Here is a 288358-nt window from a genome sequence, read left to right as displayed (position 1 = left end):
TACTGCTGAGAAAATCATTGAAGTTGTGTGGAAACACCCTTGAGATCTCGTGAAATCACTACTGCTGAGAACAACACTGTGACTTTGAGCACCAATGCTGGTAACAACATTGAGATTGTGAACACTACTTCTGAGAGAATCATTGAGATCGTGGGAAATCACTACTGTTCAGAACACCATTGAGATCCTGAACACTATTGCAGAGAAAAACATTAAGATCCAGAACACTACTGCTGAGAACACCTTTGAGATCCTAAGCACTACTGCTGAGAACACAATTGAGATCCTGAACACTACTGCTGAGAAAATCATTGCGATCGTGTGAAATCACTACTGCTAAGAACACCATTGTGCTTTTGAGAACTACTGCTGAGATCACCACTGAGATCCTGAACACTACTGCTGAGAAAACGATTGAGATCCTGAACACTACAACTGATAAAACCACTGAGATCCTGTTAAAAAACAACAGCTGAGAACACCATTGTGATTTTGAGCACTACTGCTGAGAACACCATTGAGCTCCTGAACACTACTGCTGAGAACACCATTGAGATTCTGAACATTACAACTGAGAAAACCATTAAGAGACTCTTAAATCATTACTGCTTAGAACACCTTTGAGATTCTATAGACTCCTACTGAGAGCACTACTGCAGGGAAAACTATTAGGATCCTGAACACTACTGCTGAGAACATAATTGAGATCCTGAACACTACTGCTGAGAAAATCAGTGCGATTGTGTGAAATCACTACTGCTCAGAACACCACTGAGATCCTGTGTAATCACTACTGTTGAGAACACTGTTGTGATTTTGAGCACTACTGCTGAGAACACCATTGAGATTCTGAACAATACTGCTGAAAAAAATAATTTAGATCCTGAACACTACAACTGAGAACACCATTTTGATCTTGTTAAATCACAACTGCTGAGAACACCATTGTGATTTTGAGCACTACTGCTGAGAACATCATTGAGATCCTGAACATTACTGCTGAGTACACCACCGAGATGATCCTGAACACTACTGCTGAGAGAATCATGCTGAAAACACCATAGAGATCCTTAACACTACCACTGAGAACACCACTGAAATCCTGTGAAATTACTACTGCTGAGAGCACCATTGTAAACCTGTACACTACTGCTGAGAGAATCATTGAAATTGTGTGAAATCACTACTGCTGAGAACAACATTGTGATTTTGATCACTACTGCTGAGAACACCATCGAGTTGCTGAACTCTACTGCTGAGTACATCATTGATATTCTGAACACTACTGCTGAGAATACAATTGAGATCCTGTGAAATTACTACTGCTGACAACACCATTGAGACCCTAAACACTACTGTTGAGAACACAATTGAGACCCTGAACACTATTCCTGAGAACAACATTGAGATTCTGAACATTACTGCTGATAACACCATTGAGATCTGGTGGAATGACTACTGCTGAGAACAATATTGTGATTTTGAGCACTACTGTTAAGAACACCATTGAGATCCTGAACACTACAGCTGAGAGAATCATTGAGATCGTGTGAAATCACTACTGCTGAGCAACCGTTTAGCCCCTGAGCATGACTGCAGAGAACACAATTGAGATCCTGAACAGTGTGTAATATTCCAATTTCCAAACAACGATTTAACTGTCCGTGTTTATTAATATAACAAAAAGAAATGATCAAAAATAAAGCAGGTCGCCCCTCAGCATAAAGGGTCTGTCACGAAGATGGCTGTAGTGAATGACGTCAGACCAGAACCAGGAACCAACAAATAAACAACAGAGAGGTGGAGTTTGGTGAAGCTGAGGGCTTGGATGTGCTCAGCATTTCATAAATGAACAAACAGAAAATAAAAGGTTGCAAGACAAACAAAACACAGGACACGACACTGGTAGCCAAAACAAAGAGATGAAACAAAACAGATTAACACTACACAAAACAGACACTAACAAACAGCGGACGAACAGACAAACACAGTGAGATGCGACTATTTACTATAATTATTATTATTATTATTATTATTATTATTATTATTATTATTATTATTAATAATAATTCTCTCCCATTTTCCACTCACCGAATACACAACCCCGAGTGAGTAAAAACATGTTGCTTTTATGCAGCTGTACCAAGACTCGATTGCTAATCAATCATTCAGTTGGAGTCTCAGTACTTCATGTGAATTAATAAAGTGCAATTCCCCGTACTCACATATTATTACATTCCACCTGCACGTGAAGTGCTGTGCAATCCTCGTGCCTAAATACAAATATACATTTTAAACACTTGTGCTACACAGACCCGTTTATATCCCCTGTACCAATGACTATACACCAACATTAACACACTACCTGTAACATACAACACAAATAAATAGCCCAGGGGCGGGGCACTTTGCCATCTATTACCCCCCCCCCCCCCCCCCCCATACCTGGCCTCAACGACCACATCCACCCTTAAAAACCCAGCAGTCCAGGTCAAATTCTTGGGCAGAGAAGGGAGGCTTCAGTGGGCCCATGGCTGAAAATGCTGTCAGCTCCTGTGCCAGTAGTGGCACGGCTGACAGCATGGTGGTCCACTCCCGCAGCGAAAAAGCTGCTCTGTCCCACTGCACCCCTGGCAGCGGAAAAACTGCCAGGGGCAATGTTGTCAGCAGAACTGCTGACAATTTCCCGGCTGACTCATTCAGCTGGGCAGTCCTGGCAGCGGAAAGGCTGCTGAGGAAGGTGGTCTCCTGACCTCTCCCCCTTCTTTATAGCCAGCAGCTACCTCTGGTGGGGCTCCGGCCACACTGACCCCTGCACCAAGCAGAGCTGATGGCGACCACTGGCAAAGCAGTTCCGTTGACCCCAGACGAAGCAGCTCCAACAGCCCCAAGAGAAGGCAGCAGCAGACCATTGGGAGAGGAACTCGGGAGGAGAGCCCCTGGCCATAGAGGCGGCAGTGGGAGCTTCGCTTCTTTCTAGTACTCTGCCACCAGTGGCTCCACAGGCAATGTGGAGACAGAGGCAACCCCTGGTGATGCAGAGCAGCAGAACCCCAGGCGATGCGGAGCAGCAGGCAACCCCAGGCAATGCGGAGCGGCAGGCAACCCCAGGCAATGCGGAGCGGCTGGCCATCCCAGGCGAAGCCAGGCAGGCATCCTTGGGTGATGCGGAGCGGCTGGCAACCCTTGGCGATGCAGAGCAGCTGGCAACCCCAGGTGATGTGGAGCGGCTGGCAACCCCAGACGAAGCTAGGCTGGCATCCTTGGGCGAAGCGAGGCAGGCATCCTTGGTCAAAGTGAGACAGGTATCCTTGGGCGAAGCGAAGCAGGCATCCTTGGGCGAAGCGATCAGGCATCCTTGGACGAAGTGAGGCAGGCATCCTTGGGCGAAGACATGAAGGGAGTCAGGACAAGCTGGGATGCGGGTTTTGGCCCTCTTCTTGGCCACTGCCTTCGGCTGGTTTGTCCATGCTTCCCTCAGCAGCCTATGCAAGGGCTGCTGAGGACCGCCAGCATCTAGTCCTGGTCCTTCTGGTGAAGGGAGAGGCAGCTCCTGCTCCTCTCTCCCTGATGGTGATGGAGGCAGAGGCAGCGCCAGCTCCTCTCCTCGTGATGGTGGGGGAAGTGATACCAGCAAGCATTCATCCTCTGCTGGTGGTGGAAGTGATACCAGCAGGCATTCATCCTCTGCTGGTGGGGGAAGTGATAACAGCAGGTATTCATCCTCTGCTGGTGGAAAGGGACCCAGCAGGTATTCACCCTCTGCTGGTGGACAGGGACCCAGCAGGCATTCACCCTCTGCTGGTGGATGGAGACCCAGTGGTGTGGCTCTCCTTCACTTGCAGGGGACTGGTGCGGCTCTCCCTCTCGGGGCGAAACCAGCAGGCATTCTTCCTCTGCTGGTGGAGGTGGAAACAGCAGGCATTCTTCATCTGCTGGTGGAGACTTGGGCTGTGGACACTCTGCCTTCCCCTTTTGGGGCTGTGAACACACCGACTCCCCCCTGGTGGACGGGACCCAGCAGGCATTCACCCTCTGCTGGTGGAGGTGGCAGAAACAGAGACAGCTCCTGTTGTTCTGCTCCTGCCGGTGGAGGTAGTGGAGGCAGAGGCATCTCTTGCTGCTCTGCTCCTGCCGGTGGAGGTGGTGGAGGCAGAAGCAGTTCCTGCTGTTCTGCTCCTGCCAGTGGAGGTGGCAGAGACAGAGGCAGCTCCTGCTATTCTGCTCCTGCCGGTGGAGGTGGCGGAGCAGAAGCAGCTCCAGCTGCTCTGCTTCTGCCGGTGGAGGTAGCAGAGGCAGAGGCAGTGCCAGCTACTCTGCTCCTGCCGGTGGAAGTGGCGGAGGCAGAGCCAACTCCTGTTCCTCTGCTCCTGGAGGTGGAAGTGGTGGAGATGGGAGCAGCATGTAGCCTCCTGGTGATGGATGTGGGAGCGGCGTGTAGTTTATACTTGTTTCAGGGGACTGGTGCGGCTCTCTCTCACTTGAAGGGGACTGGTGCCATTCTCCCTCACTTGCAGGGGACTGGTGTGGCTCTCCCTCACTTGCAGTGGACTGGTGTGGCTCTCCTTCACTTGCAGGGGACTGGTGCGGCTCTCCCTCTCGGGGCGAAACCAGCAGGCATTCTTCCTCTGCTGGTGGAGGTGGAAACAGCAGGCATTCTTCATCTGCTGGTGGAGACTTGGGCTGTGGACACTCTGCCTTCCCCTTTTGGGGCTGTGAACACACCGACTCCCCCTTTGTGGGCTGTAGATGCCTGTGTTCTGCCCTTCTGGGCGTTGGATGCTCTGGCCCCTCCTACTTAGGCGTAGGATGTTCGGGTTCTCCCCTCAGGAGTAGGGCGACTGGGATCCTCATCCTCTGGCTCCTGTTCTGGGCAGTCCTCGTCCTCATGCCCATAAGCAATGCACATAGTGCACCACCTTGACTCCCTCTACTTCCTCCTCACCTTTCTCCTTCTCTGCCTCCTTTTCCTCGCCTTCCTCTCCTGGGCCGGTTCCTCCTCTCCCTCTTGATAGGGACAGACAGCCACCACGTGCCTGTACACCCCACAGGCAAGGCACCAGCCTTGGTCCTCGAGACCACTGAGGAGCTCTTCCAGTTCAGTTCAGCCATCTCTCCAGCCTTCCATTTTTGTTGTGTTTTTTTTTTTTTTTTTTTTTTTAAAAAGCACTGCAGTTCCCCTCTGGTCTGAGTCGAGTAGGCGGTGGTAATCCCACGTGACACCATGTGTCATGAAGACGGCTGTAGTGGGTGACATCAGACCAGAACCAGGAACCAACAAATAAACAACAGGGAGGTGGAGTTTGGTGAAGCTGAGTGCTTGGATGTGCTCAGCATTTAATAAATGAACAAACAGAAAATAAAAGGTTGCAAGACAAACAAAACACAGGACATGGCACTGGTAGCCAAAACAAAGAGATGAAACAAAATTGATTAACACTACACGAAACAGACAATAACAACAGCGGACGAACGGACAAATACTGTGAGATGATAATATTTACTGTTATTATTATTATTATTATATTATTATTATTATTATTATTATTATTATTATTATTATTTCTCTCCTCTCTCTCACCCATTCTCTACTCACCGAACACACAACCACGAGTGACCCCATTGACAGTGGTGACCAGACAGCAAAAAGAAGGGAGGTCATGATTGTTGGGGACTCCATATTGAGAAACACAGCAAGTTCAGTTCGCAGTTTGGACCCCCTTACTACAACAGTGTGCTGCCTTCCGGGAGCCTCGGTCAAGCACATCACTGAGAACGTGGACAGGCTCCTAGAACGAACAGGAGACGACCCGGTAGTAGTCGTCCACATCGGTACAAACAACATTGGAAGAGACAGACCAAAATCCCTGCAAAACAAATTCAGAGAGCTAGGAAGGAAATTAAAAGAGAAAACCAAAACTGTGGTATTTTCTGGTATACTACCCGCACCTTGCAAAGGACCATATGGACAGCTGGAAATAATAAATCAAAACCAATGGTTGAAGACGTGGTGCACACGGGAAGGCTTCACCTATCTTGATCATTGGACCACTTTCTACAACGAGGACTATCTGTATAGACGGGATGGACTGCATTTAAATAACAAGGGAACTAGTCTACTTGGAGAAAAGATCCTCGAGCAGGTTCGGAAGCATTTAAACTAGAAAGGAAGGGGGGAGAAATCAACAAAAAAACAGAAGGGAGACCGCATCAAAACAAGAACAACAACTCAGGTAAGACAACCATTAAATGTATTTATCTAAATGCTAGAAGTATCAGAAACAAAATTCTAGAACTTGAAGCTACTGCACTAACAGGTAACTATGATGTGATAGGTGTTACAGAAACGTGGTTATCTGAGAGTGATGGGGACGAATATAATATTTGTGGGTATACACTGTATAGGAAAGACAGGCAGGACAGAAGAGGAGGAGGGGTAGCGCTATACATAAGAAACAGTCTTGAAGCCCAGGTGTTAAACCTGGACAAAGAAAATAAAACCGAATCAATATGGGTCAGAATAACAGACAAAAATTCAAAAGGCATAATAATAGGAGCATGCTATAGACCGCCAGATTCAGACGGTGAGCACAATAATCTGTTATACAATGACATTAGAAATGTGTGTAGCAAAGGAGAAGCCATACTAATGGGGGATTTCAACTTCCCCCAAATAAAATGGGAAAACCCGGTGGGTAGCGCGAAGGATGAAATAGAAATGGTGGAAATGACAAATGACTGCTTCCTAACACAATTTGTGAAGGCACCCACTAGAGGGGAGGCATGCCTTGATTTAGTCTTTTCAAATAACGAAGATAGAATAACTAAAACAGAGGTCAGAGAACCACTGGCAAACTCAGACCACAACATGGTCTCATTTGAAGTGTTTTTTAAATCCCCAAAAGTAAAGACTAAAGCTAAGGTTTACAATTTTAGAAAAGCAAACTATGAAGGCATGAAACAGAGACTAACAGAAGTAGATTGGAGTAAAATAGAGAAAACACCCACAGAAGAAGGATGGTTGTTCTTCAAAAATGTAGTACTAGAGGCGCAAAACAATTATATCCCTAAAGTAGACAAATCTAAATGTAAAACTAAATTGCCAAAATGGTTTAATAGATCAATTAAAAAAAATATTCAGCGAAAAAAGGCACTTTACAGAGCATTAAAAAAGGACCAAAAAGAAAGTACACAGAAAGAGTACACAGAACTGCAAATGCAAGTCAAAAAGGAAGTTAGAAAGGCCAAGAGAGAAATAGAAATGAACATTGCTAAGGGAGCTAAAACCAATTCCAAAATGTTTTTCCAATATTACAACAGCAAGAGAACATTCAAAGAGGAGATTAAATGTTTAAGAGATACAAATGGCAAAATCGTAGATGAAGAAAAAAAAATAGCAAATATGTTAAATGATTACTTTTCACAAGTTTTTACAAAGGAAGATACTGACAACATGCCCCACATGTCATCCAGTTCCTATCCAGTTTTAAATAACTTTAGCATAACTGAGGCAGAAGTGTTAAAGGGACTAGGAGCTCTTAAAATAAACAAATCCCCTGGGCCGGATGAGATCCTCCCAGTAGTACTCAAAGAAATGAAAGAAGTAATTTACAAACCGCTAACCAAGATCATGCAGCAGTCTCTTGACACAGGGGTGGTACCGACAGACTGGAAAATTGCAAACGTAATACCGATCCACAAAAAGGGAAACAAAACTGAACCAGGTAACTACAGACCAGTAAGCCTGACTTCTATTATATGCAAACTTATGGAAACTATAATAAGAGCCAAAATGGAAAATTACCTATATGGTAACAGGGTACTGGGAGACAGTCAACATGGTTTTAGGAAAGGGAGATCGTGTCTAACTAACTTGCTTGATTTTTTTGAGGATGCAACATCGATAATGGATAATTGCAAAGCATATGACATGGTTTATTTAGATTTCCAGAAAGCTTTTGACAAAGTCCCGCACAAAAGATTAATTCTCAAACTGAACGCAGTTGGGATTCAGGGAAACACATGTACATGGATTAGGGAGTGGTTAACTTGTAGAAAACAGAAAGTACTGATTAGAGGAAAAACCTCAGAATGGAGTGTGGTAACCAGCGGTGTACCACAGGGATCAGTATTAGGTCCTCTGCTATTCCTAATCTACATTAATGATTTAGATTCTGGTATAGTAAGCAAACTTGTTAAATTTGCAGACGACACAAAAGTAGGAGGAGTGGCAAACACTGTTGCAGCAGCAAAGGTCATTCAAAATGATCTAGACAAGATTCAGAACTGGGCAGACACATGGCAAATGACATTTAATAGAGAAAAGTGTAAGGTACTGCACGCAGGAAATAAAAATGTACATTATAAATATCATATGGGAGATATTGAAATTGGAGAAGGAATCTATGAAAAAGACCTAGGAGTTTTTGTTGACTCAGAAATGTCTTCATCTAGACAATGTGGGGAAGCTATAAAAAAGGCTAACAAGATACTCGGATACATTGTGAAAAGTGTTGAATTTAAATCAAGGGAAGTAATGTTAAAACTGTACAATGCACTTGTAAGACCTCATCTTGAATATTGTGTGCAGTTCTGGTCACCTCGCTATAAAAAAGATATTGCTGCTCTAGAAAGAGTGCAAAGAAGAGCGACCAGAATTATTCCGGGCTTAAAAGGCATGTCATATGCAGACAGGCTAAAAGAATTGAATCTGTTCAGTCTTGAACAAAGAAGACTACGTGGCGACCTAATTCAAGCATTCAAAATTCTAAAAGGTATTGACAGTGTCGACGCAAGGGACTTTTTCAGCCTGAAAAAAGAAACAAGGACCAGGGGTCACAAATGGAGTTTAGAAAAAGGGGCATTCAGAACAGAAAATAGGAGACACTTTTTTACACAGAGAATTGTGAGGGTCTGGAATCAACTCCCCAGTAATGTTGTTGAAGCTGACACCCTGGGATCCTTCAAGAAGCTGCTTGATGAGATTTTGGGATCAATAAGCTACTAACAACCAAACGAGCAAGATGGGCCGAATGGCCTCCTCTCGTTTGTAAACTTTCTTATGTTCTTCTTATGTTCTTATGAGTAAAAACATACTGCTTTTAGCAGCTGTACCAAGACTCGATTGCTTATCAATCATTCAGCTGGAGTCTCGGTACAACTGCATGTGAATTAATAAAAGTGCAATTCCCTGTGCTCACATATTATTACATTTTACCTGCACATGAAGTGTTGTGCAATCCTCGTGCCTAGATACAAATATTCATTTTAAACACTCGTGTTAACAACATTAACACACAACACGTAGCATACAACACAAATAAATAACTCAGGAGCGGGGCACTTTGCCAAAGGGCCATACTTGAGTTACTGCTTCCCCTTTGTACTACCCAACTCCTCCCTGCAATCAGCTTGGCACCCCGGTGAAACTAATCGTTGCTTGGCCCGCAGCTGATCACATAAGAAAGTTTACAAACAAGAGGAGGCCATTTGGCCCATCTTGCTCGTTTGGTTGTTAGTAGCTTATTGATCCCAAAATCTCATCAAGCAGCTTCTTGAAGGATCCCAGGGTGTCAGCATCAACAACATTACTGGGGAGTTGATTCCAGACCCTCACAATTCTCTGTGTAAAAAAATGCCTCCTATTATCTGTTCTGAATGCCCCTTTGTCTAATCTCCATTTGTGACCCCTGGTCCTTGTTTCTTTTTTCAGGTCGAAAAAGTCCCTTGGGTCGACACTGTCAATACCTTTTAGAATTTTGAATGCTTGAATTAGGTCGCCACGTAGCCTTCTTTGTTCAAGACTGAATAAATTAAACTCTTTTAGCCTGTCTGTATATGACATGCCTTTTAAGCCCGGAATAATTCTGGTCGCTCTTCTTTGCACTCTTTCTAGAGCAGCAATATCTTTTTTATAGCAAGGTGACCAGAACTGAACACAATATTCCAGAAGAGGTCATCTTAATGCATTGTACAGTTTTAACATTACTTTCCTTGATTTAAATTCAACACTTTTCATAATGTATCCAAGCATCTTGTTAGCCTTTCTTATAGCTTCCCCACATTGTCTAGATGAACACATTTCTGAGTCAACAAAAAACTCCTAGGTCTTTTTCATAGATTCCTTCTCCAATTTCAATATCTCCCATATGATATTTATAATGCACAGTTTTATTTCCTGCGTGCAGTACCATACACTTTTCTCTATTAAATGTCATTTGCCATGTGTCTGCCCAGTTCTGAATCTTGTCTAGATCATTTTGAATGACCTTTGCTGCTGCAACAGTGTTTGCCACTCCTCCTATTTTTGTGTTGTCCGCAAATTTAACAAGTTTGCTTACTATACCAGAATCTAAATCATTAAAGTAGATTAGGAATAGCAGAGGACCTAATACTGATCCCTGTGGTACTCCACTGGTTACCACACTCCATTCTAAGGTTTTTCCTCTAATCAGTACTTTCTCTTTTCTACATGTTAACCACTCCCTAATCCATGTACATGTTTTTCCTTGAATCCCTACTGCGTTCAATTTTAGAATTAATCTTTTTTGCGGGACTTTGTCAAAAGCTTTCTGGAAATCTAAATAAACCGTGTCATATGCTATGCAATTATCCATTATCAATGTTGCATCCTCAAAAAAATCAAGCAGGTTAGTTAGACACGATCTCCCTTTCCTAAAACCATGTTGACTGTCTCCCAGGACACTGTTACCATATAGGTAATTTTCCATTTTGGATCTTATTATAGTTTCCATAAGTTTGCATATAATAGAAGTCAGGCTTACTGGTCTGTAGTTACCTGGTTCAGTTTCCCTTTTTGTGGATCGGAATTACGTTTGCAATTTTCAGTTTGTCGGTACAACCCCTGTGTCAAGAAACTGTTGCATGATCTTGGTTAGTGGTTTGTAAATAACTTCTTTCATTTCTTTGAGTACTATTAGGAGGATCTCATCCGGCCCAGGGGATTTGTTTATTTTAAGAGCTCCTAGTCTCTTTCACTTCTGCCTCGGTTATGCTAAAGTTATTTAAAACTGGATAGGAACTGGTTGACAGGTGAGGCATGTTGTCCATATCCTCCTTTGTAAAAACTTGTGAAAATTAATCACTTAATATATTTGCTATTTTTTATCTTCATCTATGATTTTGCCATTTGTATCTCTATTTCTGTTTTGGCCTTTCTGACTTTTTTGACTTGTGTTTGCAGTTCCGTTACTCTTTCTGTATACCTTCTTTTTGGTCCCTTTTAACACTCTGTAAAATGCCTTTATTCACTGAATATTTTTTTTAATTGATCTATTAAACCATTTTGGCAATTTAGTTTTACATTTAGATTTGTCTACTTTTGGGATGTAATTGTTTTTCTCCTCTAGTGCTACATTTTTGAAGATCAGCCATCCTTTATCTGTGAATTTTTTTTCTATTTTACTCCAATCTACCTCTGTTAGTCTTTGTTTCATACATTCATAGTTTGCTTTTCTAAAATTGTAAACCTTAGCTTTAGTCATTACTTTTGGGGGTTTTAAAAAGCATTTAAAACGTGACCATGTTGTGGTCAGAGTTTGCTAATGGTTCTCTGACCTCTGTTTTAGTTATTCTGTCTTTGTTATTTGAAAAGACTAAATCAAGGCATGCCTCCCCTCTAGTCGGTGCCTTGAAAAATTGTGTTAGGAAGCAGTCATTTGTCATTTCCACCATTTCAATTTCATCCGTCGTGCTCCCCATCGGGTTTTCCCATTTTATATGGGGGATGTTGAAATCCCCCATTACTATGGCTTCTCATCATTTCTAATGTCATTGTATAACAGATTATTTTGCTCACAGTCTGAATCTGGCGGTCTATAGCATGCTCCTATTATTATGCCCTTTGAATTTTTGTCCGTTATTCTGACCCATATTGATTCGGCTTTATTTTCTTTGTCCAGGTTTAACACCTGGGCTTCAAGATTGTTTCTTATGTATAGTGCTACCCCTCCTCCTCTTCTGTCCTGCCTGTCTTTCCTATACTGTGTATATCCACAAATATTATATTCGTCCCCATCACTCTCAGACAACCAAGTTTCAGTAACACCTATCACATCATAGTTACTTGTTAGTGCAGAAGCTTCAAGTTCTAAAATGTTGTTTCTGAAACTACTAGCATTTAGATAAACACATTTAATGGTTGTCTTACCTGAGTTGTTGTCCTTGTTTTGATGCGGTCTTGTTTTTTTTTTTTTATTTCTCCCCCCTTCCTTTCTAGTTTAAATGCTTCTGAACCTGCTCGAGGATCTTTTCTCCAAGTAGACTGGTTCCCTTTTTATTTAAGTGCATCCATCCCGTCTATACAGATAGTCCTTGTTGTAGAATGTGGTCCAATGATCAAGATACGTGAAGCTCTCCCGTGTGCATCACGTCTTCAGCCATGCATTTAGATTCATTATTTCGAGGTGTCCATATGGTCCTTTGCAAGGTCTCGGCAGTATACCAGAAAATACCACAGTTTTGGTCTTGTCTTTTAATTTCCTTCCTAGCTCTCTGAATTTGTTTTGCAGGGATTTTGGTCTGTCTCTTCCAATGTTGTTTGTACCGATGTGGACGACTACTGCCGGGTCGTCTCCTCTGCGTTCTAGGAGCCTGTCCATGTTCTTAGTGATTTGCTTAACAGAGGCTCCCGGAAGGCAGCACACTGTTGTAGTAAGGGGGTCCAAATTGCGAACTTGCTGTGTTTCTCAATATGGAGTCCCCAACAATCATGACCTCCCTTCTTTTAGCCGTTTTTCATTTCGTTCTCTTGTTGTTGGTTTTGCTCATCAAAATTTTGAAGTGAATCAAATTTGTTCGTTGTTTTGATTTCTGGTGGTTGTGTTTGACGAAGTTTCTTTTTTTCCCTGCTTCTGCCTACCTGAACCCACCTTCTATCTCCCTGGTGGCTTTCATTCTGTTAGGGGTGATGCAGACTTCCATGAATTGTGGGTGCGCCAGTTCCTCAAGATCCTGTTGCTGTCTCACTTCTTCCAGCTCCATTTCTAGCATACTTACTAGTTTATGCAAATCCTGGATCGCGCGGCACTTTACGCACACTTGGTTTAGCTCCGCTGGGTTTTCTCGGATTTCCCACATCAAGCAGGTGTCACAGATTACTGGTTTGAAGACCATGTTGAGGTTTTTTTTTTTTGAAGTTTAGTTTCTTCTGCAGGTGTCAACCTGCTTTCAAACTGCTTCTAAACTGCTCTGTACTTTTCCACGCCTGTACTTCTCCCACTCGCTGTCGCTGGGAAGACTGCCTCGTTTAACTGCGTTGTTCTGCTGTGCTGTTGGCTCCTCCCCTCGCCCGTGTCTCAGAACGGCGCTGAATTTGAATCAGCTGCTCCGAGTTTCAGCTTGTTTTTTATCAGAAAAATACACGCGGCTGTTTAACTTTGAGCTGCAGTTTTTCCCCAATGTCCTGTTTTTTCTGATTAAACCAATTAAAGATGTAATTTCTCCTTACTGCTTCTAAATTGCTCTGCACTTTTCCACACCTATACTTCTCTCACGCAGTCGCTTCCACTTACAGGTGAGTCGTCTCATGTACTGACAGCTACATGCCTCCACCAATTTTTGGAGTAGCCTTTTGGGTGAGATCTACCAAGGGGTTGACTATGGTGGCATACTTGGGGATAAAACGGCAATAATAGCTGTGACTAACCTCAATAGTAATCTCACCTGTGCCTTGGTTTTCGGGATTGCCTTCTCCACCAGCACCTGGACTTTGCAGGCGATCGGCTTTACCCAGCCATTACCCGTAAAGATATTAGGTCTCTTGCTTACCTGATGCACACTTGCCCAGCTTGCCTTGCCTCCCTTAAAGATTGTAGGTTGGCTGAATGTCTAATAATATGCTCCTTCAAGGTGGAGCTAAAAAATCATCACATCATCAATGTACGCGGTTGCATACTGATGATGGGGAGCCAAGACCTGATCCATCAGTCTCTGAAAGATGGCGGGAGCTCCATGCAACCCGAAGGACATGGTCCGAAAATGGAACGAGCCATCTGGGGTAGAGAAAGCAGTTTTTTCTCTCAAGCTCTGAGTGAGTGGAATCTGCTAGTATCCCCTCGTCAGATCCAAGGTCGAGATTAACTGCGCCTTATGCAGTCGATCGAGGAGCTCATCCACTCGGGGCATTGGATATGCATTGAACTTGGAGATGGCATTAACCTTTCAGAAATCTACACAGAACTGAATGGAGCCAACCTTCTTTCCCACCATCATGATAGGACTGCACCACTCCAGGAAGGTTCAATAACTGCAAACCTGAGCATATCCTCCATCTCCTTGTGAACGGGACTCCTGTGGCTCTCTGGGATTCGGTACGTTCTCTCTCGAACCTTGACACTTGGTGGAGTAATAATAGCACATGAAATAACATTGCTTTTGCCAGGCAAGTCAGAAAAACCATCATTAAACCTTCCCACTAACTGGTAGAGCTCGCACGTCTGATCCGGAAGTAACTGTTCTCCCATCTGAATGTTCGTTGTAGCTGACAGTGGGACAAAATCCTCTTCTAAACTGTCACAAGCTAAAAATTGGACCTCCCTTTCATACCAGGGTTTTAACAAGTTAATATGATAAATTTCGGTCTTAATGTGGCGATCAGGTTGCATAATTTCATAATTCACGTTACCAATTCCCTGTATCACCTCATATGGCCCCTGCCACTTAACATACAACTTAGTCTCTGACGTGGGTAGTAGTAACCGTACCTTATCATCTGGCCAAAAAGTTCTTGTTTGTTTTATTGTTGCGCCTTGTGATGCTGAGTTAATTTTAGAATTCTTTGAGCCAAATGACCAACCAATTCTAGAAGGTCTCTTAACATGATTACATACTTGACTATGTTTTTGGAAGTTTTTGTTTGCTCATCTCACCCTTCTTTCACAAGATCGAGGATACCTCAAGGTTGCCTCCCATACAGCAGTTAAAAGGGAGAGAACCTGGTCGAGCTCTGAGGCACCTCTCTCACTCCAAACATCAGGTAGGGGAGGAGTTCAGCCCAATGTCTCTGCTCTTGGTTGACAAATCACTTCAGCATCTGTTTTAAAGTCTTATTAAAACATTCCACCAAACTGTCCATCAAACTGTCTTCCAAGTTCGAATGGACTTAATTTGAAATCATTTATAAAATTCCTTCAAACATTGTGACATAAAGTTTATTCCGTGATCAGTGAGGTCTTCTTTTGTAATCCCTACTCTAGCTATAATCTGTACTAACTCTCAAACAATAGTTAATGGTACTGCCTCTGGATATCTGGTCACGCAGTCCACCACTACCAAAATGTGCAAATATCCAGAGTCAGACAGGCTCAATGGACCTACTATGTCCATAGCAATGCATTCAAAGGGAATTGAGATCAGGGGCAGTGGGACCAGCGGGGTCGGGCAAACCCACCCCAGCACTACTTGGTGGCATTCCGTACACTCCGCTACATATCACGTCACCTCACTAAAAACTCCCATCCAATAAAACCGAGACAATATTCGTCTTGTCGCTACCTAAATGGCCCGAACATGGGACATCTTGAGCCAACATGATCTCACGTCGAAAAGACTGGAGAACAAGTAATTGAATTACAATCTGACTAGTGCTTGTAGCTTGGGATACTCTATACAGTAAGTGCCTGAAAATAATGTGGTGAGGATATGCCCGCGGCTGGTTATCCTCTACATCCTTCCCCTCGATAGACCAAAACTGCCCCCAGATGTGTGCCAGCGAAGGATTGTTCTTTTGTTCCAATGCTAGGTCCACATCTCAGTCCCAGAATTTCAGAATATCAAGCAAAGCTAATCTAGCTTCAGCACAATGGGCCCAGCTGGTCACACTGGGTTCCAATCCCCTTTCCCTTGCATTTGACAGACTGAGAAGATACCAGAACCGTTGCAAGGAAGGGAAGAATGGCAGCACACGAGGGATGTCTTAGCCCTGCCTGACCAAAGGTCAGCATGCGAGCGTGCAACCTCAAGGACCCTTGTGCTCATTGAAGGCAATGATGGATCTATCATGTTAAGGCGATAGAACCTGGAAAAAGTATGCAGAGTAGCTCAGCTAGCCGCATCACAAATCTCAGCCATGGAGGCACCTCTAAAGAGGGCCCATGATGTAGCCACACCTCTTGTGGAATGTGTGGCTACCCGCCCAGGCGGGGGTAAGCCAGCACCATCATATGCAGTCGAGACTGTGTCCGCAATCCAATGCGACAGTCGTTGCTTCGAAGGGGGCAGTCCCAGGGTCTGTGTTCCATGGCAGATGAAGAGCTGGTCAGAGTGACGCAGCACTCTCGTTCTATCCACGTAGCATCTCAATGGCTAGGGTGTCGATGCTGAGTGGACCACCTAAGAGGTGGAGGGAGTACCACACAGGGAAATGTGTCGTCTCCACCGAGGCAAAGAGATCAACCTGTGCCTTCCCGAACCGTTTCCAAATGCGCTCCACCACCTGAGGGTATGGCCTGGCGCGTCCAAAAGAGCAGCCTTATCGGCATCAGGCACCCACGTCTGAGACTTCCACAGCTGTCTGCGTGTGACCACTAGGGCAGCCAGACAATCGCAACTCCGTGGCCTCCAGCTCTGGGATTTTGTCACACAAAATGCCATCCATGTACCTGACCAGCATACTGGATGTTCCACACACCCACTTTCCCACTTCCCCGTGTCACTGCCATGACTCACAGGCGGTTGTTGGACGACTGCCGTCCTCTTCCTGCAGCACTGTGAACACGTCAGCAGAGTCAGCACAGATCTCCCCCTGCTACAATGGGTTATGACATAAACAGAAATAATTTTTGTTTAAGGGCAATATAGGATAGCAACAGAACAGGGTACAATGGGTTCTGCTATAGGAATGGTGTAAAAGTGGTATTCATACCATGGTTACAGAACATGGTAAACTGTGGTATTTATGCCATGGTAAATAAACACTGTAAATGGTGGTATTTACACCATGGTACATAACACGATAAATGCTGTTATTTATACCAGGTTAAATAAAATGGTTAATGGTGGGATTCATACCATGGTAAATGGTCAACATGTTAAACCATGGCACTTACACCTTGCTAACTTCAAAAATCCTATGACATATTTACTCAGTTTTTTTACCATGGCAGACTTGAATAAGGGATGTCAGCTCCATCTAGTTCAAATGCTGCAGCTAGAATGCTTACACACACTAGCCGTTCACAACATATCACTCCCATTCTTAAATCACCACACTGGTTTCCTGTTAAATTCAGGATTGAGTTTAAAATTCTGCTCACTACTTATAAGGCAGTACATGACCTTGGTCCTCAATATTTGCAGGAACTTTTGGTGCCCTATGCTCCTAGTCACAGCTTACAATCAGTAAATGCTGAACAATTGGTGGTTTCCAGAACTAGTTTACAATTGAGCAAGGGCATTTAGTTGTTATGCCTTGTGCCTCTGGAGCTCTGCCCCAGTTCATATCTGAAATACTGGTGCAGATTAATCTTTGAAATCTTTTTTAAAAATATATTTATTTTCATTAGCTGACTTTTTTAGCTGGATTGATTGGCCAATGGCTGCAACATGCCCTGGGATGCTTTGTATGAAGAGTGCTATATAAAAGCAAACTAATATTGTTCTCTATTTTCCTTCCCCTTAACTGCCTTGCTTGCTCTAAACGTCATTATCTCTTCAGTTTACAAGCTTTGGCATTTACATTAAACAGTTCAGGGTCATTAAATGGGAACATTTCTTTTAAAGGTTCCTCTTCTTTATATAGGAATTGAGGTAAAACTCCCACTCTTAGCTGTGCTGTTTTTGGGCCTCTTGTATATCAACCAAGGCTGAGGGATAAGTATAAGCATCTCCATGAATACAAGTAATTTTTATACCAGTCTTGTACTTTGTGAGCAGGCACCAGCTTGCTACACACTAAAGTTTGCATGCTGCCTGAGTCTGTTTCCTTCTACCACTAGGGGAATTACATACTCATGTACAAAAGCAGATTTGCAACCAAGGTTTGTCAACACAGTTATTAGATTACAATCCATTTACTCCTCCTTATGGTCAGGACAACATTTTGCCACTTGGCCACAGTCAACACAATCATAACACTGCAATGCTGGTTGTACCCTCTGTACATTTCCCTTGGCCCTGGATGAGCTACACATACTCTTCCCCCTTCTTAAACAAATGGTCCTTTAGGCCCAATTCCTTTCTCTCTTACTGTCTCTCTGATCCAGCTGTCTTGCTCCAATATACACTCCACAAACAAACACTTATTTGTTCCTTTTATACCATGTGGTCAGGGGCTTGACTGATTCCATCCATCCTCCAATCACCACCTGATTACACACCACATTTTTCCATTCACATGTCAATCACTCAATTAATTAAAAAATTAAACAATGCCATGGGTTGTGCAAGGGTGGCCATATTGGTTCCAGCTTCCTTCACCAAGATGGCCACCAGACAGCAAACTCTCTCATACACACATGCAAACCCACACACCAGTGCCCCCATGGGTAGGGTGACCACCCATCCCTAATTGGGTGGGACAGTCTCTAAATTTAAAGATCAAATCCCAGTCCCAGGCTTAATGCCTCCAGGACAGCATTTGCTCTGAATCCGTAGAAATGGTGCAATCTTGCAGTTTAGTGCTCCAGTCAAACCATACATATCTGCTTATAGCGCATCATAGCCCTGCCCCTGCCACATTATTTTGCAATATCCGACTCTCGCTCACTCACCAGTTAAAACAATAAACAATAATAGGTGTGCTCCCAGAAATCTTTCACATGGTATGCACAAATAACCATAGCGACATCTCATCTCATCCAATAATGACTCTGTATCAACATGCTGTAAAGTGTTTCAGTTAGAGTGTTGCCTTTCTGTTCTTTCCTGAGTTTCCCCTTTTAAAAATGAATCAACACAGTGTGCTGCCATCGACACAGAACAGCAACTACAGTGACAGCCAAAATAGTCCACAACAATAAAAGCTTCAAATAAACCTATTTGAAATACTGACTTCAAGGAAAAACTATCTGAGAAATATTTTATGCTGGTTCCATTTTTACTCATTTAAATCATTTTACTCTCACAATCACTACAATTAATCATTACCCCCCCCCCCCCCCCCCCCTTCGGGGGAAACAGTAAAAAAAAAAATGTTTAAAAATGTACATAGAGAGTCCTGTTTTTGCATTTTGAAAAGGTGGTCACCCTACTCATGGGCTGAGCCTCTGCTCTGTCACAAAACAGAACACAAAACACAAAACCCTAGACACAGAACACATTAAATCAGGTTTGAGTCACTTGAAACCTGCTGACATAACGTACAGCACTTCAAAACACGTCTTGTGAAATGAGGTACTTGACAAATTTGCAACATTGGTCTTTTTGGAGTTCCGTAGTTTCACAGCTGAACAAAGCTAAGTATTTAATTTTCACTCACATCTCAACCTATATTACAAAGATCACATTGAGTGTGTCCCAGAACTCCAATGTGAAATTCCAGAGTTGTGACCCTTTAATTAGCTGAAAGGCTACATGTTGTTGTTTTCAATAAAAGAAACAAAAATATTTTTAAATTGAAAAAGCTCAGCATCTGATTGGAAGGGCATTTGAGTTAATTCTGCTCCCAGCCAATCCTGTATTGACAGAACCTGAGCGGTTATTACCCCACACTGGCCTTTGTTTGGGGACTGCTATTTGTCATTCAAATTGATGGAAAAAACAACAACATGACTATTTTTCAAGACAAACCAACTCATTTATACTGAATAAATCATTTAGCTATGCAGTACAAAGTTGTCATCTCTTCCCTAAAATATACACTGAACAAAAATATTACGGTAAGAGTTACAGTTCATATAAGAAAATCAGTCAATTGAAATAAATTCATTAGGCCCTAATCTATGGATTTCACATGACTGGGAATACAGATATGCATCTGTTGGTCACAGATACCTTAAAAAAAAAAAGGTAGGGGCGTGGATCAGAAAACCAGTCAGTTACTGGTGTGACCATCATTTGCCTCATGCAGCGAGACACACCATGTTCGCATAGAGTTGATCAGGCTGTTGATTCTGGCCTGTGGAATGTTGTCCCACTCCTCTTCAATGGCTGTGCGAAGTCGCTGGATATTGGCGGGAACTGGAACACATTGTCGTACACGTCGATCCAGAACATCCCAAACATGCTCAATAGGTGACATGTCTGGTGAGTATGCAGGCCATGGAAGAACTGGGACATTTTCAGCTTCCAGGAATTGTGTACAGATCCTTGCAACATGGGGCCGTGCATTATCATGCTGAAACATGAGGTGATGGCGGCGGATGAATGGCACGACAATGGGCCTTAGGATCTCGTCACGTATCTTTATGCATTCAAATGGCCATCGATAAAATGCAATTGTGTTCATTTTCCGTAGCTCATGCCTGCCCATACCATAACCCCACCGCCACCATGGGGCACTCTGTTCACAACGCTGACATCAGCAAACCGCTCACCCACACAAGGCCATACACGTTGTTTGCCATCTGCCTGGTACAGTTGAAACCGGGATTCATCCGTGAAGAGCACACTTCTCCAGCGTGCCAGTGGCCATCGAAGGTGAGCACTTGCCCACTGAAGTTGGTTTCGACGCGGAACTGCAGTCAGATCAACACCCTGGTGAGGACGATGAGCACGCAGATAAACTTCCCCTGAGAAGGTTTCTGACAGTTTGTGCAGAAAACGTTGTGAAAACCCACAGTTTCATCAGCTATTCGAGTGGCTGGTCTCAGGTGATCCCACAGATGTGGAGGTCCTGGGCTGGTGTGGTTACACGTAGTCTGAGGTTGAGAGACCGGTTGGACGTACTGCCAAATTCTCTAAAACAACGTTGGAGGCGGCTTATGGTAGAGAAATTAACATTCAATTCTCTGGCAACAGCTCTGGTGGATATTCCTGCAGTCAGCATGCCAATTGCATGCTCCCTCAAAACTTGAGACATCTGTGGCATTGTGTTGTGTGACAAAACTGCACATTTTAGAGTGGCCTTTTATTGTCCCCAGCACAAGGTGCACCTGTGTAATGATCATGCTGTTTAATCAGCTTCTTGATACGCCACACCTGTCAGGTGGATGGATTATCTTGGCAAAGGAGAAATGCTCATTAACAGGGATGTAAACAAATTTGTGCACAAAATTTTAGAGAAATAAGCTTTTTGTGCGTATGGAAAATTTCTGGGATCTTTTATTTCAGCTCATGAAACATGGGACCAACACTTTACATGTTGCGTTTATATTTGTGATCAGTGTAGTTGTTATAGAGCTTTACCTCTCCTGCAATACCTTATTGAAAACCGTAGGTGGCAGGATAACCCTGCCTTTCTTGTGTTTAGGCTGGCTTCTATGTAACAGTAGATTCAATTGTATTTCTGGATGATTAAAAGGTTTTGAGAAGGTGTTAGTGATACAGTGATATGTGTTACATTTAGAGAAATCAAGAAACAAAAGCCTGAGGGTTCAAATTGAAGTTTAATTCTTTATTCATTTTATAATAGCAAATACAAGATTAGCATGAGGTGCAGTCTGCTTCATCAGAAATCAGACACTGTTAACTGGCCCATTTGTTTGCATTTCCTAGAGGCAGGCAGTTTAGGCTGCAGGCAGGAATGCACGCAAGCTTCTACCTCCTCCTTGAAGCTTTCTGTCCACTCTCTGTGTCACTATAATGTGCACTAAACAGGCACACTGCTGTGAGTACCTGCAGCAGCACAGGGGTATGAATGCCTGCTCTGCTGTAGCTCGGGGAAGCAACACAGGAGTGCAAACAAGGGAGAGAAGAGATTTTCTTTTCTTTTTCAAGTTAAGTTTTTGTGACACACTTTCTTAAATACATAAAAACTACTTAAATATTTCAAACATTTTTATTTTTAAAAGAAAAAAAAGCTAAAAGTAGGAATAATGAGGTTATCAAGTTAAGGGTTAGGGGGGGGGGGGGAGCCCCCATGAACTCCCCTTAACAGTGTATCCTGTATTAAAGGACTGCTAACCATGGTTTTTTCAGGAGACATTTTGCTGGAGTAGGTAGTAAGCATGGCAGATAATGCTCTTAGTTGAAACAATAGAGAACACACACTATAGTATAATAAACAAGTACAATGAAAATTCAGAATAATGTGTATCATTAAAGATTGCTACATAGGATTTTCTTCTATAGTATTTTGGTGTATTACTCCCGTAGTAAAGCTCTGGGTTCTGTGGAGACAGTGGTTCTCAGGCTGGGGGTCTGGAAGGTTTCAAACGACCACCTCACAAGCAGACCTACCATCCGTAAGGCTGCAATGCATTGCAGCAGCTCTTTATAAAGAGCAGACATGGCATTGCAAATTCTGTTACATACAACACTTCTATTTGCTTTATTATTCACATATTGTTCATACAATATAATTCAGATTTATATATTTCTATAATTTATCAGTAAATTTGTAAACATTTTTAAAGTGACTTTAAAAGGGGGTCCCAACTAGAGAGAGTTTTAGAACTACTGCTGTAAAATCTTTCAGAGATGTTGTTAATATTTGAAACAGATAAAGGGGAGCTTTTCATAACAGCACAGATCATTCCACTCAGCCCCCCCATCCTCCCCCAGCACCATCTCCCCACAGTGCTCATAGTAAGGATTGTTGGGCTCCCCAGGGGCCCAGTTAGTGTAGTTTAGGGGCCCTTTCTTATCCATACCAGCAACCCAGTACCAGTTATCATACACAACTGTTCTGTGCAGGCCGATCCAGAATCGCGATGCAGTGCTGTTCCTGACGAGCTCTGACACTCTGTCCTGTGCAGCCAGGCTTGTGAGGCTCACTAGGTCAGTGTAGTGATCCCTGCAGTACTGCCAAGCCTCCGGCCAGACCATACTGTGAGAGATCAGGTGGAGCTCCTCAGGGACTGGAGTGCCTGGCAATAATAATAATAATAATAATAATAATAATAATAATAATAATAATAATAATAATAATAATAATTATTTTGAATATGGTATACCAAATAAATTATGTGATGGTCATGACCATGTTGGGTTACAACCCAGCAATGTTTAAATAGTCTTTGCAAATTTAGCCTGCATTTCTTTATGCCAGCAGTGGACGTTCAGAAATACAGGGCAATACATCAAGTCTAAAAAGTTAGTTATAATAGTGACTATGAATCACATCACGATTAGTGAAAGCAGGCAGAATAATATATATATATATATATATATATATATATATATATATATATATATATATATATATATTCACAGTAGAGGAGGAATTACTCTGCTCAGGCAAGCTGTTTCACTGCACCCTATGACACGGTTCCCACCTGTTCCTGCAGGTGAAGTGCCAGGGAGCTGGGAGCTGGAGTGCCCAGGGGAGCTGGCTTGAGGAGAGGTTCCACCCACTGTGGAAGGCTGCTGGGATTGTTCTCCTCTATCTTGTGTTTGGGAAGTGGCTGGCCTGGTGGTTGAAGAGCTCTGAGAGTCTGGCTGAACAGTGGTGGGGTCCTGTGGATCTATGGATAGAATCACATAGAAAGAATCAACCAACCTGCTAATTACTGCACTGTAACATACAGAGTAATGGATGGGCTGCAGTGAATTACAAGGTAAAGGTTCTGGTGACACTTGATTGTGTTGTAGGGAACATATACAATGCTGAAGTGCAATTATAACACCCAGTAACAGACTGGACTCACACATGCATCAATGTTACCTGTCATACTCTACTATTGCCTAAACATAATTTTAGTGCAGAATGGCATTGATATGCAGTAGATTTTGTTTATAAAGACTATTTTGTACTGTACAATATAATGTAACTGTATACATTAAGATTCCAAGATCACCTTCTGCTCTTCTTGTATTGTTGCTGAATAGTTGCACACAACAGCTAATATAGGTCTTGTGGATCTTATGGCAACACCCCCACTATATTGGTAATATAGAAACATTAGTTCATATTAATTTCTTAATATACAGGACGTGATTAATATTTTAACATAAGGCTTTAGTCCTTAAACAATTTAGTATTTTTTAAACTATATTCACCATTCCATTAATCTGTGTTTTAAAATATATCCAAAAAACTATGAACATAATAGAAAACAAATCTAAAGTTATAAAAAAAATGCTTCTCAGTTTCTATATCACGAGAAATTAACCAGTCAAATAACTAAGTCAATAAACTAACAGTAGAAGTTCAACTATAGTTGCATTTAGTATTAAGTTAGTATTAAGTTATGTAGAGTAACTTCAAAATGTGTACATAAACTCAATTAGTGTTGAAATGGTTCTGATGTTCATAGTTGTTGTTTTTACAAACACACTGTTATCAGTTCAGTTAAAATATTATCTTTATATTTGAAAATATTTGAATATTTTATTTCAGTGGGCAAATATTTCAAAACATTGACATATCTTTCAATATATATGCTCAAATAAATCAATTTTGTTTTTAAATATTCAAATATTAATTGCACAAACTTAAATATTATTTGAAAATATTTAAATATATGTAGCAGGTAGGATGCAACTGTGGGATTGTAAGACCCAGGGGAATCCTGTCTTTAAACACATTGGCTTCCCTATTCTTAATTTCTGTTTCTTGTTATCATTGACTAACTGTTTTATTAGTTATATAAACCTGCCGTTTTGCCGAACTATATTCAAACACTGCCTGATTCGAGACACTGCTGGGGTTGCTCCATAGATTGAGCTTTTGGTTCTGCTGACTTCGATAAGCCTGATTGCATCGCCTACTTTTCTGTCTTTTTTTGTGTTTGTTTCTTTTTGTGGATTTGTTGTTTATTATGTTGGGAATTTGTAGGGCAAGGCTGGGTGGCGCGTTGATTCGGTGTCCCTGCTGTGTTTGCCCGAGGTAAATATTGTTTTCCTACTTTTTGGTATGTTATTGTAAAGCATTTTAAGCGTGGTTTAATTCTTGGGGAAGTATTGTGGGTTGTATATATTTTTAATTGTATTTTATAATGGCAATACAGGGAAGCATAAATAAATGTATTTTAACGAGACTTTAAGGACTTGTGCAATAAAAAAGGCAGATATGTAGTTCGTTTTATTCTGCATCAATAAATGTATAGGAACAGCATCTGCAGTACAGGAATATACCGGTATTTTAACTTGGTATCACAGCTGATAATTGTGTGTTTTGTTTCTATTTTTAGCGAGCATCAATCACTGTTTTCACTAGGCTTTGTTTTCACATATTGCGTTTTCACTTTGAGAGGTTTACTTTTAGTTTTTATTTAATTGCATTTTGTTTGAGACATACAATATACAGATCTTTAACAGTATTAATAACTGAAAGTGATTGGCCTTCTGCACTTTAGTTATATCTGAGCTGTCAGTGTTGTAAAGGAACGACTAATTATTATTAGATGTGGGATATTTCACATGTTACACCAACCTAGTTGTCTCTCAGTCAGTGGATAGCACTGCTTGGGTTTCACTATTGTCTTATTTATTGTCTCAAGCTGACTCAGTACATCAATCTAATTGATGTTACTGTACTTGTTATTTTGTTTGAATTGCATGAAACCATGTTGAGGTTTTTTATTAATCTTTCCTCTGTATTTTAATAAACAGCCTTGGCATCTTTGAACTGCATATGTCTTTCATTTAATTGAACGGAATTTGTGTGTGTGTGTGTGTGTGTGTGTGGGGGGGGTTTAAGATTTACTTGTGTTTTTTAAACACTCAAATTTCCCTTGTATAATTATAACATCTAGTAAGGGTGACGTAGTAAACTATGTTATCACTTATGATCCACGGCCAGGGTGCTACATTTTTTTTTTATTTGAAATTTTTTTTTTTTAACTATTCCCACATAGTTAATGAATAATTGTGCCAGTGTACACCACCTCTGCATATGTGTGTGTTGTATGGTGTTAATGTTGGCGTATTGTAGTTGGTACATGGTATATAATATGGGTTACGAGCACGTGTTTAAAATGTATATTTGTATTTAGGCACAAGGATTGCACAGCACTTCGTGCAGGTAAAATGTAATATGTGAGCACAGGGAATTGCACTAAGTAAATTCACGAGCAGTTGTACCAAGACTCCAATTGAATGATTGATTAGCAATCGAGTCTTGGTAAAACTGCATAAAAGCTGCATGTTGTAACTCACTCTGGGTTGTGTGTTCGAGAGGAGAGTTAATTTTTAAAACAAAAATAGCTATTGCACGCTGGAAGCACCAGCGCGGTACTTGTTTGTGTGTTCGACCACTCATTTGTCTGTCTGTTTTAATGTTAGTCCATTTTGTTTGTCTCTTTTATTTTGACATAAAGTGCCATGTCCTGTGTGTTTTGTACAACCTTTTTTTTTTTTTTTTACAATAAACTGGCGCAAGCAAGCGCCTTCATCCTTTCACCTGTTCTGCCTGTGGTTTTTCATTTCCTGGTCCGTGACATCACCCCGCACCTGCGCACTGTAACCATCCTGCCACAATAATCAAAAACTAAAACTTAAATATTACCCTAAATATAAAATTATGTACAAAGTCTGGTGGTTGAGAAGGATTTCAAAATAAGAATAATGCTAAAAATATTCAATTCAATAACTTCAAAACAGGTAATTTAACCTGTGCTTTTATTTAACTGTATTAAGCGACCACCTATCTAAAGTGACCACAATTCTCTTCCCCAGCAACGGACTCAAACCTGTATTAAGCACCCTTACACAGGGCCATTGTTATAAGAAATATGATTTTAAGTGGTATGTCCTAATGTCAAAGGAATACAGTAACCATTTTAGTGGTCTTTAATCAGTAATCAATAAAATTGCAGCACTCTCTTGCAAAGGAAGAGAGGAAATGTGGTGGAACAAAAGGTCCTCCCTAGATGACAGAATTGTAGTTATTAAACTTGTTATTAAAGAAAAATAAACACTGAAAAATTCAAGCCATAAAAATAATCAAAAAAGATCTTATGGTTATGTTGGCGTTGGTTTCAGGATGCAATGAATCATGACGTACCAGAACAGCAGACAAGGCATTGAAATTTGCAAAGGATTTAAAACCTTTTGTGACCCGAGACAGGCAAGCATTCATTACATTCACAAAGTAATTTGTTTTGTAAATGCATTATCTAATGTTATTAAATGAATACTTCTTTTCTTCATTTTACATCTTCTGGCTTTTACAGTGTATGTAAGTCATAATTAATGGAAAGCATGTCAGAGACAAATAGAAAATTCAAAAGTTATGGGCCCTCTTTTAAGAGACCACTTGTGTTGAGGCCACTATGAGACTGTCCCATGAGTGGTCTCTTAATGCAGGCTTGACTGTATTTGAAATAGTTGGTGTTCACAAATAAAATATCAAATACAACTATATTTTTCCAAGGTCAGCTCACGATGAAATGCGGTCTCATTCATCCCAATTCTAAATGCTTAAATCCCCAATTGGACTGTATTTATGTATTTTGCACGTGTCTCTCCTGTGTAACAGTGAGGGGTAGCTGGTCCCTGCTCACACACTTTTAATGACTGGGCTGGTTTCTGGATCTTCAGATCTTTAGGCCACACCCTGCCCTGCTCTGGGGGTCAGACAACTACTGTAGTATCAGATGGACCAGGCCTCTGAGTCCCTGCTCACAGACTGGGGTAAAAACATTGAACAGTAACACACAGAGCAGAATCCTTACCATCATAGGAGAAGGGGAGCTTTAGGCTGCATTGACCTCTGGGGGGGAAACTGATGATCCCTTACAGCTATCTGAACACCTTTCTCATTGTCTTTCGTTGACAAACTGTTCAGTTCCCCATTGCCCTAATTGTCAAGGGGGGGGGGGGGGGGAGGAAGGGGGGTGTCGGTGTGTTTGATCAAACTAGAGGATTGATTTCACTAACTAAATGAGAACACAGACTGAGCAGAGATCCATCCTTACCATCATAGCAGAAGAAAGGGAACTGAGAGTTGCAGCCAACATCATTCCATTCACCACTATTCATGATCTCCACACAGTTCTCATTGCCTCCATAATTGTCTGGTTGCTCATTTTTCCAGTTGTGAAATGTGTAGTTATCCCCCTTGTGTGACCACTTCCAGGGCTCATTGAACAGGCCTATCCAGAAGGACTTCCCCTTCGCTTTCTTCACTATTTCTTCATTTTCACTGCTGTTCTTTATATTGACGAGGTCGGTGTGGTGTTCTCTACAGTACTGCTGAGCTTCAGTCCAGGTTTTCAGTTCTTCAATCAGGGTGTATTTCTCGGTGATGTTGCTGGTCTCTGTAAACACAAATAGCTGATAAGCATCTGGGAGCTGTGGAGGTGTGTTGGCTCTGAACCCAAAACACAACCTCAAATGAGTCAATTAATATCTCTTGTCCACAGTCAAGAACATTTTGTGTTACTTTAAAACCAAGGGGCACAGTAGAGAGGGGTGATAGTTCTCGGCAGAGGAAGGGTCAAGAGAAGGTTTCTTGAGACGGGGTGAGACGAGCAGTTTGGAAGGCAGAGAGAAAGGAGCCAGAAAGCAGAGAGGTGTTAATCCAGGGCCTGCAATCCAAGAGTTAGGAGCAAAGGTCAAAAGGTGTGAAAGTTGAATTGGGGGGGCAGGTGGAAGCTGGGTGGGATGTGTTCAGGTGGGGAGGAGAGGATGGACTGGAGAATAGCTTCTGAGAGTGGTAGTGATCTAAATCGGAGGGCAGCTTAGATCTCTTCCATCACTGCTGAGCAGTGTGCAGTTCATTTCCGGGATAAGCAGAGTGTAGAAGCTAGCAGATTCAGATTTTGCTGCTGATATATTTATTTTCAAAAGGTTTTCTTCAGGTAGTGTTGTGTTCTTGCAAGGTCCAGTGAATCCTAGCACTGGCACAATGTATTTTGTTAGTTATTACTGACATGTCTTGTTTCTTAATGTTTTTGGCCGTGCAAAGTGTTAATTCCCCCCCCCCCCCCCCCCCCCCCCCCCCATTGACTAGAACAACCACATTTTATATGCATACCTAGAACAACCATGAGTGGTCAATTTGACCAGTGTATTAAAAACATAAATACTACAATAAATGGACAAACAATTGACTAAGTCATAGTTTTATTCAGGAATGTCATATAAAGCATCTACACAACTGAAATGTTGTCAATAAATGGACATTTGAACAAAAATGTTGTTATATACAGACATAGTACATAAAGCGCAGCCTCAAATGATTGAAACAATAGAAAGTTTAGAAGATTGATCATTTGAGGAATGGGGACTGATATAATCAAACTTCAACACATGGCAGTAAATCCCAACTGATAAATACAAATAATACCTCAATATTTTGATCTTATAATATGTCTTACATCTAGCAATCAATATGACAACTCCTGGTCAGAATAGGCATGACTGTTTTATCGCCCTAATTTTTGCATGCAGCTACCTGATTCTTTCTTTGTCAGGGTAATTCGTACATAAAGGAACAGTCACGAAAGCGCAGCTCCGTATCTTATCTTAAACACGCACCACAATTTACATTTAAATTTCAAAAACGGTCAAAATGACCACCATGGTCATTCTTGTGCTAACAGGTCAATTTCCTCTTTGTGGAAATTTGTTTCCTTTACTTTTTGGCTGGTGCCATAGTTGCATCAAGTTTGGAGTCTGCAGAAGCCATAGATTGATCCTGTTATATTTGCATATTAGTTATTTCTGTTTACTGTACCACTCATTTATCTTCATGAAGGAAGTTCAAATCTTGACTTTCAGTGTTTTCTACTCTATTTATAATGAGATGCAAATTCAGATCTATCCTATATAATGAGCAGTTCATAAACTTGTATTGATCTTACGATAGTTGTTCACACAAAGTGTTTAGTACATCGCTTGCAAAAATTCTACAAAGGAAGGAGGCTAATAGTTTGTAGTATTTATAAACACGCAAGCAATATTAGTACAGCGAGCCCAATAACTATAATACACTAATAATGAAAGTGCAATGTAGCAGAAGTTATATCTTTACTTTTGTAGCACATGAAAGCTGTTTGTCTGTTGCAGGGTAAATCAATCCACTGTCCCACTGAATTGATTGAAGCACAGAAGAGCTTTGCCGTCCAGTTGGTATAGAAGACATCATCGCTGTTAGACCACTGCCAGTTCTGCGTGTCATCACGATACAGCCCGATCCAAGCAGCAGCAATGAGAGAAGCTCCTGTAATATTTAAGAGCTGCTTTGCTTCTTCCTGGCTGTGCACAGTGGCCAGGTCTGTGTGCTTCTGTCTACAGTAGCTCTGAGCTGCAGACCAGCTCTTCAGTGTTTCCACAAATACGTGTTTTCTGATCCGGTTGTCAGCGGGCACACAAAACCCTGATAAAGAAAAAACATCATTCTTAAAATACTGATAGCTAGCGGAATGAAAGAGTAATAGACTGAGACAAGATAATATCCTATACCAACTCATTCTCAGAAATGTTCTGTCCCAGCACAGGAAGTAAAGACTTTTGAAACAAATTACATTTTATTTGTATTTAAATATATTGACATGCATTTTAACAAACACAGATATTACACATTGTAATATTCCACAATACATGAAAATATTTTGAAATATATTTTGGTTTACCGTAAAAACCAGTGTATAAGTCACACTGATGTATAAGTCTCTCCCCCCTTTTTAGGGCCACCTAAAAATACCTAGAAAATACTCTTACATTATGTCCAGTATTACCCTGTGACAGGGTAGCTGATAGTCAGACAGGTCAAAGGCAAGAAGAATAAGAACCTCTCTAGATAAATAATGCGTAACACAGACAGAAAGACTGCCTCGGTATACCTCAGATTCTGATAACTGGACAGCCTCTGTAGGTACATCCCAGATTACATGATGGGAAATGTCACTTATGTCAAAGAGACACAGATGGAACAAGGTCTGCTCTGTAGAAGTGGAGCAGTGCAGTAAACACACACCAGGAATCACACATTAGTTTCACATTGAACGTGATTGAGGGACAGTGCAGCTTTAACAACCGCATGATCATCTCTGAGAGGGAATGTGGACAGTATCAAAGCAAATAGTGAGAAAACCAGAAATAAAGAAACCCCACCTGCAAGCAGAAGGATGAGCAGCCCTCTCTCCCCCATCACAGCAGACTCTGCGTTAGAAAGAGAAGACTTTCTATTAATCACCTCAATGCAGGTTACGCTTCGAGTGGCTCCGGACTGACAATAGCTTGTGTATTATAACAAGCAACATGTGCACTTAATCATTACAAAACAGGACAATTCAGAAAGCTCACCTTCCCCATTTGTTCATGTGACTGTTCTGCTGTAGCTGTCATATTTGAGAATTATTACCCACGTAGTACTTTTAAATATCCTTATAGGCGATGCAAAATAAGAGGTATTTAACTGATACATCACTTTTAGTCACATTCATTAGTAACCTTTTGTTGGATTTGTTTGTATAACTGGAAGTGGTGCAATAAGGTAACTGATAGGTATATTTTCACATTTTAATTTAGCAAAGAAAAATATTTGGTAAAAATGTAAACAACCCATGTCCTAAAATAAGGAAAGCAACAGTCTGGGTCTCTGAAATGAAACTTAAATTGCGAGCTTGAATTGTCATGCCTGAGCACGATGCTGCATTGTAGAAAACACAAACAGCACATTACAAAACTATACTCACTGCTCAGAACATAAACAGTAAGACTTTAAGTATGTTTGCCTATATGCAAATGTAAACATCCTGGTATTACATTATTATATAGTACCTACATGCTGCTGCATGTGTCCAGTGTGCCTTCCAACTAACAAAAAACCAGTGAAGGACCATCAGGCTCAAGAAAACCATACAAGTAAAAAAACGCCCTTTCTAAATGACAAGAAAGTGTGCATGGAATATAAAAATGTATTGGATGAACGAACAACAGCGCCATACAATAGCAGTAACTTTACCAGATTCTTAATGATATAATAATCTTTAGAAAACGTAGATATATGATTAATTTTTGGTATGGTTGCTGAGGGAAAATATATAAAGTTTAAGACTGCCAAGGTCTTTTTTTTTTTTGACAGGGGTTTTTAAAACTGTAATGACAGAGACCTGTCCACTAGATGTCACTGTTTGGACAAAGCATGTACATTTTACAAGGTCACAGTCTTTAATTAGAAGTAATGGTGGTATCAGTGGTGTAATAGTAAATTTAAAAAAAAGTGGGTAAACTGCCCTGTGTGGTAGAGTTGAACAGACAGATTGAACAGATACACTGTTATTGGCCCTAAGCCAACCAGAGCCACCAGGTGCTGTTCACGTGAACAGTGAGAGAGCCGACAATGCACTTCATGAGTCCCTGACATGGTTACTGTGCATGCACACTCGACCCATCCACCACACTACAATAGCTGCAAATACACCTCAACACGATTCCATGCTTAAAATAAAAAACTAAGATTTTAATGATGTGAAACATGAAAATGTCATAATAAAAATTTAAAAATGAATCAGTAAATTACCATATATATATATATATATATATATATATATAATTTATTTGCAAAAAACTTTGTTAATGCATCAGTTTGAGTTGACATTAAATGAAATGCGATATCAGGGTTTTTAACCCTAAATCGGCATTCCCTAGTACCCTTTACAAGCAATGGAAGGGGCGAGGCAACAGACGGCCATCATCACTTGAGATGAACAACACACAACTCTTTGCAGATAACGCAAGACATCCATCTGCACTGCATAAGGATGGAAACTTACAGAATGCATGTGTATGCTATCTGCCAACATAGTCCTAAAACACTGGAGAATACAGAACATGCTGGTATTACAGCCCAACTGTGACAGTGAGGCCAGCCCTCCCATTAAACTATATTCTGTTACTCATTCAGTATGACACTGAAAAACTTTTGGTTGATCTGTGTTGTTGGTGCTGAACTCTCAAACTGACTTAAATAAAAAGGGAACCAGTCTACTTGGAGAAAATATCCTCGAGCAGGTTCAGAAGCATTTAAACTAGAGAGGAAGGGGGAAAAATCAACAAAAACAGACGGGAGACTGCATCAAAACAAGAACAACAACTCAGGTAAGACAACCATTACATGTATTTATCTAAACGCTAGAAGTATCAGAAACAAAATTTTAGAACTTGAAGCTACTGCAATAACAAGTAAATATGATGTGATTGGTGTTACAGAAACTTGGTTGTCTGAGAGTGATGGGGTCGAATATAATACTTGTAGGTATACACAGTATAGGAAAGACAGGCAGGACAGAAGAGGAGGAGGGGTAGCACTATACATAAGAAACAGTCTTGAAGCCCAGGTGTTAAACCTGGACAAAGAAAATAAAGCCGAATCAATATGGGTCAGAATAACGGACAAAAATTAAAAGGGCATAATAATAGGAGCATGCTATAGACTGCCAGATTCAGACTGTGAGCAAAATAATCTGTTATACAATGACATTAGAAATGCATGTAGCAAAGGAGAAGCCATACTAATGGGGGATTTCAACCTCCTCCATATAAAACGGGAAAACCAGGTGGGGAGCACAAGTTATTTACAAACCACTAACCAAGATCATGCAGCAGTCTCTTGACACAGGGGTGGTACTGACAGACTGGAAAATTGCAAACATAATACCAATCCACAAAAAGGACATGGTTTATTTAGATTTCCAGAAAGCTTTTGACAAAGTCCTGCATAAAAAAATAATTCTCAAACTGAACACAGTAGGGATTCAAGGAAACACATGTACATGAATTAGGCAGTGGTTAACATTTAGAAAACAGAAAGTACTGATTAGAGGAGAAACCTCAGAATGGAGTGTGGTAACTAGTGGAGTACCACAGGGATCAGTATTAGGTCCTCTGCTATTCCTAATCTACATTAATGATTTAGATTCTGGTATAGTAAGCAAGCTTGTTAAATTTGCAGACGACATAAAAGTAGGAGGAGTGGCAAACACTGTTGTAGCAGCAAAGGTCATTCAAAATGATCTAGACAAGATTCAGAACTGGGCAGACACATGGCAAATGACATTTAATAGAGAAAAGTGTAAGTTACTGCACGCAGAAAACAAAAATGTGCATTATAAATATCATATGGGAGATACTGAAATTGGAGAAGTAATCTATGAAAAAGTCCTAGGAGTTTTTGTTGACCTAGAAATGTCTTCATCTAGACAATGTGGGGAAGCTATCAAAAAAGGCCAACAAGATGCTCTGATACATTGTGAAAAGTGTTGAATTTAAATCAAGGAAAGAAATGTTAAAACTGTACAATGCATTAGTAAGACCTCATCTGGAATATTGTGTTCAGTTCTGGTCACCTCGCTATAAAAAAGATATTGCTGCTCTAGAAAGAGTGCAAAGAAGAGCGACCAGAATTATTCTGGGTTTAAAAGGCATGTCATATGCAGACAGGCTAAAAGAATTGAATCTGTTCAGTCTTGAACAAAGAAGACTACGTGGCGACCTAATTCAAGCATTCAAAATTCTAAAAGGTATTGACAATGTCGACCCAAGGACTTTTTCAGCCTGAAAAAAGAAACAAGGATCAGGGGTTACAAATGGAGATTAGACAAAGGGGCATTCAGAACAGAAAATAGGAGGCACTTTTTTACACAGAGAATCGTGAGGGTCTGGAATCAACTCCCCAGTAATGTTGTTGAAGCTGACACCCTGGGATCCTTCAAGAAGCTGCTTGATGAGATTTTGGGATCAATAAGCTACTAACAACCAAACGAGCAAGATGGGCCGAATGGCCTCCTCTCGTTTGTAAACTTTCTTATGTTCTTATGATGCAGCCAGCGTATTCCACTCGCCCGGGTACAGTTTCACAAAGTGTTTTCGCACCACTTCCATTTGTGCAGGTGACAAAGTCCACTGTTTATATATATATTCTATATATATATATAGATATATATTATATATATATATATAATATATATAATCGTTAACATAACGTATATTTATCTATGAAAAGCAAAAAACTTCATAAAGCTAATAATGGAAGGGCTTCATAATATCCATGGAGAAAAAGATCCGTTAGCTTTGTCAAGTCCATCATCCACCTCAAAACAGAAATATTTCCATATTTCATTGCACAGACTTCAGAGATGTTAATTTTCTAGCCATTCTGGAAGTCACTGAATCTTAAGCTGCTCTTCGTATAAAGCACAGCACCACTCTACAAATGGCCAATAGTGCCAAACAATGCAGCATGCAGATAGCATTTGGTACTTCAACACCAATCAATGCAATACAATGGTTAAATAATACTTTTATTTGTGGTGTTTCTTACTAGGCTGGCGATGATTATTGTATGTAGGGTTTATTGTATCTTAGTATAAAATAAATGTGATTATACTGTGTTTCTATTTTTGTAGTACAGTATCAACAATAAAAAGTATGTCTCTGCAAACTTTCAGTATGACAAATTAAACCCCATGATATCGCAATATGGAAACTATTACACCATGTAATTTTTTTTTTTTTTGGTTCCTGGGTAGTAAGTGTTATTTCGTAATTGCTTATGCCTCAAAAGTATAGAAAATGGCTATTATTCCCGACAGACTTTGCTTATGTGACCAAGTGATACTTTGAAATTTACCTATTTTCCAGATAGATTCAGTGCTGAGTAAACTTGGAGTAACTTCTAGAACTTTCCAGTAATATAAATAGTAGTATAAATACAGGGGCCTTAAGCCCACCAGTTCAGTTTAGTTCCAGCTGCCTAAGTGGATACATACCTGCATTTTGCTGAGATGGCATCAAGAGGCTGCAAGCATCCGGCAGACGCATTTTGCTATGTCTACGGCCAATTTATCAAGACAAGAGCGAAAAAGTACTCCGTGGAAGCATCTGCTAAGATGTGTGAGGCCTACAAGGCATATTTCAGCATTCCCTGTCAGGGATCAAGACAAACCCTGGGCACCTCATTTCACCTGCAAGCACTGCAAAAAAAACTCTGGAAGGTAAGATGGACAATTGTTGCTTGGAATTTTATGTTATAAAATTTGTTAAAATTTTTTAAATTGTAAAAGTTTTTAATTTTAAAATGTTTTACAATTTTCAATGTTATTGAAAAAATATATCATATATGAAAAATGTTGCGAGAATCTCTTACACATTAGTCATGGGTGAAATAAATGTATTTTTGTAGGATGGTACAGAGGGGAAAAGAGAGCCATGAAGTTCGCTATCCCAAGAATTTGGCGGGAACCCACTGACCACTCAAGCAACTGCTACTTCTGCATGGTGGACCCTTCCAAACATCAGACTGGCAAGAATGCACCTGCTATCACGTATCCGGACCTTCCTTCATCCATCGCCCCGGTGCCACACTGCCATGAGCTCCCCGTACCCACTCCTCCGGAGAGAGAGCAGCCATCTTTAGAAGAGAGCAGCAAGTCAGAGAGCGAGGAAGACGTTGTAGATCCAGATGACAATTTCAGAGGTGGAGCTAGGGAGAGAAACCCATGCTACCCCAACCAAAAAGACCTCAAAGACTTGATTAGAGATCTTGGTCTCACCAAGTCCAATGCCGAGCTTTTGACATCTAGGCTCAAGTAGTGGAACTTGTTGGATGAAAATGTGCAAGTCGCAGATCAGAGGAAGCATCACCAACCTTTTTCCAGCTTCTTCACCCGTCAAGATGGGCTCTGTTTCTGCCACAATGTGACCAGTCGGTTCGAGGCAATCGGAATCGCCTGTAACCAGAATGAGTGCGCCTCTTCATTGACAGCTCATCCAGGAGCCTCAAAGCCGTGCTGCTCCATAATGGTAACAAGTACCTGTCTCTTCCCCTGGCTCACTCGGTGCACCTCAAAGAGGATTACAACAGCATCTTGACCTTGCTGGACACCTTGAAGTATGATGAGTATGGCTGGGAGGTCATAGGAGACTTCAAAATGGTGGCATTCCTGATGGGTCTCCAAGGCGGTTTTACTAAGTTTCCCTGCTATCTTTGCCTTTGGGACAGCAGGGACACCAAGGCGCACTACCACAGGCGGGACTGGCCACAGTGGACCGAGTTCTCTGTGGGGAGGAACAACGTCAAGTGGGAGCCACTGGTTGACCCCCGGAAGGTGCTGATTCCACCACTGCACATCAAATTAGGCCTTATGAAACAATTTGTCAGAGCTCTCGGCAGCCTTCAAGTACCTTCAAGACTTCTTCCCTAAGCTGTCTGAGGCAAAGGTCAAAGCCGGTGTCTTCGTCGGACCACAGAAATCTCGAAAAACTACTCACTTCTAAATCTTTTGTAGTCATTTTTGTATTACTTTAGTATAAATACATGTTAATTTTGATTCATATGTTGTTTTTTTCTGACTTTATGTGAACGAAAAGACACAAATTCGCCTGTTTTCTCATTGGAATTAGGTAAATTTCAAAATATCACTGTCCTGGTGTGACGGAAAGATGAGTTCTGGTGATGAATCTTCCTCCCAACCTGTGAGGGCGCTAAAGAACGGGAGGAGAAGTATCTGGAAGGGCTGGCCTGACAGTTCGTTTCCGGGTCAGGGAAGTGGGTCAGCCTGGAGGGAAGCGCGACTCTGTTGTAAGACCGTATTGATTTGAAAGGTAAACGAAGGCAGCTGCAAGTAATAAGGCAGCTGCAACCGTTTACCTCGATATCATGCGGGATTACATATAGGGGCCAGGGTAACGCTGATCTTCTCCTTCGTTTGGGTTAAACGAGTGGAGAGAGAGAAAGACTGAGAGAGGAGCTCTCAGAGTGGATTGTGTTCGTGTTTTGTATTGTTGTGTCTGTCCGTGTAACTGTCTGTTTTTGTATTCAGCACTAGACAGTTAACACACATCTCCGGAGCTGTCGAAAGGAGAGCACTATCCGGAGCACCACTGCACTGAGCACCTGCACGTTTTCGATCACCCAGGACTGGTGACCGTACCTTTGTTTTTGTTCAGGACTGTGCCCTTGTTTTCATTATCCCCGTGCTTTACACATTGTTGTGTATTGCCGGGGATTTATTATTTTTGACGGTCGCCAGACCTGGAAAAGAGCAATAAAGCACTTATTCACTGAATCACTGTTGTCTGTTCATCACTCCTGCACCACATCACCGCGACATCTGTTCCCCTTACCAACCACTTTGCCACACCTGGTCACAAAAGCAAAGTTTGTGGGGAATAATAGCCATTTTCTATATGTTTGAGGCATAAGCAATTAAGAAATAACCCTTACTACCCAGGAATAAAAATTGTGTTACATAGTGTTATCGACGTTGAACAATATTGATATAATGTGGAAATATTCATATCCATCCCTAGTAAATGATTAAAGAAAGCCAACCCCTGCCCTTACTGTAGTAATTATTGTATTGTAACAATTGTAAGTCCCCCTGGATAAGGGCGTCTGCCATGAAACAGTAACCACTATACAATTAACAGTTCTCATTAAGTTATTGTATTGTAGTGACTATACCTCTAACTGTACACACAATATGTTTTCAGTGATGAACACAAACTGGGAGCACAAAAAAAAAAGAGGAAAAGATCTGACTTTTTTTTTATTCCAGCAGCAGAAACCACTGTTCATTACAATTAGAATAAATTTTTACTCTAAATAACAGACTAACTCAACAAATCCCCTGGCAAACTAATATTCTATTGAAATAATCTTAAGTACTTTCTGCATAGTGAATACACACAGTAGCTGAATTTATTTAAAAAAAACAAAAAAAAAACGCATACATACAGACAACACAAGGCAAGAATAGGGTTCACTAAATAACATCATTATTATTAATAATTATTATTATTCATACTTTATTTGATTTAAATATGGTTTAACTTTTTCTATTACATACAGAAAAGGGGTTGCAGTCGCAACGAACACAAAACCATAAATCCACAGGCTTATATATTTGTTTTCATTTGGTTTGTGCATTGGGGTAAGAGTCTGTTTCATTAAATTGTACTGAAAATACTTTTGTTAACTTTTTAAAAACGGGTTGGATAAGTAAAAAACTTATAAAAAACTTTTTTTCTTTTTCCACTCCAAGCAAAAAAAAAAAAATCAGTTATTGGAATATAGAATACCGTAAAACTTAAATTAAACACCTTCAGTGTTTATTTACAATATTTGCCAGCAGACCCGACGAGTATTGTAGACTGATTATTTGAGATTCGACAAATATTTGAAGTTTTACAGTAAGCAGTTAACAGATTCCCACATTGTCACTCTTTCAAAGATGCAGTAAAATAAACAAATAAATAAATAAATGTTGGTGATTGTCATAAAATACTGGATTATTGATAACACTAGAACCTCCATGCGGGTCAATGTAACCCATTTTAGATTTAAGATTTTAATTACTCTTCCGTTGCGAATCATATGTGCTTGTCCATTCTTGACTTTTCCTAAGCTGCCAGGCCGAACACTTAGAAAACAGTGATACAGAAGCTCCATGGAACAGTGTTTTGCATAAAGTGCTTTAAATACCTTTCAATACCTGAACTTGTGTTATATTTATTTTATGTTATTTACAAAAATAAACAAAACGTTTTTTTTTTTACAATGTTCTATATACATATACATGTTTACACTAGTTTCTTTTGAAATGTTTATTAATATAGTTTTTCATTTTTTTTATTTTCTTTTGAAATGTTTATTAATATAGTTTTTCATTTTTTGTAGTCGTGCTATTCATTTGCTACTTTTGAAAATAACGCATTTTGTGTTTATTTTTTTTCAATAAATATGGTGTACCTTCTATTGATATGTTAGAGATGATGTTCATGAATAAAACTTTTGAGCTGTATCTGGTAATTTGTCTTTCATCTTCATAACAAAGCAGTTTAAAACTGTATGGGTAAAAGTGACCCACGAGGCAGTACGAAAATCTGGCGTTTCTAGCGTTAATATAAATTATATTTAAGACAAACTGCAGTACGGACATAAGAACATAAGAAAGTTTACAAACGAGAGGAGGCCATTCGGTCCATCTTGCTCATTTGGTTGTTAGTAGCTTATTGATCCCAGAATCTCATCACGCAGCTTCTTGAAGGATCCCAGGGTGTCAGCTTCAACAACATTACTGAGGAGTTGATTCCAGACCCTCACAATTCTCTGTGTAAAAAAATGCCTCCTATTTTCTGTTCTGAATGCCCCTTTGTCTAATCTCCATTTGTGACCCCTGGTCCTTGTTTCTTTTTTCAGGCTGAAAAAGTCCCTTGGGTCGACACTGTCAATACCTTTTAGAATTTTGAATGCTTCAATTAGGTCGCCACGTAGTCTTCTTTGTTCAAGACTTAACAGATTCAATTCTTTTAGCCTGTCTGCATATGACATGCCTTTTAAGCCCAGAATAATTCTGGTCGCTCTTCTTTGCACTCTTTCTAGAGCAGCAATATCTTTTTTATAGCGAGGTGACCAGAACTGCACACAGTATTCAAGATGAGGTCTTACTAGTGCATTGTACAGTTTTAACATTACTTCCCTTGATTTAAATTCAACACTTTTCACAATGTATCCGAGCATCTTGTTAGCCTTTTTTATAGCTTCCCCACATTGTCTAGATGAAGACATTTCTGAGTCAACAAAAACTCCTAGGTCTTTTTCATAGATTCCTTCTCCAATTTCAGTATCTCCCATATGATATTTATAATGTACATTTTTATTTCCTGCGTGCAGTACCTTACACTTTTCTCTATTAAATGTCATTTGCCATGTGTCTGCCCAGTTCTGAATCTTGTCTAGATCATTTTGAATGACCTTTGCTGCTACAACAGTGTTTGCCACTCCTCCTACTTTTTGTGTCGTCTGCAAATTTAACAAGTTTACTTACTATACCAGAATCTAAATCATTAATGTAGATTAGGAATAGCAGAGGACCTAATACTGATCCCTGTGGTACACCACTGGTTACCACACTCCATTCTGAGGTTTTTCCTCTAATCAGTACTTTCTGTTTTCTACATGTTAACCACTCTGTGAGGCGAGAGTGTATTAAATGGAATGTCCAGACAGTAATTTATGTGTACAGAAATAAAATAATTTATTTTTATTATCTATACACAACAAAATAATTAAATAACAAAAGAAAACAAAATGGTGTGAGGGAAGGAGTGCAGGGGTGAAATCCAAAACAAACCGTGATGACTCGTCTTATTCGTCTTCGTGGCGAACCATACATAAACAAAAAAAGAAAAAAAAAATGTTAGTGTTTTTTTTATGTTTGTTTTAAAAATCCCACTGCACCAAACCAGTCTCTCCCTCCACCCGCTACTCCTCCTATTTTACTTTCAGACCCACCCCCCGAACACAGTAGTACGTTCCCTTTAGTATGTAATGTCCCGCCTCTGTAGTCAGTGGAACACCAATCCCCAACTGACAAGTGTCCTTATCCTTCACTTGACTCCAGTGGCTGGAATTTACATACTCGTACTTCCGCCCCTCACCAAGGTGCCGTCCTTCAAAAGATGACTTTTGCCATGGTCATGAGATCTTGGTAAGGGAAGTCCTGAGTTGGTATGATGCCACCTACTGTCGGGAGGCTGAATCACAGACCGAAATCCCTTTGACTCATCACATATCCCACCCCTCAGAGTGGAGCCGAAGGAACACTCGCAAACCTCTAACCCTTCCCTTTTTCCTCCCTCCCGGGAAAAAAAATCAGCATTTTGATGTAACTTACCCGCACGATACCTTATTTGAAAGGCGAAGGGTTGGAGCGCCAGGTACCACCGCGTAATCCTAGCGTTTGAATCCTTCATCGTGTCTAACTACTTTAAAGAAGTGTGATCTGTGATGAGTACAAAAGGTCGTCCCAGAAGATAGTATTTTAAAGATTCCACTGCCCATTTCACTGCCAGGCATTCTTTCTCCACTACCGAATACCTCTGTTCTCTGGGCAGTAACTTCCGACTGATGTATAGTATCAGGTGTTCCATACCATCTCTCTCCTGGGACAGAACCGCCCCCAGACCAGTCTGCGATGCATCTGTCTGCAGGACGAACTCTCAGCTGAAATCCGGGCTTATTAATGCTGGGGCCTGACTCAAATTAGTTTTAATAGATTCAAAGGCTGTCTGACACTCTGCACTCCACTTAATTTTATTTGGAGCGTTCTTTTTAGTGAGATCAGTGAGAGGGGCGGCTATAGTGGAAAAGTGTGGAATAAAGCGGCGGTAATAACCAGCCAACCCTAACAGTGATCTCACCTGGGTTTTCGTGGTAGGTACCGGTGAATCCAACAAAGCCTCGACTTTTGAAACCAACGGTTTCACTCTACCCTTACCCATTATGAAACCTAAATATTTAGTTTCTTCTTTTCCAATAGCGCACTTTGCCATGTTCGCTGTGAGCCCCGCCCTCCTCAGAGACTGTAAATATCCTTTTGTCAGATCCAGAGTTGAAATAAACCGAGCTTGCCCCAGTTTGTCTAAGAGTTCATTTACTTGAGGCATGGGATATGCATCAAACTTGGAGATAGCATTCACCCTCCTAAAATCGATACATAATCGTAGTGACCCATCTGGCTTGTCTATTGGTACTATTGGGCTACACCACTCACTTCGGGAAGGTTCAATTACCCCAAGTTTCAACATACACTCCACCTCCCTTCGAACAGAATCTCTCCGACTCTCTGGAATGCGATACGGTCTCTGTCTAACTCTTAGACCTGGCGGAGTGATAATAGCATGTTCGATCAAATGCGTTCTTCCAGGCACGTTAGAAAACACATCACTGAACATATTAATTAGATTGCTTACCTCTTCACGCTGATCAGGAGTTAATTGTTCCCCCATCGGGACCTCAATTGCTAACTCTGGCTCAATTGAGGGTCCAAAATCCTCTCCCTCCTGTACAGGAGATATAAAATGGACTTCCCGTTCTTTCCACGGTTTCAGGAGATTAACATGATAAATTTGACTTTCTTTCCGACGCCCAGGCTGTCGGATCTCATAATTGACTTTACCAATTGCTCGAATAACCTGAAAGGGACCCTGCCATTTAGCAAACAACTTAGATTCCGATGAGGGCAACAATAACAACACTTTATCTCCAGGTCGAAAGTTCTGAATTCTTGCATTTTTATTGTAGCTTTGTTGCTGCTTCTGCTGTGCCGCTTTGAGATTGTCATGTGCCAATCGACCGACTAATTCTAAGCGATCGCGTAACTGCAACACATATTTTACTACATTTTTAGACTCCTTTGACTGTTCTTCCCAGCCTTCTCTTATGAGATCCAAGATACCCCGCGGCTGCCGACCGTACAAGAGCTCAAACGGGGAAAACCCCGTTGAGGATTGTGGTACCTCGCGAACTGCAAAGAGCAAGTAGGGAAGCAGTTTAGCCCAATTGCGTTTTTCTTGATCTACAAAGCGGCGCAACATATTTTTCAAAGTCTGATTAAATCGTTCAACAAGCCCATCCGTTTGAGGATGAAAAACTGAGGTTCTAATTGAACGAATTTTCAATAATTTATATAGTTGCTGAATACAGTCTGACATAAAATTAGTGCCCTGATCAGTGAGAATTTCTTTCGGGATTCCCACCCTAGAGAATATTTTTACCAATTCATTCGCTACAGCTACTGCATTCATAGAGCGTAAGGGAACAGCTTCTGGATATCTCGTTGCGTAGTCCACTACTACTAAAATATACCGATATCCTGACTCTGTTCCCTCCAGAGGGCCTACTAAATCTACACCAATCCTTTCAAACGGTACCCCAATAATTGGAAGTGGAACCAGAGGTGCGGGGCGAACTGACTTAGGGGCAGCTAATTGACATTCAGGACACTCCGATACATACTTCCGCACAAGACCATAAACCCCAGGCCAAAAAAAAACGGGCCAGAATTCGTTCCTGAGTCTTTTCAGTTCCCAAATGACCTGAAAATGGAATGTCATGCGCCAATCTCATGACTTCTGACTGAAAAGGCCTAGGAACCAATAACTGTTTTACGAGCTGTCCCGTCCCGGGAGCCCGGGTTATTCTATATAATAAGTGCCCAGATACAGAAAAATGCGGAAATACCACCGGTTGTCCTTCCTGCATATCCTTCCCCTCGATATATCTAACCTGTTTCCAAGCATACCGTAACGTGGGATCATTTTGTTGTTCATATCCCAAGTCAATATCTCGGTCCCAATGGTTAGGTACACAGAGAGGAGTGTCTTTTATTACATGACCTTCCACCTCAGTAACCTCGCAGCCCCGGTTACACTGAATACCTACTCCCTTTCCTTGCCGTTTAAGCGATTGGTTTACTTTTGTGTCAGACCCCTCCCCTTGTCGTCTCAGAGTTCCCTCATATTTTTCCACCCGACGCTCTCTTTTTGTTTTTCTTGGGCGGATTTTAGGGTTAAACAGGTCGGATTGCAACGGAAAAATCTCGCCAATTGTTTTCTCCTGTTGCTTTAATTGTCCCCTGGTAGAAACTAAGACCATTTCCCGACCTAAAATACGATCAAAAAACGGCCAGTCTCTTCCCAGGAGAACAGGGTATGGTAAACATTGCGCTACAGCCACTTTAACGTAAGCTGAATAATCACCTACAATAAGTCTAACTTTAGTGGTGGGATAAACCCGAGTTTCTCCATGAATACAGGAGATAGCCACTTTACCCTGTGGCTCCCAGGCTACCCCATCCAAGAGAGCTTGCCGAATCAATGTTTGTGCACACCCAGAGTCCGCAAATGCGTAAGTACTCTTTCCCCCGACCTGTACTCTTAACTGATAAGGGCCCTCCCGACATTCCCCAGTGTTCCTACCTGTTACTGCTGACCAGGATCTTGTCGCCAGGTCCACCTTTATTACTGGACAATTCCTGGCAATGTGTCCAGGCTCATTACATTGGTAGCACACTTGGTTAGGAGGCATCAACGGAGTTAATCTGTCCTGCGAGTCCGCGACCGGCAGGTTAGGGGGATTCTCTCTCGCCCAGGATGGGGCTAACCTCGACCTCCATGGTCTGAAGGTCTGGTTACCCCCTCTGGGCTTCATTGGTTGGTTGGTCCGAGTTAGTTTAGGGGCAGGAGTGGGGTCTGACCCGGCGCCTTCGTTTGCGTCTTCGTAGGCCTCCGCCAGGAGGATGGCATCCTCGAGAGTGGTAGGTCGATTCCTCTTAATCCACTCTCGATTCCCTGGCGGTAGTATAGACGCAAACTGTTCTATAACTATTTTCTGCACCAGTTCTTGGGGTGTATGTTCTTCTGGCCGCAGCCACCGGGTGCACTGATCTAAAAGATATTGTCCCGCAACCCGGGGCCGCATCCCCTTGGACAGCTGGTATTCCCGAAAACGGCGCCGGTATGTTTCCTCCGTGATCCCGAGGCGTGAGAGAATGGCTTCTTTTACTTTAACATAGTCCCCTGCATTCGTGGCCGTCAGGGCTCGATACGCTGCCTGAGCTTCCCCTGTCAGGCAGGGTGCCAATTTCATGGCCCAGTGTTCCCTAGGCCACTCTGCAGCCTCTGCCACTCTCTCAAAAGTAATCAAGAAAGCCTCGGGATCATCTTCCGAGGTCATCTTCTGAAGTTTAGGCTGAGCTGCAAACATCCGGGCAACCGCTCTCTCTGATGTTGATATTGATAGTTTTTCCACCAGCTGTCCAAAGAACTGGGCGAGCTGTTCCTGGTGCCGTGTCTCTCTCTCCTCTCGCTTCTCCTCCTGCTCCCTAAACATTGCCAAAACTGTAGCTGGATCCACTCCCACTTCTGACACCACGTGTGAGGCGAAAGTGTATTAAATGGAATGTCCAGACAGTAATTTATGTGTACAGAAATAAAATAATTTATTTTTATTATCTATACACAACAAAATAATTAAATAACAAAAGAAAACAAAATGGTGTGAGGGAAGGAGTGCAGGGGTGAAATCCAAAACAAACCGTGATGACTCGTCTTTAATCGTCTTCGTGGCGAACCATACATAAACAAAAAAAGACAAAAGAAATGTTAGTGTTTTTTTTTTGTTTTGTTTTAAAAATCCCGCTGCACCAAACCAGTCTCTCCCTCCACCCGTTACTCCTCCTATTTTACTTTCGGACCCACCCCCGAACACAGTAGTACGTTCCCTTTAGTATGTAATGTCCCGCCTCTGTAGTCAGTGGAACACCAATCCCCAACTGACAAGTGTCCTTATCCTTCACTTGACTCCAGTGGCCGGAATTTACATACTCGTACTTCCGCCCCTCACCAAGGTGCCACCCCTCAAAAAGATGACTTTTGCCATGGTCACGAGATCTTGGTAAGGGAAGTCCCGAGTTGGTTTGATGCCATTTACTGTCGGGAGGCTGAATCACAGACCGAAATCCCTTTGACTCATCACACACTCCCTAATCCATGTACATGTGTTTCCTTGAATCCCAACTGTGTTCAGTTTGAGAATTAATCTTTTGTGCAGGACTTTGTCAAAAGCTTTCTGGAAATCTAAATAAACCATGTCATATGCTTTGCAATTATCCACTATCGATGTTACATCCTCAAAAAAATCAAGCAAGTTAGATAGACACGATCTCCCTTTCCTAAAACCATGTTGACTGTCTCCCAGGACCCTGTTACCATATAGGTAATTTTCCATTTTGGATCTTATTATAGTTTCCATAAGTTTGCATATAATAGAAGTCAGGCTTACTGGTCTGTAGTTACCTGGTTCAGTTTTGTTTCCCTTTTTGTGGATCGGTATTACGTTTGAAATTTTCCAGTCTGTCGGTACCACCCCTGTGTCAAGAGACTGCTGCATGATCTTCATTAGCAGTCTGTAAATTACTTCTTTCATTTCGTTGAGTACTACTGGGAGGATCTCATCCGGCCCAGGGGATTTGTTTATTTTAAGAGCCCCTAGTCCCTTTAACACTTCTGCCTCAGTTATGCTAAAGTTATTTAAAACTGGATAGGAACTGGATGACATGTGGAGCATGTTGTCAGTATCTTCCTTTGTAAAAACTTGTGAAAAGTAATCATTTAATATATTTGCTATTTTTTTTCTTCATCTACGATTTTGCCATTTGTATCTCTTAAACATTTAATCTCCTCTTTGAATGTTCTCTTGCTGTTGTAATATTGGAAAAACATTTTGGAATTGGTTTTAGCTCCCTTAGCAATGTTCATTTCTATTTCTCTCTTGGCCTTTCTAACTTCCTTTTTGACTTGCGTTTGCAGTTCCGTGTACTCTTTCTGCGTACTTTCTTTTTGGTCCTTTTTTAATGCTCTGTAAAATGCCTTTTTTCACTGAATATTTTTTTAATTGATCTATTAAACCATTTTGGCAATTTAGTTTTACATTTAGATTTGTCTACTTTAGGGATGTAATTGTTTTACTACATTTTTGAAGAACAACCATCCTTCTTCTGTGGGTGTTTTCTCTATTTTACTCCAATCTACTTCTGTTAGTCTCTGTTTCATACCTTCATAGTTTGCTTTTCTAAAATTGTAAACCTTAGCTTTAGTCATTACTTTTGGGGTTTTAAAAAACACTTCAAATGAGACCATGTTGTGGTCTGAGTTTGCCAGTGGTTCTCTGACCTCTGTTTTAGTTATTCTGTCTTCGTTATTTGAAAAGACTAAATCAAGGCATGCCTCCCCTCTAGTCGGTGCCTTGACAAATTGTGTTAGGAAGCAGTCATTTGTCATTTCCACCATTTCAATTTCATCCTTCGTGCTACCCACCTGGTTTTCCCATTTTATTTGGGGGAAGTTGAAATCCCCCATTAGTATGGCTTCTCCTTTGCTACACGCATTTCTAATGTCATTGTATAACAGATTATTTTGCTCACCGTCTGAATCTGGCGGTCTATAGCATGCTCCTATTATTATGCCCTTTGAATTTTTGTCCGTTATTCTGACCCATATTGATTCGGCTTTATTTTCTTTGTCCAGGTTTAACACCTGGGCTTCAAGACTGTTTCTTATGTATAGCGCTACCCCTCCTCCTCTTCTGTCCTGCCTGTCTTTCCTATACAGTGTATACCCACAAATATTATATTCGTCCCCATCACTCTCAGACAACCAAGTTTCAGTAACACCTATCACATCATAGTTACTTGTTAGTGCAGTAGCTTCAAGTTCTAGAATTTTGTTTCTGATACTTCTAGCATTTAGATAAATACATTTAATGGTTGTCTTACCTGAGTTGTTGTTCTTGTTTTGATGCGGTCTCCCTTCTGTTTTTTTGTTGATTTCTCCCCCCTTCCTTTCTAGTTTAAATGCTTCTGAACCTGCTCGAGGATTTTTTCTCCAAGTAGACTGGTTCCCTTGTTATTTAAGTGCAGTCCGTCCCGTCTATACAGATAGTCCTCATTGTAGAATGTGGTCCAATGATCAAGATAGGTGAAGCCTTCCCGTGTGCACCACGTCTTCAGCCATGCGTTTTGATTAATTATTTCCAGCTGTCCATATGGTCCTTTGCAAGGTGCCGGTAGTATACCAGAAAATACCACAGTTTTGGTTTTCTCTTTTAATTTCCTTCCTAGCTCTCTGAATTTGTTTTGCAGGGATTTTGGTCTGTCTCTTCCAATGTTGTTTGTACCGATGTGGACGACTACTACCGGGTCGTCTCCTGTTCGTTCTAGGAGCCTGTCCACGTTCTCAGTGATGTGCTTGACCGAGGCTCCCGGAAGGCAGCACACTGTTGTAGTAAGGGGGTCCAAACTGCGAACTGAACTTGCTGTGTTTCTCAATATAGAGTCCCCAACAATCATGACCTCCCTTCTTTTTGCTGTCTGGTCACCACTGTTAATAGGGTCCTGGATGTTGTTCCTTTCGTTCTCTTGTTGTTGATTCTGCTCATCAAAATTCTGAAGTGACTCAAATGTGTTGGATTTTTTTTTTTTTTTTTTATTTCTGGTGGCTGTGTTTGAGGAAGTTTCTTTTTTTCCCTGCTTCTGCCTACCTGAACCCAGCTGTTCTGACCTTCTATCTCCCTGGTGGCTTTCAGTCTGTTAGGGGTGATGCAGACTTCCATGAATTGTGGGTGTGCCAGTTCCTCAAGATCCTGTTGCTGTCTCACTTCTTCCAGCTCCATTTCTAGCATACTTACTAGTTTATGCAAATCCTGGATCGCACGGCACTTTACGTACACTTGGTTTAGCTCCGCTGGGTTTTCTCGGATTTCCCACATCAAGCAGGTGTCACAGATTACTGGCTTGAAGACCATGTTGAGGGTTTTTTTTTTTTTTTAAGTTTAGTTTTTTCTGCAGCCGTCAACCTGCTTTCATACTGCTTCTAAACTGCTCTGTACTTTTCCACGCCTGTACTTCTCCCACTCGTTGTCGCTGGGACGCATCATAATCGGACAGTCACACGAACAGGGAGTAGGTAATTAAAATGTTATTTTGGATATAAATAACTTATTTAATGGGAGTGCAACAATACACATTTATACATCTTAATTGTCACAAATAAGTTATTTTTTCATGACATGCGCACCGTTTTTGCCAAGATTTTTACAACACTTCAAGTAAAAATAATGCATTTATGTTTGTGTGTATAACGTACCAAAATATGTACCTTTTAGTTTTTTTTAAAAAAAAACAAAAACAGTGTTGATGAAAATAAAAAAGACTGTACGCGTGGCCAAAAAACGGTTATATCAAATGTTGTGGAGTTCATTTTTATTAGCGTAAATACAAAAACACATATGCATGGTTTAACAATGAGAATAAAACAACTTTTCAAAAGACAACCTTGAACAAATGTTACAGTGCCTATTGGTACCAAGTACTGCATTCTGACCAAAATTTTTGACAAAAAAGTTTGCAGCCATCTCCAAACCCTCGTCTTCAAATCTCCGCCATTCTAATTCGCCATCAGCTGATATCCCAGCGTGCCTTTCTTCTTAAAGGAGACCGCATCAATTACTCCCAATATCTCATAACAAAAGGAATTTCCATCTCATTTCCAAAATTTGGTACTACTACTTTCTGATAATACCAGAAAAGAAAATCGCAATATTTTTATATAAAAAGTAGCCGGTGCAAAGATTATCATTTATTTTCGGGTATTATTGTACCAATAAATGGAAGAAAAAAAAGCATATTCTTTTTTTATGATATTGGGGAGTTATACAGGCAGTCCCCTTTAAGAAGAAAGGCATGGTGGGATATCTGCAGACCCCTTGTCAGCCTTTCAGAATGTCAAAAAAGGAGTTTTAGCAGTGGAAAATCCTCAGTTAAAAGGCTTAGAAATTAAAACTGTTAAGTGTTTTTTTTTTTTTTTTTTTTTACAGGAATAACGACTCTTACTCCAGTGCACACACCAAATGGGGGAAAAAATATAAACCTGTATATTTACAGTTTTGTGCTGTTCGCTGCGACTGCGGTGTAGAAGTTAAATTAAATCAACCTGATTGCATTTTTTAAAACGGTAAAAACTCTTGTGATGTTAAAGCTACAAATCATGTTAGAAATCACGTTCAAAATCCCCTTTCTGTAATGCTAACAATATTACAATAAAATATTATTCTTTTACAAGAGATTGCTGATGGCCTTAGAAAAACAATTATACATTGCACCAGTTGGTGCGGTTTAGGAATGCAGAATGTATCTGACCTTTTTTGGAAAAATGATTTCCAATTTAAGATTGTATGTTTTACTGGGAAAATAAATTATATAGCAATTTGTTACAAGTTTTAACAGTTCTTTAAAAAAAAAAATCATAATTAAAAGGGTATGGCATGTTTGAGAATATGCATAATAAGTACCTAACAAACCCTTATTAGGGGGCTATACATGATGTATCATGTGACGACAGTCAGTTACAAGTACATAATAAATGCCTAATATGTAGAGCTTAAAATAAAGTGTTACTAAATTAACTAATGCTGCTTCTGTAAAACATAATGAAACATGTTGAATAATGTTAGGTTAACATCTTGAATTATATACATTGAAAATATAACACCAAATACTGTACTACCATCATAGCTTCCGGTAGACTTTTGCAAGCATTTCCTAGTTTTTTTTTTTTTTTTTATTACATGCTCTTAAATAACAGATCTAAATTATGTTGATATATTTTTATTGTGGTAATCTTAAAGTTCTAGGTGATGCAAAACTAGTGGCTGTAATTCATTCAGACCAGCCAGTAAACTTGAATTCAGTAAAGATACTGGTTCGCTGTGGCAAAGTGGCTGCTGATTGTGAAGAGGTGACAGGTGATGCAGTGCAGGAATACTCACAAGCAGGCAATTTATAATTCAGTAAAAACACAACTGGTTCTGCACAACTAAATAATAATAAAGTGTCTTTTATCCACCCCACAATAATAAGAACACGGTCACCAGTCTGGGTGTGTTCTGTAGTGCCGGTCCTTCTAGTTCCTTGTATCTTAAACCAAGCGAAGGGAGAGATTTCGGATTCTCTGGCCCCCTTTATGGTATTACACCATACCACTTGGTAAAGGATTGCAGCTGATTTTATTGCTTGCAGCTGCTACCTCGTTTACCCTCCAGGTCAATACGTTGCTACAGCGGAGTCTCTCCTTCATCCAGGCTGACCGACTTCCCCACCCTGGAAATGAACTGTCAGGCTAGCCCATTTCAGGGCTTTCCCTTTCACTGTATTGTGCCCTCACAGGTCAGGAGGGAGATTTCCAACCAGAACTCATTTTATTTCCATCACACTCGCATACCTCGTTCAGTTGGAGATTTTAAAAAAGTCCAGATGACATGCAACAGACATTAATATATTGACTATATAGAGTCTGATTTCATGGTCAATTGCTTTCACTCAAAAGAGATATTTTAACTAAACACTGTAGTAACACTTGTATGTTTAATTCAAGTAATTCTGCGATTTGATTTGCCTGTAGCACCTCAGACCTGGTACAACAACGAATTGGATAACATTTCAAAATGTACATTGTGCAAGTCAGGCAAAGTAAACAGAGTAACAGATCACTGATTAGATTAATATAGTACTAAGACAACCTAGTAAGGCACAGTAATTGTACACTTGATAGTATTCAATGTCAGATAATCATACAGAATTGATAACATTCAACAGTAAAAGAAAATCCCAACTGGGCTGGGCATTAGGACCCAGCAGAGGTTACTGGAGTCAAGACAAACTCCAGGTTAATTCAATTAATTTAACTATGTTTAAAAGGGTGCGAGTGTTTGTTTTGTGTGGGTGACAGTAGGAGTTTGGTTGATAGTGTTGGAGAGTAAGTGTAGTATTGAGAAACTGGAAAACGAACTATTGGAAAATGTATTTTGGATTACGATTTGGTTTTGGTGATGAGGATATCAGGCTTAGCCTGCCCTGTTATTAGTTATTAGATAGGGCCCGAGATCGAGTGAGGTTTTGTTTTGTTTATTTTGTTTTAGTTGTAAATAATAAACAATCTACGGGGTTTCCTGGCATCCTGTGTCTAAAGGGGTTATTTGGAGAAGAAAAACGTGTGACCAGAGGGCAATCCGTCACTAATATATATGGAAAGGTCGGGTAAAACGGGATACTTAAGGTTGGGACATTTCTGTAGGTCAACCTAGAACACCAATCGTTTATGAGGGTATTGTAATACCATAATAATTGCAAAATAATACAAAATAAAGTATTAAGTGGGCAAAACATGTATTTTTCAAACACTTGCAATTTCCCATTTTACCCACACTATTGATAAAATGAGATAAACATGTGAATGACCCAACAATGCATAACCTTTATTTATAGTTACAGCTACACGAAACAAATTAAAAAAAATGAAAACAAAAGTATGCTGACAGCTTAAGGCCGTTCTAGTCTTAGTCTACAAGTACAGTTCGAAGTGAATTGGTCGTTGTCACTGTCCACACCGGCAAAAGCACTGGCAGCTACAGTGATACAAATGTGTAACATCTGCACATATGTGGAGGATATTACTACTTGGTGCCGGTGCTAAGATTCACTGGGCCCTGGACGTGCAAGAGTTGTTCACCTTCAGTAGCCCCCACCCCACCCCCACCCCCCCCCCAAAAAAAAAAAAAAGATGAGTGTAAATCATCTGTGGTTTTGGAGGAATTCAGTGTCAGTTTCTTTAACTACACAGGTTTATGTTTCATGATTTCAACTCTTAGCTCTTTGGTACAAAAGTCAGGTGAAACAGTCACATAAAGGTGCCTGACTGGGTACAGGGTTTACAGTACAAGATTCAGTACCTTGTATTTGCTGTTGTTGCACATTTTCAATCCAATGTCTCTGATTCACGTCTTTGGATCAACTGTTTATTTTTCGTCGAGGAGGTTGGCAGTTCCGCTGCCGCACTATACTTCCATCTGATGTTAAACCACTTTTACTGTATACTTTTTAAGCATTCTTTGCTTCTTTTAGGGAAATTTATAGCTGTCTTCTGCTCTTTTCGTTTTGAACAACCCAAATTGTGGTTTGATGGCATATTTGATATACCTGACATTATGTACTTGTTACCCCAACTGTGGAAAAGTTAGCTTACTCCCACTTTTTTTTTTTAAACCAAGCAAGTCTATTATGGAAAATGAGGGTGTGATATAGGATTTTGCATAGAGAATTAATGTTGGCTGTTTATATTATGTTAATTATTAATCTATAGCCCTAATTTTTACACTGAGTCTCCCAATTAAATAATAACACTGATCCAGTGTTCACGCTGTCTGGTGTCAGGAATAGTGAACAGCTGCTCAGTAGTAATGATCTGAGCGGGAAAAGGCGATATACTGTTAGAAACTTAAAATAGATATTTATAAACTTAATAAAATAAACAAATATTGATGTTGGTACTTATTTATTTACTTTGTTAAAAGCTATTGTATTGTGATGCTAGTTCGAGATAATTAATCAACAGAATGGATTAAGCAAAGGTTTAGTGATCAATTCACGTTTTGATTTCCTTCAGTTTTAAACTTCAAAATCCTGTTCTGTCTCGCAGTGTTCCGGAATTATGGAATATATGGCAACCCTAATATATGCAGGTCTAAATGGAAATTTATAATTTTTAGAAATTTTTCGAAAATAAATAATTGGAACAATCTTTTTAGCAAAAAAAGTTTTGCTTTTGTGGATGAGGAAAAAAGTTACTAGAAATAAATCTACAATTATTTATTTAAGCATTTTTCTTTTCAAAACTTACAAAATTCTAATTCAAAAGTATTCATACCCTGACAAGGAAAATGAAATTTTAATATCTAGTTGAGGCACCTTTAGCAATAATAACCTCATTTAAACAATTAGGATATTTGTTACTGAGCTTTTGGCATGATTCTTTAATGATTTTTGACCATTATTCAATGCAAAATTGTTCCAGTTCATTCAAATTCCGAGGACTTCTCTTGCGCACAGCCGTCTTCAACTCATACCAAAGATTCTCAATCAGAGATCGGGACTTTGACTAGGCCATTCCAGAATCTTGTATTTATTCTTCTTTAGCCATTCTGAAGTAGATTTTGATGTGTGCTTTGGATTGTTGTCATGTTGAAATGTCCATTTGTGCTTTAAATCAAATTTTGCAGCGGAGGGTTTCAGATGACTGGCCAATATCTTTTGGTATACTATGGAATCCATTTTGCCATGTATTGGAACTAAATTTCCTATGCCATTAGAGGAAAAACAACCCCATAGAAGGATATTACCACCTACATGCTTGACAGTAGGTATGGTGTTCTCTTTGTACGCCTCACCAGACTATCAGCGTGACCAAATAGCTCAATTTGTGTTTCATCACCACAAAACCTTTGACCAGAACGCATATCCATCATTCAAATGCCATTTTACAAGCTTGAAGCGATTTGTCTTTTGTGACATTTTCCATAGAGTGGCTTTTTTCTTGGCCTGCAACCACTGAGACCTTCCCCATGCAATACTGGACCTACGATTGAAATGGAAACCCCAGTCCCACTTGCAGCCAGTTCACTTTGAATATCTTTGGCAGTCAATCTCAGATTGTTATTAACCTTCCTCACAATTCTTCTACTTGTTCTTGGTGAAAGAACCTTCTTTCTTCCAGACCGAGGGGGCGTTGTGACAGCACCATGAGTCTTGTACTTCTTGATAATAGAAACACATTTCATAAGTTCGGTCTGACGTGTTATTAACTTGAGAACCAAAAAAATAATATTAGACCAGGTACGGGGGTCCGGGCAAGAGGTCTATTTGGATAAAAGTAGAGCTGAGCGGCTCCCGAATTCCGAAACTGTTGCTCTCTAGCATACGTTGCTTAAAGCCGTAACACCCCCAATACTCTACAGAAACAATAGTAGTGAAATGAGGGATCCAAAATGCTTGGAAGTCTTCTTGTATCTTTCTCCAGCTTTATGACAAACAATTTCTTGTAACTTTTTTCCTCATCCACAAAAGCAAAACTTTTGCTACAAAAGATTTTTCCTAAAATTCTTTGTTTTTGAAAATTTCTAGAAATTATAAATTTCCATTGGGATATGTAAACTTTCAACCCTGTCTCGTGAGAAAAAACATTAACAGATTAACATTTCTGCATTTCTGGGGCAAAGAACTTTAGGTGGGTAACATTTTCACTTTCAACCTCAATGCTTCACAGCAGCTTTTGTCGAAATTCTCTTTTTTATATTTGTTTTCTGTAAACATTAGTTCATGGTTAATCTTGTTTACTTTTTCTCTTTATATATTTACCCGAAACGTCGCTTAATATAATTTTAGGAAATGACATGTCAGCATTGTACTTGCATCCAGAGCGCGTCTGACGGTTGAAAATAAAAATACGGCTAAAAACAAAACAGTATTCAGATGAACAGACACAGTCAGTAGTTCAAAAAACAAATAAGCTAAATGCTCCATGTATATCTGTGTAGTTTGAAATTTGAATGTGCCGCCCCTGCTTGCTCTGCGGCGCTCAGCCAATACAGGCAGGGACGGGACGTTGAAAAGAATTGTGGGATATGTGGGATCGAGTCATAAAGGTATATTTCAAGGTTTTAAAATGACATTTCCAACAATTCTTTTCACACTAAAATAAATCATATAATAAAAAGATAATTGGAGCTCACTCAGGCAAAACATGGTTATGTAGACCTAGACAGCATTCTCTGCACAAACGTGCCCAATCTTAGCAGAACGGGAGAATTGAATCCTTTCCTTTTAACTGAAGCAAACCACAACCACGTCCTAGTCTCATACATGGTTCAGTCCTGTTTGCTAGAAATGGCTAATTTATATAATTGTAATAAATTGCCAACAATGAAACAATCGTTGGTCAGTTTGGTGGAAGGAGTAAAAGGATTCCCTGGGTCCTGCTAGCCTGCTGCTGTTGCACCTGTAACACACACTTCCTGTATTTGCATAAAGACCCAGCAATGAAGTGCTTACCCAGGCTCGCGTGGTGCAGTGTTGAAAACATCTCATTTGTTTGGCGGGGGTATTAAAGCTGTGTGAATGTTTCCTTAGCTAGACCGAACAGGGTTTGTAGCAGGAGTCTATGCAAAGTAGGGTGGTTCCCCTGCATTCAAACTAAAGCCTTTTGTGCTTTAAATTGAACAGAGTTGTATAGATTTATTTTAGTTGAACAGAGTTGTATAGATGTATTTTAGTTGAACAGAGTTGTATAGATGTATTTTAGTTGAACAGAGTTGTATAGATGTATTTTAGTTGAACAGAGTTGTATAGATGTATTTCAGTTGGACAGAGATGTATAGATGTATTTTAGTTGAACAGAGTTGTATAGATGTATTTCAGCTGAACAGAGTTGTATAGATGTATTTCAGTTGAACAGAGTTGTATAGATGTATTTCAGTTGGACAGAGTTGTATATGTATTTCCTGTACAAAGTGTGTATCGATGAGAAAATAATAAATACATGAACATCAAATTGCATTTAACCCCAAAACAAGTTTTGAAAAGGTCTTAAAGTTAAACTCGAGACTAAGACAGCGTGCGATACATACAGTAGCAATATCAGAATAACCAACAACAATAACAGTAGAAAAACAAAATAAGAATAATAAACCAATACATCTTAGTAGCAATACTAATAATAATTGTAAATGTAATAATCATGAATCAAGGATATAATGAATATATGTATTTCATATACAGCAATGTCAGAAAAAATGTATTGGAATTTAGACATGTAGATTTTATTTATCTTTTTATAATTTTTTTTTTAACATGGGTTTATGAAGAACTTCTTCTCTAAACTTAAGGGCTCTCTCTCTCTCTCTCTCTCTCTCTCTCTCTCTCTCTCTCTCTCTCTCTCTCTCTCATTCATGTATGAAAGTGGGTTTCCATAATGATATTTGCATTTGTACATATAGAAAATAGATAGCATATGAAAAAATAAATCCATATAATGTTTTAGGAATGTCTTACCTTATCACTCAAAGGAGTGCCAAAGTGTTCTCCTTTCCGGGTGGAAATGCGCTGACAATATGACAGCTCAGTTTAGACATGATATGATATACTGAGTATGATGGGTGGAGACAAAGAGCACAGCCAATGACTGTCACGCCATTTAAAAATAATCTTTATATGATATTATATAGAGATATGTGCCCTGTTTTTCAGTATTCACAGTTTATTGAATTACACCGTGACACAAAACATGATTTAGACCGTTTATATGTAAAGTATTGCTGGTTTGGGGTGCTTGGGGGTGTCACTGTTTCCTTTGCTTTTTGCCATGGTGACTGTCAAGACAGGAATCGCACTGAATGCTGTACCAGTCCTGGCAGGCTCGTTTAACTACTCAGGGACCCCAAGATATTTAGTGAAGGGGTCGGAGCATTGGGCTTTCTTTGTACCCCACTTCAATAGTGATTATTCTGGAGGTACCAACACGCACAGCCGATGACCTGCCACTGGAAACCTGTTGCCATGGAAACATTCAAATCTTTGTGCTTTTTATCTACAATAACAGGTGTGTGCTGTAGCCCTGGCAAACAAATCAGATGTTTGAACTACTGCAATGTGAGCAGCAGTTAAAAAAACAAAAAACAAAACAAAATCAATGCAAAGTGTATTTCAGGCTTGGTTATAGAAACACAGCATGGTTGGAGCAGTTCATATGGTTTCTTTAGTTTGAATCCCCTCTGAAGGTACAGCTCCATCCAGCACCCCTCTCCTCCATGCTGGTCTGCAGGTAGGAGAGTCACTCAGTGCTTTCTGTGCCTGTCCCCCATGCTGGTCTGCAGGTATGAGAATTACTCAGTGTTCTCTGTGCTGGGTACAGTGTTCTTTCTTTCTTTCTTTCTTTTGAAACATTGAACCCACCCTTGCAAAACATTTTCATGAAGGCACTTTCAAGTTACTTATCCAATGCCTATAGAAAGTCTACACCTCCTTGAATTTTTTCAAATTTTGTTGTGTCAGTGCCTCAGTTTCATGCATTTAAATTCAGATTATTTCAACTAATCTATGCACCATACACCCCCCCCCCCCCCCCCCAAAAAAAAAAAAAAAAGATGAGTGCAAATCATCTGTGATTTTGGAGGAATTCAGTGTCAGTTTCTTTAACTACCACAGGTTTATGTTTACATGATTCAGGTGTGAAACTTTGTGTCTGTCTAAAGGTGGTACAAAGTTACAGGAAATAGTCACATAAAGGTGCCTGACTGGGTACAGGGTTTACAGTACATGATTCAGTACCTTGTATTTGCTGTTGTTGCACATTTTCAATCCAATGTCTCTGATTCACGTCTTTGGATCAACTGTTTATTTTTCGTCGAGGAGGTTGGCAGTTCCGCTGCCGCACTATACTTCCATCTGATGTTAAACCACTTTTACTGTACACTTTTTAAGCATTTTTTGCTTCTTTTAGGGAAATTTATAGCTGTCTTCTGCTCTTTTCGTTTTGAACAACCCAAATTGTGGTTTGATGGCATATTTGATATACCTGACATTATGTACTTGTTACCCCAACTGTGGAAAAGTTAGCTTACTTCCACTTTTTTTTTCAAACCAAGCAAGTCTATTATGGAAAATGAGAGTGTGATATAGGATTTTGCACAGATAATTAAAGTTGGCTGCTTATATTATGTTAATTATTAATCTATAGCCCTAATTTTTACACTGAGTCTCCCAATTAAATAATAACACTGATCCAGTGTTCACGCTGTCTGGTGTCAGGAATAGTGAACAGCTGCTCAGTAGTAATGATCTGAGCGGGAAAAGGCGATATACTATTAGAAACTTAAAATAGATATTTATAAACTTAATAAAATAAACAAATATTGATGATGGTATTTATTTATTTACTTTGTTAAAAGCTATTGTATTGTGATGCTAGTTCGAGATAATTAATCAACAGAATCGATTAAGCAAAGGGTTAGTGATCAATTCACGTTTTGATTTCCTTCAGTTTTAAATTCTAATTCAAAAGTATTCATACCCTGACAAGGAAAATGAAATTTAATATCTAGTTGAGGCACCTTTAGCAATAATAACCTCATTTAAACAATTAGGATATTTGTTACTGAGCTTTTGGCATGATTCTTTAATGATTTTTGACCATTATTCAATGCAAAATTGTTCCAGTTCATTCAAATTCCGAGGACTTCTCTTGCGCACAGCCGTCTTCAACTCATACCAAAGATTCTCAATCAGAGATCGGGACTTTGACTAGGCCATTCCAGAACCTTGTATTTATTCTTCTTTAGCCATTCTGAAGTAGATTTTGATGTGTGCTTTGGATTGTTACCATGTTGAAATGTCCATTTGTGCTTTAAATCAAATTTTGCAGCGGAGGGTTTCAGATGACTGGCCAATATCTTTTGGTATACTATGGAATCCATTTTGCCATGTATTGGAACTAAATTTCCTATGCCATTAGAGGAAAAACAACCCCATAGAAGGATATTACCACCTACATGCTTGACAGTAGGTATGGTGTTCTCTTTGTACACCTCACCAGACTAGCAGCGTGACCAAATAGCTCAATTTGTGTTTCATCACTCCACAAAACCTTTGACCAGAACGCATATCCATCATTCAAATGCCGTTTTACAAGCTTGAAGCGATTTTGTCTTTTGTGACATTTTCCACAGAGTGGCTTTTTCCTTGGCCTGCAACCATTGAGACCTTCACCATGCAATACTCGACCTGTGATTGAAATAGAAACCCCAGTCCCACTTGCAGCCAGTTCACTTTGAATGTCTTTGGCAGTCAATCTCAGATCGTTATTAACCTTCCTCACATTCTTCTACTTGTTCTTGGTGAAAGAACCTTCTTTCTTCCAGACCGAGGGGGGTTGTGACAGCACCATGAGTCTTGTACTTCTTGATAATAAAAACAATAGTTGAAATTGGGATACTCAAATGCTTGTTAGTCTTCTTGTATCCTTCTCCAGCTTTATGACAAACAATTTTCTTGTAACTTTTTTTCCTCATCCACAAAAGCAAATTTTGTGCTGCAAAAAGATTTTTTCTGAAATTCTGTGTTTTTGTAAAATTTCTAGAAATTATAAATTTCCATTGGGATATGTAAACTTTCAACCCTGTCTCGTGAGAAAAAACATTAACAGATTAACATTTCTGCATTTCTGGGGCAAAGAACTTTAGGTGGGTAACATTTTCACTTTCAACCTCAATGCTTCACAGCAGCTTTTGTCGAAATTCTCTTTTTTATATTTGTTTTCTGTAAACATTAGTTCATGGTTAATCTTGTTTACTTTTTCTCTTTATATATTTACCCGAAACGTCGCTTAATATAATTTTAGGAAATGACATGTCAGCATTGTACTTGCATCCAGAGCGCGTCTGATGGTTGAAAATAAAAATACGGCTAAAAACAAAACAGTATTCAGATGAACAGACACAGTCAGTAGTTCAAAAAACAAATAAGCTAAATGCTCCATGTATATCTGTGTAGTTTGAAATTTGAATGTGACACCCCTGCTTGCTCTGCGGCGCTCAGCCAATACAGGCAGCGACGGGACGTTGAAAAGAATTGTGGGATATGTGGGATTGAGTCATAGAAGCAAAGGTATATTTCAAGGTTTTAAAATGACATTTCCAACAATTCTTTTCACACTAAAATAAATCATATAATAAAAAGATAATTGGAGCTCACTCAGGCAAAACATGGTTATGTAGACCTAGACAGCATTCTCTGCACAAACTTGCCCAATCTTAGCAGAACGGGAGAATTGAATCCTTTCCTTTTAACTGAAGCAAACCACAACCGCGTCCTAGTCTCATACAGTGTTCAGTCCTGTTTGCTAGAAATGGCTAATTTATATAATTGTAATAAATTGCCAACAATGAAACAATCGTTGGTCAGTTTGGTGGAAGGAGTAAAAGGATTCCCTGGGTCCTGCTAGCCTGCTGCTGTTGCACCTGTAACACACACTTCCTGTATTTGCATAAAGACCCAGCAATGACGTGCTTACCCAGACTCGCGTGGTGCAGTGTTGAAAACATCTCATTTGTTTGGCGGGGGTATTAAAGCTGTGTGAATGTTTCCTTAGCTAGACCGAGCAGGGTTTGTAGCAGGAGTCTATGCAAAGTAGGGTGGTTCCCCTGCATTCAAACTAAAGCCTTTTGTGCTTTTAAATTGAACAGAGTTGCATAGATGTATTTTAGTTGAACAGAGTTGTATAGATGTATTTTAGTTGAACAGAGTTGTATTGATGTATTTCAGTTGAACAGAGTTGTATAGATGTATTTTAGTTGAACAGAGTTGTATAGATGTATTTCAGTTGAACAGAGTTGTATAGATGTATTTTAGTTGAACAGAGTTGTATAGATGTATTTCAGTTGAACAGAGTTGTATAGATGTATTTTAGTTGAACAGAGTTGTATTGATGTATTTCAGTTGGACAGAGTTGTATATGTATTTCCTGTACAAAGTGTGTATCGATGAGAAAATAATAAATACATGAACATCAAATTGCATTTAACCCCAAAACAAGTTTTGAAAAGGTCTTAAAGTTAAACTCGAGACTAAGACAGCGTGTGATACATACATTAGCAATATCAGAATAACCAACAACAATAACAGTAGAAAAACAAAATAAGAATAATAAACCAATACATCTTAGTAGCAATACTAATAATAATTGTAAATGTAATAATCATGAATCAAGGGTATAATGAATATATGTATTTCATATACAGCAATGTCAGAAAAAATGTATTGGAATTTAGACATGTAGATTTTATTTATCTTTTTATAATTTTTTTTTTTAACATGGGTTTATGAAGAAACAGTCTTCTCTAAACTTAAGGGCTCTCTCTCTCTCTCTCTCTCTCTCTCTCTCCCTCTCTCTCTCTCTCTCTCATTCATATATGAAAGTGGGTTTCCATAATGATATTTGCATTTGTACATATAGAAAATAGATAGCATATGAAAAAATAAATCCATATAATGTTTTAGGAATGTCTTACCTTATCACTCAAAGCAGTGCCAAAGTGTTCTCCTTTCCGGTTGGAAATGAGCTGACAATTTGACAGCTCAGTTTAGACATGATATGATATACTGAGTATGATGGGTGGAGACAAAGAGCACAGCCAATGACTTCATACTTTACACAGTGACTGTCACTCCATTTAAAAATAATATTTATATGATATTATATAGAGATATGTGCCCTGTGTTTCAGTATTCATAGTTTATTGAATTACAGCATGACACCAAACATGATTTAGACAGTTTATATGTAAAGTATTGCTGGTTTGGGGTGCTTGGGGTGCCTGTTTCCTTTGCTTTTTGCCATGGTGACTGTCAAGACAGGAATCACACTGAATGCTGTACCAGTCCTGGCAGGCTCGTTTACCTACTCAGGGACCCCAAGATATTTAGTGAAGGGGTCGGAGCATTGGGCTTTCTTTGTACCCCACTTCAATAGTGATTATTCTGGAGGTACCAACACGCACAGCCGATGACCTGCCACTGGAAACCTGTTGCCATGGAAACATTCAAATCTTTGTGTTTTTTATCTACAATAACAGGTGTGTGCTGTAGCCCTGGCAAACAAATCAGATGTTTGAACTACTGCAATGTGAGCAGCAGTTAAAAAAAAACAAACAAACAAACAAAATCAATGCAAAATGTATTTCAGGCTTGGTTATAGAAACACAGCATGGTTGGTGCAGTTCATATGGTTTCTTTACTTTGAATCCCCTCTGAAGGTACAACTCCATCCAGCACCCCTCTCCTCTGTGCTGGTCTACAGGTATGAGAATTACTCAGTGTTCTCTGTGCTGGGTACAGTGTTCTTTCTTTCTTTCTTTCTTTCTTTCTTTCTTTCTTTCTTTCTTTCTTTCTTTTGAAACATTGAACCCACTTGCAAAACATTTTCATGAAGACACTTTCAAGTTACTTATCCAGTGCCTATAGAAAGTCTACACCTTCTTGAATTTTTCAAATTTTGTTGTGTCAGTGCCTCAGTTTCATGCATTTAAATGCAGATTATTTCAACTAATCTATGCACCATACTCCACAATTTTAAGGGGAAAAAGTTTTAATTGAGAAAAAAATTATACAGTAAAAATACAAAACTAACAGATTATAATTGGTCCAACATAACGCCCAACATAACGCTTTGGATTTAGGCCAAAAAGTTCAATTTTAGTTTTGTCAGACCACAACATTTTTTGCCACATGGCTACAGAATCTCCTGAGTGTTTCTTTTTGCATACTTCAAATGGGATTTAAGGAGTGCTTTCTTGAGTAATGGCTTCCTTCTTGCCATCCTACTATACAGGCCAGATTTGTGGAGTGCTTGGGATATTATTGTCACATGCACACTTTGACCAGCCTTGGCCATAAAAGCCTGTATCTCTTGCAAAGTTGCCATTGGCATCTTGGTAGCCTCTCTGATCAGTCTCCTCCTTGCTCGGTCATCCAGTTTGGAGGAATGGCCTGATCTAGGCAGGGTCTTGGTGGTGCCATACACCTTCCACTTATTAATCATCTTGACCATGCTCCAAGGGATATTCAAGGCTTTTGATATTTTTTTTTATACCCATCCTTGATATGTGCCTTTCAACAACTTTGTCCCGGAGTTCTTTTGAAAGCACCTTGGTGCTCATGGTTGAGTCTTTGCTTTGAAATGCACTACCCAGCAGAGGGAACCTACAGGAACTGCTGAATTTATCTTGAAATCATGTGAATCACTACAATTTAACACCGGTGGAGGCCACTTAACTTGGTGTGCGATTTTGAAGGCGATTGGTTACACGTGAGCTAAGGGTGGTTCAACACTTATCCAACCAAGCTATTTCAGTTGTTATTTTTAATTAATTTTAGAATATTATTCTAGAATATTTTATGGGTAGGATGTGTAGATAAATGAAAAAAAAAACAATTTTAATACATTTTAATTCCAGGCTATAAGGCAACAAAAGCTGAACATTTTGAAAGGGGATGTAGACTTTCTATAGGCAGGTATAGTTAACTTGAATCTCCAACTGTTTAAAAGCTGAAAACAATTAGGTCTTATTAAGCTAATGAATAGTTCAATTAATGGTTCAATTAAGTAATTGAGAACTCAATTGGAATGAAAACCAGCAGACTCAGTGGTTTCCCCTGACCAGGATTGGGAAACCTTGCACGTCTATAAGAAGGATCTTTGACTTTAGCACCATGTTTATTGAGGGCAAAAATTGGACGGTGAATAAGTACATCACAGGCAGCGTCTCTGCTGTAAGTTTAACTCAGGCTGTCATAGCTGTCAGCGCCTGGGACAAAGATATACAGAGAGGAAATTATTCCTATACGTATCTGAAGGACGAGTCAGGTGAAAATCGATAACTCAGATTTTACATGAGTTTAGGATTCCATCCAAATTGATGTGAAAGTGAATGAATCAAAAGCAGTATCACGACTCTGGTACAATTCAGTGGCATCCCAGAGACAGAGGCTGTATTATCCTTACTGGCCACACGTCTGAATATAAATTCGCTGCGTTTCTGAAATTTATAATAGTGTCATTATGATATGAATTTGAAATTGAATACTGTGCAATGTGTAACTTTGCAATGTGTTCCACCCTTGATCTTCCTAGGAACCCATACTATTATCCTGCTTTTGTAAACAGCACCAAAGTGTAGCGGGGGGCTCTTTGGTACAGATACACTCACACATACAGGTATTTTATTCCTGCCCATCTTTCTGGCTTTTTGCAGTATTTTACAATCAGTGACATCATGCCCAGTACGGGATCTGAATAAAATTCCTCCCAATCAGTAGTCTTGAAATATGTGAGTACAAAATCAAGTTTAAACAAGTCATTTATGCAAAGTAAATGAATGCACTGCAACGAACTGAATGAAAATTGACAACATGCATGGAATGCGGGTTCTTGTAAACGAGACTTGACCAGTAGCCTAAAATAAAATCGTATGTGCACTGACTAACCATTTATTAATATACAACAAAGTGTTAAACAGTGCATAGATCTCAGCTTATGACAGTGTTCTATTAGCAGAATGTATATTTGAAAGCTTGTTGTATTAATGTTTCAGTACCAGCTCCCAGCCTCTGAGTAGTCATTGCTAACAGCTGGCTCTCAATGCTGCAGTCTGCATGCCGTGATGTAACACCCAGGCTGACTGCAGCCAGAGAACTTAGGGGAGGGGCTGGGTAAGTGGCTTTCTTTTTGGCAGTGGAAACTGAAGGAAAATAACAGCTCTCTTTCCATTCGAAAATTGCCATCAACTAATGGGTATTGTCATCAGGTGATAGGATTATGCTGAGCTTAATATAAAAGCTGCCTTTAGGCCTCTGTAGCTCTGTAAGTGCCCCGCCCCTCGGGTGCTGAATGACTATGCAGAGCGTAGGAAGCTCAGCCTCTTTTGCTTTCAGCTGGGATTGAGCGTAAACTATTTGTTGTTATTACAACACTCATTATTAAAAAAATCAGTGTTTGTATCCTCCTTTGCCTTAATTGTGCACAGGAAGCTGGCAGCTGCCACTTCCCCGGGTTTATCTCGCTGAAAAATCTCTAGTTACGTTTGCTGAGCACGGGCCACAATTCACCGGGCTCGGTTGATTTTTGAGTCTGCCTTTAGCTCTCATATTCGACGTGCCGGCTGGCACTGCTCCTTAAGTACTCAGCTGAGTCGCTTATTCGAGCATTCTCGCTCTTTTCAGCTTGTTGACTCTTCGAGTCTTGCCTAATTATTATTATTATTATTATTATTATTATTATTATTATTATTATTATTTGAGAGCTTATTGTTATCATTTGTATATTTTATTACTTGTACTAACATTTTGTTTTCTTTCTTTACAAAGAGAAACACAAAGTGTGTGTTGGCACTCGGCCTTGTAGCCAGAACATGCCCTCAGAGGATCCACATGAATTCTGTATTTCATGCCTGGGTCCAGAACAAGCTGCTTCGGCTCTGTCTGCCAGAGCATTCTGCGCTATCTGCAGAAAGTTCCAGAGGCAGGTCCTAAAGGCTAGAGCCAACAGGGCAGTGAGACTGAGATCTCCTTCTAGCATGGGATCTCATTCTGAGTCTGTTCCCCCTTCAGGTGGAACAACACCATCTCTTGCCCACCTGCAGCTATCCAGGTCACCCTCCCCGTCTCTTGGGCGACGCTCTCACTCACCTACCAGGAGCATGGGCCAGTTTCCGTGCTCCCTTCCTAAGGAGCGTTCACCTCCCTTGTGGAAGCATGTGTGCTCCAGGTCCCCTAGGGACAAACAACCTAGTGGGATCTTGGCCCTCATAGACCAGATTGGTCGTTTTATGGAGGTGGTGATGGGGCAACAGTCACTCATGATGAGTATGTTGTCGGCCCCTGGCACCGTAGCTGCGCCGATCCCCCGGCCGCCCGTCCAACTGTTGAGCCTGAGCTTCAGCCTGAGGCCATCTCAGACTATGAAGAGGACATCCTCTCTCTGCAGGTGTCTGGTGACGAGGAGCTTGTGCAGGAGGGGCTTTCTTGCAACTCTGTGGATGAGCTGCAGCAGGAACCTAAGGCATCTCTGGGGCCAGCGTTTGAGGCTCTTGTTGAGCGAATAGCTCAATGCCTAGGGGTGGAATGGCCCAGGGACAAGGAGCCCCAGTGCTCCTGGTTCCCCTCAGTTAAGCCGGTACATGACAGGACACTGTCTTCTTTCCCCAACTTTGTCAGGGAAGTCCAGTCTTCCTGGTCCAGCCCAGCGTCAGCACCTAGAACGGTGGCTGGAGCTTGGGTTTCTCCTTCCATGCAGGGAGCGGAGGGTGCTGGCTTGGCAGCCTTCACCCCGGGGGACTCCGCCATTGAGGCCCTCATACGGGCACTGGGCATTGGACCGGCCAAGGACCTACAATGTCAGAATAGACAGTGTCGGACAACAGAGCAGCACCTTAAGGCGGGGTATGTCGCTTGCTCCCAAGCTGCCCGGCTTTCCAATGTGTCGAGCATGCGCTCTGTTTATCAGGTCATCAGTTACCTGCCCCGTGGCAGTTATCTTAAAGTTTATCCAGAAACTATTAGATGAAGGTAGGTCCCCTTCCACATTGAAGGTGTACCTGGCAGCCGTATCTCCTTGTCACACAAGCATAGATGGGTTATTGCCTGGAAACCATTTCCTGGCATCCCAGTTTCTTAAGGGTATGAGGAGGCTGCATCCTCCCAGAACATCTAGCCTCCCCTCTTGAAGCCTTGATGTGGTGCTGGAAGCCCTTACAAAAGCCCCATTTGAACCACTCCACACTGTGGATCTGAAGCTCATGTCCATAAAGACTGTGTTTTTGCTGGCTATTGCTTCTGCAAAACGTGTGAGCGAGCTGCATGCACTTTCAGTGTACCCTTCTTGCACTCGCTTCGCTGGAGATGTTGTCTAGCGTCTCCATGCAGCCAAACTCAGCATTTTTTCCTAAAGTAATATCCCCATTCCACGTGAACCAATCTGTGGAGTTGATGGCATTCCATCCTCTTCCCTTCTCTTCTCTGGAGGACGGTTGCACATGCTTTGCCTGGTGTGGGCATTGAGGTGCTATATTGACCGTAAAAGGGGTGTCAGACACACTGAACAGTTGTTTGTGTGCTATGGTTCTAGGACGCTGGGTCAGGCATTGTCTAAACAGCGCCTGTCCCATTGGATAGCAGACACCATTGCTCCGGCCTATGAGACTGCTGGCCTTTCCCCTCCAGGGCAATTGAAGGCGCATTCTACCAGGGGTATGGTGACATCCTGGGCCCTCTTTTGAGGTGTCCCAGTGTCTGAAATATGTGCTGTGGCTAGCTGGGCAATGCTACACACTTTCATGAGGTTCTACAGACTGAATATGCTGGATTCCTCTGCTCCACTTTTTGGAGCTTCGGTCTTGGATTCTATTATACCAGTGGAAGAGACCACTTAGTGTTTGTCTGGATTAGACTGCTGTATTCTTTGAGTACGCTCTCCAGCGTTACCTATGTGGTAAGAGTTTCCCGGTACGATATTGTACTGTTAAAGACCCTCTGTTCATAGAACAATGTTGGGACATGTGTCTTTCGACCAACACGCTGAGGCGCTGTTCCGTGTATGCTTTTTACTTGTAGACCGATCCTGTCCTCGCGACTGCTTTGGTACACAATACACATTGGTTGATGGTTATTTTCAAATTGAAAGAGAACGTAAGGTTGTGGATGCAACCCCCGGAGTCATTAACATGTAGAAAACAGAAAGTACTGATTAGAGGAGAAACCTCAGAATGGAGTGTGGCAACCAGTGGAGTACCACAGGGATCAATATTGGGTCCTCTGTATATTCCTAATCTACATTAATGATTTAGATTCTGGTATAGTAAGTAAACTTGTTAAATTTGCAGACAACACAAAAATAGGAGTGGCAAACGCCATTGCAGCAACAAAATGGAACTGGGCAGACACATGGCAAATTACATTTAATAGAGAAAAGTGTAAGGTGCTGCATGCAGGCAGTAAAAATGTGTATTAAAAATACCATATGGTAGATACTGAAATTGATGAAGGAATCTATGAAAAAGATATAGGAATTTTTGTTGACTCAGAAATGTTTACATCTAGGTAATGTGGGGAAGCTATAAAAAAAAGGCCAACAAGATGCTTGGATATATAATGAAAAGTATTGAATTTAAATCAAGGAAAGTAATGTTAAAACTTTACAATGCATTAGTAAGACCTCATCTCAAATGTTGTGTTCAGTTCTGGCCACCTCTCTACAGAAAGGATATTGAAAGAGTGTAAAGAAGAGTGACCAGAATTGTTCCGGGTTTTAAAGACATGTCATATGCAGACAGGCTAAAAGAATTGAATCTATTCAGTCTTGAACAAAGAAGACTATGTAGCGATCTGATTCAAGCAATTAAAATTTTAAAAGGTATTGACAATGTCAATCCAGGGGACATTGTGTTTCTTTTCAATTTAAAAAAAAAAAAAACTGTAATTGTTGCTAATCGAGAGATGGTCACCTGCATAAAGCCTACAGCTGTATGCATCAGGGGGGAGAGTGTGTCAGAGGAGAGATGCAAGACTGTGGAACAAGAATATAACAATTTCGCAACCAGCATACTACTACTTTAGTATTTGTTTATTTGTTTGTCCAACACGCCTTTTGTTTTGTGAGTGTTTTGTTTAAACTCTTTTGTTTATATTATTATTATTATTTAATAAAACACTGAGCTCTATTGCGCTTCAGTTTGCCCTGCCATTCCTCATTGTTTTTAGTTTATTTCTGGTCTGATGTCACCACTGCAAGCCCTCCTGTTCACAGTCATTCAAAACAGAAAATAGGAGGCACTTTTTTACACACAGTATGGTGAGAGCCTAGAACCAACTCCCCAGTAATGCAATTGAAGCTGACAGGCAACTAAGTAGCCTTTCCTGAATTCAGCCGGATCTAGCGTTTTTATAGGTAAAAGCAATCAGGTGATAATTAATGACTAATCTAATTAGTTAAGTCTAAGTCACCTCCCCAGGATTGTAATGTCCCACCTGCTACATTTGGGTTATTACTTTATATGAATTATCATGTTATGCCGAATGCAAGAATTGTTTTTCTGTAGTGGTGTAGGGGAGACCGGGTCTGGTTGTAACATGAGTAATTGTCACACAGTTCATATCCACCACTCTAGAGGGCACTGACACAAAAATGTAACATCAAAGTGTGCGCTCTCTTCATCTGAGGTCAACCATTTTGTTAATTCATCTGAAAGTCACAAAACATTGAGTTGAGCACAATTTTCATATCTTTTACCACTAAAGAAAAAAGAAATGGTGTCCCACTACTGTTGTAATAAAACTTTGTTACATTGGGTATTCAAAAAATAGAAATTGTATGAATAAAGGAATGTTTTGATACTTTATCTGGAAGGCTATGCTACATCATGTCAGGTAATCAGCGTCAAGTTAGCATAACAGTCTGGTTTGGGCAGGTTGTCCCATGGAATTTGGGGATGGTTGTCACATGTGACAACCAACCCCAGTATAAGCCCTTAATTGCCATGTGTTACACATGTATTTTTTAGATCTTTGTAGGCAGGAAGATGGTACGAAAGTATAAAAGACAGACAGATATAGACAATACACCACCAGGCAGGTGAAGCGTCAAAACAAAACCAGAAGAAGCGCAGGTAGGGATTTTGGGATAAATTATTGCACTTTAAGTCGATATTGCAAGAATATCAGTGTAGAGGACATACAGGGAAGAAAGATAGTGCCAACAGCATCAGTTGGATACCTTAAGAACAGACAGATCTTTCCTTCTGAGTTAGAGATGCAGCTAGTGGAATACATATCCAATGCGTCTGATATTTATTTTGGTCTTTCTCCAAAAAAGTACGGAAACTTGCCTTCCAGTTAGCTGTGGCACACAACCTGAAGGCGTCGGAGTCATGGACAGATAAGGCGCAAGCCAACTCAGATTGGTTTACAGGCATCTTAAAACACCACCCAACACTGTCAGCAAGGAAACCAGAGGCAACTAGCCTTGCTCGTGCCAGTAGTTTTAAGAGAGAAAATGTGGGTACTTTATTTGACAACTTGGCAGAGGTTATTCAAAGACACAAGTTTGGACCAGGGGACATCTGGAACATGGATGAAACTGGTGTGACGACTGTTCACAAACCAGATAAGGTGGGGGCTAGACGAGGCTTTAAACAAATTGTTCCTCTGACCTCTGCAGAAAGGGGGACACTTGTCACTTTACTTTGTGTTCTCTCGGGTACATTTCTGTGACCATTTTCTTGCCAATGGATCACCAGGGTGCAAAGAAGCAGCAAATCCATCCAGATGGATAAAAGAGATCCACTTTATAGACTTCCTGAAGCATTTTGTGGAGCACACAAAGTGCTCCAAACAGCAGCCCTGCTTTTGGACAATCTAAAGAATTATGCTAAAGAACATGGCATAGTCATGTTATCATTCCCTCCACACTGCTCACATCGGCTTCAGACCCTGGACAGAACCATTTACGAGGCACTGAAAAGCACATTAATACAGCCTGTGACTCCTGGATGCGCAACAACTCAGGGAAAACCATAACCATTTACGACGTGCCTGGGATCATTGCCTCATCATATCCAATGGCTGCAACCCCTCTAAACATTCAGGCTGGGTTTAGAGTGTCTTTAATTCAGCACCAACAGGCCTCTGTCCACCAATGAAGAAAGCACCGTGCCTAGCACCAGCAGGGCTCTGTCCACCAATGAAGACAGCACTGTGTCTAGCACTGGCAGGCCTCTCTCCTCCATTGAAGTTGGTACTGTGCCTGTTCTTCCCACCCTAGAGGATCTGAGGCCATTTCTTAAAGCTGGTCCCAGAAAAGCTTGAAGAAAGTCAGAAGAAAGAGAAAAACGGTGATATTGACGTACACACCGGTCAAGGAACATTTATAACAATAAAAGGCAAAAACTATGAAAACGGGAAGGAAGAGGTTGTTCCCAGGTGAAAAAACTGGCCCTCTGAAGACAAAGAAGACTGCATTTAAGAAAAGAAAAAATGCTTCTCCAGATGAGTCTTCAGATGATGAGGAATGCTTTTGCCTCGTCTGCATAGAGCCGTTTTCCACGAGTCTAAGGAAGTATGTGTACAGTGTTCCTTCCTGCTGTCAAAAATGGGCTCACAAAGCTTATGCCCCATGATTTCCTGTTTATCTTTGCCAAAACTGTGACTCGTGATTCTGACACAGATTAAGCTGTGCACCTGATTATTTTTTTTTGGCTCATCACCCTCCCATTTCAGCTGCAGGCCTAAAAATTGCAAAGAGTTAAAGATACAGTACTTTTTAATATGCAATTTTTTTACATGAAGGGATAGGGTTAAGGATAAGATTATTTTTCTTTACAAAATACACAATTGAAAAAGGTAAATTTACATATAACTACTAATTTCTTGATTTGTTAGAATAGCCTTTTTACCTTATCAAACCAAAACAATGTGTAACCTGCCTGCAACAAGGCATTATTTGTTCTGATGTGGGTTGGACCGCCAAAGTTACAAATTTTACCTTTAGGTGTTAATAAATAAACATGTTCAATGAATGGGTGGCACAGTAACATGATGGTTAGCACTGCTGTCTCACAGCCCCAGGGTCATAGGGTTAAATTCATCCTGTCCAGGGTGTAATCCCGCTTTACGGCCAGTGTCAGCTGGGTTTAGCTCCAGCTCACCACGACCGTGTAAAAGAATAAAGTGGTTACAAAAATGGATGTTCAATAAATGTTCAATTAAATAAATATTAAAATTCTGTTCAGAATATATTTGTTGTTGTGAGAACAATTCAATAATTGATAATTTAATATCTGGGTTGATTAGTTCTTTCAATAAAAATATTTAAATTTACATATTTCAAAGATCCAGGATTTACTATGAACACACATTCACGTGCAGACACAAGGAATGGTTAATCAATATTAGCATTTTATTAAGTACACAAATAATAAACAGAAATCAGAAAAGTCAGAAAGTAAATCTCTTAGTCACTAAGCACAAAACACAATTCCAAAGCTCTCACTACGGTCATGCTTGACTAGAAGGCAGCTGAAATATGACACCGCCGTTCCCGTAGAACATCAGCAGCAGCAACAGCCTATGACATAGCTTGTCTCTCACTCGCACAAACACACACCCCCACCCCCACATCCAGTCCACAGAGTACATCTGAGATAATCTGAGATAATAATCTGAGATAATGCAATCTTGAGTTTTTTGCAATCACTTTCAGCTTATTAATGTTATAAAAACTAATTATATGGCAAGTCTTCCCAGCGACAGCGAGTGGAAGCGACATCGAGTGGGAGAAGTACAGGCATGGAAAAGTACAGAGCAGTTTAGAAGCAGTGAGGAGAAATTGCTTTAATCAGAAAACAGAGGACATTGGGGAAACACAGCAGCAACTCAAAGTCAAACAGCCACATGTATTTTTCTGATAACAAACAAGCTGAAACTCAGAGCAGCTGATTAAAATTCAGCGCAGTTCTGAGACACGGGCGAGGGGAGGAGCCAACAGCACAGTAGAACAACGCAGTTAAACGAGGCAGTCTTCCCAGGGACACCGAGTGGAAGCAACAGCGAGTGGGAGAAGTACAGGCGTGGAAAAGTACAGAGCAGTTTAGAAGCAGTATGAAAGCAGGTTGACGGCTTCAGAAGAAACTAAACTTCAAAAAAAAAAAAAAAACCCTCAACATGGTCTTCAAGCCAGTAATCTGTGACACCTGCTTGATATGGGAAATCCGAGAAAACCCAGCGGAGCTAAACCAAGTGTGCATAAAGTGCCGCGCGATCCAGGATTTGCATAAACTAGTAAGTATGCTAGAAATGGAGCTGGAAGAAGTGAAACAGCAACAGGATCTTGAGGAACTGGCACACCCACAATTCATGGAAGTCTGCATCACCCCTAACAGACTGAAAGCCACCAAGGAGATAGAAGGTCAGAACAGCTGGGTTCAGGTAGGCAGAAGCAGGGAAAAAAAGAAACTTCGTCAAACACAACCACCAGAAATCAAAACAACCAACAAATTTGAGTCACTTCAGAATTTTGATGAGCAGAACCAACAACAAGAGAATGAAAGGAACAACATCCAGGACCCCATTGACAGTGGTGACCAGACAGCAAAAAGAAGGGAGGTCATGATTGTTGGGGACTCCATATTGAGAAACACAGCAAGTTCAATTCACAGTTTGGACCCCCTTACTACAACAGTGTGCTGCCTTCCGGGAGCCTCGGTCAAGCACATCACTGAGAACATGTAGTCGTCCACATCAGTACAAACAACATTGGAAGAGACAGACCAAAATCCCTGCAAAACAAATTCAGAGAGCTAGGAAGGAAATTAAAAGAGAAAACCAAAACTGTGGTATTTTCTGGTATACTACCGGCACCTTGCAAAGGACCATATGGACAGTTGGAAATAATTAATCAAAACGCATGACTGAAGATGTGGTGCACACGGTAAGGCTTCGCCTATCTTGATCATTGGACCACATTCTACAACGAGGACTACCTGTATAGACGGGATGGACTGCACTTAAATAACAAGGGAACCAGTCTACTTGGAGAAAATATCCTCGAGCAGGTTCAGAAGCATTTAAACTAGAAAGGAAGGGGGGAGAAATCAACAAAAAAACAGAAGGGAGACTGCATCAAAATAAGAACAACAACTCAGGTAAGACAACAATTAAATGTATTTATCTAAATGCTAGAAGTATCAGAAACAAAATTCTAGAACTTGAAGCTACTGCACTAACAAGTAACTATGATGTGATAGGTGTTACTGAAACTTGGTTGTCTGAGAGTGATGGGGACGAATATAATATTTGTGGGTATACACTGTATAGGAAAGACAGGCAGGACAAAAGAGGAGGAGGGGTAGCGCTATACATAAACAGTCTTGAAGCCCAGGTGTTAAACTTGGACAAAGAAAATAAAACCGAATCAATATGGGTCAGAATAACGGACAAAAATTCAAAGGGCATAATAATAGGAGCATGCTATAGACCGCCAGATTCAGACGGTGAGCACAATAATCTGTTATACAATGACATTAGAAATGCGTGTAGCAAAGGAGAAGCCATACTAATGGGGGATTTCAACTTCCCCCAAATAAAATGGGAAAACCCGATGGGTAGCACAAAGGATGAAATAGAAATGGTGGAAATGACAAATGACTGCTTCCTAACACAATTTGTCAAGGCACCGACTAGACGGGAGGCATGCCTTGATTTAGTCTTTTCAAATAACGAAGATAGAATAACTAAAACAGAGGTCAGAGAACCACTGGCAAACTCAGACCACAACATGGTCTCATTTGAAGTGTTTTTTAAAACCCCAAAAGTAATGACTAAAGCTAAGGTTTACAATTTTAGAAAAGCAAACTATGAAGGTATGAAACAGAGACTAACAGAAGTAGATTGGAGTAAAATAGAGAAAACACCCACAGAAGAAGGATGGTTGTTCTTCAAAAATGTAGTACTAGAGGCGCAAAACAATTACATCCCTAAAGTAGACAAATCTAAATGTAAAACTAAATTGCCAAAATGGTTTAATAGATCAATTAAAAAAAATATTCAGCGAAAAAAGGCACTTTACAGAGCATTAAAAAAGGACCAAAAAGAAAGTACGCAGAAAGAGTACACAGAACTGCAAATGCAAGTCAAAAAGGAAGTTAGAAAGGCCAAGAGAGAAATAGAAATGAACATTGCTAAGGGAGCTAAAACCAATTCCAAAATGTTTTTCCAATATTACAACAGCAAGAGAACATTCAAAGAGGAGATTAAATGTTTAAGAGATACAAATGGCAAAATCGTAGATGAAGAAAAAAAAATAGCAAATATATTAAATGATTACTTTTCACAAGTTTTTACAAAGGAAGATACTGACAACATGCCCCACATGTCATCCAGTTCCTATCCAGTTTTAAATAACTTTAGCATAACTGAGGCAGAAGTGTTAAAGGGACTAGGAGCTCTTAAAATAAACAAATCCCCTGGGCCAGATGAGATCCTCCCAGTAGTACTCAAAGAAATGAAAGAAGTAATTTACAAACCGCTAACCAAGATCATGCAGCAGTCTCTTGACACAGGGGTGGTACCGACAGACTGGAAAATTGCAAACGTAATACCGATCCACAAAAAGGGAAACAAAACTGAACCAGGTAACTACAGACCAGTAAGCCTGACTTCTATTATATGCAAACTTATGGAAACTATAATAAGATCCAAAATGGAAAATTACCTATATGGTAACAGGGTCCTGGGAGACAGTCAACATGGTTTTAGGAAAGGGAGATCGTGCCTAACTAACTTGCTTGATTTTTTTGAGGATGCAACATCGATAATGGATAATTGCAAAGCATATGACATGGTTTATTTAGATTTCCAGAAAGCTTTTGACAAAGTCCCGCACAAAAGATTAATTCTCAAACTGAACGCAGTTGGGATTCAAGGAAACACATGTACATGGATTAGGGAGTGGTTAACATGTAGAAAACAGAAAGTACTGATTAGAGGAAAAACCTCAGAATGGAGTGTGGTAACCAGCGGTGTACCACAGGGATCAGTATTAGGTCCTCTGCTATTCCTAATCTACATTAATGATTTAGATTCTGGTATAGTAAGCAAACTTGTTAAATTTGCAGACGACACAAAAGTAGGAGGAGTGGCAAACACTGTTGCAGCAGCAAAGGTCATTCAAAATGATCTAGACAAGATTCAGAACTGGGCAGACACATGGCAAATGACATTTAATAGAGAAAAGTGTAAGGTACTGCACGCAGGAAATAAAAATGTACATTATAAATATCATATAGGAGATATTGAAATTGGAGAAGGAATCTATGAAAAAGACCTAGGAGTTTTTGTTGACTCAGAAATGTCTTCCTCTAGACAATGTGGGGAAGCTATAAAAAAGGCTAACAAGATGCTCGGATACATTGTGAAAAATGTTGAATTTAAATCAAGGGAAGTAACGTTAAAACTGTACAATGCACTAGTAAGACCTCATCTTGAATATTGTGTTCAGTTCTGGTCACCTCGCTGCTCTAGAAAGAGTGCAAAGAAGAGGGACCAGAATTATTCCGGGCTTAAAAGGCATGTCATATGCAGACAGGCTAAAAGAATTGAATCTGTTTAGTCTTGAACAAAGAAGACTACATGGCGACCTAATTGAAGCATTCAAAATTCTAAAAGGTATTGACAGTGTCGACCCAAGGGACTTTTTCAGCCTGAAAAAAGAAACAAGGACCAGGGGTCACAAATGGAGATTAGACAAAGTGGCATTCAGAAAAAAAATAGGAGGCACTTTTTTACACAGAGAATTGTGAGGGTCTGGAATCAACTCCCCAGTAATGTTGTTGAAGCTGACACCCTGGGATCCTTCAAGAAGCTGCTTGATGAGATTTTGGGATCAATAAGCTACTAACAACCAAACGAGCAAGATGGGCCGAATGGCCTCCTCTCGTTTTTAAACTTTCTTATGTTCTTATGTTCTTATGCTACTCGTGCTGGCTTTAAACCAGCATGGTACTTGTTTGATTTAGTGTTCCTTTTGCTTTTTGTTTTATCTGTTTGTTTTGGTTATCGAGCTGTCTTATTTTGTGAAGTGTTTCTGTTTTGTTAAATCTTTTTATTTATGATTATAATGCACCATAGCGCTTTCATACCCTGCAGTATTGTCTCTTGTGTATTATGCTCTTCCTAGCCTAACATTACCACGAATCCAGCCGGTTCACACAGACAGATTAGTATTCAGAGTATTTACTTTAAGACTGTGAATTCAGAGACCCTCAGACTGGATTCTAAACATCATTGGGTAAGCAGTAACCCTTCACACCTTAAAAGGAACACCTTTTGACAAATTAGGTAACAAACCAGACTTCCTGGCCTCTTAAATGTCCTTTAAGGGATGATAGTAAATGGAAAATAAATTTAGGAAATTAAAAGACCGACCATAATAAAAATAAAAATATGAATTAAGAAAACACAGACTAAAAGGTACCCCTAATCAAGCAGATAACATTAAGAATATCTAAAATGAACTCAACTGAAGCTCTGATCTGCCTGCATTGAACACTGACCTGTTTCATTCCAGAAGACAGGTACAATTTGTAAGAACTGTAGCAGGGTGGTAGCACATGAAAAGTGGGCGGGGCAAAGCAATATATATATATATATATATATATATATATATATATATATATATATATATATATATATATATATATGATGGTGTAGCCACGTTGTTTGTTATAGTTTTTATTTAAAACATGTTCTGGCAGAGACGAGGTTAGTAGCTCTTAATTTTATAAACTTGTGCAGATAGAATAATTACTAGCTAGTTATATCCCTCAGCCACGGTATAAAAAGCCTGCAGCTCTCCATGTTTCGGGTGGGAGTTTGGAAGTGGAGAACGAGAGCGGAGACGAGACAAAGTAAAACTAAAAGTAAAACTAAAACGTGTCGGTGAAGGCTACTGCCCTGCCTGACCAATTTATGTGTTCAGTGTTCCTGATTGTTTTTTCTTTATCTTTTTGTTTTGCTCTGTGAGTAGTGTTTTTTCTGTTTAACTTTTTTATTTTATTTTTGTATCATTTAAATAAACGGTGTGAAGCATCTTTTGAACTGTAGTACTACATCTTTGTTTTCTTCCTGCATCTGGCCTGACATCACCGCACACAGTCCTGTCACAAGTGGTGATGGGAAGGAGCACAAGAAGCAGCACAAGCGGCAGCAGCCAGAACAGCAGATCAGAGGTGGTGGTCCCGGGTGCCAATTCAATTTGGACCCCTGGACTGGGCAGCCGAACAGGAGTAGTGGAGAATGGAAGGGGTTCCTATGTGCGGCGCCTGTGGCGAGTTAGGGCATGTCTGGGAGGACTGCCCTTACGGGACCCCCAGTATGAGGAGGCCTGGAACCAGGGCGTGGTTGTAGATGCAGCAGAGTGGTTCTGGGCGAGAGACCAGACCCGGCCAACACCCAAGAGAGAGGAGCCTGAACATCCACAGGTTGAACGTCCTGCGCCTGAGTGGGAGGAGCCCGAACGTCCTGCGCCTGAGTGGGAGGAGCCCGAACGTCCTGCGCCTGTCTGGGAGGAGCCCAGAAGTCCTGCGCCTGAGTAGGAGGAGCCCGAACATCCTGCGCCTAAGTAAGAGGAGCCTGAACTTCCTGCGCCTGAGTGGGAGGAGCCCGAATGTCCTGCACCTGAGTGGGAGGAGACCAAACGTCCTGCGCCTGAGTGGGAGGAGCCCGAACATCTTGCGCCTGAGTGGGAGGAGCCCGAACATCCTGCGCCTGAGTGGGAGGAGCCCGAACATCCACAGCCCAAGAGGAGGGAGTCGGTGCGTCCACAGACAAGAGGGGGAGTCGGTGCGTCCACAGCCCAAGACGGGGGAGTCGGTGCATCCACGGCCCAAGAGGGGGCAGTCAGTGCATTCACAACACAGGTACCCAACAGCAGAGGGAGAATACCTGCTGGTTCTGCCTCCATCAGCAGAGGAAATGTGCCTCCACCGCTATAGAAGGACGACCTGCCGCTCCCTCCTCCACCACTATAGGAGGATGACCTGCCGCTCCCACCTGCACCGATAGGGGAGGATGACCTGCAGCTCCCACCTCCACCACCAGGGGAGGACAACTTTCCGCTCCCACCTCCACCGCCAGGGGAGGACGATCTGCCACTCCCACCTCCGATCAGCCCCTGCTGCCTCCGCCGCCAGAAGGGGAGGAGCCCCTGCCGCTTTTGCCATCAAGAGGAGAGGAGCAGGAGCAGGAGCAGGAGCTACCTCTGCCTCCATCACCACCACTTGGAGAAGTGGGGCTCCTGCTGCCCTTCTCCTGCCGTCGCCTCCCTAGGGTCCGCGGACGCAGTCATCTTCTGAGGGACTGCTGCTGCCCTGTCGTGCATCACCTGGAGATGCCAGTTCACCATCGCCTGGGGATGCCAGTTCTCCATCATCTGGGGATGCCAGTTCGCCATCGCCTGGGGATTCCAGTTCGCCATCACCTGGGGATGGCTACGCTCAGGGATGCCACGCTTGGATCGCCTGGGGTTGACTGCTGCTTTGCATCGCCTGGGGCTGCTGAAGGTCTCGCTTCACCTGGGTTTGATTGTATATCAATATACGCTGCTGCATATTCACGATGTGGGCGTGAAACCTGGTCCATCAGTCTCTGAAAGGCAGCAGGTGCACCATGTAGCCCAAACGGCATGGTTTTAAAATGAAACAGCCCTTCTGGTTTTCTCTCTAGAGCTGTGGGTTAAGGGGATTTGCCAGGTCCAGAGTGGAGATATGCCTTGATTATTCCAGTCTATTTAGAAGTTCGTCGACCCAAGGCATAGGGTACGCATCGAACTTGGCAATAGTGTTTACCTTCCTGAAATCTACACAGAAGTGGTTGGTGCCGTCTTTCTTGGCCACTATGACAATAGGACTGCACCACTCGGTCCTGGAAGGTTCAATCACCCCAAGCTCGAGCATGTCCCAAACCTCTTTGTGAATGCCACTGTCAACTTTCTGGGATCTGGTATGGTTTTTTTCGCATGGTGACACCTGGTGGAGAGATAATGTCATATTCAACCAAATTAGTTCTGCCGAGGAAGTCAGAAAAAACATCACTGAACCCCTCAATAAGCTTACGCAGCTCCCGTTGCTGATCTGGAAACAATTGTTCCCTCATTGAAATAATTATTGTGATAGGAGTCTTTGGTTACCTAAATCATCCTCTATATTGCCTGGGGCTATAAACAAGATTTCCCTTGCCGGTCAGGGCTTTAATAAATTTACATTATACATTTCATGTTCGTTACGGCGATCGGGCTGTCTAATTTCATAATTCACCTTCCCTATAGCCTGAGTCACTTCATATGGCCCCTGCCATTTAACACATCATTTTGATTCTAATGAGGGAAGTAGCAGCATTACGTTGTCTCCTGGTCGAAAGGTCCGAATTTGTGTATTTTTGTTGTAATGCTGCTGCTGTCGGTGCTGAGCTGATCTGAGGTTGTCCTGGGCCAAATGACCGACAAAATCTAGGCAATCTCTGATTAGGAGCACATGCTTCACTACATTTTTGGACAAGCCTTTGTGCTCCTCCCACCCCTGTCTGAACAGATCGAGGATACCTTGAGGCTGTCAGCCATATAAGAGCTTGAAGGGGGAGAACCCTGTCAAACTCTGCGGCACCTCTTTCACTGCAAAAAGGAGGTAGGGAAGAAACGATGCCCAATGGTTTTGCACTTGCGTCACAAATCATCTCAGCATTGACTTCACAGTGTGATTAAAGCGTTCCACCAAACCGTCCGTCTGTGAATGATAAACAGATGTCCTGATGAGATGTATTTTTAATATTTGATATACTTGCTGTAACGTTTTAGAGAAAAAGTAGGTTCCGTCAAGATCTCCTGGGGATCCCCACTATAGCCACAATTTGTACTAACTTGGTGGCCATTGCAGTGGCACTAGTGGATCTCAATGGAACTGCCTCTGGGTATCGCTTTGCATAATCTGCCACTACTAACATATGCCTATACCCAGAGTCAGAAGATAGAAAAGGGCCCACTATGTCCATTGCAATGCGTTCAAAAGGTGTGGAGATAGTCGGCATTGGGACCAAAGGGGTGGGGCTCACTCAACCCGGCACTACTCGCTGGCAGTTTGGGCATGTGGCTACATATCTCGACACATCAGTATAAATGCTTACCAAATAGAATTGAGCCAATATCCGCTCCCTTGTCTTCTCGGCTCCGAGGTACCCCACAAAAGGGATATCATGCGCCAGCCTCATGACCTCGGTCCGACAAGATGGGGAGAACCAATAATTGTGTTACAGGCTGTCCTGTGCCCACAGCTAGATTTACACTATACAGTAATGGCCCCTTGATACTGAAGTGTGGATATACTAGTGCGACACTGCCATCAACACCCTTCCCTTCAATAGACCGGACCTGCCCCCAGGTGTGCACTAGTGATGGGTCATCATGTTGGCCCCACACTATGTCCACGCTTGAGTACCACATGTCCGGTATATTGAGAGGGGCTGGAGTAGCATATGCCCTAGATGACCCAGTAACCTAGCCCTCTCGGTCACACTGCATTCCGACTCCTTTTGACTGGCGTTTGTTACCATTCAAGCACTCTCCCACCAGACCCCAGCCTTGTCTCAGTGATGCTCCCTCCCATTTTGCGGTACTTACCTCTTTATTTGTTTTTCTAGGATGGAAAAATAGGAGAAAACATTTTGGCTTGAAAAGGAAACACATCACCAATTCGTTCCTTTTTCTTTTTTTCTGCCATGTTTACATGTGCGGCTGAGACTGCCATTATTTGCATCAATTCTTTAAATTTTGGCCAGTCTCGACCTAGAATAATTGGATGTGGCATCCTTTCTACCACCCCTACTACCAGGTGACATTTTATCAGTCCTACTGATAAAAATACTTTTAGTGTGGGTATGCCTCAGTGTCTCCGTGGATACAGCTGATGGCCACCTGACCTTGTGGCCAACATGACACACCGACCAAGAGAGCTGTCCTAATTAAGGTTTGCTCACACCCTGTGTCCACTAATGCGTGGGTTTTCACATTGACTAAAACCACATCAATCATATGTGTTAAACGAGGCAGTCTTCCCAGCGACAGCGAGTGGGAGAAGTACAGGCGTGGAAAAGTACAGAGCGGTTTCGAAGCAGAAAGGAGAAATTGCATCTTGAATTGCTTTAATCAGAAAATAGAGGACATTGGGGATACACAGCAGCAGCTCAAAGTCAAACAGCCGCGTGTGTTTTTCTGATAACAAACAAGCTGAAACTCGGAGCAGCTGATTCAAATTCAGCGCCGTTTTGAGACACGGGCGAGGGGAGGAGCCAACAGCACAGCAGAACAACGCAGTTAAACGAGGCAGTCTTCCCAGCGACAGCGAGTGGGAGAAGTACAGGCGTGGAAAAGTACAGAGCAGTTTCGAAGCAGTTTCAATGCAGGTTGACAGCTGCAGAAGAAACTAAACTTAAAAAAAAAAACCCTCAACATGGTCTTCAAGCCAGTAATCTGTGACACCTGCTTGATGTGGAAAATCCGAGAAAACCCAGCGGAGATAAACCAGGTGTGCGTAAAGTGCTGCGCGATCCAGGATTTGCATAAACTAGTAAGTATGCTAGAAATGGAGCTGGAAGAAGTGAGACAGCAACAGGATCTTGAGGAACTGGCACACCCATAATTCAGGGAAGTCTGCATCACCCCTAACAGACTGAAAGCCACCAGGGAGATAGAAGGTCAGAACAGCTGGGTTCAGGTAGGCAGAAGCAGGGAAAAAAAGAAACTTCGTCAAACACCACCACCAGAAATCAAAACAACCAACAGATTTGAGTCACTTCAGAATTGTGATGAGCAGAACCAACAACAAGAGAATGAAAGGAACAACATCCAGGACCCTATTGACAGTGGTGACCAGACAGCAAAAAGAAGGGAGGTCATGATTGTTGGGGACTCCATATTGAGAAACACAGCAAGTTCAGTTCGCAGTTTGGACCCCCTTACTACAACAGTGTGCTGCCTTCCGGGAGCCTCGGTCAAGCACATCACTGAGAACGTGGACAGGCTCCTAGAACGAACAGGAGACGACCCGGTAGTAGTCGTCCACATCGGTACAAACAACATTGGAAGAGACAGACCAAAATCCCTGCAAAACAAATTCAGAGAGCTAGGAAGGAAATTAAAAGAGAAAACCAAAACTGTGGTATTTTCTGGTATACTACCCGCACCTTGCAAAGGACCATATGGACAGCTGGAAATAATTAATCAAAACGAATGGCTGAAGACGTGGTGCACACGGGAAGGCTTCACCTATCTTGATCATTGGACCACATTCTACAACGAGGACTATCTGTATAGACGGGATGGACTGCATTTAAATAACAAGGGAACTAGTCTACTCGGAGAAAAGATCCTCGAGCAGGTTCGGAAGCATTTAAACTAGAAAGGAAGGGGAGAGAAATCAACAAAAAAAACAGAAGGGAGACCGCATCAAAACAAGAACAACAACTCAGGTAAGACAACCATTAAATGTATTTATCTAAATGCTAGAAGTATCAGAAACAAAATTCTAGAACTTGAAGCTACTGCACTAACAGGTAACTATGATGTGATAGGTGTTACAGAAACGTGGTTATCTGAGAGTGATGGGGACGAATATAATATTTGTGGGTATACACTGTATAGGAAAGACAGGCAGGACAGAAGAGGAGGAGGGGTAGCGCTATACATAAGAAACAGTCTTGAAGCCCAGGTGTTAAACCTGGACAAAGAAAATAAAACCGAATCAATATGGGTCAGAATAACAGACAAAAATTCAAAAGGCATAATAATAGGAGCATGCTATAGACCGCCAGATTCAGACGGTGAGCACAATAATCTGTTATACAATGACATTAGAAATGTGTGTAGCAAAGGAGAAGCCATACTAATGGGGGATTTCAACTTCCCCCAAATAAAATGGGAAAACCCGGTGGGTAGCGCGAAGGATGAAATAGAAATGGTGGAAATGACAAATGACTGCTTCCTAACACAATTTGTGAAGGCACCCACTAGAGGGGAGGCATGCCTTGATTTAGTCTTTTCAAATAACGAAGATAGAATAACTAAAACAGAGGTCAGAGAACCACTGGCAAACTCAGACCACAACATGGTCTCATTTGAAGTGTTTTTTAAATCCCCAAAAGTAAAGACTAAAGCTAAGGTTTACAATTTTAGAAAAGCAAACTATGAAGGCATGAAACAGAGACTAACAGAAGTAGATTGGAGTAAAATAGAGAAAACACCCACAGAAGAAGGATGGTTATTCTTCAAAAATGTAGTACTAGAGGCGCAAAACAATTATATCCCTAAAGTAGACAAATCTAAATGTAAAACTAAATTGCCAAAATGGTTTAATAGATCAATTAAAAAAAATATTCAGCGAAAAAAGGCACTTTACAGAGCATTAAAAAAGGACCAAAAAGAAAGTACGCAGAAAGAGTACACAGAACTGCAAACGCAAGTCAAAAAGGAAGTTAGAAAGGCCAAGAGAGAAATAGAAATGAACATTGCTAAGGGAGCTAAAACCAATTCCAAAATGTTTTTCCAATATTACAACAGCAAGAGAACATTCAAAGAGGAGATTAAATGTTTAAGAGATACAAATGGCAAAATCGTAGAGGAAGAAAAAAAAAATAGCAAATATGTTAAATGATTACTTTTCACAAGTTTTTACAAAGGAAGATACTGACAACATGCCCCACATGTCATCCAGTTCCTATCCAGTTTTAAATAACTTTAGCATAACTGAGGCAGAAGTGTTAAAGGGACTAGGAGCTCTTAAAATAAACAAATCCCCTGGGCCGGATGAGATCCTCCCAGTAGTACTCAAAGAAATGAAAGAAGTAATTTACAAACCGCTAACCAAGATCATGCAGCAGTCTCTTGACACAGGGGTGGTACCGACAGACTGGAAAATTGCAAACATAATACCGATCCACAAAAAGGGAAACAAAACTGAACCAGGTAACTACAGACCAGTAAGCCTGACTTCTATTATATGCAAACTTATGGAAACTATAATAAGATCCAAAATGGAAAATTACCTTTATGGTAACAGGGTACTGGGAGACAGTCAACATGGTTTTAGGAAAGGGAGATCGTGCCTAACTAACTTGCTTGATTTTTTTGAGGATGCAACATCGATAATGGATAATTGCAAAGCATATGACATGGTTTATTTAGATTTCCAGAAAGCTTTTGACAAAGTCCCGCACAAAAGATTAATTCTCAAACTGAACACAGTTGGGATTCAAGGAAACACATGTACATGGATTAGGGAGTGGTTAACATGTAGAAAACAGAAAGTACTGATTAGAGGAAAAACCTCAGAATGGAGTGTGGTAACCAGCGGTGTACCACAGGGATCAGTATTAGGTCCTCTGCTATTCCTAATCTACATTAATGATTTAGATTCTGGTATAGTAAGCAAACTTGTTAAATTTGCAGACGACACAAAAGTAGGAGGAGTGGCAAACACTGTTGCAGCAGCAAAGGTCATTCAAAATGATCTAGACAAGATTCAGAACTGGGCAGACACATGGCAAATGACATTTAATAGAGAAAAGTGTAAGGTACTGCACGCAGGAAATAAAAATGTACATTATAAATATCATATGGGAGATATTGAAATTGGAGAAGGAATCTATGAAAAAGACCTAGGAGTTTTTGTTGACTCAGAAATGTCTTCATCTAGGCAATGTGGGGAAGCTATAAAAAAGGCTAACAAGATGCTCGGATACATTGTGAAAAGTGTTGAATTTAAATCAAGGGAAGTAATGTTAAAACTGTACAATGCACTTGTAAGACCTCATCTTGAATATTGTGTGCAGTTCTGGTCACCTCGCTATAAAAAAGATATTGCTGCTCTAGAAAGAGTGCAAAGAAGAGCGACCAGAATTATTCCGGGCTTAAAAGGCAAGTCATATGCAGACAGGCTAAAAGAATTGAATCTGTTCAGTCTTGAACAAAGAAGACTACGTGGCGACCTAATTCAAGCATTCAAAATTCTAAAAGGTATTGACAGTGTCGACCCAAGGGACTTTTTCAGCCTGAAAAAAGAAACAAGGACCAGGGGTCACAAATGGAGTTTAGAAAAAGGGGCATTCAGAACAGAAAATAGGAGACACTTTTTTACACAGAGAATTGTGAGGGTCTGGAATCAACTCCCCAGTAATGTTGTTGAAGCTGACACCCTGGGATCCTTCAAGAAGCTGCTTGATGAGATTTTGGGATCAATAAGCTACTAACAACCAAACGAGCAAGATGGGCCGAATGGCCTCCTCTCGTTTGTAAACTTTCTTATGTTCTTATGTTCTAACTACAAAAATATCTGAATTTGTATTGTTTAATTGATTTTTTTATCCTAATAGCATTACTTCTGCTTTATCAGAGTTTAATAATAAATAATTCTTTGACATCCACTGTTTAATATCAGCAAAACAGATAGTAAGGATATCTGCAGTTGAGGTGTCACCTGGTTTAAGGGATAAATTGAGTGTTGTCTGCATAGCAATGGAAATTGACGTCATATCTTCGGATAACATCACCCCAAGGCAGCATGAGGAGGGAGAACAAAATTGGCCTAAGCACAGAGCCTTGTGGAACACCACATTTATCTTCTGATAAAGCAGAGGAATCCTTGTCAATTTTAACATATTGAAACCTATTTGAAAGATTTAAACCATCTCAAAACACTACCTGACAGACCAACAACATTTTCAAGACGTGCAATCAGAATTGAAGGGTCAGCAGTATCAAAAGCTGCACTTAAATCCAGTAGAATAAGAACAGAAGGTGAACCCTTGTCAGAAGAAATCATATGAATGTGTGACACATGCTGGGTCTAGATGCTTGCTGTATGAATGTGTGATATATGCTGGGCAGTTCCTCCACTAAGCTATTTAGATAATGAGGAAGGGTAAATTATCAGGGAAAAATGATCGGCCACACATTAGCCACATATTTAATATGCATTATTTAATTTGCATTGCTCAATTTTGAAACAATGTTCCAACACAAGTATCTCAACAATTTTACAATTTGCTTTAAAATTTAAACAAGACAGACATTTATTGTGGCGCTACCTCCAATTCTGAAATATCCTCTGACACCCCGACACCCCTATATATATATATATACTATATATATATATATAATTATATATAACAAAATGTGAATTCCGCTCAAGTATTTAGTATAAACCACCTTATTTGGGTTATAAAAAGTTAGTATTTCGAAAAGTTTTACGAAGACTTTTTCGGACGAGAGGGGGTCAGCGGGAAAGTATTATATATATATATATACACACACACACACACACACACACACACAGCTCTGGGAAAAAAAATTAAGAGACCACTGCAAAATTATCAGTTTCTCTGGTTTTACTATTTTTATGTATGTCTTTGGGTAAAATGAACATTTTTGTTTTATTCTATAAACTACTGACAACATCTCTCCCAAATTCCAAATTGTCATTTAGAGCATTTATTTGCAGAAAATGACAACTAGTCAAAATAACAAAAAAGATGCAGTGTTGTCAGACCTCGAATAATGCAAAGAAAATAAGTTCATATTCATTTTTAAACAACACAATACTAATGTTTTAACTTAAGGAGAGTTCATAAATCAATATTTGGTGGAATAACCCTGATTTTCAATCATAGCTTTCATGCGTCTTGGCATGCTCTCCACCAGTCTTTCACATTGATGTTGGGTTACTTTATGCCACTCCTGGCACAAAAATTCAAGCAGCTCGGCTTTGTTTGATGGTTTGTGACCATCCATCTTCCTCTTGATCACATTCCAGAGGTTTTCAATGGGGTTCAGGTCTGGAGATTGGGCTGGCCATGACAGGGTCTTGATCTGGTGGTCCTCCATCCACACCTTGATTGACCTGGCTGTGTGGCATGGAGCATTGTCCTGCTGGAAAAACCAATCCTCAGAGTTTGTCTTGAGCAGAAGGAAGCAAGTTTTCTTCCAGGACAACCTTGATTCATGTGTCCTTCACAATGACAAATCTGCCCGATTCCAGCCTTGCTGAAGCACCCCCAGATCATCACCGATCCTCCACCACATTTCACGGTGGGTACGAGACACTGTGGCTTGTAGGCCTCTCCAGGTCTCCGTCTATCCATTAGACGACCAGGTGTTGGGCAAAGCTGAAAATTGGACTCATCAGAGAAGATGACCTTACTCCAGTCCTCTACGGTCCAATCCTTATGGTCTTTTGCAAACCTCAGCCTGGCTCTTCTTTGCTTCTCATTGATGAAGGGCTTTTTTCTAGCTTTGCACGACTTCAGCCCTGCCACTAGGAGCCCGTTTCGAACCGTCCTCGCCGTGCACTTCACCCCAGCTGCCGTTTGCCATTCTTTTTGTAGGTCACTTGATGTCATCCTACGGTTGCTGAGTGACATTCGAATGAGTTGGTGGTCATCCCGGTCAGTGGAGAGTCGTTTTCGCCCTCTGCTGGTCTGTAGCTTTGTTGTCCCCAATGTGTGCTGCTTGACCTTGTTCTTATGAACCGCCGTGTGGAAGGGTGGTGGGTAAGTCAGTGACACAGGAGGAGAGCAACACCGCACAGGTGCCCAGTTTTATTCTCGGGTGCTATTTTTAAGTTTACCCCGCAGATGGCACTGTGGGTCCGTGGTCTGATTTACCAACGACGGTAAACAGAACCACGGGTATACCAAGCGATGGTACACAATATTGGTGCCCTTGCAGGTGCTCAAAGAAATGATAATGAAAACAGAAGGCAAAAATAACAAGGGAAAAAATAACACAATAACAAAACTACAAATAAAAGGTGCTGCACTCTGCAGCAATATCCCGGTCGCCACTGCCCGTGCGACCCAGATGTCCGTCCTACGCTGCTGGCTACCTAGCCTACTCTGTTATACTTGTAAGGGGTCTGCCCAAGGGTTGCCCGCTCTCACTGTCTCACTGACACTTTCGTGTCTTTTTTCTCTCCCGGCTGGTTCTCGGTCCGCAACCAGCGTTTCCGCACTCTCAGCGCGTCTATAAGGGCAGACCTGAGGAAACAGCAGAGCGTTATTTTATAGGACCAACAATCTCCCAAGACTCGCCTCTCAGCCATTCAGAGAGGGAGAAAGTCCACACACCCACTTTCCCACCTCCCTGTGTCACTGCCATGACTCACAGACGGTTGTGGGCGACTGCCGTCCTCTTCCTGCAGCCCGTGAACACGCCAGCAGAGTCAGCACAGATCTCTCCCTGCTACACCCCGTCTTTGAAATTTTAAGGATGGAAGCAACCCGACGCTCACTGTATCCCTCTGCCAGAAAAGCCAGAATTGAACCCTTCTTTTCCTCACTCAAAACTTTCCTTTTCAACTCTTTGGGCATGGTCAATAGTTATTTTTTTATTCCAATTACTTTTGAGGTACTACTAGCACTGTTTTGCCATCCAGCTGGTCCTATTGCAAGAGGATAGTGATGACCACAGGAGTGATTTTTATACTTTTCCTCGTTAAATAAGATTTGGTTCAGATGATCCACTAATCAGGACCTCATTCAGTAGAATGAGGTGTGCCTGTGTTGGAATTCAACAGACACTGGAATGGAATGGCTGCCATACATGTAGAGATGCTGATTTAATTTGCAGTGGTCTCTTAATTTTTTCCAGAGCTGTGTGTGTGTGTATATATATATATATATATATATATATATATATATATACACACACACACACACACACACACACACACACACAGAGTACTGTGCAAAAGTTTTAGGCAGGTGTGAAAAAATGCTGTAAAGTAAGAATGCTTTCAAAAATAGACATGTTAATAGTTTATATTTATCAATTAACTAAATGCAAAGTGAGTGAACAAAAGAAAAATCTAAATCAAATCCATATTTGGTGTGACCACCCTTTGCCTTCAAAACAGCATCAGTTCTTCTAGGTACACTTGCACAAAGTCAGGGATTTTGAAGGCATATAGTCAGGTGTATGATTAAACAATAACACCAAACAGGTGCTAATGATCATCAATTCAATATGTAGGTTGAAACACAATCATTATCTGAAACAGAAACAGCTGTGAAGGAGGAATAAAACTGGGTGAGGAACAGCCAAACTCAGCTAACAAGGTGAGGTTACTGAAGACAGTTTACTGTCAAAAGTCATGCACCATGGCAAGACAGAGCACAGCAACAAGACACAAGGTAGTTATACTGCATCAGCAAGGTATATCCCAGGCAGAAATTTCAAGGCAGACAGGGGTTTCCAGATGTGCTGTCCAAGCTCTTTTGAAGAAGTACAAAGAAACAGGCAACGTTGAGGATCGTAGATGCAGTGGTCGGCCAAGGAAACTTACTGCAGCAGATGAAAGACACATCATGCTTACTTCCCTTTGCAATTGGAAGATGTCCAGCAGTGCCATCTACTGTCCGGAGAAGTCTGCTCAGAAGTGGCCTTCATGGAAGACTTGCGGCCAAAAAGCCATACCTCCGATGTGAAAACAAGGCCAAGCGACTCAAATATGCACGAAAACACAGGAACTGGGGTGCAGAAAATTGGCAGCAGGTGCTCTGGACTGATGAGTCACAATTTGAAATATTTGGCTGTAGCAGAAGGCAATTTGTTCGCCGAAGGGCTGGAGAGCGGTACACAAATGAGTGTCTGCAGGGAACAGTGAAGCATGGTGGAGGTTCCTTGCAAGTTTGGGGCTGCATTTCTGCAAATGGAATTTGGTCAGAATTATTGGTCTCCTCAAAGCTGAGAAGTACAGGCAGATACTTATCCATCATGCAATACCATCAGGGAGGCATCTGATTGGCCCCAAATTTATTCTGCAGCATGACAACGACCCCGAACATACAGCGAAAGTCATTAAGAACTATCTTCAGCGTAAAGAACAAGGAGTCCTGGAAGTGATGGTATGGCCCCCACAGAGCCCTGATCTCAACATCAAGTCTGTCTGGGATTTCATGAAGAGAGAGAAGCAACTGAGGCTGCCTAAATCCACAGAAGAACTGTGGTTGGTTCTCCAAGGTGTTTGGGCCAACCTACCTGCCAAGTTCCTTCAAAAACTGTGTGCAAGTGTACCTAGAAGAATTGATACTGTTTTGAAGGCAAAGGGTGGTTACACTAAATATGGATTTGATGTAGATTTTTCTTCTGTTCACTCACTTTGCATTTTGTTAATTGATAAATATAAACTATTAACAAGTCTATTTTTGAAAGCATTCTTACTTTACAGCATTTTTTCAAACCTGCCTAAAACTTTTGCACAGTACTGTGTGTGTGGTAATATTTTTTTATATATATATATATATATATATATATATATATATATATATATATATATATATACACACACACACACACACACACAGTGCCTTGCAAAAGTATTCAGACCCCTGACCAATTCTCTCATATTACTGAATTACAAATGGTACATTGAAATTTCGTTCTGTTTGATATTTTATTTTTAAACACTGAAACTCAGAATCAATTATTGTAAGGTGACATTGGTTTTTATGTTGGGAAATATTTTTAAGAAAAATAAAAAACTGAAATATCTTGCTTGCATAAGTATTCAACCCCTGAGCTGTGGAAGCTTCCAGTTTGCGCCGATGAAAGAAATTGCCCTAACGAGGACACAATTACCTTACCATTGGCCTCCACCTGTGAACCATTAAAGTTGCTGTCACATTTTCTGGATAAAAACCCCACTGTTGAAGGATCATTGGTAAGGCTGTGAATCTGAAGGAAAATGAAGACCAAAGAGCATTCTACAGAAGTTAGAGATAAAGTAATACAAATGCATAGATTAGGGAAAGGGTACAAAATAATATCCAAGTGTTTGGATATCCCAGTGAGCACAGTTGGATCAATAATCAGGAAGTGGAAGCTGCATCACACCACCCAGGCACTGCCTAGAAAAGGCTGTCCCTCAAAACTCAGCGCTCAAACAAGAAGGAGACTTGTGAGAGAAGCCACAGAGAGGCCAACAATCACTTTGAAGGAGCTACAGAGTTCAGTGGCTGGGAGTGGAGTAATGGTGCACCAGTCAACCATATCAAGAGCTCTGCATAACACTGGCCTGTATGGGAGGGTGGCCAGAAAGAAGCCATTACTCAAAATGTACCATCTGAAAGCACGTCTGGAGTTTGCCAGAAAGCATGAGAGTGACCCAGCTGCGATGTGGGGAAAGGTTTTGTGGTCAGATGAGACCAAGATAGAGCTTTTTGGCCAAAACTCAAAGTGCTATGTGTGGTGCAAACCTAACACTGCCCATGCCTCAAGACACACCAAGCAGCAAAATACAGGAAAATACTGCAAGAGACTCTGCTTCACTGCTAAAAAACTGAAGCTTGGGAGGAAATTCACTTTATAACAGGACAATGATCCCAAGCACAAGGCCAAAGCAACATTGGAGTGGCTCAAGAACAAAAAGGTGAATGTCCTACAGTGGCCCAGTCAAAGTCCTGATCTCAATCCCATTGAGAATCTGTGGCACTATTTGAAAATTGCGGTCCACAAGCGTCATCCAACCAACCTGAACAACCTGGAGCAAATCTGCCAAGAAGAATGGGCCAAAATCACTCCGACACTGTGTGCAAAGCTGGTACATACTTACCCCAAAAGACTTAAAGCTGTTATTGCAGCGAAAGGTGGCTCTACCAAATATTAATGTGTGGGGGTTGAATACTTATGCAAGTAAGATATTTCAGTTTTTTATTTTTCTTAAAAATATTTCCCAACATAAAATCAATGTCACCTTACAATAATTGATTTTGAGTTTAAGTGTTTTAAAAAAAAAAAAAATATCGAACAGAACGAAATTTCAATGTACCATTTGTAATTCAGTAATATGACAGAATTGGTCAGGGGTCTGAATACTTTTTATATATATATTCACACACACAGAATTTTTACCAATCATGTATTTACCTTTATGAAGCCTGTCTGAGATCTTATTATAAATTAAGCTCCGTCAGTAGACTGCATGCTTAACTGGTGGCCTGTATACAATTGCTTCTGAATAAAACACTGACGTCTGCTCTCCCTTCAATTGGAACCATCTTTAGCGCTACTGATTTTCCATTTTTGAGAACTACAAATTTGTTTCCCCCGTCACTTTTTATCAATGTATTAATAATTAAACATGGCATTGGAACATAAATATAATGTTGATAGCTAAAATAAGTAAATTAATAAATAATACCATAAAACTTGTTGTTGCAATAGTAACACACCTGAAGACAATTCAAACCTGTCAATGTTTATAGACATCACTTGGCTCATTGCTGGCATTAAAATAAGCAGGAAAAAATAAAGAATTATATTACAATAGATCAGAAAACAAATGCCCAGCACTGTTGTGAGAATCATATTTACAGTCTCCCACTAACAATGTAGTTTAGTCTACAAATTAAGGGGTTTTGAAAATATCGATTTATCTTACAGCTGGCACTACAATAACAACAAAATATATGAAACAGTTTAGTAACAGTCCAGCAGTGTCATGAAAGAGTAATCCCATGTACAGTATTCCCCAAATGAAGTTTAGCATTTTACTGGCATTACAATAACCAGGATAAAATATGAAACTGATAAAAAAAAAAAAAAAAAAGTACTCTTGACCAACTCGTTGCTCTACACAGGTTCAGTGTTGTGTATTACCAGGTTAATTTAAATAGCGCCCCTCAATGTAAACGCATTCATTGTTTCATTGCTAATTCTGCCTTGTTATTTGCTAAATTTCACAATAGGTGTCTCGAGACAGAATGTCTTTATTAAACAATTGTTGTGTAGTGTAGTGACTACAACTTTTACACAGTAAAGTGATCAATTTTTCAAGGAATGTATAGCAAGAAAAAATAGCTTTGAGCTTGCTTCTTCATCGTCAGATAATAGAATGGAATTAAGAAACAGACACCGTTTAATATGGCAAATTATAGCTTTAATAAAGGCAGGTAGCATGGAAAGAAAATAAACTAAACAATAATTAAACACGCAATCCATTTGGTTAACTTACTTAAATCAGGAAAGTCCCACCTGAGCGCAGTCCAGTACCTTAGTTTTTCAGCATAGAAGAATGCAGTGCTTTTTAACTCTGTCCTTTACTGAAACATTGAATTTTTTAGGGCTGTTAATTAATTACAGTTAACTTTTTTTTTTTTTTTTTTTACTTGTGTTAATCGCACGTTTGTCTATTTCTTGTCATTTATTTTTTTTGTACTTATTTTTGTATTAATACACTGTGCTTTTATCAGCATCCAATTTGTTTGTGCTCTGTGCAGATTGTTTCTGATTCTGACTGTTCCTGTTATGGGGGGGGACTGGGGAAGTGCGCGCGCGCACACACACACACACACACACACACACACACACACACACGCAAAAAAAATCCTCCCGCTTTCCAATAAGTGTCTCTTTCTGTCACAGTTGACATGAGGCAGTGATATGGGATGTAATAGAAGAATCATACCGAATGTGGCATCTGCTGTTTTATACAGAACATTCTTCTCACTGGTGAAATTCAACTCCTACTATAAATAGTCATATATAATAATGTACAAATAGTAGTCATGTATAATAATGTACATGTATGTTTATATATACAGCTTTTAAAGTGGTTTAAATCACATTAAAACACTGAATGCTCATACCTACAGAATGATATAAAACATTTATGGATTTGTCAAAGAAAGTGTTCTAATAATATGCCAGCACAATAAAATGAAACAGAACAATGCCTATGATCTATCTAATGACTACTATGTTTTTTGTAAATAAAATAATAAATTATAATTATTACTATTATTATTATAATAAACAATGATACACACACACACACACAAATAAGACATACAGTATAATTTCAAATGCATTAATCCACTGTGATTTAGCAGTTGGTTCAAATAATTTAACAGCAAAGTTATGTATAATTCTGGGTAAATAAACATAAAACTATAAAGAAGGAGCAATAATATTAATCCAGAAATAGGACAAGTTTTTTTTTTTTTTTTTTTTTTTTTTTTTTTATGCTGGGTTGATTTTTGGATAATAATAATAACACTGTGTAACATTTTTTTTTTTTTTTTTTTTGTTCCTGGGTAGTAAGTGTTATTTCCTAATTGCTTATGCCTCAAAAGTATAGAAAATGGCTATTATTCCCCACAAACTTTGCTTTTGTGACCAGGACAGTGATATTTCAAAATATCACTATTTCCAATGGGAAAATGGGCAACATTAATATGTCATTATTTGACAAATTAACATTACGCTCGAAAAACTACTCACTTCTAAATCTTTTGTAGTCATCTTTGTATTACTTTAGTATGAATACGTGTTAATTTGGATTCATATGTTGTTTTTTTTTTCTGACTATGTGAACGAAGAGACACAAAAGCTCACGTTTTCTCATTGGAAATAGTGATATTTCTAAATATCACTGTCCTGGTCACAAAAGCAAAGTTTGTGGGGAATAATAGCCACTTTCTATACTTTTGAGGCATAAGCAATTAGGAAATAACACTTACTACCCAGGAACAAAAATTGTGTTACATAGTGTAATAATAATAATAATAATAATAATAATAATAATAAACACATTTCACTTGTACAGCACTCTTCATGCAAGCATTCCAGGACGCTTTACCAAAGCAATATAAAAAAAGCCTGTGTAATATATAATCCAGCTACAAATAAACAGACCCAAACAAATACGTTTTCAAACAAGATTTTAAAGATTCAACTGTGCTAACATTCCCAAGCCCTGGCTCTGGATTTTAGGTTAGCATTTTCCGATCTCGGGGAACGACCAGGGACATATGGGGTAAAAAGATTTTGAAGATAAGAAGGTCAAATAGCAGAAGAACTAAAATAATAACAATAATAATTAGCACCAGTAATAACACAAGCGAATGAGACGCATTAAGTCACTGTATCAATTAAATATGCCATTAAAACCAAGATTGACCAATTGTTTTTTTTTTTTTTTTTTTTTTTTTAAATTGCTTGACAGACCAAATTTTTTTTCTTCATTGGTGCAGCTACCATAGAGTTTCAGTAGACACGAGTGAAGTCACATGACAAATAAACTCAACTTTTAAAAGAAATGCACATGGCATGTCTTCAATTACTGTACTATACACTTAAAATGTGTATTTGACTCTAAATTAATAATTTGATTACAATTTCACCAGTTTCAAAACACTTGATATTTCTGAAATGGTCATTTTTTAAAAGGGAATAAAACAAAAACCGTCAAAGTATGACTATTGTGATTTCTATTCGTTTACCTGAGTATTTATACTTCTCCATACTGCAGAACGATTGTGCTTCACTTATTAGTATTCAATTATACGAGGAGTTAAAAACTGTAACGTTCATAAGCAGCACTCTCAGATGCCGACTTGCCAGACACCTGCTTCGCCCACCTTGTACCAGTAGACTCGCTGGCACCTGAGTGAGCTCTCAGCGAACGTGGTGCATTTTTACAAAGGGAAATCAGAGGATCAGCTGCAAGACAGATGCAAATATGCTTCTGTTAATGCTTTGCAAGAATGCTTTCAAAATGATAGGTTTACATCGAGATGTTAGAGTCTCAATTAAGGTTGATATTTATGATAACTTGCGAAAGTTAGCAAACTGAGTGTGAAGGTGGTTGTCAGTTATTGCAAAAAACGTGCGCTGCATGAACGTGCGATGCATGCTGGATCTCAATGTTTGCTGTGTGATACATGCTGGATCTGTTTACTGTGTGAATGAGTGATACATGCTGGATCTCTATGCTTGCTGTATGAATGTGTGATCCATGCTGGGTCTCAGTGCTTGCTTTGTGAATATGTGACATGCTGGATCGCAATGCTTGCTGTATGAATGTGCGATACATGCTGGGTCTCAGTGCTTGCTTTGTGAATGTGTGACATGCTGGATCTCAATGCTTGCTGTATGAATGTGCGATACATTCTGGGTCTCAGTGCTTGCTTTGTGAATATGTGACATGCTGGATCTCAATGCTTGCTGTATGAATGTGCGATACATGCTGGGTCTCAGTGCTTGCTTTGTGAATATGTGACATGCTGGATCTCAATGCTTGCTGTATGAATGTGCTACATTCTGGGTCTCAGTGCTTGCTGAATATGTGACATGCTGGATCTCAATGCTTGCTGTATGAATGTGTGATACATTCTGGATCTCAATGTTTGCTGTGTGATACATGCTGGATCTGTTTACTGTGTGAATGTGTGATACATGCTGGATCTCTATGCTTGCTGTATGAATGTGTGATACATGCTGGATTGCTCAATGTTTGCTAAGTGAATGTGTGATACATGCTGGCTCTCTGTTTACTGTGTGAATGTGCGATACATCCTGGCTCAATGCTTGCTTTACGAATGTGCGATACATGCTGGTTCTCAGTGTTTACTTTGTGAATGTGTGATACATGCTGGCTCTCAATGCTGGCTGTATGAATCCGAGTTCAAACAATGACATCAGTTAAACTGAATGACTTTTGAAGCCGTTGATCCTTTAATAAAGCATTTTTGGCACAGTACTAAACTTTTTTTTTTTTTTTTTTTTTTTTTTTTTTTTTATAAAAAATGCCAGATATTGTGCTTTATAGAAAAAAAAGCTACCTTTATAACAAAACATGAATTTCATTTTTATTACAAGTAGCTCACAAAACAGAAATATCCCACCAAAAGAAACTTGGCATTTCCATTCATCTTAAATGTATTTAAATCTCCCGTCTTTTTAAACTTAAATTTACAAAAATATCAGGCAGTGTGTTGATGAATACTAAACCCATGTCCATTACAAAAAGCTGTTTCTCAAAGCCTGTGTGGAAATTTACCAGTCCAATTCACAATACTGTGTTCTAGTCTAGCTGCTACAGTTAGCAATCCCCAAAACACTGTGCTCTAGTCTAGCTGCTATAGTCAGCAATCCCAAAGTAACTACACTAAGTTTGCCAACTATAGCAGCTAGACTAGAGCACAGTGTTGGGGATTGCTAACTATAGCAGCTATTCTAGAACAGTGTTTGGGATAACTAACTATAGCAGCTAGACTACAACACTATAGCAGCTAGACTAGAGAACAGTGTTCGTGAATCTTAGTTCTCTGTAGGGATCATTGAATATTGGACAGCCCCCATCCCGAGGCATTAGGATCCTGTCACTCAGCCTTCATATTGTTTGGGTGGGCTGAGTTTTTCAGGGGGGGTCACCTGAGAATCATCCAGAGGTCAATCGGAATCGGACAGAACAATCACTTCCTCTGGGTCACACTGTGTCGCTACAGTCACCTGGAGGAATGAAAAGAAAAGAGTTTCAAATTTCAACATTCATCCTAACAATGGAGGAGCAGAGATTACTGGGGTACGGAGGAAGGGCCTTTCCTTGTACAGCTCCTAATTTCTGGAATATTCTGCCTTCCCTCAGGGAAGCTGGGACTCGTATTACAAACAGCTTTGTCTTATTTTTCCCATTTTCCAATAAAAACTGCATTTCCTTTTTCTCCTTTTTAAATTCCAATTTTAACAATGTATTTTGTTTTTATTAGGCTGTTTTTAATGGTTTTATATATCTATTTTTAACTTTAATAAATTATCTTAATAAAACTTAGTGTTATAGAAATGTGAATTGTATAGTATGGTGCTGTGAACTTAAAGACACAACTGAGATGTTATCTCCGTATCTCTCCCCTCAGATTCTGATGCACTCAATGGCTTGTGCTAAAGAAGGTCCTGAGCAAGTTTCATCACAATCGGCTCTCCAGGAATTAAACATGGAAGTGCAACACAAAGACGTGACCAGAAAAACAGCTTCCATGGTCTTGATTCACAAAGCCTGAGGTTTTTTTTTTTTTTTTTAATAATTAATACTGTAGTACCCCCAATCGGATAAGATGTTCTCTAGATGTAGGCTAAGCTGCTGGCACTCTTCAAGCTGTCTGAAATGCTACTGATAGGTAGGCAGGCACAGAGACAGGTAGACAACCTGGTGGACTAACAGACAGAGAGACAGAGAGAGAAACAGAGACAGGCAAAGGGACGCACCTTCTTCCTCTTACTGGGATTACACTTGCTGGAACTGGGCTGTGAGCTGCTGACCAGGTGTGACAGCGGAGAGTCTGCTCTGGTGGAGTCAGCTACTGGGAAGACTGTGCAGTGAGAGTTGGGGGGACTGCTGGAATACACCCCCATATCAAGAGAGATCTCCTCATCAACACTGTGGCGAGAGGGGGAGAGGTGATATGAGAGAGAGAGAAACACTGCATGATTCTCAACTCCGCAATGAGCTAACCTCGTAAGGAGTGTGCCAGTCTAACCAGCATAACACTCAGGGAGCAATGAACTCTCTCCAGCATCGCTGCCTGACCGCTCACCTGTCCACTGGTGCCTTCTTAGTGACCTCTAATCCCCCATTCATCCCCTGTTTCCTACTGGGCGATGAGGAGCCCCGCTTCCTCTTCACACTTCTGCTGGAGCCGTGATTGGCTGTGGTGTCTGTGTGTCCCTCCCCCGAGGAGCTGTGATTGGACGTCTTGGAGCAGTCAAGCAGGGAAGAGCCGAGATTGGTCGAGGGGGGAGGGGAGGGGGACCGGGGTAAATTGTCAATATTACTGGAGATTAAAACGCTGGGGAGGAGGGGAGAGTCTGCTCTGGAGGAGAGAGAGGAGCGCAAGTTCCCCTGACAGGACGGCAACGACCCACACAGAGACTTCTCATTGGCTTTGGGAGACAGCCCTGCGCTCTGAATGGCTGATCCTGAGGAAGACAGAGGTGGAGACTCATTGACTGAGCAGAGAGAGAGAGGAGAGTTCCAACTGGCAGTTTTCTGTTCCATCTCCATGATATCTTCACTACGGGAGTCGCCCACTTCCTGTTTAACCTCCCGAGTGCCTGATTGGTTGGGGCTGGCTGGAGGGGAGGGGCTTCCCATAGCAGCTGCCTTCCCTATTCGTGTTGGAGTGTCACTTGTAGTTTCCTGTGTCTCTGACTTCCTGTCCTCATGCAGGCTCTTCTCCGATTGGCTGTCCTCTCCCACTTCCTCCCCGTCGCTCTCTGCTTCCTCCTCGGAACAGGAAATCCTGCCCTCTTTGGCCACAAGCCGGTCCTGGTCACTTCCCTCGGCCTTCTCTTCATCTGAGGGGTGAAAAATAAATACAATAAATAAACAAACCAGGAAGGAGCTCAAAAAACAGTGCCCTGCTACACCCAGCCCTGCATTTCACAACTCCCTCAATTAAGAAAAGTACACTGCTGTAAGAAAATGAAAGGAGCAACATTTCAACTATTTTAAGGGGCCGCTCTTTACACACTGAAATGGACGGATCAACTTGTTTTATAAAGTGCATATAACATCAGCAACATGCTTCTGAAGACACAGAGAAAGACTTTCTAGTCTCCAAATTGCTTTTTTCAGAGTTTCTTAATTCAACACATTACTTTGACTTTGCTCTTCCCTTGTTATCCATATCCATCCATTATTATTTCAACATAATCCTAATCCTGATTGGTTTTGATATTTTTATTTAAAGTTTATAGATAAATCAACTAGGGAATTACTTTTTAAAACATTTTACTCAGGAGCGTACAGCAGGAGTTTTTTTTCTTCTAAACGACGCAGAAAGGATTTCTCTTCCAAAGATAGCGGTGTATCCAGATCATGCTCCCTCCTCCTGCAACAATGTTAGTTTTCTGTTCCCACAATTTCACCAGCATTTTTGCAGGAGAGAGGGGAGTTTGATCTGGATACACTGCGATGTTTAGAAGAAAAAACCTCACGCTCCTGAGTAAAAGTTTAAAACTTCTAACAGGCAAATGGAGTGTCTCTCACCGGCCCCCCCTCCCTCCGCTGCCCGACTCCTCTCCAGCTCCTCCTCAATATCAGGGTCTGAGGAGAACTCTTCCTCTTCCTCCTCCTCCTCCTCCTCTTCCTCTTCCTCCTCCTCCTCCTCCTCTTCTTCCTCCTCTTCCTCCTCTTTACTCATCGACGGTGTTTCATCCTGCAGTGAAAACAAAAACAGAAATGAATTGGAACCCTCTTGGGCTCGTCTCAGCTGCTCTAGTTTTGATAGAGCGCTCGTTGTCACCTGGTGACATGAACTCCAATAAGCCTGAAGCAATCTGGCCTAAATGGCAACAACACCTTCTGCAGTAGATAATATCGACCTTGTCTTTCATTTGGATGACCTCTCTTAAAAGACACCTGAATTTCAGGGTTTGCACTGCATTGGCGACCAGACCAATTGTAAAGTGACAGTCAGTCTCAGAAACTGACGGTCGCCTGATTGCCAGGTACGTGATCGTGAAGCCCGCAGTTTCAGACGAACAAAGTGCAGTCGCAGTTCAGATCCGTTAACATGAAAATGACATCTTAGAACTTTAAACATTTATTATAGTGCACTGCAGTTTTAAATCATAGCGCGCTAACAGCACAGTGTTATGAATGGAGCGCTAGGCATCAAATACACAATGTGCTCTTTTAAAGTTGCAACTAGGTCGACTCTTGACATTTATAATGGTCAACTACTGGTCTAGTTTTATACAAACTATAAAACACTCAGAAGAGCTTCAATCTACATGACTGTAGCTCTGGTAAATATGCTGGTATTTATATTTACCGGCAGGCCAGTAACATACACCTACCACCATCACTGAAAACACTGATCACTCAAAGCCACAGAGGGTCTAACCAGCTACAATCCAGGGGGCCTCGATCCCCCCGCCCGCCCGCCACAGAGTCTCATTAACCTGGTTAAAGAATGTCCTGACCAAGTATCAACATACCTGGACAAGCAGTTCTTAAGGAATGTATATACCTCTGTCAGTGTGTATACAGTGCCTATAGAAAGTCTGCACCCCCTTTCAAAATTTCCACCTTTTGTTGCCTATAGCCTGGAATTAAAATGCATTAAAATTGTTATTTTATTATCTTACCCCACAACTTCCAAGTGAAAAAAATATTCTAGAAAATTGTAGAAAATTAATTAAAAATAAAAACTGAAATAGCTTGGTTGGATAAGTGTCCTAACTTACTTAATCCTAACTTACCTCAGGTGTAACCAATCATCTTCAAAAATCACACACCAAGGTAAGTGGTCTCCACCTGTGTTAAATTGTAGTGATTCACATGATTTCAGGATAAATTCAGCAGTTCCTGTAGGTTCCCTCTGCTGGGTAGTGCATTTCAAAGCAAAGACTTAACCATGAGCACCACGGCATTTTCAAAAGAACTCCCGGACAAAGTTGTTGAAAGGCACCACCAAGACCCTGCCTAGGTCAGGCCGTCCCTCCAAACTGGATGACCGAGCAAAGAGGAAACTGAACAGAGAGGCTACCGAGAGGCCAATGGCAACTTTGCAAGAGCTACAGGCCAAGACTGGTCAAAGTGTGCATGTGACAACAATATCCCAAGCACTCCACAAAGCTGGCCTGTATGGTAGGGTAGCAAGAAGGAAGCCATTACTCAAGAAAGCCCACCTTGAATCCCGTTTGAAGTATGCAAAAAAACTCAGGAGATTTAGCTATGTGGCAAAAAGTTTTATGCTGATGAAACTAAAATTTAACATTTTGGCCTAAATGCAAAGCGTTATGTCTGGCGCAAACCCAACACAGCGCATCACCCAATGAACACCATCCCTACTGTGAAGCATGGTGGTGGCAGCATCATGTTATGGGGATGTTTCTCATTGTCAGGGACTGGGGTACTTGTCAGGATATAAGGGAAAATTAATGAAGCAAAGTACAGAGAAGTCCTTGAGGAAAACCTGCTGCCCTCTGCAAGAAAGCAATGACAACAACCCAAAGCACACAGTCAAAGCTACAGTGGAGTGGCTGAGGAACAAAAAAGTAAATGTCCTTGAGTGGCCAAGTCAGAGCCTCGACCTAAATCCTATCAAAAATTTGTGGCATTACTTGAAGATTGTTGTCCATCAACACTCCCCAAGGAACCTGACAGAGCTTGAACAGTTTTGTAAAGAAGAATGGTCAAATATTGCCAAATCTAGGTGTGCAAAGTTGGTAGAGACCTATCCCAACAGACTCACAGCTGTAATTGCTGCCAAAAGGTGCTTCCACCAAGTATTAACTCAGGGGGGTGGAGGCTTATCCAATTATGACCTTTCAGTTTTGTATTTTTAATATCATTTTTTTCTCAAAAACTTTTTTCCCCTTAACAGTGTGGAATACAGTGTGTAGATAAGTGGAAAAATATTCATTTAAATACATGTAACTGTGAGGCACTGACAACAAAATGTGAAAAAAATTCAAGGGGGTGTAGACTTTCTATAGGCACGGTATATGTGTGTCTGCATGTTTGTGTGTATATATCTGTGTCTCCACTTTACCTGTGCCCTGCTGGTCCCGTCTCCCTCTCCCTCTCCCTCCTTCTCCTTCTTCTCTTTCTCTCTCTCGATCCTCCTCTTCCTCTCCTGCTCCTCCATCTCATCCTGAAGCACTGCATATTTCGTGATGACCTGGTCTATGCTAGACAATGCCAGTGCCCTATTGGAGTGCAGCTTCTTTGAGAGGGAGGGATCTGAGAGGGCGGGGTCTGCCCCTGATTGGATCACACAAAGAAAGGGAGAGAGTGATGTCAATGAAATATATATTTCATTCTCATACAAGTAGCCTATCGGGCCCATCACATGCATTATGCATAATTAGAGACACACTGAACTACAATGAGCTTTGCTGTGCTTTAATCACAATCTCAGTGGGTGTATCTCTCCTCTCTCACTGTACTTTCCTCTCAGTACTCTCCTACCTCTGTCTGTCCCCTTTCTCTGTCCTCTCCTATCTCAGTGTCCCTCCTGTGTACTATCCTACCTCAGGTCTCTCTTAACTCAGTGTCTCCCTCCTCTCTGTACTCTCCTACCTCAGTGCGTCTCCCCTCTGTAATCTCCTATCTCAGTGTGTCTCTCCTCTCTGTACTCTCCCTGCCTCAGTGTGTCTCTCCTCTCTGTACTCTCCCTGCCTCAGTGTGTCTCTCCTCTCTGTACTCACCGGTGAGCTGGCTCAGTGTATGCGTCTCCTCTTCTGTACTTGCCAGTGAGTGGCTCTGTGTGTGTGTGTGTGTGTCTCCTCTCTGTACTCGCCAGTGAGCTGGCTCAGTGTGTGTGTCTGCTCTCTGTACTCGCTGGTGAGCTGGCTCAGTGTGTGTGTCTGCTCTCTGTACTCGCCAGTGAGCTGGCTCAGTGTGTGTGTGTGTGTCTGTACTCGTGTGGTGTGTGTGTGTGTGTGTCGATCGCTTGTGAGCTGCTCAACACACTGTACAACTCGCTGGTGAGCTGGCTCAGTGTGTGTGTCTGCTCTCTGTACTCGCCAGTGAGCTGGCTCAGTGTGTGTGTCTCCTCTCTGTACTCGCTGGTGAGCTGGCTCAGTGTGTGTGTGTGTGTGTGTGTGTGTGTGTGTCTCCAGTGTGTGTGTGTGTGTGTGTGTGTGTGTCTCCTCTCTGTACTCGCCAGTGAGCTGGCTCAGTGTGTGTGTCTCCTCTCTGTACTCGCTGGTGAGCTGGCTCAGTGTGTGTGTCTCCTCTCTGTACTCGCCAGTGAGCTGGCTCAGTGTGTGTGTCTCCTCTCTGTACTCGCTGGTGAGCTGGCTCAGTGTGTGTGTCTCCTCTCTGTACTCGCCAGTGAGTGGCTCAGTGTGTGTGTCTCCTCTCTGTACTCGCTGTGAGTGTGTGTGTGTGTCTCCTCTCTCTGTACTCACGGGTGCTGTACTTGTCGGTCAGGTGGCTCCCAAAGTTGTAGACCAGGTCGAGGTGCCGGCGCTCCTGCAGTCTGTTCCCCACGTCCCGGAAGGCGTCCTGGGCCAGACTCTGCAGCTGCTTCCTGCCGAGTCCCAACTGATGCTTCTCATTGGCTCTCGTCATCACGTGCAGGATATCCGTGTAGTCCGGGAAAGCACCGCTCTGCGACGGGTTATTTATGAAGCGCTCCACCTAACAGCCGAAACACAGCAAATTAAAAAGGCCCCGAAACACAGCAAATCAACCAGGACCCCGAAACACAGAAAATCAACAAGTAAAACACAACACAAAAACACAACAATATAATACAAATATATTCAGGGGTGTAAAATTAACATCACCTGAAGCCCAGGACAATAAGATTTGTCTGAGGGACAAAAGTTACCGTTTTCTTTTGGGCACATGGTTTTAGGAAAGGGAGATCATGTCTAACTAACTTGCTTGATTTTTTTGAGGATGCAACATCGATAATGGATAATTGCAAAGCATATGACATGGTTTATTTAGATTTCCAGAAAGCTTTTGACAAAGTCCCGCACAAAAGATTAATTCTCAAACTGAATGCAGTTGGGATTCAAGGAAACACATGTACATGGATACAGTGGTTAACATGTAGAAAACTGAAAGTACTGACTGGAGGAAAAACCTCAGAATGGAGTGTGGTAACCAGCGGTGTACCACAGGGATCAGTATTAGGTCCTCTGCTATTCCTAATCTACATTAATGATTTAGATTCTGGTATAGTAAGCAAACTTGTTAAATTTGCAGACAACACAAAAGTAGGAGGAGTGGCAAACACTGTTGCAGCAGCAAAGGTCATTCAAAATGATCTAGACAAGATTCAGAACTGGGCAGACACATGGCAAATTACATTTAATAAAGAAAAGTGTAAGGTACTGCACGCAGGAAATAAAAATGTACATTATAAATATCATATGGGAGATACTGAAATTGGAGAAGGAATCTATGAAAAAGACCTAGGAGTTTTTGTTGACTCAGAAATGTCTTCATCTAGACAATGTGGGGAAGCTATAAAAAAGGCTAACAAGATGCTCGGATACATTGTGAAAAGTGTTGAATTTAAATCAAGGGAAGTAATGTTAAAACTGTACAATGCACTAGTAAGACCTCATCTTGAATATTGTGTGCACTTCTGGTCACCTCGCTATAAAAAAGATATTGCTGCTCTAGAAAGAGTGCAAAGAAGAGCGACCAGAATTATTCCGGGCTTAAAAGGCATGTCATATGCAGACAGGCTAAAAGAATTGAATCTGTTCAGTCTTGAACAAAGAAGACTACGTGGCGACCTAATTCAAGCATTCAAAATTCTAAAAGGTATTGACAGTGTCGACCCAAGGGACTTTTTCAGCCTGAAAAAAGAAACAAGGACCAGGGGTCACAAATGGAGTTTAGAAAAAGGGGCATTCAGAACAGAAAATAGGAGACACTTTTTTACACAGAGAATTGTGAGGGTCTGGAATCAACTCCCCAGTAATGTTGTTGAAGCTGACACCCTGGGATCCTTCAAGAAGCTGCTTGATGAGATTTTGGGATCAATAAGCTACTAACAACCAAACGAGCAAGATGGGCCGAATGGCCTCCTCTCGTTTGTAAACTTTCTTATGTTCTTATGTTCTTAAATACGTGTCACTACATTCGGTCTGTTAGAAAAACACTGTAGATTTCTACAGAGCCACTCAAACTGCAAACCAAACTACTGTCTACAGTAGGAGCCCAGTACATTTGGCTGCCAGCTATAGGAAGAACATAGAACAATTCAAATTACAAAAGCTTTAAAACAGTATGTATGTGTATAGTATATTAGTAAACACTCACTGCTGCCTTAAAGTTAACGTCTAGCCCTGAGTGCGTATGTGTGCAGTACCGTGAAAAAGTATTTGCCCAGTCTGAATGTCTACATTTTTTTTGACACTGAATGTTATCAGATCTTCAACCAAAATCTAATATTAGATAAAAAGGGACTCTGAGTGAACAAATAACACAAAATTGATACTCATTATATTTATTTATTAAAGAAAGTTATGCAACCCCTAATGCCCCTAATAAACCTAATAAATGGTTATGCCACCTTTAGCAGCAATAACTGCAAACAAACCCTTCCTGTAGTTATTGATCAGTCTCTGACAGTCACTCCTTCATGAAGAACTGCTTCAACTCAGTAACATTTGTGGGTTTTTGAGCATACACATCTTGTTTCAGGTCCTGCCACAACATCTCAATGGGGTTTAGGTCTGGACTTTGACTAGGCCATTCCAAAACTTTAAATTTCTGGTTCTTCAACCATTCTGATGTCGACTTGCTTGTTTGTTTTGGACCATTGTCTTGCTGTGGGTTATGCTTCAGCTTACGGACGGATGGCCTGACATTCTCCTGTAGAATTCTCAGATACAGAGCAGAATTCATGGCTCCTTCTATGATGGCAAGTCATCCAGGTCCTGATGCAGCAAAGCATCCCCAAATCATGACACTACCACCACCATGCTTGACAATTGATATGAGGTTTTTACTGTGGAATGCAGTGTTTGGTTTACGCCAGACATAACAGGGCCCATGTTGGCCAAAAAGTTCCAGTTTTGACTCATCTGTCTATAGAACATTGTTCCAGAACTCTTGAGGATTATCCAGGTGATTTTTGGCAAACTTGAGACAAGCATTCATGTTCTTCTTAGTGAGCAGTGGTTTCTGCCTTGCTACTCTGACATGAATCTCATTTTTGCCCAGTGTCTTTCTGATGGTGGAGTCATGAACGCTGACCTTAGCAAAGGTGAGAGAGGCCTACAGATCCCTGGATGTTGTTCTAGGGTTCTTTGTGACTTCCTGGACAAGGTCTTCAGGAATTTCTTTTGATCGTGGCATGATGTGTCTTTAGAACTTGTGTCCTGACAACTACACTCTGTCGGTAAGGGCCAAAGCTAGTCAGATTTATATAGGCAGGGCTGGCCCAAATCAGGCCTGATTGTTAACCAAAGTATTTAAACAGCTGACCCTAACTATCCCTTTAATTGGGTTGAGTTAACTTGGGGTGCAATAACTCACACCTGAAGATTGCATGTTTGATTACCTTGCACATCAAACAAATGAAAGAAGCACCAAACTTTGGTGTCATTTTTTTTTCTTTCAGACTACCTCTATATACTACTACAACCCACAAAAAGATCTGACCAAATTCAAATGTGAAAAATGTGCAAAAATGCAGAAAATCAGACAAGGGGAAAATACTTTCATGGAGCTGTATAGGTAATTATTACATATCACATCCAGTTACAGCTTTAAACGGACAGAGAATACAGTGAAAAATAATGTTCGTGTTTTGCATCTTATGAAATCAGACACTTTTTAAAAATAAGTTACATATTTATGTATTGTCATTTTGCTAACTTTTCAAAAATACTCTGCGTCTGAGTAATTAGAGTACCTTTGTGCCCTGTCTGCAAAATAACGCTTTTAGCGAAGATATAATAAACACAGCAGATTGAAATTTATAGAAATCATGCAAACAATTGTGTCGTCAGTGCATTTTACACCCTTGGGTTTAACCTGCTGTAAAAAGACAGGTGCCATTTACTGACACCAATAAACACAAACGCATCGTCATTTTCATTTCACCAAGGACCTATCTACCATTTGGAAACCTAGTGAAGAAACACATGTTGCGTTCTGTTTTAATAAAGGGCACGGTATTGTGGCATTTTATCTGACAACATATATTCTACTCCAAACAGGTGCTTCTATAGCTATAAAATATAACTCTATACAAAGAGATGACCTGGTTTACTGACAAAACACTCCACCTGAACAACACAAGAAAAATCAAAAAACACAAAACAACATTTGCAGGTGTCTGTCTGCGTCACTCACCCTCTGTTGATCTCTGGATAGCATATGTGTGTGTTTCTCGCTGTGCCTCATCCTCTTGCTGATCTCTGGGTAGCGTGTGTGTGTTTCTCTGTCTCAACCTCTTGCTGATCTCCTGGTAGCATGTGTGTGTGTGTGTGTGTGTTTCTCTGTCTCTCCCTTTTGCTGATCTCTGGGTAGTGAGGGAGTGTGTGTGTTTGTGTGTGTTTCTCACCCTCTTGTTGATCTCTGGGTAGCATGTGTGTGTTTCTCGCTGTGTCTCACCCTCTTGTTGATCTGTGGGTAGCAGGTGTGTGTGTGTGTGTGTTTCTTTGTATCACCCTCTTGTTGATCTCTGGATAGCATGTGTGTGTGTTTCTCGCAGTGTCTCACCCTTTTGCTGATCTCTGGGTAGTGGTGGTGTGTGTGTGTGTGTGTGTGTTGTTTCTCACCCTCTTGTTGATCTCTGGATAGCATGCGTGTGAGTGTGTGTTTCTCGCGGTGTCTCACCCGCTTGCTCATCTCTGGGTAGCGTGTGTGCGTTTCTCTGTGTCTCACCCTCTTGTTGATCTCTGGGTAGTGGGTGCGTGAGCGCGAGTTTCTCACCCTCTTGTTGCTCTCTGGATAGCATGTGTGTGTGTATTTCTCACTGTGTCTCACCCTCTTGTTGATCTGTGGGTAGCGGGGGTGTGTTTCTCTCTCTGTCTCACCCTCTTGTTGCTCTCTGGGTAGCATGTGTGCGTGTTTCTCTGTGTCACCCTCTTGTTGCTCTCTGGATAGCATGTGTGTGTGTTTCTCTCTGTGTCACCCTCCTGTTGATCTCTGGGTAGCGGGGTGTGTGTGTGTATGAGTGCTTCTCTCTGTCTCACACCCTCTTGTTGATCTCTGGATAGCATGTGTGTGTTTCTCGGTGTCTCGCCCTCTGGCTGATCTCTGGGTAGTGTGTGTTTCTCTCTGTGTCTTAACCTTTTGCTGATCTCTGGGTAGGGGGGCGTAGGTGCACGAATTTCTCACCCTCTTGTTGATCTCTGGATTGCATGTGTGTGTTTGTTTCTCTGGGTTTCATCCGCTTGTTGATCTCTGGCTAGTGTGTAAGTTTCTCACCCTCTTGTTGATCTCTGGGTAGCGTGTTCCGCTGTACTGGATTCTCTGCTCAATCACCCGGCCCGTCTGAGCAGAACAGCCCTTCAGCTCACAGAGCTTCTCATAGATCTTCATCATCTGAAGCCAATAAATAATCAAGTCAACCAATACTCAATACATATCATCAAAATCAACAGATAACCAATAATCAACACACTGAGCAGCCCTTCAGCTTAGAAATCAAGAACCAATAATCAACACCCTGTTCAGTCTTTAGAAATGCTGGAACATTCACATGACTGCCCCTTTAAAGAAGCCTTGGTCAGAACAACTTAAAGGGAGGGCCTGTGATCTTGTTAATAAAGTTAATAGGAGTTAAAAGAATGGATTTTAAAGATGGTCAGCACTCCTTTAAAGAAAGGGCCAGTGATCATGTTAAAGCTAATGAGATGTGAGAGAATGGATTTGCAATGTTAATAGATAGTGTCACCTTGCGCTTGAGCCTGTGCTCCTGGATGTAGATGGAGTCCTCGTCCTCCAGATCCTCCAATCCCAACTCCTTCTCCTGCAGCTTCTGGATCTCATCAGAGTACACCTTCAACAGGCTCTCCAGGTACCGGATCTGAGAGAGAGGAGAGAGACTGTGAGAGGAGAAAGGAGAGAGACAGGAGATGTGGTGCACAGCTGACATGTCCACCCACTGTCCATCAGAATACAGGGAGCCAATAGTGCCCTCTGTGAAACAAATGCAGGTCAGGCATGGCAGAGACTTGGGGGGCATCATCTTGTGATAGAGAGGAACTTAAAAACCACCCCAGTAAAGAGAGGAGAGTCACATATATGGGTCAAAATTAAAGGTGCACTGTTCCAACAGCAAAGTGACACATGCATGTGTGCGGTTTGTATGCCACCCTCTGACTCCCCCTACCACAAACAGGAATACTTTCACGACATCCAGAACCAAATTACCCATTTCCAAACCCTACTCTGTCCTGATGTGTGGAGATCTCAATGCCAAGACTGGCAGAGAGATCGACTTCATCAGCACAGAGGGAAACACCCACATAGTGGCAAGTGCCTCTCTATTACACACACCTGTAACCTCCCAAAGACAAAGCCACGACAGTGTGGTAAACAAGAGCGGGAAGCAGGCCCTGCAGCTCTGTAAAGACCTGGGTCTGTACATAGTTAACAGCAGGACCGGGGGAACTCTGAAGAGATTCACATACAGTTCGGCTCTAGGAAATAGTGTTGTCGGGTATGCTATAACTGACTGTGGCAGAGCAAAGCTCTGCCCTTTAAATTGGCAGGGATGGGGTTAATTTCCCCTACCTGCCTGGGTTTATTATGTTCAGGTGGCTGGGGTTGATTAGTCGATTAGGTTGATTAACGATCAATCAGTGCCCAGCCACCTGACATAAAAGGAGGCCTCTGCTTCTCATTTGAAGAGAGGGAGCTGAGGAAGCAGGTTGGTGTTTGTGGTTTTTTGTATTTGTGGATCCAGTGAAGGCATTGCCCAGCCTGGAAACCTTAATTTTGCAAGTTTTGTTTTTGTATTGCTTTACTTGTGTTTAAATCCCTTTATTTTGCCCTTGTGCATGTTTATTTTGTGTTTATTTATAATAAAAGTATATTTGTTTGAACTGCAGTCTGTCTCTGGGCCTCTATCCACTCGCCAGCCTGCCACATTTGGTGTTAAAAAGTGGGATAGCACCACAGAGGCCCAGAGACAGACTGCAGTTCAAACAAATATACTTTTATTATAAATAAACACAAAATAAACATGCACAAGGGCAAAATAAAGGGATTTAAACACAAATAAAGCAATGCCTTCACTGGATCCACAAATACAAAAAACCACAAACACCAACCTGCTTCCTCAGCTCCCTCTCTTCAAATGGGAAGCAGAGGCCTCCTTTTATGTCAGGTGGCTGGGCACTGATTGATCGTTAATCAACCTAATCAACTAATCAACCCCAGCCACCTGAACATAATAAACCCAGGCAGGTAGGGGAAATTAACCCCATCCCTGCCAATTTAAAGGGCAGAGCTTTGCTCTGCCACACTGACATAGACCCAGAATTAATAAGTTATTTTATAGTCAGGCAACAAACACCCTTATCTGACCCAGCGGCGGCTGGTGGTCAAAATTATTGGATGTTCACACCTCAGATGTAGCTGATGGGGTAGGGTCTGTGGGGGTGGCCGACCTCAGTGGTAGATGTTTCTTGCTGGAAGCGATACAAAAAGTTTGCTCTGCGATGTCTTATCGTGGCAAACTTTTCAATTACTTTATTATTAAAGTCAGGAATGTCAGTCATCATGTCTTTTTTAATTGATAACATGGCTAAAGCATTTAATTGTTCAGTTTTCATACTGTTTCTCAAGAAGTTTTTTTTATCCGTTTCAGTGTTGAGACGCACCTTTCTGCCTCTGCTATAGTTATTGGAGTGTTAATAACTATCTTCAGTAGTTTTGTAATCTCCGGAAATGTTTTAACCAAATTTTTATATATCATCAGTTCAAGCATACTTAATGCATTTTCAGCACTTTTAAAATCTTAGTTTCATACACTGTTTGTAAGTCAATGCATAAAAGAGGTCTTTCCAAGCATTGGATATGCTTGAACTGTTTCTTCTAGTACACTGTCTAGGAAAGCTACCTGATACTCATAAAAACAGTCACTCTGCAGCACTCTGTCAAAGTCTCCTGAATCGCTGATTGTTTGAAAATACTCCAGTAGATAGTCACACTGTTCAAACACTGTCCTCACTGCTCAACTATGAAAATTCCACCTGGTTTGAAGAGCAGTTGGAAGTCTTTTCTTTACAACCATCCAAAACAGCAGTTTTCTTTGGAGAGCGAGAGAAATGTTGAAAAACCAGAGAGTCAGAAAAAAAAATTGAGCCTCTGAAACTTGACTTGCTGCTTGACTCATCATTAGATTTAGTTGATGGGCATAGCAACGGACATAATGTGCATTTTGATATTTGTCCCTTACAAGCTTCTGGACCCCACCAGTCTTGCCACGCATTACACTAGCTCCATCATAGCTCTGTGCAATTATTTTAGCCTTTTCATTTTATTCTGTGATTATGGCACCTAGCTGTTGCATAACGGCAGTGGAGATAGCTTCAGCATTTCCATGTTTCAACTCCGTGAACCCAAAAAAATGCTCAACACCACGTCCAGTTTTGGGAACAATGCACCTAAAAACTAGTACACTTTGGCATATATTTGTAATGTCACTGGTTTCCTTCACTTGAACAGCAACATAATCAGACTGCTTCAGTTATTTCACAATATTTTCCCTGCAAACCTCTAACATGCAGCCTAGAAGTTCATTTTGAACAGACTGAGGTGCCTTTAAAGACTGTGGCCATCTACAAGTGTGTTTCCATGGCCTGGTCAATCTTTGAAACAGAATCTACCAGTCCAAAAAACACACCAGGATTAGATGATGTCATCATGACCTCGTAGGGCCAATCCAAAAGCTCCACAGAAATTTATGCACTCAATGATGTATGTTTCGGTTTTTAGACACTTCTTTATTGTTCTTCTTTATGGTGTTTCAGTAGGCATGCTAAGTTGGACAGCCATATTCACTCTACCTAACATACCTAGATGCATTTCGCATGTTTTATGAACTCTAGAAAGCTCATGCTCAAAAGTGGCAAGAAGCCCTGCTTAAGAGCGGCGCCTCGGGAGAAAATGGGACAAATGGCGTGAAATAAAGGCAAATAAAAACTATGAAAACAACAATATATGTGGAATGTGAAACAAATGTGAAAATAAAAAGAAGATAGACAAAAGATAGACAAGGATAATTTGACTTTTAAAATAGCAATATGAAACGTGTTCTGTTGTTTTGCAAAGTAACACTCTGCAAGTTTTGTGCAGTTTGTATTTAGCCTTGGTTATCTTGACACACGTGCACTGTTCGCCTGATCAACATGTTTGCTACCGGGTTGCACTCTATCCAGACCTTTTTAAATCAATCATAACCAGTCCTGGCTGACGGCTGGTTGCTACTGCGCATGTGCACAGCAGGTTTAGGCGCTTGCATTTCTGAGTGAACACAGCCCGTCTTCAGTGTATTAAACAGATGGGATGAGCTGCATTGTTGATGTGCCAGTGTCACGCGAGTGGGGGAAATGAAATGCACTGAACTGATCTGACCACAATGAAATAATAGTATAACTAAAAACGGTCAATACAAAACAACATCCAAGAACAAGAACCCCCCCCCCCAGCAAGTTATTTAAACTCAAACCCAGTTATAAATGGACTGAAAGTTGTATAGAGCAGTGGTCCTCAAAGTCGTGCCCGCGAAGCCAGGCCATCGTGCCCGCGGCAGCTGTTTTTAAATGATGGATCGTGAACACATTTCTGGCAGGTCGTAGTGTGGGAAAATAAAGTTTTAAACATGTTTTCCAACAAAAGTGTCACAGCAGTCTGTTGACAGTGCTGCTCGCTTATGATGTGCTTGTACGTACGCAACGTTTGTTTTTTTTTTCCCCTAATGGCTTTTGAGATATGATCAACCAATTGAATATCTACATTGTCTCTGCGGTAGCCCAATCATAAGTTAGCTGGGTGGGACATAAACTGTGTCTGTTTCAGGTGCAAGTTGACTGTAAGTTGAACCAATAGGAGAGTCAAATATCTGCCAAGTTTTACGCAGCTGTCCAATCATAAGCATGAAAATTGAAGGAGAGTGAGTAGCCAATGGGAAAGTAAAAGATCTGACAGCTGTCCAACCATTCGTGAGCAGATGCGGGGTGTTAATATGCAGGGTAAGCACTGAATTTCACCGACTATTATTGAGAAAATAATACATTTCAGTATGTAGAATTTAATTATCTCTTTTTTTATTTTTATTTCACCAGACAAGGGGAACACTGTAGTACATTTAGTTATGAATCCACTTTCACTGAATAATTGTACTGAAAATGAGCGATCTTTAAAACAGAGTAGTGTTGACAAATTTGTCAAATTGAAACAAAGCGAGACGCTATGTACACTTATTTACGGTTATCTGTGTAAACATGCTATTTACAAATATTTGCATTGCATATTTTATATAAAAATTATTTAAAGAATGAGCGCAGCACACACAATTACATCCTAAGACTTAGCCTTATCAGAGTGAGCCAAGAATAACCCCACTAAAACTCTTAAAGGAATATATAGATTTATTGTCTATAAACACTTAATATTTCATTATATGATACGTGTACTTGTATAAGCTGATAATCATAAGTGAACTGCATTCAAAAATTTCATTTTTAAATGAAAATGTAAATCTTGTCAATATCAATGAAATGGTCACCCAAAGCAAAGGGATTTCAGTCTGAAGCCCAAGTCAGTTAAAAGTCTGAAATGTGTATAACATGTGTTAGAACACTGGCCTAAGTATAAAAGTGTCTTTGTTAGATGTTCTCTGAGCTAACTAGCATGTTACCTAATTCAACTTTTGTCACCAATTATTGTTAACAGGTGAGGGTCCATGATTACTATAAATATAGGTAGGATAGGCACAAGTTTGTCATTCCTGAATGTAAGGGAGGAGAAAATGGCAAAATACGCCCAGTTAAGCAAAGAAAAGACACAGTCTGTAATTACTTTAAGAAATGAAGGTCAATCTTTAAGACAAATCGCAAGAACTTTGCAACTGTCTGTAACTGCTGTGGCCAAGACCAAATGATTTGAAGAAATTGGCACTCATGAGGACCAAATAAGGTCAGGCAAGCCAAGAGTGACCTCAGAATCAGAGAAGTTCATTCAAGTCACAAGTCTGCAATTAACTGCCCCTGAAATACAAGCTCAGCTAAATGCTACTAGAAGTACAGATGTTTCAACATCAACTGTTCAGAGGAGATTGCGTGAAGCTGGCCTAACTGGAAGAATTGCTGCAAAGAAACCATTGTTAAGAGTGCAGAATAAGAGGAAGAGACTTGCCTGGGCCAAAAAACATATAAACTGGACATCTGAGGAATGGAAGTCGGTCTTATGGACCGATGAGTCAAAATTTAAAATATTTGGGTCCAACCGCCAAGGATTTGTAAGACGCAGAGAGGGTGAGTGCATCAGTTCTGCATGTGTGATTCCCACTGTCAAGCATAGAGGAGGCAGTGTCATGGTCTGGGGTTAATTTGCTGGTGACAGAGTTGGTGATCTTTACCAAGTCCATGGCAAGCTCAACCAGCATGGCTATCATAGCATACTTCAGAGGCATGCCATTCCATCAGGATTACCAAGCTAGTTGGGCAGTCCTTCATTTCAGTAAGATAATGACCCAAAACACACCTCAAAGTTGTGCAAGAACTATCTGGCGAAGGAGGAAAGAGAAAGACAACTCAATCTAATGACCTGGCCTGCCCAGTCTCTAGACCTCAATCCCACATAACTTGTATGGGATGAACAGAAGAGTCAATGCGGAGCTATCCACAAGTGCCCTACATCTCTGGGAATTGCTGCAGAAGAGCTGGGAAGACATGCCGGGCGATTTCCTGCTGAAACTTGTTAACCGAATGCCTCGTGTTTGTGAGGCTGTTGTTAAGGCAAAGGGTGGCTATTTTGAGGAATCCAAAATTTAGAGACAATTTTCAATTTTCTTGAACATTGCTTTGATACAATATACAAAACAAAACATAAGGAGTAGCATGTGTTTTCATTTTCAAGTATTTAAAGAAACGTATACGACGTAAAACAATGTTAACTATGAAAAAAACCTAGTTTCCAGCAAGTGCACTCAAACTTTTGACTGGTACTGTATATACTGTATATATCACGAGAAGGCAGTGTGTAAGAACCTATGCAATAGGCAGGAGCTGAGCGCCCAAATTCGCAAACTTATGTCCAAAAAAGCTAGCGGCCCAGACTGCATCAGCAATGAAATGCTGAAGCACAGCAGCCCGAATCTGCAGGAGGCCCTGCTCAAAATACTTAACCTGGTCTTGAGAGCTGTCTGTTTCCCGGAGATCTAGAACCAAGGACTGATAACCCTGATTTATAAGAACATAAGAAAGTTTACAAACGAGAGGAGGCCATTCGGCCCATCTTGCTTGTTTGGTTGTTAGTAGCTTATTGATCCCAGAATCTCATCAAGCAGCTTCTTGAAGGATCTCAGGGTGTCAGCTTCAACAACATTACTGGGGAGTTGATTCCAGACCCTCACAATTCTCTGTGTAAAAAAGTGCCTCCTATATTCTGTTCTGAATGCCCCTTTGTCTAATCTCCATTTGTGACCCCTGGTCCTTGTTTCTTTTTTCAGGCTGAAAAAGTCCCTTGGGTCGACACTGTCAATACCCTGTTAGAATATTGAATGCTTCAATTAGGTCGCCACATAGTCTTCTTTGTTCAAGACTGAACAGATTCAATTCTTTTAGCCTGTCTGCATATGACATGCCTTTTAAGCCCGGAATAATTCTGGTCGCTCTTCTTTGCACTCTTTCTAGAGCAGCAATATCTTTTTTATAGCGAGGTGACCAGAACTGCACACAATATTCAAGATGAGGTCTTACTAGTGCATTGTACAGTTTTAACATTACTTCTCTTGATTTAAATTCAACACTTTTCACAATGTATCTGAGCATCTTGTTAGCCTTTTATTATAGCTTCCCCACATTGTCTAGATGAAGACATTTCTGAGTCAACAAAAACTCCTAGGTCTTTTTCATAGATTCCTTCTCCAATTTCAGTATCTCCCATATGATATTTATAATGTACATTTTTATTTCCTGCGTGCAGTACCTTACACTTTTCTCTATTAAATGTCATTTGCCATGTGTCTGCCCAGTTCTGAATCTTGTCTAGATCATTTTGAATGACCTTTGCTGCTGCAACAGTGTTTGCCTACTTTTATGTCGTCTGCAAATTTAACAAGTTTGCTTACTATACCAGAATCTAAATCATTAATGTAGATTAGGAATAGCAGAGGACCTAATACTGATCCCTGTGGTACACCGCTGGTTACCACACTCCATTCTGAGGTTTTTCCTCTAATAAGTACTTTCTGTTTTCTACATGTTAACCACTCCCTAATCCATGTACATGTGTTTCCTTGAATCCCAACTGCGTTCAGTTTGAGAATTAATCTTTTGTGCGGGACTTTGTCAAAAGCTTTCTGGAAATCTAAATAAACCATGTCATATGCTTTGCAATTATCCATTATCGATGTTGCATCCTCAAAAAAGTCAAGCAAGTTAGTTAGAGACGATCTCCCTTTCCTAAAATCATGTTGACTGTTTCCCAGGACCCTGTTACCATATAGGTAATTTTCCATTTTGGAGCTTATTATAGTTTCCATAAGTTTGCATATAATAGAAGTCAGGCTTACTGGTCTGTAGTTACCTGGTTCAGTTTTGTTTCCCTTTTTGTGGATCGGTATTACGTTTGCAATTTTCCAGTCTGTCGGTACCACCCCTGTGTCAAGAGACTGCTGCATGATCTTGGTTAGCGGTTTGTAAATTACTTCTTTCATTTCTTTGAGTACTACTGGGAGGATCTCATCCGGCCCAGGGGATTTGTTTATTTTAAGAGCTCCTAGTCCCTTTAACACTTCTGCCTCAGTTATGCTAAAGTTATTTAAAACTGGATAGGAACTGGATGACATGTGGGGCATGTTGTCAGTATCTTCCTTTGTAAAAACTTGTGAAAAGTAATCATTTAATATATTTGCTATTTTTTTTCTTCATCTACGATTTTGCCATTTGTATCTCTTAAACATTTAATCTCCTCTTTGAATGTTCTCTTGCTGTTGTAATATTGGAAAAACATTTTGGAATTGGTTTTAGCTCCCTTAGCAATGTTCATTTCTATTTCTCTCTTGGCCTTTCTAACTTCCTTTTTGACTTGCGTTTGCAGTTCTATGTACTCTTTCTGCGTATTTTCTTTTTGGTCCTTTTTTAATGCTCTGTAAAGTGCCTTTTTTCGCTGAATATTTTTTTTCAATTGATCTATTAAACCATTTTGGCAATTTAGTTTTACATTTAGATTTGTCTACTTTAGGGATGTAATTGTTTTGCGCCTCTAGTACTACATTTTTGAAGAACAACCATCCTTCTTCTGTGGGTGTTTTCTCTATTTTACTCCAGTCTACTTCTGTTAGTCTCTGTTTCATACCTTCATAGTTTGCTTTTCTAAAATCGTAAACCTTAGCTTTAGTCATTACTTTTGGGGTTTTAAAAAACACTTCAAATGAGACCATGTTGTGGTCTGAGTTTGCCAGTTGTAGAATGTGGTCCAATGATCAAGATAGGTGAAGCCTTCCCGTGTGCACCACGTCTTCAGCCATGCGTTTTGATTAATTATTTCCAGCTGTCCATATGGTCCTTTGCAAGGTGCCGGTAGTATACCAGAAAATACCACAGTTTTGGTTTTCTCTTTTAATTTCCTTCCTAGCTCTCTGAATTTGTTTTGCAGGGATTTTGGTCTGTCTCTTCCAATGTTGTTTGTACCAATGTGGACGACTACTACCGGGTCGTCTCCTGTTCGTTCTAGGAGCCTGTCCACGTTCTCAGTGATGTGCTTGACCGAGGCTCCCGGAAGGCAGCACACTGTTGTAGTAAGAGGGTCCAAACTGCAAATTGAACTTGCTGTGTTTCTCAATATGGAGTCCCCAACAATCATGACCTCCCTTCTTTTTGCTGTCTGGTCACCACTGTCAATGGGGTCCTGGATGTTGTTCCTTTCATTCTCTTGTTGTTGGTTCTGCTCATCAAAATTCTGAAGTGACTCAAATTTGTTGGTTGTTTTGATTTCTGGTGGTTGTGTTTGACGAAGTTTCTTTTTTTCCCTGCTTCTGCCTACCTGAACCCAGCTGTTCTGACCTTCTATCTCCCTGGTGGCTTTCAGTCTGTTAGGGGTGATGCAGACTTCCATGAATTGTGGGTGCGCCAGTTCCTCAAGATCCTGTTGCTGTCTCACTTCTTCCAGCTCCATTTCTAGCATACTTACTAGTTTATGCAAATCCTGGATAGCGCGGCAATTTACGCACACTTGGTTTAGCTCCGCTGGGTTTTCTCGGATTTCCCACATCAAGCAGGTGTCACAGATTACTGGTTTGAAGACCATGTTGAGGTTTTTTTTTTTGAAGTTTAGTTTCTTCTGCAGGCGTCAACCTGCTTTCAAACTGCTTCTAAACTGCTCTGTACTTTTCCACGCCTGTACTTCTCCCACTCGCTGTCGCTGGGAAGACTGCCTCGTTTAACTGCGTTGTTCTGCTGTGCTGTTGGCTCCTCCCCTCGCCCGTGTCTCAGAACGGCGCTGAATTTTAATCAGCTACTCCGAGTTTCAGCTTGTTTGTTATCAGAAAAACACAGCGGCTGTTTGGCTTTGAGCTGCTGCTGTGTTTCCCCAATGTCCTCTGTTTTCTGATTAAAGCAATTCAAGATGCAATTTCTCCTTACTGCTTCTAAACTGCTCTGTACTTTTCCACGCCTGTACTTCTCCCACTCGCTGTCACTTCCACTCGCTGTCGCTGGGAAGAGTAGTACTCTAAGAGTAGAGACAAATTCAACCCCAACAACTACCAGGGCATTTATGTGAACAGTAAATCAGGGGAAGGTATTCTGCAGTATCATTAACGCCCGAATACTGGCTTTCCTTACCAAACACTGTGTCCTCAGTAAGAGTCAGATTGGATTTTTACCAAACCAATTGCACATCCGACCATATTTACACCCTACACACTCTAACAGACAAACATGTAAAACAAAAAAAGGTGGTAAAATACTTGCTTGCTTTATTGATTTTAAAAAAGCCTTCGATTCAATCTGACACAAAGGACTATTCTATAAGTTCCTTCACAGTGGTGTAGGGGGTAAAGTCTATGACGTTATCAAGTTAATGTACTCTAATGTACAAATGCGGAGTGAAAACTGGCAACAAAAGAACAGAATTTTTCACTCAGGGCGTGGGGTGAGACAGGGCTGCATTCTGAGCTCAACACTGTTCAACATCTATATCAATGGATTGGCCACAGTGTTGGAGCAGTCTGCAGCCCCTGGCCTCACTCTACATGACAAAAATTAAATTCTGCTCTATGCAGATGACCTGGTCCTAGATGTCCCCCACAGAGCAGGGGCTGCAGCAGAGCCTGTCACTGCTAGAGCAGTACTGTCAGACCTGGGCACTGACAGCAAACATGTACAAGACTAGAGTTATGACATTCCAGAATAAAGCCAGATCACAGGAAAACAGGTACCACTTCACTCTGGGAACCACAACCCTGGAACACACCACTAGCTACGTTTACCTGGGTCTGACCACCAGCGCGTCAGGAAGCTTCAATATGGCTATAAATGCATTGATGGAAAAAGCACACAGAGCCTACTATGCCATAAAGAAAACACTTTACAAATATACCCCCCAGAAAAAGATCTGGCTAAAAATCTCTGATAGTGTTAAACATTCAATCCTTCTTTATGGCAGCGAAATATGGGTCCACTTTCAAAATGTAACTACAAAACATGGGATAAAAGTCAAATTGAAAATTTCCTTTACAATTCTGTAAAAACATTTTACATATACATAGAAACTGCCTCAACCACGTGATTCAGGCTGAACTAGGTCACTTCCCCTTACTGCTACCCATTGAAAAAAGAGCAGCCAAATTCTGGGTCCATCTGAGCCATGCTTACCTACACTCCTACCAGCACAAACCATTCCAAAGCAACCAGCTCTTCTCAGAGAGAGACCGCCTGAGACAATTAGCAAAGAAACAACAGCTTGGCAACAGTGCCAATGACAAAATTACAGCAATAACATTTAAACAAATTGTTCTCAACAATAAAATTACATATATTGAGCATTGATATAATGAAACAAAATTAACAAATTGGAATGCTATCGGGCCCTGCACAATATCTTGTCAAGATAATTGATCCCAAACAAAGACAAACTCTAATGAAGTACAGACTCAGTGACCACAGCCTGACCATTGAAACTGGCTGCCAAAAAAAGAGCTGGCTGGACAGACAGAACAGGCTGTGCAGTCACTGTAAGCTGGAATAAGTCGAAACAGAGGTGCACTTCCTGCTGTCCTGCTCCAAATAGTGCCAAATAAGGGACACATACCTCCCTAAATTCTCAAGTCAGTTGACCCAGTTTCCACATCTGCACAACCCTAAGAAAATGAGGATCCTGCTGGGAGAGGAGGCTCTGACAGCTGAGCTGGCAGCTTAGTACGTGTGTGTCTGTCCCAACCTGTGGGACAGTGTGTAGACACTCAATAGAAGTACACTGTTTATTCTTAAATTAGACGGGGAGGGGGGTTATATTGTTTACATTCTATTAAGAAGGAAAGTGAGGGGGGAGTGATTGATATTGTGTGTTATAAACATTATATTTTATTTTATGTAACATGTGTAAATGAAATGCACTTTCTATTACACTGCAGTAAATACAGCAAAATGAGGGACATTTTCTTCCCTAAATTCTGCAGTTCTTTCCCAGAATTCCCAAACATGCCCGACTGTCAGTCCTGCTGGGTGTTAGGACATACACACAGTCATACTGGCTGGCCAGTACATAGAGACTTGTCACAGCCTGAGGGACACACAGTGAACAAGTCACACCACTATCCCATCACAGTGCTACAACAGAGTGAGGGAGAGATAACGATGGAAAGAGTGTAAGGAGAAGAGAGGGAGAAAGGAAAGGTGTGACAGGATGGCATGTGCTGTTTTATTTTAAATATCAAATAAAATAATTATTTAAACAGAAAACACTGCTCACAGAGCGAAAATAAAGGTTTTAAATAAAACAAATCTCAAACATGAAACACAACAAAATAAAGAGTCAGGTTGGGCAATTGCCTTCACTGATCCTACTGTTTTTATATTAGTGACCGAGGGATTAACCAGCTACCAATTATCTATTAATCCTTCGGGTCACATTCTGCACAAGTTTTCTAATTAGTGGATCCCATCCACAGTACCAAACAGTATAAAACAAAAACATTCAGATACGCCGTCAAAACAACACAGCTCTCGCCGTCATGTTTACACAGAAATAAGTCATAATACAAACAAATAAATTGCACAGGGGTGGAGGGGGAGACCCCGTTCTAAAAATAAATACTAAATCAAAACAATAATGTGGCAGATGACACATCAGAAGAAACAAAAGAGAAGTCACAGGCTTCTTCTTTTGGCTTTCAGAGAAGTATAGTTTATTGAAGATAAAAGTTGCAAAGCTACAACCAGACATCTAAAAGGTTACATGGTGACAACAGTTTGCAGGTATTCTCTTTCCAAACACAGATCAGAGCAATACAAATAACATTTCAGTATTTTAGTTTAAATGCAGTATCTCAGTGACATCATGATTTTTCCTTAAACCAATCAAAGACCCAAATCTCTTATCACTTTGTTGATTGTCCATTTGTCTTAATCCTAGCTTCAAAGCATCTGGTTCAATCCAATTTCTCTTTGAAGTAGCCAGTTTTTATAACCCTGTGACAGTATGGCTTCAGTGGTGACATCAGACCAGAAGAAAACACACAGCACTGAGAGCGATATGGTAAATGTGATTGCTTCGCCGGTTTATTGCTAAATAAATGAAACATGCATACTTTTATGCAGCTGTACTGAGACTCAATCATTCAATTGGAATCTCGGTACAACTGCACGTGAATTAAATTAGCGCACTCCTGTGTGCACACACTATATACTTTTTAATCTGCACGTGGAGTGATGTACAATCCTCGTGCCTAAATACAAATATTTTAAATCCCTTGTGTTATCCATTTATATCCCATGTACCAATGACTATACATAGCAACACTGACACACTACATACAACATAAAACACAAATAAATAGCACAGGGGTGGGCACTCTGCCACAAACTCTCATAAAATCAACTGTAATTTCCTAAGAAAACCTGTTTTATTTCTAGATTGTCCTGTCTAAGTAGAAATTGAACCAGAATCTGGCTTAATCTCTAACCCATTCTGTGAGTTGTATTCTAAGACCAACTATTAATTGATATCTAAACAAAATGTTCCAAAATCCACATATAAAAACATTTTAGAGCAGGGCTTTGTCCTGCCCCCTTTTTAATAATGTGCAGGACTCCCTACCGCCCTGCTACAGAGGGTGAAAGATGTCAGGAGAGGGAAATGTTTTAGTACTGTTTGTTATACATTGCTTTGGCAAAACTTGTTAATTTTTATCAATAAATCAATAAAGCTTACTGAGTTTAATTCAGGTGTAGAGAGACAGTGAGAGAGAAAGCATACATAGTTTAAAAATAAATAAATAAAACAGACCTCACCTGTCTCTTGGATGCCTTGGCAGTTTTGCCTCTCTCCTCCTCCTCCTCCTCCTGCTGCTGCTGCTGCTGCTCTGGCTGCTCCCCTGTGCCCTGCACCTGCACCTGCTCCTGCGCTGGTCCCGCAGGGTCGCATGTCTCCACAGCATGGCTCAGCTGCAACTTGCGCTTGTGCGAGTTTGCGCGCAGCGCGGTGCACAGCTCATTGATGAACACGTACACCTTACTCCTCCGGCTCTGCACGTGGGTCAGGCAACGCCCGAGCGCGTTGCGGAACTCCACGGACCCCAGATACTGCTCGCTGGCCTGGCTGTGCTTCGAACACAGGTACGAGATCACCTCAGGGTGGTCAGGGGTGAGGCTTGAGCAGAACTGCACAAACTGAGAGACAGAGAGAGAGAGAGAGAGATGAGACAACTTCAACACTGCAAAGCTGTGTAAGAGAACCACAGACTAAAAGAGAGACAGAGATGCACTTTCTGTTGATCTGCTCCAAATACACTGAATTAAGGAAAAAATATTTTCATAAATTCCTCAAGTCAGATGACAGAATTTACATCCTTCCCTGATTCATCGATACTGGCGCTCCTGCCAGGAGAGGAGGAGCAGACAGCAGAGCAAGTGAGTCTGCCTGTCATAGCCTGAGAGGCAGTGTGGAGTCACTACACTGCTACTAGTGGTTTGTACCTTTAGCTTCACAGCGATACGAGACGTACCTCAATACACAGGTTGCAACATCACACAACACAAAACAGGGCTTTTATTTGTTGCAAGATCACAATAACAAAGATAACTTAAAGAATGTTTCCTTGTTTTTATTAAAATGTAGAAAAGTGCATAACATTCCGACGTGAGATCAACTGCTGAAATATATCAACTGGCTTATTCCAGTCTTCATGAAAAGATCTGCCCCTATGAAACATTCATTTCACCATACATTAGAGTAATTCAGTAATGAGACCAGCATTGTGTTTTGTATGGAAAAGCTACCAACTGCAAAAACATGCTATTTTTAAATATCTATTACATGAAACATTTATAACATAATCTTCACTAACAGTAATAAAAAAAATGAACACTTATAAATGTAAATAATTGTTTTTATAATTGCGCAAGGATTTAACATCTTGCTCATTCTTCGCTAAAGTGTTTACACCTTAAAATGTACCAAACAATAGTCTTTCAGTGTTGACCATAGGGAAATAAAAACCAGTAAGAGGGATTGCCTTTTTTCACCACAGAAAACACCTATCGAGCTGGTATTGATAAGGTACCCCGATACATGAAAAAATAGACAAATACTTACAATTATGTGGGCTATTCCTCCTTTAAAACACCCTACTTTACACAGCACAGCCATTGTGCTCTGCAATGCAAACTGCATATGAACTTGGCAATGGGCGGTGCAATTGCTTTAGCCCGTGCAGAATGTTGGCCTGGTTGTAACAAGGCAGTGAGTCCGATGTAGCTGGAGGTGGTTTCTGGTGTTGGGTTCTGTACCAGTGGCAGCAGCACTGCAATCTACATTGAGATTGAGGCGTCTTCACGAGTCGGTGGAAAGATTGCTTGTATTGCCAGTACATTTCCTTTCTGTTCGGCACATTTTACAAATCACGTTTCTGTATAATAGCTTTCTGTACAGGGTTATATTTGTTTTCTTGTTCTTTCATGTTGCCGAATGCTTATCTACGAGGAACGCACTGCAATGACAACCACTATTTGCCCACAGCAAAAACGTAAGTAAAGTACGGTCAGTACTAGGCTTGTAACAATAATAACCTAATTATATATCGATTGGGACCCCACGATAACAAAAGCAATAATATTTTAATGAAATCGAATATTCCATGAAATTAAATACATGTTTTGTATATATTAACTTACTGTCAAGAACGTAATCTGTGTTGCTGCTTCTAAAAGTTACTGAGAATATGCGTCTGTGAACAAATGCAGGATGATGATTCTGAGATCAAGAGTAACCTGCTTTAATATATTTTATAGATATTTCGTTTTAAATCAGTGCCAACTGTAGCCGTCTGTCTTGCGCGAAACTACTATTATTTAACACTGTCACGTGATGCTGTTTCAGAAAGAAAAAAAAAAAAAAAAAAAAACTTGTTTTCGATTGCTGTCTGAGTCTGAGGATCGTAGCCTGATGTATGTGCTCCAATAAAACACTGCAAGTTGTACAAAATAGTTTGCCACCAGCAGAATGCCAAATTATTGTACAAGATCCACTGCAGTAATTATTGTAGATATTTTTTTACTGAATTTTGGGCGCTCGCTTAACAATATCAGTTGAGATCTCCTACGATACTAAACCCGCCCTGGATGCCCACATCTACCTATCAGTGAGGAGAGAAGAGTGATTTAATTGCATTGAAGTGCAGGATAAAAGTACACCAAAAGACAGTTTTCACGGTGAAGAATGAATTTCACGGTCAGTGTAATTTTTTTACGGCTGTGAAATAGGTAGGGCCTTAGTAATATACTGCATAAGTGTAAGTGAATCCACGTGGCGAAACGCTTCTCTGCGCACTCCAGTATATGACGCATTTTTGGTTGCAACGTGGTACGTAGATTGAGTAGGCCTACACATGTAAGAAAGAGATATTCCACATATATTGGTTGCAATGTGGGCAGGAAGTCAATTAATAACAAATCCACATACAAGTATGAAAGAGATATTATACATATTCAAGTATGGAGACGCCAAATAAAATTATCAACCGGAGTTGTCGCTGTGCAAAGTTCCGTTGCAGGAAAGGAAGGGTACTAATGTACCGTTTGGAAAAATGACAATGCAGTTGTATTCACTGAAGATAATGCAAATCTAAGTGGCTATGCAAAGTCCTGTAAAGTTTGGATTAAAATATGACAGCAAAAAGTAAAATGCATCTCTGCAGCCGCAACATATGAAGGGACTGCTGCTAGCAGAAGCTGGGCCAAATAATTCATAAATTGTAACCAACAGCAATTTTTTTTTTTTTTTTTTTTTTTTTTTTAAATGAGACAATTATTTCCATGCAAATAGGCCATAATGTAGTTTTCAAACTTTTTCTTTTCTCTCCTTTGGACAGTGGGGTTGATTTTTTTACTTTTTTTTTAATTTATCGTTCTGTTTGCATTGGAAATTTGTCAGATTTTACACAGAACAAGGAAAAGGCTAGTGACAGCAGGAATATGAAAATTGGTGTACTGTATTTAAATGCCAATGTATTTATCTAACATGTCTTAAAACATTGGGTTTGTGAGGATGTTTTTTATGCCATGCTCTATAAAAACAGGGCTTATTGTTCCTTTAAACTGTAACTGTGAGGGAAGTTTTTTCTCTCTTTTTTTAATTAGTCATCTCAAATTACTTTATTCTAATTTGGCATATCCAATTATTTTTAGGCTCACCACCCCCTGCGCTGACTCTTATTTTACCCAACGTGATGCAGAATTCTTGTTATTAGACCCGGATCCGACACTGGCCCGAAAAACAGTGGAACACTTTTCATTTTCCCAGCTTAGTATATGCACTGACTAGATACAGTATTAAAGCAGTGGTTTTTTTCCAGTCAACCTGGAAACCTGGCTGAACTACAGAGTGTTTATTCCATCATGAGCCTACATAGAGGACTGCAAAATTAAACATATGTTTGTGTAAAAAATAAATGCATTATCTGAAAATCAAATTAACTGAAGAATGATCTCGTAAATGCATGACTATTACAAACTTAACACAAGAGCAAATGGAATTGAGATGTAAAATTTGTGTTTTGCAAAACTTGTTTTCCTTCTTTGTGCACAATAACAAGAAATGATTCCCACGTCAGACTTTTTTTTCACGTCCTTCATAAACAAATCCATTACTCAGACTTAAGAATGATCTAAAAGAAACCCCCTCGATATGGGTCTGCTGCTGCGCTTTGCAAGCCATGTGCTACTGGGGAAGCCAATCCACGAAATAGGAATTATAAACAATGATTTTTAGTACCAAAGAGAGCCTCTTTAATAGTAAATCGACAGAGTGTATATTACTGAGTAAACAAAACCGGAACCGACCCAAGTGTTGCATGACAACTTTGCACCGGAAAACCTGTTCGGTATAGGTCGGATTGCGGGTCCGGGTAGACCCGAGAATACCTCTACAGGCAAGCTCGCAGGCTACTAGACAGACTACAGGGGTCGCTGGTGCCCTACCTCCCCCACCCCCGGGGTGGCGCTCAGCCAATTGTTTGCTACCCCTTGGGAGCTCCCATCTACGGTTGGCAATAGAATAGCCTGGACTCGAACCTGCGACCTCCAGGCTATAAGGCCTGGACTCAAACCTGTGCCACTCGGGAGCCCCTTATTATTATTATTATTTTTTTAAGCATTTAAGTCAATAATGATCTATAATCTTTGTTAGAATTTGCATAATCAACATCAACATCCATAAGCCTTTTCAGCTGGGCGGGCCACCCAGAGAAGTGTCTGTCGCCGTCGGGCTGAAAAAACCTGATCCATCCATCTTGCAGATGCTACTATGCCTTTAACAATAAGGATTGATTGCAACTCTAGCAGACTAGACCAATATTTAACCGATCAGAGGATTTTCTGTGTTAAGCACTTTGACAGGCTAAAGCGTCAAAACGACTTAAAAAAATAACCGATTATTTTCAAAGCAAAAATAGTGACCATGAATCCACCGCCAAATACTATATTTGCACCGACTACTTTATTTAAAAAATATTAAGATTATTTTGAGGTATTATCATTCAGTCCATTTTGTCGTATTATTGTACTGCAAGTTGATATATAGTACATAAAAGTTATACATATTCACCAAAACAAAAAAAAGCCTATTCCTTTTGTTGTGATATTGTAAAAATATGTATCCAGGTGCTTGTGTTCTCATATTGGGGTTTCGTGTATAGAGGCTGTACGCCTTTAAGAAGAAAAGCGTGATGGGCTATCAGTTCAACACTTGTAGACAGCATACAAATGCTTAAGTGCAGAGATGCTGGGTTATTACACTCAGGTTTCATGCAAGTTATGGTGACCAAATGTGTGCGAGTTCTGTTGTGTAAAAATAATGGTTAAAACAAACAGTTGCATTCAAAAAATGTATAAGAGCAAAAAACAAAAACACATGCATTGACAAGTAAAAAGGTTACTGTTTTTTTGTTTTAGTTTGGTTTTTTGAGTGCATTCCAATAAACCTACATTATCTTTCCCCAGTCAAATCTTGGGTGCCTAAACAAGCACGATAATTTACCATAATAAAAAACAGGAATGAAAAAGAAAATTTGGAACATAAAAAAGAGCAACCAGAGATAGTCAACTAAAGACAATATATTCAAATTCTTTGTCATATTATATATTTAAGGCAAGGCAAGTTTATTTTTCTGTTAAAAGTGCTCCTGGCTATAAAGTTCTCTAGCCTGGCTGTACAGAATTCCTGGGGAGAACCCCACAGTGAATCGTTATACCACTAACTGCTAATGTTAAAATACAAGAGGGGGGAGAGGGGGGGGGTTCTGTTTAGTATAGACGGAGGGAGGGGGGGTGCTGTATGGGTTATATGCTGTACAGGAGGGACCGAGGGGTTCACTTGTTTACACTGGGAACGGGGGAGTCACATGATACTTGTTAGTATTAGCATTGATCAGAATATGTATGTGTGGCAAAGTGCCCACCCCTGTGTGTATTTTGTGTTGTATGTTAATCTTGGTGTATAGTCATTGGTACACGGGATATAAACGGGTCTGTGTAACATGAGTGTTTAAAATGTATATTTGGATTTAGGCATGAGGATTGCACAGCACTTCACATGCAAGTAAAATGTAATAATATGTGAGCACGGGGAATTGCACTTTATTAATTCATGTGCACTTGTACCGCGACTCCAGTTGAATGATTAATTAGCAATCTAGTCTTGGTACAGCTGCATAAAAGCAGCATGTTTTCACCAACTCGTGGGTTGTGTGTTCGGTGAGTGGAGAACGGGATTGGAGACTGAGGTAATAATAATAATAATAATAATAATAATAATAATAATAATAATAATAATAATAACAATAATAATAGTAGTTAAAAATATCAGCTCACCGTGTTTGTTTAGTGTTTGTCTGTTTTGTTTGTCTCTTTAATTTGGCGAATATGCCGTGTCCTGTGTTTTTATTTGTTACAACCTTTTTATTTACTGTTCTGTTCACTCATTAAATGCTGAGCGAAACTAAATCTCTCAGCTCCACCCAACTTCACCTCTCTGTTGTTTATTTCCTGGTTCCTGTTTCTGGTCTGACGTCACCCACTCCAGCCGTCTTTGTGACACGTGGTGTCATCGTGGGATTACCAGCGCCTCCTAGACGCAGACCAGAGCAGGGACCGCAGTTTTTTGGGGGAAAACAAAAAAATGTTATATATATATATATATATATATATATATATATATATATATATATATATATATATATATATATATATAGACACACACACACACACACACGAGGAGAAGCGGGAAAGCGGCAGCAACAACTGAAGGATGAAGAAGAGGAAATAGAGCTCAGGGGGGAGGAGACAGAGCCTTTCCCGTCCTCTGAGGAGATGCTGGACTGGGTGTCGGACCCGAGTGGAGTGGAGCGACGAGGACCTCCCACTGGATGTTGACCTGCTGTGGGCCACAGATGGGGAATGCGGGGAACAACATTTCTACCCAGTGCCCTTCGTGAACCCGACAGCCGTGGTGATCAACTACTTGGCTGCCAATACGGGACTGCCCCTGCAGATTGCATTCCAAGTGGGAGGAGCTACGCCTACCTGCATCCTCATTGGGCTGAAGGGAGACGACTTGCAGCTCCTATCTCCACCAGCAGTGGAAGAATGCCTGCTGGTTTTGCCGCCAGAGCCAGAGGGAGAGGAGCCGTCTCCAGTGCCAGAGGGAGAGGAGCCGTTGCTGCTGTCTCCAGAGCAGGAGGGAGAGCAGCCCCAGTCCCCTGCAAGTGAGGGAGAGCCGCACCAGTCCACTGTAACAAGGGTAGACTACACACCGCTCCCACCTCCGTCGCCAGGAGACTGCACACCACTCCCACCTCCGTCGGCAGGAGACTATACGCCCTAGGGTCCCTGTCCACCAGCAGAGGATGAATGCCTGCTGGGTCCCTTTCCACCAGCACAGGATGAATGCCTGCTGGTATCACTTCCCCCACCATCACAAGGAGAGAAGCTGGAGCTGCTTCTGCCTCCATTACCATCAGGGGGAAAGGAGCAGGAGCTGGCTCTCCCTGCACCAGAAGGACCAGGAATAGATGCTGGTGGTCCTCAGCAGCCCTTGCATAGGCTGCTGAGGGAAGCACGGGGAAGAACCATCCGGCCGAGAAGAGGGCCAACACTCTTACCCCAGCTTGTCCTGACTCGCTTCGCCCAAGGATGCCAGCCGCTCCACATCACCTGGGGTGCCAGCCGCTCCGCATCGCTTGGAGTCGCTGGAACTGCTTCGCCAGGGGTTGCCGTCAGCTTTGCTTGGCCGCAGGGGTCAGTGTGGCCAGAGCCCCACCAGAGGGAGCTGCCGGCTATGAAAAAGGGGGGTGAGGTCAGGAGAACACCTCTCCCTGCAGCAGTTTTGCTGCAGAAGCTCTTGGGAGGTCTGGAGACCACCAACCCCAGCAGCTTTTCTGCTGCTGGACTTGCCCTGGCTGAAGGAGTCAATCTGGGAGCTGTCAGCACGTCTGTTGACAGCCGCACCATTGGCAGCTGTTCCCTGCCAGCGTTAAAGTGGGAGGAGAGATTCGCCCCAGTGTCAGAACGGCCAGTAGCAGCCTAGCTACTGGCAACATTGCCACCCATCAACTCCTTAAAGTCCCTGTTCTTGGCCCAGGATTTTGAGCGAGACTTGCAATTTTAAGGGGGGGGAGGTTGCCATTGTGCCATGTGTATAGTCATTGTTACACGGGATATAAATGGGTCTATGTAACACAAGTGTTTAAAATGTATATTTGTATTTAGGCACGTCGATTGCACAGCACTTCATGTTCAAATAAAAAGTGAGCACGGGGAATTGCACTTTATTAATTCACGTGCAGTTGTACCGCGACTCCAACTGACTGATTGATTAGCAGTCGAGTCTCGGTACAGCTGTATAAAAGCTGCATGTTTTCACTCACTCTGGGTTGTGTGTTCGGTGAGTGGACAACATGATTGGAGAGGGATATAATAATAGTAATAGTTAAATATCAGCTCACCATGTTTGTTTAGTGTTAGTCCATTTTGTTTGTCTCTTTAATTTGGCGAATGTGCCATGTCCAGTGTTTTTGCTTGATACAATCTTTATTTACTGTTCTGTTCACTCATTAAATGCTGAGCAAAACTAATCGCTCAGCTCCACCCAACTCCACCTCTTTGTGTTATTCATTTCCTGGTTACTGTTTCTGGTCTGACGTCACCCACTCCAGCCATCTGTGACAGTATGTTATTGTTGATTTGTGTTTAAATGACTTGGCAATACTGCAGCACTACTGTCATTCCAATAAAACATGAGCGAAAGAGAGACAGAGAGAGAAATAAGGCAATTTTCAAAACTGCAGAGCTGAACACAGAGAGACATGGGAGGGAAAGAAAACAGTGAGCATGAAAGAGAGGCGTAGGACAATATCAGGGAGGTGAGGAGGTAAGGAATGAGAGATGGGAGAGGATTTGAGAGAGGGAGCAAGAATGACAGGAGAGGGAAGTAAGATGAGAGAGAAAGAGAGAGAGACAGAGAGAGATATTACTGCACACAGGGTCCTGAACATTCAGAGATCCTCGCAGTGTGTGAACACTGACAGTAGTGAACTCATCCGTACCCTCTTGTAAACAAAGTTTCTTACCTCATCAAACAGGGCCATGTTCACCAGCAGACCAGAAGAGCTCTGATTCGTGGAGGAGGAAGGGGTAGTCGATGGATCAGGCTTGTGATTGGAAGAGGTGGGAGGATCCAATGTTGACTTTGTCGTGTGATTGGTGGGCGACGGAGGGGTGTGGGACTGCTGTGGGGCGTGACTGGTGGGATCTCTGGGAGGGGGCGTGTGACTGGTGGATGAGCTGGGCAGTTCATCTTCGTCGTCATCGAGAATGATGATGCTGTTCATAGTGGCCATTCCAACAGAGGGCGCTAGAGAGGGGAGCAGGGACAAAGAGAGGGGTTGAGAGAGCAGGATAATCCAGCACCAAACATATCAAAAAGAGGCTGCAAGGGTTTCAATACAACAGAGAGAAACGCCTACAACTTTATAACAAGCATTCAGAACCAGACACTGTTCTCAACGTCACGAATAAGCGACTGTCCCAGACTGAAGCCATTAGTGTCCGTCGATGAAGACCAGCCCGAGCCAAAGTGGTTGCTAACGAAAGTCAAAGTCAACTACTACATGGGACAGCCTTCATCGAGAGGGCACTATCATCATTAGAACATTTTTTCTTTAAAAAATTTAGGAAAACAGTCCTGAAAACGTTCCTAAAGGATCATACATAATTAGAGAACAGAAGGAAAATGAACATTATTAAACAAGTATGTGTTTTTTTACTTGTCAGAGCTGTGTATAGTTTACTTGGACAGTGCCAGATATGTGAATGGAGCAATACTATTTAACTTCAGTGTCTCGCTTTGTTGTTGTTGAAAGATGCAATCTGAGAGTCAGTCAAGCCGAGAGGCTGTGGTTGGCTGGTTCTGCAATTGCAGGTACAGGACTGGTTGCTGTTGTAGGTACAAGGTATTGATTGGCTAGTTTTGGTGGACAAAATACATTTGGACTTATTGTGTCTGTTTAGTATTTGCTGAACTGAGCTTTCATTAAGTCAAAATGAAGCAACCATCACACGTGCAGACTGCCTTTTTAATTTGATTCACTGACCAAACTGTGACGTTCCAGCAGGCATCTACTGTCTGATAGTAGCCGCTAGAGCTGAAAGCTGATTGGCTAATGGTCCTGAATGGTTTTCTAATCTGTTCTGCTCACAGACTGACACACGTAGTGTTGAGCAGGTTTCACGAGAGGGGAAGCCTATGTCTCTGCAGCTAAAAATAAAAATGACTTCCTTGGAGGGAGAATGTACACAAACTGATCCACAGAGCACTGAATAAGGGCCTGTGGAGGGGAAGCGCAACAATGCCAGGGAGTTTCGCTTTCTCTGCAGCTGGGCTATCGCGGTTTACGCTGACGCTGTGAACAAGGGTGTGCTGTTACAAGCAAAGGAAATTATTTAACACAAACCACAGTGTTCAACGAAACTATATAAACACCACCAATTTACATATTTAAAAAGTAGTATTATTACATCTACACTGTGCAAATGACGCGTTTTTATATGTAACCTTCGTTTGTTTACAGTATAACGATTAGTTTATTTTTTTTTTTATTTTTTTAAATATAAATGTAAACTTGTAACGAATTCAACACGTCACCCCAAAATAACGGCACATAACTTACTATAAACTACATATCTAGGACAATACTAAAAGATCAACTTAAATTCAATGACACGTTTCGACTCGAAATGAACTGATGAAGCCTTCAAAAAGACTTCGAAACGTTTTCACCGAATCATCTCGCACTATTTACAGCAGATTTACATGTCGCTACCTATTTAAATACTGAGACTTGTAATGGAATTAATGAGAGTGGCCTGTCGCCGTTGAGTTTACCAGTCGATACAGCAGGAGGTATTTCTCAAATTGGAAAAAAGACAACTGAAAAAAGCAGCTGCATCATCTCCATGCACAGTTCACAACACGAGTATGAAGAAATGTGTGTCAACACGAACATGTTTCGTCCAAAAACATTCAGTAATAATACAACAGTGGGTACATATTATCCTCTTGTGCGGACCTGCAGTATGGTATTGATAATACTAAACATGTAAAAGACTGCGACATTTACATTTGTTTTGTCCCTAAAACAGACTATTAACTTACCCACTCTTTAAACCACCGCTCTGCCTGTGTTTTCTCTCGCTCACTTTCAGACCGCTGTAAGCTGCTTTCTGATTGGAAGTGTCGCAGCAAAACCGTCTTTCATTCGCTGGCTGCACAAAGGTGTAATGGCGAAACACATTTGCGTACATCGTCAAGGCCAAGTCAACATCCGTGGCGTATAGACATATGGCGGCGCTCATTCCCTTCCTCAAAAATGTGATTTCGTGCCGTACAGATGCAAAACACTAGCAGACTTGCCAACTCTCCCGTTTTTTGGACACCCCGGATAACTCTCGCGACATATTTTAATCCGTATTTTGCTCAAAACAACTGCCAAACCATTTATGTCAGCAAACCTTTAATTTCAAAGGCATGCACTGTCTGTGGTAGAGTTGGTTGGGGACTGTTGGGGAGGAACAAAGAACAGTAGCCAAAATAAGAAAGAAATTGCTAGATCTAGCGAACAGAACAAAATTAAAAGAAGGAGAAAGAAGGGAGATGAAAACGCTTTAAGATTGATTCAGGAAAATTTGACAGGCAGTACTTTGAAGTTCTGTACATACATAAGGAAAGCCCTTCTTTTGCAAATGTAAAGAAAGTGTACTGATTTATGTTTACTTTTCTTTCTACGCAGCTGAAAGGGGCTTTTGGACAAAACGTATAGCCAGCGAAGCACACTCGCTACCTTTGCGCTTTCACTAGTCTTTAGGGGTATGCCTGATAATCAAGCTGCGTTTAGCCTGATTATTTAAACTTGCAGGGCAGGTAATAACATGAAGGTGGCTCCTGCAACAAAGCATTGTAATTGCTGTGGTGAACTGTAGCCGAGACTAATTAGGAAAGTACTTTTTGTTTCCGTGATTTGGGGGTGGCGGGTTTCTTTTTAGATTTTATGTAGTGAGAATTGCACACATTTAATTATGTATGTATGTATTGTTGTTGTTATTATTATTATTCATATAATAATTGGTGCACGTCATTGACGCCAGTTTAAAGAAATGCCATCTCCCCAATAATGCTATTATCTTAAATGAATAAATCGGGACTTTTGGTAGGGGAAGGTTGCCTAAAACAGGATACTCAGGGAAAGCGGGACACCTATGTTTTCACCCCTGCAAACTGCATTCATTTGCTGGCAGTGAGTGGAAATGATAGTCACCCCACTAGACCATTCCCTCGTGGTGGTCTGCTTCTGAAACACGTTGTGTGTAAACGAGGTGAGCTCGTTTGATTTTTGCAGGGTTTACTATGAAAAGATGGGTCTGCAAGTGTAGTGTCTGTGGCTATAACTAGCGAGTGCATATGATACAAACAAGTTAATAAATAGCGCTAGGGTGTTGTTTGGGCTTAGGTTCACACAGTTAGTATGGACTACGACGGAACAGGTAAAACGGGATATAGTTCCCTTTCAATTCGAAGACGACCACCACTTACATTAGGTATGGGATATTCCTGCCCTTCGGGTAGGTATTGCTGAGCTCTCTATACCAGAGCTGCCGAAAGGCCCCTACCTGTGATGACGGACTCGGTCCCGCCTACCGAGGGAATAAAACTGTCATTTGCAGGAAGAGTCTTCTCTCAAGACGGTAAGGTAAGACCTCTGTGTTTAGCTGAGTGTGGATAAGGAAAGAGCTTCTCGAGTCGAATTGAGTCTTGTTGTGTTTCCCTTACATTCGTGCTAAAAGCCGGCTTGCTGCTTTCCTGGAATCAACGACTTGAGACAGAGTTGTTTCTGTCTTTCAGTGGCCACCTCACTTGTGTGATAGGCCACTCTTTTTTATCTGTCTGTCATATGTGAGCGACTACCTGTGCAGTCATCCGCCAATTATTGTCTTTTCTTCTTGAGAGTACACGTGTTCTCCTCAGGGCTAGGCCTTGCCGTATCCCCGCTGTCGAGTAGACTCTGCCGGCCACACAGGCTCGCCACCTCGGTGAGTCAGGCCTTGTAAACAGTGTACTCTTTCTCCCTGTACCTACACTACACATGTCCACCTCGGGGATAGGCATCACCGTGTCCCCGCTGTAAAGTTGACCTTCCAGCCATGTTCTCCTCCACGAGGCTAGGCCTTGCCCTATCCCCGCTGTCGAGTAGACCCTGCCAGCCGCACAGGCCCGCCACCTCGATGAGTCGGGCCTTACAAACAGTATACTCTCTCTTTCATGTGAGCGCACGTGTGCTTAGTATAAGTGACACACGGTGCCCAGCGCCTCAGTAGTAGTGCGCAACAACGCTGCACGATACGCGGTGCACTTAGTGCCCTTAGTACTCTGTGTGCGGTGCTCGGTTCGCACAATGCTGATACCTCTGCCACTCTAGTGCGATTACGAATGGTACGCAGTTCATGTAGCATACAGTACCTGATACACATGGAGCTTGGGACGCAGAGTGCAAACAGTGCATGTGGTGCACGTTGCGCTAGTTGCGTAGGCACTAGTCAACCTACACACAGTGCTACGCATTACCCAGTGTAATGGTACTCGGCACAAGGTGTGCAAGGTTAATACCCTTGCTACACCAGTGCAACACCAGTGGTTGTACACACTACACTGACGCTTCCAGTGTTCAACACAGTGTAAGCAGTGCCCCAGTACTGATGCGCAAGGCCAGGCCTATGTCGGGGTTTCATCCCTGCACAGCCAGCAACGCTAGCATCCCGCAGGAGGACAGGCACACCCTCTGCATGCGCTGCTTGGGCGTACAACATGCCACCATGGCCCTCGAGAGGGACGGGGCATGTAGTGTCTGCGAGGCCCTTCAGCCCCGACTGAAGGAGGCCCGGCTAGAGAGAGCCAAAAGGGTGAGCTCTGCGTCCTCTACGGCCGGATCGCCCCAGATGACCTGTCTCAGGGACCCCTGTCGGGTTTCCCAATGCACAGGCCACCCACAGTTGCTCCCCATCTCCACAGGTGAGATGGGTGAAGCGCTCCAAGCAGGCAAGAGACATTATGGACCTCAAGGCCCAGATGACCCAGGTCCTGGAGCTCTTGGCTAGACAGGCGGCACAGGCCCCTGTCCAGGTCCCGCAACCCCAATCGCCATACCCTCCCTCTCCTATGGGAGTGTAGAAAGGGTGGGAAGGGTCATCTCAGCTGGCACAGGTGGACATGCTGTCCGTAAGGTGACGGGGCTTCTTTCTCGAAATGCAAGTGGGTGAGACCCTTGCCAAGGAAGAGCCTCATTCTGAGAGTGTCTCGGAACCCAGTACCACCCTGCTGTCCAGCTCCATTTCAGTACTCGTGGGACGTGCTGCAGCTTTCCTGCAAGTCCCCTGGACACAGAGGCTGAACCACACCGGTCCGTCTTCCGGACGCAGGCGCTGGCTCTCCGCCCTCAGAGTTTCCCGGCTTTTCCAGATTATTTGGAGGAGGTACACTCCTCCTGTGACCACCCTGCCTCGGGACCCAGTATGCTAAAGCAGGCCACACACTCGTCTCCTTAGAAGGCGCAGATAAGCTTGGCCTGGTGGGATAACTGCTGGCCGACTCCACCATCGCGGACACCAGCATTCCCCCCAGTAGACTCCACCATCACGGCCCTGGTTAAGGCCCTGCCGGGGGGTGTGGTGGTCTCATTAAAGCCTTGATGTGCCCGAACCCCAATGCAGGGTGACAGAGACATATTTAAAGTGAGCATACACAGCAAAAGCGCAGGAAACTCGCTTGGCTAATACAGCGTGTGCTTACTGCGTATTTGAATGGTGTACTGTGCAAGGCTCCGCTGGGTGACCTAAGGCATCGCCTTCAGGGCACACCAGCAGGTAACCGAGCCTGGCCGGCAGGCAGATGGAATGCAGGTCGTGGTCAGTCCACAAACCAGCATCAGTGGAGACATTTTCAGGGGCAGAGCCATAAATACTCGTTCCAATCTGCCAGCCCCATCCTCGGCAGCCCGAGCAGGGCTCCTGAAGGCTGGCGGCCTCAGACCCCCTTTTAGGCACAACAGCTGCTGTACTGGCGCTCTTGCACCTCAGACTCCTGGGTGTTCGCCACCATGCAAAACGGCTATGCGCTTCAGTTTCATTTGGGATCTCCTCCCTTTCCAGGTGTCACAAATACTTTCACGCCAGACCCTCTGCAAGCCTTGGTACTTCAGAAAGAGTGGCTGCCTTGCTGTGCAAGCGAGCCATTCGTCTCGTAGACCCCATCTCCCACAGAGAGGGGTACTACTCCATGTACTTTCTGGTACCCAAGAAAGACGGCTGCTTTCGCTCCATCCAGGACCTGAGGCTCTCAATGGGTTCTTAAAAGAAAAGAGATTCCGATTGCTGACACACTGTCACATCCTCCAGTTCGTCCAGCCGGGCTACTGGTTCACCACCGTGGACTTAAGGGACGCATACTTTCATGTTCCCATTTGTTCAGAGCGCAGAAAGTACCTGTGCTTTTCCTTTTAGGGAAGCACGTACAAGTTTGCTGTGCTGCCATTCAGATTTTCCCTAGCTCCGTGTATGTTCTCAAAGTGCGTCGATGCTATCCTGGCTCTCCTGCGGCTGCAGGGGATCAGAGTATTAAACTGTCTTGACGGCTGGTTGATCTGTTCCCCGTCACGAGAGGGAGCACTGGCCAACATGGCTGTTGTGACGAAGCATCTGGTTGGGCTGGGCCTTACCATAACCGATACAAAGAGTCGCAGCTATCTCGACCATTCAGCTGGGTCTACTTCGCATGTGCCCGGAACCAGGCAGGTTCCAGTTATGGGTCTGGCCCATGAAAGGGGCCACTGGTTAGCTCTAGGGCTATCAGACACAGTTGTGGAAGTTCTCACCGCTAACCTCTAGGTTAGGCTGTGTTGTGTGTCGCTCATGTGCTGCCGTTCCATCTCCCTTGCAACAGCTTTGGGATACATTATACCATACCAATGTAAGTGGTGGTCGTCTTCGAATTGAAAGGGAATGTTAGGTTACTTACCATAACCCTGGTTCCCTAAAAGAGAAGACGACAACGACCACCACCCGCGAGGTTGCTTCGGTCGCCTTCACGGGTTTGATGGAAAAAGAGCAGGATCTTCCTGCAAATGACAATTTTATTCCCTCAGTAGGCGGGACCGAGTGAGTCATCACAGGAAAAGGCCTTTTGGTAGCTCTGGTATAGAGAGCTCAGCAATACCTACCCAAAGGGCAGGAATATCCCATACCAATGTAAGCGGTGGTCGCTTTCTCTTTCAGGGAACTAGGGTTACGGTAAGTAACCTAACGATATACGGTGTTACCCACAGTGCTGCAGCAATAGCCGATGCAACAGGACAGGGGCCCACGTGCTCACAGGGCCCTGGAGAGGTTCGAAAGTTTTGATAAACAGATTTGAAAGTGGTAATATCCTCCACATTTATATGTGCAGATGTTACACATTTGTATCATTGTAGCTGCTGATGCGTGTGCCGGTATGGACAGTGACAACGACCAATTCACTTTGAACTGTGTAGACTAAGCCCAATGACCTTAAGCCATCAGCATACTTTTGTTTTCATTTTATAAATTATTTTTTTCCTGTAGCTATAACTACAAATAAAGGTTATGCATTGTCATTAACATGTATGTATCCCATTTTACCTCAATGGCGTATTTCATTTTAAGATTTACACCCTCTTAAGATTTATCCCTTTTTACCAAACTTTCCCCTATATGATTGTATTTAATAAATATATTTTCACCCACATACCTTTGGGCCACGCGTCATTAAATAAATGTTGTTTTGTAATTGTTTAAACCGTGTGTGTGTGTCTATATATCTATATATATATATGATATATAGATTATCTATTATATATATCTATCTATATATATATATATATATATATATATATATATATATATATATATATATATATATATATATATATATATATATATATATATATATATATATATGTGACACACACACACACACGGGGGGGGGGGGGGGGGGGGGTTATAAATAAAGACAAGTTCATATTGTCATCAATGTTTTACATGAGAAATTCGTTCAATAAAGTGTACAGTTCCGCAGCGATCTAGTATGAGCGCCATGGTATGTTCTATAACACAGGATCTGCGATAAAAATTTCTACTTGTGGTTTCTGGTGAAAATCTGCGATGTCGCAGCCATGTGAAAGTTTTATGTTTTATTTGCGAGATGCTTGCGATTTCGAAGCGTTGCAAATCGCTTTTGTGAAACAAACCCCTGGTCGTGTTCTTATAGCGCAGATCTGCACAGATGCGCATTCCCCGAGGGCTACTGCGTGACGTCCCTAACTCCACCCACTGAAAGTTGTGCAGATCGTGCACAGCCCAGCGCAGCTCTGAAACGTTGCTGAGGGAGGCTGGCTGCGCATTGCCTACAAAGGTACCACGAAATGTACCTGTCAGGACAACTGAGGAAGTCAGCACCTCCGGTCACTTATTTTAAGTAACAAAAACGCTTATTCTCTGCCAAACATGCACTACTTTAGATGTGTAATGCTAATGGCTGCAGTATACGATATTGACCTTAGGTTTATGGTTTTGGTGTTGGGAGAAGATTATTTATCTGACTTTGAGGGACATCCTACAGCCCATTGTGCTGTAGTTCTTCACCAGTCTCAACCAGCTCCATGTAGTTTTCGGCCTTGTGATTGCCCAGGAAGCCCCGAACCACTGCAACAAAGCTGTTCCAAGCCGCTTTCTCCTTACTAGTGATCTTCTTGGGGAATTCATTGCACTCCAGGATCTTTTATCTGTGGTCCGACGAAGACACCGGCTTTGACCTTTGCCTCAGATAGCTTAGGGAAGAAGTCTTGAAGGCTGCCGACTCCTTATCTAGAGCTCTGACAAATTGTTTCATAAGGCCCAATTTGATGTGCAGTGGTGGCATCAGCACCTTCCGGGGGTCCACCAGTGGCTCCCACTTGACGTTGTTCCTCCCCACAGAGAACTCGGTCCGCTGTGGCCAGTCCCGCCTGTGGTAGTGCGCCTTGGTGTCCCTGCTGTCCCAAAGGCAAAGATAGCAGGGAAACTTGGTAAAACCGCCTTGGAGACCCATCAGGAATGCCACCATTGCAGCCTCTTGATGCCATCTCAGAAAAATGCAGATATGTATCCACTTAGGCAGCTGGAACTAAACTGAACTGGTGGGCTTAAGGCCCCTGTATTTATACTACTATTTATATTACTGGAAAGTTCTAGAAGTTACTCCAAGTTTACTCAGCACTGAATCTATCTGGAATGTTCTGGAAAATAGGTAAATTTCAAAATATCACTGTCCTGGTCACAAAAGCAAAGTTTGTGGGGAATAATAGCCATTTTCTATACTTTTGAGGCATAAGCAATTAGGAAATAACACTTACTACCCAGGAACCAAAAAAAATAATAATAATTTGTTACACGGTGTAATCAATCAGAGTGCAGCATCCTGACAGGAACATTTAGTGGTACCTTTGTAAGGACAGCCGCGCTGGCTACGTCTGTGAAACAAAGCCTGACAACACAGAGTTCATGAGTGTCTGCCAATACTAATCCAAATAGGTACTGATTAGGTTATCGATGCCCTTTGCCAGTGGACGGGAAACGGTCACCTTATGCAAAGAAGCTGTACAATAGGAAATACGTTTACTTTAATTAACAGTATTGCGTCAGTGAAAATTTTATTTATAAACAAGTCAGACTTACTTCATTTTTCCCCGTATCAACTTACGGAAACAGAATACATAAGTGAAGTTAAGTATGGTGATTCGAAAGTCCCTAGTATTTGGGAAAAAACTTTTACAACTGTTAAACAAAAATTTTAAAAACCTTAAATTAGGTTTAAATCCACTTTAGCTGGGTTTTTGTATCGTCACAAAAAACAAAAGCAGAGCTTTTTTTCTGATATATATATATATATATATAGAGAGAGAGAGAGAGAGAGAGAGAGAGAGAGAGAGAGAGAGAGAGAGAGTCTTTTTATAAGATTCTAAAATGGAATTATTCTAAATTTAAACTGGGTATGCGTAGGCACTCCGTGGACGTTCAGATCATCTAATTTTTTAAAAAATGTACATCACTGGATGTGTGAAGCTACTTCGATGTAAACTGTTTTGAATCTAAGCTTTGCATCACACTGATCGAAAAGCTTTTGCTGAAAGAAATTTTTTTTTTTTGTTTGTGTGTCATTAAGGAGATCTGTTTGCCATGCATTATTCAAACACCTCTTTAAACACTTAAAACATGTTCTGTGTCCAGCAGGGTTGAGTACAACTGCATTCAAATCCAAATGCAAACATACAGACAGGTCGCCGCTGGTATTGTTCAAACAATAAGGCACAAAACCCAGTTCATAAGCAGGTGAGAACTAGACGTTTATACGGGGGATGATGTAAATCAAGGTCAGTACATTGGATTTAGAAACAAAAATGTTACATACCCCTAACCTTTCCTTCGTTGCGCAAAATTCAACAGGCAGCGAACATACTACTGCCTGCGCGCAGCCTGACTGAGTCAAGAGCTTCGTGACGTATTAAAAGTTTAGTTGTTTGTGACGCACGGAAGGAATGGCGGGCATCAACAAGATCGATTCATTTTAAAATATAATAAAATATAACAAATAAACTGAAATCTGCCGGTGAAATTATTCAACAATAAGGTCCTTGTTTCTTTTTTCAGGCTGAAAAAGTCCCTGGGTCGACACTGTCAATACCTTTTAGAATTTTGAATGCTTGAATTAGGTCGCCACGTAGTCTTCTTTGTTCAAGACTGAACAGATTCAATTCTTTTAGCCTGTCTGCATATGACATTCCTTTTAAGCCGGAATAATTCTGGTAGGTGACCAGAACTGAACACAATATTCAAGATGAGGTCTTACAAGTGCATACAGTTTTAACATTACTGTATATATATATATATATATATTATATATATATATATATTATACCTATATATTATTTTATAGATTATCATATATAACAGTACATGCGTGTGCGAACGCTATGGAGTCAATTACACGCTGCACATCATTTAACAGCAGTTTAGTGTAACCATTTTGAGCTTGTTTCAATACGTTATAATGATAGCGTGCACTGACTGAGTTCTTAGAATTAAGGGAATGTTGCATCATACTGCACCCGGACACAAATAACAAGAACACATGGATATTAATCTCTTTCACAGCGCTATGTGAAGATATTTCTTTCAGTAAAACAACTGTTTAGTATTTTAGAATACATTCTCTTAAACAACCCATCAGCAAGATGTCATTTAGATTCGTTTAAAACATGATGTGTGATACAGTGCTCCAGAAACTGCACTCAAACTCGGCCTTTCTTTCTTTCTATCTTACTTTTTTCAAATTTTATTTACAGTAACATTACCAACATATTTGAAGCCTAGTTACTTTTTTGAGGTGCTGGAAAAATACTGATATGCCGTGCAGGATTTACACTGATAAACGAGACTGCGTAAATGGACTGTACATTAACATAGTATATTAAACAGAAGAAAACTACATTGTACTTGACGGTAAGAGCAAACATTCCAAAAAACACGTAATTATCAGGTAAAGCCGTCACTGCCCCCTTAGACCCATGTTCTGACAAGGCTTTCCAGCACACACAAACAGCAGGTGGATTCACTTCAGACAACATGTGCAGGTCAGGTCTAAAACCAGAACAACCATTTTTGTTTTCATATAATTATATGTGAATTGGAAAAGCTAATTACTGGTTTGAATAGTAAGACATCTTTAGTGAGACAAGTTCTGTATAGTGTACTTTTTCCGAATATACAAATATTTATAGCTGTCATAACCGTTTGAGTTTTCCTTCTTTTTTATTTTGTTTTTGTTTATGAAGGACACAAAAACATGTGTTTGATAAGCTGGAAAAGAAATGTGATGAATGTGTGGCATAGTAATGTACTGAACCCCTAAGGGTACATGGTGTAAAAATTGAAATGGAAGGCTATTTTCTCCTGCACACGACGTACTGTAATATCTCATGCACTAGACTTACTATAATATCTCATGCACGAGACTTACTATAATATGTCATGCTCGTGAGAAGTCGTGTGCACGAGATAGTGGCCTCCCTTTTTAATTTTCACCAAGTCCCTTTAGGGGTTCCGTAGTAATGAGATCATTGAAAGGAGACAAATGAATATATTACACAAGCATTGTCCAGCCAATCAATCCATGAACTTTATAGATCCTTCTTATCTATTTATGACAGTGACTGTTCTGAACTTGTAAAGGAAATCTATAAGGCTGTTTCAGAGAACTTTTGAATCCTCAGCAATCCAGTGGTGACTGCCTATGTTGTCTGAAGTGAATCCACCTACTGTACTAGCAGAGTGTGCTGGAAAGCCTTGTCAGAAGATATCCATTATTTATTTCATTGGAAGGCTGATTTTAAAACATAATATTAATATTCAATGGACAGTAGATCCATCCATTTAGGTTGTAATCGTCTCGGTATATCTTAAAGGAATGTTTTAGTTTGCTATTTATTTTTTTTATTCGTGGTGCAACTGTTAAAAATTCCCTAGTAGGACCACATTTTACATACCTTATACACATATAGATAGAATTCTCATATATAAAACAATCTATTATTGTTAGTGTAGGAACAATTCAATAATTGATAATTTATTATTTATCTGGGTTGATTAGTTCTCTTACAATGTTTAAATTGACGTGATCTAAAGATTGAGGATTTAATGTGAAGACACATTCACGCACAGACACAAGGAATGGTTAATCAATAGTAGTATTTTAGTAAGTACACAAATAATAAACAGAAATCAGAAAAGTTCGAAAGTAAATCTTAGTCGAAGCAAAAAGACAATTCCAAAGCTCTCACTACAGTCATGCTTGACTAGCAGGCAATTGAAATATGACACCACCTGTCTCCTCATACATCAACAAGCAGGCTGTGATGTAGCTAGTCACTCGCTCACACACACAGCAACATCCAAGCACAGTACATCTCAGATAATGCAGACAATCTTAAGAATATATCACATTAAGCTTATTAAAAGGTATATAGATTAAGTATATGGCAAGTTTACTTTTAAAGAAATTAATCATATAACAGTATGAGGTAGGTTACTTCTAGTTACTTCATCAAGTTTCACTAAAATTTATTTCACACGCAAAGTGCGCAAACTAAATTTAACAGTTCAATTCTATGTGAATGTGTTACAATTAATTAATTTAGTTCCATGAAAGGAAAATGCAACTGGAATTATACTCAACGGTTCCTTGAAGCTTAGACTTTTGGTCTGCTGGTTTGGAAACTCAATCTGTTGAAGTGTCCAGTACAAAACTCCTCTCAGCAACAAAGCTTTCAATTCTTGATAGAATCAAAAAACAGCTGCAACAAGGTCTCCAGTCCTCGGTATAGGATCCACAACAGCGCCCGTCCGCACTGTGTTCTTCGCTGAATGTTTTAGTACGTAGGTAGCAGGGCACAGTTTCTTTTGGATACTGTGGTTTTAGGTGTATAGCAGACCCAGACTGGTTTGTCTGATAAAAGTTTCTGTTGGTTTCACGGCAGTCTTCTTGCAGGGGCTCAGTCTTGTTGCCTGTGGTCGTTGACCCGCTTGCAGCTTGCTTCCTCGTCTTGGGTCCATTCTCAGGCAGAGTCCTGTCTTGATTCAGTTTTTAGGCAGAGTCCCGGAGTTCTAGTTTTACTTAGCAGAGTGACAGCACCTTGTTTAGAATTTTATGTGGAGTGCAAAATGTTCAATTTCGCTTTGATTTTTATAGTCTTTTTTTCCTCTGTTGAGTTGCCACTTTCATGAGATCATTTGTGTATCTTGTGTGACAGGGAGCCCCGCCCCTAGGTATATTGTGAGCTATTTCTGTAATTTATTATTATTATTATTATTATTTATTATTATTATTATTATTATTATTGTTGTTGTATTTTTATACAGGCCGACCAAGCCGCCACCATTATTTGTCGTTATTGTTTTGTATTGATTTTAAAACCTTGTGAGGATGCGTGACTGATCAGCTACTGATTATTTAACTAGCTGACAGTCACGCATCCTTATTAATCTCGTGCAGACTAATTAATTAATAGTTAGTTAACCCCTCAGCCAGAATATAAAAGTCTGCAGCTGTGTGCGCTCACAGAGTGTGTCAGAGGAGAGACATAAGTCTGTGAAACGAGGAATATAATAATTGCTATATGTGCTGGCTAAAAAACAGCACCATACTTGTTTTGTTTCTGTTTATTATTTGCTTTGCCAACGCACCTTTTGTTTTGTTTAAACTCTTTTGTTTTGATTATAATTTAATAAAACACTGCGCGCCGTAGCGCTTCAGTTTGCCCCACCATTCCTTGTTGTTTTGAGTCTGTTTCTGGTCTGATGTCACCACTGTAAGCCATCCTGTTCACACATGCCTTTTTAACTCACGAATCTTCGAGCTTTGTCCTTTTGTTTGCTTCCTGTCGTCCAGAAGCTTGTTGTTGCAGCTGGGACTTGTTGACATCTGTACATTGTCTTCCTTGCACTAAACCGATTGTGTTTGCAGTTTTGCGGTCTCTTCACTGTCCTTTCAGCCTCACCCAGTACAGATGCCCCCTCCTAGCCCTGGTCATCTTCAGATCAGTATTCCTGTCAGGAACTAAGGGGCCCTTTTTCTTAAGACAGGGCAGTTTGCTTTTTTTCCTAAGACACAGCAGTTTCATTAATTAGTCCAGTTATATCATTAATATATGTTCATGTATTATCATATTCAGGGAATATTTCCTACATTAAGCTATTACATTTAACAGTTAGGGTAGCTGTCTGATTGATATGAAGTCAGCTTGACAGAAAACCCAGCTCATAGACAGGCTTTGGACCCAAACAGGGTTGTTATAGCGAGGGTGTACTGTATTTAGTATTTGACTTGTATGTTTAATATACGACACTTGCACATTTTAATATATAATGCGTGCACATTTGTTATTTTATTTTTGTTATTTTTCACCTCCCATAGTTTTCAATATTCAGCAGAGGGTATAAAGAAGTTTGAATCACTATCCAATATCATCCCTTACAAATTTTGTGCCAAAATGGTCTGATTTTAGTATACCATTTGTACCATTATACTATCCTATTTTGACACAAGTATACTTCCAGTATACAACTTTTTATATTCTTTTTGTAAATAATGCAACATAGTTCTCAAATATTGGACATTTCTTAGAATAATATCTTATATCTTACTTCTCTTTTGCATACCTGAATTGTCTCTTGCTAGATATGCACCTCCCAATTCTGACAACTTTTAGAAAACCAGAAGCAACATCTGCTCTAGGTCAAATAGCTATAATACTCTGCAGCTGCCCGTCTATGTGGATAACTATCGACAAACTAGTAGAAACTAATTGAAAAATATCTACAGGAAAATCTTGGCTATTATCTCGTGAGATAATCACTTCCCGTGAGAAATTGTAATGCGTGCAGTGCTAAAACAAAAGAAAATATGGCAGAAGCACAGAGATTTTGAGCTGCTTAAATTCTGCAAAGCAAAGTCGCATGTCTGGAATAATTTCCTAATAAAAAAAAAAAAATCTAAAAAGGATGGCTTATGTTGTTTATGCAAGGCTCTATTAAAATATGCTGGTGATGCCGTGGCAAATTTCACCCGTCTGCCAAGTCAGATTTCGCTTTGCAATTCAGAGCAAGCAGAGTAAAAACTTGTTTTTTCTTGGTATTTAATTGTAATGTTGATACTTTTCTTGCTTTTGTTATTTATCGTCCAACTTTACATTGATCTGTGCCTGATTTTAAATACATAACCTTTTCAGTTAAAAATGTGGTTAATCACAGAGGCAGGCACCTCTACAGTTTCCAAGAAAAAGGTTTCAGAGAGATGGCAGAAAAAGACACCATTTTATCTGCAGTCTACAAAAAGATGTTCAACCATTCTGAAGTATTTCATTGAGCTATGCTTAGTTTTGGAGAAATTGATTTTCAACAGACTACAGTGGGACCAAGAGAATAAATGTTAGAAAAGATACCTCGGGGTATACTGTATTGTGCAAAAAAATTAAAGTGTAAGTATTAATTAATAATTATTTTATAAAGGTTGCAAAATTACTTTGTGGATTCAAAAATGAATTTTTGAGCTGTAAATCTGCCTCCCGACCAGAAAGGGCACTGTGTAAGGTTGGTGGTATGCTTTACCATAGAGGTAGGTGGGAACCGGAAGTCAGCTGCTATGGAGGAAGTGATCAGCTGCGGGGCCTGCAGCGATTGGATACCACGTGGCACCAGGGAGGAGTTTGGTAGTACAAGGGGAACACAGTTATGTGAGTATGGCCCCTTACCCTGAAACATCTTGCTGAATGTTTAGTGAAAGAGGACTGAGAGCACAACCACCCAGAGCACTACTCACCCATTCACAGCGATGCACAACTCTGCACAGCACCACCAGGATACAAGTGCATTGAGCACTTTTCTGTGCACCCAAGGATTATAAAAAGAAGCCTTGTTGTTTGTTTTGGGACTGTAACCCACTGTCTACTCCCCGAATACCATAGTTGGTAGAGGGGCGGTATTATTATTTAAATGTTGTAATAAATGAAACTGTTTTGGGAATATTACGTCTGGACATTGCATTATTCCCCACGCCACACAGCCACATCGCCACATGCTGTATATGAAGATCCCAGCCGGGATGACAGTAACATCTGATCTGTGTTTTGGAATGTGGAACTGTCCAGCAGCTGAGATTTTAATTTGTTATTTTGTAAACAAATTAGCAATAACAAGACACGTTACAAAAAATGTAATTTATTCAGCCGGTCTGATTATCGTGATAATTTACAGTGATAAACAAACAGAAAATTGCATTATCGTAAAACACTACTATATGTATGAGTATTGCAAGCAGCAGCTGTTAGGTGTAGAAGGTTCGAAACTTCGGTCAGAAAGTGCCCTTCATTACAGGACTACAATTCTGTGCATTTTGCACATTTTAAGGATGTAATTATTAATATGAATAAACATTAAAGAGTTTTCCCCCTACGGAAAGATCATTGCATATTTATAATAATCTCAACTAGGCTGTTGGGGACATGCTGTACAAATGCAGAGCAGCATTTTAAACTAGGCTAAAGAAATCTGAAAAGATACCTTTACACAAGAGATTGTTAAATGCAAATACTAGTCAATACATCTATTGCACAAGTCATACAGTAATTTGTTTTATGATACGAAAATGGAGTGGAGAAATAATTGTAAACAAGGGGCTTTTTTAAATTTTCAAATATCACTACTCATAAGCACATCAGGGTTTTAAATTGTTTAAAGTTTTAAAATGATGCTTTCTGGCACATTTGTGCATGATTATAATGTCTGACAAAATATTTAATTAGTGCAGTGAAGAAGCTTTATTTCAGCACTGCACACAGCAAGACAAGATCAACAAAAAATAAATTTACTTTTGGATCATCAAGGCCCTTGCAGTATGAGGCTGAAAAAAGAACTGAAAAATCACTGAAATGGTTAGGTTCAGATCCTGTAAGAACTGAAGGATCACTGAAATGGTCAGGTTCAGATCCTGTAAGAACTGAAGGATCAAGGAAATGGTCAGGTTCAGATCCTGTAAGAACTGAAGGATCACGGAAATGGTCAGGTTCAGATCCTGTAAGAACTGAAGGATCACTGCAATGGTCAGGTTCAGATCCTGTAAGAACTGAAGGATCACGGAAATGGTCAGGTTCAGATCCTGTAAGAACTGAAGGATCACGGAAATGGTCAGGTTCAGATCCTGTAAGAACTGAAGGATCACGGAAATGGTCAGGTTCAGATCCTGTAAGAACTGAAGGATCACGGAAATGGTCAGGTTCAGATCCTGTAAGAACTGAAGGATCACGGAAATGGTCAGGTTCAGATCCTATACGAACTGAAGGATCACGGAAATGGTCAGGTTCAGATCCTGTAAGAACTGAAGGATCACGGAAATGGTCAGGTTCAGATCCTATACAAACTGAAGGATCACGGAAATGGTCAGGTTCAGATCCTATAAGAACTGAAGGATCACGGAAATGGTCAGGTTCAGATCCTGTAAGAACTGAAGGATCACGGAAATGGTCAGGTTCAGATCCTATACGAACTGAAGGATCACGGAAATGGTCAGGTTCAGATCCTGTAAGAACTGAAGGATCACGGAAATGGTCAGGTTCAGATCCTGTAAGAACTCATCATCCAAATAGAGGCCCAGCTTCTGTGCCGCAACACTAACTTCTACTTATACTTCTGGGTGCTCCAATACAGGAAGTGAGCAAAACTAGTTGTGCAGCAGCATACAAGTATAACGGAACCCATAGCCAGTGGCCATGACGTGCTTTCCTACTGTAACAGCACAATTGTTTAATAGTGAACACATGCATTCCAGCAATGAAGAGCTGGTACTTTATATGAATGAGACCCTGAAAGTGGTAATAATAACCCATACTGACAGATTTATTTAACTTCACACACACAAACTGATAGCCCTCATAAACCAAAACATTCAAACAACCAAAACTGAGCAATTCTTTGATGTAGGACTGTCACAGGGAGAGTGTTGTGGAGTGCTACAACGCGCCCTCCTGACCACTGGCAGTGCTGGAGAGCAGTCAGCAGTAACAGTACTGGCTAGGCAGCAGCCATGTTGAGTAGCATGACTCAGCATGGCCAGGCAATCAGCTGGCTGATTGCAGGGGCTGGGCTCAGCCCTATTTAAGCAACGCCTTTTCCCTTGCTCACTCTCTCTGTCCTGGGGTAGCAAGCCGGAAGAAGCTGTGCTGTTGGAACATGTGTTACTACTGTGTGTGATTGTTTTCCAGAGCGCTGGACAGGTGGCTGCCTGTGTGGAATTCCTGCTACCTTCCCCTTTCCCAACCCGATGGACCTTTACGAAAACACCCAGACCCTTTCCCTCCCGTCCCAGGACATTGATCATCGTTGTGAGCCATAGACAGAGCTGGAGGAGACTAGACTTTGTCACAGCGCCACCATCAACGTGGTGACAGCTGGAACTGCCGCGGACTTTACATGTTTTAATTTATTGAGTTCAGGACTGTTTTGTTTATTCATGTGTTTTCTAACCCGGAATTACCATTGCTGGTATTTCCAGGGGTTTCTTTTGTTTGTTTTGTTTGCTGGTGCGCAGGTTGCACCTCACTTCCTGCCTCTGTGTCGTTACTTCTGGTCCCACCGGCGTTACACCCACCAACCCCCATCACAAGGACTATATCATTGAAATATTCAAGAATTATACATAACTAGTCTCTTATGTGGATAGGATTATACAAGTGCTCTGTTTGAACAGGGTCCTAAGTTAAAAAACACAATTATAATCAATTCCATTCAGTGCTGCCAGGATCCAGGGTTTCTGGAATATCCTACTGCCCAGCCAGGATGGATCAATTTCTTCATGGGTCCTCCAGCAAACTGTATCAATTCTTCCCTTTGTATATATAAATCTGAAATAAAAACCATATTGGAAATGTGAAAAAAAAAAGTTATCAAAAGTGCCCAGCCATTTCAAGTAGACAGATCAAAAACACAAGCCAAGTTTTAAGAAATAATTGGGGCAGCCTTGGCCAGCACAAAGCAAATAGGCACAACTGTCAAAGCGGTGGGGGCCAAAGTTGCCCCAATTGTTTCTTCTAACCTAGCTTGCGTTTTTTGATACAAGTTAGAAGAAACAATTGGGGCAACCTTGGCCCCCATCAGTTTTACCTATTTGCTTTGTGCTGGGCAAAGTTGACTCAATAGTTTCTTGAAACTTGGCTTGTGTTTTTGATATCACTACCTTAGGTGGCTGGGCACTTTTTATAACTTGGCTTTTTTTCACATTTCCAATGTATTTTTGTTTCATATTGAAACAACTGGCTTATTATTTTTAAGAAGAAATCTAACCTTTACACTGCCTACTTTCTGACACAATCAGAGTGCAAGAGTTGAAGTGCATTTTTACCATTTAAAATGCGTGCTTTTAACCATTTCAACACCATGACGTACAGCAAATGAAACCCACTTACAGTACCATGCCGTACGTGCATACGTCAAGTTTCCCATTCTGTTCTATGAGCGATTTCTTTGGTCTAGCGTTTCAGGTTTCATTCCCTAAGGCAGCATTAGTACTGTGGAATGTGCCATGAAAGTCAGTGCAGGGTCAGGTGACATTTGTATCCAATTGCGTACCGTGTAGAGATTCCAAGCTACCTGTGGGTGTTTAGAAGACAGATATTGCGGGAAGCCATTCAACTTTTACAAGTATACTGTGCCTATAGAAAGTCTACACCCCCTTGAACGTTTTTCACATTTTGTTGTGTCAGCTCCTCAGAGTTTCATGCATTTAAATGAGGATTTTTTCCGACTTATCTACACACCATACTCCACACTGTTAAGGGGAAAAAAGTTTTTATTGAGAAAAAAATATATATTACAAATATAAAACTGAAAGATAATAATTGGATAAGTCTCCACCCTCCCAGTTAATACTTGGTGGAAGCACCTTTGGCAGCAATTACAGCTGTGACTTTGTTGGGATAGGTCTCTACCAATGATGCACACCTAGATTTGGCAATATTTGACAATTGTTCTTTACAAAACTGTTCAAGCTCTGTCAAGTTCCTTGGGGAGTGTTGATGGACAGCAATCTTCAAGTCATGCCACAAATTTTCGATTGGATTTAGGTTGGGGCTCTGAATGGGCCACTCAAGGACATTTACCTTTTTATTCCTTAGCTACTCCAGTGTAGCTTTGGCTGTGTGCTTTGAGTTGTTGTCATGCTGAAAGGTGAACTTCTGTCCCAGTTTCAGCAGGTTTTCCTCAAGAACTTCTCTGTACTTTGCTTATCCTGACAAGTGCCCCAGTCCCTGCCGATGAGAAACATCCCCATAACATGATGCTGCCATTCCATGCTTTACAGTAGGGATGATGTTCTTTGGGTGATTCACTGTGTTGGGTTTGCACCAAACATAACGCTTTGCATTTAGGCCAAAAAGTTCCATTTTAGTTTCGTCTGTAGGTACTATAGTAGGCAGTTAATATATTCTTAAGAGCAATAAATTAAAGGACCTCCAAGAATTGTAGGGGATAAAGAGATACCTTCGATAGTCAAGATCTCGGTGGGACCTCCAAAAATAGCTGTGGGTACTATTGTAATGTACAAACCCGTTTTTAATATCGGTCTCTGAAAACGATGGCAGATTTACATGTTACAACAAGCCGAAAATAGACCACATTCCAGCCTGTTCAAAGTTCATAAATTGTGTTTGTTAAACATGAGCAAATGATTCAATACTGGGAATCTCTTCTTAGAAAGATGGTATTTATTAAGCATGCAACCAAAATAAGTTTGAAAATTACACAAAAGTTACACAATTAGTCACATTAAGAGCATTACAATGAGAACTAAGGTTTAAAACAACAATTTACCAAAGAAATACTAGTATATACTGACACAACAAGGGGTCACACAAAACCTGAAGAGATATTTAAGAGTATTATTACCTAGCCTGAAAAGCAGTCACTTTCAGTGTTCCGTTACCTTGTGTTTCTCCAAGTGTCAAACCTTGATGGATAAATACTGAGAGCTGAGGGCTCCAGGTGCAGTCTTGTAGTTGTCTGAGAGGATAGCAGAGGGGGCTATATTTGAATTTCCCACTGCATGCTTTGATTGGCAATTTTGCAATGATTGGGCTTGCAGTCTTGATTGATTGCTCCCCCCTTCCTCTGTCTGATTTGGTTTATTATCATAATCTGGAAAGAGGAAACTTTTTAAAACATGCATAAATTTTGCTAAATAATTCAGATTTTATTCTGAATTCCTGTTATTTTTACCATATTAAATTACATTTCTTTGGACACCAAACATGTCTGGTTCTGACTTTGGTTAGACATTGCAAACAGCTTAACTCTCTTAGGGATTTATTACTTGGGTTATTCTATACTTGTTAGGCAATTTAAGAATAATAACACTTGCATCTTTCACTCATAGTGGTATGTGGCAGGATGACAGTGTTGAGGCTCAGAGACAGATTAAAGTAAAAAATAAAGTTCTTTTATTAAACAAAAATATTCAAATAAACAGCACAAGGGCCAACAGAAGAGGTTAAAAAATAATCAAAAATGAACTCACAGAAACAGTCAGGTTCCAAGGTTTAAACAAAATATTCCTTTCTTTAAAAGAAAAAAGAACACACAAAACTCTTCAATGCAAAAAAAAAACACACCCCAAACAGAAAACACACCACTGCACACTGCACACTGCACACTGACACACTGCACACTCCACACTCACACTCACACTCACACTCACCACCCTTTAGATTGATGAGGTGTGGGGCCCTCTCCCCTGGCTTTTATCTCCTGTGGCTGGAGCCCAATTAATCAATAATTATTCAATTAGGGCTCCAGCTACATTCTCACATGTTTTCCTGGCAGGGAGAAATTTAACCCCCTCCCTGCCAGTTCCAAACTTGTTCATATAGACGGGGAGTTCCCCGTCACATATCCCCCCCCATATTTTTTTATACCCATCCTCTGATCTGTGCCTCTCAAGAGCTTTTCACGGAGGTTTTTTGAAAGCTCTTTGGTGCTCAAGGTTGAGTCTTTGCTTTGAAATGCACTACCCAGGAGAGGGAACCTACAGGAACTGCTGAATTTATCCTGAAAAATCATGTGAATCACAACAATTTAACACAGGTTGAGGCCACTTATTACAAGGGGGGTGGAAACTTTTCCAACCAAGCTATTTCAGTTTTTATTTTTAATTAATTTTCTAAAAATTTCTAGAACATTTTTTTCACATGAAAGTTGTGGGGTAGGATGTGTAGATAAATGGAAAAAAAAAACTATTTTAATGCATTTTAATTCAAGGCTATAAGGCAACAAAAGGTGCAAATTTTGAAAGGGTGTGTAGACTTTCTATAGACACTGTATACAGTGTTTTATATTATTATTATTGTTATTATTATTACTTGTTTAGTTGTAGTTTATATAGTTCTTAACGAAAGCTAAACATTGCAACATACGTGGAGAACAACAACAGGAGTGATGAAGATTTCAAAGTTGGTTCGGAGGATTTCGATACCAGTGACAGTGATGCTGACTTATCACTCAGCGATGATGATGAAGAGGATGTGGAGCCAAGAACAGCAGGGGACTGGGTGTTTATTACTGATCCCTACCATGATGCCAGTCTTCCATCATTTGATTTTGCACCTATTTACACAGATGTGCCCGCCATGGAACTTGGGAGTTTGCATTCTCGATTGGAGTGCTTTTTGTTCCCAAAAAGAAAATCACTTACCTTTGTGACTGTACAAACAAAAGAGCATGCAGCTACTTTACAGGTAAGCCAGTTGCATTTGAAATGGCAGTACTGCGGCAAAATACCATCAAAACACAGCACTGGGTAAAAGGCAATGAAGCAGGCATCTACAGCTGCCAGATCCATCACAACGCCTGCGCAAAGTAGCCCTATACTTGCATTTGTGACTATCCCTCCAACACAAGGGAAGCAGTGACTGCAAAAAAGGTGTAGGGTCTGCTACGAAAATAAAAACAAAAGAACGGACACAAGAAAAATGTACAGTGGTTGCCAAGGCAACCCAGGGTTCTGTTTTGTTGAACATTTCAACAAATGGTACAGAGCAAGTCGATAATGGCACACATTTTCATGTTTGATTTTTATTTAATGATTACTGTTTACTGATTATTATAGTTATTAGCAGTGTTTTTGTTTCCATTATTAAAAAAAAATGTTTTTATCTCTATATCGAACATGGTTATGTAGAACACAGGAGCATAAATGGTTAATGAAAAAACATAGTTTAGGTCATTTATTTGTGTTTTATTCATTATATGTTAACATTTTATAGTAATTACTGGTTTAAAAACATTATTATTTAAAAAAAAATCTGGTACCTGGGAAGGGGTTTCATTTTTACATCTGGAGTTGAAGTTGTTAAGAGTGATACACAAAACAATAACTACACAGGGATTCATAATGCAAGTTTCTCTCCTCTGTGAATTTGCTGGTGTGAAACAAGGTTGCCTGACCAACTGAAACTCTTCCCACAGTCAGAGCAGTGGTATGATTTCTTTCCTGTGTGAATTCGCTGGTGTGAAACAAGGCAGTCTGACCGAATGAAACTCTTCCCACAGTCAGAGCAGTGATACGGTTTCTCTCCTGTAGGAATTCATTGTTGTGAAACAAGGCTGTCTGACCGACTGAAACTTTTCCCACAGTCAAAGTAGTGATACGGTTTCTCTCCTGTGTGAGTTCCTGTATGAGCCATTGTATTCCCTCACTCCTGTTATGTGCATGAGTTCACACCTGTTGGGAGCCCATGCAATTATGCGGAGTCAACTGTATACGGTACTTAAATGTCCCCCTTGCTATAATAGCCCCCCTCCCCCTCAAGCAATGGCAACATTATATCTATATATTTATCTGACGTTCACCAGCAGTGAGTCCTATCTGGAACTGGTTGGAGTGGTACAGGAAAAACAAATAGCTAGTAATATAACCTACATGATCCCTCCCTTCCCTCTCGCTGGTGCATTTGAAAATGCCCCAACTGGATGAAACCTTTCCCACAGTCAGGATATTCTCCACCGCCCGCCCTCACTTTAGTTTCTGGACTGGAAACTGAAAATATGAACAGGAAAGAAAGTAAGAGGGACTGCTTGTAGGCTTAGACAGGGATGGAAATAAGCCTCCCTTTGCATAGCAGTTTGATCCCTTCTTGATTTTACTAGCAGTTTCATAAGACTGCCTTCAAAATCTTTTAAAACATGCATTCAAAGCTCTCCTGTAATGTTTCAGGTCTATTTCCTCTAACACATGCTACAATTATATCTTTTTCAATAGCATTACGTTACGCATTTACAAAAATATCCATATTTTTACAATGAACATTTTTTTTTATAATAATAATCTATTTTTATAAAGCACCTTTTGTAGTGGACCACCATCACAAAGTGCTTTACAAGATATGAGGGTGTGTGAACTATGAATCATTTGCAGAGTCACTTTCAATGTCTCACCTGAAAGACAGAGCATAAAGAGGTTAAATGATTGGTTCATACGAGTCAGTGGCTGAGCTGGGATTTGAACTGGGGACCTCTTTGTTTCAAACTTGTTTTCATAAACGCTGGACCACACAGCCCCTTAATGATATGTACACTACTTTAGTGTTTCACCACCTTGGTATAATTTCCCCCTCCCAGAGCAATGGCAGCATTATATCTCTTATATTGGTTATACAGGTTTGTAACCAGCAAGTCCCCGGTTCAAATCCCAGCTCAGCCACTGACTCATTGTGTGACCTTGAGCAAGTCCCTTAACCTCCTCCAGTGTAAGTGACTCTGCAGCTGATGCAAAGTTCACACACCCTAGTCTCATATCTTGGAAAGCACTTGTGCTGGTGGTCCACTATGAAAGGCACTACATATAAATTAATTACGTTACTGTTATTTATATGTGAAGTTCATCAGAACTGAGTCCTATCTGGAACTGGTTGGAGTGGTACAGGAAAAACAAATAGCTAGTAATGTAACCTATATGCTCGTTCTCTCTCAACCACATGGTGGATATCACGCAATTTAGAATGACAATGTCACAGCTACTGGGAGTCACTCACTTGCTAGACTGCATTCTAAATGAGAGCGCCTGTCTTCCTTTCCACCACCTTGCGTGCTGTTGGGAGAGCGTTCATCTCCAGAAGCTTGCTCACTCATGCAGATTCTCTCCAGCACCACGTTACACTCCCAGAGACGTTCAGTCTCCAACTCAGGGATGTTTAGTTTGATGTCCTCGGATTCTTCCTTCCCTGGTTCATGTGTTCAAACTCAACTTCAGGGAACTCCTCTTTATTCAGCAGGTTGAAGCGAGGTGGCTGTGCTAGATCGTTTTAGTACTAGTATTTAGTATTTAACTTGCAGACAGGAATATCTTTTTGTCTGAGCTGATTTTCCAGTTTGGTTTCTGAAAGCTGTTTATTTTACGTTCTTTTCGGCAGCTGCTGTAGTAGCCTTTTGTCTAATGTGTGATTCTGAAGCTAAATAGCGAGCGATTGTATTTTCTCCAAAGACACATTAAGATATGCAAAACAATTACCTCAGTCTGCATGTACAGTTTATTTGGGAAATATCTTTTAACAATCATTTGCCGAAATATAATTAGCTTTTTTTGTCATCCAGTTCTACTATTTTAGCAACCTAAATGAAAATGCAGCATTTTCACTCTAATCTTACTATAGATGGGTCCCATTGATAAGAGTTGTTTAATTTGCTGGTTTACATGGAGGGAAATCCACAAAAACTGAATGCTAGTCTGCTCCTTCTGAATATGCACTGCTTGGGGCAGTGTCAGTGAATCCCCCCTGACACCACGTGCGGAAGGGGTGTGGGTAATTCACTGACTAGGAGACAGACAGATGTAATTGAAAACACCACACAGGTGCCCAGTTTTATTTGAGAACAGTTCATGCTTTTTCCGGCAGAGGGCACTGTTGACCGTGGGCTGCCTATCAACGATGATAGACAGCACCACGGAAATACCACAGCTGGTACGCGAACAGCAAGTGCACTCGCAGGTGCTCAAAGAAATAATAATGAAAACAGAAGGCGAAAAGAACAATGGAAACAAAACAGTAATAAAACTACAAATAAAAGGTGCTGCACTCGGCAGCGTTATCCCGGTCGGCGGTACGGATCACCGTCCTACTCTGTAGGCTAACTAGCCTGCTCTTTTACAATACGCCGGGGTCTGCCCAAGGGTTCCCCGCTCTCTCTGTCTCGCTGTGAAACACTCTTTGTTTCGACTGATTCTCGGTCCTGAATCAGAGCTTCTGCACTCTCGTTGTGTTTAAGTGGGCAGACCTGAGGAAACAGCTGAGCATTTTTTTATAGGGCTAGCAATCTGCCAAGACTCGCCTCTCAGCCATTCAGAGAGGGGGAAAGTCCACACACCTACCTTCCCACCTCCCCGTGTCACTGCCATGACTCACAGGCGGTTGTTGGAAGACTGCCGCCCACTTCCTGCAGTACTGTGAACACGCCAGCAGAGTCTGCACAGATCTCTCCCTGCTACACTGCTCTTGAACTATTTCTATTTGCTCTTATGACTGAAGTAAGGGCGTCTGCTAAGAAAATAAATAAATAAATACATAAATAAATGTGCGTTTTTAGTCTTGACTAAAGCACTGCATCCTGTGATCTCAGTGTGGCTTGAAAGATACAGGGTCAGTAACTCCTCCAAATAATTAAGTGCTAATCCATTCAGAGCCTTGTAAGTTAACAGCAAAACAGAGTTTTGAAAAAAAGATTGAAAAAGATATGAAAAAAAGATTGGTGATTGGACGGCTGAGATATGAGATCTTATGTCTTCGATAGTATAGTATCGAAATTAAACTCAAACACGCAGGAACTTTTCTTTCATTGCAAGGCATGCAAGCAACCAGCTGTTGTTTAGTTATTTATACTGTATAAATGGGTAATTGTATGTACAAAATAATGTGATATCTTGTAACAATTGTAAGTCGCCCTGGATAAGGGTGTCTGCTAAGAAATATAATAATACAGAACCATTGGCCAACTTTGCAGTAAACCAGAGTTATATTTGTGTCTTAGCTATGTCCCGACAAATTTTGTAAAAAGAAAACAAACTGACTATCAACAAATGCGCCAGTAATTAAGTACCTACATTTAATTTTATCAATTTGAATTCAGTTGTTGATGCAGCTGAGATGTATGTTATGCTCAACTCATGCCTCTATTCCTGTTTTGTTTTTGTTCCCATATAACTGACACTTTTCTAAAGCTCAAAGGGAAGTATTGACATTCACTTTTAGTCACTGTATGAAAGCTTTTTAAATTTAAGCTCACTTTGGGAAATCAAATACATGTTTGAGAGCTTTTGTCTTTTTCTTTATGTGTGATAGTGACTTGTAGCTCGCTAACATTACGGAATTTGTGCTGCTATGCCTGTTGTTGGTAAATCGGATGTCTGACTGTCAAAATGTTTTGGTAGAGTGTGCGTTCTTGGAGAATATGGTGCTATTTCTGACAGTATAGAGTGTCCCCAGTGCGCATATTGGTAATTACATCATTACGTTGACATCATTAAGTCATAAACGGCTCATCTGTGAAAATTTGGGGCCCAGCCAGGAATTAAATCCTGCCGCCGCCACTGCAGCAAAATAATTAACTCAATTCTATACTGCACAGGGAGCCAGTGTAAAGAGGCTAAAACAGGGGCAATATTTCACTTTTTCTGATTATAGTCAGTCAGAATTCTAACGGTGGTATTCTGAACAAGCTCCAAGCGGGATACCATAAGTGCATTACAATAACACCGTGTAACAATTTTTTTTTTTGTTCCTGGGTAGTAAGTGTTATTTCCTAATAAGTGTTATGCCTCAAAAGTATAGAAAATGGCTATTATTCCCCACAAACTTTGCTTTTGTGACCAGGACAGTGACATTTCAAAATATCACTATTTCCAATGGGAAAACAGCAAATGTGTGTCTTTTCATTCACATAAAGTCAGAAAAAAGCAACATATGAATCCAAATTAACATGTATTTATACTAAAGTAATACAAAAATGACTACAAAAGATTTAGAAGTGATTAGTGTGGGTGTTTTCTGGGTGGGTGGGTTCAGCAGACAATGCTGGAGACCCTACTTCAATCTCAAGGCAGACTTTCCCCTACCACCGGGCAGCCCTAACTTCCCCAGTCTAACTCCCCATCCCCAGCACCTAGACCAAGTCCAGATGAGCTGTCCTTTACAGCGTCAAGGTCAGATGTGTCAAACCCAGCCACATCAATCTGGCAGGCCACAGCAGCGGGCTCCTTACCATCCCTGCCACATGTGTAGCAGAGAGAAGAGTTCTGGGCCCTTATGCAGCGTGCAGCTGCAGCCACGGACGTTTCCTGGCTGGCAGAACAGGAGAGAAAGGGGAACCGTTTTTTGAAACAGAAAGGGCAATCACAGCAGGCCCTCCCCTTGTGCCAAGATTTCGTGGAGCTGGTGCGCTTATCCTGTAGTAACCCAGCGCCCGCTCCCTCAGCCTCTAGAATAGCAGAGTCCCTGCTTCACACTGCAAGAGCCCAAGAGGTGGGCCTAGGCACAACCCCCACCACTGGGGACACGGTCATAGTATTGGAGCAAGGATCCACCTTCACCAGAGGGGACAAAGACCAGACCTGCCCATCCAAGCCGTGCAGACCAATGGGCACTATGCTTTAAAAGGCATATACGTCTCTATATATGAGGCTGTACTGTTGGTAATTTGAAGCCAAAACAGCTTTGGTACAGCTTCCCATTTGGTAATGGTTGTCATTGTTTTTCAGGGAAACGTTATGCAGTAAACCTGTAAGATATAGCAATGGAAAACTGTTGCAGACTTTTGTGCTTTATTGCTTTTCTGTTAAACTTGTTCTAGAGATCATACTCAGATGAAAAAAATAAATAAATAAAATCGGTGCACAAAATAAATATTTTTTGTAACTTTACAACTATCAGATGTGCAAGACATTGTTGAACAATATGCTTTAGTAAATTAAATTACGTTATTGTAACGTGCCAATATAAGCTGAACCATTTGGGAGCTGCTGTGTTTTATTAAAATATTTTAAGCTATTTTGCAGCCGATTTGCTATGTGTTACACACACAGTGCTTTTAAATCAACATGGGCTTTATTTCTCAGGGAGATTCAGGTCACTCATCACGGAAGTTATATCCTCATAGCTCTTGGATAGGGTTGTCGACAGGCTGCAGAATCTCGGGACACTGAGGCAGGTCAAGTTTTTTTTAACTCACCTCTATAAACTAGAATGTATTAGACCCCGTCCAAACTTATTGAGCCGGCCATGGGCCGTTTCTGGGCCGCCTCAAAATTTTCGTTCACAGTTGAGGTTTTAGGGGGCCTAAGTGCGTTCACATTTGTGGCTGAAAAGGAAGCCTAAATTGTGGTGAAGTGCTTGTCGGGAATGTAAACAGTGACGTAAACACCGCATTCCCGGAAGTCAACATAAGAGATTGAGCTGTGAAATTTGCAAACGTAAATATGTGCATCTTATTTTTTGCAACACTGTTGGTACTGTACTTATTGCATAAGATACAATAAAGGCGTGTGTTTACAGTGCAGTCGGTTAGAGATCGTGTTGGATCATGTGTAAATGCAGCAAACAAGGACGTGTACATTACATTAGTCACAATACAGATTATTATATTAATGGTGACTGAATCTGGAACATCGTGTGCATTATTTATCAGTATTGAGATTTACAGTCTTAGCTACAATCTGAAATGTGTGTGTGTGTGTGTGTGGTGTGTGTGTGTGTGTGTGTGTGTGTATATATATATATATATACTGATTAGAGGAAAAACCTCAGAATGGAGTGTGGTAACCAGCGGTGTACCGCAGGGATCAGTATTAGGTCCTCTGCTATTCCTAATCTACATTAATGATTTAGATTCTGGTATAGTAAGCAAACTTGTTAAATTTGCAGACGACACAAAAGTAGGAGGAGTGGCAAACACTGTTGCAGCAGCGAAGGTCATTCAAAATGATCTAGACAAGATTCAGAACTGGGCAGACACATGGCAAATTACATTTAATAGAGAAAAGTGTAAGGTACTGCACGCAGGAAATAAAAATGTACATTATAAATATCATATGGGAGATATTGAAATTGGAGAAGGAATCTATGAAAAAGACCTAGGAGTTTTTGTTGACTCAGAAATGTCTTCATCTAGGCAATGTGGGGAAGCTATAAAAAAGGCTAACAAGATGCTCGGATACATTGTGAAAAGTGTTGAATTTAAATCAAGGGAAGTAATGTTAAAACTGTACAATGCACTTGTAAGACCTCATCTTGAATATTGTGTGCAGTTCTGGTCACCTCGCTATAAAAAAGATATTGCTGCTCTAGAAAGAGTGCAAAGAAGAGCGACCAGAATTATTCCGGGCTTAAAAGGCATGTCATATGCAGACAGGCTAAAAGAATTGAATCTGTTCAGTCTTGAACAAAGAAGACTACGTGGCGACCTAATTCAAGCATTCAAAATTCTAAAAGGTATTGACAGTGTCGACCCAAGGGACTTTTTCAGCCTGAAAAAAGAAACAAGGACCAGGGGTCACAAATGGAGTTTAGAAAAAGGGGCATTCAGAACAGAAAATAGGAGACACTTTTTTACACAGAGAATTGTGAGGGTCTGGAATCAACTCCCCAGTAATGTTGTTGAAGCTGACACCCTGGGATCCTTCAAGAAGCTGCTTGATGAGATTTTGGGATCAATAAGCTACTAACAACCAAACGAGCAAGATGGGCCGAATGGCCTCCTCTCGTTTGTAAACTTTCTTATGTTCTTATGTTCTTATATATATATATATATATATATATATATATATATATATATATATATATATATATATATATATATATATATATATAATATATATATATCTATATATATAGTAAGTTTTATGGTTTTAATGAAAGCTGTACGGTGAAGAAATACTTATCATTCATGACTGACCCACCATCGTCAAAAGTGTCGGTGTATTCAGTGCATTCTCCATTGCTATTTTCCGGGCTGGAGATCTCCGTAAGTCCCATAGAATCCAAGATCTGTGCTGGGTTTATCTCTGGCCTGCTGCTCAGTATTTCCGAGAGTTCTCGGAAAAACTTGCAGGTTTTTCTCTGAACTCCGCTCAAAAGGGCGTATCTGATAGTCCCTTGCACCACAGAGATAACACGGACATAAAGGAGATACAGCTGCTTCTGCATCCAGCACTCAAAGAATATCATGGACATTTGCAGAGATTATTGATTTTAAACCTGTTTTACTATGAAAAAAAAAAACTTAAACAGCGCGTGTGAAAATAAATTGGACCCGATGCGCCTGACAAGCACTGAATAAATGCACCGCTAAGTGTTAATTTTTGTATCGTCCCAACTGCTACCTCTTAAAACTGACGTTGTTTGATCTACTACGCTCAACCTAGTAGGGGAGTTATTTGCTGTATAGGTCTGATTGATGGAAACGATCCTCGCAGGCGTGTACTTTTGGTAATAATTCAGTTAATTTAGCGTTAGTTTGCACAAATTCACACTCACTTTACTGAATGCATTGCAGTTTAGACAGGTGAGTTACAAAACCTGACTTTCCTTATTGTCCCGAGATTCTGGAGCCTGTTGGCAACCTTACTCTCAGATCAGGTGACAGAGGTTGAAACGTCATTAAAGAAAATCGTGGGTTACGGCAAAGATGCAGCTCTTGTACAGTAAACCGTAAGGTATTTTGATGTTTCTGTTGTGGGGGGAGAGGGCTAGTGGTAAATTGTTTCAAACTGAAATCTTATTCTGGGATATATTTCCATTCGGTAATAAAAATAACTAAAAGGCTCAAAACTATAGATTGTGCGCGTCCCTTGTTAGTAGCTACCTGGCAGTCTGTTTTTCATTCAACAGTTTTCTTGACAGTTTTTGTAGATTTGATATTCGGTTCGGTATTCAGCCTAGTCTTTTCAGAAGGATTCGGTATACGGCCGAATCCCAAAAACTTGGATTCTGCCAGAGGTGCAATGGGACAGAGCAGCTTTTCCTTTGTAGGAGTGGACCACCATGCTATCAGCTGTGCCACTACCGGCAGGGGAGCTGACAGCATTTTCATCCATGGGCCCAGTGAAGCCTCCCTTCCTGACCCAAGACTTTGACCTGGATTGCTGGGTTTTTAAGGGGGGAGGTGGCCGTTAAGGCCAGGTGTGCTTTGCACAAGTGGGGGGTATATGTGGCAAAGTGCCCCACTCCTGGGCCATTTATTTGTGTTGTATGTTATGTGTAGTGTGTTAATGTTGGTGTATAGTCATTGGTACACAGGATATAAATGGGTCTGTGTAACACAAGTTGTTTAAAATCTATATTTGTATTTAGGCACAAGGATTGCACAGCACTTCACGTGCAGGTAAAATCTAATATGTGAGCACAGGGAATTGCACTTTTATTAATTCACGTGCAGTTGTATCGAGACTCCAATTGAATGATTGATTAGCAATTGAGTCTTGGTACAGCTGCATAAAAGCAGCATGTTTTTACTCACTCAGGGTTGTGGGTTCGGTGAGTGGAGATGTCCTGTTTTTGTTTGTCTGTGCAACCTTTTATTTTCTGTTTGTTCATTATTAAATGCTGAGCGAAAGCAATCGCTCAGCTTCACCAAACTTCACCTCTCTGTTTATTTTGTGTTGGTTCCTTTTTCTGGTCTGACGTCACCCACTGCAGCCATCTTTGTGATAGTGTTACAGAAACTTGGTTGTCTGAGAGTGATGGGGATGAATCTAATATTTGTGGGTATACACTGTATAGGAAAGACAGGCAGGACAGAAGAGGTGGAGGGGTTGCGCTATACATAAACAATCTTGAAACCCAGGTGTTAAATCTTGACGAAGTAAACAAAGCCGAATCAATACGGGTCAGAATAACGGACAAAAATTCAAAGGGCATAATAATAGAAGCATGCTATAGACCACCAGATTCAGATGACGAGGAAAATAATCTGTTATACAATGACATGTGTGTAGCAGAAGTGAAGCCATACTAATGGGGGATTTCAACTTACCCCATAAAAAATGGGAAAACCCGGTGGGAGCACGACGGACAAAATTGAAATGGTGGAAATGACAAATGACTGCTTCCTAACGCAATTTGTCAAGGCACCGTCTAGAGGGGAGGCATGCCCTGATTTAGTTTTTTTCAAATAAAGAAGACAGAATAACTAAAACAGAGGTCAGAGAACTACTAGCAAATTCAGACCACAACATGGTCTCATTTGATGTGCTTTATAAAACAAAAAAGGAATGACTAAAGCTAAGGTTTACAATTTTAGAAAGGCAAACTATGAAGGTATGAAACCGAGACTAACTGAAATAGATTGGAGTAAAATAGGGAAAACATCCACAGAAAAAGAATGGCTTTTTTTTTTTAAATGCAGTACTAGAGGCGCAAAGCAATTTCATTCCAAAAGCAGACAAATCTAAATCTAAAACTAAATTGCCAAAATGGTTTAATAAATCAATTAAAAATAATATTCAGTGAAAAAATGCACTTTACAGAGCTTTAAAAGTGACCAAAAACAAAGTACACAGTGTAAACGGAACTGCAAACGCAAGTCAAAAAGAAAGTTAGAAAGGCAAGAGGGAAATAGAAATGAACATTGCTAAGGGGTCTAAAACCAATTCCAAAATGTTTTTCCAATATTACAACAGTAAGAGAACATTCAAAGAGGAGGTTAAATGTTTAAGAGATACAAATGGCAAAATCATAGACAAAGAAAAAAAATAGCAAATATATTAAATGATTACTTTTCACAAGTTTTTACAAAGGATACGGACAACATGCCCCACATGTCATCCAGTTCCTATACAGTTTTAAATAACTTTAGCATAACCGAGGCAGAAGTGTTAAAGGGACTAGGAGCTCTTAAAATAAACAAATCTCCTAGGCCGGATGAGATCCTCCCAGTAGTACTGAAAGAAATTTACCAATCGCTATCCAAGATCATGCAACAGTCTCTTGACACAGGGGTGCTACCGCCAGACTGGAAAATTGTAAACATAATACCGATCCACAAAAAGGGAAACAAAACTGAACCAGATAACTACAGACCAATAAGCCTGACTTCTATTATATGCAAACTTATGGAAACTATAATAAGATCCAAAGTGTTAAATTACCTATATGGTAACTGGGTCCCATTACATCGATAATGGATAATTGCAAAGCATATGACATGGTTTATTTAGATTTCCAGAAAGCTTTTGACAAAGTCTTGCATAAAAAATTAATTCTCAAACTGAAAGCAATAGGGATTCAAGGAAATGCATGTACATGGATTAGGGAGTGGTTAACATGTAGAAAACAGAAAGTACTGATTAGAGGAAAAACCTCAGAATGGAGTGTGGTAACCAATGGAGTACCACAGGGATCAGTATTAGGTACTTTGCTATTCCTAATCTACATTAATGATTTAGATTCTGGTATAGTAAGCAAACTTGTTAAATTTGCAGACGACACCAAAATAGGAGAAGTGGCAAACACTGTTGCAGCAGCAAAGGTCATTCAAAATGATCTAGACAAGATTCAGAACTGGGCAGACACATGGCAAATGACATTTAATAGAGAAAAGTGTAAGGTACTGCACGCAGGAAATAAAAATGTGCATTATAAATATCATATGGGAAACTGAAGAAGGATTAAGAACTATAGGTTTTTGTTGACTCAGAAATGTCTTCATCTAGACAATGTGGGGAAGCTATAAAAAAGGCTAACAAGATGCTCGGATACATTGTGAAAAGTGTTGAATTTAAATCAAGGGAAGTAATGTTAAAACTGTACAATGCATTAGTAAGACGTCATCTTGAATATTATGTTCAGTTCTGGTCACCTCGCTACCAAAAGGACATTGTTGCTCTTGAAAGAGTGCAAAGAAGAGCGACCAGAATTATTCTGGGTTTATAAGGCATGTCATATGCAGACAGGTTAAAATAATTGAATCTATTCAGTCTTGAACAAAGAAGACTACGCGGCGACCTATACAAGCATTACAAATTCTAAAAGGTATTGACAGTGTCGACCAAAGGGACTCTTTTGACCTCAAAAAAAGAAACAAGGACCAGGGGTCACAAATGGAGATTAGACAAAGGGCCATTCAAAACAGAAAATAGGAAGCACTTTTTTACACAAAGAATTGTGAGGGTCTGGAACCAACTCCCCAGTAATGTTGTTGAAGCTGACACCCTGGGATCCTTCAAGAAGCTGCTTGATGAGATTCTGGGATCAATAAGCTACTAACAACCAAACGAGCAAGATGGGCCGAATGGCCTCCTCTCATTTGTAAACTTTCTTATGTTCTTATGTTCTTAAACAGCTAAACTTAAACTTAAACAAAATGTAACTTACTTTTTTTTATCGTCCACGCCTTGCAAAATGTAAATAAAAAATGTATAATGTAGTCTTACTGTTGTTGTTGTTGTTGTTATTCTACTATTTTTTTTAAAATTATTTATTTATTTTCTCACAACCCAGTGTACATGAAATAACTCCAGGCTCCCCTTTAATATGTCACTGATGCTATTGTCATGACTGGGTCACATGACAGGGTTGCATTCTGCAATGACAGAGGGAGTGATGTAACCACAACAGTATGATATTGCCAGTGGTTGCACGATGTGTTTAAACTGAGTAAATGATCTGTAAAAATTACACAGAGAATCCTGTTTGGTCATGTTTAAAATGAGGATATAGCAGCTCTCTTTCTTTCCCATACCAACGTTGTCAAAACATGAGATTTTCTTTCGAATGTCATTTTTCATTCTCTTCTAAATGAGCTATTTTTTTTGTCAAGTCAGGCAGGCATATGATAGTAGTACAGCACACAGAGATTTAAATTGTGGCTTTAAAATGAAGATGTTGTAATTTTAAATATGGTCTGGGTCACTCAAGTCATATGCTTGTCTGGATGAGCTTCTGGGTTTTCAGGAGTTCATCAAGTTTATCTAAACACAAATCTAGCTGACGGTCTAGTCAGCCATCCACAAGTTGAATAATTATTAAGAGCTTTACTTATTTGTTTATTTAAACCGTGGCCAAGGTCTGCTTCATAAAAGAGAGAGTAAAAACTTAATACAAATAATGACTTGCAAGACTATTTAATGTATTTAAATATAATATTTTTTAATTCTAATGTTTTCTTGACTCTATATCTATGGTAAAGTTTCTTCTTCTTCTTCTTCTTCTTCTTCTTCTTCTTCTTCTTCTTCTTCTTCTTCTGGCATTTTCACATTGTCTGTGGGTAATGATAATAATTGTAATATTTACCTTGGTTTTTTTTCTTTATTTAAACAAATTGATAACTGGACATTGCCGTCCTATTAATCACCACTGCTCCATTGCCAGAAACCCTTAATTTTCTTTTAAATAATGTTCAGTGTTTATTTTTACAACAAAATTCCTTGTTAGGCACAAAAAGGCTATAGGCTACAATACTTATATAAGAAGTAAATAGTAAAAATACATTATGCATTGTAAGGAATTTTGTAATAGTATTTGTATTAGAACTAATTATTCTTTTTTAATATGTTATTTTCTGTAGCACATTGAACATAGAATCTGGGTGTGGTGTAGCAGTTCCCATGCTACATAAATCTCTCCCACCTGTCTCTTTAATTAGGGTCAGTAGCCTGGCCAGGTTAAAACTTAATTCCCCACAGTTTCTTCAACCACAGTCGGGTGTACGTACGTCACAAACATCTGAACAACCAAAGCATATATATATATGCAGTGACTATAAAAAGTCTACACCCCCTTGAACTTTTTTTTCAAATTTTGTTATGTCAGTGCCTCAGAGTTTCATGCATTTAAATGAGGATTTTTTTTTCCACTTCTCTACACACCATCCTCCACACTGTCAAGTGGATCAAAGTTATATATTAAAAATACAAAACTGAAAGATCATAATTGGATAAGTCTCCACCCCTCTGAGTTAATACTTGGTGGAAGCACCTTTGGCAGCAATTACAGCTGTGAGTCTGTTGGGATAGGTCTCTACCAACTTTGCACACCTAGATTTGGCAATATTTGACCATTCTTCTTTACAAAACTGTTCAAGCTCTGTCAAGTTCCTTTGGGCGCGTTGATGGACAGCAAACTTCAAATCATGCCACAAGTTTTTGATTGGATTTAGGACAGGGCTCAGACTGGGCCACTCAAGGACATTTACCTTTTTGTTCCTTAGCCACTCCAGTGCAGCTTTGACTGTGTGCTTTGGGTCGTTGTCATGCTGAAAGGTGAACTTCCATCACAGTTTCAGCTTTCCTGCAGAGGACAGCAGGTTTTCCTCATGGACTTTCTTGTACTTTGCTCCTTTCATTTTCCCTTCTATCCTGACAAGTGCCCCAGTCCCTGCTGATGAAAAACATCCCCATAACATGATGCTGCCACCACCATGCTTCACATTAGGGATGGTGTTCTTTGGGTATTGTGACAGAGATCGAATGAAGCTTGGTGTTAGATCTCCTTCCCGACATGTGAGGCACTAGAAAGAAGGAACATAGTTACCTTAAGCAAATGGCAAGACAATTTATTCCGTAGGGTAGGTGGAAGTCGGCCATTTAGGAAGGGGACGGAGCTACGGCACCCAAGCTCACTGACCCAGTCGGTAGACGGCGTGGCATCTGAGGATTGGAGGAACAGATGAGCTTGTTAACCTAAGGGTCATGGGCAAGGGTATAAATAGGGGGCGTATCTTCAGTGATCTATTCCTTTGTAGATGGTTAGCAACAACCTAGAAGGAGCCCGTAATTTATGAATAAACCGTGAGTGTCTGTCTTGTAAGACTGTTTGTTTGTGTTGTTGTCTTTCAAAGAGTACTTACACGATCCAAAGCTGTAGGAGCAGGCCAGCATTAAACCCAGACATCAACACTCACTTTTCACTTCGGAACTGTCTTTGCACCACGAGTACTTAATTCACGCACTGTAGGAACTGTGTTTTTGTTTGTGTTTTGTGGGTGAGAAAAGACGTGACTTTTTGGTTGCGGGTCAAACCCGTGGGATGTTACAAATAGGAATGATACACACCGCTGTACCACTTCCATCATTATTATTATTCGCAGGTTTTGTCATAAGGCTCTGGACATTATAATCATTAATAAACACCCTTGCACCTGTAAATCATTTGTCTGTGCAATTAGTCCATTTTGCAGTGCACTCACCTGCACATATTCACCACTTTGCCACAGTGATGCGCTATGTTGGGTTTGCACCAAACATAACACTTTGCATTTAGGCCAAAAAGTTCAATTTGAGTTTCATCAGAGCATAAAACTTTTTGCCACAATCTCTTGAGTATTTTTTTGCATACTTCAAATGGGATTCAAAATGGGCTTTCTTGAGTAAAATATAGGCCAGATTTGTGGAGTGCTTGGGATATTGTTGTCACATGCACACTTTGACCAGTCTTGGCCATAAAAGCCTTTAGCTCTTGCAGTTGCCATTGGCCTCTTGGTAACCTCTCTGATCCGGACCAGTACACTTTGCCCCATATAGACGATGTCTTGGATAGTCTAACCTGTAGCAAGTGGTTTTCTGTGTTGGACTTGCATAGTGGATACTACCAGATCCTGATGGGGAAGACAGCTTTTATCTGTCCCCTTGATTTCTTCCAGTTTGAGCGCATGCCCCAAGGTATAACCGGAGCTCCTGCAACATTCCAACGACTTACGGAGAAAGCCATTGGTGACATGAATTTACTTGAGGTCCTTGTTTACCTTGACAACCTTATTGTTTTTGGAAAGACGTTGGAGGAACATGAATCCAAGCTTCCAAGTCTTGAGCAGACTGGAAGAGTGTGGCTTGAAGCTCTCCGTTGACAAGTGCCAGTTTTGTCAACCAATGGTCAAATGTGTGGGACACATTGTATCTGAGCACGGTATTGCAACAGATCCAGACAAGGTCGCAGCAGTCACAAACAGGGAACAACCAACTGATTTGAAGAGTTTGAGATCTTTCTCAGGGTTTTGTGGATACTATACTGAAGGTTCGTGAAGAACTACTCTGCCATAGTAAGACCACTAACAGACCTCACAACAGGATATCCACCAGTGCAGAAGAGTAAAAAGGAAGCAGCAAAAGCAACTGACAGAAAATACTTTAAACTGTCTGAACCATTTGGTCAGCAATGGGATCACAAGTGTGAAAAAGCTTTTAAAGACATAATCAACTGTCTCACCCATCCTCCTGTCTTAGTTTTTGCTGACAGCTCCAAGCCCTACACATTGCATGTGGATGCCAGTCTTGATGGGTTAGGAGCTGTGTTGTACCAGGAACACCCTGAAGGTGGCTTTCTCAAGCAGGAAACTGTCTGATGCTGAAAAGAAATATCCTGCCCATCAGTTGGAGTTCCTCACACTCAAGTGGGCTGTAGTTGATAAGTTCCATGACCTTCTCTATGATACAAAATTTCAGGTCCTAACTGATAACAATCCAATAACCTATGTTCTCAACTCTGCCAAGTTAAACGCAACAGGGCATAGGTGGCTTGCTACTTTGGCTTCGTATGACTTCAGCCTGAAATACCGCCCTTGCCCTGCTAACATTAATGCGGATGCTTTGTCTCGTAAATCCCATTCCACGCAGGGTTCCTGGACAAAAATACAAGTAGAGGAAGTGAAAGCTGTGTGCAAACGAGTGCAGTGTGCTGTTGAAGTTCCGGGAGAGCAGTCGACCAGTTGGGATTGCCACTGGAAGCCATTCCCAAAGCCTATGCCTGTTTGACGCAAGTGGACATGCTCCCTATGCCCATCTTGAGCAAACGCAACATCCTGAAGATTCAGAAGGCAGATCCCAGGTTAAGTGAAGTCTGCAATGCCATAAGGAATAACCTCCATAAAATCCAAGCTCCCAGAGGTCCTTTTACTATTGCGGGAATGGGACAAAGTGATCCTGAAAGAGGGGATATTGTACAGAGTGACCAAACGAGGGGATTCCCCAGGAAAAAATCAATTAGTGCTCCCCCATGTGTTCAGAGAGGACGTGTTACATTCATTACATGGGGACAACGGACATATGGGAGTCAATCGAATGACTGATCTTATTAAAGCTCAGTTCTACTGGCCAAGAATGGTTTCAGAAATGGAGCACTACATCAATATGTGTGGGAGATGCATCCAAAGAAAAACCCTCCCAAAACACACCTCACCCTTGATGAACATTACCAGCAAAGGGCCAATGGACCTTGTCTGTATTGACTATCTGTCCTTAGAACCAAACAGTATGGGTGTAGCTAACATCTTGGTCCTGACTGATCATTACACCTGATATGCTCAGGTGTACCTACAAAGGAGCAGAAAGCAAAAACTTTTGCTAAAGTGCTGTTGGAAAAGTTCTTCATCAATTACGGCCTCCTGGCTAGAATCCGTTCTGATCAAGGGAGAGACTTTGAAAGTCGTCTGATAAAAAAACTATTGAGCATGCTACTTATTCGTAAGTCACGCACAACCCCCTACCACCCACAGGGAGATCCACAACCTAAGAGTTTTAACCGCACACTTCTAAACATGTTAGGAACCCTGAACCCAGAATACAAAGCTAGATGGAGCCAGCATGTGAACTTCTTAGTGCATGTTTATAATTGCACAAAAAATTATGCCACCGGGTTCTCTCCATATTACCTCATGTTTGGGAGAGAAGTTTGTCTGCAAATAGACCTTTGCTTTGGGGTATCACCTGATTGTATTCCACCACAAAATCACCAACAGTACATCACTGCAGCTTTACTAGGTCATACTGGGTGGCGTCATCATCGCCCATCACCTGGTATGCTGCCTGGGCTTCACCAATCAGGCAGGATCCTAGTTGACTTGCCCAGTACTGTCGGGGCCATGACGTGGTAGTAGCCAACCGCTCAAACGCCACCAAGTATGCTTCTGGGTCATCCTCCACCATCATTTTGTGCACCCTTGTCTTTGGCACCATCATCCTCAGTTCTGCTGATGCGGTGGGAGGTATTGCCAGCCCTACCCTCTCGATCAGCACTGTGTACCTCTCCTCTCTCCGTCTCTCTTCCGCCTCCCATCTGCTATCCAGCTGCTACAGCAGCGCCGACAGTGCTGCTTAGTCCATCTCACTCCTGACAACCACGTGTGGAAAAGTGGTGAATACGAGCAGGCGAGTGCAGTGCAGAGTGGATTAATGACACAGACGAAATGATTTACAGGTGCAAGGGTGTTTATTAAATGATTGTAATGTCCAGAGCCTTATAGCGAACCTGCAAACAATAATAGTGTTGGAAGTGGTACAGCGGCATGTATCACTTCTGATTATAATCCCACGGGTTTGACCGGTAACCCAAATTCCGATTTTTTCACCCACACAAAAAACAAAACACAGACACAATTCAGACAGTGCGTGATTTTAGTGCTAGTGGTGCAAAAAGCTGGCCTGTGGCTGCAGCTCCGGATTGTGCTCAGTGTTCTTGGTGAGAACAACACACAAGACAAACAGTATTATTACACAGACGAAGCAGAACACTCACGATTTTTGGTACACACAATACGGACTCCTTCTAGGTTATTTGGTTTAACTATATGCAAAGGAACAGATCACTGAAGCTACATCCCCCTATTTATACTCTCGCCCATGACCCCTAGGTTAACGAGGGCATCTGCTCCTCCAATCCTCAGATGCCATGTAGTCTAACGTCTGGGTCAGTGAGCTTGGGTGCCGTAGCTCTGCCCCCTTCCTAAATGGCCGACTTCCACCTACCCTACGGAATAAATTGGCTTGCCATTTGCTTAAGGTTACTCTGTTCCTTCTTTCTAGTGCCCTCACAGGTCAGTAAGGAAATCTAACACCAAGAGTCGTTCCATCTCTGTCACAATCGCTCTTGTTACAAACCCCTTGTTTAGTGTATATAGTATTTATTTTTGTTGTCATGTCATCTGTGAAGAACCAACTGTATCGGTTAGCGCTCGGGGTGACCGGCAAGCTTCGAGTTACTTCGATACAAATTACAACAATCCGGTTAGAGGAAGAAAAAAAAGAAAATTACTGAGAGCTCTCTATTCCATCGTTGCATCTCTTCTGGACCAACAGTGCCTTTGAATACACCTGAGACAGCTGGTAGTGAGTACAGTAGGATTGTATTTTTTTTACTGGGCAGGGACAGTACTATACTGCCTGAGGGGGACTGATTTAATTTTTATTTAGCCCACTACGCACGCAAGCACAGCTTGGGCCCGCAGCGTTTATTTATTTACTGGTTCTTAATGTTTTGTGTTATTTAGTTCCCTTTCAATTCGAATGACAACCATTACCAAATGGAAAGAGCCTCTCTGACCGTCAATCTCTGAGCAAATGTATAAAAGCTGCCCGATTAGGGCCCTGCTGTGAGGGTGAAGTTCCTCCCACCTCCTGTTGAAGAGGGACGTCATCAAAGTAGCACATCGCCATTTTCTCTCTCATCTCTCTGAGATAGGTCGTAGTTAGCTTTTGCTTTTGTGTACAGAATTTGGCTGATTTTGTTTGGATTTTCTAAATAAATTTCAAACAAATCCACGGTAATCATGCTCTCGAGCGTTGGTAAATTGGCTCTCGCTATATTCTCTCATCAGTTTTCTGGCTAGAGCTGGTTTCGACCCCTCTTCAGGGATTAGTGAGTGGCCATTACTCTTTCATTACAGGAGGCGTTGTGTAGTTGATACACCATGTGAGAGTTGTTGTGGTGCTGTATGGAGACCGCTTGGGCCTAGCACCCCCTTTCAATCCTCAGGCTTTCCTAGCCCGGCTGCGCTTGCCCTCGGCGACCACGCCGATTGAATCGGCTGCACACCCCGGCATTGACCACGGTTTTCCCTGCCGAATGCGAGGTTGAAAGAAACAGCGCCTACCCAATCCCGATTGACTTGGCACCACCGGTGTAAACATCTTCGTCGCTTCCTACGGCTTGGCCCCGACAGTGTCTACCATCGGCACCGACCTTGGAACAGGTCCACTAGGCACTGACTGTCTCGGCATCAACAGTGCTTTTCTCGGCGCCGTTCCCGGCACTGATTGATTCGGCACTGATGAACCTCTTCAAGGCCGTCTACAGTTCAGCACCGATTGCACTACACGTCGGCATCGACCTTCGACGCTGATTGACTCGGCACCAACCACGCACATCTCGATGCCGACCTCGGCACCAACAGCTCTCGCTTCGACGCCGATCCCGACACCGACTGATTCGGCAATGGTGAATCGTTTTAAAAACGTTTACCATCTCAGTCACCTCAAAGGTGCCCAAGCTTGGCTGAGAAGTGCTTCACGGAGCTGGCAGAGACCAAGGGTCCAGCAGACCATGCTGGAGACCCCATTAAAATCTCAGGGCAGGCTGCCCCCAACCACCGGGCAGCCCCAGCTCCCACAGTCTCGTTCCTCATCCCCTCTACCTAGACCCCCTAGCCCAGGCGAGCTATCCTTCACGGCGTCCAGGTCAGACGTGTCGGACTCAGAAACCTCCGTCGAGTAGGCCACAGTGGGGAGCACCCTGTCGCCATTGCCACACGTGTCACAGAGGGAGGAGTTCCGGGCGCTAATGCAGCGTGCAGCTGCAGCCACAGACATCCCCTGGCTGGCAGAACAGGAGGGAAAGGGGAACAGCTTCCTCCAGCAGAGCGGGCACCCACAGCACACTCGACCCTTATGCCAGGACTTCCTGGATTTGGTGCGCTCCTCCTGGGGAAACCCTGTGTCTGCACCATCAGCCTCCAGAACAGCAGAGTCTCTGCTTTTAACTGCAGGAGCCCAAGAAGCGGGCCTAGGCGCATTCACCACCATCAGGGACATGGTCACGGTGTTGGTGCAAGGTTCCACCTTCACCAAGGGGGATAAGGATCCAACCTGCCCGTCAAAGCCTTGCAGAACAACGGACACGATGCTGAAAAAGGCATACGCGTCGGCAGTGCTGTCCATACAAGCAGAAAACTCCATGACCATACTGGTACTTTACCAGAACCAGTTGGTGGAGAGGCTGCAGGACAGAGCCACAGAGGCAGACACAGGGGAGCTCCTGACGGTGGCTAAGGCAATGAGTGATCTAATAGGGGAGTGAGGTCAGGCATCAGGGAGGTCGCTGGCGGTGATGGTGGCTGCTCACCGGCATTTGTGGCTGAAACAAGCCAAGGTCGTAGAGACCGAGAAGGTGGAGCTGTTGAATGTCCCCATTACACCGGGGCAGACTTTCGGGACGACCATTGATGTGAGCCTTGAGAGGTCCCACAAGGCCATGGAGGTCAACCCTTACAGTCAGTACCCAAGGTGGCATGCACAGCCTGCCATCTCCCACCCCAGAGTAGACAAGCAGGCAGGGGACTACCGCACCATGCAGCGCACAGACTGCTGTCCTGGACGCACAGAAACTTGCGTTCCATCGGGGCAGTTCACCTCCCTGGTGTGGACAACAAGGCAGCAAACCTCCTGTCCAGAAGAGCTCCAGATATCTCAGAATGGAAACTGCATCCTCAATTGGTGAAACAGATTTGGGAAAGGTTTCGACTGGCATGAGTCAACCTCTTTGCCACAGTCCACTCATTGCCCCCTATGATTCTCCATGGAGAGAGATGGGGGCCCCCCTGGGAGTAGACTCCCTATTACTGGGGGACATTACAGCCCATTTTACCAGGGGCCAGGCAACTTTGTGGGCTTTCCTTCATGGCGCTTCCTTAGATGAGTTATACAATGCTGCTACATGGACAGGTAGTCAGACATTTGTGCGTTTGTACCACCTTGATGTGACAAACCGAACAAGATCCTCTCTGGGCTCTAGAGTTTTTCAGGCGGCATGCCCTTAGGCGTCATGTGGGCTCTGTTGCCATCATCGTGGAGCTCTACTGTCAGTAATCTGGAGCTACGACAGCTTTGGTACAGATTTCCCATTCAGTAATGGTTGTCATTCGAATTGAAAGGGAACGTTAGATTATTACCATAACCCTGGTTCCCTGAAAAGAGAATGACAACCATTACCCTTTGAGGTCGTGTCCCCAGCTGACCTCTGTTTTCGAAAGCAAATAGTGATCTGCTACTGTGAGGACGTCCCTCTTCAGCAGGAGGTGGGAGGGATTTCCTCCTCACAGCAGGGCCCTGATAGGGCAGCTTTTGTATATTTGTTCAGAGATTGCCTCACAGAGAGGCTCTTCCCATTCGGTAATGGTAGTCATTCTCTTTTCAGGGACCAGGGTTATCTGTCTCCCCTGGTGTTAGTTAATTTTTCTCCCCTATGGAGATTAGTACTATTGGCCAGTGGTATAGTTTAAAATGCCTGTTACTGTGTAGTTATTTCATTGTCCATATATTCTAGCATAAAGTATACTATACGTGCTAAGGTTATTTTATTATACGGGTTGCCTATCAACCGCGTCGTTATTTCAGTGACATATTATTATAATTGTATTATAATTATTGTATATTAATAATATTATCCCTGCATAATCTATGCTGTAGTCCTGCAGTTGTATGTGTCAGCTGTGGGTACACGTTTGGCAGTCTCCCTTTGTTCCAAATGCTTCTTCCTAGGTTCCTGTGCTAACTGTAAAATATATTCTCTCCTTGGAAAATTCTTTTCTGTGCATTCTTTGTAAAGTACCCAGGAGTTGATGGCTGCTAGGTCCAATACATTGTAAAACACCTGAACAGACCACCATCGGGAGCCAGCTTTCACAGAATACTTCCAGCCATCTGATCCAAAACATCAACTTCATGTTTTCTGGTGTTTATTTTCACTAGTCCCAATGCTAATTGACTGACCAAAGCAGAGCAGCTGGCAAGCAGGCACCAGCCTTTTCAAAAGGCTGATTGAAAACAATAGACTGTCAGTCATTCACTCATGTAGAGGCTAATTTGATTACAGCTAAACACATTGTGGACTGGTAAATAAAAATAATAAAGTAGAATACCGTTCTGTATAATCAAAATCCAATTGTTTTCTGTGTGGCCGTCAATGTGACCGCTCCCGGTACTTTTAGGTATAATGTAATATATCTCCTTTATTTCATCACTCCCACATTTCACACTTTGTGGGAATATTTAATACATATGGTATCACAAGCAGCTTCCTGTGCCATAAGAAACTAAATCTTTGTGCATGGAAGGCATCTGTAGCTTTGGTGCTCGGATCCTCAGTGGGTACAGATTGAGTTACTATGAAATTATCCACTGATGATACTGATGGAAACCGAGTGATATGAAAAAAGTGAGTTCTGCTGGGATTCAAGTGAATAATTAATTAGTAATTGAATCCCAACACAACAGTATATATAGATGCATGATTTCACATACTCGCGGTTGGGTGTTCGGTGAGTGGAGAACGGGAGAGAGAGTAGGAGAGTTTGAATTTCAATTGCTATTGCGTGCTGATGGGACCAGCACGATACTTGTTTATTTAACTCACCGTGTTTGTTTGTCGATCTGTTCACCGTATTTTTGTTTAGTATTAGTCCGTTTTTGTTTGTTTGTTTATTTTGGCTACCAGTGCCGTGTCCTGTTTCTCTTTGTTTGTTCAACCCTTTTATTTTCATTAAACCAGCGCAAGCAAGCGCCATCATCATTTCACATTCATCTGTCCTGTCTGTGTATTTCATTCCTTCCTGGTTATGACGCCGCCCACTTCGTCCATCTCTGTGGCAGCCCTTCACAGAACCACTCAGAGCTGAGAAGTTGAATCCTGCTGGAACAGGGCTGATTTGCTTGACATAAATGGGAGAATCTAAACATGTTGAAGTACCCTACTTATAAATGTATTATGATATATTCTTTACGTTCATTCACAATACTATAATATGATATACCCTGTTATTAGTCTACTGTATTACTGTTTAAAGTAATCTGTAACCAGTAAAAAATATTATTAGTGGAATTGGATGGAGTCTGTACAAAGAGTTCATTGCTAGAAAATCATGTTAGCATGTTGAAAGTCTGGAGCCTCTCTTATCAAGAGGTAGGATTTCTGAAATAAACATGGAGTCTCATTAGCATTCCGATCCAGTGAAACAAAGGAGAGCAAAACTCTCTGAAAATAGCAAACAAGTGTAGGGACAGTTGGAATTGAGTTAAAAGAAATGGTGGTTTGTGATTTTTACTGTAAAGAAAGAACAATAAGAAGTTTATTAACAGAAAGATTATACGCATTTGAAACTAAGGGAATATAGTGCAGAAATTAACTTACAGTTTTCTATTAATGACGGATGACTTCGACAGAGAAGCAGGTGGTTCGGAACTTTCCTGAACAGGATTTTTGTAAAAAACAGAGAGGTGAAGTTTAAAGCATTGGATAGCTAAAATTGGACAGTTTATACTTTGACTATGTTCTTGATAAACTGGATTTAAGTGAAAATAATTGTATATATAATTGCAGACTTTAGACGTTTGATATGAGCCTTCTACCAACCTTTATCCATTATGTTTTAATTAATTGTTAAACCACATCTATACATGTAATAAAGCCAACCATTTTTTGATGTTAAAAGGGAAATACATTTTAACCCAAAATTGGAATAATTAAACCAAAGTAGATGTTCTATATTAAACACATCTTTCTATGTATTCTTCATATATTTGCATTGTTTTCACATGCATGCTGTGTTTAGGAAATCCCTGGTACCAAGAAAAGAATAACTTCAGTTCAAAAGTTCACCTTGCATATTTTGGAGATGTAGGAGAGATGGACCAGGGGAAGTAATCTTATAGAAGGAGTTAATGGGCATTTTGAAAAGGTTATTCACTTGAAGGATGTTATTCACCTGAAGGACAGCAGTTTGAGATTTAATTAAGACTTCTTATGTAAAAAGCGAAGCAAAAAAACTCTATAAAAACCTTGGTAAAATTCTAGTCAAGTGCCACTCAACTTGCTAACTACAAGCTGATGTGATCCATGCTCTGAAGATCTCTGATTTAGCTGATTGCTGTTTTGGTCGTGTTTGGAAGTCGTTGCCTTTGAAGACAGTTCCTGTCCTTACATTATATACTACTGTAACAGGGAGAGATCTGTGCTGACTGGCGTGTTCACGGGCTACAGGAAGAGGGCGGCAGTCGTCCAACAACCGCCTGTGAGTCATGGCAGTGACACGGGGAGGTGGGAAAGTGGGTGAGTGGACTTTCCCCCTCTCTGAATGGCTGAGAGGCACGTCTTGGGAGATTGTTAGCTCTATAAATTAACGCTCTGCTGTTTCCTCAGATCTGCCCTGTTAAACGCGCTGAGAGTGCGGAAGCGCTGGTCAACGACCAAGAACCAGTGGGAGAGAAAGAAACGGAGGTTCAGAGCGAGACATTGAGGGAGGGGAACCCTTGGGCAGATCCCTAATTAGTATACCAGAGCAGGCTAGTGAGCCGGCAGTGTAGGACGGTGATCCGGGTCGCACGGGCAGTGACGACTGGGATATCGCTGCAAAGTGCAGTATTGTGTACCATCGCTTGGTATGCCCGTGGATCTGTTTACCATAGTTGGTAAATCAGACCACGGACCCACAGCGCCATCTGCGGGATTAAAGAAAAAACAGCACCCTGAAATAAAACTGGGCACCTGTGCGGTGTTGCCAAATTCACCTGTCTGTCTCCTGTGTCAGTGAATTACCCACAACCCTTCCACAACTACACTATATTTTTTTTGGAAGGTAAGAACTATTTTGAACCTATATCTCTTTTACATCATTGCTATAAGGTATATGATGTATGTTTTGGCCTAAGAGTAATCGTGAATCTGACAATAGACAGAAAGGTTCATGAATGCGCAGCCCCATAGTGAATGAAGTAAAGCAATGTTTTTGTGAGGCTTAGAAACTTGCCACGTACACACAATATAGGGAGTAGGGGTCATAAATGACATTACAAAAGGTGTGTTTTGGAATCAACAGTTCTGGAAAGCAGTTCTCTCAATCTCTCCGTAGCCCAGAGTGACACAACTCAGTTCATTCCAATTATTCCATTCTGACCTATACCAATAAAAATATACACCCACCCCTCGTTATATCACCCCTCGCCATACTGTGAATAAGGATATATGGCAGTCCTGGAGCTGTCTCCTCATTTATACTGTGTAACTGCATATGCCTTCGCTGCAACATACATAGCCACTTAGAAATACCGTTTGTTTTATTTCATACTGCACATCACAAACAACAATAAACAAAACAATTTAAAAAAAGCATTAATATCATACTGTTATCATATACTCATGTACTGCACAATAATACAAACAGCGTTACCTCTAAGGTTTTTAGATACTGAGAAACTTTTCATTTTGACTGAGAAAGTGTAAATTATCCGTGAGAAACCTTCGGCCACGCATTAACCCTTTCAATGTATTTTTGTTGCATTATACAATTTTGAAAAAATATTCCAACACAAGTATCTCAGCAATTTTGCAGTTTACTTTAAATTTAACAAGACATTTATTGTGGCTCTGAAAATATTTTCCAGAAACAGGAGAATAAACAAAGGGAGAGGTGGAGTTTGGTGGAGCTGAGTGAATGGTCTCGCTCAGCATTTAATGAATGAACAGAAAGACAGAAAATAAACAGTTGTAACAAACAAAAACAGGACACGGCCCATTCGCCAAAATAAACAGACAAACAAAACGGACTAAACAAAACACAGTGAGCAGATATTTAACTATGACTACTAATTATTATTATTATTATTATTATTACGTGAGTCTCCAATCCCGTTCTCCACTCACCGAACACACAACCCCGAGTGGATGAAAACATGCTGCTTTTATGCAGCTGTACTGAGACTCGACTGCTAATCAATCATTCAATTGGAGTCGCGGTACAACTGCACGTGAATTAATAAAGTGCAATTCCCCGTGCTCACATATTATTACTTTTTACTTGCATGTGAAGTGCTGTGCAATCCTCGTGCCTAAACACAAATATACATTTTAAAAACTTGTGTTACACAGACCCGTTTATATCCTGTGTACCAATGACTATACACCAACATTAACACACATCACATAACACAAAATACACAAAAGGACGGACACTTTGCCATACTCTGCCTGATTCTGAAACATCACCTGATCCTATGCAACCCTGTCAGTTGTTATCATAGCTATAGACTGCATGCTTAACTGGTGGCCTGCAAAAAATTGCATTATACTACTGCATAAAACACTGGCATCTGCACTGCCTTCAATTGTAACCATCTTTAGGGATACTAATTGTTCCATTCTTGGGAATACCAAATTCTGTTTTTCAAAAATGGCCAATTTCATTTGTTCCCACTTTTTATCCACATATTAATAATTAAATATGGCACTTGAACATAAATATAATGTTGCTAGTTACAATAAATACATCTAATAAATATTACCACTTTTTTTGTTTTCAATCAGACTCTTGTTGCTATAATAGTAAGTAAAGCACCTGAAGTCACTTCAAACCTGCTATAATGTTTACAGACATCACTTGGCTCATTGCTGGCATTAAAATAAGCAGGAAAACCTAACAATTATATTACAACAGTTCAGGAAAACAAATGTCCAGCACAGTTGTGAGAATCATATTTACAGTCTTCCACTAACGCAGCAGTTCAGTCTACAGATAAAGGTGTTTTGAAAAGACCTGTTTAGCTTATTTCTGACATTTACAATAACAATAAAAAATATGAAACAGTTGAATAATAGTCCAGCAATGTCATGTGAGAGTAATCCTATGTACAGGACTCCACAAATTAAGTTTAACGTTTTACTGGCATTATAATAATAACCAGGATAAAATATGAAACACTGATAAAGGCGTGTTGACTGACTCGTTACCCCTAAACAGGTTCACTGCTATGTATTATCTGATTGTAATTTAAATAGCGCTCCTTTTAATATAAACACATTAATCCTCTCCATTGTTTCTTTCCTAACTCTGCAGTGTTATTTGCAAGATTTAAAAAGAGGCATGTCTCCAGACAGATTGTACATGTACTCGTCGATCCAGAGCATCTCAAACATGCTCAACGGGTGACAGGCCATGGAAGAACTGGGACATTTTCAGCTTTCTGGAATTGTGTACAGATCCTTGTGACATGTGGCCGTGCATTATCATGCTGAAACATGAGGTGATGGCGGCGGATGAATGGCACGACAATGGGCCTCAGGATCTCGTCACGGTATCTCTATGCATTCAAATTGCCATCGATAAAATGCAATTGTGTTCGTTGTCCATAGCTTATGCCTGCCCATACCATAACCCCACCGACACCATGGGGCACTCTGTTCACAACGTTGACATCAACAAACCGCTTGCCCACACGACACAATATACGCTGCCTGTCACCTGCCCGGTACAGTTGAAACCGGGATTCATCCATGAAGAGCACACTTCTCCAGCGTGCTAGTAGCCATCGAAGGTGAGCATTTGCCCACTGAAGTTGTTTACGACGCCGAACTGCAGTCAGGTCAAGACCTTGGTGAGGACGACGAGCACGCAGATGAGCTTCCCTGAGACGGTTTCTGACAGTTTGTGCAGAAATTCTTCGGTTATGCAAACTCACAGTTTCATCAGCTGTCCAAGTGTATGGTCTCAGACGATCCTGCAGGTGAAGAAGCCGGATGTGGAGGTCCTGGGCTGGCGTGATTACACGTGGCCTGCGGTTGTGAGGCAGGTTGGACATACTGCCAAATTCTCTAAAATGACATTGGATGCAGCTTATGGTAGAGAAATGAACATTCAATTCTCTGACAACAGTTCTGGTGGAGATTCCTGCAGTCAGCATGCCAATTGCACACTCTCTCAAAACTTGAGAGATCTGTGGCATTGTGTGTGACAAAACTGCACATTTTAGAGTGGCCTTTTATTGTCCCCAGCACAAGGTACACCTGTGTAATGATCATGCTGTTTAATCAGCTTCTTGATATGACTGTCAAGTGGATGGATTATCGTGGCAAAATAGAAATGCTCACTAACAGGGATGTAAACAAATTTGTGCACAAAATTTGAGAGAAATAAGCTTTTTGTGCATATGGAAAATTTCTGGGATCTTTTATTTCAGCTCATGAAACATGGGACCAACACTTTACATGTTGCATTTATATTTTTGTTCAGTGTACTTGCTGAAGCAGTTTTTATTTTAGCCAACAAGGTGTTCACGTGTGGCAGCAATACACTAGCAAGGACAGTGACGTTAGATCCCTAGCAACAAGCCTCCTATGTTGTTGTTGAGAATGGATTATCTCAATGTAGCCGGTTTGTGTATTTGAGGAAGAGGAAGACTCATGAAATTAATTGTAGACTGTTTTATGTAAAAGTTTATGAGAAGCAACTACCCTCCGCTGTACGAATTAAAATGGTGCTTTTTATACAAAAAATTAGAAAAAGCAGGTTGTGTAGAGGATTTATACTAAACTCCGAGGCACCCGATAAACAAGGGAGTGGTTGTACAGTATTTATTTGTTAGCCTATTTGTTTTTCTATGGGTCTCTCGCTATATCGCAGCCCTCGATATATAGCGGATTTATATTGGACCCCGACACCCGCGATATATTGAGTGGATGGTATATTTGACATTGTAGGGGTCAAATTAATAATATACAGCGGAACTAGGCTAAATAACATGTGTATTATGTACAGTGGAAATAGGATAGGTAAGTCAGTGTCTGGCTAGTTGTAACGGAGACAAAAAACTTCCCGCAGAGCAGTAATAATAACAAAGACGACGACCACACCTTCCTCCACTGCCATTTGTCATGTACAGTTCCTTTGAGAAACGAATACATGTTCTGCTGCACGTACATCAAACAGGTTTACTTCTTTGATTATTCTCTTGTCTGTGCACTGGTATACAGTACCTATAGGCAGTACCTAAAGGCATGTCATATGCAGACAGGCTAAAAGAATTGAATCTGTTCAGTCTTGAACAAAGACGACTACGTGGCGACCTAATTCAAGCATTCAAAATTCTAAAAGGTATTGACAGTGTCGACCCAAGGGACTTTTTCAGCCTGAAAAAAGAAACAAGGACCAGGGGTCACAAATGGAGTTTAGAAAAAGGGGCATTCAGAACAGAAAATAGGAGACACTTTTTTACACAGAGAATTGTGAGGGTCTGGAATCAACTCCCCAGTAATGTTGTTGAAGCTGACACCCTGGGATCCTTCAAGAAGCTGCTTGATGAGATTTTGGGATCAATAAGCTACAAACAACCAAACGAGCAAGATGGGCCGAATGGCCTCCTCTCGTTTGTAAACTTTCTTATGTTCTTACTCACCCCCCCTTGGAGGTTTTCAAGTTTGTTGTGTTACAGCCCGAAATGTTGATGCATTTAATGGGATTTTTTTTTCCCCTTTGATTTACACAGACTACCTTGAAAAAAACAAATCAATTAAAAATAAAAACCTGAAAAGTCTTGATTAGATAAGTATTCACCCCCTTTGCAGTCTATTTATTCTGCGGCTGTCAGACTGGTCTGGTCCAATTGAATTTTGTGAACAAAATAAAATGTCAGACTTGCTGTTCAATTTGAAATAAAATGACTATTTGCTTAAAACAAGTAACAAAGCAGTGCAAGTCCAAAGGGTACCCTATACAAAGACAACAGTGTCAATATTTTGAACAAAAAACATGTTTTTTGTTTTATATCTCAGACGAACACGCTTGCTTAAATTACCTTTAAAATAATCACAGGTACAAACTTTTTACAAATCAGTTACACACTACTACAAACAAAAAAACAACTAAAACATATTTTTCATCAATGTTACAACTATTTACACCAGACAAGGTTTGCAAACAAAAAAAGCATTTAGGGGCAGAAATTATCTGCATGTGTCCATGCTATGGTATCTTTCAAAATAGTCACTTGGGTTTAACCCTGGGTGCCTTGAGCACGTTTTGCAAAACCTCCTCTACAAACTTTTGTCTTTCTGTCACTGCACAGTGCAGTCGTTGGTGCTCTTCGATTCATTTTTGGAAATAAAATGTGGCTTTCCATTCAGCCTTTCTTCTCTGTCTGTTGATGATGGACAACCACGTTTTCTGAGCTAGGGTTGCGCACATCTCCCACCAGTTGTATTAGTAAGGCTTTCCTGAAGGTTTTATAGCAAACAGGTAGCTGTCCTGATTCCACCTTCATCAAATTGAACAGGATAGCACTGTTCACAATTGCTACTTCCAGCAGCCAAAACATCTACCACTTCAGAGACTTTCTTGTGAAAGCATAGCTGGCACAGTAGTGATCCGCCAGGTCCACTGCACACATCTTCCTGGTGTAATCACAGATAACTGAAGGCTTGTCCAGCTCTCCATTTGCTCCTCTCTTGATAGTGCGCTGTACCTTCTTACAGTCACTGCCATGGAAGGTGCTTATCATGAGCACTAGCCTTTTGTCCTTCCATCCTAGCACCATGACCTTGTTGTCCTTTCAGAATGAGACTTTTTTTTTTTTAATTTAAAGGCCTTGCTTCACTGGTATTGGCAATCCTTTTCTGTTGGCCATTACTGTTCCAGTAAGGTGGAGTTTTATTTTTAGTAGTTCCATGGCCAGGTCGTAAACTGTGTAAAATCTATCTATAAACAAATGAAAGCAATATCCATTTGTTGTCTGCAGCAATGTTTCACACAGGTGAAAAACAATTCTTGATGAAAATGGCATGTCAGGTCTCAACATGGGGAGTCTGTTGTTGGGCTACCAAAGGAACAATAGCAGCGACATAACCAGTTTCAGTCAGCTAAAACAAACACACGCATCCCGACTTGGTATCACTTGGAAGATAATCCTTCCTTTGAAGCAACCTTCCAACGGTGCTCTCATCAATGCAAATGTCTCTACCTGGGATAAATAGCTCACAGCATTTTGTGTCTATGAAGCTGACCACATTCCTTACCTTTTGTCCTCTGCTAACAAAAGCAGCCTGAGGCAACTGGGTGGGGGGAGGGCAAAGGTGTAGCAACCAAAAAATCTGCAAAAAACGTGATCTCTTGAATACATTTTTGAAAAACGGCAGTCTGTAGGGCCATTCCTCCGAGATGTTACATTCAGTCCCACATTCAGCAGAACACCAAAAAATGCCTTCATCTCTGGTAACATTAACAGTTTTCCAGCAGTTCCAAATAGAATTATGACGCAGTGGTCCTGTTAGCGTTACACTCACATATCTATTGGTTTCATTTACAATTTCAGTAAACAAAGCGTTCGTGAAAAAAAGTTGAAAACTCAAGTGCAGTCCTCAAAGTAATACTCCCTTGATATCCCCTATTTACCACAGTAAATGGGAGTTCTGTGAAAGCATCTGCACTTACCGATGCGTGTCTCTATTCACCCTCCAGCTGCGAGTCTGGCTCGTGGTCACTTTCCCGATTCCTCAGTAAGAGAAATATTTACTTCCTCGTCACTAGATTGATCAAAATCATCATCCAAACTGCTTTTGTCTGTACTTTCTGCCTCATCCATCATCTGTGCAAGTTCTTCAGGCTGCCTTGGCCTTCTCTGCGCCATTCTCACTCTGTGCGTCTCAGTCTGTTCAATTTGGCTTTGCTCAGCCTGTATATGGTCTATTCGGCTGTCTCTGCCTTCATGTCAGATCAGAGACGATTAGGGAACGGATTGCACCAGCTTTTTCCGGCTTAAATGCAGCACATGCTGTGTTAGATCATGGTTTTTCGTCAATGTCGGACAGTCCAACAATGGACCGGAAAGGGACTTTCGCGATGTCGGACCAGGTCCAACATAGGACCACAAAGGGTTAAATAAGCTCAGGTGCAACCAATTGCCTTCAGAATTCATACAATAAGTTAAACGGAGTCCATCTGTGTGCAATAAAAGTGGTTCACATGATTTCAGATTAAATACACCTCTCTGTAAGGTCCCACAGTTAGGTAGTGCATTCAAAGCAAAGACACTACCATGAAGACCAAGGAGCTTTCAAAACAACTTTGGGATAAAGTTGTGGAAAGGCACAGATCAGGGGAGGGATATAAAAGGATTTCTAAGGCATTGAATATCCCTTGGAGCACAGTCAATTCGATCATTAAGAAGTGGAAGGTATACAACACCACCCAGAATCTGCTTAGAGCAGGCCGTCCTTCCAAACTGAGCAGCCAGGTAAGAAGGGCATTGGTCAGAGAAGCCACCAAGAGGCCAATGACAACTCCGAATAACCTACAACGTTCCATGGCTGAGATGGGAGAAACTGTCCATGTGTCAACAACAGCTGAGGTACTCCACAAATCTGGCCTATATAGAAGAGTGGCAAGAAGGAAGCCATTTCTGAAAAAGCCCATGTAAAATCCCTGCTTGGAATTTGCAAAATGTCATGTGGGAGTGTGAAAGTGCCAGCCCGTGTGTATTTTCTGATATGTTGCGTGTGGTGTGTTAAATGTTGGTGTATAGGCATTGGTACATGGGATATAAATGGGTCTGTGTTTTCACGCGTGTTTAAAAATGTACAATTGTATTTAGGCACAGGATTGTACATCACTTCACGTGTCTTTAAAGTAGTTAATATTTAAAATCAATTGCTATTGCGTGCTGGTGGGACCAGCACGATACTTGTTTATTTAAACTCACCATGTTTGTTAATGTGTCGATCTGCTCACAGTGTTTGTTTAGTATAGTCTGTTTTGTTTTGGCATAAAGTGCCGTGTCCTGACTTTTGTCTATTTAAACCTTTTATTTGCAATAAACCGGCACAAGCAAGTGTCTTCATCATTTCACCTCATCTGTCCTGTCCGTGTATTCATTTCCTGGTCCTGACGTATCCACTCAGCCGTCTTTGTGACAGGGAGACTCTGAAAAGATGTAGCAAAAGATTCTGTCGTCCGATGAAACAAAAATTGAACTATTTGGCCGAAATACAAAGCGTTATGTCTGGAGCAAACTCAACACAGCACATCACCCAGGTAACACCATCCCTACTGTGAAGCATGGTGGTGGCAGCATTATGCTAGGGTGATGCTTTTCATGGGCAGGGAATGGGAAGCTTGTCAGTATAGAGGCCAAAATACAGGCAAATCCTTGAGGAAAACTTGCTACAGTCTGCAAAAGACCTAAGACTGGGATGGAAATTCATCTTTCAGCAGGACAATGACCCCAAGCACACAGTGAAAGCAACATTGGAGTGGCTTAAAAACAAGAAAGTGAATGTCCTAGAGTGGCCCAGTCAAAGCCCGGACTTGAATCCGATTGAAAATCTGTCGGAAGACTTGAAGATTGCTGTCCACCAATGATCCCCATCCAACTTGACAGAGCTTGAACAATTTTGCCAAGGAGAAAGGGCCGATATTGCACAATCCAGATGTGCAAGCATAGTAGAGACTTACCAAAACACTTGCAGCAAAAAAACAACAAAAAAAAAAAAAAACATTTCTCATTTGAATACAATTTAGACGTGCGTTTTAAACATTGCTTAGTATTTTGTTATATAATTAATCAATTGATAATCCGCACACACAAGGTTATCTTGTACAGTCAAGTCTCATTAGAACTCAGATTACACAATTTGACTTTCTGTACCTAAGATACGTACACATGCTTGCTACACTGCTATTACTCTGGGCACTTTACAAAAGCAGCACAAATACAAGCATGGACAGCACACGTCACACAATATTCATGTCATAATACAGCAATGAGACACAATCATTTTTCATTAGTTTTAGAACCATGATGAATTTACAAGAGCGATGCAGTCTTGTCTCAGGGATGATACATGCCAGGGTCAGGATACTCGTTCCCCACCAACTTATTTATTTTCAAGTTAATGAAGTTTAAATGCTAAACATTGAAATTTATTTCCCAGTGAGTTAACAATTTTTCCTGACTCGTCCATCAGATGAGGAGCAGAAGTTTCCTTTCTGCATATTCCTGTTCCCAGGCACTGACTGCATTGACAGCCGGAGGTAAACAGATAGCAAAAAAGCCTCTTGTGACATGTCCGCCTCACCACCCACTTTCCGACAGAGTGCAAGAGAGTTGAAGAGCATTTTTACCATTTAACTGCATGCTCTTAAGAGTGATACACAAAACAGTAATTACACAGAGATTCACAATGTAAGGTTACCGTTTTTTTCCTGATGAGTGAAGCGTCCCACTGAACATAGTCTTTTAGGTTTCTCTCTGTGAATTTGCTGGTGTCTTTTTAGGTTTCCAGCCTGACTGAAACTCTTCCCACAGTCAGAGCAGCAATACGGTTTCTCTCCTGTGTGAATTAGCTGGTGTATTTGAAGGCCTCGTTTAACACAGAATCTCTTCCCACAGTAAGAGCAATGAAACGGTTTCTCTCCTGTGTGAATTCGCTGGTGTTTTTTCAGATTGTTTGAGTGATTAAAACTCTTCCCACAGGAAAAGCAGCAAAACGGTTTCTCTCCTGTGTGAATTCGCAGGTGTGCAACAAGGTGGTTTGGATGACGGAAACTCTTCCCACAGTAAGAGCAGCTATATGGTTTCTCTCCTCTGTGAATTCGCAGGTGTGAAACAAGGTTGCTTGACTGACTGAAACTCTTCCCACAGTCAGAACAGCGATACGGTTTCTCTCCTGTGTGAGTTCGCTGGTGCGCTTTCAGGGTTCCTGGCTGCCTGAAACTCTTCCCACAGTAAGAGCAGAGATACAGTTTCTCTCCTGTGTGAGTTCGTTGGTGTGCTTTCATGTTTCCTGACTGACTGAAACTCTTCCCACATTCAGAGCAGCGATACCGTTTTTCTCCTATGTTGGTTCTCTGGTGCATTTTAAAATTCCCTAACTGGATGAAACCTTTCCCAGAGTCAGGATATTCTCCACTGTCCGCCCTCGCTTTAGCCGCTGGACTGGAACCTGGAAAATATTAACAGGAAAGTAAGTAAGAGGGGCTGCTTGTATGCTTAGAGCATGTGGCTAGGTGGTGGACTGGATTAAAAACATGTGGATATCAGCTGTGGGGGCTTGCACTGGGTTAAAACAGGTTAAAGATGCAAAGATAAACTTAAAGCCTTTACTTTATGTGTAAAAGCACAGTCAGCACTGGTGCTGGAGAAACCGAGACCTGGGATCAAAATCTGCCTTCAAAGTTCTGCATTAATGTTTCAGGTCAATTTCCTCCAACACACGCTGCCATTTTATCTTTTTCAATAGCATTACATTACACATTTACAATAATATCCATATATTTTTACACTGAACATTTCCCAGAGCAATGGCAACATACACACTCATTTTATATATAAGCTCAAAGAGCCAGCTGTAATTTATATATATATATATCATTAGTAGTGAGTTCTATCTTGAACTGGATAGAGTGGTACATGAAAAACAAATAGCTAGTAATGTAACCTACATGCTCTCTCCCTCCCTCTAAACCACACTGTGGATATCATGCAATCTAGAATGACAAATGTCACAGCTACTGAGAGTCACTCACCTGCTAGACTGCTTTCAGAATGTGACTGCCTGCCTTCCTTTCCAACTCCTTGATTGCTGCTGGGAGAGCCTGCCTCTCCAGCACCTTGCTCTCTCACGCAGATCCTCTCCAGCACCACGCTACACTCCCGCAGGCGTACAGGCTCCAGCTCAGGGACGTTTGGTTTGGAGTCTTCGGTTTCTTCTTTCCCTGGTTCCATGTGGTCAAACTCTACTTCAGGGAAGTCCTCTTTAATCTGGACAAATTCCATCTTCACGGTCTATGGCAGCACACAGGATTTTGTTTAGTAGCTTCTGGAAAAGAAAAGCACTTATTTATTTAAATAGTGTTACGGAGGGCATTCAAGGGACAAACGCAGTCTGGCCTTAACAGCAGGAGTGGCTTTACTTTTTAAAGGAGAGAATTTCTTATAAGTTTATAATACCAGGAGGAGTTTATCTCAAGAAAAGGTTTACACAATTTATCCATTTCATATATTATTCACTGTGGATTTCTTTTGTGCAACCTTGTGGCATGGCAGGGCCCTGCCTGTAAATATTGTTTTGTATTGTTTTGGTAGTGGTTGGTAGGGATGGAGTTAATTTCCTCTCCAAAATACATGTGAGAATGTGGCTGGGGCTAATTAAATAATTGATGATAATTAGGCTCCAACTATATGCTATAAAGAGGGGAGAAAATCCTTTGTTTGGTGGAGGGAGTTGGTGAGTGTACAAGTTTGTTACTGTATTTTGGATAAAGTTCAGTGAAGGCTCTGCCCAGCCTGAACAGTTTTGTTTTTGTTTAAATCTTTTGTTTTGGCCCTTGAACTGGTTATTTTGTTCTTGTTTATTGTGTTCCTGACTTGTTTTTGTTTAACCTTTTATTTTTACTCTGTGAGCATCAGTGTTCTGTTTTGTCAACCCTTTTTATTTTGTGTTTATTAAACTGCAGCTTCCTTGTCTCAGTCTCCTTGTCTGCCGAAACCACCTGGGCCCACAACACTACCCTGTCACAAACCTGTTCTAACATTTGTTTCACATTTGCAAGTTATATTTACACATACATACTTTCAAAAGTGACTTTGCGAGAGTGTCTTGCGGCACACTGATTAGTGTATTAAATCTTTCCTGAACCGCCATCACATATCATTGAATTATTTTGTATTCTGATTTCCACTCGTGCACCTCATCGCTACAAACTGGCATGCAAACAAATGGCAAAATGTGCCACTAATTCTCTTGAAAGTAATTCTTAAATTCTAACCTCAACAGCAAATTTAAAAAAAATGAAAGAATTATTTCCATGTGAAGAGACCAGTGTTAATGCAGTTTTTTTTCTCCTTTGGACAGTTGATTTTTTTTAGTTTTTTTTTCCTTAATTTACCGTTCTGTTTACACTGGAAATTCATCAGATTTTAACAAAACAAAGTGAAGGCATAGTGATGGAAGGAATATAAAAAATGCAGAGTGCTTTATTTAAATGCCACTGTATTTATCAAACTTGTCTTGAAACATCAGGATTTGTTTGAATTAGTTTTTCATACCATGCTCTACAAAAAGAGGACTTATTGTCCCTTTAAACTATTACTGTGATGAAAGTTAATTATTATTTTTGTTTTTGTATTTTAACTTGATAATGATCAATAATGGTCATTAGAATTTGCACAATAATCGAAGTCAAAGTCAGTTGTTAAGTGTGATTATAATATAAAATATATTATAATATATATATATCTATATATATATATATATATATATATATATATATATATATATATATATATATATATATTACACACACACACACACACACACACACACACACAGTGCGTTCCAAAAGTATTCAGACCCCTGACCAATTCTCTAATACTACTAAATTACAAATGGTACATTGAAATTTCATTCTGTTTGATATTTAATTTTTAAACACCGATACTCAGAATCAATTACTGTAAGGTGATATTGGTTTTATGTTGGGAAATATTTTTAAGAAAAATAAAACTGAAATATTTTGCTTGCATAAGTATTCAACCCTTGTGCTGTGGAAGCTTCCAGTTTGCACCGATGAAAGAAATTGCCCTAACGAGGACACCATTACCTTACCATTGGCCTCCACCTGTGAACCATTAAAGTTGCCGTCAGATTTTCTGGATAAAAACCCCACTGTTGAAGGATCATTGGTAAGGCTGTGTATCTGAAGGAAAATGAAGACCAAAGAGCATTCTACAGAAGTTAGAGATAAAGTAATACAAATGCATACAAATGCTTAGGTAAAGGGTACAAAATAATATCCAAGTATTTGGATATCCCAGTGACAGTTGTCTCAATAATCAGGAAGTGGAAGCTGCATCACACAACCCAGGCACTGCCAAGAAAAGTCCGTCCCTCAAAACTCAACGCTCAAACAAGAAGGAGACTTGTGAGAGAAGCCACACAGAGGCCAACAATCACTTTGAAGGAGCTACAGAGTTCAGTGGCTGGGAGTGGAGTAATGGTGCACCAGTCAACCATATCAAGAGCTCTGCATAACACTGGCCTGTATGGAAGGGTGGCAAGAAAGAAGCCGTTACTCAGTACCATCTGAAAGCACGTCTGGAGTTTGCCAGAAAGCATGAGAGTGATCCAGCTGCGATGTGGGGAAAGGTTTTGTGGTCAGATGAGACCAAGATAGAGCTTCTTGGCCAAAACTCAAAGTGCTATGTGTGGCACACTGCCCATGCCTCAAGACACACCATCCCTATAGTGAAGTATGGTGGTAGCAGCATCATGCTGTGGGGATGCTTCTCATCAGCAAGGACTGGGCATCCTGTTACAATTGAAGGAAGAATGGATGGAGCAAAATACAGGAAAATACTGCAAGAGTCTCTGCTTCAGTCCGCTAAAAAACTAAAGCTTGGGAGAAAATTCACCTTTCAGCAGGACAATGATCCCATGCACAAGGCCAAAGCAACATTGGAGTAGCTCAAGAACAAAAAGGTGAATGTCCTACAGTGGCCCAGTCAAAGTCCTGATCTCAATCCCATTGAGAATCTGTGGCACTATTTGAAAATTGCAGTCCACAAGCGTCGTCCAACCAACCTGAACAAACTGGAGCAAATCTGCCAAGAATGGGGCAGAATCACTCCGACACTGTGTGCAAAGCTGGTATATACTTACCCCAAAAGACTTACAGCTGTTATTGCAGCAAAAGGTGGCTCTACCAAATATTAAGAACATAAGAAAGTTTACAAACGAGAGGAGGCCATTCAGCCAATCTTGCTCGTTTGGTTGTTAGTAGCTTATTGATCCCAAAATCTCATCAAGCAGATTCTTGAGGATCCCAGGGTGTCAGCTTCAACAACATTACTGGGGAGTTGATTCCAGACCCTCACAATTCTCTGTGTAAAAAAGTGCCTCCTATTTTCTGTTCTGAATGCCTCTTTGTCTAATCTCCATTTGTGACCCCTGGTCCTTGTTTCTTTTTTCAGGCTGAAAAAGTCCCTTGGGTCGACGATGTCAATACCTTTTAGAATTTTGAATGCTTGAATTAGGTCGCCACAGTCTTCTTTGTTCAAGACTGAACAGATTCAATTCTTTTAGCCTGTCTGCATATGACATGCCTTTTATGCCCGGAATAATTCTGGTCGCTCTTCTTTGCACTCTTTCTAGAGCAGCAATATCTTTTTTATAGCAAGGTGACCAGAAATGCACACAATATTCAAGATGAGGTCTTACTAGTGCATTGTACAGTTTTAACATTACTTCCCTTGATTTAAATTCAACACTTTTCACAATGTATCCGAGCATCTTGTTAGCCTTTTTTATAGCTTCCCCACATTGTCTAGATGAAGACATTTCTGAGTCAACAAAAACTCCTAGGTCTTTTTCATAGATTCCTTCTCCAATTTCAGTATCTCCCATATGATATTTATAATGTACATTTTTATTTCCTGCGTGCAGTACCTTACACTTTTCTCTATTAAATGTCATTTGCCATGTGTCTGCCCAGTTCTGAATCTTGTCTAGAACAGTGTTTGCCACTCCTATTTTTGTGTCATCTGCAAATTTAACAAGTTTGCTTACTATACCAGAATCTAAATCATTAATGTAGATTAGGAATAGCAGAGGACCTAATATTGATCCCTGTGGTAAACCACTGGTTACCACACTCCATTCTGAGGTTTTTCCTCTAATCAGTACTTTCTGTTCTCTACATGTTAACCACTCCCTAATCCATGTACATGTGTTTCCTTGAATCCCAACTGCGTTCAGTTTGAGAATTAATCTTTTGTGCGGGACTCTCAAAAGCTTTCTGGAAATCTAAATAAACCATGTCATATGCTTTGCAATTATCCATTATCGATGTTGCAGCCACAAAAAAATCAAGCAAGTTAGTTGGACACGATCTCCCTTTCCTAAAACCATGTTGACTGTCTCCCAGGACCCTGTTACCATATAGGTAATTTTCCATTTTGGATCTTATTATAGTTTCCATAAGTTTGCATATAATAGAAGTCAGGCTTACTGGTCTGTAGTTGCCTGGTTCAGTTTTGTTTCCCTTTTTATGGATCGGTATTACGTTTGCAATTTTCCAGTCTGTTGGTCACACCCCTGTGTCAAGAGACTGCTGCATGATCTTGGTTAGCGGTTTGTAAATTACTTCTTTCATTTCTTTGAGTACTACTGGGAGCATCTCATCCGGCCCAGGGGATTTGTTTATTTTAAGAGCTCCTAGTCCCTTTAACACTTCTGCCTCAGTTATGCTAAAGTTATTTAAAACTGGATAGGAACTGGATGACATGTGGGGCATGTTGTCAGTATCTTCCTTTGTAAAAACTTGTGAAAAGTAATCATTTAATATATTTGCTATTTTTTTTTTCTTTATCTACGATTTTGCCATTTGTATCTCTTAAACATTTAATCTCCTCTTTGAATGTTCTCTTGCTGTTGTAATATTGGAAAAACATTTTGGAATTGGTTTTAGCTCCCTTAGCAATGTTCATTTCTATTTCTCTCTTGGCCTTTCTAACTTCCTTTTTGACTTGCGTTTGCAGTTCCGTGTACTCTTTCTGCGTACTTTCTTTTTGGTCCTTTTTTAATGCTCTGTAAAGTGCCTTTTTTCACTGAATATTTTTTTTAATTGATCTATTAAACCATTTTGGCAATTTAGTTTTACATTTAGATTTGTCTACTTTAGGGATGTAGTTGTTTTGCGCCTCTAGTACTACATTTTTGAAGAACAACCATCCTTCTTCTGTGGGTGTTTTCTCTATTTTACTCCAATCTACTTCTGTTAGTCTCTGTTTCATACCTTCATAGTTTGCTTTTCTAAAATGGTAAACCTTAGCTTTAGTCATTACTTTTGGGGTTTTAAAAAACACTTCAAATGAGACCATGTTGTGGTCTGAGTTTGCCAGTGGTTCTCTGACCTCTGTTTTAGTTATTCTGTCTTCGTTATTTGAAAAGACTAAATCAAGGCATGCCTCCCCTCTAGTCGGTGCCTTGACAAATTGTGTTAGGAAGCAGTCATTTGTCATTTCCACCATTTCTATTTCATCCTTCGTGCTACCCACCGGGTTTTCCCATTTTATATGGGGGAAGTTGAAATCTCCCATTAGTATGGCTTCTCCTTTGCTACACACATTTCTAATGTCATTGTATAACAGATTATTTTGCTCACCGTCTGAATCTGGCAGTCTATAGCATGCTCCTATTATTATGCCCTTTGAATTTTTGTCCGTTATTCTGACCCATATTGATTCGGTTTTATTTTCTTTGTCCAGGTTTAACACCTGGGCTTCAAGACTGTTTCTTATGTATAGCGCTACCCCTCCTCCTCTTCTGTCCTGCCTGCCTTTCCTATACAGTGTATACCCACAAATATTATATTCGTCCCCATCACTCTCAGACAACCAAGTTTCTGTAACACCTATCACATCATAGTTACCTGTTAGTGCAGTAGCTTCAAGTTCTAGAATTTTGTTTCTGATACTTCTAGCATTTAGATAAATACATTTAATGGTTGTCTTACCTGAGTTGTTGTTCTTATTTTGATGCAGTCTCCCTTCTGTTTTTTTCTTGATTTCTCCCCCCATCCTTTCTAGTTTAAATGCTTCTGAACCTGCTCGAGGATTTTTTCTCCAAGTAGACTGGTTCCCTTGTTATTTAAGTGCAGTCTATACAGATAGTCCTCGTTGTAGAATGTGGCCCAACGATCAAGACAGGTGAAGCCTTCCCGTGTGCACCACATCTTCAGCCATGCGTTTTGATTAATTATTTCCAGCTGTCCATATGGTCCTTTGCAAGGTGCCGGTAGTATACCAGAAAATACCACAGTTTTGGTTTTCTCTTTTAATTTCCTTCCTAGCTCTCTGAATTTGTTTTGCAGGGATTTTGGTCCGTCTCTTCCAATGTTGTTTGTACCAATGTGGACGACTACTACCAGGTCGTCCACGTTCTCAGTGATGTGCTTGACCAAGGCTCCCGGAAGGCAGCACACTGTTGTAGTAAGGGGGTCCAAATTGCGAATTGAACTTGCTGTGTTTCTCAATATGGAGTCCCCAACAATCATGACCTCCCTTCTTTTTGCTGTCTGGTCACCACTGTCAATGGGGTCCTGGATGTTGTTCCTTTCATTCTCTTGTTGTTGCTTCTGCTCATCAAAATTCTGAAGTGACTCAAATTTGTTGGTTGTTTTGATTTCTGGTGGTTGTGTTTGAACCCAGCTGTTCTGACCTTCTATCTCCTTGGTGGCTTTCAGTCTGTTAGGGGTGATGCAGACTTCCATGAATTGTGGGTGTGCCAGTTCCTCAAGATCCTGTTGCTGTCTCACTTCTTCCAGCTCCACTTCTAGCATACTTACTAGTTTATGCAAATCCTGGATCGTGCGGCACTTTACGCACACTTGGTTTAGCTCCGCTGGGTTTTCTCGGATTTCCCACATCAAGCAGGTGTCACAGATTACTGGCTTGAAGACCATGTTGAGGGTGGAATACTTATGCAAGCGAGTTATTTCAGTTTTTTATTTTAAAAAACCAATGTCACCTTACAATAATTGATTTTGAGTTTAGGTGTTTTAAAATAAAATATCGAACAGAATGAAATTTCAACGTATAACACACCACACACAATTTATTCAAAGTCTCAACTAGTGTTTTCTAATATTATAAACACATGTGACTTATTAATACAGCTTAGTTTGGGTGAGGAGAAACCATCTTGTCATTTAGCAATCTTTAATTCACATTGATCAGAATCTTCAAAAACTTGTGATCACAGCAACTCAAAGAAAATGACACGAGCAGCTAATGTGTTGTAGCAGCTAATCAATCACATTTACCCAGTGGTTCTCAACAGGCAAGAAGCGTCCAGAAAACAAACAAACAAAAAAAACAACAACAACAACAACTTTGTAGGCCCGCCGGGTCAAAAAGAGGCAGCCGCCGGGCCTACAAACCAAAAAAAAAAAATCATAATTGCATGTGTGAAGTTAGTTTTCAGGTTTATTTTAGCAGAATAAGGTTCTGCAAGTAAACACCAAATAAGTCATGTATTTGGTATTTACGTCATGTGACTGACCCTGTGGTTGTATTGAAACATGATTGGCTATGAAATTACGGCCAACGCAAGAAGTGGCCAATTATCGCATTGAAATATGATTGGGTGAGAAATGATACCCAACGCAAGAAGCTGATTACCATTTACAGGCACTCCTGTAAGTTTCATGACAATTTTTTTCTCATCAAGTTACATTTTAAAACAATATATACATAGCTAGTGCAAGTAACCTAAAGAGTTTGATTCCAGATCAAGCAATTACATTACAAAATATAATTTGTTGCTTATTAATATTAACATTTGCATCATCTACAGTGTAACTTTAATGATGACATGAATATCATGAGCGAATTAGTATAAAATGTTGGTTGGACGATGGTATTACTATCATCGCCAATAGGTAGCTAGCTAGCCAAGTTACTAATATTTGCGGAAATGTTGAAGCTACATCATATACACTGAGATAAATGATTCAATTTTATCGAAATTACATATTGGCATTTAAATCGGAATTAGGCCAGACGGTCTGAAAGTAATTAATACTCGTCTCTCTTTCATACCCTTCACATTCAGAATGTCAGTCAGAAATACTGTCCTTTTTCTCCTCGAAAGGGCAGAAAGGTACAAGGGTTGATGAGGGGGGAGACTGAAGTAAGTCACTCGCCTGCAGCAGCGACCGCAAGAGAAACTGTCTCTGCTGAAGACATACAGTCAACCAGCAGCTGCGGAGCCATCAGCTCAGAGGAGCAGCACAGCAGTGGATCCGTTAGGTCAGCATGTGCGTCTGCCACTGTAAGGAGCGAGTCTCACAGTAAACAATCGCCTCTCGGGCTGGAATGAGGAATGCAGGATTCGACATTAACCATGGCCCGGGGCCGGTAGAGAGCACAGTTTGGCCTGTAGTTATGAAGCACCACAGGCCCTTCTGGGCCGGTTACATTTAACTAGTACAATACTTATATATATATTTTTTTTTTCCTCAAAGAGCCAGCTGCCCAACGTTTCGATATGTTGTACGTATCTTTCATGGCTGTCGTTTCATGAATCCAGGAAAACGGGCCAGTGTGCTAAAAAGCTGAAAATTAATTTACAAACCATTTCTTAAAAACATAACTACAAACTAATCCTAACTTTCCCGCCGCACGTCGTATTTGTTGTACAGCCAGAATCTGAGACTGCGTACTCGTTCACGTGACATGGCAAATCTTTTAGAAATAACATTTACAAACAAAAAAAAAAAAAACTCCAAAAAGTGGTTAACGTTGTTGTTTACTATTCAAATGACAACGAAGTTTTAATCAGCCTATCAGTGCGTCTTTACTGCTTTTCTGTGACCTGTACCGTGCAGTAGGGGGTGGGACAAACTTGATGCTGCATTGTTTTGATTTAGATTAAAATCTAGTTTTCAGCTTTGGAGGTGAAATAGTACAAATGGACTACAAAAAAAGCAAAGTATATTTCGGCTGATGACAGTTTCAAGATATTTTCCAAAGAAACTACATTCAGAATGAGGTCATTGTTTTGCATATCTTATGTGTCTTTGGAGAAAATACAATCAATCGCTATTTAGCTTCAGAATCACACATTAATAAAATGAAGTATGCTGAACAGAACGTAAAATAAACACCTTTCAGAAACCAAACTGGAAAGTCAGCCCAGACAAAAAGTATTCCTGTCTGCAAGTTAAATCAGTACTAAAACAATCTAGCACAGCCACCTCGCTTCAACCTGCAGCTTACTTTTTCAGTTGGAATGTTAGACCTGAATAGCTACGTTTTCTTTGTTTTAAATCGGTACCAATAAAATATATTATTGGATCGGACAAGTAATGACAATGAACATCCTGCATACATTGCCAGATGCCCTTGATGTTTTGGGGCTGTTTCTAATCGATTTCCACATCGTTCAACTTGGCAAAGCTTTGCCTTACACTTCATACCAATTCAGTGGATGCAGACGTGCAGTCTCAATGTATGGGCAAGTCAACTGTAGGGTGATGTTGCATCCTTGCCTTTAACAGATGACAGCACTCAGTTTGTTATTACAAAAGAATAAAACGGAGGACCTTTAAAACTTTTACATTTGTTCTGCAATGTGTTTATTTTTGTAACCATTTTTGAAGCAAAAACATTGAACATTGTATTTAGACACAAGGATTGCACCATCACTTCACGTGCATAGTTAAGTGGGTATTTAGTATGGAAGCATGGGGAGCGCAAATGAATACACGTGCAGATGAATCGAGATGTACCGAGATTCCAATTGAATGATTGATTAGCAATCGAGTACAGCTCGGTACAGCTGCATAAAAGAGGCACCTTTTCATTCACTCAGGGTTGAGTGTTCGGTGCGTGGAGAGCGGGTGAGAGGGGAAAAGATTTATATTTACAATAACAGCTGCTGCTAGTTGGTACTTGTTTGTGTCTGTTCGTCCACTCGTTTGTCTGTCTGTTTATTGTCTGTTCGTCTTGGCTACTGTGCAGTTTATTTTACAAAATGTTTTTTGTTTGTCAAACCTTTTATTTTTCTGTCCTTAATAAACCACGCAGCAGCGCTTTTATTCACATTTTCTCTCGCAGTGCTATGTGTTTATTTCCGGTCTGACCTCACCACTAAAGTCAGCTTGTCACAAATACATATTTACAAATCAAGTGCCAAGGTCAGGCAGTTTGAAGACTGTTGTAATTTATGTTACAAGATCTAATTAATTTTGTTTTATTTATTTGTTGCTTTATTTCAATGGTATGTGTGAATACTACTATTCTTCTACCACACTATGTACAAGATCAATTATTTTTCTTTTAACACTGGGAACTTTTTCAGGGGGTAAGCTATTTATACATTCTTCCAAATATTGTAGGAAACCTTTGTGTTCTTGGTGAGGTTTTTCTTAATGGCTTAAATAATTTAAAGCCACTTCCGTTGCTTGTTCTGCTTTACTGGCTGTATTACCCTTTTTTTTTTTTTTTTTTTTTTTTGGCCTATCTTGTATCTGGTCTTCTGAAGGTGCTGGAGACAGGTGCTCCAGTGACGCCATGTTATCACTGGATGAGCAGAGAAGGGCATCAGATGGCACATTGTCTATGCTGCAGTAGCGTTCTCCACAATCAAAGATAATAATTTTCAAGTTTAAATTAGATTATAGTTAAATTAATATATATTAATATATATATTATATATATATATATAATATATATATATATATATATATATATTATTTATTTTTTACTTTATTAATGACATACTGCATGTGTGTATGTGTCATAAATAAAGCAGTCATTTTAAGCAGCACACAGACACATCAGTAACAATTAATTTCTTAAAGTAACAGTGTTTAGTGTTCTACCTTGGTAGACTTATGTAATAAACTTTCATTTTAAATTCCAGTTGCATGTTTTTAATTTAACCTTACGCAGTGCTTAATTAGCACTTTGGGTGTGCAGAGTCATATTCCCGGTACCTCAAGTTAAATCTCATAAAGTGCTTTCTTTTTTAATTCTCAACACAGTTGTATCAAGTCTAAGTTCTTGTGACCGTGAGCACTAAAGAGAGACAGTCCACTGCCACGTTTGAGCCTACTTTAAATTACTTTACAATTTCAGCTTGAGTGCCTTTAAGTAAGATGACACACTAGTATTGTTTTTTATAAACAAAGAAGCTTACGCGATTTGAAAAACATCATGAACGATACAAGCAGCTTCTTACACTACTTGGTTTGATTAAATGAGTAGTACACAACAAAATATGGAAGCTGAACATTCATTTCAAAGAACAATGGCAACATTAATGAAAAAAAATATTGTAGCCTACTTCAATAGGAACTTTAGCCTGCTATATTATAGCAAACCAAAACAATAAAACATAACGATATCACAGCGCACAATAAAACAGCGCGTATCTCTTGCAATTAAAGCAACAGCAATAACATTGCGCAAACCACCAAATATTTTTTTCTGTAGTGTATTCAAAATAAAACACCTATCACATAGCAAACCTAAATATTCTACATCTGTTTAACAAATAATATTTATAAAATAATCTTAACAGTGTAAATATTGTAACCTGGCCAAAGCAATAGAAAATACATTCCAACATTACAATAGTTTAACATTAGTAATTACAGCTAGCCATCAAGTACTGGCATCACAAGTCAAGTTACTTTGTTTATTCAATAAACTGTAAATAATTCAAAACAAAGACACCTGGTTGTGCTTTTAATGGTCAGTGCAAATGTTGCCGTTACTCCATCTATTCACAGAACATCAAAAGTAGATGTTTTACATTGAACTACAGCCAGAGTTAATACAAAAATAACTCCTTTCCAACTCAAAGTATCTTGCCTTTTCTTATTTTTCACTGCATCGTTCTGCTTAACAGTTAGTATGTCTTTATATTCATAATAATGTTAAATTACCTTTCTAAATTTGAATGTTACCCAAGTTTGGATTACTTCTTTTAGCACTCGATATATATTATTTTATTTCAGTTCACACATTCAAAGTTCTCCGGTGCAATGCTCCTAGAAGCTGTTTCACGACTGGCTAGCAACAGCTGCAGAAGATGCTGTGTACAGTCATTATAGAGGAACTCATGTAGGGATCTGTTAACATTAGCTGAAAACAAGGCAATAAAATTGGCAACATTTTCAAACAGAATATGATTACTGTAGAATGTTGCTATTACAAGCACTGCACAATTAATTAGGGTCCTGTGACAGAGATTGAATGATTCTTGGTGTTAGCGCTCCTCCTGACCTGTGAGGACACCAAGTAAAAGTAACAGAGTACCCTTAACTAAATGGCATGACAATATATTCCTTAGGGTAGGTGGAAGTTGGTTATTTAGGAAGGGGCTGAGCTACGGCATCCAAGCTCAATGACTCGGACGGGAGACGGAGTGGCATCCGAGGACTGGAAGAGCGGATGCGCTCGTTAATCTAGGGGTCATGAGCAAGGGTATAAATAGGGGGCATAGTGTAAGTGATCTGTTCCTTCATAAATGGTTAGTGTTTTAACCTACAAGGAGTCTGTGCCGTATTGTGAAACAGTGAGTTTTGTCTTGTGTGTTTTAGTGTTTTGTTAACTGTTGTCTGTTTGTTAACAGACTATCACGATCTGGAGCTGGAGCGAAAGTCAGCATAAATCCGGCCATCACTTTCACCCCTGCATTTCACAGAGAACTGCAATATACCACTTGCACTTATACACTGTTACTAGAAACTGTGTTTGTGTTTAGTGTCGGTGTGTAAAAACTGGTCTACTGGGTTACAGGTCAAACCCGGGGATTAAAATTAGAGTGATACACGCCACTGTATCACTCCATCATTATTATTTACAGGTGTTCGTCCCAAGGCTCTGGACATTGTTAATTAAATCAGTAGACACCCTTGCACCTGGAAATCACTGTCTGTCTCTTTGGTTACCACACACAGTTAGAAACATACTGAAAATAAAAACCATCATGTAAAATATATAACTATGTTGAGCCAGATAAAATTGCATCCAGGCAGGTAAAAACACTAGCTCAGTGGCCCAAGGGACCAGTAATTAAAAATCTAAACATAGAGCCATGGAATGGGTAAAGTATCCCAGGTTACAACCTTTAAAAAATAAATACGTTGACCAATTTGTAACTCTAAAAGAAATGCTTTGTGTAACTAACAATCATACAATATGAATAGTGTGAATTACCAATGAAGAATTATAATGCTGTTAATAATCCATATGGGAGTATTTTCATGTATTTGACTCTTCCTCCAATTAGAAGTTCCCAGCTTCCCCAGACTTCACTGAGGAAGTACGCTCCTCCTGGGATTGTCGATCCTCGGGTCCTAGTGTACTTAAACAGGCCGCACTGCTTGCCTCCTTAGAAGGCATGGATAACCTTGACCTAGCGGTGGTTCCCCTGGTAGACTCCACCATCACTGCCCTAGTTAAGGCCCCACCGGTGGGTGATTTAGTTAGAGACCCGGCGTGCCCGAACCCTCAATGTAAGGTGACAGAGACACAGCCTAAGCGAGCTTATGCAGCAGAGGCGCAGGTAACTCATCTGTGTAAGACAGCGAGTGTGCTTACTGCGTACATGGACGGTATACTGCGTAAGCCCTGCTCCATGAGCCGGTGACCACGTAGTTACATCTCCTGTCCAGCTCTTGGCTGGAAGACAGCTCTGGATGTCACAAGCCAGAGTTCCTGATGCGGATAAGGCCACGCAACTTGACGCACCTATATCCCCAGGACATACCTTTGGGCCAGCCATGGAGGAGCTCTTACAGAAATCCCACCTTGAATGCGAGGTGTCCCGGCAGGTGGTCACGTTGCTCTCTCCCCCGTGCCTCTGCCAGCAGCAGGCAACCAGGCCCAACCGGCAGGCAGAGGGAACGCAGGACGTGGCCAGTCCACACACCAGCGTCAAAGGAAGAGTTTTCAGGGCCAGAGCCCTAAACATTCACCCCAAACTGCCCCGCCTCAGCCTCAGCAGCCCGAGCAAGGCCCCTGAAGGCCGGCAGCCTCAGACCCCCTTTACAGCACAACAGCTGTAGTACTGGCGCACTTGCACCTCAGACTCCTGGGTGCTAACCACCGTGCAAAATGGCTATGCTCTTCAGTTCTGCTTGGGACCTCCTCCCTTTCGAGGCATCACGAATACTTTTTTGACAGACCTTCTCCAGGCCTTGGTAGTGGCCACCTTGCTGTGCAGACGCCCTAGCACACCAATGGCTCAAAGCTTTTTTGTATGCTTTCCTACCGCTGCCCCCGGCTTTTCTCAAAAAAGTGTGGTAAGAGAACGTTTCATTTCTCCTAGTGGCCCAGGACAGTATGGTTTTCGACCCTGTGCCAGCTGTTGCACGTCCAGTCCTGGGAGAATCCACTTCACTTGGATCTCCTCAGTCAGACGAAAGGCTCTATTCGGCACGGCCAGAACCAGGCAGGTTCCAGCTATGGGTCTGGCCCCTGAAAGGGTCCGCTGGCTAGCCCTAGCGCTATCGGATACGGTTGTGGGTACAAATCAGAGCGCTACAACAGACTCCACTAGGTCTTTATATACATGTAAATGGAATTATTTTCAGGCTTGGTGTCTGGCTAGAAGCCATGACTCCATATTTTGCCCCATGCCAGTCATCTTACAGTTTCTGCAAGAGCTGCTTGATGCTGGAAGGTCACCTTCAACCTTGAAAGTGTATTTAGCAGCTATCTCTGCTTGCCATGCCCCCGTAGATTCAATGTCTCAGACTGCACATTTTTTGGCGATCCATTTTCTTAAAGGTGCTCAGCGATTACGCCCTCCTAAGGAGGACTGTTCTCCCCGAATAGAGCCTTAATGTTGTACTGGAGTATCTCACAAAAGGCCCCATTTGAGCCCATACACTCCATACAGCTGAAGTACCTGTCTATGAAGACAGCCTTCTTCTTGGCTAATACATTTTCCGCTCAGCAGGTCAGTGAGCTGCAGGAGCTTTCTATGCACAACTCCTGCATGCGTATTTGGGAGAATGGCAGCAGGGTGTCTCTACACACTAACCCTGCTTTCCTACCCAAGGTGATCACAGCCTTCCACATTAACCAGTCTGTGGAATCTGAGTCCTTCCTTCCACCTCCGTTTGCATCAACGCAGGATGAGACTGAATTTCCTCTGTCCAGTGCGGGCATTGAGATGCTATGTGCATAGGACAAGAGCTCTTAGTCTTTCACGGAACACGAACCCTTGGACAGCCCCTCTCTAAGCAGCGTCTGTCACATTGGATTGTGGACATAGTCGCGACTGCGTAGAATGGTGCTGGCTTGCCCCCACCAGGTAGGGTAGCCGCACACTCCACTAGAGGGTTGGCTACATCTTGGGCCCTTTTCAAAAGGTGCCTCGATGTCTGATATTTGTACTGCAGCTGGCTGGGCTACACCGCATACTTTCTCCAGGTTCTACCGTCTTAATGTAGTAGACCCTGCCTTGCCTTCTGCAGACACAAGGGTCCTTGAGGGTGTAAGTTCACACCGCTAACCTCTGGGTTAAACAGTGCTTGTGCGTCCCTCATATGCTGCTGTTCCTTCTCTCTCGCAACAGCTCTGGTAAACAATATCCCATACGTATTGTCGTGATGGTCATCTTTGAATTAAAAGGTAACGTTAAGGTTACTTACTGTAACCCTGGTTCCCTGAAAGAGGAGACTACCATTAACCACGAGGTTGCTTCCATCGCCCTCACGGGTTTGACGGAAAAAGAGAAATGGCTTTCTTTGGATGAGAGTTTTATCCCCTCAGTGGGCGGGACCAAGTGCATCATTCCGGGAAGGGGTACCAGCAGCTCTGATATAGAGAGCTCAGCAATACCTACCCAGCGGGCAGGCATATCTCATACATAATGTTGTGGTAGTCGTCTTCTAATTAGGGAATTAGGGTTACGGTAAGTAAGCTGACGTTATCATTTCAACAAAAAAAACTTAAAACGGTGTTTCAGTTTTAGGTGAATTTTCCAGTCCATATTTTTTTTTTTTTTTTGTGCTTACTAGTCAAAACTTTATTTATTTATTTATTTATTTATTTTAGTATTCCATAGTATTCCACTGTTTTTATTGGCTTCAGCTGTATTAATTTCAGCAGTACTGAGAGAGAGGGAGGAAGGTTTCTTGTAACACTCACGGTTTTATTTTTTCCTTACTTTTTTTTTTATTACTGTTGGTTCTGTTACTAAACTGTTGCGGTCTAAACCTTCAATGTGTGGACATTGGAGTCACCACACAAGTTATTTACATGGAGGAAGTCTGACATTGTATTATTATTTTATTTTTATGGGGGGGGTGGGGTGGGGGGGGGTGGGAAATTACAGCCAATGTTAAACATCTTTAAACATTCTTAAACGCTCTGAGCAATAGTATTGGTTTGTAAAAAGTCTTAATTGCCGGGACTTGTTTTTACCCATTGGTTGTACTGTAATAATGCAAGGGCTTGGAATGCCTATCAGAACACAGATATCTCCCGACCCATTTTATATGTAAGGCATAACACATGACAGAGTGAAGCTGACTGGAGAGCCTTCCTTCATACCAACAAAATTGTATGTTAATGCACCACAACCTACAAACCCTGAAGTGTATATATATATATATATATATATATATATATATATATATATATATATATATATATATATATATATATATATATATATATATAGAGCTCTGGAAAAAATTGAGACCACTGCAAATTTTTCTTAAATCAGCATCTCTACATGTATGGCAGCCATTCCATTCCAGTGTCTGTTGAATTCCAACACAGGCACACCTCATTCTACTGAATGAGGTACTGATTAGGGGATCACCTGAACCAAATCTTATTTAATTAGGAAAAGTATAAAAACCACTCCTGTGGTCATCACTATCCTCTTGCAATAGGACCAGCTGGATGGCAAAACAGTGCTAGTAGTACCTCAAAAGTAATTGGAATAAAAAAATAACTATTGACCATGCCCAAAGAGTTGAAAAGGAAAGTTTTGAGTGAGGAAAAGAAGGGTTCAATTCTGGCTTTACTGGCAGAGGGATACAGTGAGCGTCGGGTTGCTTCCATCCTTAAAATTTCAAAGACGGCGGTTCATAAGAACAAGGTCAAGCAGCACACATTGGGGACAACAAAGCTACAGACCGGCAGAGGGCGAAAACGACTCTCCACTGACCGGGATGACCGCCAACTCATTCGAATGTCACTCAGCAACCGTAGGATGACATCAAGTGACCTACAAAAAGAATGGCAAACGGCAGCTGGGGTGAAGTGCACGGCGAGGACGGTTCGAAACAGGCTCCTAGGGGCAGGGCTGAAGTCGTGCAAAGCTAGAAAAAAAGCCCTTCATCAATGAGAAGCAAAGAAGAGCCAGGCTGAGGTTTGCAAAAGACCATAAGGATTGGACCGTAGAGGACTGGAGTAAGGTCATCTTCTCTGATGAGTCCAATTTTCAGCTTTGCCCAACACCTGGTCGTCTAATGGTTAGACGGAGACCTGGAGAGGCCTACAAGCCACAGTGTCTCGCACCCACTGTGAAATGTGGTGGAGGATTGGTGATGATCTGGGGGTGCTTCAGCAAGGCTGGAATTGGGCAGATTTGTCTTTGTGAAGGATGCATGAATCAAGCCAAGTACAAGGTTGTCCTGGAAGAAAACTTGCTTCCTTCTGCTCTGACAATGTTCCCCAACTCTGAGGATTGGTTTTTCCAGCAGGACAATGCTCCATGCCACACAGCCAGGTCAATCAAGGTGTGGATGGAGGACCACCAGATCAAGACCCTGTCATGGCCAGCCCAATCTCCAGACCTGAACCCCATTGAAAACCTCTGGAATGTGATCAAGAGGAAGATGGATGGTCACAAGCCATCAAACAAAGCCGAGCTGCTTGAATTTTTGTGCCAGGAGTGGCATAAAGTCACCCAACATCAATGTGAAAGACTGGTGGAGAGCATGCCAAGATGCATGAAAGCTGTGATTGAAAATCAGGGTTATTCCACCAAATATTGATTTCTGAACTCTTCCTAAGTTAAAACATTAGTATTGTGTTGTTTAAAAATGAATATGAACTTATTTTCTTTGCATTATTCGAGGTCTGACAACACTGCATCTTTTTTGTTATTTTGACCAGTTGTCATTTTCTGCAAATAAATGCTCTAAATGACAATATTTTTATTTGGAATTTGGGAGAAATGTTGTCAGTAGTTTATAGAATAAAACCAAAATGTTTATTTTACCCAAACACATACCTAGAAATAGTAAAACCAGAGAAACTGATAATTTTGCAGTGGTCTCAATTTTTTCCAGAGCTGTATGTGTGTGTGTGTGTGTATATATAATATATATATATATATATATATATATATATATATATATATATATATATATATATATATATATATATATATAGAGAGAGAGAGAGAGACAGAGAGAGAGAGAGTTTTTTTTTTTTTTTTTTTTTTTTAAAACAAACTATTGTTTATTCTTCCGCTTTGGAGAAAAAATAGTCCATCAGACACATTTCCAACAATAAATACAATTTTATCCTAGCAAGTATCAAAATAATGAATTGTAGAACTCCAGCTACTTACTTCAAATGCCTGAAGCTAGTTAAAACGAGAGTAGACGCAGTTGAGAACATGCTAGAGGGGGAAGGTCGAAATTTTGCAATGCGCTAAGCCACGACGGGGGATAACTAGCCAAAACTGCTAAAACAACATTAAAATAAAGCGATTGTAAATGTGTGTGTGTGTGTGTGTAATTATATATATACACATACATACACACACACTGCTTTTAGTGAAAATGACTGAGAACAACAAGTAATAAGGCACAACAGAGTAGTAATTAAAAAAAAAAAAAAAAAAAAAAACCTACTCAGGCTCTCTTGAGAGTGTATACGTTGTGTATTGATAATTTATTAATCAAACTGTAATTAGACAAAAATAAGTTCTGCCGTGCATTAATCTACATTTATGCACGGTTAAAAGCCCCTCAGCAGCCAATCAGCGTGCAGCATCCGAACATTACGTTTTATAATTTGAAAGTAATATATCAAATACCTACACATCTTAAACAACATTTCCAAAACTAAATAACTGCAATCTTAACATTGTATTGAATAAAACTATAAAACGTACTGGTGCTTAAACAAAACTAATTTGCCAAGTGTTTTTTTTCTGACTAGCTTGCCAGTGGCAGTGACTCTGAACGACTTGCCCAAGTGATGCAGCCTGACCCTGGAGAAGCACCAAGATGTACATTTAATTAAAAAAAAAAAAACATAACTATTAATGATGTCAAACTGCTTGCTAAAACAAAACACATTGTGTTATGACGTTTCTTGCTTTAACATCAATAGGATTACCAATATATATAATATCAATCATACCCTTTATTGTAAGTTGACTAATTTTAAAGTCTTTTTTTTTTTAAACTGATACCTTGTGAATATTAAAATGAATATTTACAAGTGGTCGATATATAACCTGCTGCAGGCAAAGGCTGAACAGCGAGGCATATATAGTTTTTAACAGAGAACGTAAAAAAACATAAAGCAGCAGTAGAGGTTTTGCTGGGTACGCTATCCAGTGTGTATAGATCAGTGATCACAACTGGTCCGTCAGGCGAGTCAAATTAGACCTACATTTTCAAACGAGTGTCCAAAATAAACCATAAAGTGCTGCAATCATTAGATCGCAGAGCGAGACTGGATTTTTCAGGTTCCTTTCAGCTTTTCTACTGCTTTATGTTAGTCACGTGCTATTTTGACGTCAGGGCTTAAAATTATTAGATTTTGCCGTTTTTAACTTAATGTTAATACTTTGCTACACCGCCGTGAAATTTAAGTTTTAAATAAATAGATGACAATACGAACTGTAAGATTTTTAAAATGTTATGACCGTGAAATTTAAAAAAATGTACCGTCAATTTGGCACATCGGTTGTTTGCCATAACCTCAAAAAATAACTGGCCTCCAATATGTGTCAATAATATTAATAAAAACATCGTTACCTGACTTTGTATGGATTTCCCCAGTGTCTTCTTGTTTGAGTGTTACATTTTAAACTGACTCGGTCTTGTTGATGCCACCATGCAGTGTCCATTAAGTAAACAATGGGTCTGTCACAAACCACTAATCTTTAATTAATAATAATGTAACTTACTTTTTTTTTTACCGTCCACGCCTTACAAACTGGTATGCGATATGTAAAAAAAAATCTGCACGGCTCGGTCTTTATCTCCTGCTGCTGAGAAACGACGTGGTTTGTTTGTTTTAATGCCACCAGCCCAGGCTTCCCAGGTGGATTTTGTGGGCGTGCGCCTAAACACTGACTCAGCTCGCAGCGCGTAAAACTTCCGAGCCGGAGACGTGCTCTGCGGGAGGCCTTGCGCGCTCAGCTTTAAAATACGTCATTACTGTAGGCGGTGCACCCCTATCACGTGACAATTGAAAAATGTAGACATGCCAGGCTGTTGCAAATGGTTGAGTCCGTGTCCCTTCAATTTTTAATCGTGTTCTTAAACTGAAAAATATATTGTTTTTTAAATGCTTGTCTTTGTTTGCAGTGCTTTTATGTCTGTTTTATTTTTATTCTGACCTAAACTTATATTACGGTATTTATTTATTAAAGTATTTTATAGGGTTGTGCTTAATGTGCAGTCAGAATACTGGTTCTCAAACGCCAGTCAGTTCATTCAGCGTTAAACAAAATACATTTTAAACAGCTGCAAGCAGCTGACCGGATTCGGGATGCAACATTCCGCAGGGATTGTTGTAGATCTACATTTAGCTGATTATGAAGAATTCGTCACAAGTATGATTGTAACAACCAGTAATGTACCACTCTGCCAGTAATGTAATACTCTGCCAGTAATGTAACATAACTTTCTACTTATTTAAATTAACTTTGATTTATCCATTAGTTTTCTTTTGTTCTTATGTTTTGTTTTTTGCCTTTATTTCCCCCCGCTATACTGCAGATTCGGATATATCGTGGTCGTGGAGTTGGCTCCCCATTTTTACAGTTTAACTGCACATGCCTTAGCTGCAATATACATAGTCACTTAGAATTACTGTTCGTTTTATTTCATACTGCACATCACAAACAACAACATACAAAACAATTAAAAACAAAGCATTAATATTGCACTGTTATCATATACACACGTATTGCTCCATAACACAAAGTAAATTAAATATCTACTTGCTGAAGCGGTTTTTATTTTAGCTAACTGTCACGTGTGGCAACAATGCACTAGCAAAAGTCAGTGACTAGTCCAGCTCAATGACATTTGTGGGTTTTCAAGCATAAACTGCTCATTTCAGGTCCTGCCACAACATGTCAAAGGGGTTTAAGTCTGGACTTTGACTAGGCCATTCCAAAACTTTCTTCTTGTTCAACCATTCTGATGTAGGCTTGCTTGTGTGTTTCGGATCATTGTCTTGCTGCATGACCCAGCTGCGTTTCAGCTTCAGCTCACGGACAGATGGTCTGACATTCTCCTGTGGAATTCTCTGATACAGAGCAGAATTCATGGTTCCTTCAGTGATGGCAAGTCATCCAGGTCCTGATGAAGCAAAGCATCCACAAATCATGACACTACCACCACCATGCTTGACCGTTGATATAAGGTTCTTACTGTGAAATGCAGTGTTTGGTTTTCACCAGACATAACAGTGCCCATGTTGGCCAAAAAAGTTACACTTTTGATTCATCTGTCCAAAGAACATTGTTCCAGAACTCTTGAGGATCATCCATGTGCTTTTTGGCAAACTTGATACGAGCATTCATGTTTTTCTTAGTGAGCAGTGGTTTCCACCTTGCTACTCTGCCATGAATCCCACTTTTTGCCCAGTGTCTTTCTGATAGTGGAGTAATGAACACTGACCTTAGCTGAGGTGAGATAGGCCTGCAGATCCCTGGATGTTGTTCTAGGGTTCTTTGTGACTTCCTGGACAATTTTACGCCTTGCTCTTGGAGAGATTTTGGTAGGACAGCCAGTCCTGGGAAGATTCACTACTGTGCCAAACTTTCTCCATTTGGAAAATATGGCTCTGTGGCAAAGTGCCCGCCCCTGTGTGTATTTTGTGTTATATGTCGTGTGTTAATGTTGGTGTATAGTCATTGGTACACAGGATATAAACAGGTCTGTGTAACACAAGTGTTTAAAATGTATATTTGTATTTAGGCACGAGGATTGCACAGCACTTCACGGGCAAGTAAAATGTAATAACTTGTGAGCACAGGGAATTGCATTTTTTTAAAATTCACATGCAGTTGTACCGCGACTCCAATTGAATGATTGATTAACAATCGAGTCTCAGTACAGCTGTATAAAAGCTGCATGTTTTCACCCACTCGGGGTTGTGTGTTCGGTGAGTGGAGAATGAGATTGGAGACGGAGGTAATAATAATGTAAAGTAAAATAGAAGCTCACCGTGTTTGTCTGTGTAGTCTGTTTTGTTTGTCGCTTTTGTTTTGGCGAATGTGCCGTGTCCTGTATTTTTGTTTGTTACAACCTTTTTATTTACTGATCTGTTAATTCATTAAAGGCTGAGCGAGACCATTCGCTCAGCTCCACCAAACTCCACCACTCTGTTGTTTATTTCCTGGTTCCTGTTTCTGGTCTGATGTCCCCCACTCCGGCCGTCTTTGTGACACGTGGTGTCAGAACTGGGACTACCAGAGCCTCCTAGATGCAGACCAGAGCAGGGACTGCAGTTTTTTGAAAAAAAAAAAAGCAGCAGCAACAACTGCAGGAGGAGGAACTAGAGCCCAGAAGGAAGGAGACAGAGCCTTTCCCATCTTCTGAGGAAATGCTGGACTGGGTGTCTGACCCAGAGTGGAGCGGGGAGGACCTCCCATTGGTTGTTGACCTGCTGTGGGCCAGAGATGGGGAAAGTTGGGAACGATGGGAACAACATTTCTACCCAGTGCCCTTCGTGAACCCGGCAGCCGTGGTGATCAACTACTTGGTTGCCAATATGGGACTGCCCCAGCAGGTTGCATTCCAAGTGGGAGGAGCCACGCCTACCTGCATCCTCAATGGGCTGAAGGGAGACAACTTGCAGCTCCCATCTCCACCAGCAGAGGAAGAATGGCTGCTGGTTTTGCCTCCAGAGCCAGAGGGAGAGGAGCTGTCTCCAGCGCCAGAGGGAGAGGAGCTGTCTCCAGCGCCAGAGGGAGAGGAGCTGTTGCTGCCATCTCCAGCGCCAGAGGGAGAGGCCCACCACTGTCTCCAGAGCAGGAGGGAGAGCCGCACCAGTCCCCTGTAACAAGGGTAGACTACACGCCACTCCCTCCTCCGCCGCCAGGAGACTACAAACCTTCGCCACCACCATTGGCAGGAGCAGAGCAGCAAGAGCTGCCTCTGTCTCTGCCACTTTCACCCGCAGGAGCTGCCTCTGACTCCGCCATCTCCACCGGCAGGAGCAGAGCAGCAGGAGCTGCCTCTGCCTCCGCCACCACCACCGGCAGGAGCAGAGCAGCAGGAGCTTCCTCTGACTCCGCCACCTCCACCAGCAGAGGGTGAATGCCTGCTGGTATCACTTCCCCCACCAGCAGAGGATCAATGCCTGCTGGTATCACTTCCCCCACCATCACGAGGAGAGGAGCTGGAGCTGCCTCTGCCTCCATCACCATCAGTTGGAGAGGAGCAGGAGCTGCCTCTCCCTGCACCAGAAGGACCAGGAATAGATGCTGGATGAAGAATCGCCTGGCCGCAATGGCCGAGAAGAGGGCCAACACCCGCACCACAGCTTGTCCTGACTTCATGTCTCGCTTCGCCCAAGGATGCCTGCCTGGCTTCGCCCAAGGATGCCTACCTCGCTTCGCCCAAGGATGCCTACCTCGCTTCGCCCAAGGATGCCTGCCTCGCTTCGCCTAAGGATGCCTGCCTGGCATCGCCCAAGGATGCCAGCCTGTCTGGCATCACTTGAGGTTGGCTGCTGCTCCTCATCACCTGGGATTTGCTGCCGCTCCGCATCGCCTGGGGTTGCCTGCCGTTCCGCATCGCCTGGGGTTGCCTGCCTCTCCTCATCACCTGGGGTTGCCTGCCGCTCCTCATCGCCTGGGGTTGCCTGTTGCTCTTCATCACCTGGGGTTGCCAGATGCTCCGCATCGCATGGGGCTGCCTGTTGCTCCGCATCGCCCGGGGTTGCCTGCCGCTCCGCATCGCCTGGGGTCGCTCGAACTGCTTCCCCAGGTGTCGCAGTCAGCTCTGCTTGGCCGCAGGGGTCACTGTGGCCGGAGCCCCACCAGAGGGAGCTGCCAGCTATGAAAAAGGGGGGAGAGGTCAGGAGACCACCTTTCCCCGCAGTAATTTCACTGCAGGAGTTCTGTGAGCTGGAGTCCCCCCAGAAGGAACTGTCGGCTATAAAGGGGGGAGAGGTCAGGAAACCACCTTCCCCCGCAGCAGTTTCGCTGCCAGAGATCTTGAGAGAGGTCTGGAGACCACCAACTCCAGCAGCTTTTCAGCTTTTCAGCCATTAATTGGTCTCCAGCCACAGGGGATAAAAGCCAGGGGAGAGGCCCTGGCTGAAGGGGTGTGTTCTTTTGTTTGGGAGTTTGCTTTGTGTTGGAGAGTTTTGTGTTTAGAAGAAAGGAGTGTCTTGTTTTAAAAGACCTGGAACCTGACTGTTTATTTTGTAAGTTAATTTTGATTATTTGTGTTTGAACCTCTTTCTGTTGGACCTTGTGCCTGTTTATTTGATTATTTTGTTTAAATAAAGACCTTTAGTTTTTGACTTTACATTGTCTCTGAGCCTCAGCCCTCTGTCATCTTGTCACAGGGACACATAGTGTTGTCCCATCTAAGTGAATCCTCATTAGACATCACAGAAGTGTATGATTAATGGGCCCAGAAATGTGTAAGATTTGTAAGAGTATATCTACTTCATGAAAGGATTCGGAAAACTAACGTAGGTCAGCAGTGCATAAATTAAATAGTGTTTAATGTTTTAAGGACATTTAATTTATTCACATCTTAATTTATGCTTTTGAATAATATATATATTGTGTGTGTGTTAATGTTTAATACATATTAAAAATTGAAATGTTTTTGCAAGAAATATATATATTCTTCATTAACTAAAGTGTTGCTGTTTGCAAAACAACTATTTTGTAACTGACTTGTTTGATAACAGCATCCTTATGTCATCTAAAACATATTTTATGTTTCATAATTCATAGTGCTATGCATACAGCTAAAAGGGCACTATTTAATTCCCTTCTGACTTGACAGCAATTGAGCACATTGCCATGAAACGGACCAATTTAGCACAAAAGTACCAAAGACAATGAATGTTATTTCAGAGATCAAACTTGTTTTTAAAGGACCATTACATAATAAAGGACGCTCTTGCAACAAGTAAATGGGTGGTGAAAAACAAGCTTGTGTTTTTAGGAAATGTCTTGGAGCCATCGGTACTTGCAATGGAGAAGAGTGATATGGAAAATGCCATTCTCAACTAAATGTACATTTGGACAGTGAAGAGGGGGAGGAGTGCATGGTACCATTCTTGTACACTTTCACGGAGAGGGCAGATATGGACATGTTCCACTTGGAGATCAGAGATTCGTTGTACACACATCTTTGAATGGTAATTAAGTTAGATTTAAGTAAAGCAGTAGGCTGTATAGTTTGATTCAAAGAATTAAAATCAGATTTAATTGAGTAAGGCACAATGCACATACAGGTTAGTGTACATGAAAGCTAGCGGTTCAATATGTTAGGAAAAAGTTCATGTTAATGTACATTGTATATTCCTGTGTATAGCTTTTGAATGTGATATAGTTTTTATATATCCGAGTGTCTTTGATAAAGATATTTTCTTCACTGTCTTTATAAATTAGGGCAAGAATACATTTCAATAATAGGACTAATACAAAAGTCGCATTCTGTTGAAAATAAAGCACAACGTTAGTAAAGATGCATTTGTTTCTGCGAAGTTCAATCAAAACAGTACCCTATGCTGAGCGAGTAATGATAAAGGAAACTAGTTCACATATTAAATGGACAACAACAATGTGGAAACATACTTAGGGGCTTGCAAGAATTCCTCAGTGGGAAACGATGAGTCAGGTGGCATCTATACATTGAGTGGATTAATACAATAATGTAATACAGCTGGGGGGTCAATTGCCAGAGACATTGGTCCACAAAAAGAAAAGTATACATGAGAACAGTAATGAAACCACAAACCCCCCAGCATGGTGACTGCTATCTGAAAGAATTGGTAAGCTATTAAAATCGCCTAAATCAAAAGGTTTGGTGAAGATTTCCTTTATGTTATAAAGTCATCTGTCAAAGTTCCCACTCTGGGAGCATCAACTTTGAAATAAGTGACCCAAAACGATTAAACCCCTGAAACACCCCCGTTACTTATTCAATTTGTGTCGTATTTGCTCTCGGCTGTGGTGGGAAAATTACAATGTTGCTACTGCTATGATTGTTTAGGGTTTCCATGCTCAGGTTTAAATGCTATTATGGGTTATAAGATTTAGGTAAAATCTAATAATAATGTATTATGTACTGGTAGTTGTCTTTGAACATACTTTCTCTTTCTTGCTGCAGGGTAAGCAGCCCTATAAGGGATGGAAAAATACTGACTACTAGCTAGAAAGAGGAATTCTCTTTATTTAGCAACTGCAAGCTGCATCCGTGACACTTCACAGAAATGTCATCGACTTAGTAGAATAGGTATAATTTTAGAATGCTTCCAGTTTAGAGAAGTTGTTATTGTTGCATATGAATTGTCTCATCTTAATCTTCCAAGCTGTTGCTATCCAACATATACTGAGTTAAGCTTCTGTGATTGGCTGACAATAACTGTAGGTTACAAGGTATATATTATGCTTACTGACTCTGCATAGGCAGAACACTTGCATGGAGCTTCAAAATACAATCTGTGTTGAGCGTATTCTCAGGTTTGCCAACTTTGGCTAATAAACTTTGTTTGATTCAACCTTGTTTGTCTCACTGAGTCTCTTTCAGAAGTTGAGTGAAAAACTTCTATCACACAGCAAATAAAAAGCTGGAATGTGCTCTCTGTGCCATGTTTGCCTGCTGTTGTCCTATCAAAATCCATCTTGGGCCGGTTAAAATACTTATGGGTGCCATAGAGGAGTTCCCTCTCTGTGAGAATGAACTTTGAAATAAGTGGCCCGGAGTGATTTAACCCTCGAAATTCCCCAGTTACCTATTCAATTTGTGTTGCTGCACTCATGGGATGTAAATAAGAAGCTGGCCGAATAAGAAGCCAACTTCAGAATCGTGTTTTTGTACTGTTTTTATTTTGCCTTTGTACAGATTGCTGTATGTGTCCTCTGTGCATTACCATCACTGGTAGCGTCACATGACCCCTTTTATTTGTTTACTTTCTGTTTGTATTAATAAATCCTGCTTGCCTGCGGGGCGCGTCAACTTCAAACTCTGTCTTGATCTCCTGCCTGTCACTCCGCAGCGAATGCACACACCCACAAGCAAGATCCTTGTTACAGCATGGAATATCTAACATGGGACAGTTACATTTGATCTACATTTTTGATAGCCTAGATTTAAGTGAAATTAATTGAATGTATAATTCCAGACTTAGAAGTTTGCTATGAGTCTTCTACCAGCCCTTATCCAATATGTTTTAGTTAATTGTTAAACCACAGTTATACATCTAATAAAGCCAACCTGCTAAGGAGGATGTCTTTTGATAAAAGGGAAATATGTTTTTAACCCAGGATTGGAATAATTAAATCAAAGCAGATGTGTTGAAATTAAGGGTGTGCAAGAAAAAAAAAAAAAACGGAAAAGAGAAGTCACGAGCTGCTTCTTTTGGCTTTCAGATAAGTATAGTTTATTGCAGATAAAAGTTCTGAGTTGCAAAGTTACAACCAGACATCTTAAAGGTTACATGGTGACAACAGTTTGCAGGTATCCTTTTTCCAAGCACGGATCAGATCAATACCAAGATTTTTCCTTAAACCAATCAGAAAGACACAAATCTCTTCTCACTTGGTTAATTGCCCATTTACCCTAATCCTAACTTCAAAGCATCTGGTTCAACCCAGTTTCTTTTGAAGTAGCCAATTTTTCTAACCCTCATAAAATCAACTGTAATTTCCTAAGAAAACCTGTTTTATTTCCAGATTGTCCTGTCTAAGCAGGAATTTAACCAGAATCTGGCTTAATCTTTAACCCATTCTGTAAGTTGTATTCGAAGACCAAAAATTAATTTATATCTAAATAAAATGTTCCAATGTGCCCCAGCTTTTAAATATTTAATAATAAAAGTTTTGTTTTTTCTTTATAAATATTACACTCCCTGTATCTCTGTTCTTCTGTGTTAGTTTAAACTAAAACTAAAGAAATGAAAGAAGATTTCTAAAGACTTTAAAAGTTATTCAGAAAAAGATTCAGTTAATTAGTTATTTCTCAATAATCTCAGAACTTCATAATTATCAATTAATATCCCAACTGTCTTTTTTCTATTTGCTCTAGCAACACTCACTAGGTTCCTGAGACCAATAATTACCATTGTTCCTTTAATTTGCCATGAATATCTGATTCCACAATATGCTTATTAGCTTCTTCAACAGATCACCTATCCTATTTCAGGACTTTTGCGTTCATATGAGCCACGCCCATTTCTCTTTTGGCTTTCAAGGAGCTTCGATTTGCTCTCTGCCAGAATTTGTCCTCATCTTCACCTGTGGGTGTCTGTAAACACAATGGATTCATGTGTCAGGTAGATATCAGACCAGGCTTTCATCTCAAATTCACTGGCTTCTAGGGTAGTTAACTTACTGTATCTCATCTGAACAATGTGAGCTAATGCAAAACAGAAAGTCAGGGGGTGCTTTTCACCTATATTTACCATATAAAAATTCTGTGAGATCGCTGAGAATGCACTGTTAATAATTTCCATTATTAATCATTTTCAATCTACACTGCCCTTTTTTCCCTATCTCTTCTAAAAAGATATTATTCTATTTCAATAGATTTAACCATATTTATATCTATCCATACATTTTGCAGTGCTAATAAATCATAATAATAATAATGTTACTAATGTTTCTTGATTGCTTTAAGGAAAAATCACGATGTCACTGAGAGACTGCATTTAAACTGAGAATACTAAAATGTTCTTTGTATTGCTATGATCTGTGTTTGGAAACAGGATACCTGCAAACTGTTGTCACCATGTAACCTTTAAGATGTCTGTTTGTAACTTTGCAACTCAGAACTTTTATCTGAAATAAACTATACTTATCTGAAAGACAATAGAAGAAGATTGCAACTTCTTTTTTTGCTGTCATGCCTTAAATTCAACAAGGTGTTATATATTAAACACGGTTTTCTATGTATTATAATAATAATAATAATAATAATAATAATAATAATAATAACAACCTTTATTTCTATATATTGCCTTTCATAGTGGACCACCATCACAAAGCACTTTACAAGATACGAGACTAGGGTGTGTGAACTATGCATCAGCTGCAGAGTCACTTAAAACAACATCTCACCTGAAAGATGGAGCTCAAAGAGATTAAGTAACTTGCTCAGTCAGTGGCTGAGCTGGGATTTGAACAGGGTACTTCCTCGTTACAAGCTTGTTTCTTTAACCACTGGACTGCACAGCCTCCTTTGTACTTTATCCTTTATTCTTCATATACTTGCACTGTATTCACATGCATGCTGTGTTCAGGAACTCCCTGGTACAAAAAAAGAATAAAATCAGTTCAAAATTTCACCTTGTATATTTTGGAGATGTAGGAGAGGTGGACTATGGGATTGTCAGGATTTTCGCAACGTATTCTTTTTATTTATATATCCTCTGAGCACACTCTTAAACTCAGGGGAGACGTTCAAAGAGGACAGATGTTTTAAACTCCTGTAGTGGTTTTGTTCGTGTAGTGGGCGAGCATTTTAATATTCAAGAAAATCACACAGACTCATTTAATTTGAAGTTTTGATGAATCACAGCAGTGTTAGTACTCTTTTGGTTTATTAAATGTTTTAAATATTGGATTGGTTGGTTGCGCAGACCACCATAAATCCCAAGTAAAAAGTAGTCTGTGCGATCCAGTGCTTTACAGGTTTAACAGCATTAGTAATTCAATACAGTAATACGAATATGGTTATTATATATTTAGCCTTCAGGCTATAAAATGCAAAAACACCCACCGCTAAATTCTAGAACGTTCTATATATACTGTATATATACAGTGACTATAGAAAGTCTACACCCCCTGTCACCTTTTGTTGCCTTATAGCCTAGAATTAAAATGCAGTAAAAAAAAAAAAAAAAAATCTTTTATCTACACATCCTGCCCTATAACTTCCAAGTGAAAAAAAGATTCTAGAAATTTGTAGAAAATGAATTAAAAATAAAAACTGTAGCTTAGTTGGATAAGTTTCCACCCCCCTTATAATAGCAATCCTAAATTAGCTCAGGTGTAATCAATCGCCTTCAAATTCACACACCAAGTTAAGTGGCCTCCACCTGTGTTAAATTGTAGTGATTCACATGATTTCAGGATAAATTCAGCAGTTCCTGTAGGTTCCCTCTGCTGTGTAGTGCATTTCAAAGAAAAAACTCAACCATGAGCACCAAGGCGCTTTCAAAAGAACTTCTGGACAAAGTTGTTGAAAGGCACAGATCAGGGGATGGGTATAGAACATATCAAAGGCCTTGAATATCCCTTGTAGCATGGTCAAGACAACTATTAAGTAGTAAAAGGTGTATGGCACCGCCAAGACCCTGCCTAGACCAGGCTGTCCCTCCAAACTGGATGACCGAGCAAGAAGGAAACTGATCAGAGAGGCTACTAAGAGGCCAATGGCAAGAGCTACAGGCTTTGATGGCCAAGTCTGGTCAAAGTGTGCATGTGACAACAATATCCAAAGCACTCCACAAATCTGGCCTGTATGGTAGGGTGGCAAGAAGGAAGCCATTACTCAAGAAAGCCAACCTTGAATCCTGTTAGAAGTATACAAAAAACACTCAGGAGATTCTGCAGCCATAAGACAAAAAGTTTTGTGGTCTGACAAAACACCAAATGGAACTTTTTGGCCTAAATGCAAAGCATTATGTTTGGTGCAAACCCAACACAACACATCACCCAAAGAACACCATCACTACTGTGAAGCACGGTGGTAGCAGCATCATGTTATGGGGATGTTTCTCATTGGCAGGGACTGGGGCACTTGTCAGGATAGAAGGGAAAATGATTGTAGCAAAGTACAGAGAAGTCCTTGATGAAAACCTGCTGCCCTCTGCAAGAAAGCTGAAACTGGGACGGAAGTTCACCTTTCAGCATGACAACGCAAAAGCCAAAGCTACACTGGAGTTGGTAAGGAACAAAAAGGTAAATGTCCTTGAGTGGCACAGTCAGAGCCCCGACCTAAATCTAATCGAACATTTATGGCATTACTTGAAGATTGCTGTCCATCTATTATCCCCAAGGAACTTGAAAGAGCTTGAACAGTCTTGTAAAGAAAAATGGTCAAATATTGTCAAATCTAGGTGTGCAAAGTTTGTAGAGACCTATCCCAAAAGACCCACAGCTGTAATTGCTGCCAAAGGTACTTCCACCAAGTATTAACTCAGGGGGGGTGGGAGACTTATCCAATTAGCATCTTTCAGTTTTGTATTTTTGATATATAATTTTTTTTTTTCTCAATAAAAAAACGTTTTTCCGCCTAACAGTGTGGAGTATGGTGTGTAGATAAGTGGAGAAAAGTCCTTATCTAAATGCATGAAACTCTAAGTCATTGACACAACAAAATGTGAAAAAAGTTCAAGGGGGTGTAGACTTTCTATAGGCACTATATGGAAGTGTAGCGTAGGCTATATTGAAAAATAAGATCTGTCTTTAAAAGGCAGAGACTTGTTAATACAACCAAACAGCAATCAGTTTTTCAGAGATCCTAAGAGCATGGACCACACAACTTGTAGTTAATAGGTCTTGCAATACTTGACTGGGGTTTTACCTTGTTTTTTATTGTATTTTCCCTCCACTGAATACATTAGGAGTCCCAATGAAATCTGATCATCAATCTGCCTTAATGTATTAAAACATTCACCTGCACAAGCAGGTTTCAGATACCCTGTTTACTTGACAATGCTAGTGTTTTAATTAATATGAAACTCCATTGTAAGCACTTTTCCAAACTCACCGCATGTAGTCATTTTTTGGCTGATTCAAGAGACACCTGGACTGGTATCTTTTCAGATAATACAAAAAAACCCGCTTACATCCTAATTTTATAATTCAGCTCTCATTATTTTCTTATAATATAATGAGATACGTACTCCTGTCTTTCTTAAAGGACCTTCCGTTGGTTATCATTCAAGGTTGGCAAATCCAGCTTTTAAAAGCCAACATCGAATCCTGCTTTGACGTACCAAAGACCATGCCTTATCTAGTGCCCTTCCAGAATTATACTGTGTGTCTGAGACAAACATCTACAGAAAAGTGTAGATTTTAAAATTATTTATTTCACTTTCAAATTCTGCAGCTCTCTCTGCAAATAAGTACCTCTGTTTTTTACTGCAGTAAAATCTTTATATAAACTAAACATGTATATTCTTTGGTTTAATTGATATTGTAATGTCTAAAGGAATTTTTGTTTAGTTGGAGAAACTGAACAAATTCTTAAATTAAATGAACATTATCTCAAATGTGTCTTAACAATATATTTACAATATTGTCAACGCCATGCTTCTGTTATAATAAACTTTTAATATGTTCTTTCAACAGTTTATTTATATATTATAGATATATTCAATAATTTTAATTTTATTTCACTCCATTGATCTGTTATGAAGTAATTTAAGCTTTCAATGGAAGGTCCAGTTATTTATATCTACAGTGGCTCTCAAAAGTATTCACCCCCCTTGGACTTTTCCACATTTTATTGTGTTACAACATGGAATCAAAATTGATTTAATTAGGAGTTTTTGCCACTGATCAACACAGAAAAAGTCCATAATGTCAAAGTGATTTTTTTTTTTTTTTTTTAATTATTCTAAATTACAAATAAAAACAGAAAATAATTGATTGCATAAGTATTCACCCCCTTTGCTATGACACACCTAAATAAGCTCTGGTGTGAAGTCACATAACTAGTTGAATGGAGTCCACCTGTGTGCAATTAAGGTGTTTCACATGAGTTCAGGTTAAATACACTGGTCTCTGGGAGGTCCCACAGTTGGTTAGTACATTTCCTAACAAAAACTACATCATGAAGACGAAGGAACATTCAAAGCAAATCCAGAATAAGGTTCTTCAAAAGCACCAATCAGGGGTAGGATATAAAAACATTTCCAAGGCATTGAATATCCCCCATTATTAAGAAATGGAGAGAATATGGCACAACTGTGAATCTGTCTAGAACAGGCCGTCCTCAAAAACTGAGTATCCGGGCAAGAAGGGCACTAGTCAGGGAGGCCACCAAGAGGCCTATGGCAACTCTAAAGGAGTTACAGTCTTCCATGGCTGAGCTGGGAGACACTGTGCATATGGCAACAATAGCCCGGGTGCTTCACAAAACTGGCCTTTATGGGAGAGTGGCAAAAAGAAAGCCATTGTTGAAAAAAACTCACATCAAATCTCGGCTAGAGTTTGCCAGAAGGCATGTGGGAGACTCTGAGACCAAGTGGAAGAAGATTCTTTGGTCTGATGAGACCAAAATAGAGCTTTTTGGCCTCATGCTAAGCGCTATGTTTGGTGCAAGCCTAACACTGCACATCATCCTGAGAACACCATCTATACCATGAAGCATGGTGGTGGCAGCAACATGCTATGGGGATGCTTCTCTGAGTCAGGGCCTGGAAAGCTCGTGAAGATAGAGGGCAAAATGGATGCAGCAAAGTACAGAGAAATCCTGGAGGAAAACCTGCTGAAGTCTGCAAGAGACATAAGAACATAAGAACATAAGAAAGTTTACAAACGAGAGGAGGCCATTCGGCTCATCTTGCTCATTTGGTTGTTAGTAGCTTATTGATCCCAGAATCTCATCAAGCAGCTTCTTGAAGGATTCCAGGGTGTCAGCTTCAACAACATTACTGGGGAGTTGATTCCAGAACTTCACGATTCTCTGTAAAAAAGTGCCTCCTATTTTCTGTTCTGAATGCCCCTTTGTCTAATCTCCATTTGTGACCCCTGGTCCTTGTTTCTTTTTTCAGGTCAAAAAAGTCCCTTGGATCGACACTGTCAATACCTTTTAGAATTTTGAATGCTTGAATTAGGTCACCGCATAGTCTTCTTTGTTCAAGACTGAACAGATTCAATTATTTTAGCCTGTCTGCATATGACATGCCTTTAACCCCGGAATAATTCTGGTCGCTCTTCTTTGTACTCTTCCTAGACAGCAATATCTTTTTTATAGCTAGGTGACCAGAACTGAACACAATATTCAAGACGAGGTCTTACTAATGCATTGTAAAGTTTTAACATTACTTCCCTTGATTTAAATTTAACACTTTTCACAATGTATCTGAGCATCTTGTTGGCCTTTTTTATAGCTTCCCCACATTGTCAAGATGAAGACATTTCTGAGTTAACAAAAACTCCTAGGTCTTTTTCATAGATTCCTTCTCCAATTTCAGTATCTCCCATATGATATTTATAATGCACATTTTTATTTCCTGTGTGCAGTACCTTACACTTACAGGCTTTTTATACCGTGGCTGAGGGATATAACTAGCTAGTAATTATTCTATCTGCACAAGTTTATTAAATTACGAGCTACTAACCTCGTCTCTGCCAGAACATATTTTAAATAAAAACTATAACAAACAACGTGGCTACACCATCATGTATATATTGCTTTGCCCCGCCCACTTTTCATGTGCAGGGCTTTCTACCGCCCTGCTACAGTTCTTACAAATTGTACCTGTCTTTTGGAATGAAACAGGTCAGTGTTCAATGCAGGCAGATCAGAGCTTCAGTTGAGTTCATTTTAGATATTCTTAATGTTATCTTATGTATTACTGATCTGCTTGATTAGGGGTACCTTTATTTAGTCTGTGTTTTCTTAATTCGTATTTTTATTTTTATTATGGTTGGTCTTTTAATTTCCTAAATTTATTTTCCATTTACTATCATCCCTTAAAGGACATTTAAGAGGCCAGGAAGTCTGGTTTGTTACCTAATTTGTCAAAAGGTGTTCCTTTTAAGGTGTGAAAGGTTATTGCTTACCCAATGATGTTTAGAATCCAGTCTGAGGGTCTCTGAATTCACAGTCTTAAAGTAAATACTCTGAATACTAATCTGTCTGTGTGAACCTGCTGGATTCGTGGTAACGTCAGGCTAGGAAGAGCATAATACACAAGAGACAATACTGCAGGGTATGAAAGCGCTATGGTGCATTATAATCATAAATAAAACAGAAACACTTTACAAAATAAGACAGCTCATTAACCAAACCAAACAGATAAAACAAAAAGCAAAAGGAACACTAAATCAAACAATTACCGTGCTGTTTTAAAGCCAGCATGAGTAGCAATTGCTTACTTTAAGTATCTCTTCTTACTTGTCTTTCTTACTTCTTACTTGTCTTACTTGTTTCTCATATGCGTGGTCAACAGCCAGTTTGTCAATAATCACTCGTGTTGACCACGCATTCTCATGATTTTATCTGGATGGGGCATTTTAACCCCATCCAGGCTGCAAACAATACTAACAAAACTGTGTGTTTTTCAACGCAAACAATACAACAAATAATATAATACACACAGGGGCGGGTATACCCCGTCACACTCTGAATTGTTAAAATAATCCAATATGACCTACTGCAGTCATTGCACTGTCTCAGCCAATCACGTTCCCAGTAGGGCACTCATTATCATTTGGTCAACACCCTAAGAGCTTTAGAATGTTGAAAATGTTACTGGAACAGAGACTTAGTTTGAAACAAATACCAGCTAGTACAGAAAAGACATGAAAGCACATGGGAAAGATATTCATGAAAGCTCACAGGAAAGGTGTTCATGAAAGCACATGGGAAGAGATGTTCATGACATTGCTTTCATCATATTGATTTTGCACTATAATAATACATTGAAATTAAATTTTGAAAAAGAACATTAATTTTAAATCACTAAAGCGGAGCCCCACCTTGCTGTAAATGCTGGTGCTTTCATGCTGCTTTTCATGACCTTGATAGCTGAGCTGGATGTGACTCAGGTTCAATCACTGTACAACAGGAGAGCCACTGCACCTCCAAAACTGCCTATTAACTTTGATCTGCTGTTTGTGTTTACATAGACCAACAACACCACTGAGAGATACACCCCGATTCAAGAACTGAAAACCTGGACTGAAGCTCAGCAGTACTGTAGAGAACACCACACCGACCTCGTCAGTGTAAAGAATGCCAGTGAAAATGAAGAACTAGTGAAGAAAGCGCAGGGCAAGCCCTTCTGGACAGGCCTGTTCAATGAGCCCTGGAAGTGGTCACACCAGGGGGATAACTACACATTTCACAACTGGCAAGATTGGGAACCAAACAATTCTGGAGGCAATGAAAAATGTGTAGTGATGCTCAAGAGTGGTGAATTGAGTGATTCAATATATATATAGCTATAGCTGCAACTCTCCGTTCCCCTTCTTCTGCTATGATGGTAAGGATTGCTGCTATGTCTGTGTTCTCATTTAGTTCAATGTTTCACCCCAGTTTGTGTGGCTGGGGATGGTTGACAAATTGGGCAATGGGGAACTGGACAGTTGGAGAGGTAATAAGAAAGGTGTGGAGATAGCTGTAAGGGATGGTCAGTATCTCTGTAGAGGTGAGTGGAGTGATGTAATTTGCAGCTTGAAGTGCCCCCTCTAATGCTATGATGTTAAGGTCCCCTCTCAGAATCAATGAGAAATGTGGATCTCGGCTCAGTCTGTGTTCCTGTAAAGCTCAGTGTTTTTACCCCTCTATGTGGCAGGGACTCAGAGGCCCAGTCCGTCTGATCCTACAGTAGCTGTCTGACCCACAGAGCATGGGTGTAGTCAGAAACCAGCCCCGTCATTAAGTGTGTGTCAGCAGTTAGCGGCTACTCCTCGTTGTTACACAGGAGAGACATGTGCTGTAAAATATGTTCTTATTGGGTATTTATTTGATTGATTTTGGAAACACTGAACCATTTAGACTGAGTGAGACCCAACATGACATTGGCAGCATTCCCTGGTAGATAGCTGCATAGACATAGAGATTTCACTAAAATACATTTGTACTATACTGTACAGTACAAACAATCTGTCAGGCAGTAGAATATGCTTAAAAAGACAATGTCACACTGTATTCAAATGGTGTTATCAGTAGGCTATGCTTCAGGTAACATTGCTGCATCTGTGATGCAATTCCAGTCTTTTGCTGGGTGTACAAATTTTCAAATCAAATCTTCAGCATTGTATATGTTCCCTACAACACAATCAGTGTCACCAGAACCTCAGTGCAAAACAATTACCTTGTAATTCACTGCAGCCCATCCATTACTCTGTATGTTACAGTGCAGTATTTAGCAAGTTGGTTGAGTCTTTCTATGTGATTCTGTCCACAGATCCACAGGACCCCACCACTGTTCAGCCTGACTCTCAGAGCTCTTCAACCACCGGGCCAGCCGCTTCCCAAACACAAGATGGAGGAGAACAATCCCAGCAGCCTTCCACAGTGGGCGGCACCTCTCCTCAAGCCAGCTCCCTGGCACTTCACCTGCAGGAACAGGTGGGAACCGTGTCATAGGGTGCAGTGAAACAGCTTGCCTGAGCAGAGTAATTCCTCCTCTACTGTATATATATATATATATATATATATATATATATATATATATATATATATATATATATAAATTCTGCCTGGTTTCACAGACCCTGATTAACACTAGTGACACGTATGCACTGCATCCCGCTAACCCCAGACACTTCGGTCGACAAATAAAACTATTTAATTTGAAAGGTCGACGTGATCATCTCACTTTTTAGTGTAGTCACATCAGTATAATATGCCCTGGATATTAATCTGAACCACACTGCTGTCATAAAGATTATTATTATTATTATTATTATTATTATTATTATTATTATTATTATTGCCAGGCACTCCTGTCCCTGAGGAGCTCCACCTGATCTCTCACAGTATGGTCTGGCCGGAGGCTTGGCAGTACTGCAGGGATCACTACACTGACCTATTAGCCTCACAAGCCTAGCTGCACAGGACAGAGTGTCGGAGCTCGTCAGGAACAGCACTGCATCGCGATTCTGGATCGGCCTGCACAGAACCGTTGTGTATGATAACTGGTACTGGGTTGCTGGTAAGGATAAGAAGGGGCCCCTAAACTACACTAACTGGGCCCCTGGGGAGCCCAACAATCCTTACTAGGAGAAATGCGGGGAGACGGTGCTGGGGGAGGATGGGGGGGATGAGTGGAATGATCTGTGCTGTTATGAAAAGCTCCCCTTTATCTGTTTCAAAGATTAACAACATCCCTAAAAGGTTTTACAGTAGTGTGGAAGGGGTGTGGGTAATTCACTGACCAGGAGACAGACAGGTGTACTTGGAAACACCACACAGGTGCCCAGTTTTATTTTAGACCGGTTCTTATTTTTCTCCGGCAGAGGGCACTGTTGACCGTGGGCTGCCTATCAACGATGATAGACAGCACCACGGAAATACCACAGCTGGTACACGAACAGCAAATGCACTCGCAGGTGCTCAAAGAAATAATAATGAAAACAGAAGGCGAAAAGAACAAGGGAAAATAAAACAGTAATAAAACTACAAATAAAAGGTGCTGCACTCGGCAGCGTTATCCCGGTCGCCGCTACCCGCACGACCCGGATCACCGTCCTACTCTGTCGGCTATCTAGCCTGCTCTTTTACAATACGCCGGGGTCTGCCCAAGGGTTCCCCGCTCTCTCTCTCTTCTCGCTGTGAGTTTATTTTTCTCCCGGCTGATTCCCGGTCCTGAATCAAAGCTTCCGCACTCTTGGTGCGTCTAAGTGGGCAGACCTGAGGAAACAACAGAGCGTTATTTTATAGGACCAACAATCACCCAAGACCCGCCTCTCAGCCATTCAGAGAGGGGGAAAGTCCACACACACCCTTTCCCACCTCCCCGTGTCATTGCCATGACTCACAGGCGGCTGTTGGGCGACTGCCGCCCTCTTCCTGCAGCCCGTGAACACGCCAGCAGAGTCAGCACAGATCTCTCCCTGTTACAAGTAGTTTGGGACCCCCTTTTAAAGTCACATTTCAAGTTTCAATAGTTAATTAATTAATCAGTTAGTAAAACTAGAAACTAAATCTTTCGTATAGCACCTTTCATAGTGGACCACCATCACAAAACACTTTGTTGAGATTGCAGTAAGTCATTGTACTTCAAAATTACAACGAAAGTCTTTATTATTCTTTTACAATATACAGTAATAAAAATAAAACTAATAAATTGTAGAAATATCTAAATCTGAATTATATTGTATAAACAATGTGTGAATAATAAGGCAAATGGAAGTGTTGTATGTAACAGAGTTTGCAACGCCACGTCTGCTCTCTATAAAGAGCTGCTGCAATGCACTGCAGCCTTGCGGATGGTAGGTCTGCTTGTGATGTGGTCGTCTGAAACCTTCCAGACCCCCAGCCTGAGAACCACTGTCTCCAAAGAACCCAGAGCTTTACTACAGGAGTAATACACCAAAATACTACAACAATCATATCTGGAAAACTTATACTTACTCTTAGCAAAATCATACATCTGCCAAGACACTGCTATAGTGCTGCAATAAAAACTGTACGCAATATAGTTTGCAACCATTACAAGGTATTTTTTTCCCACTTAGAAATAGGGGGACTAATACATTTTGCACTGAAGCAACAGTTTAATAAATTTAATCAATATTTAGTTAGTTACTTTGCTAAAGTCTGTTTTATAATAGTTTTTTTTTTTTTTTTTTTTAATAAAACTATGGTTTTGCAATGTACAGCAGTATAACAATGGATGAGCAGATACTGATTTTGCAAAGTTCTGTGTAACTTATCACTGTTTAAGGATATAGTAATACTTTGATTGCCATTTAATTGCATTTTTCACATTAATAGACATTTTGCCAGTCTAGTTTGCCTTTTCTTTGTAAAACAGGGTGAAAACACACATTTATGTAACAACTTAATTTTAAAAGAAAAAAAAATTGCACAGAACCTTAACTGGAATAAAGTATCAGTGAATTTGACTGATTGTTCAGTAACGTTACCATTTATATGATAGCGACTAATTCCATAATATAGTTTTGTATTGCATCTAAAATTGTTATTTGATGATGTTGTGATTAGGTTTTGTCTGCACAATGCTGTATAAAAACTCAATAGCAAGAAGTTCTCAAATATAATTTTTGCACTGGCTTCAAGGGGGCAAATTTTGTTCTTGTTTCCTATAAAATTGCTTTCCCATTAAATGGCAGTTTACAGTAGTTTATATTTTAAGCTGGTATATTCCCCTCTAGTATCTTTATTTGCATGCTACATGAACAATAAATGTCATCAGAGTAGAGCCTAGCACTTAAAATATAGAGTTAGTTGCCAAATGGTTACTCCGACCAATGTAAATGTATATTCCAAGTGCTACAAACATGTCTACAATCCAATTTTGAATAAAGGCTTTTCAAACAATGTTTAAATAAAACTTTTTGATTTTAAAAAGTATGTCATGGTAATCATTTTAATTTGTGGATTCATTACTGAGTAACATTTGCATTCAATATACAGTATTTACAGTATATAGAAAGTAAAGAAGTGCAATAAACAAGTTTACAGCGTTTACTTTTCTTTCTATACAGCTGAAGAAGGGCTTTTGTCCGAAACATCCTGAGATAGATACATTTACAGTAAAGCTTTTGTGAAATAACCTTTCCATCTTATTTTCATTTGCTTTGTATCCTACAGTTACACCTCAATTCAAACCTATGGTCAGTTTGTTTTTTAATAGTAGTTGCCATTTTTTTAGCAATGTATAAATGCATGGCCTTCAGTTCTATTTGAAATAAATTGTAGAATATAGTTTCAGTCTATTATACATTACCAGAGCACTTTTTTCGTTAGATTTTAAATATATTTTACTGTACATTACCCTTATGTACTATAATGTATTTCAAATATATGTTTGATGCATTTATTGATATACTTACACCAATATATTATAAATATATTTCACAGTATATTGTGACTATAAAATCTAATATATTGTAAATATACATTCATTATATTTAAAAAAACACATTTGATATATATAATATATATCTATATATATATATATATATATATAATATATATATATATATATATATTATATAACACTATGTGTGTGTGTGTGTGTGTGATATAATGTATATCTTATTATATCAATAATTTTAAAATATATATATATATTTATTTTTAAATATATTGAACACTTTTGTAACTATATATTAATATATTTAATTTTAAAATTATATGTAAGTATATATTATATAATACATGTATGTATTTGTATATTATAAATATCGGATATCTTTTTTTAAATATATTGCACCATTAAAAATATATTTAAAATATACATTTTTTTCATAGGGGAATGATACTACAGTTGCAATAAAAGGCAGAATAATCTGGTTAACACATTTCTTTTTTTCCTGTTTATTTAATGTATAATTTTTAATAAGTATGGGACTGATGAATTATTGAGACAGAAAACCAAACAGTTTCTTCATTTTTAAAACTTAATTGCATGTCTGTTGATGCAAATTTCTGTTGCTTTGCACTTTCTGTACTTTTGTGTTTTCTTCCTCCTCAAATCAATCAGAAGATTCATCTAGAAACAAGCCAGTATATTATCAAGTTAACCAAGTACTTTACACATGATTACGTATTTGCTTACATTTCAACAAACTGAAATTAAATGTGTGTATGCCAGGAGTTTGTTTTTATAAGGAGCATTGTGTGAGATTATTATGATCAGGCCGAGACCTTGTTAAAAAGCTGTGTTACGAGGAAATGCGCGTGATCTGAGATCTAATGAGACTTGACTGTACAATTAAACCTGGTTTGTGCTGATTGAATGATTTGATTAATATACTAAACCATGCTAAAAAGCCACATAACACAAGAAAAGTACCCCCACCACCACCCCCTGTTGACCAGTCATGTATATAATCACAGAAAGGTTTTGTCTCCCAATGCAGCAGTTAGGATGTGTTTCATTGGAGCTGCACGGACTCATGCTCATTAGCATAACTGAGGCAGAAGTGTTAAAGGGACTAGGAGCTCTTAAAATAAACAAATCCCCTGGGCCGGATGAGATCCTCCCAGTAGTACTCAAAGAAATGAAAGAAGTAATTTACAAACCGCTAACCAAGATCATGCAGCAGTCTCCTGACACAGGGGTGCTACCGACAGACTGGAAAATTGCAAACGTAATACCGATCCACAAAAAGGGAAACAAAACTGAACCAGGTAACTACAGACCAGTAAGCCTGACTTCTATTATATGCCAACTTATGGAAACTATAATAAGATCCAAAATGGAAAATTACCTATATGGTAACAGGGTACTGGGAGACAGTCAACATGGTTTTAGGAAAGGGAGATCGTGCCTAACTAACTTGCTTGATTTTTTTGAGGATGCAACATCGATAATGGATAATTGCAAAGCATATGACATGGTTTATTTAGATTTCCAGAAAGCTTTTGACAAAGTCCCGCACAAAAGATTAATTCTCAAACTGAACGCAGTTGGGATTCAAGGAACACATGTACATGGATTAGGGAGTGGTTAACATGTAGAAAACAGAAAGTACTGATTAGAGGAGAAACCTCAGAATGGAGTGTGGTAACCAGTGGTGTACCACGGGGATCAGTATTAGGTCCTCTGCTATTCCTAATCTACATTAATGATTTAGATTCTGGTATAGTAAGCAAACTTGTTAAATTTGCAGGTGACACAAAAGTAGGAGGAGTGGCAAACACTGTTGTAGCAGCAAAGGTCATTCAAAATGTTCTAGACAAGATTCAGAACTGGGCAGACACATGGCAAATGACATTTAACAGAGAAAAGTGTAAGGTACTGCACGCAGGAAATAAAAATGAACATTATAAATATCATATGGGAGATACTGAAATTGGAGAAGGAATCTATGAAAAAGACTTAGGAGTTTTTGTTGACTCAGAAATGTCTTCATCTAGACAATGTGGGGAAGCTATAAAAAAGGCTAACAAGATGCTCGGATACATTGTGAAAAGTGTTGAATTTAAATCAAGGGAAGTAATGTTAAAACTGTACAATGCACTAGTAAGACCTCATCTTGAATATTGTGTGCAGTTCTGGTCACCTCGCTATAAAAAAGACAGTGCTGCTCGAGAAAGAGTGCAAAGAAGAGCGACCAGAATTATTCCGGGCATAAAAGGCATGTCATATGCAGACAGGCTAAAGGAATTGAATCTGTTCAGTCTTGAACAAAGAAGACTACGTGGCAACCTAATTCAAGCATTCAAAATTCTAAAACGTATTGACAAGGTCGATCCAAGGGACTTTTTCAGCCTGAAAAAAGAAAAAAGGACCAGGGGTCACAAATTGAGATTAGACAAAGGGACATTCAGAACAGAAAATAGGAGGCATTTTTTTTACACAGAGAATTGTGAGGGTCTAGAATCAACTCCCCAGTAATGTTGTTGAAGCTGACACCCTGGGATCCTTCAAAAAGCTGCTTGATGAGATTCTGGGATCAATAAGCTACTAACAACCAAACAAGCAAGATGGGCCGACTGGCCTCCTCTCGTTTGTAAACTTTCTTATGTTCTTATGCTGGAGGCTCATTGCACCATTATTAAAATATGGATGTGGTGTTCAGTGTAATAAGAGATAACAGAAGACTGTTGCTGGGTGCTCTGTGCAGTAAAGGGTTACCAGGAGCAACGGTCACCCCGTTATAAGCAGTGACACCGTGTACAGTGTTAAGGTATAAGCCAGTCCCAGCTTTTCATTCACTGAGGGAGCTGCCTGTTCACATCAACAACAGAGCCCACAATACACTCCCGGTGGTTGATGGGTATTGTAGTTTCCTCCTGGTGGTCGATAGGTATTGTAGTTTCCCCCCAGTGGTCGATGGGTATTGTAGTTTCCTCCCAGTGGTTGAAAAGTATTGTAGTTCTAAAAGGGGAGAAGGACGAACACGTTTCAAACTCTACAATTATTAAATAAACAAACAATAAGTGTGTGTGTGTGTTTAATTCAATTAATTTTAAAATGTATGTGTAGTATGAGAGCTGGTGGTGTCTTATTGAAGACTTGAAACAGATTTAAAATGATTCTAAACTAGCCTTTAATAAAAGCACCTGCTAAATTACTAATTAATAATAAAATAATAATTAAAATGCCGCTGCTGGCATTGTCGAAACAAGAAGGCCAAGACTCCCCGATCCATAAGCAGATGAGAACTTGAAGTAAATAGAGGAGCTGCTGTAAATCAAGGTCAGTGCATTGGGTCTGGAAACTAAAATACTATCTAACCAGAATCCTCTCCTTCGTTTTTAGGTTTTGCGTACAATATAACATGCATCACACATTCTGCCGATATCGTATTGATGTATTACATTCCCTGCCTGTATCTGCGGAATGTAACTTTTTCATCAGGGACCACTCTTTCTTTCTCTTTGTGGGAGGGAGCCTCTTCTTTCCTAGTCCTCTGTTAGCCACCACTTGAATTGAACGTGGAACCCATTGTGCTTGTAAAGCAGCATTTCCAGCTCATCCACTCTTTGGAAACTGAAGGTTTTAAACATTTCTTTTTGTTCTTGTTTATTACTTATTTAAACCAGCACCACGCAACACACAAATAAATAAATAATAAAAACCGTGTCCTGCAGAGCAGCTCAACAAGTGGGTAACGTTAATAAATATTTCTGTATTTTGAAATTAAAAAGCTTAATTTGACTCCAATTATACACAGTTGTAGAGGGGGATAAACTGGTTTACATCTTGACCTGGAGTTAACTGCGGGGGTAATAGCACTGGATTCTAGCTCTAAACTTGCTGAAGTGTTGCACTACTCGGGAGCCATTTGCTAGCTGGTACTAGAGGGGAAGATAAACCAGTATCTTTAAAAACAAAATGAATTCTATACAACATAAAATCATGACAAATATAAAAAAGTCTATATAATTTATTGTACATTGGATAATTTAAAAACAAAAAGCATGATTAGTTTCTTTATTTTCATGTTTTTTTCACTACCTAAAAGCCACGTTCCCAGCCCCTCCTCTATATCCTCTGGCTACAGAGTCTGCCCGGGTGCTACATCACAACATGGTGAAGGCTCCAGCACCGACAGCCAGCACTGAGAACGACTCCGAGAGGCAGAGCACTAGAACTCAATTTGACACAAGAAGCTTTAAAAAATACATGTTGCTCATCTCAATACAATTTAGACAGGTGTCGTTTTTAACATAGCTTATTATTGTGTTGTACAACTGAGCACATTTTTAAATCTGCACACGTTTATTTCTTTTGAAATTGTATACAATTACCACCAATTTTCTCCCAATCGCTTTTCCCCTCACCACAGCAATTCCCCACATGGCTCAGGAGACCCGAAGATTCAGTGGGCGTCCTCCGATCCCACGACCAAGCAGAGGTGAAAGCGTACCGGTGTAGTGTTACTTTCAGGTATGCGGATAAAAAGTGGAACACAGCAAACTGTGCTTGCTCGCGTATGTCTAAACAACTTCTAAATAACTACTGCTTAGAAAACACGGAAGTGCCCATTCAAATCTGATATATTCCGCTGTTTTTGGTCTTTTCTATTTGAATTTATCATATTTTTCCACCATTAAGACAATTGTATGTGAATATTTATCATATGCAATACACTGGGTCACGTATGTTTTATTATTTCTACAACTTTGGGGTGGACTTCTCATTTTATCTTTTTTGTGATTAATTGTTTTTTTCTTATAAGAGAAATTGATTGTCTGTTTCCAGTTTGAGTTTGCAAAATAATAATGTAAAGTTAATGGTTTCCCAAAAAAATTGTAATTAATTGCAATTGACAATAGGAAAACACCCATCACATCGCAACTGACTGAACCGGTACCACAATCTCACCACGTACCACTTTCTAACATTATGGCGGTGCAATTGTTGCCGGTGTCTTTTTGCTAACTGCACAGAACAGGGGAGGCAGTACAGCATAGTGTTTCTTGAGAAAATGAACTGATCTTTAGATCTGTGCTGCTTTTGAGGTTTTTTAAATGCTTTCAGTTGGAAGGTTTTTCTCTTAAAAAAAAAAAAAAAGGAACTCTCTCAGAGACCATACGTTATATTCCCTTACACATTATATTTGGGCTTCTGGTTTTCGCTCAACTTTTTGCCTCTCCTTTATGAATTAATTTCACAATTAACACATTTCTCAGTTTTAATTCAGAAACCAAAACACATTAAACAGTACTCAGTCATTTTAAAAGGGAAGTAGTTAAACACGATGAAAATACAGACAACCACAAGCCCTCAATACTCATCCATGGCATTGCTTGTTGTGTATTTATAGATCAGAAACAAAAAACACCTTGGCCAGCACCAAGCCAAGGGTGGGGGCCAAGGTTGCCCCAATTGTTTCTTCTAACTTAGCTTGCGTTTTTTATACAGGTTAGAAGAAACAACTGGGGCAACCTTGGCACCCCACTGGTTTTACAGTTGTGCCTATTTGCTTTTTGCTGGGAAAAGTTGCCCCAATGGTTTCTTGAAACTTGGCTTGTGTTTTTGATAGCTCTACTTTAAAGACACTTTTGATAACTTGGCGTTTTTTCACATTTCCAAAGTGTTTTTATTTCAGATTCATAATGCTAGGTTAACATTTTTTTCCTCATGACAGAAACGTCCCATAGAACATAGTCTTTAAGGTTTCTCTCCTCTGTGACTTTGCTGGTGTTTCTGAAGGCCTTGTTTAAAGCGGAAACTCTTCCCACAGTCAGAGCAGCGATACGGTTCCTCTCCTGTGTGAATTCGCTGGTGTGAAACAAGGCTGTCTGACCGACTGAAACTCTTCCCACAGTCAGAGCAGCGATACGGTTTCTCACCTGTGTGAATTCGCTGGTGTTTTTGAAGGCTTTGTTTAAGACGGAAACTCTTCCCACAGTCAGAGCAGTGATGCTGTTTCTCTCCTGTGTGAATTCGCTGGTGTGCTTTCAGGTTTCCCGAGCAACTGAAACTCTTCCCACAGTCAGAGCAGTGATACGGTTTCTCTCCTGTGTGAATTCGCTGGTGCTTTTTAAGGCTGGCTGACTGACTGAAACTCTTCCCACAGTCAGAGCAGTGATATGGTTGAACTCCTGTGTGAATTCGCTGGTGTATTGTCAGTTGTCCTGAAACACTGAAACTCTTTCCACAGTCAGAGCAGCGATACGGTTTCTCTCCTGTGTGAATTCGCTGGTGGAAAATAAAGCTGTTTGAATGGCTGAAACTCTTCCCACAGTCAGAGCAACAATATGTTTTCCCGCCTGTGTGAATTTGCTGGTGTGCTTTCAGGGTCCCTGACCGACTAAAACTCTTCCCACAATCAGAGCAGCAACACAGTTTCTCTCCTCTGTGAATTCGCTGGTGTGAAACAAGGTTGTTTGACTGAGTGAATCGCTTCCCACAGTCAGAGCAGCGATATGGTTTCTCTCCTGTGTGTATTCGCTGGTGTGAAACAAGGTTGTTTGACTGACTGAAACTCTTCCCACAGCGAGTGCAGGGATACGGTTTCTCTCCTGTGTGAGTTCGTTGGTGTGCTTTCATGTCTCCTGACCTACTGAAACTCTTCCCACAGTCAGAGCAGCAATACAGTTTCTCTCCTGTGTGATTTCGCTGGTGCATTTTAAAATGCCCCAACTGGGTGAAACCTTTCCCACAATCAGGATATTCTCCACCGCCCGCCCTCACTTTAGTTTCTGGACTGGAACCTAAAAATATGAACAAGAAAGAAAGTAAGAGGGACTGCTTGCAGGCTTAGACAGGGATGGAAATAAGCCTCCCTTTGCATAGCAGTTTGATCCCTTCTTGGTTTTACTAGCAGTTTCATTTCATGTCTACTCGGAGAAAAGATCCTCGAGCAGGTTCAGAAGCACTTAAACTAGAAAGGAAGGGGGGAGAAATCAACAAAAAAACAGAAGGGAGACTGCATCAAAACAAGAACAACAACTCAGGTAAGACAACCATTAAATGTATTTATCTAAATGCTAGAAGTATCAGAAACAAAATTCTAGAACTTGAAGCTACTGCACTAACAGGCAACTATGATGTGATAGGTGTTACAGAAACTTGGTTGTCTGAGAGTGATGGGGACGAATATAATATTTGTGGGTATACACTGTATAAGAAAGACAGGCAGGACAGAAGAGGAGGAGGGGTAGCTCTATACATAAACAGTCTTGAAGCCCAGGTGTTAAACCTAGAAAAAGAAAATAAAACCGAATCAATATGGGTCAGAATAACGGACAAAAATTCAAAGGGCATAATAATAGGAGCATGCTATAGACCGCCAGATTCAGACGGTGAGCACAATAATCTGTTATACAATGACATTAGAAATGCGTGTAGCAAAGGAGAAGCCATACTAATGGGGGATTTCAACTTCCCCCAGATAAAATGGGAAAACCTGGTGGGTAGCGCGAAGGATGAAATAGAAATGGTGGAAATGACAAATGACTGCTTCCTAACACAATTTGTCAAGGCACCGACTAGAGGGGAGGCATGTCTTGATTTAGTCTTTTCAAATAACGAAGATAGAATAACTAAAACAGAGGTCAGAGAACCACTGGCAAACTCAGACCACAACATGGTCTCATTTGAAGTGTTTTTTAAATCCCCAAAAGTAATGACTAAAGCTAAGGTTTACAATTTTAGAAAAGCAAACTATGAAGGTATGAAACAGAGACTAACAGAAGTAGATTGGAGTAAAATAGAGAAAACACCCACAGAAGAAGGATGGTTGTTCTTCAAAAATGTAGTACTAGAGGCGCAAAACAATTATATCCCTAAAGTAGACAAATCTAAATGTAAAACTAAATTGCCAAAATGGTTTAATAGATCAATTAAAAAAAATATTCAGCGAAAAAAGGCACTTTACAGAGCATTAAAAAAGGACCAAAAAGAAAGTACGCAGAAAGAGTACACAGAACTGCAAACGCAAGTCAAAAAGGAAGTTAGAAAGGCCAAGAGAGAAATAGAAATGAACATTGCTAAGGGAGCTAAAACCAATTCCAAAATGTTTTTCCAATATTACAACAGCAAGAGAACATTCAAAGAGGAGATTAAATGTTTAAGAGATACAAATGACAAAATCGTAGATGAAGAAAAAAAAATAGCAAATATATTAAATGATTACTTTTCACAAGTTTTTACAAAGGAAGATACTGACAACATGCCCCACATGTCATCCAGTTCCTATCCAGTTTTAAATAACTTTAGCATAACTGAGGCAGAAGTGTTAAAGGGACTAGGAGCTCTTAAAATAAACAAATCCCCTGGGCCGGATGAGATCCTCCCAGTCGTACTCAAAGAAATGAAAAAAGTAATTTACAAACCGCTAACCAAGATCATGCAGCAGTCTCTTGACACAGGGGTGGTACCGACAGACTGGAAAATTGCAAACGTAATACCGATCCACAAAAAGGGAAACAAAACTGAACCAGGTAACTACAGACCAGTAAGCCTGACTTCTATTATATGCAAACTTATGGAAACTATAATAAGATCCAAAATGGAAAATTACCTATATGGTAACAGGGTCCTGGGAGACAGTCAACATGGTTTTAGGAAAGGGAGATCATGTCTAACTAACTTGCTTGATTTTTTTGAGGATGCAACATCGATAATGGATAATTGCAAAGCATATGACATGATTTATTTAGATTTCCAGAAAGCTTTTGACAAAGTCCCGCACAAAAGATTAATTCTCAAACTGAACGCAGTTGGGATTCAAGGAAACACATGTACATGGATTAGGGAGTGGTTAACATGTAGAAAACAGAAAGTACTGATTAGAGGAAAAACCTCAGAATGGAGTGTGGTAACCAGCGGTGTACCACAGGGATCAGTATTAGGTCCTCTGCTATTCCTAATCTACATTAATGATTTAGATTCTGGCATAGTAAGCAAACTTGTTAAATTTGCAGACGACACAAAAATAGGAGGAGTGGCAAACACTGTTGCAGCAGCAAAGGTCATTCAAAATGATCTAGACAAGTTTCAGAACTGGGCAGACACATGGCAAATGACATTTAACAGAGAAAAGTGTAAGGTACTGCACGCAGGAAATAAAAATGTACATTATAAATATCATATGGGAGATACTGAAATTGGAGAAGGAATCTACGAAAAAGACCTAGGAGTTTTTGTTGACTCAGAAATGTCTTCATCTAGACAATGTGGGGAAGCTATAAAAAAGGCTAACAAGATGCTCGGATACATTGTGAAAAGTGTTGAATTTAAATCAAGGGAAGTAATGTTAAAACTGTACAATGCATTAGTAAGACCTCATCTTGAATATTGTGTTCAGTTCTGGTCACCTCGCTATAAAAAAGATATTGCTGCTCTAGAAAGAGTGCAAAGAAGAGCGACTAGAATTATTCCGGGTTTAAAAGGCATGTCATATACAGACAGGCTAAAAGAATTGAATCTGTTCAGTCTTGAACAAAGAAGACTACGTGGCGACCTAATTCAAGCATTCAAAATTCTAAAAGGTTTTGATAGTGTCGACCCAAGGGACTTTTTCAGCCTGAAAAAAGAAACAAGGACCAGGGGTCACAAATGGAGATTAGACAAAGGGGCATTCAGAACAGAATATAGGAGGCACTTTTTTACATAGAGAATTGTGAGGGTCTGGAATCAACTCCCCAGTAATGTTGTTGAAGCTGACACCCTGGGATCCTTCAAGAAGCTGCTTGATGAGATTTTGGGATCAATAAGCTACTAACAACCAAACGAGCAAGATGGGCCGAATGGCCTCCTCTCGTTTGTAAACTTTCTTATGTTCTTATGTCCTTATAAGACTGCCTTCAAAAATCTTTCAAAACATGCCTAAAAAGATCTCCTGTAATGTTTCAGGTCTATTTCCTCTAACACACGCTACAATTATATCTTTTTATAATAGCATAATAGCATTACGTTACGCATTTACAAAAATATCCATATTTTTACAATGAACATTTTTTTTTATAATAATAATAACAATAATAATAATAATAAATAATAATAATAATAATAATCTATTTTTATATAGCAGCTTTCGTAATGGACCACCATCATAAAGCGCTTTACAAGATACCAGACTAGGGTGTGTGAACTATGAATCAGTTGCAGAGTCACTTACAACAACGTCTCACCAGAAAACGGAGCATAAGGAGATTAAATGACTTGTTCACACAATGAGTCAGTGGCTGAGCTGGGATTTGAACTGGGGACCTCTTCGTTACAAGCCCATTTTCATAACCGCTGGACCACACAGCCCCCTAATGATATATATAGTACTTTAGTGTTTCATCCCCTTGGTATAATTCCCCCCTCCCAGAGCAATGGCAGCATTATATCTGTTATATTGGTTATACAGGCTTGTAACCAGCAAGTCCCCGGTTCAAATCCCAGCTCAGCCACTGACTCATTATGTGACCTTGAGCAAGTCACTTAACCTCCTCTGTTGTAAGTGACTCTGCAGCTGATGCAAAGTTCACACACCCTAGTCTCATATCTTGGAAAGCGCTGTGATGGTGGTCCACTATGAAAGGCGCAACATATAAATAAAAATAAAGGTTACTTCTATCTGAAGTTCACCAGTACTGAGTCCTATCTGGAACTGGTTGGAGTGGTACAGGAAAAACAAATAGCTAGTAATGTAACCAACATGCTTGTTCCCTTTCAATCACATGGTGGATATCATGCAATCTAGAACGACAATGTCACAGCTACTGGGAGTCACTCACCTGCTAGACTGCATTCTGAATGCAAGCACTCATCTTCCTTTCCACATCCTTGCGTGCTGTTGGGAAAGCCTTCCTCTCCAGCATCTTGTTCTCTCACGCAGATTCTCTCCAGCACCACGCTACACTCCCGCAGGCGTACAGGCTCCAGCTCAGGGATATTTGGTTTGAAGTCCTTGGATTCTTCATTCCATGTTTCCATGTGGTCAAACTTTACTTCATGGGGCTCCCATTTAAGACAGACAGCTTCCAGCACCTCCTCTTGTTTAACAGGAAGGGGTTCTGTCTGGTGGATCTCCCATTCATTGTGCTCAGCTTTTATGTCAGAGACCTCTGTCTGACTGCTTTCACATTGCTCCTGTTTAATGGGAAGGGAAGCCAGCCCAGAGAACTCCACTCTAATGGGGACAGGTTCAAGTTCAGGGAACTCCTCTTTAATCTGGACAGATTCCATCTTCACACTGTCCATGGCAGCACACACGATTCTGTTTAGTAGTTGCTGAAAAAATAAGTATTTTTTATTTAAATACAGTGCTATTAAAGCAATTTAAGGGGCCAACAAAACCTTAATAGTAGGGGTGGCTTTCCTTTTGAAGGAATATAAAATTCTGATAATAAGTTCACAATACCAGAGTATTTTATCTGTTGAAAAGGTTTACACAATGTATCCATTCCATATATTATTTATTGCGGATTTCATTTGTGCAACATGTTCTAACATTTGTTTCAGATTTGGAAGATATATACAGTAGTCAGCATATAGGACCACCTCCTAAGAGAACACTTCGCTTAAGGGAACATCCTTGTGGTGAGGAGGATTTTTCCCATTGTAAATGCTCCAGCTAAATGAGAACACCTTCTTGGCACAGACAGCGATTTTAACTGTGTAAGCTGAGAACTCATCATTATCAAACAAATTAAAATGGTCTATTCAGTCTTTTCAAATATGACTTGTCATCGTGAGTGTGTCTCGAGGCACACTGACTGGTTTATTTAATCTGTACAGAACCGCCACCCTATCAGTGAGTTCTTTTGTACTCTGATTTTTACGAGTGCAGCTCATCGCTACAAAATACCAGGTAAACAAACAGTGAAATGCGCCGCTGTTTCTCTTGCTACAAAAAGTTGGAAATTGTTCAAGCTCTTAAAAAAAAACTTGAAATCAGACACAAGTTGCCGAGCAACTTGGGGTTTCCTTTTCTGGAGAGTTGCTTCACCATTCTCTTAAATAATGTGCATGTCTTGTATACTGCTGCTGCATTTTGTAACGTGTGTAGGGCAGGGTGCTGTGTTTATTTAGTTTGACAGTTTATTAAAGTTAGTTTGACAATTTATTAACGTTACTTTGTCTGTTACTTTATCATTATAGTTTATTAACTTAGACTTGCCTATTGCTTTTCTTTTACTGATTCAGTTTTTAAGTTACACAAATCGCGAAAAAATTGTTTTGATATTCTATGATGGATGGTTAAAAGAAATGTGGATTTAAGCAGATTGGCACTAATGCTAAAAACAAGACCGATTCCGCTTGTTATAAGCGGACTTGGCAACTGTGAAGGTTACCTCAGCCGCCAGTTTCAGTTGGACAGCAGCGATCTGAGGAGTCTCATGCAGTCAGAGAATCTCTCCTTTTTTTAAATTTTTTTTTTTTAAGTTGTGTTGGATTTACCGTTGTGTTACATGTTAATGATGAAAACAAATAAAACACAATCAATACGCTAATTTGCAGTTTTATTTGGTCAGTTCAGAGAGGGCATCAACAACTTACTGGATGTTTGCTGCGCTGTTTTGGGTGATCAAGCTGGCTCATGCATCCAGTTATATTTATTAATGTGGAGGGCAGACATGCGTTGTCATTGCTGGGATCAAAAACAAACAAAAAAAAAGGACAGGATTTAATTCAGTTACATTTAAGCAGCTCACTTGCTCTTCGCGTTTAACTTTAGCTTAGTTTTTACAGCAAGGGTATTCTCAAACAACTGCTTTAATACTACAAGGGCATAACGCAGTTCATGGCATAACTGTAAACCCACAAGAGATGACACATTATGACAGTCCAGACACAGAAAAAACAATAATAAAAAAAGCCACCCGCATTATCATTAAGGTGCTGACCATAAAATCACCCATCAGCCACTACTTTCTGCCATCTTGGAATCCACAGTAACAACTGACCTGCTCCCTTGCAATATTTATAGTTAAGAATAAAACACGCTCATTAACATTTACACGTGAAATACGATTTCCGTGCGAAACTGGGCGTGGATTTTCCGTGTGTTTCATCATTTACACGAGAAATTGAGATTTATCCCATTCCTCTTTTTAGCCGTTTTTTTCAGCCACAAACCTGACTTACCCGAGTAATTCTCCCAAACGTGCACGCGCATCGCCATTTCACGTGTAAAGTGACCCACATGGAAACCCAATGAATGCTGCATAACAGAAAATAATAATAATAGTAATAACAATATTATGGCTGGAAGTTTATTAACTCATTAAATATAATACAAGAAATAATAGCAACCTGAAACATATTATAAAAATAACTGTCAGTAATTAATAGTTACAATTATTTTGATAATCTTTTGTTTCAGATTGCCATTCTTTTTTCATTCATACATATTTATATCAACATTCATGAACCTTCTGTTTCGAGAGTGACTGATCTGACATGGACTGATCCTATAAGGGTCAGGTCTAAATCCACATAACCATGATTGTTTTCATGTTGACACGGAATTACATGTGAAGTTCTTTATTGTGTACTTTTCCAAATATACAAGTATTTACAACTGTCAACCATTTCAGCTTTTTTCTTTTTTTTTTTTTGGGGGGGGGGGGGGGGGGGGGTTTGTTTATGAAGGGTACATACAGATTCATTATCAAATTGTTAAAACTGTTAACATGTCAGAGATATCGACTGAGATCTAATGTTTCTTTAAGTTCATGTGGTTCGATAGATTTTAAAATATAAATCCAGAACGACCGTCTCCTGATTAGCAAATACTTAACCAACCGTTTAGGGTCCACCCAATGTTGAATATCCCGCCTGTGACCTAGCCTTTGAACCATGGCCTTTGAACTCTTTTTACTCTGGCACTACAAGAGACAGCCACGCTTGTGTATTTCCTGTAGATGACCTTATTAATTTCTTGGAACGTTGCTGCGGCACTGAAGTCAGAGGGTGCCGTTTACGGTGATTGTTCTACTGCCTGACGTCACCGGTCTATGCAGAAGGAGCGTGGACTGTCTTTTCTGAATTCTGACAGCAGAAAAGATATTAAGCAATTGAAGTTCCCTTCATGATCCTCAAGTGTTATAATGACAGATCAAATAAGGCACACAGCCCAGCAAAAGAAAATAATAAATATGAAGTATATTTTCAAAAATGCATTTTATAAATCAACAGATTAAGGAATACTCTACACATATACATACATACATACATACATATATATATATACACACAGACACATACAGAACATAACTATAGCAATGTACCCTGCTTACATCTGCCAGTTGTTTTGGAAATTAATGTCTGTATCTACATTTTCCTTTGATCCTATAAGGTTCCATCATTAGAATGGAAAATAAATTATGCAAAAAGTTATTTCAGTAACTTCTAGGCTGTTTAAGATGAATCTGTTTAGTTACGGGATGTAACAGTTTTACTAGTCCCATTTTAAACTTTTAAAGCAAATGTCATTTACAATATGTCATTTACAATACTTAGCTCATTTTCCGTGTTATTCACACCCCCATCCTAGGTGCTAGTACACGGTCCCTAATAACTGCACGTCATTCTCTGCACCCCTCTTGCACTCATAGTGCTCCTCTGTTGTTTTGAAGCCGCGGCTGTCCAGCACAGTATCCCTCAGCCCTCACAAAGCTGCATGGCTGTACAGCCTCTGAAGCCCTTAGCTGCGTGACCTGGTGACATTGTTTCCAACTGAGTTCACGCAATTAGCAATGTTGGACAGATTTGCGTAGAATCTGCGCAGAATGATCACCATGACCATACCCAGGACTACCTCATTGCAGTAAACAAACATTTTCACACAAAGAAGGGAAATGGCGACACCGAAGGAACAAGGACCTATTTCCCAATTTATATATATAAAGCTGTTTAGGGTTATGTAGCCCTGGTTGCCACCTTGCTGGCTATTCAAGTCACAGTGAACAGCCCCATCGTGTGCCTGGGACGAATAATTTGAATGTGTTTTTTTTATTTTGTGTTTTTTTTGTGCATTTTCAATTAATCAGTTTCATTTTTTTATTTGGGGGAGGGGGGGGTCTTGGTACCTGCTACTTTTGTTGTGGGTGTCCGCTGAATGATGAGAGAGAGACAGAGGGATGCAGTTGACAACGCCACTCAGCGTCCAGGTTTTATTATAAATAAACACAGTTGCAGGGACAGGTGGCTGCCACTAGGGTACCAGCAATGACAGCCCTAGTGCAGGAGGACATACATAAACAGAATGTAATCAAAATAATAACTCCAAAACAACGCAGTGAGAAAACAGCTAAAAACAAGTTTCCCAAACACTGTCTTAGCGCTGCTCCCACTAAAAGGGAGGTCCCGCTCCAGAACCTACTCTGTGACGCACTAAAATAAACTGTGGGATCAAAATCTCCTAAATTAATTACACCCACTCACTCACCCACCCTCCCACCACCACCCAGTAGTGATACTGCATGCTTGCTGAAACAAGACCAACAGAACTGGCGTTCCAGCTCCTTTTTATACCATGTGGCAGCCACATTCCGCACATGGATTTGGCATAGTTGAATTTAATCCTACCCCTGCCAAACTTAATACATTATTTACATGTGCAGGGCTTTTGCCCTGCCACAGTCCCTTTTATATATATGGCCATAATTCCTTTATATTGTATCCAATAAAAAAAAAATGTCCATGTTCCCTACATGTTGAAGTTTCATTGTGCACGGTCAGATTTGAGCTTACAAACACTAAATGTTTTTTTTTTTCTAAACAGCGTCTCCCTTTTTCTGTGTTTTTTGTATTGAACAGAGTGAGTTTCAGACTATTTCTCTTTTTTTATGAAAGCCTAGTGTGTGCACATCCATTTAATATATGACATGTACCTGTAACCTTTACAGCTAAAGAGTTATAGCCACAACTCTAACAATTGGGGAGGAAAACACGCACGCAGTAACACTCTGTTACCATCATCGCAAATACGCATGCAGGAGCTATGCACAGACAGCGCCTGCAGCTCACTAACCCGCTTTGCGGAGGTGATAGCCAAGAGGAAGGCTGTCTTCACGGACAGATACTTCAACTCAAGTATATAGGCACAAATAGGGCCTGTGTGAGACCCTCCAGTACAACCCCAAGGCTCTATTCAGGGAGAGTAGCCCTCTTAGGAGGGCGTGACCGCTGAGCGCCTCGGAGAAACCGGGTAGCCAGAAAATGAGCACCCGTGGACACCAAGTCAATGTGGGCATGGCAAGCTGAAACAGCTCCTATGTATACCTTCAGTGTGGAAGGTGATCTACCAGCCTCAAGCAGATTTTGCAGAAACTGCAAGATGACAGGCATGGGGCAAGAGACTGGGTCATGACTATTAGTCTGGCACCAATTCTGGAAATATTTCATGGAATGCGCCCTAGCATTCTGCAAGGTACCCACAACAGTGTCAGACAGCCCTAAGGCTGACCAGCTTTAAGGCTTTTCAGGCGAAGCGGGATCTCCCAGGGTGGGCTGTTCAATAGCTGGCACAGGGTCGAGAACCAGATTCTTCTGGGCCACCTGGGGGCCACTAGGAGAACTGATGTCTTCTCTGACCAGACCTTTTCGAGGAAGGTCCGGGAGTAATGGCAGAGACAGGAACGCGTAAAGAAGCGATCTAGGCCATATGTGGGCTAGACCACAGGGGGCAATGTGTCATCTCCACCGAGGTTGACCTGCACCTTCCCGAACCATTCCCAAATGCGCTCCACCACCTGATGGTGGAGCCGTCACTCCGACTGGTGCGGACCCTCCCTCAAGAGAAGGTCCACTGCCCAATTGTCCACACCTGGGACATGCATCGCCCGAAGTGACAGCAAGTTCCACTGGGCCCAAGTCAAAAGCCTGAAGGTGAGGTGATGCAGTCCCAGGGACAGAAGGCCACATTGGTGGTTGACATACGCCACCACTGATGTGTTGTCCGTCTGAATCAAGACATGTTTGTTGCGCACCACTCCACCAGCGCAGGGCCGCTGAACACGCAAGGCACACTGTCAGCCGACGGTGTCTATCGTGCTTGGTGAAACGCATTGAGCCACGCTTGCAGCAGGCGCAGTAAGCCCAGCTCGATGGCTTATTTTGCTGCGGCTATCAGTCCCAGTAGTTTCTGGCACAAGACAAGGAGCACCCTCGATCCAAGTCGAAACAGGGAGAGTTAGTGCTGTCTGGCCAGGGGCTCCCAAAGCCGCATATGGCTCAGCCGTGTATAGAAGCACTCAGGCACCAAGGGTGCAGACACACCGAGGACACTGAACGAGGTAAAATACACTACTGGTGTTACTGACATCCTGCAGCGCTAAGAACCAAGACATGGAGCATCTAAACACAGAGGACGCCAAAGCACCGACAGGCGCCCAAGCCTTAACTGCGTGAAGTCAACACAACCCGGGGTAGCACATAGCATATACCAGGGTGGATACACAGGCTCGAGTGGCTGCAGTAGACAATCAGGACAGCAGTACAGGGGAGCGCACTGTTGTGATCCATGGTGCAGAGTGGCGGTAACCTGGTCTTGGACCGCGTCCAGTCACACAATGTGGCAGCGCATAGCGTATAGAGTCGAGCGCAGGCTCAAGGATGTTAGGCAGGAATAAAAGTGTACTGCTTTTTTAAACTGCAAAGGCAGCAATAGGAAAAAATACAGGCTTAATCACACAGCCATTCAGCTATGGGAGAAACACATTCACCATGCCAGACGGGTGACGAAGTGCGCCAATTAGGTGTGCTAAAAAAAACCTGCTGATTCAACTCAACAGCGGGACCCTGCAGAGTTGGGTCACGGTAGAGGAATCACACTGCCATTACTTTTTAAACTGCAAGGCAGTAAAGAAAAACACATATACACACTAGGGGTGTCAGGTTAACTTGAAAACTGAAATCGATAATTGAACCCACAATATCAAATCAATCGATAAAAAAATTGATATTTAGAGTTATTTTTGTTTTACATACAATACAAAATAAGACACGTCTATAGTATACTCTTACAATGTTTTAGTATCTCGCAACCCTCTGTTTAGAAAAACATGTAATGGCAACACCGGATGATGGTCAAATGTCAAACTAAAATAAAAATGCGTTATAAAAGAAGTGTGTATATATGATTACCCAGGTACACAAAATATAAACTTTCAAATGAAAAAATATATAAGTGAATGTATAATCAGTTACTTACTGTGTGTTGTCCTTAAGAAATATCCAACTAGATCACAGAATTGTAAAAGTCCAAAAGTTTGCAAGGAACACAAGCCTGTCGACTCGCTCTGGATCCAGGGCTGCTCGCTTTTTATTTACAATGTTTCCTGCTGTCAAAGACACGTTCAGAGCGCACAGATGTGCCTGGCACACACAGGTATTTTTTGTTCAGTTGAGCAAGGTGTGGATATTTCAGGCCTGATTTTTTCCACCATTCCAGTGGATTGCTATCTGCTGAGAGCGGTGTCTCCTTGACATAGCCTGCCATCTCCTGCATCAGTTGTATTTCGCAATTCTTTGTTTCTTCTTGCCTGTAGGTGTATGTGTCCCCAAACAGGTCACCCATCACAGTCAGCGCAGTTTTTCTGCTAGCTTTATTTTCAGAACTGCCATGTTCATTTACCAAATCAGTTTCATTTACAAAACGCTGTATCACTTCTGTTTGAATTTCTTCTGTACTTGACGCTTTTCTTGTTCAGATAAATCAATATCAATCGGTGAAAGCGTGGGTCAAAGAATAACGTTTTGTTCAAAAGCATGAATGTTGATTGTCGTTCTTCTTTGTCGTACCTCAAACTCAAATCATTGAAGATTTTGTTTTTTATCTCCTTTATTACAGAAATTTCAGATGCTGCAAAGTTTTTAACTTGATTGATCAGGATATGCTGAAGAGGTAAAACAACTGAAGCTGTGGGGTATTTGTCTGTTAATAATGCAGCAGTTGCCATTTTGAATGGTTTCAGAGTTTCACGGATATTTTCAACAACCATCCATTCGTTAGTTGTTAACTCCAGATGCGAGAGCTTTTTTTCAAAGATTACAGCGGCCACTGCAACCTGTTGTTCTGATGTTTGGCAAATCATGTTGTAGGTGCTGATCCAGCGTGTAACACAGTCATTGATTAAATTGTCATTTTTTAAGCTGAGCAACTTTTGCTTATCCTCAAGAAGACATTTGTCAGTTGGTGACCTATTGACAGCCAAACTTTTAAGTCAGGTAAGTGTTCTTTCGATCGGTCCAGTATTCAGTCCCTTCCATACAGTAAAGTTAATTGTGTGAGCCACACACGGGATGTTGATCAAATTGAGATATCTTTCTACTGCGTTGACGTAGTTCAGTGCATTATCAGTAGTGACAGCAATTACTGACTCGTGTATATTAAAATCATCCAGAATTTCTGAAATACACTCTGCAACATTTTCTGCTGTGTGACTTCCTCGAAGCTCTTTGGTTTGCAGAACAAAATGTTGCAGTTCCCAAGAATCAGTAATGCAATGCGCTGTTACGGTAACATAAGCATCGGTGGCTAAGGAGGTCCAACCATCTGTAGTTAAAGCAATGTCCTTACAATCATGCAGTATTTGTTTTACATTTGCACGAGTGGTATCATACAATTTCAAAGAACAACTGTGTTCTTTGAAATTGTTGTGCGACTCGGAATTTGGTATCTCGACTCCATTTCACTGCAAAATTCCCTGAAACCATCACCCTCGACAATGCTGATGGATCTCATATCTTCACAGATGAATTTTACAAGAGATTTCTTAATTGCTTCACTTCGTTGACCGGGTAATGCAGCAGCAGAAGTTTGTTCAAAAGATGCTGTCATTCGTGGCTGTTTAGGACATGAAGGCCCAGCTGATGCTGATCCCTACTCCTTACCGTGTATTTCGCTGCACTCAAGTGGGTGGTGTTTTTCCAAATGGCTTCCCATGTTCGTTTTATTTGAATTATAGGGGAGTCCGCGTTTGCATAATTTACATGCAACATTTTTTTTTTATTTTCAATCTGTCCTCCAATCATCCAAAATCCGAAATGATGACAGTATTTGCTTTTCATACTGGGCCATGTAACAATTGTGTGCTCAGGAGCACTTCTACCCACCGTGTTATCATCTTTCATTTATGAAAACGAACCGGAAGAGAACTAAATCAGTTTTGCGCTGCAATTTGAACCTTAGTGCCGGGTATTTGTGTCGGTATTTCAAGTAGACATATTGGTGGCATCCTATAATTTAAATGCCAATACAGGAAGTTTGGTGCAACATTTAGTTTATTAATTCCAGAAATGTAATAAACTTTGCCATTATCGATGATCGTAATATGGAGGAAAATTGATAAAAATATCAATTTTCGATTTTATCGTTGCAGTCCTAATACACACAACAGCAATTTGTGAAGGTAAAATAGCAGTCACCACAGCAGCTTGTGCAACTTTGATTTTTTTTTTTTAAACAGCGTGAAGAGTAGGCGGGCTGAAACAAGCCAGCGGATTCAACTCAACAGCAGAACACAGCAGAGCTGGACTCCCGTGGAAGAATCACGTTTATTATTTACTTATTTCTAACTGCAAGGCAGTAAAGAAATGAATACTCACACACACCACAGCAAGCTGTGTGGGTAAAGATAACAGTTACCACAGCAATGCAAGTTTTTTTTTTTTTTTTTTTTTTACCAGCCCACCGAGTATGCGGCCTATAACAAGCCGGCGTATGCAGCACAACCGCGGGGCGCTGCAGTCCCGGTGGAAATCATACTCCATTTTCTTTTTAAACTTCAAGGCAGTAGAGAAAAACACATATACACACACCCAACAGCAAGGTTGTGAGAGTAAAACAGCAGTCACCATGGCAGTGCACCGAGTACCACGTGCATCGTGTACCGTGCAGCGTCAGCGCACTGCCTGTACCGGGTACTGTGTGTCAATGAGCACCGTGCGCACAATGGTACCGAAGTAGCACAGGCTGAGCATGCACCGTGGTATTTAAAAAAAAACACCGGGGGCAGCATGCAACGGCGCCTACCCTAACCGTGTGGTCACACACCTGGGCAGCACGTAGAGGACAACAGGGGGACACATAGGCCGAAGCCGCAACGGGCGATTGACAGCAATACAGCAATAATACAGTACAGATGGGGGAAAGCACACTGTCTGTTTGATTGTAACCCCAACCAGAGGCGATTCGTGGCTTAAACTGGTGGGGCACAGCATCACAAAAAAAAAAAAAAAAAAAAACCCGAAACCGTGCTCAAACCTGATGCACGATTTTAACCATTTTACTGTAAACATGAAGCTAGCTTTCTAACATTACCAGATCTTTCATCACAAACTTTACAGACAATGGAAGTATCATCACACACGTGCTGTTAACAACATTCTACAGAAGTCAGGTTCAGTTTCTGTCTCTCATCACAAACTTTACAGACAATGTCTCTGGAGCGGTCAGGTTTTCTGTCTCTTAGCTTTTTTTTTGTTGTAGAAAAACTCCAAATGTAGTTGTCTTTTTACCATTGTACAGGCTACATCACATTCCCTCTGTTATAGCACAGATTTTCACTGACTGACACTCTTTGGTTATGTTAAGGTTTGAAATAAACTGTACACTTACATATTCTCTACCTTACGACAAACATAAAAATATATCATTTTATTTTTAAATAATATACCTTGGCAGCAGGGGCATAGCCAGGATTTTATTTCGGGAGAAGATGAAAATGGTAAATTATCACAGTGGTGCAATTGGCAACCCGATTTCTTATTTGTGCATTGACGTTTTATTTTCAAAAAAAAAAAAAAAAAAAAAAACTTTTTTTTTTTTTTTTTTTTTTAACAATAGACCAAATACACCGTTGTGCAAAATAGTTTTTAAAAAGTATTCAGTTTAGAACACTTCTGATTAAAAAAAAAAAAAGAGAAAATACAAAGCAAATTACTTTTAACATGTGCATCAGATTTCAATTTCACATTATGATAATAAATAAAAATAACTATATATAATTTCATTCATACTTATTGTTGTTCTTTTTTGTTAATTAACATTTTGTGTTCAAAGCAAAGCAAACCATTATATTTAATCTCACAAATCCCGACTAATTTAATTACCGTTTGAATGACGCAGGACTGCTGGTGGTAGCTGCTAGCTTGTTGTCTTCAGACAGTTCATCAACAGTTTTCTGCCATTTAGACCAAAACAAATAACAATTTTTTAAAATAATTTTTCCTTTCCCCTGCCGTTGCCACACCATACTTCACATCTCTCACTCAGTGTTCTGTCACGTTGCGCGTCCGTTTGTATTGTAAAGTGTAAAAGCTGTGTGAACTGTCCAATCAGAAGAGTTCAGGGTTGAACCTCTCATGAATAACAGTAAATAGCCCAATCACAAACAGAAATTTGAAACACACGCTTTGGCAGACAGCAAGCATGTCATTGGTCAGTTGTGAGAGCCGGCTCATGTTTACTATTTGAAAGTGGTACTGACAGAGGAGTATTGAGGCCACCAAAAAAATAATCTTTTCAGCACTTCAGCTAAACCACTGCCTGGCAGAAATCTGGGGGGGTGTCGCCTACACGTCGCCTCTGACCCCAACACACGCGGCGGTGAGCCAACACAGCCAGCAAAAGATTTTCTCAACCCAGCAACGTGGCTAGCCCTGGTGAGGAATACACGGCTGGTTCAGGCTGCAAGCAGCACAATCAAAACAACAAGGCCCCGACCAGTGGGTTTTTTTTACCGTGGGCTGACTCGACAATGGGGACAAGGCAGGCCTAGCCTGGGTGGAGTAACAGCACTCTCCCAAGTAAAAAGGGTCAAAACACACACACACACACTCCTTTAAAATCAATACTGCACAGGCAGTTGACTCAGACGACAGACAGTAAAGCAAAGCAGCCTGCAACACAAGCGAGCAAGTGCAGAAAGGTGCAGTAATTAGAAAAAGTAAAAAGGCTACGATTTAGGAGCTACTGATTCCGTGAAAGCGGCAAACCAGCTTTCAGCACGAAGTGCAAGGGAACTAGCAGAAAGCTCAACACAGCGCCTTTTAAGTAATAAAAAGGGCTCAATGCAACACAGATTGTCTTACCGTACCAACAAGAGAAGCGAAAAGAGGTCGATACTTCCGTGCATGATGGTTTTATCCCCTTGGTAGGCAGGACTGAGGAGGTCATCGATAGTAGGGGGCCTATCAGCAGCTTTGATCGTAAGAACTCAGAGACACCTGCCAATAGGCAGGCGTATATCCCATAAACAATGTTTGGTGGTGAAGGAACCAAAATATTATAACTTGATCAACCACCAATCATTTGGGTGCAGTTTTACAATGTTTAGTGAGGAATTTGTGAAAGGAGGGGGGGAGGGTAGAATGTTTCAGTACATCATTAGGTTGGGTCAGATGTCCAGGGGCAGTGGGGGGATGGTAGAAGAAGGGCAATGCCTGCTTGCTTGCTAGGTCATAAATTCCAGGCTGAAGTGAACATAACAACCGCAACGGAGGGGGCAATCATGCCCACAGCTATCCTCTATTGGTTGAGTATATGAGTTTAGGGGGTATGGATGGATGAATTGTCTGCTGAGTGCCAAAATAGTGTGATAGGAGCAGGGAATCTTATGTAGAAACTATATAACCCATGTATGTGCTTTACCCCGGCAGAATACACTAGTTACTGATGAAGTGACTGTTATTCTGCGGAGCGCTCTGTATTTTGATGACCACTGCAATAAACCTTTGATGCAACGATCGGTGTGATCGATTGTCTCCGATCATCTCTGCACTTCATTCTGCGACCCTACAGTGGCCATCTTCGTACTGAAAGGGAACTTACTTTCACATATCCGCCTATACCAGGGCTTCTCAAACTCTGACCTGGGGACCCCATGTGGCTGCTGGTTTTTGTTCCAAATGAGCTCTCAGTTTCTTACTAGACCCTTAATTGAACTGATATTGCTTAATTAGACCTCCTTTACTTGTTTTAAGCTCTTAAACAGTTGCAGAGTTCAAGTTACTTATCAGATGTTATAGCTAACTTGAAATATGCAACTGTTCAAGAGCTGAAAACAAGTAAAAAGGTCTAATTTAGCAAATTATCAGTTCAATTGTGTGTCTAGTTAAGTAATTTAGAACTAGGTTGGAACGAAAACCAGCTCCACAGGGGGTCCCCAAGACCGAGTTTGAGAAGCCCTGGCCTATACCCTAATACAGTGGGGGTCGGATATGCGACGTTGTACTGTAGTTCACACATACTTTAGCCTCTGTAAGTGGCCTTGGATAAAGGTGCCTGCTAAATACACAAATATGTGTATGTATGTGTATATGTATGTATATGTATGTATATATATATATATAGTCAGTTTAGGCGTCCCTCGTTGATCAGTGTACTGTACACACTATGGTATATCGGTAGTTTGCCTGCCCCTCAAAAATGTAACTACCCAACTAACACACTAAGCCTCAATATGTTGTCATTAATATTAAACATAAAAACATCGTTACCTTATTTTCGATTGATTTTCCCCGTCGCCTTTTAGTTTAATTGTTACATTTTAAATTGAATCGGTCTTGCTGATGCCCGTCATGCCTGTTCATTAGCAAACAAAGGGTCTGCCACACCCGTGCGCCGCAAACAACTAATCATCAATAAAAATCAATAATAATGTAACTTACTTTTTTTGTATCGTCCACGCCTTACAAACTGGTATGCAGTCTCGTTTAACTAAACAAACAAACAATAACACAAAATATAAAACTCTGCACGGCTTATTGTTTATCTTGTACTGTTTCAGAAACGACGCAGCGTGTTTGAAATGCCAGCAGGCCAGTGTTCTCAGACGGATTTTGTGGGCGTGCTCCTAACCCGGGTCTCAGCTGCTCCACACAGGCAAGCGTCCATTCCCGAGGACAGGGGGTATACATAACACCGTGTAACAATATATATTATATATATATATATATATATATATATATATATATATATATATATATATATATATATATATATATATTTTTTGTTCCTGGGTAGTAAGTATTATTTCCTAATTGCTTATGCCTCAAAAGTATAGAAAATGGCTATTATTCCCCACAAACTTTGCTTTTGTGATCATGACAGTGATATTTCAAAATATCACTATTTCCAATGGGAAAACGGGCAAATGTGTGTCCTTTCGTTCACATAAAGTCAGAAAAAAACAACATATTAATCCAAATTAACATGTATTTATACTAAAGTAATACAAAAATGACTACAAAAGATTTAGAAGTGAGTAGTTTTTCGATATTTACGATTATACTGTAAATACAGTATAATCGTAAATCTCAAAAAACTACTCACTTCTAAATCTTTTGCCGAGTGTTAGACACTTAGAAGCAAGAAGTAGGCAAGGTGTTTCAAACTTCAAAGGAGTACATGTAGTGTTGGGTTTTGTGGTGATACAAAAAAGTTGCAACATTCATTGCTAAGGAAGAACATTTTTGAACACTGGAAAAATGTGATCCACAAAGCATCTGCTCAGATTCTTGTCAATGATGAGAAAAGTATGATAGAGAAGAAGACAGCTGCAGAACAAAACAGGCGTCGTTTGAATCAAGTGCTAGCTTTTCAGCTATTGTATGATCTTCCGGGCTTGATTGATTTGCAATGAAGGAATGGTTTGGATATGGGTATTATCTTATATATGGGAATAATCAGCCCATAAAATAGCTGACCACATTGCAATTCTAAAATGTAATTTAAATTTAAAATCCATGAAACTTTTTGTAGACTTGCTAAGTCGCTTTCCTCTGAAGAGTTTATTTTAAACTTTGGGCTCATGACGAATACATTAACAGGTTTCCATTACATGGTAGATGTTAAAACTTCATGCTAATTTGAACTCGGTTCTCGCCAAGATAAGCACCAACTAAGATGTAGTTTTACAGTAAACTAATGTGATCCATCTGCATCTCCATCCATTTGCATTTGTTTCCATCTGATGATGTAGATATCCTTCTGCCTGGTGTTGATGGCTGAAGTGTAATGTTGGCTCCAAGGATCAGCTTATTTTGCCTCCCCAGCGCATCAGCATACAAAACAGCAGCAATGCTGGCTCCGGTGTGTTTCGTTGACTAGTCCACGACACATCAAGAGGGCTCGACAGTGATTCTGATGTCCAGTCATCACCCCCTCCATCTCCCACTCAACTCAGTCCAGCTTACTTACCCGTACATCAGCGTTGCTTTCTTCCTATTGTGCTTGAGATCCCCAGCCAGAATCTTTCTGTCTCAACCACAGCCAGTTGCTGCTCCTTTCTGCTGTTTCAGGTAAGTTCTTCACTGTGCAATGCAACTTTTGGCCACTGAACCAGACATCTCTGAGAAACCGGGTTGTATAGTGTGCAACAAATCCTCGACAACCCACCTCCACTGGGTAAACCCGGACTCTCCACCCTGTCTGTTCCGCTTCAGCAGCTAGTTGAGCATATTGAAGTTTCTTCCTCTCATATGCCTCATCCACAGCATCCTCCCATTGGCACTGTTAACTGTACCATATGAACAAGGCATGCTGATCCAGACCACAAGACAATGTCTGGTCGAAAGTTAGTTGTGGTAATCTCAGGCGGAAAAATAAGCTGTTGACCAACATCTGGCACTATCTTCCAGTCTCTAGCAGCTTCCAGCATTTTCCAGTCTCTTGCAGAGCTAGGACATCACCTTAGCGTGAGCATACCAGGTGATAAGTAGAACTATTTGAGCAAATGAGAGGGATGATGGGTGACGCCCCTGCACACATATATGAAACACAACAAGCTGTAACTGGACCTCTAAATCCATATCCCTTGTGAATAGTACAACTGTATACAAGCTGGTAGCCATTAATCAGCAACAGTTTCTTTGAAGTCTTGTGAACAACCTAAGATCACATTTATTCAATACAGTTGCATTGAATCAAGCTGCACTACCCAGGGATATTAACCAAACAAATATAAAGCAATACTTTGTACTGTGATATTTTGTAACAATTGTAAGTCGCCCTGGATAAAGGCATCAGCTAAGAAATTAATAATAATAATAATAATAATAATAATAATAATAATAATAATAATAATAATAATAATAATAATTTATTGACCTAATTCAGATTTTAGATTCGAGTAAGTGGCCACTTGATATTAAGAGGATTGCGTGATAAAGAAATCTAAAAATATTAACGGTGACAAGGCAGTTACTGATGGAGTCAAACCCCGAATCCCTGCTGTTGAGATGATACCGATTACTTCTGCATATGAACAATATCTGTATTCCATTACGAAACAGTCGTGGATTCGGTCGCGTCACATTGCTGATGTTCATCAGCTTAGAGTTGGACTGCCTGCGAGTTCCTTTAGCCCCCTACCATACGTGACATGGTTCACTACACAGCGGTCAGCAGATAATACCAGACTAAGAAAACGTCCACTAGATGGCGCTAATTAGCGGTCTCATGACTTATGGGCAACATTTATGCAACAGAGATTAATGGGAATGGAATCTGGTTATGCAATTTTCGTCTGATCTCCATTATACTGTTTTTTACACCTACACATATTGTTTATAAATGTATTATTGGCTAATATTATCTTTTAAAATGCATTTGGTCTGAAAAACAGCCGTTATTATCAAATTGTAGGTGAGCTCGAGTGGCAGAGCGAGCCTCTTCAGTCAGAGGTTGCATTTGTAAAACCTGTTCTAGTTCGCCGTCTGCGTGAGCTCAACCGGAAAAGACGTCACCAGGTCACGCAGCCATAGGCTTCTGCGGCTGCACAGATCGCGCAGATTCGGAGAGGTGCTGCGCTGGAGCGGCTGCCAAACAAAAGTGGAGTGCTGCCAGGCACAGAGGGGTGTAGACCACCTACTGCCACCTGGTCAGGGGGTGTGAATGACAGAACAGTCACTCCTGATTTTCCACTAATGACACCCATTATCACGATGTTATCTGGGATAGCATCTTATATAGAGCCAGCTTTTAAGTACCCTTAATGGGCACTCGCTACATACACATACGTCATTGATAGTAAAAAAAAAAAATTAAATTTAAAAAAAAAAAACTGCACAAAACTACCATTCAAATGACAAGAGGTATTTTATAGGATATAAACAGTTGACGGTCTTGAGTAGGTTTAATTAATGGGAGAGTCAAAGATCTCACCCTTGTTTTGCAGCTGAGCAGAGGCAGAGGACATAAATATGCTAGGGTGCGCGATGTAAGGATAACTGAATTTTGCACAATATTGCTAATATTATGGAGACCGTAAATGAGAATTACATTGACAACTTCAAAGTCATATTTAGAATTGCTTTTTACAAATTAAAAAATATATATTGTCAGACAACGGAGATATCATAGTCGATTTGGTTAAGAATCAATTTTCAAGATGAACTTTCTCAGAAAAACTGGATTGTTTTAAAAAAAAAAAAAAAAAGGGGGGGGGGGGGGTGGGGGGGGAGGAGCTGCACTACCAAATACCCGAACTGACACCTTTCCCTATATGGCGGTGAACAGGTTATAAGTTTCAACACTTGTGAAAGGTCTCCGAATGGCATTGGCCAGTTAATTTTTGTTTTATATGACGAAAAAAATAGAAAACAAAGTCCAGTAAACTTTTTTTACGTTATACTTTCGTACAAACTCTAGATGTCGTTAGAAGTCAGCAGATCGGGACTAGTCGTGTGTTTGTGCTCGCATTGTCAATCGATGTCACGTTCGGTGACACTGTGAGTTGAAAACCAAAGATGGGTCAATCCACTGTAGCCACTCAACTTTTGGCACCCGACTCGTGTTAGACATAAGCTGGCTGGATCACAATGAGCAAGTATATGATGTTCTTAAACTCTTGATTGGTTCTGTTTTGCTTGGGAAGCAAGAACTGGCATTCAGAGGACACGATGAAGGCACCAATTCCTGAAATAGAGGTAATTATGTGGAATTGCTTTCTCTGATTTCTGACTATCACAGCATGCTAAGAAATCACTTGTCAATAGCCACAGTATTCTAGGGTACCTCTAACACCGGGCAAACGATTAACACGATTGTTATAAACGCACCATCTAGTGTTCAAATCGTAGATGCAAGGGACCAGTTAACCAATCATTCACACCATTCCTTAAAATATTTTCTGCTTGTTTGATTCAAATAACGTACCGGTATACTCTCTTAATTGTAGAGATGCAGTAACAAATGTTTGAAATGGGAATTGAGGAAGTATGTGGCTACCCTTGGCTTTATCACATAGGAAGGTCAGATTATAAAGACCAGTAAAAAAAGAAAATGTCTGGCAGGCTATCGCGAAAGCTCTGCAGTCAGGTGGTGTGAATTGATTTAAACCTGTATCTTTCTTATCGTGAACTTGGTATCTCAGTAAAGCAACGATACAACCGACCATGAATAATAAATGACAAATCAGAAATTAACGACTAGGTAACTAACGTGGTAGGAATTTTAATGTGTCATCAGCCTTTTTAGTTTTCTGTGGATTTAATGATCAAGTGAAATTCTGAAACCAAAGTTAAAGCAAAATTGTAGGAAGCAATAAGTTAACACATACAAATGACAGAGCTGTATATATATATATATATATATATATATATATATATATATATATATATATATATATATATATATATATATACACACACACACATACACACACACACACACACAGCTCTGGAAAAAATTAAGAGACCACTGCATCTCTACATGTATGGCAGCCATTCCATTCCAGTGTCTGTTGAAATACAACACAGGCACACCTCATTCTACTGAATGAGGTACTGATTAGGGGCTCACCTGAACCAAATCTTATTTAATGAGGAAAAGTATAAAAACCACTCCGGTGGTCATGTGGCAAAGTGGCTAGTGGAGGGGAACAGGTGTAGCGGTGATGCGATGCAGGAGTGACAGGCAGACAACAGTTTCCAGTGAAAAGGTGCTTTTATTTATAATCCAGGTCTGGTGACCGTAAAATAATAAATCCCCGGCGATACACAGCAATGTGTAAAGAGCAGAAATAATAAAAACAGGGCACAGTCAAGAACAAAAATGAACCCACGGTCACCAGTCCTGGGTGAGTGCAGAACGTGAGGGTGCGTGGTGAATACACAGATACGGTGGTGTGCAGGGGTGCTCCGGACAGTGCTGACCCTTTGCGACAGCTCCGGAGTAGTGCTCTAACTGTCTACAGTGAAACAAACACAGACAGTTAATAAACAAACACAACACGTAATCACAAAAACACAGCGAGTTCCACTCTCGCTCCTTCTTCCTCCAAACGTTCTACCCAAATGAAGGAAAAGATCAGCGTTACCCGGGCCCCTATATGTAATCCCGCATGATATCTAGGTAAACGGTTGCAGCTGCCTTATTACTTGCAGCTGCCTCTCGTTTACCTTTCAAATCAACACGGTCTTACAACAGAGTTGCGCTTCTTTCCAGGCTGACCCACTTCCCTGACCTGGAAACGAACTGTCAGGCCAGCCCTTCCAGATACTTCTCCTCTCGTTCTTTAGCGCCCTCACAGGTCGGGAGGAAGATTCATCACCAGAACTCATGTTTCCATCACATATCCCACCACTCAGAGTGGAGCTGAAGGAACACTCGGCTAAATCTACCTTCCCCATTACTCCCCCCTCCCGGGAAAAATAATCCGCATTTTGGTGGTCTTTCCCTGCACGGTGTACCATGTGGTACATGAAGGGCTGCAATGCCAGATACCACCGAGTTATCCGAGCATTGCTGTCCTTCATTGTGCTTAACCACTTGAGTGGGGCATGGTCTGTGACCAGATCAAATGAGTGACCCAGCAGGTAGTATCGTAAAGAGTGAGTAGCCCATTTAATGGCTAAACACTCTTTTTCCACCACGGATTAGTTGAGTTCCCGAGGTAACATTTTTTTACTCAGGTACAATATCAGGTGCTCTACTCCAGCTACTTTTTGGGACAAGACTGCACCCAAACTTACATCCGAAGCGTCGGTGTGGAGGATGAATCTCTTGGTGAAATCCGGTGTGATAAGAGTGGGGGCCTGGCAAAGTGTACGCTTAATAGTATCAAACGCTCCCTGACACTCAGCTGACCATTTAATTAAATTTGGAGCACTCTTTTTGGTGAGGTCGACTAACGGGTTAACCACTGTGGCGTACTCGGGGATGAAGCGGCGGTAATAACCGGCTAAGCCCAGTAGTGACCTCACCTGAGTCTTGGTTTTGGGGATCATTGCATCAACCAAAGCCTGGATTTTGGTGACTACAGGTCTCACCCTTCCATTCCCCGTTAAAAATCCCAAATATTGTGTCTCTGTTTTGGCAAACACACATTTCCTCAAGTTAGCTGTCAGCTGGGCTGCCCTTAGAGACTGAAGAACGGCTGTAACCCTAGCCAAATGCTCTCGCCAGGTGGAGCTGTATATCACCACGTCATCAATATACGCTGCTGTATATTCATGATGTGGGCGTAAAACCTGGTCCATCAGTCGCTGAAAGGCAGCGGGTGCACCATGTAGCCCAAACGGCATGGTTTTAAAGTGGAACAGCCCTTCTGGTGTTGAAAATGCGGTTTTCTCTCTGGAGCTGCGGGTTAAAGGGATTTGCCAGTATCCCTTCATCAGGTCCAGAGTGGAAATAAACCTCGCTTTTCCCAGTCTGTCTAAAAGTTTGTCGACCCGAGGCATAGGATATGCATCGAACTTAGCAATAGCGTTCACCTTTCTGAAATCCACACAGAAGCGGTTGGTGCCGTCTTTCTTAGCCACTATGACGATCGGACTGCACCATTCGCTCCTGGAAGGTTCAATCACCCCAAGCTCGAGCACCCATACCTCTTTGCGAACACCACTTCGTCGACTTTCCGGGATCCGGTACGGTCTCTCTCGCACTGTGACACCTGGTGGAGAGATAATGTCATATTCAACTAAATTTGTTCTGCCGGGCACATCAGAAAAAACATCGCTGAACTCCTCAATAAGCTTACGCAGCTCTCTTTGCTGATCCGGAACCAATTGTTCCCCCATAGAAATCTCTCTTGTGCTCGGGGTCTCTGGACAGGGACCTAAATCATCCTCCATATTGCCTGGGGCTATAAATAAAACCTCCCTTGCCTGCCAGGGCTTTAACAAATTGACATGATAAATTTCACGTTCATTTCGGCGATCGGGCTGTCTAATTTCATAATTTACTTTCCTTATAGCCAGAATCACCTCATACGGCCCCTGCCATTTAGCACACAGTTTCGTTTCAGATGAGGGAAGTAGCAGCATTACCTTGTCCCCTGGTTGAAAGTTCGAATCTGTGCATTTTTGTTGTAATGCTGCTGTTGTCGGTGCTGAGCCGATCTGAGGTTGTCTTGGGCCAAACGACCGACCAAATCCAGGCGATCTCGTAGTAGGAGCACATACTTCACTACATTTTTAGACGAGCCTTTGTGTTCCTCCCACCCCTCCCTCAGCAGGTCGAGGATGCCGCGAGGCTGCCGGCTGTACAGGATTCCGACCCGGGCAGAAGTCAGGGAGTCCTCGAACTCTTCCACCAGTTTGACAGCCTCCTCTAGGGTGTCGGGGGTTGTGACGCCGTACCCACGCCTGGGTTTCAGCGCCGACCACATGGCAGAACTGCTCTATCACAATGGCTTCCCCCATCTGCTGGGCGGTCTTCTTCCCGGGAGTCAGCCAATGCACCATGTGGTCGCACAACCGCTCTGCAACCACCCTGGGGCATGTCTCCGGGGCCCTCCGGTACTCCCTAAACCGCGCCCGGTGGGTCTTGGTAGTGATGTTTAGGTGGTGGAGGATAGCCTGCTTGACCAGGTCGTAATTGGTGACGTGATGGTCACTCAGGGCTTGGTAGGCTGCCTGAGCCTCCCCGATCAGGCAGGGTCCCAACTGGCTGGCCCAGAACTCCCGCGGCCAAGCCGCCGCGGTAGCCAGCTGCTCGAATGCCACCAAATACTCCTCCGGGTCATCCTCCGCCGACATCTTCATCGCCCGTGCCTTCGGGGGCGACATCACCGGTGTTGTGGTCGGGGTCGTCGCTGCAGCAACAGCCAGCCCTACCCGTTCAATGAGCGTTGTGTAGCGCACCTCCCTCCTTCTCTCCTCTGCGTCACGTCTGCTCTCCAGTGCCTGCAGCAGCTCTGCCAGCGCGTTGCGGTCCATAGTCCCGTGTTCTGACCACATGTGGCAAAGTGGCTAGTGGAGGGGAACAGGTGTAGCGGTGAAGCGATGCGGGATTGACAGGCAGACAACAGTTTCCAGTGAAAAGGTGCTTTTATTTATAATCCAGGTCTGGTGACCATAAAATAATAAATCCCCGGCGATACACAACAATGTGTAAAGCGCGGAGATAACAAAAACAGGGCACAGTCCAGAACAAAAATGAACCCACGGTAACCAGTCCTGGGTGAGTGCAGACGTGAGGGTGCGTGGTGAATACACAGATACGGTGGTGTGCAGGGGTGCTCCGGACAGTGCTGACCCTTTGCGACAGCTCCGGAGTAGTGCTCTAACTGTCTACAGTGAAACAAACACAGACAGTTAATAAACAAACACAACATGTAATCACAAAAACACTGCGAGTTCCACTCTCGCTCCTTCTTCCCCCAAATGTTCTACCCAAACGAAGGAAAAGATCAGCGTTACCCGGGCCCCTATATGTAATCCCGCATGATATCTAGGTAAACGGTTGCAGCTGCCTTATTACTTGCAGCTGCCTCTTGTTTACCTTTCAAATCAATACGGTCTTACAACAAAGTCGTGCTTCTTTCCAGACTGACCCACTTCCCTGACCTGGAAACGAACTGTCAGGCCAGCCCTTCCAGATACTTCTCCTCTCGTTCTTTAGCGCCCTCACAGGTCGGGAGGAAGATTCATCACCAGAACTCATGTTTCTGTCACAGGTCATCACTATCCTCTTGCAATAGGACCAGCTGGATGGCAAAACAGTGCTAGTAGTACCTCAAAAGTAATTGGAATCAAAAAATAACTATTGACCATGCCCAAAGAGTTGAAAAGGAAAGTTTTGAGTGAGGAAAAGAAGGGTTCAATTCTGGCTTTACTGGCAGAGGGATACAGTGAGCGTCGGGTTGCTTCCATCCTTAAAATTTCAAAGACGGCGGTTCATAAGAACAAGGTCAAGCAGCACACATTGGGGACAACAAAGCTACAGACCGGCAGAGGTGAAAACGACTCTCCACTGACCGGGATGACCGCCAACTCATTCGAATGTCACTCAGCAACCATAGGATGACATCAAATGACCTACAAAAAGAATGGCAAACGGCAGCTGGAGTGAAGTGCACGGCGAGGATGGTTCAAAACAGGCTCCTAGGGGCAGGGCTGAAGTTGTGCAAAGCTAGAAAAAAGCCCTTCATCAATGAGAAGCAAAGAAGAGTCAGGCTGATGTTTGTGAAAGACCATAAAGATTGGACCGTAGAGGACTGGAGTATGGACTCATCAGAGAAGATTACCTATTTTCAGCTTTTCCCAACACCTGGTTGTCTAATGGTTAGACGGAGACCTGGAGAGACCTACAAGCCACAGTGTCTCGCACCCACTGTGAAATGGGGTGGAGGATGTGTGATGATTTGGTGGTGCTTCAGCAAGGCTGGAATCGGGCAGATTTGTCTTTGTGAAGGACGCATGAATCAAGCCAAGTACAAGGTTGTCCTGGAAGAAAACTTGTTTCCTTCTGCTCTGACAATGTTCCCCAACTCTGAGGATTGGATTTTCCAGCAGGACAATGCTCCATGCCACACAGCCAGGTCAATCAAGGTGTGGATGGAGGACCACCAGATCAAGACCCTGTCATGGCCAGCTCAATCTCTAGACCTGAACCCCATTGAAAACCTCTAGAATGTGATCAAGAGGAAGATGGATGGTCACAAGCCATCAAACAAAGCCGAGCTGCTTGAATTTTTGCGCCAAGAGTGGCATAAAGTCACCCAACATCAATGTGAAAGACTGGTGGAGAGCATGCCAAGACGCACGAAAGCTGTGCTTGAAAATCAGGGTTATTCCACCAAACATTGATTTCTGAACTCTTCCTAAGTTAAAACATTAGTATTGTGTTGTTTAAAAATGAATCTGAACTTATTTTCTTTGCATTATTCGAGGTCTGACAACACTGCATCTTTTTTGTTATTTTGACCAGTTGTCATTTTCTGCAAATAAATGCTCTAAATGACAATATTTTTTATTTGGAATTTGGGAGAAATGTCAGTAGTTTATAGAATAAAACAAAAATGTTCATTTTACCCAAACACATACCTAGAAATAGTAAAACCAGAGAAACTGATAATTTTGCAGTGGTCTCTTAATTTTTTCCAGAGCTGTATGTATGTGTGTGTGTGTATATATATATATATATATATATATATATATATATATATATATATATATATATATATATATATATATATACTGAGGGCGGTAGACTCCCGCCAAACAACACGGAAAAATGCCCCTTTACTCAGGACCTGTGTGTTTGCTTTGTTTTATGTTTCTTTTATTGGTTTTGTTTGTGGTGTAGAAAGAACTGTTATTGATTAACTAATACACACCAGAACCTAACTACACAGACCGGACAGCTAACCTGTTTACCGGTTCACAAAAAGACGTATACACACACGCCCACGTACCCTTTCGGCACCACGATACTTTACGGTTGCCTTGCCGCAACCGGGCTCTTCACTCACAGCAGCCCTGAACAAACTGGCTGCTCTCTATAAATACCCTGCACCTGGGTTTAATTTAACAAGAGCAACCAGGTGCAGGGGATAATTAATAATAAAACAATTAACAAAATGTGCATACGCACATGTTTTCTGCTGTGTTACTATATATATATATATATATATATATATATATATATATATATATATATATATATATATATACACACACACAGTGCCACGAAAAAGTATTCGCCCCTTGTCATTTTTGTACATTTTTCACATTGAATTTGGTCAGATCTTTTTGTGGGTTGTGCTAGTATATAGAGGGAGTCTGAGAGAAAAAATGACACCAAAGTTTGGTGCTTCTTTCATTTGTTCATTTGTTTGGTGTGCAAGGTAATCAAACATGCAATCTTCAGGTGTGAAAAAGTTATTGCCCACCTAGTAAACTCAACCCAATTAAAGGGATAATTAGGGTCTGCTGTTTGAATACTTAAGTTAATAATTAGGCCTGATGTGGGACAGCCCTGCCCAATGAGTCAGACTAACACACAGGTTCTAGAGGCACATCATGCCACAATCAAAAGAAATTACTGAAGACCTCCAGTTGTTGCCTATCAGTCTGGAAAGGGTTACAAAGCCATTTTTAAGGCTCTGAGGCTCCACCAAAGCACAGTTAGAGCCATATTGTCCAAATGGAGAAAATTTGGGATAGTAGTGAATCTTCCCAGGAGTGGCTGTCCTGCCAAAATCTTTCCAAGACCAAGGCGTAAAATCGTCCAGAAAGTCACAAAGAACCCTAGAACAAAGTCTAGGGATCTGCAGGCCCCTCTCGCCTCAGCTAAGGTCAGTGTTCATGACTCCACCATCAGAAAGGCACTGGGCAAAAATGGGATTTATGGCAGAGTAGCAAGGCGGAAACAACTGCTCACTAAAAAGAACATGAATGCTCGTCTCAAGTTTGCCAAACAGCACCTGGATGATCCTCAAGAGTTCTGGAACAATGTTCTATGGACAGATCAGTCAAAAGTGGAACTTTTTGGCTAACTTGGGCCCTGTTATGTCTGGCAAAAACCAAACACTGCATTCCACAGTAAGATCCTCATACCAACGGTCAAACATGGTGGTGGTAATAATAATGTCATGATTTGGGGATTCTTTGCTGCATCAGGACCTGGACGCATTGCCATCATTGAAGAAACCATGAATTCTGCTCTGTATCAGTGAATTCTATAGGAAAATGTCAGGCCATCTGTCCATGAGCTCAAGCTGAAGCGCAGCTGGGTCATGCAGCAAGACAATGATCCAAAACACACAAGCAAGCCTACATCAGAATGGTTGAAGAACAAGAAAGTTTTGGAATGGCTTAGTCAAAATCCAGACCTAAACCCAATTGAGATGTTGTGGCAGGACCTGAAATGAGCAGTTTATGCTCAAAAACCCACAAATGTCACTGAGTTGAAACAGTTCTGCCTGAAGGAGTGGGCCAAAATTCCTCCAAGACACTGGAGGAATGATCAATAACTACAGGAAGTGTTTGGTTGCAGTTATTGCTGATAAAGGTGACGTAACCAATTATTGATTCTAAGGGGGTGATTTACTTTTTCACATGGGGGCATTGGGTGTTGCATAACTTTCTTTAACAATAAATAAATAAAATAAGTATCTTAAATAAGTTTTATGGTTTTAATGAAAGCTGTACGATGACGAAATACTTACCATTCATGACTGACCCAGCATCATCGCCAAAAGTGTCTGTGTATTCAGTGCATTCCCCATTGCTATTTTCAGGGCTGGAGATCACTGTAGGTCCCATAGAATCCAAGATCCATGGTGGGTTTATCTCTGGCCTGCTGCTCAGTCTTTCTCTGAACTCCACTCAAAAGGGAATATCTGATAGCCCCTTGCACCACAGAGATAACACGGACATAAAGGAGATAGCTGCTTCTGCATCCAGCGCTCAAAGAATATCAAGGACATTTGCAGAGCTTTATGAGATATTGTAGTAATAAAATAATGACTTGGATCGCATTACTGAGGAGTTTGGTGAAAAATCGAGTGAGAGGAGAGGATTTATCAGTATGCACAGCTATAAGGACATACAGGACTGTCCTTTTGCGATTCGATACCTTTTAAACCTGTTTTACTCTGAAAAAAATATTTAAAACAGCATGAGTGAAAATAAATTGGACCTAATGCGACTGACAAGTGCTGCCTAAATGCACCGCTAAGGGTTTATTTCTGCATCGTCCCAGGTGCTACCGCTTAAAACCGACATTGTTTGATCTACTACGCTCGACCTAGTAGGGGAGTGGTTTGAGCTATGTCACCACATTGACGTGTTAAAGCCGGCCCAGGGCTTGAGTTGGGTTCACACATACAGATAGGCCGGCCCTGAGGCGACATTGCGTACTTTAGGCCGATCAAAAAGCTGGTCTAATTTTCACCTGGCCCAGGGCCGCCTTTTTCATTAAAATACACCTGGACTGTGGCGGAAGGGGCATTAAATGGGGTACGATCAAACAAGAACCATCTTCATAACACTTAGTGTTTTTTTTTTGTTTTTTTTTAAATATATTAATTAAAGTGCTCCCAGACCAAAGTAAAGCTTCAGCATATGGTTCTGAAAGAACAGCTCTAACAACCCCTTTTAAAGCCCCATCCGACACGGTGACATTACGTATGGGATAACGTATATCAGAGCAGTCGCGAGGGAGAAGGAACGGCAGCATATGAGGGACGCCCAGGGGTTAGCGGTGTGAACTTACACCCTCAAAGACCCTTGTGCCTAACGAAGGCAAGGCAGGGTCTAACACATTAAGGTGGCAGAACCTGGAGAAGGTATGTGGCGTTGCCCAGGTAGATGCAGTACAAATATCAGACGTCGAGGCCCATTTGAAGAGGGCCCAAGATGTACCCAACCCTCTAGTGGAGTGTGCAGCAGCCCTTCCAGGTGGGGGCAAGCCAGCACCATCATATTCAGTCAAGACTGTGTCCACAATCCAGTGTGGCAGACGCTGCTTAGAGAGGGGCTGTCCTAGGGTCCGTTTCCCATGACAGACAAAGAGCTGGTTAGATTGACTCAGAGCTCTTGTCCTATCCAAGTAGCATCTCAATGCCCTTACTGGGCAGAGGAAATCCAATCTCTCATCCTCCATCGAAGCAAATGGAGGCAGATGAAAGGACTCCAGTTCCACAGTTTGATTCATGTGGAAGGCTGTAATCACCTTGGGGAGGAAAGCGAGATTGGTGCACAGAGACACCCTGCTGCAATCCTCCCAAATACGCAGGCAGGAGCTGTGCACAGACAGTGCCTGCAGCTCACTAACCCACTTAGATGTCTTCATAGACAGGTACTTCAGCTCTATGGAGTGTATGGGCTCAAAAGGGGCCTTCATGAAAGCCTCCAGTACAATATTTAGGCTCCATTCGGGGCGTAAACGCTGAGCGCCTTTAAGAAATTGGGTAGCCAAGAAATCTACATACACCGCACCGCTAAATACACCTTCGAAGTAGAAGGTGACCAGCATGAAGCAGTTCTTGCAGAAACTGAAAGATGACTGGCATAGGGCAAGATATTGCTTCCAAACAGACACCAAGCTTGGAAATACCTGCTTTGGCAGGAAATGGCGTTGTGCTAATGTCAGACCAGAAGAAGGAAGCACACAGGTCAGGTAACTACAGTTTACAGGAGCAGTGTGCGCCTTTTATTAAATAACACAAAATTAAAAATATTTAAACAAAAATAAACACTGCTCACAGAGCACAAAAATAAAAGCTTTAAACAAAAATAAATCACAAACACAAAATACAAATATAGGTCAGGCTGGACGATCGCCTTCACTGTTCCTATATTTGCTGTTTTTAAATAAATCTCTTCTCTCACTCCCCCGTTCTCCACTTCCGAACACCGATCCGGAGTGCAGAGAGCTGCAGGTATTTATGCAGGTGACCATTTCCCGATTAGAAAAAAATTAATCACTTAATTCAGGAGATGGCCATCTTCTGCACAGGTTTTATAATGTGGTTGGGGCTTCCCATCCATGCTGCAAAACAATAACAAAACTAAAACACAGCTACGTCATCATACAATAAATAATAAACAAGCAAAACACACGGCAGTTCGCCGTCATCTATAAACAAAATAAAACACAATACAATAAACAAATACAAAATAACACGGGCGGAGGGGGAGACCCCGTTCTAAAAATAAACAAACAATACGATTAAACAGCAGGGCTTTCCTACCGCCCTGCTACACCTGCACTTATAGGTGTACAAAGACCTAGTGGAATCTGCCCTAGCACTCTGCAATGTACCTAAACCACATCTGATAGCCCTAGGGCTAACCAGCGGTCCCTTTCAGGGGCCAGACCCGTAGCCAGAACCTGCCCAGTTCCGGGTGCCAAAGAGTGCCTCTCGTCTGACTAAGGAGATCCATACGCAGTGGGATCTCCCAGGCCTTGCCGTGAAACAGCTGACACAGGGTAGAAAAACAGATTTTCCTGGTCCACTTGGGGGCCACTAGGAGAACTGACGCTTCCTCTAACCAGATATTTCCACAAAGGCTGGGAGCAGCGGTATAGGTGGGAAAACCAGGTTCTTCCTCAGCAGGAGGTTCAAGCTCCCCTCCTTTTTGCATGTCAGAGGAGAACGAGGCCCTCTCCCCGGAGGCTGCTATAGAAAGTGTGTCCTCTTGCACTAGCTGGGACGCCTCTTCCCACCCACCCTGATCTCCCCTGTGGGAGGGGGGTATGGCAGTTTGGGCTGCCACGGAGCTGGGACTGCGGCCGGGGCCACAGGTGTTTGATTGGCCAAAAGCTCCAGGACCTGGGCCATCATGGCTGAAGTCCGTAATGTCCCCCACCGCCTGGAACGCTTCACCTTCTTGTTTGTAGAGATGGGGAGCGACTATGGGAGGCTTGCGCATTGGGGATGTCCAGCAGGGGATCTTGGGACAGGTTATGGAGGAGGAGCTCTGGGGCTCCAAGAGCCGCCGACGGTCTGGCTGCTGAGGATGCAGAACTCTCCTTCATGGCCCTCTCCAACCTACTTTCCTTCACCCGGGGCTGAGAAGCCGCACAGGGGTGGAACCCTGACTTGCCTGACATGGGTCTGGTTTTCTGCTTGGGCTGTGCACCGAACACCGCTTGCACTGCGTTCAAGCACTGATTAATAGTGTCACGCCGTGTGTAGCAGGGGGAGATCTGTGCTGACTCTGCTGGCATGTTCATAATGCTTCAGGAAGAGGGTAGCAGTCATCCAATAACCACCTGTGAGTCATGGCAGTGACACGGGGAGGTGGGAAAGGGGGTGTGTGGACTTTTCCTCTCTCTGAGTGGCTGGGAGGCGGGTCTTGGGAGATTGTTAGCCCTATAAGATAACGCTCTACTGTTTCCTCAGGTCTGCCCTTTTAGACGCGCTGTGTGTGTGGAAGCGCTGGTCCAGGACTGAGAACCAGCCAGGAGAAAAGAAACTAAATCGAAAGAGAGATAGTGACAGTGGGGAACACTTGGGCAGACCACCGACATATTATATATAACAGGCTGAGGGAGCCGCTAGAGTAGGTTGGTGATCAGGGTGATCATAGTAACGACCAGGATAGTGCTGCCAAGTTCAGCACCTTTTATTTGTAGTTTTATTTGTAGTTGTAGGCTTCCACAGGGTTTTCACTATTCGAGCTATTGTATGGGCGGAAACCCCCGGGGCGAGCTCGATCTGGTCAGAGAGAGGTGGGAGGAGCAGCAGGACTATTCGACCAATACCGTCCGGTATTTGTTGGACCTGCGCAAACGTCTTGAGTGTGGTGGGAAATGGGCTGATGACAATTTGCAGCAGGCTCAGTGCAGACAGGAGACACAGTACAACCGAGGAGCCCGGTTGCGCACATTTCAGCCAGGGGATAAGGTACTTCTATTATTACCCAGTTCCGAACCGAAACTCTTGGCTAAGTGGCAAGGACCCTTTGAGGTTACACATCAGGTTGGGAAGGTGGACTATGAGATCTGCCAGCCGGAGCAACGGAGAGAGAAACACATTTACCATATAAACCTCTTGATGCCTTGGTTGCAACCGGAGGCGTTGCTAGTGGCCCACACAGATGACGTCCCAGACCTGGGACCTGATCTTTCTGTATTGGCAAGAAAAGGGTAGGTACAGATTGCGAAGAATCTGACACCAGCGCAGAAATGTCAGGCTCACTGTCTGGTGGCGGAATTTCCTGACGTGTTTTCTCCCATCCCAGGGCAGACTCGAGTAGCCCATCATCACTCTAATATTGAGCCGGGGGCGCCAGTTCGCCAGAGGCCGTACCGTATACCTGAGCGTAAAAGACTAATAAAAACGGAAATTGACGAAATGCTGAGACTGGGGGTAATAGAAGAGTCCTAAAGTGACTGGAACAGTCCAGTGGTTTTAGTCGATGAGCCAGAATGGTCAACTCGATTTTGCATTGACTTCAGGCTAATCAATGAGAAATCGAAGTTTGACGCTTATCCGATGCCCAGGGTAGTTGAGTTGCTGGAGTATCTAGGTACAGCTCATTTTATGACGAGACTGGATTTAAGGAAGGGATACTGGCAGTTACCCCCGACCCCGGAATCTAGAGAGAGAACGGCGTTTTCGACTCCCTTCGGGTTATACCAATTTAGGACCACGCCCTTTGGGCTGCACGCAGCATCTGCCACTTTCCAGCGGATGATGGATCGCATCTTGCGGCCCCATCAGCAGTACACCACTGCTTACATAGATGACGTGGTTATCCACAGTGAGGACTGGCCGAGTCATCTGTGTAAGGTGGTGGCGGTGCTGCAATCCTTGCGGGAGGCGGGGCTCACTGCTAACCCAAAGAAGTGTGCCATTGGGAAGAGTGAGTTGGAGTATTTGGGGTATTGAGTAGGGGGGGCCTGTGAGGCGAGAGTGTATTAAATGGAATGTCCAGACAGTAATTTATGTGTACAGAAATAAAATAATTTAGTTTTATTATCTATACACAACAAAATAATTAAATAACAAAAGAAAACAAAATGGTGTGAGGGAAGGAGTGCAGGGGTGAGATCCAAAACAAACTGTGATGACTCGTCTTTAATTTGTCCTCGTGGCGACCCATACATAAACAAAAAAAAGACAAAAGAAATGTTAGTGTTTTAAAAAATCCCGCTGCACAAAACCAGTCTCTCCCTCCACCCGTTACTCCTCCTATTTTACTTTCGGACCAACCTCGAACACAGTAGTACGTTCCCTTTAGTATGTAATGAGATCCAAATTTATATATATATATATATTATAATATATATATTAAAAAAAAAAAAAAAAAAAAAGATAAAAGCCAAAACACAGAACACTACCCTTGTGTTATCTGCATAGAGCTGTATGTTGTTCATCTTAGGGAGTGAAAAAAAAAAAAAAAAACATGAAGTCAACTAATCATGATATTTTTATTTTTTAAATGATCCAATGTACAACAAATTATGTTTTTTTTGTTTTTTTGTTTTTTTTTTGTTTTGGTCATGATTTGTGTTCTTTGACCCTGTACAGAATTCCTGTTATTTTCCAAGATACTGGTTAATCCCCCCCTCTAGTCCAGCTAGCACACAGCTCCTGGGTATTGCAACATGTTTAGAGCTAGGATGCAGTGCTTTCAACCTTGCAGTTCACTCCAGGGGAAGAAGATGGAAATCAGTTTATCCTCCTCTGAAAATTTTTATAACTGGAGTCAAATAAAACTTTAAAATTTCAAAATACAGAAATATTGATTAACATTACCCATTTTATGAACTGCTCTACTAGGGGGCACACACACACACACAATTTATTTTTTGTTAGGCGGTACTGGTATAAATAATGAAGACAACACGAGAACACTTCAGTTTCTAAAGAGTGAATTAGCTGGAAATAGTGCTTTACATGCACAATGGGTTCCAACAGGACTAGGAAAGATGAGGCTCCCTCCCTCAAAGAGAAAGAAAGAGTGGTCCCTCCACTCTATAGCAGAGCAAAGCAAGGAGACGGGTTCCATGCTCGCACAGCTGCTTTTCTGCGTAATGCAACCTTGTCATGTGACAGAGTCAGGTGATAAGAAGGCTTCAGTGACGTCTTTCAACAACAAACGCCAGAAGTACGTTTTAAACTACTCAAAAAAACCAGTTGACAAAGTATTGACGATAAAAAAAAAAAAAAGTAAGTTCCTTTTTTATATTTTCGTTTTGCTGTTTGGGCGCTCGGATGTGGCAGACCCAGACAGGCATCAACAAGACTGATTCAATTTCCTTTCGGCTCAGCCTGGTATTAGCCAGTCTTTTCAGCACAGTCAGTGCTTTCTGTACCAGCACAGGCATATGATGCTCTCGCTATAGCTATACTTACAGTTACACCATAGGCTTTTCAGTACCATACGTTATTTAATATAAGTAATTAATTGGCGCTTCCGCATGGTATAGTCATTTGTACTAGCACAGGAATGTGACAAAAAACTACGATAAATCGACCATATAGCTGTAAAATAAACAATATATTGTAGCGACCTCTACGTGTTATGTGTTTTCTCTCTATCCTGAGTGTATGGAAGGCGACCTGGGTCAAAAGCGTGTGCTGGTAGTAGACGTTTCGAATAAGTGAGTACGTGCGGTCTGGCACAGGCCCGGGTTTTGAGATGGAAACCGCATAACAGTCTCGCGTTTTGACTTGTCCTTGTCTGTCCCAGGAATATGACTTTAACGCGAGTGGGAAAGCTTGGAGCCATTGTGCTCGGAGAGAGAGATCTGTTTTCTCGAACCTTTCAATTAAAATATGGTATTTTGCTGTACTAATAGAACAAACTATGGGTGACTATTACTTTATATAAATTGTCATGTTATGCACGAATGTAAGAACTGTCTTTCTGTGATGCTCTACTTTTATCTTTCAAATAATATATCTATAATCGTTAGCGTGATATTTTTAAACTGCTAATATATATATATATATATATATATATATATATATATATATATATATATATATATGACTGTGTGTGTGTGTGTATATATATATATTATATATATAGCATTTAGCACGGCTTGCATACTATTGAGCCACTACGCACTATATATTCTAAATTCCATATATCCCTTTCAATTATCAATATAGCAGCCAAACCATGTGACCAAAACGCACCATTTTAAAATCGACACTTTTAGCGTGAGCTTTTGGAGAGGTCAAAGGTCGTGGGTGATGACATTTTCCATAGAGCACATATGACTTCTACTATATTCTAAATTCCATGACCATATCTGTGATCCCTAGGAGATATCAATATAAACAGCCAAACCAATGTGACCAAAACTATGTGATCAATCTGCTTTTGATTTTAGCGGTTATTACTTTATTATGGGCTGCACAACTGTACCAACATTGAAGAGCATACATGCAACGCTGTTCTTGTTATGGGTCATAAGCCATTTTTCAGTTATCAATATGGCCGTCAAACCATGTGACCAAAACAAGCCATTTTGAAATTGACAGTACTTCACATTACCCTCTGCTATCTTACCGACCGTGCAAGCCCTGCATGCACGCATCCACTGTGCAAGCCCTGCACGCATGCATCCACTGTGCAAGCCCTGCACGCACGCATCCACTGTGCAAGCCCTGCACACGTGCAACCCCTGCACTCACGCACCATAGCAGTCGTTTTCCTTTATTAAAGGCTAATATTCAAACACATATTTGAGAAGGAACATGGTACTCCAAAAAAAGACATCTTATTTGCTTATGTAATGTCCATCAGTACATAGTAATGTGTAGAGGTTTATCAGACCTTGTGGGTTTAAGAGACCATGCATGTCCTTTAACAACTTCACATAAACGGTACTGTATTGAATTAATCAACATTTTCCTTCTCTATTATTGATAGTTTGTACTGTTGGCTATACTGTTTTAAAAGTTGTATTGTGCAAATATAATGGAAAACAAAATTAAATACATTAACGTGGTGGACGTGAGTCGTGGTATCGTTCAGTCAAAGGGGGCAAAAGGGAAATAATTTTTCCGATTATAAGTTTGTGTATAAAAACCTTCTTTCACAATAGTAATGATTACATCTAGTGAGAGAATACAGACATTGTTGTGCAACAATGTGCCCCTCAACCATTTACTGTATAGTCCTTCCCACTTGGAAACATTTACTTTGACCATAAAAGGGTTAGCTGCAAGAGTGATAGAACGGCAAGTTAATTGTATCAATATGTGTGACCTACTTAATGCCTAGATTGATACTTTGTTGTAGTTGAAACTTCTATCAACCCACAGGCAGTCCTGATAGTGATAGAGTGCCACAGTTAAATGTATCAACCTGTGCCTCCTAATAATGGTCTAGTTCAGGGGCTGGTGCCCCTCCTTGTTTTTGTTCCAACTGTTCCCTAAATTACTTAATTGGACCAATTAAGCTTCCAATAAGCACGTAATTGGACCAATTAAGTAATTTAGGGTACAGTTGGAACAAAAACCAGGAGGGAAACACGCCCTCCAGGACGAGGTTTGAGGACACCGGCCCTCCAGGACGAGGATTGAGGAACCCTGCTAGCAGGTTCATTGCTCCATATCACCAGATTTTATATTGCACCCTTTTTAATTCAAACACGTCATGAATCCCTCCTATTGTTTCTTGCTAATTCTGCATGTGTTACGTGCTTCTTCTGGCAGGGTGTATTTATTTTATGAAACAAGCAGTGTGTAGTGTAGTGACTACATCTTCCTTACAGTGCGTGTAAAGCAGTGGTGCACAACTCGGTCCTGGAGGGCCGGTGTCCCTGCAGGTTTTTATTACAACTGCACCCTAAAGTACTTTATTGGACCTTACTAGAAGCTTAATTGGTGCAGTTAACTAATTTAGGGTATGGTTAAAACAAAAACCAGGAGGGACATTGGCCCTCCATAGCCTGAGTTGTGCACCACTGGTGTAAAGCAATCAGTTTTGTTCAGGGAATGTACAGCTAGAAACATGTTTCAGCTCGTTTCATCATCATCATTGGTTTAACAATGTTAATTACAGCTTTAAAGGCAGGTAGAGAGTAGCAAGCCCAATTATAAACAACCTGTCTTGCATTTTGTGTTTACCCACAGCTAAGTTTGAGATAAGAATGTGCTAAATAAAAATAAAATAAATAGAAAAAAACACAAAGAAACTTGCTGTGCCCTCTACTACCATCCCAAAGTGGACTCTGATAAGCAATGGAATGTCCGTTTTTGCACACAAATGGAGGGTTCTGAAACTCCAGGAGCAATTAGAGAGCTGCTTATGCTGCCAGCATACCACCTTGCAAGACCTAGGTGGTTTAGAACCCCCTTTACCATACCAGACAGATTGCCCTTCTCACCCTTTTGAGGATGATTGACTCAGGATCTTAAAACACTTTGAACTCCCAAAATTACCATACCCCTAGTTTTAAAAAGCTCTTTATTTAATTGAAAGATAATACTTTGGATATATATAGCGCCTTTCATCCCATAGCGCCCAAAGCTCTTTACACGAGGCAGCTATTCTGTGCCAGCACACTGACACAGTAGTTAAAGTGAGAGAAGTGAGGAATTGCTTGGCCAATTGAACTACAGGAGAAAATTTAGGTAGGCCAGATTTTAAGTGTCTGTTTTAAGTGTCTTTAGCCATTATATTTGCATAGTCTAACTATTTGTACATTATCTATGGCCTACAGTTTAAATGACCAGGAATACATAAGGAACATTTTACCAATACAAGTATTTATGTTAAGTTGTTGAAGGGCACTGGTCTCTAAGCATGACTATTTTGTAGCGATCCTATGGGGGAGGGGAGAGAATAAGGATAGTGTAGAGAGTGTGTATGCGTGCAGGGGTTGCACGGTGGTGTGTGCATGTGTGCGTGCAGAGGGGTTGCACGGTGGTGTGTGTGAGTGCGTGCAGAGGGGTTGCACGGTGGTGTGTGTGAGTGCGTGCAGAGGGGTTGCACGGTGGTGTGTGCGTGCATGCAGAGGGGTTGCACGGTGGTGTGTGCGTGCGTGCAGAGGGGTTGCACGGTGGTGTGTGCGTGCGTGCAGAGGGGTTGCACGGTGGTGTGTGCGTGCATGCAGGGGGGTTGCACGGTGGTGTGTGCGTGTGTGCAGAGGGGTTGCATGGTCAGGGCTCTACATTTAGGTTTTCTATTACTGACCCCTTGGGCTCCTGAGGTAGTGTTTTTCCTGTCCTGGATACAATTTTAACTGCCCCAATAATAAGTACAAAACAATGAATTGCACAGGGGTGGAGGGGGAGACCCTGCTCTAAAAATAAATAAATGTTACATATCCCCCCCTTGTGCAAAGCACACATGGCCTTCAGCAACCCTAGGCGAAGCGAGACCTTAAGCAATGCTAGGAGATGCGCAGCACCTGGCAGCCCCAGGCGATCCAGGTGTGGCATCCCTGGGCGGTGCAAGGCAGACATCCCCGGGCAATGGAGAACTGGCCTCGAAGGGCAATGCACGACAGGATGGGAGGCGACGGCGGAAAAGGACCCTCAGGAGGTGATGGCAGGAGGGGAGCCAGGACTAGCGATGGTGCTGGGGTTGGCCGTCTTTGTAGCTGCTGCGAACTAGCAGTTTTCCCCCGTGCTCCCCTCAGCAACCTATGCAGGGGCTGCTGAGGACCAGCAGCATCCTGTCCTGGTCACTCAAGTGATGAAAGTACAGGCAGCTCCTGCTCCTCCTCTTCTGGCGGTGAAGGCTGCAGGGGCTCCTCCTCTTCTGGTGGCAGGGGCTCCTCCCCTTCTAGCTGACCCTGGTTCCACACCCTTTCATACCGGGGGTCTCCATAGGGGCAGTCTTTCCGGACTTGCCCAAACTCGCCACAGGCGCCGCAAGTAGGAGCCCCCTCCTTCCTCCACTGCTCCTGCTCTGCTGCCCAGTCCAGGGGTCCAAATTGAGTTGGCACCCGGGACCACCACCTCTTCCTCTGCTGTTGCTGCAGCTGTCTCTTTCCCATCCTCCTCTTTCCTCCACAAATAATAATAAAGACCAAAAAACTGCAGTACCCTTTCTAGCCTTTGTCCAGGATGCGCTGGCGATCCCACGCTGGACATGACGTGTACCAGGATGGCGTGTATGGTGACATAAGGCCAGAATGCAGGAACCAAAACACGGCAATGTACTGCAAGGCAAAGGCGCGTGGTGCACTGTTTATTTAAATAATACAAAAATAAAATAAGTTTTAACAAAAAGACCCAGCTCACTAGCAAAATAAGAGATACACAAAAACACAATCCTAATGGTCTTGCGGGGCAGTAGCCTTCACGGCTCCTATAAGTTTTGTTTACTTTTGTTTCTCTTTCTCCTCTCTCGCTCCCGTTTCTCCTGTGAACACCCACCTGCAGTGCAGAGAGCTGCAGGTTTATATACCATGGCCGAGGGGTTTAACTAGCTAGTAATTATTCTGTTACCCCTCGGCCACAATCTGCATGAGTTTATTAATTACACTGGCAGGGGACGAGCTGGCAACCTTGCCTCTGCCAGAACATATTCAAATAAATAAAAACAAAACAGACTGTGTTTCGGCGTCATATAAATACAATAAATCACAAAAAAACTAACTATCAATTGCACTGGGGCAGAGGGGGAGACCCTGTTCTAAAAATTAATTAATTAATTAATATACAGGGCTCCTTGCCCTGTTACAGTGCAACACATTATTTGCTGGAGTTAAAAAGAAAGGCTCATTAAGTCAGTCTGGCTGTTAATAGATTTTTTTAAGGTCAGCACAAATGCCATTTTTAAGGCAAGTCATTTGGGTAGGAATATACATCAGTACATATATCTCTGCAGATATTATTACAGTTTAAATGAAGAGCATTCCCAGTATGGACAATTTTAACTACAGCTTGTTACAGATCCTGTCATGCTTGACCAGCAGCAGAACAGCAATGGAAAACATGCACTGTTCTTATCGAGTACGTTTAAACCTTTGTCTGTTTACTCAGCCAGGTGTTTGAAAAAATTATGCCAGGATTTAATTGTTTTAGTTAGCAAAAAATGTATTTCTTTCCAAGTTTTGTTCTGTGAATTAACAAGTTAATATAGCTATTTTGTTTCTCTGATGCCTACTTTGGTAAGTGTTAAAGGGTTAATGTTTATGGGCATGTTACTACAATGGAAGGGTATGCAGATTTGTGATTTTACCCTCCTGCATGTCATACCACAGCTGTAGTAACAGAAGCTCAGGATAAAGTCAGGTGCATTACATTGACCTCTTTATAGAATGTTACTAGCAGTAAGAGCTGCCCTTGTGTTTTGCAACATAAATTTAAGGGTCTTTATTCACAGGTCTGTTGGTCCAACATTAGTCTAGTGCCCCTCTGTCTCAAAAAAAAAAATAAAAAATGTCTAAGCGAAGCCTTTCAATATATCCTGTTGTATTATTTCTGCCATTTAACATTGGCGTGCTTGTCAGAAAATGAAAATATGGTATTCAGGATTTGAAAATGTATGTATGCAAATGATCCTAGTTTTTTTACAAGCAAATCTGTAACCAAGCTGTTACCATGGTAACAGCAATGCTAAAAGGTTGACGGAGTTATACTAATCCTAATAATAAACACTATTCAAACAATAATCATACTTAAAATAATCGTGCTCAGATCTTTGTCGCTTGCAGCCTCTCCCAAGTCAGCGTGAATCTTACTGCTGATACGATTGTGTAAAGATTGCGAATGACAGTTCTGACCTGAACACGTTATATCCCAAATCAAAACATTAGACAGTTCGATCTCGTCCAGCTTCCACGTGGTGCACCTGGGTATCCATCGGTGCTTTTTTTTTTTCTCGCTGCAGTCACAGCAGCAGACAAACACCTGCCATCTTGCAAACTATTACTGTGAGACTGGATATGAGGGCAACTAAATGTTGAATTGCCAACAAAAAAGCTGTTTTATCTGCAAGTCTGGGAAACTGACATTTTGTTTCACTGTATTTGTTTCATGAAGCCAGATTAAGTTATTTTTCCACTCCACTCTATATTTTCTTCAATGTTTTTTCATAATATCTTTCTTTATCATCATTGATTTAAATGCTTTACGTTTGGCTATTGGTTCAGTTGGTTGCTTTGATGTGTAAAAAAAACAATAATTGTAAAAAAAACTGCCATGTGGAGGTATCGAGTATTACCAACAGCACACGTAGTCTCAGATGCTGACTGTACAACAAGTACAACGTGTGGCGGGAAAACCCAGACAATTACGGTATGTTTTTAAAAATAGGTTTGTAAATTTCGTTTTCAGCTTGTTGGCACACTAACCCATTTTCCTGGGTTTATGAAATGGAAGCCATGTGCACTATACTGTATACGTTATACAGTTGGGCCTGTGGTGCTTCATAACTACCAGCCAAACTGTCCACTATCGTCCATGGGGTGCCGGGCCATGGTTAATGTTGAACCCTGATGGTGGGTTGTGCGTGCAGGGGTTGCATATTGTGAGTGGAGGGGAATTGGAGTGCAGGTTTGGCATGAAAGACTGGGGTGTGGGGGTGGGCAAGGGATGCGACTGTATATAAGGGGGTGCAGGGAAATGCTCTGGAGAATTGGGGGAAGACAAGACATAACTAAGGGATACTCTTAAATTAATTTGCAATCCAGTTCTCATGTACTTTCTTTATGGTAAACCTGAGCATGCATGACTTAGAAACTCGGCTGTCAGCTGAGCAGAATATCACAAAAACTGGGCTGAAAAGCAAAGTTTATTTTCACCCAACGTTACAATAGTAATTCACACCTATACAAACTGCACTGAAACGCCCTCCACACAGTTTAGTAACTTGTCGTTGCATTAAACAAAAAAGCTTTATTGTAAAAAGGTCTTCATCTAATTAAAAAATAACTCGATAAAGGCCTGGTCACACAGGTGACTTGTCAGCGGCAACAAGAGGAACGCATTTGCTGTCTGCGTGTTTCCTTGCAGTTTGAGGTTGTTATACGAGAGACAAGCCTGCGGTCAACAAGCTGGCAACACACAGGCAACACCCTAATGCAACCCAATCATAATCACGTTTTTGTTATGAATCAGAAAAATGCTGTAAAGGAAGACTATAATATAAAAATGTACCAATTACATTAACAAACATGTAGTTCCTTCTTAGTTAAATAAAAATGTGTGCATTAGTAGAATTATTTAGTTAGTAGGGCTGCATATTTAATATATCAAGCATAATAAACATACCAGTGTTCCTTATTCTGAACAATTTACTTTTAATTCTAGACTTTCGAGAACAAGAAGGCAGACATGAGATTTTGTAAAACAAATTTCACTTGGTTTACTGTTAAAATGAAAGATGTTATGATGTGGGGTTAATGTAGGAATGACAGGCATACTACATACACGACAAATTAATTTAAAATAAGATATTTAAAAAAAATATGCTACATGTGTGTTTTATTGTTGTAAAAAATTTATTCAATACTTACATGTTATTGTAATCATGGACATTAACATTCGCTTACCCACATACACACTGTATTTCAAATCTATAGACTACATATAATTAAGAGGATGAAATGCAGGAATCGGAATGTATCATATATGCTGATGTTAAGGTCTATCTCTGTGACACTTCTGTCAAATTTGATTGGCTGGTATTGAAAATGTTGCTCATGTGTTGCCTGAAAAGTAGAACTTCGCCAGGGTGTTGAGCTCGGTCGCCCCCTTGTTGCTGTCGACAAAAGCCACCCATGTGACCAGGCCTTAACGAAACTAATCTCTACCTACAAATGTTAAGGCCTCGTTGCCTCTCCTGCATGCTGCTTTGACACGCACACATATTCTTTATACATGTATTACTGGCAAACTAGTAGTAGAGTAACTGAAGTGTAGCTGCTCTCAGAGTAAACAGCAGAGTAAGATTAGTCTGCTTCACCACAGCTGAGTACACTTACTAAAGAGATAAACAAGAGAGTGAATTAAACCTGGGTAGAGGCTGGTTTAGTAGAGGAGGAGGCTACTTTCATTTAATATTTGGAATATGGGTATTTATTGGATTTCGACCAAATATTTGATTTTGAAGAGAGAAATACAATTGTATTTGTTCAGGTATTTTAATAACACCCCGATTCTGGAGAGGAGCATGCTATTATTATTTCTTCCTGCCTCCTATCGCTCTCTGGAACCTCGTCAATATAGGCAAAGCTGTGGTTGTCATTTCTTTAATTGGGAGTGACAGGAGGTCCGCCTCCAGTTCTGATTCTTTTTTTGCCTTTTGCTTCAGTCCTTTCCATGCACACCTGTAGCTGTTTTACTGATCTTTTTGTAACCCTTTCACCCGCATTAAACTGCTTCTCCTATTTCCACCCATGTTTCTTTCTTTCTCTCCTCAGTTCTCGCGTCATGGTGTCTGTCTTCTGTATTCTTTTTAAACTGCCTCATCAGTCCAATTCTATTTATTTCTCCAAATTGCATGCAGCAAATTGTTTTCATTTTACAGGCTTTGTATGTTACAAAAAGCTCCAAAATAAGATGGAGCTTTATTGTTGCATGCATTGCAAACAAAGTTGTTTTTAAGATCAGTTTCCCCGTATAGCAGGGGTTCCCAAAGTGCGGCCCGCGAGGACATTTGGTGCAGCAGTGGTAGTAATATACATTCCTAATTTAAATACAAAAATGTATAGGAAATAAAAAAGGTATGATTTGGAACATATTTTGGTTTCATGTACATTTTCTTGTGCATCCCCCCAATCCCATGCAACCTCTGGAAATTGGCCCTCCATCACCAAAACTTTTGGAACCCCTGCCTTATAGTGTATAATCTCAAAATCATCAACAGTCAATAAACACTGCTTCAGATTACAATATAAAAAAGGTACTCTTTACAAAATGTAAATATAAATGTTACATATTGCGCGGCTACAATGTATCGATATTAATTCTTACAAAACAATGCAGTTTATTATAGAACTTGATACTGCGGTGAAAAAATAACTACATGTCTACTGAAAGAAGTAGTTCAGAGTGGGGCTGTGTGACAGGGTACACCCCCACCCGTGTGCATATTACATTTTGTATTCTGTTGTTGTTATTTAAAATGTAGTGTTGTATTTAAAAATACACATTTTTATTGTCCTATTGTTTACAGCCTGGATGGGGTTAAAATGCCCCATCCAGTTCAATTGTGAGATTGTGTGGTCGATAGCGAGTTACTGCCCATTGAGCGCATATGAGAAACGCTGTGCAAATGTGTTCAAGTAGTAAACAACATAATTAATAGCCAGTGAAACCCTCGGCTACAATATTTAAACCCGCAGCTGTGACTGAGTGAGGTTAGTGTGTTCAGAGGCAGAGCGAGAAACTAAAATCTTAAACTAAACAACTGCTACACGTGCTGGGTATAAACAAGCACAATACTTGTTTGTTTCATATCTGTATTGTCTGTTTATTTTGGCCACTGTGCCATTTTTGTTTTGTTTCAGCCTATTATTATTAT

General features: G+C 41.1%; 2 protein-coding genes and 1 pseudogene across 2 annotated transcripts; all 3 read right to left on the bottom strand.

Moving 5' to 3' along the window:
- Positions 1–97952: 97952 nt before the first annotated feature.
- Positions 97953–135342, bottom strand: LOC121298974 (death domain-associated protein 6-like). The gene is made up of 11 exons (XM_041226380.1): positions 135198–135342; positions 133110–133393; positions 124279–124656; positions 110487–110618; positions 110018–110134; positions 105019–105250; positions 103656–103867; positions 101144–101312; positions 99690–100449; positions 99361–99532; positions 97953–98607 (listed from the first exon to the last, which is right to left on the bottom strand). The coding sequence occupies exons 1-11, from the start codon at positions 135340–135342 to the stop codon at positions 98548–98550; spliced, it is 2661 nt and encodes an 886-aa protein (XP_041082314.1). The 3' UTR covers positions 97953–98547.
- Positions 135343–138629: 3287 nt separating this feature from the next.
- LOC121298973 lies at positions 138630–213389 on the bottom strand (annotated as a pseudogene).
- A 26431-nt stretch (positions 213390–239820) lies between these two features.
- Positions 239821–259052, bottom strand: LOC121298816 (zinc finger protein 883-like). The gene is made up of 4 exons (XM_041226049.1): positions 258902–259052; positions 246782–246872; positions 245017–245512; positions 239821–240999 (listed from the first exon to the last, which is right to left on the bottom strand). Exons 2-4 carry the CDS (start codon positions 246821–246823, stop codon positions 239954–239956), a joined length of 1584 nt encoding a protein of 527 aa, XP_041081983.1. The 5' UTR covers positions 246824–246872; positions 258902–259052; the 3' UTR covers positions 239821–239953.
- Positions 259053–288358: the final 29306 nt, after the last annotated feature.

Source organism: Polyodon spathula, chromosome 24, assembly GCF_017654505.1.
Source record: "Polyodon spathula isolate WHYD16114869_AA chromosome 24, ASM1765450v1, whole genome shotgun sequence".
Lineage (NCBI taxonomy): Eukaryota > Metazoa > Chordata > Actinopteri > Acipenseriformes > Polyodontidae > Polyodon > Polyodon spathula.
This window is presented reverse-complemented; position numbering and strand designations above follow the sequence as displayed.

What these genes read in the sequence shown, in the direction of transcription:
- LOC121298974 (XM_041226380.1), bottom strand. Translation starts at nt 135,342, where the DNA reads ATGTACGCAAATGTGTTTCGCCATTACACCTTTGTGCAGCCAGCGAAT. An exon ending in GACCGACAAGTACAGCACCC is followed by an intron (nt 103,868 to 105,018) that starts GTGAGTACAGAG and finishes TGATCCAATCAG; the next exon opens with GGGCAGACCCCGCCCTCTCA. An exon ending in ACGGGACCAGCAGGGCACAG is followed by an intron (nt 101,313 to 103,655) that starts GTAAAGTGGAGA and finishes TTTTCACTGCAG; the next exon opens with GATGAAACACCGTCGATGAG.
- LOC121298816 (XM_041226049.1), bottom strand. Translation starts at nt 246,823, where the DNA reads ATGAGCCAGCTTGATCACCCAAAACAGCGCAGCAAACATCCA. An exon ending in AACAGCGCAGCAAACATCCA is followed by an intron (nt 245,513 to 246,781) that starts GTAAGTTGTTGA and finishes TTATTTTTTCAG; the next exon opens with CAACTACTAAACAGAATCGT. An exon ending in TTCAGAATGCAGTCTAGCAG is followed by an intron (nt 241,000 to 245,016) that starts GTGAGTGACTCC and finishes TCATATTTTTAG; the next exon opens with GTTCCAGTCCAGAAACTAAA.